Source organism: Podarcis gaigeae, assembly GCF_964106915.1.
Source record: "Podarcis gaigeae genome assembly, chromosome: 15".
NCBI lineage: Eukaryota > Metazoa > Chordata > Lepidosauria > Squamata > Lacertidae > Podarcis > Podarcis gaigeae.
This window is the reverse complement of record NC_139692.1, coordinates 29,807,101-30,086,140: the sequence shown is the minus strand read 5'-3', so window position 1 is coordinate 30,086,140 and position 279,040 is coordinate 29,807,101. Positions and strand designations below refer to the sequence as shown.

Sequence of the window (279,040 nt, the reverse complement as noted above, 5' to 3'; positions counted from 1 at the left end):
AGGCATTAGACCATCAGCATCGAGACAGTGCTTCAGAAGGCAATTAATAAATCAAGTGTAATAATAATAATAATAATAATAATAAGTGCAATGACAACAAAACCTTTGCCCCGTCCTCTTTTAAAAACGTCAGTGAGCACTTATGAAGAACTCTGTAGCTGGATCAGGTCTAGCCCAGTATCCTGTTCTCAGAGCTGCCCACCTAATGCCCAATAAGAAACCCACAAGCACAACAGAACTCTCCCCTCCTGTGGGGTTTCCTGGGATTCGGGAGCATCGCTAGCTCCACTTGAGAATGAGTTGATTCCCAACAGAAGCCATTCACACTTTTGGCCTCGCGAGCCAGCACGGAGATAGCTTTCAGAATGTACACACCATTTCCTAGCTTTGCTCAACTGCTCTTTCCTGTGCAATTATTATTATTATTATTATTATTATTATTATTATTATTATTATTATTTTGTAAATGGTGCCTCGCTTCGTCCAAGAAGCCTCCTTATCCAGGACCCCTTTGCTGTACTAGGAAGAAGATGGAGACAGTGTTGAAAGACCCAACTGCCATCACCCTCCTGGAGGGAAGGAAGTGGGGGTCACAGAAGCTACTCACTGGGCCGCAGCGCTGGGAGAGAGCAGTACTGATCCAGCCAGGCCAGGGACGTCTGGCCGAGGGTCTCCATGCTGCTTGTGGAGACCATCCCATTGAAGGACTCAAAGAGTGGCCTCATGATGATGCTGAACTGAGAGAGGAGGTGCTGTTAAGGACCAGAAGGGAGTGTGATGAGCTGCCCCACCATCGCCACCTTCTCTTATTTGCATTGTCTCAAAATCCGACCTGTTCACTGTCTGTTGCTGAATTTGGGGGCTATGAGCCACATGACATTTCTACCACCCAGGTAGCATTTTCCCTGGAGCTAAAACCCACTTTCACCTAAGCATCAGCACAACAACAGAATTCTAAAATGATTATATTTTACTGTCGCCTGCAACATGCATTTGACATACCATGTTTATGGGGTTATAGTGGTTCCTTGCTTTCACACCCCACCTCCTGTGTAGTTTCCACAACCATGTAAGGACATAAGAATATAGTTATACTCTGCTGGATCCAGCCAATGGCCCATCTAGTCCAGCATCATCTTCTCACAGTGGCCCAAAGGGAAATCTGCAAGCAGGACACAACCACAAGGGCACTCGCCTCCCCTGCAGTTTCCAGGAATTAGTATTCAGAAGCATTGCTGCCTCTGAATGTGGAGGCAGAACAGAGCCACCATGGCTAGTAGCCATCGATAGCCCTCTCCTCCTCCATGAATTTGTCTAATCCTCTTTAATAGCCATCCAAGTTGCTGGCCATCACTGCCTCCTGTGGGAGGGAGTTCCACAGTTTAACGATGCATTATGTGAGGACGTGCTTTCTTTTATCTGACCTGAACCTTCCAACATGCAGCTTCACTGAAAGTCCATCAGTTCTGGTATTTTGAGAGAGGGAGAATAACTTTTCTCTATCCACTTTCTCCATGGATAAGAGGAGACTGAGAAAAGGTATGATAGTCAACTTCAAATATCTAAAAAGCTGTCACACGGAAGATGAAGAAAGCTCCCCCCCCCCCCCCGCTCTGGAGCGTAGGACCCAAACCAGTGAATTCAAGTTGCAAGAAAGAAGATTCCAACTAAATCTTAGGAAGAACTTTCTGATGGTAAGAGCTGTGGAGCAGACTTCCTTGGAGGTTTTTAAGGAGACATTGAATGACCATCTGTCATGCACGCTTTTGTTGAAATTGCTGCATTGCAGGGGGTTGGACTAGATGACCCTCAGGTGCCTTCCAACTCCACAATCCCATGATTCTATGCCATGCATAATTTTATAAACTTCTATCATGTTGCCTGCTACTCGACTTTTATCTCAATTATTGCTTGCCCCTCCACTGCTGCCTATTTCCAATTAATCCTTACGAAGTACTGTGAAGAGCAGTTGCGATCACAGACACACACACAAACACTCCCCTCCCATAAAGGATACAACCCAGAACTTCCAGTTCTGCAAGGTGCAAGAACGGACGTAGTCATCAAACATGTCCCGCATCTGGTCAAAGTGCTGGCGGGTGATGGGCACCCCTGTGGCAGGCAGCTGCTGCTGGCACAAGCTGCAAAAGGAACCACAAGGAGACAGTTTTACTTTCGGGGAAACGATCTCTGAGATCATCTGCAGGGGCGTCGCTAGTCTTTCCTAAATTTTCAAGGCTTGTTTGACAACAAGGAACAGAGTCTTTCTTGTCGTCAGCCCATTCCTGTGGAACTCTCTGCCACCAGATTCAGCAGGCACCTTCTGTGCTAACTCTTGAAATGCCTGCTGTAACCTTTTCTAAGTCTGCCTGGCCTACGCAGGCAATTAAGAACACACCTTTTCACAATGGTTAACTGATGTCTGTTTTTAACTTTTCAATGGTTTCTTTGTATGGTTTTATGTCTTTATTGCTGTTAACCGCTTGGTTATATGTTTTTACGGCAAGCAGTATACAAGTATATTTAATAAACAAACAAATAAATCACCAGTGCTCACAAAGCGCTGTGGCTTTGCCCGCATGGTTCGATGTGAACCAGAAAACAGGGCAAAACAGGGCTCACATCAAACAGGGACGGTCAGGAACTGGCCTGTTGGCCAGATTGAGATCCCCACCCCTGAGAAAAGGCTTGATGTGCCTCCCCAAAAAACCACATAGAGTCCTACTTGATGGCAGCGTTCAGCTCATCGATCTGATCCCGCAGGTGTTGTGCCTCATCCTGCAGGGCGGCTCGCTCTTGCTGCAGCTTCCCAATGTACTCAGCCGTCTTCTGCAAGGTGGTGGCTTTGCTGACCTGCACAGCATCGTCAGGTGTGGGGAGGCAGGAGGGAGAAAGCGGGTAGGCTTAGAGAGGCCGGGTTCATCAAGAGGCCAGAGAGAGCTTCAAGAGCCCTAGCCATTCAATGTTACGTCTGCTGCACCGTTACAGGTGTCACATAACACCAGTTCCGCATTTGTAAGAAATCGATCTTGTAGTGCGGCTGAACCTACACTATGGAACTCCCTGCCTCTTGATGGCAGGCAGGCACCTTCGCTGTATTCCTTTTGGTGCACGCTAAAGACATTTTTGTTTGAGCAAGAATGTGGATTAATCTGTTTTGAGTTTGCTGTTGGTTTTATCCGTTGAAAGTTTTCTTCCTTGATAATTTCATTGTTTTATCTGTACACTGTAAACTGCTTTGGGATGGTTTCTCTTGCAACCAAGTGGTGTAAAAATCTCATGAAATACAGTGGTACCTCGGGTTAAGTACTTCATTCATTCCAGAGGTCAGTTCTTAACCTGAAACTGTTCTTAACCTGAAGCACCACTTTAGCTAATGGGGCCTCCTGCTGCCGCCACACCGCCGGAGCATGATTTCTGTTCTCATCCTGAAGCAAAGTTCTTAACCCGAGGTACTATTTCTGCGTTAGCAGAGTCTGTAACTCGAAGCGTCTGTAACCTGAAGCGTATGTAACCCGAGGTACCACAGTAAGTAAGTAAGTAAGTAAGTAAGTAATTAAGTAAGTAAAATACAGAGAATGACTCCATTTCAATGCTGGACATCTGACTGGCATGCAGAAATTCTCTGGTTCAATGCCCGGCACTTTGAGGAGAGATTCCCTGCCTGAAACCTCAGAGAGCTGCTGCCAGTCAGTGTCGACAGTACAGAGCCAGATGAGCCAATGGCCTGACTCTGTATAAGGTAGCTTCCTGTGGTCTTGCGAGCCTCAGGGTGCCCCTCCCTGTCCTGTTTGTCTGTTCCCACCCCAACCCCTTGCCGCTCACCTTGAGGCTGGGCTGGGAGCTCAGGGTGCTGACCAAACTGTGAAGGGTGTCAAAGCCCAGCTTGATGTTGAAACGGCGCTTCTGCTCAGCCGAGATGTGGGTGATCCGGCGGCTCTCGGTCTGTGGAAGAAGAAAGGGCTGTTGCTAGACGGGGGTGGGGTGCAGAAAGCCACTCCTGTTGGACGGTCTTGGAAGGTGGTGGACTGTCCCTCCTCAGATGTTTTTAAGCAGAGGTTGGATGGCCACCTGCCAGGGATGCTTTTGCTGCGATTCCTGCATTGCAGGAGCTAGTAGTAGATGGCCCATGGGGTCCCTTCCAACTCTATGGTTCATATTTTGGTATGCCACGTAAATATCTAAGAGGAGCTTTGGGCAGAAGGCACATCTGCATTGCCAGTGTGCATTGGCAAAGGCCCCAGGTTCAATCTGTGATGGTATCTCCAGGGAGGGCTGGGAAATATTAGTAACAACAACAACAATTATTATTATTATTATTATTATTATTATTATTATTATTATTATTATTATTATTATTATTATTATTTTCCTTTATGTACCACCCTTGATCATAAGATCCCAGGGCGGTGTACAACATTAAGAACAGAGCATGAAAATTAAAAGATAATAAAAAACAGAATAATGGGCAGAATAATAACAATAACAATAACTCCATTTCTTTCTCCCCATTTTTCTTGGAGTAACTTCCGCTAAGGTTTTCAGCATCCCAATGCTGAAAAAGGAAAAAGATACAAAAGTAGACAAAAGAAACAAGCAAAGGACAGCCAGAAGATTAAGTGCCTATACCGAAGGCAATTGACCCATCTGGAAAATATATATATCATTGAATGAGAGGATTGGGAATGCGAATGAGGGAGCCAGGAAGTATGTCTTATAGCTCCCATACTTCCCACGAGGCTAGTGAGAGGAATTAATTCAGGCGACCAACCTTGGAAGACAAAACAGAGTCCAAACTGCCACCAAAAGAGTACATTTGTATTACTGTTGTTTATTTTTTGCACTTACGTCCCACCTTTTTCTCCAAGAAGCTCAAGCTCTCCTCTTCCTCATTTAATCCCCACAACCACCTTGTGAGGTAGGTTAGGCTGCGAGGCAGTGGCTGGCCCCCAAAGTCACCCAGTGAATTTCATAGCCGAGTGGAGATTTGAACCCAGACGCTAGTCCAACACTGCACCACAATGACTCTCTTTTCATTGGGAGGTGACTCGTCACGTTTTCTGCTTTGATCACTACCTGTCCAATGGGATGCAAACGCTCTTCATCAAATGCATGCACAGACCCCTCTGTTTCACCCCCTTACCTTGCTTGGCTCCGTCTTGTTCCTACTGCACGAGTAGGGGCTGGGTGAAATCATCCCCTCCACCAGCAGCACTGGGGATCCCTGCCCCGACATCCTCCGGTTACTGCCTGAGGAGCAGGGAGAAAGAGACTCTGCTGTTCTCAATCGCATCTGAGCATGCACAGAGTGCTTCCCCTTCACCACTGACCCACAGCATAGTGGAGGAGGGCAGCGTAGCTCTGGGATATGGGGCTTCTGTTTCGTTTTGTTGAGAGCAGGAAGGATGGCATTGTCCCCCGAGCATCAGAGGAACTGATGAATGAGGAAGCAAGATGTGTTGGTGCGTCAGCGCTGCCAAGCCTTCCATCCCATGCTCAGGTCATATACAAAACAAAAAAAATTCCTTCCAGTAGCACCTTAAAGACCAACTAAGTTAGTTCTTGGTATGAGCTTTCGTGTGCATACACACTTCTTCAGATATCTTCAGGTCATATATACATGGTCAATAAAACCCTATGTCTTGGTCATTCCCCAAGGGAGCAGTGGGATTACCTGTGGGGAGGGCGCTGGATCTGGGCCCCTCTGAGCGCACTGAGCGCTTCTTTACAATTGACCAGGCTAGAGGCTCAAGTGAAACACCTTCCTCGCTTCATATTTAATGTTTTCCTGCTCTTCCAAAGCTATTTCCTTTGATCGTGTTTGTTTCTATTTATGAGTTGTCACCAGCCAAGTTCCACACAACACTGGGAGGGGTGGAGCTCATCACGTGCGCATGAAATAACACATGTGACACACACCTCTGACATCACACCTATCAGGAAGAGGCCGCGAGGCCCAGGGAGGCCTGCCAACATCATGGATAGGCCCGACAGCGCCCTCTGCTACCACAGGGAGGTCCGGTGGGACCCAGCCCCTCAAGATTGGGGGGCTCAGCCCCATCCCCTCATACTGGGGGGACAGGGACTGAGCTGTCCTCAGTCCCATAGAGTTGGCGCCTATGATCACAAGATTACTGGTAATAGCCAGGGCTTTTATTCAGCTGGAACTCAGTTCCGGCGGCTCTCAGGTGGGTGCCAATGCCATTCTAAGAGAACAAGGCATTCATGGTGAGTTTGGGCACCAGTTTTTCCTGGAAAAACAGCACTTGTAATAGCTATTGATTTCCTTATAAATCAGTCACTGTACATCTGTGGTAGGAGAAAGTTTGTGCATGTCTGGTAAGAGGGTAAAGGTGGATGTTTCGTGCTATAAATTTCCTTCACCCTTACACATTTGTTCAGTGCTTTTTTTTTCTAAAAAAATGTTTAGGGGTACTCTCATTTTGACTCAAGAAAACCACCATTTTATAGTTCAAATCGGGGAAAATAAATACCGTAAATGGACCAAAGTACGCAGATTCACAAAATGGTTAGGAGTATGCGTAACCCTGTGTCCCCTCCAGAAAAAAAGGACTGCATTTGTTAGTAAGAAGGCGCAGGAATATTTCTCCTGTAATATTCTTTGCTGAATGTGATTGTGTTACTAACTTCCTCAAACTGCTATTCTGTATAAAGCTGTTTATAGGGTAGGGGGCCCTGGGGGTGAGTTTATGGAACCAAGGGGGCGGTGGCTCCAGAAAGTTTGGGAACCACTTCTGTATCCTAAAGACAGCACAGTCTCCAGTGACTTTCATTCCAGGGAAACTGAACCCAAGGAAAACACAGGAACCCCCTGGAGGGTCTCAGAGGTTGGGGGGGGGGAGGCACCAGTATATGCAGGTCAACACAACTGCCTGCATTTTGGGATCCTTCTTTGGGGACATGGCCAGGGACTCTCCACAGGCCACAGCCAGGGCCATGAGGAGTCCCCACACACTTCAAAATTGGCCCCTTTTGCTGACTTGCTACAGAATAGACCCTTTACACACCAGACAGACGTATAACCAGAAGTCAATAGAGCTGGAGGGCTGTGCTGGGACGGGTGGGCTGCCAGTTCTGTGCCACTCACCACAGACAGGGGTGGGGGAGAGCCGTTCCGTCTTGGGGACGATCAGGGGTCCCGATGGCAGCGCGGCCGGGACAGACTGCGAGGGGCTGGAGGCGGGGGACAGCCGAGGGCTGAGCTGGGTCATTCTGGGCAGGAAGTTGGCCGGCTCCTCGCCAAAGGCATTTTGCTACAAAGGAGGACAGAAAGAAATGGTTAGAAGGCACCAGCACGGTGGCAAGGGTGCCTGCGGAACTCACCGCCACAGGATGTTGTGGCCAGCGGCATAAATGACAGGAGCGTGTGGAGGGTGGCTTGGTCAGTTCATAGCCCTCCTGGCAGCAAGGAATGGAGCTTCCAGGTTCAGGGAGAGTATACCTCTGAACACCAAATTCCAGGATCAGTCAACGGGATGGCTATCGTCATTCTGCTTTGCGTATGAGCTTCCCAGCCCCGACTGATGGAGGCAGCATGCAGAATTAGATGCACCCTTGGCCTGATTCAGTGGGGTCACAGACCCATCCCTTCCCACCCCGAAGCCAGTTTGGAACCCAGAAAGGAAATGCGCCCCCCTGCTATCAACAGTTGACTCCTACCAGAGGTTCAGGCACCGGAGGAGCAACGGTGTGGCTAGGACCAGGAAAAGCCTCTTGAGTTGGCTCTGGTTTAGCTGCAAGAAGGAAGGAAAAAGGTGTTGAAGCCAACTAGTTGGGAAACTGTGGCCATCCTCCCCAACCTCCACCCCCTGAGAATTCTGCCTCCCTGTGCCTTAAGGTATGCAGAACAGGTTCCCTAGTGCATATCTAAGAACCTAAGGGATGCGGGTGGCACTGTGGATTAAACCACAGAGCCTAGGACTTGCCAATCAGAAGGTCGGTGGTTCGAATCCCCATGATGGGGTGAGCTCCCTTTGCTCAGTCCCTGCTCCTGCCAACCTAGCAGTTCAAAAGCACATCAAAAGTGCAAGTAGATAAATAGGTACCACTCCGGCGGGAAGGTAAACAGCGTTTCCATACACTGCTCTGGTTCGCCAGAAGCGGCTTAGTCATGCTGGCCACATGACCTGGAAGCTGTACGCTGGCTCCCTCAGCCAATAAAGCGAGATGAGCGCCACAACCCCAGAGTCGTCCATGACTGGACCTAATGGTCAGGGGTACCTTTACCTTTACCTAAGAACCTAAGAAGGGCAGAAGCAGTGGATCCCGAAGCTGGCCTGTGAGGAAGAACAAGGTTGATAGTGGTACCAGCCAGACTGGTGGCTGGGAGGGGCTGCGGGGGGGGGGGGGCTTGTACAGCCTCTTCCAGCTGTCCCTCTGCAGCTCATGCCTAGACCACCACCCATTATTTCTCACTGTGCTGTAGTTTTCAGCGCCACCTGTCTTTGGCCAAGCAAACTGCAGCTTGATGACACACTTACCTTTTTATTATATCTGCGAGCATATCCTTGATTAACTGGAATACTTTTTTTGGTCAATCAGAATTTAGCCTAGTGGTTCCCAAGGTGGGTGGTACTGCCTCCTAGGGAGCACCGGGAGCTAAGGCAGTGGGAACTAAGAGCTAGGTGGGTGCTAAGAGACAAGCGGGCAGCCGGGGGCTGGAAGTATAAATGACTTTCAGGTTTTGAAAAGCAGGTATCACTGGATCAAGTTCATCCACTGGGCTGATTTAATCAAACTAAACAGTTTGAGCTGGATTTTGACTAGACGTGCAATTAATTGTTACTGTGTTGAATTTGATTGTGTTACTCTCTTCCTTAGTGATTCGGGCAACCCGCTATTCTATGTAAGGCTTTTTATAGGGTAGGGGGTACTGGGAAGGAGTTGACGGAATCAAGGGGGCAGTGACCCAAAAAACGTGAGAGAGCTGCTGCTTTAACCAACCAGTCAGTCAAACATTGCAGCCCTGAGCTCTGTGCACGTTAAAGAGCAGAAGGGACCCCTGGAAAAGAAATCTGGCTTCCCCCCTACCTGAGATCAGCAGCTGTGTCAGACACGGGTTGGGCATTGCCACAAGTGGAGGTGCTGGGATTCTCGAGGGCCTCTTGGTCTTGGCATTGGCCCCCTTTGCCCTGAGCCGATCGCTCCCCGACTGTGGCTGCCCCCTACCAGCAGCAAATATGGGGGGACTTTGCACACCAGTGTGTAGTTGTGGGGTGCTGAGAGGAGAGTGGTACCCTGAGGACAGGTCCATGCTGTACCCTGGGACGTTCTGGGAAAAGCAGGGAGTGGAGAGCGATGGGGATGGGGGTCCAGAGTAGAGTGGGGAGGGCGGGTAGTGGAACTTGGCGTTGGGGGCAGGAGGGCGCCCTGGCTCCTGGCTCAGCAGAGGGGCGCTGGGCATTGGGGTGGGGCAGTAGGGCCCATAGGGGTCTAGGCTGAGCCATTTGCCAGGGTACGTATATGGGAACACGGACTTCTGCTTGAGGTCGGGGCCGAGGCTGCTGGGGGGCGTCGAGGAGGGTGGAGCCGACAGGAGGTCATGGTTGAGGAAGGCGCCAGGTGAACCGAGGTGAGCAGGGCACCCGCTGGTTGGCTGTGGGGAGACAGAAAAGGGAGGGAACAGAAGGAGGGTGCAATTTGCTCACTCTCAAAAGAAACTGCAGGAGAGTCATTCAGCAACTGTTGTCAAGCTTCTTTTTGCAATGCTGTGGACTAGAAGCTTGCAAACCGAAAAAACACAGCAGATTAGGGGGGCCCTGGGATATTAAGGTGCCTTGGGGAGAAAACTCAAACCATTGAAAATGGCAGGAAATTAATGTTATGAATTTGAGGTGGGGGTCAGTCTGGATGATGCCCTGACTTCCTTCCTATTCTTGGGGTCCTGTATCTCTGGGGGACAAGGTATGAGAGCAAGCTTGCCAAACCAATATTTTTGTTTAGTCAGTGGCTGTGGCTGACTAGTTAAGAACAATGAATAGCACAACCAAAGATGTTGATGTGTGATGTGGACCAAATGGGTGGGACTCCCCACCCCACCTGCTAGGTAGGAGAGCAAGAACAACAAGAGTCCGTTTGAGCTGAGCTGGAAGCCGACTGGAAGCCAGAGACACAGAGACCAGCTTGCTCTGTGCTGGATCCAAAGCGAAAATTATTAGAAAAACAAGATCTGTTGTGGGGTTAATGCTGTGAGCCCCTGCATCCTAGGCTCAGGTTCTATATGTGTAAATAAAACTTCAATCTCTGCTGACTGTCATTCAAAGAAAACTGAACTCTGGATGAGTGCTTGGAACCCCTGAAGTCTCTCACTGCTCAGAGATTTGGGTGGCATGTAACAATATAAATAAAGACCAAATCTTGCCGTTTCGCCATGAGGTGGGACAACTCCATCAGCCTGTTTATAGCAGGGCCATCTCGCTGGACAGCAAATAGCTCAGCCTCCTGAAGGAAGTCAGACCATCTGTCCATCCCAGGAGTCCACACACACAACAATCCATGCAAATTTCCAAAGTCACTCTGCACATGCACAGATAACCCATACCAGCAAGAGGGCTTCACCACCCAGGAACCTTTGCTCAAGCTACGCCTCTGACCAGGGCAGGAATTGTAGGACAAGAGAGCAAAATGGCAGAGCCTAGGGCAGAGCCATCAGCTGGTAAGACTGAGGGCAAGCAGAGCTTTCGCACCTGGTGCCGAGGACTGGGCAGGACGGGAGAAGCGGCAGGGCCTGGGGAAAGTAAGGTGTCTGCAGGGCTAGAGAGGAGGGTGGTGCCGGTGGTCCCGAAGAGGGTCTCTGATGCAAAACAGGGCTGGTCCTGATAGTTCAGGGACGTCTGAGCTGGCAGCGGCCGAGGGCTGGAAAAGAAATCTGGGCAGGGGATGAGAAAGAAAGGTCACAGCAGGCCAGGCAAATGGCTGCACCAAACATGCCATATTTTGGAACGTGATGAAACCGCGCCAGTTCCAACAAATGACAATTTTTATGTATTTGCATGGAGAGGCCCAATTCATGGAGACAAATTCCTGGAGGAGAGGGCTATCAAGGGCTACTAGCCACAAGGTCTGTGCGTTGCCTCCACAGCTGGAGGCAGGAAATGCTTCTGGACACCAGTTCCTGGAAACCAAAGGAGGGGAAAGTGTTTTTGTGCTCAGATCTTGCTTATGGGTTTCCCAAAGGCATCTATGCCATCTCCATGTCCCCTGGAAACCTTTCAGGGGGACAAATATCAAGGAAGGCCATGATGTTTATTCTAAAGCCGTGATGATGATCAGTTTTCTTTTCTTTTTCTTTTTTTAAAATCGTTAACAAAAAAAAGTGCAAACATAAGGAAAAGAAAGAAAACAGAGCATCAGAAGACTAAACCATAAAGTGTCACAGCCTGAATGGACAGAAATACAAGGATTCAGCACAGCACCAAAGGGATACTAAAGGATTAACTCATACAAAGATTCCCCCTGCAATTAATACAGATTTATAAAAATAAAAGGTTTATCGTCCTGTGAGTTTCACCATTACTGAGAATAAAGATTCTATATAGTCTTAAATGAGCCAGATATTTGCATATACAAATAGTGCTGAACAATCATGTGCCTCAATATTTGTATAAGAAATAAAATCATGCCATATTATTTTTTAAATGTCATATGAGCTCTTCCTTTTAGATATTTTTAATGAGATGCACAATTTTCTCTCTCTTAACGAAATGAATGGGGGGGGGGGTTGCTTCCAAAGAAAGAAAACCAGAGACTTAATTCACCCCCTCCAACCTGCCAGTCTCCTTGCTGCATGTAAAGGAACAGGTGAATTTTGTGTAAATTAAGGACAACCAGGAAGTTTCCTTAGGGTGCCCCAGTGTTATCCCAAAGTTTTGGGTGGGGAAACTGTGCTCCTGCTTGCGCCAGCCCTGCGAGGGGGGCCTCCTCCTGTTGCTGCCACCCATGCTGCCTTCATCCTCTCACCTGGCCAACTACCAGTTTGGACCGGCTGTATTTTCAAGCAGCAGCAGGAGGAGTGTGCAGTTGTGAAACACGAGCATTTTTGCTGCGTGGGCAGGCAAGCCCGTGTCAGGGCCGCCCACGGGTCACACAAGCCGCACCCGACACCTTCCGGGGCCCTGACCGCAGCAGGGCGGAGGGCATGGCGTTGCCACATTTGCAAGCCGAACCACCCCAAACATGCAATGCAATCGCCTTCTGCCTTGCACGAGAGCCTGAGGCTGCAGAGGTCAGGGGTCAGCTCCAGCAGGATTCAGTGTTGGTGGATGATGGGAGTTGGAGTCCAGCTGCATCTCTAGAGGGCCACAGGTTCATCATCCCTGATCTAGCCCAATCTCATAGCATCCCTCTGGGGTGTCGGGGAGAGAAAGAACTTTCTCGGCACTTGCAGGGGGCTGGACTGCATGATCCTTTGTGCCCCCTTCCAACTCTACAATTCTATTATGCTATTCTGCTAGCAATGTCAGAGAATTCTCCTGGAAACACAAAGAGGAGCGAAAATTGCTGCAATCTGAAAATTTGTCTGAGGTCAGGAAGAGAAACCATGCAATATCGTAAAAGCAGTATTCACTATTGTTGATTTTTTTTCCCCAGTGCACAAATGTAAAGTAAATCTGTAATGTCGTTTTCTGCATTGTTATGTCAACGCCGTTCCATGGGAATTAATCACCCTGATTTCAACCCTTGCAGATAGGGAAATAAATTAATGTAGGTTTTAGCAAAAGCTGAATTGCAGTGGAATGCAAACAGTGCTGGTTGTGATTAATGTGGTATAGGACAGAAATCACTGCCTCCGGACAGCTGGACATGATACTTGATCTTTGAACGAGAGTGCAGGGGATTGACATAAGAATGTATGAATATCCCTGCTGATTCAGGCCAATGGACCACCTAGTCCAGCCTCCTGTTCTCACAGTGGTCCCCCAGATGCCCGAATGGGAAACCCACAAGCAGGACCTGAGCACAAGGTTTCTAGCAACTGGTACTCAGAAGCATTGATGCCTCAAACTGGGCAGGCAGAGCATAGCCATCCTGGCTAGTAACCATCAATAGCCCTCACCTCCATGAATTTGTCTAATCCCCTTTCAAAGCCATCTAGCTTGGGGGCTAACGTCGCCTCCTGTGGCAGGGAGTTCCACAGTTTAACTCTGCTCTGCATGGAAAAGTATTTTCTTCTATCCGTCCTGAATCTTCCAATGTTCAGCTTCATCGCTTGTCCTTAAGTTCTAGAGAGAAAAACTTCTCTCTCTCTGCTTTCTCCCTGCCGTGCATAGTTTTGTGAACTTCTATCATGTTGTCTCTTACAGTGGTACCACGGGTTGAGAACTTAATTCGTTCTGGAGGCCCGTTCTTAACATGAAACTGTTCTTAATCTGAAGTTCCACTTTAGCTAATGGGGCCTCCCACTGCCGCCCCGCTGCCACCCCGCTGCCACTGCGCAATTTCTGTTCTCATCCTGAAGCAAAGTTCTTAACCCGAGGTACTATTTCTGGGTTAGGGGAATCTGTAACCTGAAGCGTCTGTAACCCGAGGTACCACTGTACTCACCTTTTCTCTAAGCTAAAATGTCCCAAACGCGGCAACCTTTGCTCATGATCATTCTGGAAGCCCTTTTATCAATATTTTCCAACTCTGCAGTGTGCTTTTTGAGGTGAAGCAACACACACTATTCCAGATGTGGTCACAGGGGTCTTCTTCTGTGTGTGAAGCAGGTGCTCTGTGCCACCGAGTGATGCCTCTTCCCCGTGAATTCAGGCAGGCAGATTGGCTTCGTTGGGGCGGGGGTATGAATTGAGCTATATCCTTCCCCTGCTAGTGGTGGGGAGGCCATGAGTTCAGGTCACATCCTAGCACCAAGTTACCTAATTTGTACTTTCTGAACCAGCTGCCTTTTGAAATGTGCACACCTTTGAATTCCGCGATGCAGAATTCTCCAACCAACATTTTTTTGTTTTGAAAAATGCTTCAAAAGTGTAAATTAGGGGAAAGCGTGTTCAAAAGCGCTTACATTCATTGAAGTAATGCATGCAAAATGCATTAGGGAAAGTTGTTTGCAAGAATGTGCATAAGAAAATAATTGAAACTGCCAATATAGTGCAACTGCATTTGAAATACTGCTCCCCTCCCCTAAAAAAAAAAAAGATATTGTAGAGCTGGAAAAAACTTCAGGAAAGGGCCACTAAAATAGTCAAGGGGGTGGAGCAGCCCCCTTGCAATATTCGGGACTTTTCAATTTAGAGAAATGGCAAGTGTGAGGCGACATGGTGGACGTTTGTAAAATTATTCCTGGCATGGAGAAAGTGGATATAGGAGAGTTTTTCTCCCCCTCTCAAACATAAAATAATAAAAATATAATCCTTTTAAAGACAATTTTTTAAAAAAGATAGGTGTGCAAGAGCCCTGAGTCAGCTTGGAAACGTTCGAGCCCCTCAGTGGGTGGGTGCGGTTTCTCCCTTCCAGGTCTCCCTCCCTGCCCTCTTGTGCTCGCCTTGCGTGCAGCCTGTGGCTAACCACATCCCGTGGCCTTCCCGAATCCAAGCCCCGTGACCCTGCCGTGCCCCCCCTCTCCCTTCCTGCCCCTGCGCCGCAACCCTCTCGCTTCCTCAGAGTCAGACGACCCCCAAACTGCTGCGGCGGCACTTTCAGGGCTCCTGCGAAGGGACACACATCCAACACGGGCTTGTTTTCTTCCTCATTCCGGAGTGGAAAATTCGCAAGCCGCAACCCCACATCAACCCCTCTGTGGCGTTTCTTTCCACCGCCTTTGCTTGGGCTCCTTGACCCATTTCAAGTCCTGACCTTTAAACACAAAGTCACCCATTTAAAACCCTTTTGGGGTTTTTTAGCCACTTGCCAACAACTGATCGCGCCTGCACGAGTAAAAACTAATTGCCCCTTATTTTGTCATTTATCGGTTTCACACAATTTATGCACTGCTTGATTGTGGAAAAAAGAGAATTTTTACCGGTAAATCTCAAAACGGTTTTCAAAAAGGAAAAAACCAATAACATTCTCCCTAAGAAAAATGGGCAATGGTAATTTAGGGCTTTCAAAAAGTTGAAATAACAATAGACTAAAAACTAAGGCTTGCATCAAGTTTCTAAACATCTGCGTAGGCTTGTATAGAATTCCCCCCCCCCCCCAGGCACCAGAACGAGTCTTGTGAAGGTACCTGCCTGATATCAATAAACAGAGAGTTCTAATTTTTTTAAAAAAAAAATTTATAACAAGAAAAACACACACACAAAAAAACACAAATTACACACAAATTACAAAAATAACCATAGACATAATTTTCTTGGAAACAATAAAACATCTATTGGTCTTAACACTAAAGACCCAACTTCCCGTCTATTCCATATTTCAAATTCATATTACTTATTGCCAATACACATTTTTTTCATAATTAAACTTATTCTCAATAAATCTAATTTCTTCTATCTACCTACCAACTATTACTGAAGTTCCTCGAATGCCGCAACAGAATTTAAACTACTATATTTATTTTTCAGATATTCTTTGAAAACCTCCCATTTAGAAAAAAATTCCTGTTTTGATTTATTCTTTATTTTTTCTGATAAACCATCTAATTTGGCATATTCTGTCAGCTTTTGGATCCAATCTTGTATAGAGGGGATTTCATTATTCTTCCATTTTGCTGCGATCAAAACTCTTGCTGCCGCCGTCGCATATAAAAAGATACCCTTCCTCTTTTGTGGAATATCCAAATCTGTTATTCCCAGGAGGTAGGCCTCTGGTTTTTTATTGAAAGAGAGCTTTAGCATTTTTTGCAGTTCTGCATGTATACTCTCCCAGAATACCTGTATTTTCCTACATGTCCACCACATATGGTAGAATGTTCCTGAGTCTCCGCATCTCCAACAATTACTTGACACATTTTTATACATTTTTGAAAGTTTCCATGGTGTTAGATACCATCGATGTTGCATTTTTTGAAAGTTTCTCTAATCGTGTAACAGTTTGTGAATTTCCAATCGATCTTCCATAAATTTTCCCATTGGGCCATGGTTATTGAATGGCCAAAATCCTGGGACCACCTCACCATTGCCACTATTGCCTCCTCCTCCTTGACTGTCCAGTCAAGGAGGAGTCGGTAAGTTTTGGAAAGAGTTTTTCTTTTAGAATTTACAAGATCAGATTCGAATCGGGAAATTTCTACTGAGAACCCATTTTGTTTGTCAGATTTAAATTTTTCAAATAACTAGATGGTATTGGAACCAGTCTGAAATGTGTTCTCTTATTTCCTCAAATTTTTAAAAATTGTATTTGGTTATCTTCATTTTTTAGAAGTATTTCATATGTTGGCCAGCTTTCCTGAGTATTTTTCCGTTTTACTGCTATGGCTTCTACTGGAGAAGTCCACCACGGGACTTTAGGCTCCATCAGGTCTTTATATTTTTCCCATACAGCAAAGAGTGACTTTCTTATTATATGGTTGGTAAAATTTTTATGAATTTTTGCTTTTCCATATATTAGGTAGGCGTGCCATCCCCAATGGTTGTCAAAACCTTCCAGGTCCAGGAGGTCTGGGTCCTGCAACGTGCACCAATCTTTTAGCCAGGTGAAACAGGCTGCCTCGTAGTAAAGTTTTAGGTCGGGTAGGGAAAAGCCTCCTCTCTCTTTTATGTCTATTAAGATCAGGTGTTTAATCCTAGGTTTCTTCCCTTCCCACAGAAATTTGGAAATTTCTCTTTGCCATATCTTGAGACAACCTGCTTCACCCAATATTGGAATCATTTGAAATAAAAAGATTAATTTTGGAAGCACATTCATCTTTATAATGGAAATCCTACCCAGAAATGTTAATTTTAGTTTACTTCAGGTTTCCAAGTTTTTTTCTAATATCTAGCCAAGTTTTGGTGTAATTATCCTGAAATAAGTTTATGTTCTTGGGGGTGATCCAAATACCCAAGTATTTCGCTTTTGAAGAGATTTTCAGGCCCAATATTTTTTCTAAGTCGTCCTTTTCTTCTGTGGTTACATTTTTAACAAGCATTTTTGTTTTTGTTATATTCAGCGTAAAGCCTGCCACTTCTCCAAATTCTTTAATCAGTTCCAGCACTCTTTTCAGACTTTCTTTAGGGTTTTCAGTCATAACAAGTAGATCGTCCGCGAAAGCTTTAATTTTATATGTTTTGTTTCCCAGAGTGATGCCTTTAACAAGCTGATCCCTTCTTATCTGATTGTTCAAGACTTCCATCACTAAGATAAATATCAGTGGAGACAGTGGGCAGCCCTGTCTGGTTCCCTTGTTTATTTTGCACTCCTCAGTAATTCTAAAGTGTAGGAACTTACCGTATTTTTTGCTCTATAAGACTCACTTTTTCCCTCCTAAAAAGTAAGGGGAAATGTGTGTGCGTCTTATGGAGCGAATGCAGGCTGTGCAGCTATCACAGAAGCCAGAACAGCAAGAGGGATTGCTGCTTTCACTGCGCAGTGATCCCTCTTGCTGTTCTGGCTTCTGAGATTCAGAATATTTTTTTTCTTGTTTTCCTCCTCCAAAAACAAGGTGCGTCTTGTGGTCTGGTGCGTCTTATAGAGCGAAAAATACGGTAACTGATTTACTGACACAGTCCTTTGCACAGTTCCCTGCTGGACCTCCTAGCACAGGCCTGCAGCAAAGGTTGCAGGCCAATGTTAGGTGGCCTACTAAAGGGAGACAAAGGGAACGGAGGACGGAATTGCTAAGCTTCCTGCATTGCAGGGGGGTGGACTAGATGAGCCTCAAGGTCCCTTTCAACTCTACACTTCTATGATTCTATGAATATGGCAGCTGATTTGCCTTGAAGTGGGCAGTGAAGTCAGCCCCTCGTGCCCAGGGACAAAGGCAAATGCAAAGTGCTGCGGAAATACGGTGAAGTGAACCCAAGACCGGGAAAATGAGAGAAACTGAAATTGACTGATTTGTCTGTTCCTGCTCCCAGCCCCTCCAAAAATAACTCCCCTCCATAACACACAATATGCCTTCCTAAACACACACACACACACACTCAGGCATCTTGGGCCAAGCCATTTCCCCTTTTTGTCACCCCATCAAACAGACGCCCCCCCCCCCAACACACCTCCCCTCCAGCACATTTACTACAGCCCTCATTGCTTCATGCAAACACAACACCGCCTATGCGGTTTTCTCCTCCACCCCCCCCCCCTTACACCAAAATATCCACATATATAACTTCTCTCTTCCTTTCCACTGCAACTTCCCCTTTGCATGTAAACACCAGATCGTCAGCATTTGCCTTTTTTCAAAGAGCTGTAGTAGCACACATAAATAAACCGCCACGCTCTCCCGTTCCTGCCGATTGCTTCCTTGCACAACAGCCTGCAAGGTAGGGATTCTCTGAGCCTACAGAATGTGCCTAGTTCCATGTTTGCAAGCAGGAAATGTACCTTGAGCCCTCAAATGCCACCGTAAGAAAGCCCAGCATTCGTCCCTTAGGAACACATTAAGCTTCCTGCATCCCCACCCCACAATGAGTTAGACCGTTGGGGGTCCATCTAGCTCAGTATTTCCTGCACTGGCTGGCAGCAGCGCTCTCAGATTTCAAGCAGGGCTCTTTGCCTGGGTGTCTGTGGGATTCTTTCCCCCAGTGGGGATTCAAAGGGAAAGTGAAAGCTGGGAGCAGGCTGCTTTCTCCTCCAGAAAGAACCGTGCATGGACATTTTGCCTCATCTCTCACATTCTACAAACACTAGGGGGAAAATTATCTTTAACAAATAATAATAACAGCTGGGAATCTTGGACTAAGACCTGGGAGGCCGGGGGCCAAATCCCCACTCAGCAATGACCTTAGGGGCCAATCACTGCCTCTCAGCCTAACCTACCTCACAGGGTTGTTGTGGGGATTAAATGGGAGAAGAGAACTATGTATGCCACTTCCAGTTCCTTGGAAGGACAAAAGATGGGATAGAAATGCAATAAAGAAACAATAAATACAGGCCAAACCTGCAGAGTACTTTGCTATTGATTTTAGCTCATGTGCTAAAATGTGGGACAGAATGTAAGTAATAAGCACTGGTATGGGTTTGGGGAGTCAGTCTCGATGATGCCCTGAGTCCCTCTCAATTCTTGAGGTCCTGGACCCAGTGAAAGTCAGAATCTAGCAGAGGAGATTGTTGAACTGGTCCCTCGGTAAGAGAGGGACCTTGGCTGGCCTCTTCAGTGTCCCCACCAGCATCCCAAAAGAATGAGCTCTGTTGCAAGAGCGAGCACTAAGTGATGGGACCCTGCAGGCGAATGGGTGGGCCTTTCCTTCACTCCCTCACCTAGTTGCTAGGTAGGAGAGCAATAGCTAGTAAGATGCATATGAACTGAGCTGAAAGCAGCCTGGAAGCTGGATACACAGAGACCTGCTTGTTCTGTGCTGCATCAAAAGCTGTGACTAATGGAGAAGCAAGATCTGTTGGGGTGTTGATGCTGTGAGCCCCTCCATCCTGTGCTCAGGTTGTACAGATGTGCAAATTAAACCATATATCCTAAAGACACCACAGTCTCCTCTGACTTTCATCCCAATGAAACCAAGCCTATGTAAGCAGCTGGATTCTCTCAGCACTCAGAAATTGGTGTGGCCAAAAACTGGTGTACTCTGGAGCTAAAAAAACAAAACCACCAGAAACTGGTGTGGCATGCAGCAGTATTTTAAAATACTCTTATAAGTCACCACAAGACTAATTCTAATAGTAGGTCAAAACAAAAAAAAATTCCTTCCAGTAGCACCTTAAAGACCAACTAAGTTAGTTCTTGGTATGAGCTTCCGTGTGCATGCACACTTCTTCAGATACAAAAGCTCATACCAAGAACTAACTTAGTTGGTCTTTAAGGTGCTACTGGAAGGAATTTTTTTTGTTTTGACTATGGCAGACCAACACGGCTACCTATCTGTATCTAATAGTAGGTGACTAAGAAATTAATGGATTAAATCATAAGCCTCATCTTTAGTCCCATGCCACATACAAATAAGCAAAACGAGAGAACTTTGTCTATCATGGAAAGAGCAGAGATTTCATGGCACCGCAACTTCCAAGCTGGATTGCGCCATGCCCCAAATTACAGCTCAGGCAGCCGCCTCTCAAGTTTCCATTCCGATCACGAGTTTGAATCCTCTTCTTGCATCAGCCAAGATGTTAAAATAGAGACTAAAGCAACCTCTTGGCTTTATAAAACGTGTGTGGTGGGGGATGCACACGTTAAGATTAAGCCACAGAGGGCCCTGCCCTACCCCGATTTGCAAAAAGCAGGAATGCAAAATCGTCACCAGGTTATATTAACACCGAGAGGGAGGCAACTGGGAACTGGCACAGAAGCAAGGCAGCTCACAATTTGTGGTAGCACCCCAACTCTGGAGTGCGTCCCCTCCTCAAAACCACATGTGTCATTGCCAACATTACAATCTTTTTGGCACCAGGTTAAAGCCTCCCAATTTGCCCAGCCAGGGCGAAAGTGATTTTAGCTGAAATTCTTATGTTAAGAATGTGAACAGAGCCTACTGGATCAGGCCAATGGCCTACCCACTATCCTGTTCTTATAGTGGCTGACCAGATGTCTCAGTGGGAAGCAGGATTCGAGCAAAAGGGAACCCTCGTATTCAGAGACAAGGCTGCTTCTGACCGTGAAGGCAGAGCATAGCCAGCACGGATACTAGCCTTCAATAGCCCTCTCCTCCTCCTCCATGAATTTGTCCAATCCTCTTTTAAAGCCGTCCAAGTTGGTGGCCATCACTGCCTCCGGTGGGAGGGAGTTCCATAGTTTAACTCTGCGCTGAATGAAGAAGGGTTTTCTTTTGTCTGTCCTGAATCTCCCAATGCTCAGCTTCATTGGATATCCAGGAGGAGAGAGGAAGGAAAACTTTACTCCTCTCTCCATGACATGCATAATTTTATAAACTTCTATCGTGTCACAGTGTAGTGCGGTGGTTAGAGTGTTGGACTAGGACCTGGGAGTTCAGGGTTAAAATCCCCGCTCAGCCATGAAATTCACTAGGTGGCCTTGACGGGGGGCTGTCGCTGTCTTTTCTCAGCCTAACCTACCTCAAAAGATTGTTGTGGGGATAAACTGAGGTTGTGAATAATGTCCACCACCTTGAACTCCTTGGAGAAAAAGGTGGGATAGAAATGCAGTAAACAAACACATGCCTTTTCTCGAAACTAAAACGTCCCTGACATGCAAGAATAAGGAATAAAATGTGGTGATAACATATTCACCAAGAAATTCTGCCAGACCCACACAGGTGATCAGGTGACTGCCAAGTACACAGAAGAGCTTGGCAAGCCTTTAGTACAGCTCTGGTTGGCACCTGTGGCCCTCTAGATTTTGTGGGGAGACCCCCCCCCAAACTCCCAGCCTGGCCAGTGGTTAGAGATGATGGGTGTTGGACTCCAGTAGCATCTGGAGCAGTGACCCCCAAACCTCCTTGGACCTGGAGCATATCTAGTAATCTAAGAGGCTATTATGGGTACCAAACACAGGTACCAAACACACAGACATGCCCATTTTACAGAAGAAAAACTGATGGCGGTCAGAATTACTCCCAAATCAGACAAAACTCAACCAAAATGAAACACAGACAAGAGAAGCGGGCAATTATACCTGACAACAACCCCGCCCCAAAGGTTTGATCCCCCCAAAGCATGCCGGGAGGGACACAACTCTCAGAAAGTGTGACCGGCTTTCCAACTGCCCTCAGCTCCTGAGCCTTTCACTGCGGCCTCGTGGGCAACAACTGGGAGAGAACGCTTTTCAAGGAGCAGAGCTGGAGCCGACCGTAGCGTTAGGTAAAATGGAGCAGGTTGTTCTGGCAAGAATGCTGGGCAATGGTGGCATGGGCAGGGCCCATCCTGCCTTTAAGCCAGCAGCAAAGTCTCTCAGGCCTTTGCCAGGTTGACCCAAAGCGACGGATTCAAGTGGCCAGGAGATTCTAGCTGAACATAAGGAAGAGTTTTCTGTCAATAAGAGCTATGTAACCGTGGAACGCTCCTTCACTGGAGATTTTTAAGCAGAGGCTGGATGGCCATGGGTCAGGGATTCTTGAGCTGTGATTCTCCCTTCCAACTCTACCTTCCTCTGATTCCCACTGCCAGCCGCTCTGGGATTCAGTGAGGGAGGGTGGCCAGAGAGCAGGGAGCCGACTGCAAGCGAGATTAGGCAGTTCCCCACCCCCTTACCCACCCCCTGCCCCCCACCCCAGTCTCCTACCTGCAGAAGGGGTCCACCCACGGTCGGTTACCATCCCTAGGGTGGTCTGCCACGGACCTGCCATGGGGACTTCTACATATGGCTCAGGTTCCTTCTCCAGCCTCGGTTCCTCATTCACACTGCCCTTTGATTGACAGGCAGGAGCCCAGGAAGCCTCTGGCTGGCTGGGGACAGAGGTGGTGACCTTACCCCCAAGCCCATTGCAACAGCCCTCCGTGGGGCCGGCCCAGTGCCTTGCTTGGACTTCCCTCCACCCACCCAAGCCATGCAACCTCTCAGAGCATCTGGAGGCAGGATGGAGGCATTCTCAGCCTTCCACAAGAACGTGAGAAGAGCCCTGCTGGATCAGGCCAGTGGCCCATCTAGTCCAGCATCCTGTTCTCACAGTGGCCAACCAGATGCCTGTGGGAAATCAGCAAGCAGGATTCGAGCCCTCTCGCCTCCTTCTGTTCCCAGCAAATGGCATTCAGGAGCATTACAGCCTCTGACCAGTATAAACAAAAATGGCTATTGATAACCCTCTTCTCCAATTATCTTTTAAAGCCATCTAAGTTAGCAGCCATCACTCTGCCTCCTGTGAGAGCGGGTTGCATAGTTTAACTCTGATCTGCATGAAAAAAGAACTTTTTTCTGTTTGTCCTGAATTTTCCATCCTTCAGCTTCATGGCTTGTCCACAAATTCTAGTGTTAGGAGAGAGGCAGGGGAAAAAAACCTCTATCCACTTTCTCTATGCCACGCATAATTTTATAAACTTCAGATCCTCTTGGTGTCCCTATTTTCCAGGGACAGTCTCGAATTTACAGAAGCTATCCCGGTTTTTTATTTGATACTGGAATGTCCCGCTTTTCCTTAGTACATCCCTATTTTCATCAGAGGGTACAGAGTTATGTGACCCCCGAGCCAAGGAGATAAGCAACTATACAACCATGAGAAGACACCTGAAGGCAGTTTTTAAATGTATAATGCTTTATTATGTTTTTTTATATATGTTGGAAGCCACCTAGAGTGGCAGGGATAACCTAATGTGATGGGCTGGGTATAAATAATAAAACTATTATCATTATTGAATAGGATGTCCCTGTTTTCATTGGAGAAATGTTGGAGGGTATGAAACTTCTATCATGTGGCCTCTTAATTCACCTCTTAACTCTTGTTTTCTCTAAACTGAAATGTCCCAAACACTTTTCTGCACCTTTTTCAACTCTAATTTTGGAGGGATGTGAACCGAACTCCAGGAGTTTGCAAAGGAGTCCAGCACTTCAGGTCTGGAAGAAGAATAGACCAAGAAGGAAAGGATACTTGTCAGGGAGGTGGGGGCTATGATCCCTGAAATCCGATCTGCATAGGTTTCCTGCAAAGCCCAGTGGATCACAGCACCTTGCTTTAACCAGAGGGTCTCTAAGTAAATTAAGGCAGCTGCAAAGCTGGCCGTCTTGCCAGGATTTAGAGGTGAGGGAGAAATTCAGTTTTGTTTGCATTTTCCTGATAAACGACCAGAACTTCTCAAACTAGGCAGAAAACTGGAAGGCAGCAATCTTTTGAAATTCACACATCTCTGAATTTTGCAGCCCATTACTGCAGTTTTTTTTTTTAAAAAGATTGTTTTAAAGGGGGAGCAGGGAGACTGGTGCAAAAGACTGAGGACTCATCACACACACAAATTTTTATTACGTATTATCTTTACCATTATTTATATTCTGCCTTTTCCCCAGACTGGGGACTCAGGTGGCTTACTGTTAAAATAGAAACAGCCAAAAACATTTCGGGGGGGGGGGGAATTAAAAAACAATTAAACTAGCTGATTTATTTAATAACATTTATACAACAACAACCCTGAAAGCAATTTAGAAAAAGGTGAAAGGATAAAATCAAGAAAAAATTCACAGCAATAATTTTGAGCAAATAAAAAGTTTAAAATACTGAAACTGATTAAAATGCACACCAACTTTCTATGCATCTGGGCAGGTTTGTCTCTAAACAGGTGCCGAAAAGAGTACAGCAAAGGTGCTTCCTTTATATCAATAGGCAGGGACTTCCAAAGTGTAGTTGCTGCCAGTGGCAGGATCAAGAGAATGGCCTCCTCCCTAGATCTCACACCCTGGGAAGGTTTGTATTCTTTCAGACAGCCTGGTACAGGGCGCGCGCGCACACACACACACACACACACACACACGGTTGATCCTAACCAAATCATGAACTTTACTGTGTGATTTTGGACCAGCCATTTGCTCTCAGCCTAACCTACCTCACAGGGTTGTTGTGAGGATAAAAAGGGAAGGAGGAGAACTATGGAGGAAAGGTGTGGTATAAATACAATAGATAAATAAACTCAACCCCCCTTCTTCAGGTCCTCAGCCCTCTGTTGCTCGACAGCCCCAGCTGCCCCTCTTTCCCCTTTCTTGGGTCAAAAGTTTCCCTTCCTCTCTCGTCTCGCCCCCAGTGCGGTTTCACATTCCTGTAACCCAAACTCTATTTTGAGAACTGCTGCAAGACATAGGCACTCTATTCTCATTCAATATATTGACCGTCCCATTTTTGCCCCCTCTGCTAGTCTGGCTTAAACACACACACACACACACACAGAGAGAGAGAGAGAGAGAGAGAGAGAGAGAGAGAGAGAGAGAGAGAGACATTCCTTAGAGCTCCTCAGAGCTTCTCCATCCATGCTTTAGTCAAACCTCTGTTTGTCGTTTAAAACCATCCTTTTAAAAACCTGGCTTTTCCGCCCAGACTTCATGGAAATCCAGGACTGTGATGCGGCACTACAGATCCTGCAACTGGAGCTGTGTGACGACAGCCTTACATTTCTATGTATATAGGGAGGAAAAAAATCTGCCCCTCCCAATGGCCCCCAAACCAGTATCTGTTATTCCTTGGGAGTACAGAATGATGCATTTTGTTATCAAATACGGTACGGAGATATTCTCAGTATTGGTTCTCCGTTTGTGGAATGCCTTCCACAAACAGCTAGTGCTGACCCTGGTGGGTTTTAGGAGCCACTCAATGACATTTTTATTCCACTAGGCTTCGGACTAAATGGGTTGAGAATTGAGCCACATGTCCTCGTTGGTATGTTGTATGTGATGAGGGGTTATTTGGTTTCAGGTAATCTTTTTTATGCTTTGTGTTTGTTTTTAGATGCCCTGAGATTATTTTAATGAAGTGTGGGCTAGAAACCACTCTAAATAAATAGCAAAATGGTGCCTGTTTCCTGTTAGAAAAATTAAAAGAAAAAGAGAGAGAAGAAACCACTCATGCCTCTACTACAACCCACCTCAGAACAGAAATGGACCCTTCTAGAATATTTGAGGGGTCACTAATGCATGGTTCATCGCTAATTCTCAGCCATGATAACATCTAAAGAGCCTGGCTTCTGAGTCAGGGCAAACCAACCCCAAATTTTTCGTATAACACTATGAAGTCCTTTTTTGCCTTCTCTCTGCTAAAAATCCCTAAATGTTGTAACTTTTCCTCATAAGGAAGCTGCTCCATCCCCTTGATCATTTTGGTGGCCCTTATCTGAACACTTTCCAGCTCTAAAACATCCTTTTTTGAGGTGAGACCAACAGAGCAGTACGCAGGCTTTCATCGCTGAGTATTTTTGTGTAACGGCATCATGATATTGTTGTAATTGACTGGTATAATTGACTAGCAAGCAAACTGACCACGCTTTTATGTTTTCAAAAACTAAAAAGAAAAGAGGACAGACCTGAAGTTTGATCCCGGTACAGTGGTACCTCGGGTTACAGATGCTTCAGGTTACAGACTCCGCTAACCCAGAAATAGTATCTCGGGTTAAGAACTTTGCTTGAGGATGAGAACTGAAATCATGCGGCAGCAGTGCGGCGGAAGCAGGAGGCCCCATTAGCTAAAGTGGTACCTCAGGTTAAGAACGGACCTTTGGAACAAATTAAGTTCTTAACCCGAGCTACCACTGTATTGCAGAGACTCCTGTTTTTGATGCTAACTCCTAATATTGCAACCAGGGCTTTTTTTTCAAGCTGGAACTCACCAGAACTCACTTCCAGCACCTCTCAGGTGGGGGCCATTGCCCTTGTAAGAGAACAAGGGAGGTGATCATGGTGAGTTCCGGCATCTCTTTTTCTAGAAAAATAGCCCTGCTTGCAACCCACAACTCAGCCTCAAACAACAGAGCTACGAACATAAGAAGAGCTTGCTGGATGAGGCCAATGGCATCCTCTTATCACAGTGGCCAACCAGAAGCCCCAATGGGAAACCTGCAAGCAGGATTCAAGCACAAGAGCAGCATTCTCCCCTCTTGCGGTTTCCATCACGGCTCGTAGCCACCAATAGCCCTCTCCTCCATGAATTAGTCTAATCTTCTTTTAAAGCCATCCAAGGTGGCGGCCATCACTGCTAAACTTTCCTCTCTCCACCTTCTCCATGTGCCAGGCGTCATTTTAAACACTTCCATCGTGTCACCTCTAATTCACCTTTTCTCTAAACTAAAAAGAAGTGTGTCGGTCTTGCGCTGCTCAGGGGCCCAGTGTGTAGTGGCTCCACAGCTGCCCTCTGTTTTAATCCGCTTTCAAATAACCGCAGAATTGCAACCTTAGAAGTGCTCAAGGGGTCCCAGCGTGGAAGCAACCAGTGTTCAGATATTCCGTTCCACCTTAAGGAGCAGGCGTGATTGTTGTGTGTCACATGCCTGTTTACACTCCAGCACAGCTTGCTGGGAACTTCCGTTTGTGTATAGCTTTTGCTTTTGCCACTTTGCTTTGGACACAAAGGGGATCAGACATGTTTCCTTTTGTCCTGATGTACGCTGAATAAACTGCTTGTAAATATGTTCACACAGCCTCTCCTGCCACTTCTGTTTGTGCAATGTTTACTTTGCTGAGTAGCTTCTGAAGCTCAGGTCGCAAATTCATGCTGCACCAAGGACTGGAGATTGCCCGACACACGGGCCGGTGGGCTGGAGCCAGCTGGGGGCCTGCAAATTACCCCCATTTCCTTGGTTGCTTGCCAACAACTGGTTCCCCCCCCCCCAGAGTCGCTCCAATTTCCAATGCCTCCCTTGCCCCGTAAAGGTGACGCCCACCACCACCCATTGCATTAATTTCTGACCTTAGAAACAAAGCTGGCTCCTACCAGATATCTCCATGAAATCGTCGAGGGTCGGCTGCAGCGGTGCCAGGTCTGGTTGGATCATGTCTGCATTGCCAATGTAGGCTGTAGGCAAAAGAGTAGAGAGAGGAATCAGCACATCACCAAACTTTTCTCTTCCCTAAAAAGTATCAGCGTGGTGTTGCGGTTAGAGAGATGGACCAGGACCCAGGAGACCAGGCTTCAAATCCCTACTCGGCCATGAGCTATGAATACCATCGTGAGCTCCTTGGAGAAAAAGGTGTGATAGGGATGTAATCGATAAATAAATCAACACACATTCTACATATCTGGGCAGGCTTGCCTAAACAAAAATGTTTTTAGCAGGCATCGAAAAGATTACAGTGAAGGCAGCTGCCTGATATCATGAGGAAGGGAGTTCCAAAGTGCAGGTGCTTACAGATCCAGATTGGCTGTTACATGGCACCTGTAACAGGGCCATTTCCGCAGATCGAAGCAGTCAGTAGGTCCATGTGCAGACCCTCCAAGTGTCCCTGTTTTCCAGGGACAGTCCCAGATGTGCAGAAGCCGCCCTGGTTTCTGATTTGATCCTAGAATGTCCGCTTTTCCATCGGGCATCCCTATTTTCATCAGAGAAATATTGGAGGGTATGGAAGGATGTCCCTATTTTCATAGGAGAAATGTTGGAGGGTATGAAGCTATGCAAGCCAAGGAAATAAGTAACTGTACAACCTTTAGATGATTTCTTATGGTAAACTGGTCCCAACCTGTTAAGGGCTCTATATACTAATAGTATGTAGTATATACTAATAGTATATACTAATAGACTATAGTATATTACTAAAAATATAATATAATTATATATAGTAATAGGGACGCAGGTGGCACTGTGGTGTAAACCACTGAGCCTTGGGCTTGCCGATCGGAAGGTCGGCGGTTCGAATCCCCTCAACAGGGTGAGCTCCCATTATTCAGTCCCAGCTCCTGCCAACCTAGCAGTTCGATAGCACATCAAAGTGCAAGTAGATAAATAGGTACCGCTCTGGCGGGAAGGTAAACGGCGTTTCCGTGCGCTGCTCTGGTTTTGCCAGAAGCGGCTTAGTCATGCTGGCCACATGACCCAGAAAAACTGTCTGCGACAAACGCCGGCTCCCTCGGCCAGTAAACAAGATGAGCGCCGCAACCCCAGAGTCGTTTGCGACTGGACTTAACTGTCAGGGGTCCTTTACCTTTATACTAATAGTAACACATTGAGCCCGGCCCAGTAGCAAATCAACAACCAGGGCAAGTGTCTGAGCACAGGTGTGATGCAGTGACAAGGCCTCGCTCCCACCAGCAATTGTGCTGCAGCATTCTGTGCTTATTGGTTCCAGCACACAATTACCTTCTTCCGGTGACAACTGAGGGGGGCAGCTGGCCTGGGTCATGGTGAAGAGGGTGTCAGAGATGTCCGAGATGAAGCTGTCCAGATCGAAGAGCTGCCTCCCATCGGCCTCCTTCTCCTCGTCCCGCAGCAGCATCGGGACCACGTTGGAGAAGAGGTGGTCGCACCAGTTTTCCGGAGACTTCCAAGGTTCATCCTGAAGAGGAGAGACAAGCAGGTCTGGGAGGGATCCACCCAGGACCATTCCCCACCCCAAATGGGGACCAAGAGGACCCTCGTTCCCCATCCAGCAAGCCTGACTGGTTAGGGTCCTTGCGTCGTAGGGGGTTGGACTAGATGACCCTTGGGGTCCCTTCCAATTCTGTCAGGCTTCTTAACTCACTAGTTTGTGGCTGGCGGTTTCCTCTTCCCGGCTGAACCTGCGGAGCTGGAAGGGAAACACAGGCGACAAAATGATTGAAACGTTTTTTAAAAATGAATAAAACCAACACTAATCTAAAAACCAGAATAAAACGCACATTAACATTCTGAGTGTCTAAGCAGGTTTGTATAAACAAAAATGTTTCAGCAGGGGCCAAAAAGTGTGTAGGGAAGGTGCCGTCCTGATATCAACAGGCAGAAAGTGAGATCCATTAGAATCCCAGTCTGCAATAAAGGAATCAACATTCCCTGCGCCTCGGAGGAAACAGCTGAATGCCGAAGCATTGCAGTTAAAGAATGTAAAGTGGATTGGTGACCTTTTCCTTCAAAATGGTAGGATGGGCTTCATATGGCAGCACTAACATTTCCTTCATTTGGTGCAGATGCTTTATTTTATTTCGTGAATTCGACTTTTAATTGTTCCCCAAGAAATGGAGGGGAGAAAAAACGAAAACCGGGATCAAATCAGAAACTGGGACAGTTTTTGTAATTCCGGAGGTGAGCTACACTTGTGCTTTATAACGTTAAGAAAGGGTTAAGAAAATGCTTCAAAATGTAATGGTCATATTACTGTATTTTTTCGTATATAATACGCCCCCGTGTATAACACCCCCCCTATTTGGGGGGACCCCAAAATAAGAAAATGGGGGGAGAATTGCCCTGGGTTGTTGAGCTTTTTAAGGGAGGATTGCTGAAAATCGCTCACCCGCCTGACCTCCACTGCCACTCACATGTGTCGCAAAAGCCGCCAATCACCCACCCAATTGCCGCAGTGTCAGCCAATCAACACCAGCCCTTGCCGCAGCCACCAAAAACACGCACAATATTTTTTTAAAAGCATTTTTATTGTATTTTCAGTTTACAGAAAAGAAAAAAGAAAAAAGAATAATAATCCATCTTTCAAAATACATTTTTAAGTTGTTAACTGAACTTCCCCACACCTCCCTCACCCTGCATTCTTTACAATAAAACATATCAGCAAATTATTACCTTGTTTCGCGTCTTATTTATATCTTTCAAAATATTTTACTTCTAAATTTAAAGTACCTTTTGTCCAGTATTTGTACCTTAAAATAAAAAATATAATAACTTTAAATTTCAACTTTTTCTTGATTATAACTTATCTTCCTATTTTCTTAATCCAGTTGCAGGAGCTAAATTCCAAATCATGCAGATTCTTAATATTCATACAACTTATAATATTTTTGCAAATAGTCCTTAAATTTTTTCCAATCTTCTTCCGTTGTCTCTTCTCCCAAGTCTCGGATTCTGCCAGTCATTTCAGCCAGTTCCATATAGTCCATCAACTGCGTCTGCCACTCTTCCAGCGCGGGAAGATCTTGTATCTTCCAATATTTTGCTATAGGTATTCTTGCTGCTGTAGTTACGTACATAAAAAATGTTCTATCCTTCTTTAACACCCTTTGGTCCACAATGCCCAGAAGGAAGGCCTCTGGTTTCTTGGGAAAGGTGTACCTAAACACCTTTTTTAATTCATTATAGATCATTTCCCAGAAGGCCTTCACTTTTGGACAAGTCCACCAAAGGTGAAAGAATGTCCCTTCAGCCTCCTTACATTTCCAACATTTATTATCAGACCGATGGTAAATTTTTGCAAGTTTGACTGGGGTCATGTACCACCTGTATATCATTTTCATAATATTCTCTTTCAAGGCATTACATGCCGTAAATTTCATTCCGGTGGTCCATAACCTTTCCCAGTCTTCGAACATAATGTTGTACCCAATATCCTGAGCCCATTTTATCATGGCTGATTTGACTATCTCATCCTGAGTATTCCATTTAAGCAGTAAGTTGTACATTCTCGAAAGTACCTTGGTCTTAGGTTCTAGCAGTTCTGTCTCTAGTTTCAATTTTTCCACCTGGAATCCTATTTTTTTGTCCGACTTAAAAACTTCTTGAATTTGGGCATAGTGAAACCAATCTTGCACCCTATTCTTTAGTTTTTCAAAACTCTGCAGTCTCCAGTTGTCTCCAGTTTTTTCTATTATTTCACAATATTTTGGCCATCCGACCTCCATATTGAGTCTTTTTCTGGCCTTGGCCTCCGCAGGTGATAGCCACCTCGGGGTATTACCTTCTAATAAGTCTTTGTATTTTGTCCAGACCATGAATATAGCTTTCCTGACAATATGGTTTTTGAACATTTTATGAACCTTTACCTTGTCATACCACAAATATGCATGCCATCCAAAAGCATTATCATGCCCTTCCAGATCTAGAACATCAGTGTTCTCAAGAAGTAACCAATCTTTCATCCAGCAGAAAGCCGCAGCTTCATAATATAACCTTAAGTCTGGCAGGGCAAACCCCCCTCTCTCTTTGGCATCTGTTAATATTTTAAATTTTATTCGGGGCTTTTTGCCCTGCCAGACAAACCTAGAAATATCTTTCTGCCACTTCCCAAAACACTCCACTCTGTCTACGATCTGTAGGGTCTGAAACAAAAATAACATCTTCGGCAATACATTCATCTTTATAGCTGCAATTCTGCCCATCAAGGAAAGTTTCAATCTTGTCCAAATCTCTAGATCTTTCTTAATTTCTGACCAACATTTTTCATAATTATCTTTAAACAGATTCAAATTTTTAGCAGACAAATTTACCCCTAGGTATTTTACCTTTTTAACAACATTTAATTCTGTCTCTTTCTGAAACCCATCTATTTCCAAGGGTGTCAAGTTTTTCTCCAAAACCTTAGTTTTTTGCTTGTTCAATTTAAACCCCGCTACCCGACCAAATTCATGAATTAATTCTAACACTCTCTTCGTACTAGTTTCTGGCTCCTGTAATGTTAAAACCAAATCATCTGCAAAAGCTTTCAGTTTAAATTGTTTCAATCCGACCTGTATTCCTTGTACCAACCGGTCTTCCCTAATCATGTTCAAAAGCACCTCCAGAACAGATATAAATAACAGTGGGGATAGGGGGCACCCTTGTCGTGTTCCTTTTTCAATTTTAAATTCTTCTGTCACCACGTTGTTTACAATCAATTTCGCTTTCTGCTCTGAATAAATTGCTTCTATTCCATTTTCAAACCCCCGTCCCACTCCCATCCCTTCCAAATTTTTCTTCATAAATCTCCAAGAGATGTTGTCAAAGGCCTTCTCCGCATCAACAAAAATTAACACTGATTTTGTATTAATGTTGGTTTGCAGAAGTTCCAAAATGTCAATAATATTCCTAGTATTATCAGACAAATGTCTTCCTGGGAGAAAGCCTGCCTGGTCTTTATGAATTACTTCATTTAATACTTTTTTAAGTCTACTCGCCAAAATGTCTGCAAAAATTTTGTAATCCACATTTAGGAGTGAGATGGGACGGTATTTCTTTAGTTGAGTCTTTTCAGTTTCCACTTTAGGGATCAATGTGATGAAAGCTTCTTTCCACGATTCCGGTGCCTTCTTCCCCTCCAAAATCTGGTTGCATACCTCCATTAATGGTTGTATCAAATAATCTTTCAATGTCTTATAATACTTGGAGGTAAGCCCATCCGGACCTGGAGATTTGCCTAGTTGCATATTCTGAATGGCACTCTCTATTTCTTGTTGTGTTATTTTATGATTCAGGCTTGTTCTCTTTTCCTGAGCAAGTTTTGGTAAACCATTTGTTTTCAAAAATTGGTCTATTTCCTTCTCCTCTTGTGGCCCTTGAGTATAAAGCTTTTTAAAATATTTCTGGAAGCACTTCCTAATTTCTTCGGGTTTCTGAATATTTCTCCCTTCAATCTCTAGATTGGTGACTGTATTCAGTTTTTGTCTTTTTTTCAATTGCCATGCTAAAAGTTTTCCACACTTATTTGCTGATTCGAATGATCTTTGTTTCATTTGTTTAATTTTCCACTCAACTTCTTGATTTATCAATTTTGCATACTGTGCTTGATAAAATTTAATTTCTCTCAAGATCTCCTTCGATTTTGGTTTAGATCTCAACTTTTTCTCTCCATCTCTTATCTTCTCTAAAATCTTATCTTTTTTCCCATTCCAGAGCCTTTTCTTTATCGTGTTCTGTTGTATCAGAAACCCTCTCATGACTGCTTTGCTTGCGTCCCAGATTGTTCTTTTATCCACCGTGGTGTTCAAATTTATTTCAAAATAGTCTTTCAAGGTTTTTTGGGCCTTCTTCACAATCTCCTGATCTCTTAGTAGAGTGTCATTCATTTTCCATCGAAAGGAGCCGGTTGGAGTCAGTCTTAATTCCATTTTCATAGCGTTATGGTCGGAGCAAGTTTTTGGGCAGATTTCCACTTTTCTAGTCATAGGTGCCATCCTTCTAGTTGTCCATATTTGGTCTATTCTCGTCCATGACAGGTGGGCCTCAGAGAAGAAGGTTCCTTCTCTACCTAGGGGGTTCTTTGTCCTCCAGATATCAATCAGGTCCATATTGTCAGTTAGTTCGAAAAAAGTTTTGGGTAGTCTGCCATCTTTTGTTAAACTTTGATCTTGTGACTTGTCCATATTTGTAGAGACCACTCCGTTCATATCTCCCATCAAAATGATGTTAGTATAATCTAAATAATCCAGGATTGTCTCATGTAGTTTCTTGTAAAATTCTGATTTCCCCTCATTCGGTGCATAAATTCCTAATAACAAAAATTTTTCTCCTTGGGTCTGTATTTCAATAGCCAAAATTCTTCCTTGCTCATCTTTAAATAAAAATTTTGGTGACAGGCTCTCCTTTGCATAGATCACCACTCCTCTTTTCTTTACTTTGTCCGATGAAATAAATTCTTGGCCTAATCTTTTGTTAATCAAGACTTTTCTATGGAGCCTGGTCACATGTGTTTCCTGCAAGCAAATGATATCCAATTGTTCTTTTTTCAATATATGAAAGATTCTTCTTCTTTTCTCTGGGGAGTTTCCGCCATTTATATTCCAACTAAGCAACTGCAGAGACATCCTGGATCAAAGTATTAGTCCTGTGGTGGCGTCCCTTTCTTTTGGTCCTCTGATCCCGAGGGTGTAGGTGCTGGTACAGGTGTAGGTAGTGGTGGTGGCCAGGCTCCTGTTGTACCTTTCTGTAGGTCCTCTTCGTAATCGTTCAAAAACTTTTGTTGGTCTTCTGCTGTTCTGATTTTAACTTTCTTTCCTCTAAAATTAAAAGATAGTCCTTGAGGAAACTCCCACCTATAAGGAATTGAGTTGCCTCTCAATAATTTTGCAAGTTCTGTATACGTCGCTCTAAGATCCAAAAGCTGTTTGGGTATGTCTCTGTAAATTTCAGCTCTGTTGCCCTGGATGACAAGTGATTTTCCAAAATGAAGGCCTAATATTTTATCTCTCTCTTGCTTTGATCTTAAAATGATCAAACAGTCTCTGGGTTTATCCTTCCTCATCACTCTTCCCAATCTGAAAGCAGTCACAATTTTAAAATCTTTATCCTCTTCAATACCCCAGAACTTTGAAATTTATGATGTCAAATAACCGATCAAATCCTCCTGTTCTAGTTCTGGAATAGCTCTAAGTCTAAGGTTGCTTTCCCTATTTCTCAGTTCAGTCATCGACCAGTAGGCCTGCTGTTCATTTATCTGTTTATGCAGCGGCTTCACCTCCACCTTTAATGCCTCCACTTTCAAATTGGCTTCCTCTGCTTTTTGTTTGGCTTCCTCAGCCAATTTGTGGTTCTCTGCTGTTACTTCTTGAAGGTTCCCGATTGCTTGTGTGTGTTGAGCCACCTGATCAGTCAATTTATTTATTGAGGATGTAGCTTGATCAATTTTAGTCGAATGTTCATCCGCCTTTTTATTTAGAATTGCCAGTTGTTCTAAAATCTGATTCAAAACTTTTTCAGACCCTCCTGAAGCCATATCCCCTGTGGTTGTCAGCTCATCCACCTCTTTTTGTGTTTCTAGAACAGTTGGGACCGATGATCTGCGTGGTTGGGAAGTCAAAGTTGTTTGTACCAATTGTTTTGCCTTTGTTTTAGCCAACCTTGTTTTCCCTGCGTCGCTCATTCCAATCCTGTCTATGTATCAAGGTCAGACTGTAAGTGTTCCCATGAGAAAGACAGTTCCAAAATGTAAACAACCAGGCAACAGAGAGTCAAAACAAAATGTAATTCCCAGAGAATTATAAATCCAAAGTCCTCTAGGGGGAGTAATAAAGTTCAGCCAAAGGAAAGAAGTTTTTTCTTCTTTACAATCCCAACAATCCAAAGAAGAAGCAACAATCCAAAAGAGAAACAACTGAGATTCCAAGCAAACTTTAGTTTCTTTTTAGCATTGAGCTTTTCCCAACTTAAAACAAAGTCTCAGAAATTGTGCAAGAAACAGTTTCTCTATTTCTTCTGTATTTGTAACCTTTATATGCAACACTTTCAACATTAAAGATAGTATCCACAGTTTGGCAGTTTGACAGTTCTTCTTTACCCTGGCAACCCACAGATTGGTTTCTTCTATTATTTATAAATCCCAAAGGAAGAAGAAAAGTCCAGTCAGAAGATCAGCATAGAAACTCCACAGTTAGCTCTTTTAATCCCAACCAATAGTTCAATTACCTGCACGGTGATCCAATCTTTACAGTTCTTTCACAGCGCTTCCCGCTTGTTAAAACTTTACTTTGATCTCTTTAGCACGGTCGGGAGACGGACTTCCTGGTTACGTCTCCCGTTTTCAGCCGAATTAAAATATTTTAGTCCCGATAATTTTTAGATCCCCTTACTCACGGGTTGTAGTTATAGACCTAATGTTCCAAGAAGAAAGGTCGGCGCTCATCAGCAGCAGCCGCGTGGCTTTGCTTCCCGCAGCAAGAGCGATGAACTCACAGCGCCGCTCCCCCTTTCACGTTCCGGAGCCCCTTACGGGGTTCCTTCTTCGTTTCTGGGGGGGGCTTCTGGCGCCCGCTGAGTCCCACGGCCACGAGCTCACTCTGCTCGTGGTTTTTCTGGATGGGTCGCCGCTATGCCGCAGCGCACGACCCTTTCCTGCGGAGCCCCTCTTCAGAGCGCGAAGAGGACCGCCATTGCTGTTTTGCCGCAGCCACCAAAAACACGCACAATAGCCCCTGATAATCTCCAGCTTGCGGCAACAACCAATCCCATGTCCCCCCTAGCCACTATCCGTGTATAAGATGACTCCCAATTTTTAACATTTTTTTAAATAAAAAAAAGCTTGTCTTATACATGGAAAAGTATGGTACGTTTCGTTTTAGAATGTTAATAATGTGTTATTAAAACTTGATAGCAGAGGGCTCTGCAGAGCTATACTACTAGCTATCTAAAACCTGGTCGACTTTGTGGAAACAAAACGAAAGAGAAACTAAATGGGACTCAGGTTTTAGAATGACATTTCTAATAGCATTTTAAAGGGGACTGTAGATCTAGCCTGGGTTTGTCCCTGGAAAATAGGGACACTTTGAGGGCAATAGCCACTAACAGCCATATCATGCTATCACTGGCTCTTGTGGGAGGGAGTGCCATCGTTTAACTACCGTATTTTTCGCTCTATAACACGCACCTGACCATAACACGCACATAGTTTTTAGAGGAGGAAAACAAGAAAAAAATATTCTAAACTAAACAGTGGATATATGATTTTTGTGGTTCATGCTGTGGCCACAGACATGTGATCTGACAGTGAGTTTGGGGTAGCCCAATGCAAAAATCCTGAGGATCCATGTGGATCCATGCTTTGTAACCACGTTTTTGCGCCATTGCGGCCCCATGAAACAGTGGGTGCGTGTGTTTTTTGGTGCAGGCTGTAGCCATGGATATGCTATGTGATCTGATGGTGAATTTGGGGTGACCTAGTGCAAAAATCCTGAGGATCCATGTGGATCCGTGCTTTGTAACCACGTTTTAAGTGGGGAGGGAAGGAAAAGAACTCAAGGGACAAGGAGCACGCGTGGGGGGTATGGAGAAGGATGCTGCTGATAATGCAGGAGAGGCTCCTCTCCGGCTTTGCTCCTTTAGAACAGCAGGCTCTGCGTCTCTCCCTCCTCCCCGGCAAGGAAACCATGATAGTAACCACTCTGAGACAAATCAAGAAAAATTGCGACCAACACTCTCCCCCATCAAGCACAGTGAGGTCAAAACACACACACACGCAGAGAGGGAACTGGCCCTAAAGTCGCAGGGTGCTGGGGGAGTGAACGGGAAGCAAGAGAAGGAGAAGGAGCCCTCACACACAGAGAGAAACACAGAGTGTCAATTCTAAAGTCGGAGGGACAGCGCAGGGAGAGTGAACGGAAAGCAGGAGGAGGAGAAGGAGCCCTCTCTCTCTCTCTCTCTCTCTCTCTCTCTCACACACACACACACAGAGTGTCAATTCTAAAGTCGGAGGGAGAGCGCAGGGGCGCAGGGAGAGCGAAGGGGAAGCAGGAGGAGGAGAACGATAGCTCAAGCAAACACACACACAGCCCCTACAGTGGCTAATCCAAAATCGGATAGCAAAAAACTGCAGGCAGGGACAGAGAGTACAGGGTTGTTTTAAAGCAGCCAACCCCGCTCTGCTTCTCTCCCTCCTCCCGGCTAGGCTGGCTGAAAAGCTTCGCTGCTACTTAGCAGATCAGTGGGGAGGAGAGAGGAACATAGAGGACGGGGTTTTTTTAAAGCAGCCAAGCCCGCTCTGCTTCTCTCCCTCCTCCCCAGCTCGGCTCGCTGACAGGAGCCGCTTACACCTGCTTTGCTGTTTCAAAGCAAGCCACGGACTGCTCACAACTGCAGCAGATTCCCCCGCCATCTGTAGGCATTCGCTCCATAACACGCACAGACATTTCCCCTTACTTTCTAGGAGGAAAAATCTGCGTGTTATGGAGCAAAATTTACGGTATACGCTGCATGAAGAAGGACTTCCTTTATGTGTCCTGAATCTTCCAACAAAGTTGAGGGTGGGGGAAAGAAAGCTGACCCTTTTCTTGTAGTAGATCCGCCACTTGTGATACTCCTTCATCACCACCTCAATGCGTCGCTTCCAATAGTTGCCTTCCAGCACGACAGCCTAAGAAGGAAAAGGAGAAATGGAGGAGAGGGAGAAGGGAAGGAGGGGAGAGAAATGGTTAAGAGCTTAAGACACAGCTGATAGCGAGGGAGGCCAAGTTGGGGGCTTGCCTGGGCCTCAAGAGGGTCTCTAGTGCCCTCACAGCATTCAATTGGCACAGATTGTCCAGGAAGATCAGACACAGAAATAATTTTCCGTGTCTGACCTCATCCAAACCCTGGAGACTTTGCCTAGGAGCCCCCACTCCCATACAGAATATATATTTGAAGTTTTATAATTATGAGGAAAGGTAACATTTATAGACAGAAAACAAGCAAGAGAAAAGATACCAAACAAATAAGCAAACCAAAAAGCATTACGCAGAGGCAATGAAATATGAGTACAGCAGAATATTTTTCAGGTTTAACAAATACAGTGGTACCTCGGGTTAAGAAATTAATTCGTTCTGGAGGTCCTTTTTTTTTTTAAGAACTTATAAATATTTATTAACAGTTTTTGAATACAATACACAACAAAGAAACAATATAACATATATCTTAACGTAGTTTCTTGACATCTTTGGACTCCCTCAAGTCTCCCGCTCTTGCGTTCCTCACAATAAAATTTTGCCAGCAATTTATCACCTTGTTTCCAATCTTATTTATCTAGTTTTCCCATGTTGTTTCTCTAATTTTAGATATCCTTTATTCAGATCCTAAGAGTTTAGTGTAGTCTAGTAATTATCCAAAAATTTATCTTTTCTTAAATCTAACTTATCTTCATAATTCCATCTAAGTTAATGGTGCCAAATTATTTATGATCTAGCAACCTTCTTAACATTCATACAATTTACAGTATTTTTGTAAATAGATCTTAAATTTCTTCCAGTCTTCTTCAACCATCTCCTCTCCCAGGTCCGTTCTTAACCTGAAACTGTTCTTAACCTGAGGTACTACTTTAGCTAATGGGGCCTCCCACTGCCACCGCGTGATTTCTGTTCTCATCCTGAAGCAAGGTTCTTAACCCAAGGTACTATTTCTGGGTTAGGGGAATCTGTAACCTGAAGCGTGTGGTACCCAAGGTACCACAGTACTTCTACATATGCCACAATAATAACTGATGTGTTGAACACAAAGTGGATCCAACAAAAAGGTTAACCTTAATTCCCTTGATTTTTCATGATGTGTGCACCATAGGAATAGAATAATGGCAGTGAAGGCAGCACAAAAGGCATACTTTGCTGCCTCCATTGCATCCTCCTTGTGCCGTCCAGCAGAGATTCCCCAGGCAGTGCAGGCCTCTTATAGTCTGGCCCTAAGGAGGTGGCAGAACCGAACGTAGCTCACTGTGACTTGTTTGCAAAGCACTTCGAGAATACAATTGATTGCATCCACTGGGATCTTGACTCTGCTATTACAGTACAGTCGTACCTTGTTGACAAACGCCTTGCGACTCGAACATTTTGGCTCCTGAATGCCGCAAACCCGGAAGTGAGTATTCCAGTTTGCAAATGTTCTTTGGAACCCGAACATCCGACGCGGCTTCCGATTGGCTGCAGGAGCTTCCTACAGCCAATCAGAAGCCACGCCTTGGTTTCCGAACATTTTGGAAGTCGAACGGACTTCTGGAACGGATTCCGTTCAACTTCCGAGGTACAACTGTACGTTCATTACATATCTTTAGGCACCAGATGAAAACGTTCCTCTATAAACCAGGCCTTTGGATGTGCTTGCGGTAGGGGGGGTTATTGGTTTGTTTGTTTCCATTATGTATTTTGTGTTCTCGCTTTGCATTTTTATGTTGCAAACTGCCCTGTGATCTTCGGATGAAAGGTCCTATGCAAATTTAATAAATAATTTTTAAAAATCAATAGAATCAGAATACAATATGATAAAATGAAAGAGCATGAATGTGTTGTATTTTATTGGTTGTATCTTCATGCAACCCATTAGCTGGGGGACTATCCATTTATATGTGTTGATATTCGTGAAGGAAAGGAAATCAAACTATACACACCCACCCATCTCACAAACACACAGTTTTCACCACAGAGATGGAAATGTGTTTGGGATACTCACCTCTGGCTTCCGGTGCTCATCTGCCTCTGAGCCATCCAGGGGGGTGACGAATCCACAGACGGGACTCTTCCGCCGTTCCACATCTGTGGCAGAGGAAGACTTCAGAGCACGGGTCCCGATCCTGCTCCTCCACCACCAACCCCTCCTCCTCCTCCTCCTCCTCCTCCTCAGTGCAGGGCCTCTCTAACCCTTTCCCACCCAGCAAAGATACAGCCAGGCTTCTGTCGCAGCTGAAGATCCCTTCATAGAACCATAGAATTGCAGAGGTGGCAGAGACCCCAGGGAACATCTAGGCCAACCCCCTACAATGCAGGAACCACAGCTAAAGAATCCCTGACAGATGGCCATCCAACCTCTGTTTGAAAACCTCCAACGAAGGAGAGTCCACCACATTCTGAGAGAGTCCATTCCGCAGTCTAACCTCCTGATGTTTAATCAAAATCTCTCTTCTTGTCATTTGGGCCCTTGTTTATTTAAAAGGTGGCCCATGAAGTTAAAAAAAGGGGAAATCGCAGAAGCCCAGTTTTCAGTTCTGGGTGCAAGTTAAGCTCCTTTTAGCTTGGGTTGCAATGCAGATCCAGAACCCCCAAACTGGCCCTCAGCTTCCTGTGGCCGAATCCAGTCCCACCCACCCCTCTTCCCCAGCCCCAGAACTTACACTGGATGTACCAGGCTCTCCAAATGGCATTGTTGAGGCGTATCTTGTCCCGACAAAGCAGCCGCAGCCCCTTGAAATTCTTCCATTTGGGTGACACCAGTTTCTCACTAAAACGTCAAGCAGCAGAATTTGAATGGGGTGTGTGTGTGGAGATACATGCAAAAAGTGAACGTAAACGGATGCTGTCAGATTTGGGGGATTTAGGGTTAAATTATAGAAATGCCTCAAATTTTTAAGGTTCTAGATGAGCTGTCACATGACTTTATTCGCTTTGCAGGGAGGTTAGACAATGCCTACTGCTTCTGGAGCATTTGATTAAAGTTGATTAAAGTTTAATCAAAGTTTGCTTGAAGTGCAGCTGCTGTGGCTTCATCCAAGGGGCTTCAACCGGGAGCATCTCACTCCACACCCTGCCCTTGGGCCATTGAGCTAAGCTAAGTTTGAGGGGTCAGTTTGGATGATGCCCTGAGTCCCTTCTAATTCTTCGAGTCCAGTGAGCGATAGAACCTAATAGAAGAGGCTGTTGAATGAGTCAGACAAGTTTCTTTGTAAGACAATGACCTTGGCTGGCCACTTCAGTGTCCCCATCAACAGCCCAAAAGAATGAGCTCGATTGCAAGAGCTATCACTAAGTGCAGACCATCCGTGTCCCTATTTTCCAGGGACAGCCCCAGATCTACAGAAGCTGTCAGTTTCTGATTTGATCCTGGAATGTCCTGCTTTTCCTTAGGACGTCCCTACAGTGGTACCTCAGGTTAAGAACTTAATTCGTTTCGGAGGACCGTTCTTAACCTGAAACTGTTCTTAACCTGAAGCACCACTTTAGCTAATGGGGCCTCCCGCTGCTGCCACGCCGCCGGAGCACGATTTCTGTTCTCATCCTGAAGCAAAGTTCTTAACCCGAGGTACTATTTCTGGGTTAGCGGAGTCTGTAACCTGAAGCGTATGTAACCCGAGATACCACTGTATTTTCCTCGGAGAAATGTTGGAGGGTATGGAGTTATGCAACCTCCGAACCAAGGAAATAAGCAACTATACAACCTTTAGAAGACATGGGTAGGAGAGCAATAGCCAGTAAGATGCATGTGAACAGAGCTGGAAGCAGACTGGTAGCTGAAGACACAGAGACCTGCTTGCTCTGTGCCGAATCCAAAGCTGTGACGAATACAGAAGCAAGATCTGTTGGGTTCCGATGCTGAGAGCCCCTCCATCCTATGCTCAGGTTGTATAGATGTGTAAATAAAACCATATATCCTAAAGACACCACCATCTCCGCTGACCATTCCAAGGAAACCAAACTTGGAAAGTGTCTGGAGTCTCCCACTGCTCAGAGACTGGGGGGTGACGGCATGTAACAACGTAATGGTAGCGTCCTGATTTAATAAAGAGGAACTGAGCTGGTGCCAGGACTTGGCTTGCTCAGGCATCTGTCTGGGGCTCCCAATCCAGAAGGGGGGCCCCAGACCACAGCAAAACGCACCTAGCCCCCCCCACCCGGCTTGCTTTTCCACTCCAGCAGTGCAACCTGCTTGCTCATCCGCCTCTCCCCCTGGCCAAAGGAAAGGTGAGGGGGAGGCTCAACAGATGCCCCTGCCTGCTGGCTCAGTGGCTCTCTGCCTAGCAAGGTGGGAGCAGTGATGATGAGGCTGACGAGCGGCAGCAGTTGGCAGCCCTGGCAGTGTGGATGTAGCAGGGGGAATTGAAACACTGAAGGGTGGTGGCAGCTCAGCTTGTTTTTTCTTTTCCTCGTATCCAAGTTCCCAGGAAGAGTCCAGATGTTGTTTGCTCTGCTGCTGAGAAGAGGGGCCTAATGGGGCCAGGCACAGATCTGTGTGCAGAGACCCGCACTCAGAGCAACCCCTCGTCTCCCGGATAGGAAAGCAAGTAAACAACAGGTGGGGTGGGGAAAACAGAGGCCAAGAGCTGGCGATGTGGGGGCAAAACCATGAAACTGTTTGGTGGCCCTGGTTTGGCCACTTTCTCAGCCAAAGTTGCCTTACAGGACTGTTGCGAGAAGGAAATGGGAGTGGGTAAGGGAGGGACACGGGTGGTGCCGTGGGTTAAACCACAGAGCCTAGGGCTTGCCAATCAGAATGTTGGCGGTTCGAATCCCCGCGACGGGGTGAGCTCCCATGGCTCGGTCCCTGCTCCTGCCAACTTAGCAGTTCGAACGCACGTCAAAGTGCAAGTAGATAAATAGGTATCGCTCTGGCGGGGAGGTAAACAGCGTTTCCGTGCGCTGCTCTGGTTCACCAGAAGCGGCTTAGTCATGCTGGCCACATGACACGGAAGTTGTACGCTGGCTCCCTCGGCCAATAAAGCAAGATGAGCGCCACAACTCCAGAGTCGGCCACGACTGGACCTAATGGTCAGGGGTCCCTTTACCTTTACCTTTAAGGGAGCCTTGCATTATACTCTGAGCATCTCGGAGGAAAGGGGCGAGGATTAAAAAAAATGTCATATAGAGAAAGATCAGGGCAGAAGGTAGGTCTGGAGGCTTAAAGCCTAACTGAACATCTCCAGCTACATTGTAAGCTGCTCTAACACACTGTTCATTTTGTTTTCCACCAGTACATAATAGGCTGCCCAGGTAACCTCACACTGAAAGATGGAACCACTTTACATTGAACAATAATGCACACAATTAATATGACATGCTGAAGAAGGAGAAGAATAGAATTATAGAGTTGGATCATCAGATCAAACTCCTTGCAATTCAATGCAGGAATCACAGCTCGAGAATTCCTGACTGGTGGTCATCCAACCTCTGCTTTAAAACCCCCAAGGAAAGAGAGCCCACCACCTTCCAAGGGACTCTGTTCCACTGTCAAACTGCTCTCACTGACAGGAATTTCTTCCTAATGTTTACTCGGAATCTCCTTTCTTAAATCCACTGGTTCCGGTCAAAGTCAGAAAAGGCGTTCTTATTTTCTTGGGCAGTTGGGAAGTTCCCATCATACGATATTGTTAAATCTGTTTTAAAGGTAGCTTTAAATCTGCTTAGGTAACTTCATTTCTGTTTTTTGCTCAGATACAAATCCACAGTATGACCACATTTGGAATACTGCGTAGGGTTCTGGTCGCCTTGCCTCAAAAAGGATATTGCAGAGTTGGAAAGGGTTCTGGAAAAGGCCACCAAAATTACCCACAGGAAGCAGCAACGGCCACCAACTTGGATCACTTCCTATGGCTGTCCTAAGGATTTAGTGAGGTAACTGAAGCAATTTGCACAGCACAGCTGCATCCGTTACCCTGCCGGGCACTCTGCACATGCTCTCTCACTCTGGAAAGGGCTGAGGCCTGACCAGCCAAGCCTGCCGTCCCAGTTTAAGCAGCCTGTCTGTACTCTGTCATCCGCTGGGAATTTGGACTTTTCCAGGGCAAACATGTTAATCCCGTGACAAGCAGTCCAGTTAACCAATGGGAAGGCAGCAGCTCCCGGGCGCCGGGCCAACCGCCCCAGGGGCCAAGGCTACCCAGCTGTTGGGAAGCCAAGGGTTGCCACAGTGCAGACTCTCCCCTTTAAAGGGGACAGCACACTGAAGCACCCTGGCTGCAGGGCCACAGCCCAGATCACAGAGCCTGCTGCTCTGTAATTGGCCCTGGAAAGGGAGACGGCCGGAAGTCTCAGCTCTGTCGCAGAGAGGCAGTGTTGTGCATTGGTTAGAGAAGTGGTTCCCAAAGTGGGAATGCTAAAGGGGTGCTAGGGGGTGGCAGGGGGTCCTGGAGGTGTAAATGTCAATCGCTGGCTCAAGTTCATCCATTTTGTTAAATTCATTAAATGAGATCGTTTTAATTGGATTTTGAAGAAATGTGCAATTAATTGTTCCTGTTTTGAATTTTATTGTGTTCTTATCTTCCTTAGCGGGCCGCGCAAGCCAGTCTTCTGAATCAGGCTTTTTATAGGGTTGAGTAGAGGGCACTGAGGAGGAGGGGTTTATGGGGCCAAGGAGACAAGGGCCCAAAAAAGTCTGAGAGCCATTGAGTTAAGAGTGTCAGAGTAGGATTTAGACAACCCGGGTTTGAATTCCTGCTCAGCCACGAAGCTCATTGGGTGTGGGCCAAATACAGTGTCTCTCAGCCTAACCCACCTTGCTGGGTTGCTGTGAGGATAATGTGGAGAGGGGGAGAACCTTGGAGTATTGCTCCTTGGGATGCAAACATGATAAATACATTTTTTAAAGGCGATTGCAACCAAGGCAGCTTATCTTGAAAAGTATTTGTGCATATGCAGCCCAAATCGGCTCTGATGTGCATTCACTACTTTGCATTCACCAAAGAGAGTTATGGGAAGCGCATTGGAGGGGGGGGGGGAGAGTCCAAGAATTCCCAGTGGGATTTCACACTCCCTGCCAAGCGGGATGCAGAAATCCTTCTGGTTCACAGAGCAGAAACTTAGCACTCGGAAAACACCCTTTCCCCCACATGTCTGGGACAGCATCTGGGTGCCAAGCGACAGGGAAAAGGGAGGGTAGGGAGGCTACAGAGGTGGCCCCATTCTTGGTGGGGAGGGACACAGCAGATCTGGGCTGCCCCAGAGACACAGACACAGTGAGGGCAAAAAGGGACAACAGCATCAGCTGTACAGGGAAGAGTCGTGGAAATGGGTGTGTTTGCCCAGGATGCCGCAGTGACGTAGAATCACAGAACTGTAGAGTTGGGAGGGATCCTGAGGGTCATCTAGTCCAACCCCCTGCAATGTAGGAATCTTTTGCCCAACGTAGGGCTAGAACCCACAACCCTGAGAGTCAAACGCTCTGCTGACTGAGCTCCCCAGTCAGATCTGGCCATACATCATGGAACATTCAAGCAGAGCCATTCAGGAGAGCTGAGATATCCAAACCCCATGGCTCACAGCTTCTCATGCAGAGGTTCCAAGGATGAGCCAAGAAAGGCAAATATCCTTAGCTATGATTCCTGCATTGTGGGGGGTTGAGCTAGATGACCCTTGGGGCCCCTTCCACTCTGCAATTCTATGAATCTATGCAAGGGCAGGGAATGTCCCCTTCCCAAAACCCCCAAAGAGCTGCTGCCAGTCAGTGTGGGCAACACTGAGCTCGCTGGACAGCTGGGTCTGATTCAGTAGAAAGCAGTTTCCTATGTTCCTAAGCAGCCCTCAATTGGGAATCATGAGGAATAGGATCTTAGCTCAGCAGCAGAGCACCTTGTTTCCTTGCAGAAAGTCCTCTCATGAGGCCCCAAACACTGTCAGGATTGGGCTCGGGCTGAAAGGCTCTCAACTCAGTTCACACTGAAAGGCAAAAACGACTGAATCCACTCTTTCAAAAACAAGCCAATTTCCTTCCAAATTTGTGCTTGGTCAAATCTTGCAGTGTAGTTCTCCAACCACACAATGTGTATAAAAATCAAACATATTAGAGCAGAGGGTGCATAAAAACCATGCAACTATCAGGGGGAAACAACATAATAAAAATGCATCGTAATAAAGAAGATTGCTTTGCAAATACACCTCTCTCTCACTTGGGGGAACTTGTGTACACATATACATGCCTTGGGAGAAATTCACACAAAAACAACAGTGCACTTTCACGAGGACTTAAATTCAGATCTCCACATTTCCGCAGCCATTTGCAATATCTTGAGGTGGAGTTGGGGGAGAAATGAGAAACTGGGGGGAAGCAAAACTGATGGATTCAGCAATGCCTGTTTACCATTTATCACATTTATACCACCAAGGATCTCCACGGCTCCCCCATTTTATCCTCACAACAACCCTGTGAGGTAGGTTTGGCTGAGAGGAAGTGACTGGCCCAATGAGCTCCATGTGGGGATTCAAGCCCTGCTCTTCCAGGTCCTAGTCCAACACTCTAACCTCTACCCCACCCTGCATCTCTGCATCTCTGCATTCTTGAGTGCTACTAGCCATTACCACAACCTCTGTTGGAAATGAAGGCCATTCAGTTAAAGTATTCCGAGTGAACCTCTGGGCACCAATCTGAGTTTTAGTGTATGGAGTGGGAGAGGTCATCTCCCTTCTGTCCCTCCCCTCTATGGCAGTTCTTAGAAAAACAAACAGCAAATGCATTTTTCCCGTGTGTGTATGCATGTCACAGCTCAGCTTTTCTGTCAAAGCAGACACCAAACAAGACCGTTTGCGGAGTGGACGGCTGAACACCACGGGGGTCCCTTTCCCGTGTTCCTATTGACCGGATCTGCCTGCGCTTGCACTGCCCTGCTGGTCAGAGTAAACAGGACTTGAGCACAGCATGTCCAAAAGTCAATGGAAGACTTAGCATTGTCTTCCCACCCTCCTCGTTCGACAGCAGGCAGGTCTGTGCTAGCAACAACACTCCCGTGGCATTGCTTCAGCAAGCTGGGCCCGGGAGCACTCTGAATTGCATATTTTCAGACCTTCCAAGTGTCCCCACAGTGGTACCTCTGGTTGCAAACGGGATCCATTCTGGAGGCCCATTTGCAACATGAAAAGCACACAACCTGAAGTGCGTGGTGCGATTTGGAGCTTGTGCGCATGCACAAGTGGCGAAACCCAGAAGTAACCTTTTCTGGTACTTCCAGGTCGCCACAGGACGCAACCGGAAAAATTGTAACATGAAGCAAACGTAACATGAGGTATGACTGTATTTTCTAGGAACGTCCCAGTTTCTGATTTGATCCCGGAATGTCCCGCTTTCCCTTAGGATGTCCCTATTCTCATTGGAGAAATGTTGGAGGGTATGGAGTTATCTGATCCCTGAGCCGTCTGAAGGCAGCCCTGTACAGGGAAGTTGTTTTTTTAAAATGTACAATGTTTTATTATGTTTTTATAGATGTTGGAAGCAGCCCAGAGTGGCTGGGGCAACCCAGTAAGATGTGTTTGATATAAAAAGTCAAATTTATCATTATGGAATGTGACGTCCCTATTTTCATCGGAGAAATGTTGGAGAAATGTATTTTTGCATGGCCTGGAGAAAGTGGATGTAGTTCTTCTCCCTCTCTCCTAAAACTACAACATTTCTCTGATGAAAATAGGGATGTCCTATTCAACAACAACAACAACTTTATTATTTATATCCCGCCCATCTGACTGGGTTGCACCAGCCATTCTGGGCGGCAAGTAACATATATAAAAACATAACAAAACAATATACATTAAAAAACTTCCCCATACAAGGCTACCTTCAGATGTCTTCTAAAGATTGTATAGTTACTTATTTCCTTGGCTTGGGGGCCGCAAAACTCCATATCCACCAACATTTCTCCAGTGAAAATAGGGATGTCCTAAGGAAAAGCAGGACATTCTAGGATCATATCAGAAACCACAGGGACACTTGGAGGGTCTATAGAACTCATGGACATCCATTGAAGCCAAATGTTGGAATATTGAGGGCAGATAAAATAATTTTTGTACTCAGGTCCTGCTTGGCATCTGACTGTCCTCTGTGAGAACAAGGCTCTGGACTAGATGGGCTGCTGGCCTGATCCAGAAGGCTGTTCTTCTGATGTTCTTGTGGAGTAACAGCGCAATACCACAGCAGCAACCAAGGCAGTGGCATAGCGTGGAGGGACAGATGGCAAGACTCGGGTGGTGGCAGTGCCCCACCAAGGAAACACACATGCATGTCCCACTCCTGCTCCTCAGTTCCACCCAGCAGCAGCAGCAGCAGCAGCAGCAGCAGCAGCAGCAACGCATGGAGAAGCCAGTTACGGGACACAATATTTGCCTTAGGGAGCACAATATCTAGGCCTGGGTCCCGGCAACCCACGCTATGCCACTGAGCCAAGGGCCTTCCTGGTCAACCTGACAGGTGCTAACAGGCAACAAAAATGTTTAAAGAGCGCCCCTCTTTTAGATACAGGTCAAATGTGCCCTGGTCATGTCACAAGGGTTAGAGACAGAGGATGGCTTATGAAGTACCCACTAATCTAGGTGTGGGGAACCTTTGTTCCTCCCAAGTTTCCTGAGCTTTTGTAGCTTAGTGCTCTCTGGAGGGCCAAAGTCCCACCAAAACCCTAAGGGTTTCCAAAACCCTAGCCGTTTTGACAAAAGCAGCAAAGGGACGAAACCTAAGGCTCACGCATTTCAGCTGGCATTGCTGGCCAGCCTTGATATGGTCGGGGAGGCAGAGAGCTCAGCCCCTAACTCTGTGCCAGGCTTTGCAGGCGGCATCAGAGAAGAGAGGCTTTCTGTCCCCAACAGCAGTCATGTGGCAGAGAGTTCCACAGGCTAATCGTTCATCGTGTGAAGTACGGTAGTCCTTTGGGAGTTCCCAGAGGAATCTTACTGCCCCCTGCTGGAGACAGGCCACGGGTGGGGGTTGAAGAGAGGTGATGGGCTCCAATACAAGTTTGCTCTCAGACTTGGACTCGCTTGGAAGGTGTTCTCTCCTTTGCTGGAGGTTTTCAAGAAGAGGCTGGATGGTCATCCATCAGGGATTCTTCAGCTGTGGTTCCTTCATCACAGGGGGTTGGATTAGATGGATTTGGGGTCCCTTCCAAATCTATGGTTCTGTGATTCTACTGTTCACAACTCCACCCCACCCCATGGCTTTTAACTCTACAAAGAAGTCCATCCATGTTATACAATCATTTAGAGCTCCGTCGTCTATACAGCCTAAACTTTCCCCTAGTTTGGGATTTCGGGAGAGTGAGAGAGAAAAGCAAGCTTGGCTAACAGTACAAGATGTATGACAGCGAGAATATTTACCAGTGAGAGCTATTGGCAGACAGGGGCCCCAACGCTGCAGTTAATCTGCGCCTGCCCTCCCAGGACGTGAAAAGCCCCATAAGAATATAAGAAGCGCCTTGCTGCATCAGGTCAGTGGCCCATCTAGTCCAGCATCCTCCTCTCACAGTGGCCAAGCAGATGCCCCCAAGGGAAGGCTGAGAGCAGGACCTGAGCCCAAGAGCCCTCTCCCCTCCTGCGGTTTCCACCAACCGGCATTCAGAAGCACTGCTGCCTCTGATCATAGAGGCAGAGCATAGCCATTGTGGCCAATAGTCATTGATAGCTCTCTCCTCCTCCACAAATTCGTCTAATCCTCTTTTAAAGCCATCCAAGTTGGTAGCCTTCACTGCCTCTTGTGGGAGGGAGTTCCATAGTTTAACTTAAGTATCGCTTCTAAGCAGTTCCTTCTCCCAGGTGAAGGAGAAACCCGTAAGAACATAAAAAGAGCCTGCTAGGATCAGGCCAAAGGGGGCCAATCCTGTCCACCATTGTGTTCTGACAGTGGCCTACCTATCAGAAACGCAGCGGGGGCTCAGTCGGTACAGCATGCGACTCTTAATCTCAGGGTTACAGGTTGGAGCCCCATGTCTGGCAAAAGGATTCCTGCATTGCAGGGGGTTGGACTAGGTGACTCTTGGGGTCCCATCTACAATTCTATGGAACTACACCTGTGAAGAGGGACGTGGGTGGCGCTGTGGGTTAAACCACAGAGCCTAGGGCTTGCCAATCAGAAGGTCGGCGGTTCAAATCCCCGCGACGGGGTGAGCTCCCGTTGCTCGGTCCCAGCTCCTACCAACCTAGCAGTTCAAAAGCACATCAAAGTGCAAGTAGATAAATAGGTACCACTCTGGCGGGAAGGTAAACGGTGTTTCTGTGCGCTGCTCTGGTTCACCAGAAGCTGCTTAGTCATGCTGGCCATGTGACCCAGAAGCTGTATGGCTCCCTCGGCCAATAAAGCGAGCGCCGCAACCCCAGAGTTGGTCACAACTGGACCTAATGGTCTGGGATCCCTTTACCTTTACTTACACTGAAAAACCTCTTTCCTATGGTTCCCAGGAACTTCCTCCAGCCTCAGATATTCCTGAGGACGAGCCAGGGAATAGATGGCCACCCCAGTTGAACCCCAGACCTGTCAAGAAACAGACTTGGCCGCCAGTAGCCACCTGAGACTCACCTGTAGGCCAGGCTCATGCACTCAAAGAGCCGAGTGAGGGTGGGGTCGATGCTTGGAGGGGCAGGGGCTTCCTGCTCCGCCTGATGGTGGCGCCGGCGAGGCCCCACATCACTGTGCGGAGACGACACCATGAAATGTCCGCTGTGGATGACCTGGGAGCAGGTGGGGTAGCTGGCCCCGGGCCTAGTGCCGCTGGGGGCTGGGCTGTCGGAATCGGAATCCGAGTCGTCTCTGGGTCCCATCTGCGGTTCCAGGTAGAGTCCTGAAGAGCCCGGCTGGAGGGATGCCATGGGGAGGGGCAAAGGCCAGCTGGCCCAGAGGGCTCCTTGCAAGCGGCCTCTGCGGTCCAAGCTGGTGCCCCACACGTGGGCACCTGCCGACGATGGCGCACCTTAGTTGGCAAAGAGCCCGACCTCTGGCTCCCTCTCCTGCTCTCGCCTCCTGTAGCGGCTGTATTTATAGAGCAGCCCGGTTGGCTCCACCTCCTGGTGGGTGGGCACAAAAAAGTTGGGGGGGAGTTAACCCCTCGTGGGCTTGGTGCATTCAGAAACGAACAACTGGGAAGAGGCAACTTTCAAAAAGACTCCAGCTAAGTTTGCCAGCTTCTGAAAGGCGACCCTCTGGTCTTCTGCCATGATCAGGTGATATGGCACGTTGAGGAAACTGTCCTAGCCACTTTCTCGCTTCAGTTGCTGTATATGTGGGGGGCAGGGACCCCCCTCTACACGCACACACAGAGACAGCTGCTGCCAATGAGCTACTCAAACAGGGTTTGTTTGCCTTGGCTGAGAGTATGTGCAGGAGAGGGAATTATACCCAGTGTTTACCCACTGCTAATGTACTCCCCTTCCCAGAGTTCCCAGCGAGCAAACACCGATTAAAGGACAAAAATAAGCAGGAGGAGAGCGACCCGGGTGCAGCACAGCATCAATGGACATGAAAAGCTGCTCCCCACCCACAGGAAACAACAACAGAAAGAGCGAGCAAGGGGGCTCTTGCAGTCTTTGGTGGGGGGGGGGACCACAGATGGTGCCTGTGTGTTTGAGCACCCACAAAGGAAAAAAGACACCCAAGCAGATTCATAGTAGGACCATAATAAGGAGAGCATACCCTCCAACATTTCTCGGATGAAAATAGGAATGTCCCATTCCCTATTTTGATAATTTTACTATTTATACACCACACATCTCAGGGTTCAGATAACTCCATACCCTCCAACATTTCTCCAATGAAAATAGGGAAAAGTGGGACATTCTGGGATCAAATCAGAAACCAGGAAAGCTTCTCTAAATCAGGGACGTCCCTGGAAAATAGAGACACTTGGAGGATCTGGGAGAGCTTGCTGGATCAGGCCAAAGGGGGCCCATCTAGTCCAGCATCCTGTTCTCACAGTGGCCAATGAGATGCCTCTCCCTTCCTGTGGTCTCTGGCATTCAGAAACATTGCAGACTGTGGAGGCAGAACATAGGCATCACTGCCAGTAGCCATTGATAGCCCTCTCCTCCATGAATTTGTCTAATGCTTTTTTAAAGCCATCCATGTGGATGACTCCAGTGGCAAGGAGTTCCACAGTTTGACAATGTGCTGTGTGAAGAAGTACCGGTACTTTATTTTATCTGTGCTGAACCTTCCGACATCCAGTGTCATTGGATCTAGTTCTAGTGTTGGGAGAGGAGGAGGAAAACTTCTCTCTATCCACTTTACCCACTATTTTACAGAGTGAACACTGGAGCACATTGTCAACAATTTGCAGCAGCCTTCCCCAACCAGGTGGACTCCAGCTGTTCTGGACCACGACTCCCACCAGCCCCTGGTCATCACGGGGACACCAAAGATGGGGAAGGCTGCTTGGAAAGCATATGTGAAATTAACAAATCTCCACAAAAACAAGAGGAAGTGATGGTGGATGAAAGCCAGCAAGGCATCTTTGTCAATTACCCTGGGCTTCTGGAGAGGTGGTTCATTTCAACTAAGGGTTTATCCACTTCTCCTGCTGCCCCCCCCCCCCCCGAGAAAACCACTCTTTAGTGCTTAGTTGGACCAAACAGCAATTCCGGTTTCCTCCAGATTAATGTTTGCTCCAATTTAGCACTAAAGAGCAGGTTTTCTCTGGGAAAGTAGCAGGACAAGGGGGGAAAGGTTTGGAAAGCACGGAACAAGCGGAAGTGTCAACAGGCATATCCTTTTTCAGAAGGAAGGAAGGAGGCAACACGGATGCTGAAAACATCTACAAGCACATACAGGACCATTGCATCTTATGCAGGGGTACGGTCCCAAGGGTTCCACGTTTACACAACAATCGCATCCAGGCGGCGACCATTTTGCACGGGTTCAACTGATGCACAAATGCCAACATGAGAGTCGTTTCGGACCCAGAAGAGGGCAGAATGGGGGCGGAATGAGGTGGAATAGGCTTATGCGTACCCCGCTGAAGTGGGGGGGCCAGGAATGCGACCCCCACACAAATCAGGGGTTGCCTGCAAACCCTTGGAGCCACCTCATGGCTCGCAGGTGAGGGGGAGAGAGAGAGAAAGAATTCTCCCATCCTCCCAGAACCAGAAGGCTCGAGAGCTCTTTTTGCATTGGGGGTCCCCAAGTGGGTCAGGCATACAGTACCGTATATATAACTTTTCGGCTCTCTGCCTTGCTTGCTGGGCAAGGCCCACTCAGCATGCTGGCTCTGAGGTACTCACATGCGATCTCATGGGAACTCGGACGGTCCCATAATATCTCGCAAGAGCATCCTAGTGCTGCTGCACTGAGTGGAACTTGGCCCTTTTGCAAGGTAGAGAGCTTAAAAGCTATTTTCGTGACAGGTAACCCCAAGCGCATCCGGCACAGAAATAGCTTTCAGGCTCTCCGCCTTGCTTGGATTTCACTTGTGCAATTTCAACCTTGGTTGAATTTGCTCAAATTACATGCGTGTAAGGTGTGGTCGTTTCTGTACTACTTGGCAACAGTCACAAAACTCACCCAATTGCTGGGACAACCAGGTTTAGAAATTGGATCACCACCAATCAGGCTGTGAATCTGCAGTCCAGGGCAAGAATGCCGCCCCATCAGGATGGCGGTGATGACAAATATTCTGCAATAAGGAACAGAAGCAAGAAGACATAAATTTCCAGAAGGGCAAAAGCGGTGCTGTTAAGTCTGCAAAAACAACAAGGTCTTGTGGCACCCTAAAGACTATGTCAGGGTTCATATTAGTGGCCTAAAATGCAGCGAGGTCATCCTTGTCCCCCATTTCAAGTCACACTTGCATGAGGAGGGGTGCAAGGTCTTTGTCCAATGCACATTGCCTGTTTGATTTCCCCACACCTGCAAACACCCACACCCTGGAACTCCTGTTCACAAAAAGAAAAAGAAAATCATTTGAGCATGTGCAATGGCTGTCTCAAGTGGGCACACCTCAGCTTAACAGGGAAGTCTTACGTTTTCAAATTGGACGGAAGCTGATTTGAGGGAAGACCCATCAAACTGCAGCATTTCTCTGGAAAGTACAAAATAGTGAAGAATTGTGAGCACACATTTTCAAACGCCAGCAGAAGGGTGTTGGAGCTTGAGGAAATGGTGAGATGTACACCACCTAATGCATTTATGATGGCTTCGCCCAGGGAAAGCTAACACAGGACCCTCCAGATGCTCTGAGACTACAACTCCCAGCAGCCCATGTGGCCAATGGCCAGAGATAATGAGTGTTGTAGTAGTCTAACAACATCTGGAGGGCACCATGTTGTGGGACAGAATCCTGACAAAGTAGAACCTGGGGAGCTCCTCCGGCTTTGATGGCTGCTGGGAGTTGCACCAACATCTGAGGGGGCCATAGGCTTCCCACCCCTGCTCTTAGGATCCCCAGCTGGGCCAAATATTTTTGCCTCTGCTCATCAGGGATTGAACCCAGGTTCCTTCTGCATGCAGTATGGAGCCTCCATGTTGCGATCAATGCCTGGCAATAATAAGACCTCTCCTCCCTCCTAGCAGTTGTTGTTTCAAAGCCGTTGATAGCTCTGGAACTCCCTGCCACCGGAGGCAGCGATGGCCCCCAACCTAGATGGCTTTAAAAGAGGATTAGACGAATTCATGGAGGAGACAACTATCAATGGCTACTAGATATGAGGGCCATGCTCTGCCCCACACTCAGAGGCAGCAATGCTTCTGAATATTGGAATACTGAATACTGGCTGGAAGCCAGAGAAGGGGAGAGGGCTCTTGGGCTCAGGTCCTGTTTGGCGGTTTCCCACAGGCATCTGGGATGCTGGACTGGATGGGCCACTGCCTTCATCCAGCACACTCTTCTTCTGGACTCATGTTCAGGTGTGGGCCAGCTGTCATTGCTGCACCTCGTGGCCACGAACGCTTGAACCAATTATGAGCTAATTCCTTTCTGCCTGTTCTAAGACTCTGCTGATGTGTCACTGGGAGGATGGATGGGGGGGGGGGGAAATGTGGGCCCTGGCAGAGAATGGCGACAGATGGCAAGTGGAGGCACAAAGGAGCCTCTGCAGAGCGGAGGGGGCAGCCCTCTGGAGCAGCTGGAGGGGGGGCAGTGGAGAATCAAAGGGAGCCCTCTTTTGTCAAGAAAGCAGGTACAGGGACCTCTCACCCAGGTGAGGGCAAGCGCAGAAGAGGCCTCTTCCAGCAGGCTCCAGGGCTATCATTATGGGTGGTGTTGCCATGGCGCCACTTGAAAACAGATGCCCCCCCCGCAAGGTCCCGGGGTTGCGTCAGCAGGACGCACATTGGCTGACTTGGCAAAAGACCAGGCTTGAAAACGTACCCCTGGCAGTGCCAGGCATGTGCCTCTCCCCATCGCCCCTCCACTCCAGCCCCACGTCTCCTAAGCATGGGGCTGCAGGAGACCAGCCTGGTGGGAAATCAGAATACAGTGGTACCTCGGGTTAAGTACTTAATTTGTTCTGGAGGTCCATTCTTAACCTGAAACTGTTCTTAACCTGAAGCACCACTTTAGCTAATGGGGCCTCCTGCTGCCACCGCGCCGCTGGAACACAATTTCTGTTCTCATCCTGAAGCAAAGTTCTTAACCCGAGGTAATATTTCTGGGTTAGCGGAGTCTGTAACCTGAAGCGTATGTAACCTGAAGCGTATGTAACCTGAGGTACCACTGTATACAGTTTGGAGCCAGCTGCTTTGGGAATTTCACCTGCAGATCATAGAATCATTTAACTTTGGAAGGGACCGCAAAGGTCTTCCTAATGTTTAGTCAGCATCTCCTTCCTTGTAATTTTAATCCACTGCTTCAGGTCCTAGCCACTGGAGCAGGAGAAAACATGCTTGCTCCATCTTCCCTGGGGCAGACCTTCAGATGGCTACAGATGGTTGAATAGGGCATAGCGAGGATTTATAGCAGGGGTAGGGCACCTTCGCCCTGTGGGTCAAATCTGGCCTGCCAGGCAACTCCATTTGTCCTAGGAGACCATTTGGGGGCAAGCCACACCCACCTGCTACACACCCCACATTGTACAGTAGTACCTCGGGTTACATACGCTTCAGGTTACATACGCTTCAGGTTACAGACTCTGCTAACCTATAAGTAGTACCTCGGGTTAAGAACTTTGCTTCAGGATGAGAACAGAAATCGTGCTCCAGCAGCGCGGCAGCAGGAGGAGGCCCCATTAGCTAAAGTGGCGCTTCAGGTTAAGAACAGTTTCGGGTTAAGAACGGAGATCCAGAACGAATTAAGTACTTAACTCAAGGTACTACTGTATATGACACCAGGTGGGGGGCATGTAAAAGAAAAATTGGGCTTTTGCAGGCACTGCTGACCCTTACAAAAGGCTTGACAAATAGCTGGTTGAGCCAGCTCTTTAAGCTATCTCCCTCTCCCTACACTCCGCCAGTCAGCTTGGAAATGCATCAATCACCTGATACCATTACGGCATCAGATGATTTGAAGGGTGGCCAGGACCACCCACCTGTCAAAGCAGGGTCCCACCTACCTGTCCAATTTAGCCCAGGACATTGGTGGGGGAGAGAAAGATCTGGCCCGTTCTGCATCTGTAAGAAATCAATATTTCAGTGTGGCAGCATCTACACTTTGGAAGCTACCAAACAAACAGGGTTGTTGTGAAGATGGAAGAAATGACTGCAAAATGTTAAGAACACGGGAAGAATGATAATAAACTAATAATTCGTGGAGGAGAGGGCTATCAATGGCTATTAGCCAGGATTGCTCTGCTCTGTCGCCACAGTCAGAGGCAACAATGCTCCTGAATACCAGCTGATGGAGACCAGAGGAGGGGAGAAGGCTCTCGGGCTCAAGTCCTGCTTGCAGGTTTCCCACAGGCATCTGGTTGGCCACTGTGAGGACAGGATGCTGGACTAGATGGGCCATTGGCCTGATCCAGCAGGCTTTTCTTATATCCTTAAGACTAATAAATATATTATCAGCACAGATTCTGCAGGGCACGCTGCTGTACTCTCCGCGACCAGCAGGTGGCAGAACACCAGAGCACATCTTGCTAGTTGTTCCCGAGACGCCGCCGTCTCCCTTCATGCTCTTTGGGGACATAGATCAGGGAGCGCCATCCCTAGGATTCTCTTGCACTCATGGCAACATGCATGGAAACGAGTCAGGTTATGGGTTGCCAATTTCTCGACCAGCCATTGCCGCTGCGTCTTTCAACCGTGGCTTGGTGTGGGTAAACGCCAGCCCTGGGGTGCTCTTGACCTCTGGTCAGTTGGCAGCCATGGCTAGGCAGCAACCCAGCTAGTCTCATTTTGTGTCCCCACAAACAATTCTCTGTATTTGGCCTTTGACTATGATGATCCATAATATGCATTCAGTTTCCCATTCCAGAAATCCCAGCACTCTGCCTCTGAGCATGTGCAGAGTTTTTTTTTTTATCAGAAGGGAACAGGCTCCTTTTGCAAAGGCAGCTCCTAATGGTGGGGGTGTAAACAGGCCCCTGCGGCCAGCGACTGAGACTGGCCAAGGTGGTAGGGCGTGGGGAGACTTAAAGATGGAAGCTATTTGCTTCTGATCTGACCAGGCCTTGCTGAAATGGGGTTTTGAGAAGGCTGTTGGGTTATTTGTACACAGGGCTTGTGAGAAAATACAACTCAGGATACAGTAATAGAATTGTAGGGTTGGAAGGGACCCCCAGGGGTCATCTAGTCCAACCCCCTGCAATTCAGTTTAGGGAAGCAACAATTGCAAAGGGAAGTCACCTTGTTTAACCCCTTCTTTTCCTTCTCCCCCCATGCTGACCAAGCTCACCTGCTCACAGTCAATGTACACACACATATACACATGTACATGTATGCATGCATGCACACATGCATGCATACATACCTACTCACACACACACACACACACACAGAACATACTCACACATACTAACAGCCACAGAAACTAGCCACAGTTGAAAGCTTTCCCAGGCCTATAAAGGACTGCCCCGCCACTCCCGCCGCAAGGCAGGTTCCTCTTTCAGGCTCTCTGAAGCTTAAAAAAATAAGCTGGGGCCCATTGAACCAGACGGGGCTTGCTGCAAACTAAACCTGTCGAGGAACTGAGCATGCCTCTGAGCATGTTGGGAGTGCAGGCGCCCCGCGCAGCTGGAGATCCTCCTAAGAAGGCGGGGCGGTGTTCCTTTTCTCCCAAAGCGACTGGAGAGTTAGGTGGGGGCTTCGCGCGGCTCGGGCTCCTTCGGGGGTGGCCCTGTCGCGGGTGGGCGGCGACGCGGAGGCGGCCGTAGCGGAGTGGGCGGACGGACAGACAGACAGGCGGGCGGCCGCTCCCCGCTTCCCTCCCTCCCCGCTCGGGCTCCCGCGCATGTGCCGCCGCCCCCCCACTCCGCCGTCGCGGCTTGCTGCTCCTCCCTCGATCGCCGCCCAAGAGAGCGGAGCCGGAGCCATGAAGGATCGGACGCAGGAGCTGCGCACGGTGAGCCCCGTCGGGGAAAGGGCCGCGGGAGGGAGATGGGGTGGAGCCCCAGCACAAGGCTAACAGGGAGGGGTCCCCTCCAACCGTGGCCCCTCCAGCCTTGCCCCCTCCGTTTGAAGCTGAGCGAACCTCCCCGTCGAAAACGAAGCCAGCGTAGAACCGGAGGGGGACGACAGCGATCCCTCGTCTCTTCATAGGGCGGTGCCGTCCATGGATGCGTGCGGCGGGGGTCGTGGAACATGTTGCCCCCCTCTCAACTCTCCAGGGAACGGACGATAAGGCTGTGCCCGCTCCTCGCGCCTCCATATCGTGGGTGTGGGGTGGAGAGATAGGGGGCTGGCTAGAGGGATCGCCCCAGTTCTGATCTGCAGGAACAAGAGTGGCATCTCGGGTGCGGATCTGGTCTTCAACCCCTGGAATTGGGAATGATAAGGCACTCTGCCCCACGCCCGCCATCTCTTTTGAATTCTCTTGGGGGTGTATGTGGGGGGGTTGACGAAGATTAGACCCTGTCTTCCTCCTAGGGACGTAGCAGCGCGCATCTCTGGGACGTCAGAGGGGAGAGGGGGCTCCTGAGCATCTGCAGAGTGCCTGCTCTATCACCCTGAGGCGTGGGGTGATGCTGTTGGCCACCACAGCCCCAAAGGGAAAGGTTGCTAATGGGAAGTCCCATTGATGGGGCCAGCTGGGGTGACTTTTCTTCCGGGGGCGGCTTTTACTCACAGATAGAGGCTCTTTCTGTCTTGGGGGGGGGTGGCTTTGCTCCCGGGGAAGGGTGCTCAGGAGTGCAGCCTTAACATGGCTGTTCTTTACTAAGGGGGCTGCTTGAATTCTGCCAGCTTGTTTCAAGCACCTAATTGTATAATTGTTTAACTGATTTTGGTTGAAAGCCGTAACTTTTTTGAATGACAAGAAGGGAGCCGTGGTATGTTGTTTTCCCAAGCGGAATTTTCTTTCTGTGCTTTTTTGCCTCTAACAAACGCAGGCATCTCAGGTGGCTGCCCTCCTGGTCTTCGACTTCCTAAAAAGGAAGCTGCTTGAGCCAATGCATAGCTGTCACCCTCTCCAAAACTTTGTTGTTTTTGTTGTCGTCGTTCCTGTAATTTGGGGATGGGAGACTTCGGATGCTAGACTCCAACTCCCATCAACCCCAGCCAGGGAGAATGATGGGAGTTGGAGCCCAACGATTGTGGGGGGGGCCTACAGATGTCCCCCACCCTTGCTGTAATGCACAGCAAATTTCTCCAGGGCAGGCAGGGGCAAAGATTGAAATGGAGACCTGTGACTCTGCGTGCTTGAGGGCTAGCACCTTAAAAGTCACCTGTTGAGCATGCAACACCTGTTGATACTGTGCAACACTCTGTGGCTTGCTTATGAGGAAGGTTGGTTGTGGATTTAAGGAAGGGGTGGTCTGGGGATGGATTCAGGACGTTGTTGCTTCTTTAGGAGAAGCTAAGAAAACCTACCCACTTTCCAGTGAAACAGAAGTCCTGACATTTGTGGGGTTTGCTGCATTCTGATGGCCCCAAAGAATCGTCAAATTGTAGAGTTTGAAGGGACCATGAGGGTCATCTCAGTCCAACCGCCTGCAATGCGGTTTTTGCCCAACGTGGGGCTCAAACCCATAATGCTGAGATGAAGAGTCTCGTGCTTTACCATCTGAGCTATCCAGGCTCAACATAGGCCAGTGGTTAGAGCACCTGCTTTGCATGCAGAAGGTCCCAGGATCAACCCGTGGCATCGGGTATGGACAGATGCCAGCCCAACATCCTAGTGAGCTGCTGATGGTTAGTGTGGACCAAGGTTTCCTGGGATAGATCAGTTGGCACAGCATGAGACTCTTAATCCCAGAGTCTCAAGAGTTGTGGGCTCCAGCCCCACATTGGGAGAAAAGATTTCTGCATGGTTGGACTAGATCATGGGTAGGCAAACTAAGGCCCGGGGGCCAGATCCGGCCCAATCGCCTTCTAAATCCAGCCCGCAGACGGTCCGGGAATCAGCGTGTTTTTACATGAGTAGAATGTGCCCTTTTATTTAAAATGCATCTCTGGGTTATTTGTGGGGCATAGGAATTCGTTCATTCCCCCCCCCCAAAAAAAATAGTCCGCCCCCCCAAGGTCTGAGGGACAGTGGACCGGCCCCCAGCTGAAAAGGTTTGCTGACCCTTGGACTAGATGGTCCCTTCCAACTCTGACTTTCTATGACTTCACACCACATGGCCCCCTGTGCCCTCCAAGTGTTCTTGAACTACAACTCCCATGAGCCCCCGCTTCCCCATCCGTGACGCAGACAGCGCTGACCTCTGTGGTCCAGTGGCTGCCTGACTCAGCAAGGCAGTCCTACAGAGGTGCCTAAACCCACAAGCCATAAGGAAAGCCTGCTGGATCAGGCCAGTGGCCCATCTAGTCCAGCATCCTGTTCTCATAGCAGCCAACCAAAATGAAGCCCATAAGCAGGACCTGACTACATGAGCCCTCTCTCCCTTCCTGGGGCATCCAGAAACTGGTATTCAGAAGCATCAGAGCATAGTCATTGTGGCTAGTAGCCATCGATAGTCTTCTCCTTTTCCATGAGTTTGTCTAATCCTCTTTTAAAGCTGTCTACTGCCTCCTGTGGGAGGGAGTTCCATAGTTTAACTGTGTGCTGGGTCCTTTCTTTTAGCTGTCTGAAATCTTCAAGCACATTAGAGGGTTCTTGTTTTTGAGGATGGGCCAAGACTCGAGAGTCGCTGGCAGGCTAGATGGGTTGAGGGTCTTCTTTTGTACAAATCATCCTTGACTCACAAATCATCCTTGTAAAAGAGGTCATGGCTGCTTTTATTTCTCATACAAATATTGAGGCACGGGGGGGTGGGGTCACTCAGCGCCACTGGCATATGCAAATATCTGGCTCATTTAAGACTACAAAGAACCTTTAGTCTCCATGATGGAACTCACAGGTGGAGAATACTTTTATAAATCTTTGTTATTTGCAAAGGGAATCTTCGTGTGAGTTAATATTTTATCGACCCTTTAGAGCTGTGCAGTATCTTTGCACTTTTGTCCTTCTAAGCTGTGACACTTTTACGGTTTATATTTTTGATTCCTTTGTTTTCTTCTCCCCATCGCTCTTATTTTAATCTTTCAGTTTGCAGTGCGCCTCCCTAGGAGAATCAAGGCCCCTCCCTGCTGCCTTCCTTTCCTAGGTGGGTTTAAACAAACCCCAGTTGCTGTCTACTCTTCTGTGCTCCAGCCCTTCTATTCATCCAGAATAAATTTCTGCTGTGGAACGGAAAAGCCACAACTTGCTTCGAGCAAGGCCTGAGGGGGAGGAGGCTGGGAGAGCATGTTGGTTGTGGCATTCAGATCGAGGAATGAAGCTTCGTAGTAATGAGGCATCCCAGAAAATGAGCAAGGCTTTTTCAACTGGGGGAAGGAAGTCTCTGCTTGGCCAAAGGTGAACCAGAGGGCACCTGAGGGTCCAGCTTCAGCCTGCGTCACCTTTTGGGGCCTGCAGACTTCTCAGGAAATAACATAAGAATCTACTGGAATCAGGCCAGTGGCCCATGTAGTCCAGCACACAGTTCTCACCTTGGCTGGCAAGGTGTCCTAATGCAAACCCCACAAGCAGAGTTTGAGCCCGATAGCCTTCTCCCCTCCTTTGGTTTCCAGCAACTGGTTCTCCAAAACGTCATGGAGGCAGAGCAAAGCCAGTCCTGGCCTAGTAACCCTCTATAATCCTCTCCCGCACAAATTTGTCCAATCCTCCTTTAAAGCCAACCATGGTGGTGGCTATCGATGCCTCCTGTGGCAGTGAGTTCCATAGTTCAACTAAAAAGGTACTTCAGTCTGTCCTCAGCCTCCAGCTTCCAAGGAATGTTCATGCATTCCAGTGTTATGAGAGAGGGAGATGAGCTTTTCTCTATGCACTTTCTCCACGCCAGGCATAATTTTATAAGTGTCTTATCATATTGCCTCTTCTCTAAGCTAAAAAGCCCCAGATGCTGCAATCTTTTTCATCACAGGGGAGACCCTCACTCGCCTATCAGGCATGGCCAAACTTGGCCCTCCAGCTGTTTTGGGACTACAATTCCCATCATCCCTGACCACTAGTCCTGTTAGCTAGGGATGATGGGAGTTGTAGTCCCAAAATATCTGGAGGGCTGAGTTTGGCCATGCTCTAGGTCAATGTAGCTGCTCTTCTCTTAACCCTTTCCAGCTCTACAATATCCTTTTCAAGGGGTGGCAGCCAGAGAGGTTTCCCTTGTGTCACTGTGCGCCTTTAGGTAGCCTTTGGCACCTCGCAGGTAGAAAACGAGGAAAGTTATGGAAAACTTTCCTTCGTTTGCCTGCCTGCTCTCTGGCTTATAGGGGTAGACTGCCTTTGCACATGGTGGCTCTGCTCTTTGTTGCCGCATAATGGGTCTGGAGTGGTGAGCGCCGCTTTGCACGGACACCTGCGTGATCTGGGACTCTGCTTTTGCTGCCAGCGATGAGTTCAAAACGTTCGCTGGCCGCTGGCTTCGTGACTTGCTGTGCGTCTCCTCGGGGAGAACAGATGCTTGACCTTTGCCCCGCGTCTAATGGGACCGGGTTGGCTTGTTTGAAAAAAAGCCCGTTAACTGGGCTAATTGGCCAGCTCTGCCTCCTTTCCTTTGGGGTGTGCTATTCTTAGCCCGGGCTGCTCAGCGAGGCGACTGTTCCCTTTCGGCTGCTGTGCCAAATGTCCCCCTCGAAAGCAGCGCAGCTGAAGAACCTGGAAAGCAAAGGGGAGACGTAAGGAGAGATAAATGGACCACTCCTGGCAGCCTCCCCACCCCTTGCACGCCAGGAAGGATGCCAATAATTCCAGCAGGAATTTGTGTTGCTTCTCGGCTGGTTTCAAAGTGAGGAGGTGCATTTTCAAAGGCTTGTTTATTATGCATCTTATAAAATGTATACACACCACTTGATTGTAAAAAAAACCCCAACAACCCACCTCAAAGTGGTTTGCAAAAAAAGATAAAAGAAAATCGAGGGGGGGAATGCAGTACTTCAAAACATACAAAATGTTAAAATACTGAAACAGGTTACAGTTCATATTGGTGTTTCTAAGCATATGGGTAAGGTAAAGGTAAAGGGTCCCCTGACCATTAGGTCCAGTCGTGACCGACTCTGGGGCTGCGGTGCTCATCTCGCTTTATTGGCCAAGGGAGCCGGCGTACAGCTTCCGGGTCATGTGGCCAGCATGACTAAGCTGCTTCTGCCGAACCAGAGCAGCGCACAGAAACGCCATTTACCTTCCCGCCGGAGTGGTACCTATTTATCTACTTGCACTTTGACGTGCTTTCGAACTGCTAGGTTGGCATGAGCAGGGACCGAGCAACGGGAGCCCACCCCGTCGCAGGGATTCGAACCACTGACCTTCTGATCGGCAAGTCCTAGGCTCTGTGGTTTAACCCACATCGCCACTCGCGTCCCTAAGCATATGGGTAGGTTTGCCTAAACAGGAATGTTTTTAGCAGGCACTGAACAGAATATAGTGAAGGCACTTGCGTGGTGTCAAGAGGCAGAGAGTTCCAAAGGATAGGTGCTGCTATACTAAATGATTGAATTCTTACAAATGCGGAACAGGTGTCCTGTGGCACAGGGCCATCTCTTCCAGTTTAAGCGGCCGAGCGGGCAGAAGTGGGGTAAGGCGATGTCGTAGGTAAACTGCTTCCAAGCTGTTACGGGCTTTATATACTAATAGTAACACCTTGAACTTAGACTCATAGGAGATCTACAACTGGTATAGATCTCTGAGCACAGGAGTTATCTTCTTCTTCTTTGGCGATCATTCGTAGCCGAGTAAGATTGACTTCCATAAACACGGTTTTAACAATGAGTCTGTAAGTGACTGTGGAGGCCAATTCTGGATCCACATGTCCTTCCACAGTGGGGACATAGGTTTCCGGGTGGGAGTTGATCACAGTGTGGATTTGCCAAGCTTGCCTTCCTCTCAGCACATTTTTCCCTTGCGTCCTGAGTTCGAGCATCTTCAAAGCCCATGACACCTTTGGTAAAGGAACAGGAGTTATATGCTGACAAGAACTCACCCCTGTTTGTGCTGAATGCTTCAGCATAATTGCTAACAGCAGCTTCCGGAATCAAGCATGAGGAAGGCCCCACATAGAGGGTTGCATGTCTCTTTGAATTTGTGTCCAATATTCGTTCCAGATTAAAGGTCGTTTTTCTGGATTTGCTTTCTTTGCTTACTCCCCCCCCCCCCCAGCACCCAGATAAGGTCATTGTCAAAGTCTTGCTGCAGTCTAGCCAATGTTTTCTGTGATGTAGTGATTTTCTTCCCACCACTACTTTTTAAAAAATTTAATTGGAACACCAGCCTGTCTGGTAAGGGGACATACATCAAATGCCTGCGAGATTTTACACACACACACACACACACACACACACACACACACACACTGTACTCCTGTCTGTTTAAGTAAACTGTTTCCAAGTGCCGGGCATTTTATTGGTTATTAATCACACTTTGGAGGGGTATGCCTGTGTCAGTTTCTCTTCTCACCAGGGGGTTATTTTAAAAAAAGAAAAGAAAAGAGAAGAGAACATTAATGCAGGGAAGTAAATACTGTAATTAACTCCTCCCCCCACCAGTGGAAACTGAAACTGACAATAACCCAGTTTGTACATCACAGTAAACCCTAGACAATGATTGACTGTAACTGCACTAATCTGGGTTGTTTCCTCCTCCCAACTAGCACACAGATCTGCAATCCCTAGCATTGTTTTATGTTCAAACTGGGGATCAGGGTTTGTTTTGCGCCAAAGAAACCACAGTCTGTAGCCAGCCTACTTGCTGTCTCTGACACTGGAAGCAAATTGTGGCTATTGTGGCAAATAGCCAACGGTGGCCTCATCCTTTGTGAATTTGCCTAATCGTTTTTTGAAGCTTGTCCAAGTTGGTTGTCAGTCCTACATCCCAGGGCAGTGAGTTCCACCGTTTAACCATGTGCTGCCTGAAGAAGTACAGTGGTACCTCAGGTTGAGTACTTAATTCGTTCCAGAGGTCCGAACTTAACCTGAAACTGTTCTTAACCTGAAGCACCACTTTAGCTGCTGCTGCCGCACTGCCGGAGCACGATTTCTGTTCTCACCCTGAAGCAAAGTTCTTAACCTGAAGCACTATTTCTGGATTAGCAGAGTCTGTAACCTGAAGCATATGTAACCTGAAGCGTATGTAACCTGAGGTACCAATGTACTTAATTTTCTCTGCCCTAAATCTTCCAGCATTCATGCAGAGAATGTTCTCCCCTTCTCCCTTCTCTATGTACCATGCATAATTTTGTATGCAAGGGGCTTCTTGGCAATGAAGTGCGCTCTCTCTCTCTATCTCTCTTTTGGGGGGGCTGGTCTTGTCTCCTGTGTGCCACATAGGAGGGTCTTGGCAGCTGCTCTCTGTGGAAAAAGGCCCTGGTTTGAAACAATAGCAGATAAAAACGGCATAATAGGAGAGGTGGAATTAATTGCAGGGCGGGGGGTGGAGACGCTGGGAGTGCAGGTGTGTTTTCCATAGTGGTGTCGAACGAGGGGCGGCTGCCGTTCCAGGCGCGCGAGGATTGAGCCCGCCCACCCATTTGCAAACACCTACCCATCCTCTCGAAGTGTACCTAGTTCCAAGGATCCTAGCTTAGCTGATGTTCCTCTGCATTCATTCTTTTGGATGCTCTCCAGAACTTTGTTTTTAGGTGTCACACTTGTCAGATTTGTTTTATTTTTATTTGCTTTCTAAGTATGCACCCTGCCTTTCAGCATCCGAGCTTTCAAGGCTGGGGAGTTTGGAGGGGAGTCAGACTGGGAGAAAGGGGATTGTCTCAGCCACACAGCACGATCTGGGAGGGTTTAGGGTTCATCTATATTATGTATAGTCTTTAGGGATGCGGGTGGCGCTGTGGTCTAAACCACTGTGCCTCTTGGACTTGCCGATCTGAAGGTTGATGGTTCTATTCCCCGTGACAGAGTGAACTCCCGTTGCTCTGTCCCAGCTCATGCCAACCTAGCAGTTCGAAAGCACGCCAGCGCATGTCGTTAAATAGCTACCGCTGTGGCAGGAAGGTAAACAGCGTTTTCGTGCACTCTGGCTTACATCACGGTGTTCCGTTGCGCCAGAAGCAGTTTAGTCATGCTGGCCACATGACCTGGAAAGCTGTCTGGACAAACGCCGGCTCCCTCGGCCTGAAAGCGAGACAAGCACCGCAACCCCATAGTCAACTTTAACTGGACTTAGCCGCCCAAGGGTCCTTTACCTTTACCTTTTTATATTATGTATAATCTTAGGGATTGTTGTTGATATGCACTCTGGCATTATGCGTTGGGAAATGACAATGGAAATTATAATCCCAGACATCTCCAGGTAAAGGCAAGTGACCTGTGCATGCCTGCTCAGTCTGCTGTACAACAGGTGCTGCTGCTACCTGTTCATAGAATTGTAGACTTGGAATGGACCCTCAAGGCTGGTGAGGGGCGTGGCCTAAGAAGAGAGGGTGTGGCTTGGAGAGAGTCCCAAGGACCTATGGACTGTATTTGGCACTTGCTTATTATAAGCTTGGCCATTGTATAACCCCATTACTATCATTAATCTCTCTGTGTGTGTTTCTTTAATTTGAACAAAATTCTTTTCTGACTATATTTTTACATTTTCAAAAATATAATTGAAAGTATGTTACCTCTAAGGGGGCCATACTAATTTTAAAGGGGTTGGACATTTTGGCAACTCCCGCCCCCAATAAAGCAGAAATCTATACTTTTGTTTCAGCGTGTGTGTTTTTTTTTTTATATATATATATTTTTTATTGCTTTTTTAAAGATACAGAAATACAGAAAAAAGAATAAAGAGTGGTTATATAAAAGAGAGATATAAATAACAAATTTCCATATTCTTTTTCCATCTAACCTATAGGACTTCCTCACATCCTCCGAACCCTGCGTTCTCTGTCTTATAAGACATCAGCAATTTGTTAACTTATTTCAAAACTTATTGTAACTTCCATTTTATCATGTTCCCTATTTTCAATTTTACTGTCACTCAATTCTTATATGTTTTATATTAAACACAATAAAGTTATTTCATTATTTTACCTCTGAATTCTTGTGTCTTAATTTTCATTCCAATAACTTACATTTGCTGAAGCTAGAATTTCCTGAAAGGTGCATTTTTTTTTTTAACATTCATACAACTTATAGTGTTTTTTCAAATAGTCCTTAAACTTTTCCCAATCCTCCTCAGTTGTTTCTTCTCCCGCGTCTCGGATTCTGCCAGTCATTTCAGCCAGTTCCATATAGTCCATCAACTGCGATTGCCATTCCTCCAGCGTGGGTAAATCTTGTATCTTCCAGTATTTTGCAATCAGGATCCTTGCTGCTGTGGTAGCATACATAAAAAAGGTTCTGTCCTTCTTAAGCACTCTCTGGTCCACCATGCCCAGAAGGAAGGCCTCTGGTTTTTTAGGTAAGGTAAATCTCAATACCTTTTTTAGTTCATTATGGATCATTTCCCAGAAGGCCTTCACTTTCGGGCAGGTCCACCAGAGATGGAAGAATGTCCCTTCCGCCTCTCCACATTTCCAACATTTGTTGTCAGACAGATGATATATCTTGGCTAACTTGACTGGGGTCATGTACCACCGGTATACCATTTTCATAATATTTTCCTTCAGGGCAGTACATGCCGTGAATTTCAAACCGGTGTTCCATAACCTTTCCCAGTCTGCAAACATAATGTTATGCCCCACATCCTGAGCCCATTTTATCATAGCGGATTTGACTGTCTCATCCTGTGTATTCCACTTAAGCAGCAAGTTATACATTCTCGAAAGTAGTTTACTTTTTGGCTCTAACAATTCAGTCTCCAGTTTCGATTTTTCCACCTGGAATCCAACTTTTTTATCTATTTTAAATACCTCTTGAATTTGCGCATAGTGCAACCAATCTCGTACCTTAGTTTTCAATTTCTCCAAACTTAGCAACCTCCAATTGTCTCCAATTTTTTCAATTATTTCCCAGTATTTAGGCCAATGGGCCTCCATGTTGGGTCTCTTACGAGCCTTGGCCTCCACCGGTGAGAGCCACCTCGGAGTTTTACTCTCCAATAAGTCTTTGTATTTTATCCAGACCCTCCAAATTGCTCTTCTGACAATATGGTTTTTAAACAATTTGTGCACTTTAACCTTGTCATACCACAAATATGCATGCCACCCAAACGCATTGTCAAACCCTTCCAGATCTAGGACATCAGTGTTCTCCAATAAAATCCAATCTTTCAACCAGCAGAAGGCTGCAGATTCATAATATAGCCTCAAGTCTGGCAGGGCAAATCCCCCTCTTTCTTTCGCATCAGTTAATATTTTAAACTTTATTCGGGGCTTTTTGCCCTGCCAAACAAACTTAGAAATATCCTTCTGCCACTTTCCAAAACATTCCACCTTGTCCACGATCTGTAGGGCCTGAAACAAAAATAACATTTTCGGCAATACATTCATCTTTACAGCAGCTATTCGGCCTAACAAGGAAAGTTTCAGTCTTGACCATATATCCAAGTCTCTTTTGATTTCTGACCAGCATTTCTCATAATTATCTTTAAACAAATTCAAATTTTTGGAGGTCAAGTACACCCCTAGGTATTTTACTTTTTTAACCACATTCAGCTCCGTTTCTTTAGAGAATTCATCTGTTTCTGTAACTGTCAAATTTTTTGCTAAAACCTTGGTTTTTTGCTTATTTAACTTAAACCCCGCCACCCGACCAAAATCAGAAATTAATTCTAACACTCTTTTAGTGCTGGAGACTGGTTCCTGAAGTGTTAATACCAAGTCATCTGCAAATGCTTTCAATTTATATTGTTTCACTCCGACCTCAATTCCCTGGACCAACCGGTCCTTTCTAATCATATTTAGCAACACCTCCAGGACTGAAATAAACAATAGGGGGGATAGGGGGCACCCCTGGCGTGTCCCTTTTTCAATTTTAAACTCCTCTGTCACCACATTGTTTACTATCAATTTAGCTTTTTGTTCTGTGTAGATTGCTTCTATACCATTTTCGAACCCCCGCCCCACTCCCATCCCTTCCAAATTTTTCTTCATAAACATCCAAGAAATATTATCAAAGGCCTTCTCTGCATCAACAAAAATCAAAACCGCTCTGGTATTCAGATTTGTTTGTAGAAGTTCCAAAATGTCAATAATGTTTCTTGTGTTGTCAAACAAATGCCTACCAGGGAGAAAGCCAGCCTGGTCTTTGTGAATCACTTCATTTAGTACTTTTTTAAGTCTATTTGCCAAAATATCTGCAAAAAGTTTGTAATCCACATTTAGGAGTGAGATGGGGCGGTAGTTCTTAAGTTGGGTCTTTTCAGTCTCTGATTTAGGTACCAATGTGATGAAAGCTTCTTTCCACGTTTCCGGTGCCCTCCCTCCCTCCATTATCTGGTTGCAAACCTCCATCAAAGGTTGTATCAAATAGTCCTTTAAAACTTTATAATATTTGGAGGTTAAGCCGTCCGGGCCTGGGGACTTGCCAAGTTGAAGATTTTGAATGGCACTTTCAATTTCTTGCTGTGTAATATTACAGTTCAGGTTTGTTCTCATTTCCAGGGGTATTTTTTGTAATCCATTAGTTTTTAAAAATTGATCCACCTCTGAGGCTTTTTGCGGCCCTTGTGTATAAAGTTCTTTGAAGTACCTCTGGAAGCACTTTCTGATTTCCTCGGGTTTCTGAACCATTCTCCCTTCAATCTCTAGATTTGTAACCGTATTAAGCTTTTGTCTCTTTTTCAACTGCCAAGCTAGCAGTTTCCCACACTTATTCGCCGATTCGAAGGATCTTTGTTTCATTTGTTTAATTTTCCATTCCACCTCTTGATTTATCAGTTTTGAATATTGCGCCTGGAAGAATTTCACTTCTCTTAACACATCCTTCGACTTAGGCCTAGATCTTAATTTTTTCTCACCTTCTCTTATTCTCTCCAATATCTTCTCCTTCTTTTCATTCCAGAGCCTTTTCTTAATCGTGTTTTGTTGTATTAGAAACCCTCTCATGACTGCCTTACTTGCGTCCCAGATTGTTCTTTTTTCCACAGTAGTATTCAAATTTATCTCAAAATAGTCCTTTAGAGTTTTTTGGGCCTTCTTAACAATCTCCTGATCTCTTAGAATAGTGTCATTCATTTTCCATCTAAAGGATCCGGTTGTATTTAGTCTCAATTCCACTTTCAAGGCATTATGGTCGGAGCAGGTTTTTGGGCAGATTTCCACTTTTCTAGTCTTAGGTGCCAGTCCTCTAGTTGTCCAGATTTGGTCGATTCGTGTCCATGTCAGATGAGCTTCAGAAAAGAAAGTCCCTTCTTTCCCTAGGGGGTTCTTAACCCTCCAAATGTCTACTAAGTCCATATTGTCTGTCATTTCAAAAAAAGTTTTGGGTAGTCTGCCGTCTTTCGATATGTTGGCACTTTGTGACTTATCCATATTTACAGACACAACCCCATTCATATCACCCAGCATAATGATGTTACTATAGTCCAAATAATCCAGCATAGTCTTATGCAGCTTCCTGAAGAATTCCGACTTTCCCTCATTTGGAGCATATATTCCTAATATCAAAATTTTTTCTCCTTGCGTCTGTATTTCAATCGCCAAAATTCGGCCATATTCATCTTTAAATAAAAATTTCGGTGACAGGCTCTCCTTTGCATAAATCACCACTCCTCTCTTCTTAACTTTGTCTGAAGAAATAAATTCTTGGCCTAGTCTTTTGTTAATTAACACTTTTCTATGGAGCCTTGTCACATGTGTTTCCTGTAGGCAGATAACGTCCAATTGTTCCTTTTTCAAAATGTGAAAGACTTTCCTTCTTTTTTCCGGGGAGTTTCCGCCATTTATGTTCCAACTAAGAAGCTGTAGAGACATCCTGAATCAATTGACGGGTTCTACAATGGGGTATCTAAGCTTCCTCCCGATCCCGGGGGAGGTAATGCTGGTCCTGGTCCTGGTGGTATAACTCTTGGAGATGGTCCCGGTGGTGGTGGAGGCCAAGAAGCTGCAGCTCCTTTTTGCAGGTCCTCCTCGTGGTCGTGTAGGAACTTCTGCTGGTCTTCAGATGATTTAATCTTTATTTTCCTTCCTTTGTAAGTAAATGAAAGTCCTTGTGGAAACTCCCACCTGTAAGGAATTCCGTTGTGTCTCAACAATTTGGTCAAATCTATATAGGTAGTCCTAAGTTCCAAGAGATATTTGGGTATATCTCTATAAATTTCGGCCCTTTTACCTTCTACCTCCAAAGATTTCTTAAAATGTAGGCCTAGTATCTTATCCCTTTCTTCTCTTGATCTCAGAGCAACCAAACAGTCTCTGGGCTTGTCTTTCTTTACTGATTTTCCCAGTCTAAAGGCTGTCACAATTTTAAAGTCCTTTTCTTCCTCAATTCCCCAGAATTTGGAGAACAAAAGTGTCAAAAATCCCTCTAGATTATTTTGTTCCAATTCCGGGATAGCCCTTATCCTGAGATTACTATCTTTACTTTTCAATTCAACCAATGCCAGGTAGGCTTGTTGTTCCCCTACCTGCCTTCTCAAAGGTCTTACCTCTCCTTTAATTTCCTCCACCAGCGTGTGTGTTTTTTTACATTTCATGGGTAGTAATGGGGATTTGTATTAAAATGAACAAGTGCATAGTGCTTGATTAATTATTGTTTTTTTGAAACAATAAAAATAATAATCAAGAATTGCTTGCAATTTATTCTTCCCCAAACTGGACCTTCCCCACCAACATCAGTTTATAGGTGAAAAAAATGGAACAAGCAAGATGAACATATTTGGGGGGGCGGGGGAGGTATCCCATATCCCTGATGGGGTCTATTGCAATTCTGCTTGCATCATGCAGAAGAAGAACAATGATATATTAGTGCTTGGGAGCTGCCTGTCTGGAAACGGCTGCTGTCTGCGCTGAGAGTAGTTGAATGAACGATGGGCACTCAGTGCAGAGGTGCAGTGGATGATGCCCTCCCCCCACAGGAAGCAAATTGAAAAGAGGAGGCAAGCCCAGAGCAGAGACTCATGCAGAGTCACAGCTGGTGACCTCTGCTGTGAACTACTAATTTGGGCCTGTGAGAGCCTTTAACTTTTTATTTCCCCATTTGAAGATGGTGCATCTACTGTGTCGATATGGTTAGGATACTAGCTTGCACGGTATCCTCTGATGCCTCTCTTCCTCGGGGCCAGGTTGGTGCCGGAGAGCATCTGCTTTCCATGAAGAAGGATGCAAGTTCAAACCCCAGGGCCATCTCCAAGGGCTAGGACCGGAGAGGAATCCCTGAAGAGCTACTGCCACTCAGTATGGACGATAGTGAGCAAAATAGGCCAGTGGGTCAGCTCAACATAAAGCACCTGTTCCTGTTTAAATCAGCCTTTTATTCAGCTCCATGAGGACTGGAATCTTGCATTGTTTTTAATGAAAGGGGCAGAGCATTAGACTAGATCAGTGGTTCCCAAAGTAGGTGGTACTGCCCCCTGTGGGGGAGGGTGGGATTACTACATCGATTGCTATATACCTGTACAGTGGTACCTCAGGTTAAGTACTTAATTCATTCCGGAGGTCCATTCTTAACCTGAAACTGTTCTTAAACTGAAGCACCACTTTAGCTAATGGGGCCTCCCGCTGCCACCATACCGCCACCACACGATTTCTGTTCTTATCCTGAAGCAAAGTTCTTAACCCAAGGTACTATTTCTGGGTTAGTGGAGTCTGTAACCTGAAGCGTATGTAACCCGAGGTACCACTGTATATGGACATTTCCAGCACAATCTCAATATGTACTTGTAGCTTAGTAAAGAACACTTTTTGTTCAGTAAACTAGATGTTTGTGACCAAAATATTGCTGCTAAGAGGCAAGGAGTCAGCAGGGGGGCGCTGGCGGTGTAAATGACTCTCAGACTTTGAGAAGTTGGCATCGATGGGTCAAGGTAACCAATGTTGTTGAATTAATTAAATACCGTAGTTGGATTTTGAAGAAATGTGCAACTAATTGTTGCTGAATTTTAGTGTGGTGTTATCTTCCGTAGTGGGTCATGCAAACCGCTGTTCTGAAGGGTGCTTTTTATGGAGTCGGGTAGGGGGCACTGGGGATGAGTTCTTGAAAACAAGAGAGCAGTGGCACAAAAAAGTTTGGGAACCCCTGGTCTTGGTGGTCTCCAAAGGAGTTTGCAAGGTGCAAAGTCCCAGGGGTTTCTCCCCTTCAGAAGTCTGTCCCTGAGGGTTTCTTTCATTCAGGGCATTTTGTGTCTTCCAGGCAAAGGACAGCGACGATGACGATGACGTCACTGTCGGAGTGGATCGGGACCGCTTCATGGACGAGTTTTTTGAGCAGGTGAGAAACCCCGTTTAGTTGCACGAATTTGTCAGGGAGTCAATTCTTTGGCCTCTTCCTGCAGATTCCCCCCCCCCCCCGCCACTAGTCGCCCCTTTGCTTCTTCTTTGAGCAACTAGATGCATTTGGGTGGGGTGGGGGGGTTGCACCTGGCAGCTCAGAGCAAAATGACTTGAGTCCTGTGCAGATCATTGGGGAACAGTTGAGGAGAAGTGGGGAACCTTTTTGGTTTATACCGCTGTGTCTCATATAGATATTTTACAGCATTGAAAACATTTAAAAGTTAAAAACAGACTTCAGTTAGCCACTGCAGAAGGTTGTACTCTTAACTGCCTGTATAGGCCCGGTGGAATAGAAAAGTTTTCAGCAGGCAAACGTTGGCACGAAAGGCACCCACTGAATCTCTAGTGGCATGGCGTTCCACAGAAATGGGCCAGTGTTGTGAACAGCCCTGAGATCTACAGTTGAAGGGTGGTACAAAGATTTTAAGAATAAAATTATTATTATTATTATATTTATTTGTTTGTTTGTTTGTTTGTTTATACCCCGCCCATCTGGCTGGGTTTCCCCAGCCACTCTGGGCAACTCCCAACAGAATATTATTTTTAATAATAATAACAACAACAACAACAACAATAAAGCAACAAAATATCACACATTAAAACATCAAACATTAAAAGGGTTTCATTGCTGTTAAATGAGCCTCTCCAGTTCCAGGGAACAACGTTCCTGCAGAGATTCTCAGGGATTGAACTGGGATAGAAGATTTCAGGCAGTCCCTGAAGTAAGTCTTAACTGAATTCAGTAGTGCTTATTCCCATACAAGCTGAGTTAAGATTGAAGGTTTAGCTGAGGCCTTCTCCCTGGTTGCTGTGGGATGAAACCAGAGGCCTGCTTCTTACAGAGAACTATGAAGTGAGGGGAGCAGTAGCAGCTTTATTGAGGGCTTTCGAAATTAAAACAGGGCCTCTGAAGCAGGCCTTGTGGCAAGTCCTTATTTTGGCCATGCCGGGGTTTGATGTTGGAATATGCCCTTGTCAAAAGCCAGGGCCTTCCAAGCTCTCTGCTCACTCTGGCCCTCCTTCCTCCAGGTGGAAGAGATCCGGGGGTTCATCGACAAGATCGCGGAGAATGTGGAAGAGGTGAAGCGGAAGCACAGTGCCATCCTTGCGGCCCCCAACCCCGACGAGAGTGAGTAAGGCTGCCTTGCCTTTTCTTGGCTGAGGTGGGGGGGGGGGAAGCTTTTGCCGGTGGATGGGGGCAGATGTCTCCGCTCAACAGTGAATATCCTTGTTTCGTGAAAACAAGCCCCTTTGTTACAGCTGAAGTTGCAACCATAGAATCATAAGAGTTGGAAGGTACCTCCAAGATCGTTTAGCTCAACCCCCTGCAAAAGCAAGACCCCCTGACAGATGGCCACCCAACCTCTGCTTAAACACCTCCAATGAAGGAGATACCACCACCTTTTTCTCTTTTTTTTGCAAGGTGGCACTTTCCCTTTAAACCAGGTGGTGAAGGAGTTCTGTTGGTTAGTTCAGTTGGTTAGTGTCGACATGCAGAGGACCAGGAGGCCAGCTGGGCCGTCTCCTTCCAACCGTCCTGCTGCGAAGACCATCGGCCTCTGCTCCTACATAAATCAGCGACCCGGGCTTCAAAGCCAGGGCACACTATCAGCAGATCGAACTGCGCACACAGAATAGGCGTGAAAGCATACTACAACTACAGATTTATTAATCATAAATCAGGACAAAGAAACATGTCGTCCCTCTCGTAAACAGGCATGTGACACGCAATAGTTCCATTGCTCCTTAAGGTGGAATGGAAATCTCAACAGTTAGAGCATGGTGTTGATAACACCAAGGTTGCAGGTTCGATCCCCTATTCCTGCATTGCAGGGGTTGGACTGGATGATCCTCATGGTCCCTTCCAACACTGAAATTCAACAGTTCTATGGTTTCCATTTTTTAGGGGGGTGGTCCACACCCCGTAGGAAGCTCTAGTTCCTTAGGTTACCCACCGCCACCGCAAAAAAGACTTTCCCCTCACTTTTTTGCGTAAGGCATCAGTGGCGGGGGGCGGGGTGTCTCTTGCCAGGTTTTGCTGCCCCGCGTGGATCTCTGTGACTTGTTTAACCCCGGCCCTCCAAACAATTGAGCGTTCTCTCCTGTGGCAGGCTGGGGCGCTGCATAAATATCAATTAACTCCCTCGCCTGTGAGCGCATTAGGGGAAAGTGCTCAGCAATTAGCTGCGCCTTAATTTAGCCAGTGGAGAGGGAGCGTGACACTCCTGTGGCTTTAGCAGGGGCCCTGCTAGTGCCACCATGCCAGGCGTTACAGGTGGCGCTGGAAGGGCAGGGCAGGATCAGATTTCCTGCCCGACCCAGGATGCCAATCCAGTTGGCCCGGATGCAGTCGGAACAGTTGCTTAGCAAAGGGGGGAAGGGATGAGGGAGAGGGGGTACCATTGAGGGGCACCCCAGGGTCATTTGCCATATTCATGGGCATTCGATGCAAGGAGGGGCTCCTCCAGACGACCTGTCTATTGAGCATGCACAAAAGGTTTGTGGAGGTCAGACTGTTTCCGCTCTGTACTGAGCATTTAAGAACATAATTTGAGCCTGCTGGATGAGGCCAGAGGGAGCTCATGTAGCCTAGCATCCTGTTCTCACAGTGGCCAACCAGAAACCTGCAAGCGAGATCCAGTCACAGGAGCTCTCTCCCCCTGCCCTCCCCTCCTATGTTTTCCAACAACTGGTGTTCAAGAAGCAACATTGTGGAGGCAGAGTTAGCAGTCCTGGCCGATAGCCATCGATAACCCTCTCCGCTATGAATTTGTCCAAACTTCTTTTGAGCTATGAAAAGTCCTTCTCAAAAAATCTGTCCTGAATCTCCCAACATTCCACTTCATTGGATGTCCAAATGTTCAAGTGTAATGAGAGAGGGAGGGAAATCTTTTCCCTATCCGCCTTGTCCATGCCATGCATAATTTTATAAACTCCTATTATGTTGACTCTTAGCAAACTCTCACCAAAATAGTCCCAACGCTGCAACCTTTCCTTCATAGGGGAGTCACTCCACTCCCTTGATCATGTTGGTTGCCCTTTTCTGAACATTTTCCAACAACGGATTAGTGATTCCAAAGGAGGCCTTCATCCCACATCCATTCTGATTTGCTTCCAGGGCGTTTATGCACCTTCTCATTAATCCCTTGTTTGTCCCACACTTTCTGGCACATTTCCCCTGTCACTTTCCTAACTGCAAAAAGTTCAGTGTGCAAAAAGTGGATTTGTGGTGCTAAGGCGACAAAACGCTTTGGTCCATTTCTTTTTCCTGGGATGAAATGGGGTTTCAGAGTTTTTAGGGGGTTTTGAATGTCTTATGCAGATTTTCAATTTCATTGTTCTGTATGGGACAATGACAACAAAGATATCATATTTGTATGCACTTCTGCAAAATACTGCAGGCTCTGTGAACTGGAAGAGCTTTGCATTAGGAGAAAGGATGGCTGGTGTTTGCTTCTTTGAAGGCCCCTTAGTGATTTCCCCCTGCCTGCAAACATTTTATTATTTTCACAAGCAGCAGTAGACCATATTTAACAACCCCACTCCACCCCAGCACAAGCACCAAAACGCTTAATTACATTTAACTTCCGAGCCATTTCCATTTTTAAACAAAGGTATCATTGCACAAGTTGCCACGTGTCCTCGGATGCCTATAACCATTTTCTGTCGATATTGCAAATTACAGTGGCAGAGCACTGGCTTGGTGTGCAGAATGCCCCAGCTTCAACACACCCCCCCATTGCATCTCTAGGAAGGGCTGGGAATATCCCCTACTTAAAACCCTGGAGAGCTGCTGCCAGTCTGTGCTGACAATACTAAGCTTAGATGCTCTAATAATCTGACCTGGTATGAGGCAGCTTTCTGTGCATGGGATGGGGATCTCTCCGGCTTTCCTGCCTCCGGTGCAGGGTGGCTGCCCCCAGCAGCTCCTTCTAGGCATATCCCTCTTCCCTCTCCCTCCCCTCTTGCCTCCTGTATTCCCTGCGTGGGTGAGTGCTGGAGGTTTCTGTGTTGGCTGCCCCCTCTGTCGCTTCTGACTCACTGCCGCGCTTCTCTTCTTTCCCTGCTTTCTCCTCCTCCTCCGGAGATTGTTGCCATCACCCACACAACCAGTTCCTGCCTGCTTACTCCATCCATACCCCTATTAAAAGTGGTCCCTGAGTGCTCCGCTCTCCTTCATTCCAAGGAAACAGAGCCCTGGGGAAGCCCTGGAGTTTCTCACCGTTGGAGTGGCGTGGAATGCTGTTACTCCTCAAGCTTTGCTAGCTGGCTTGCCTATAGCCCTTCCTCCCTCTTCTCCCAGGATAATATTCCCTCCACATAATTGCTTTCTCCATTCACCGCAGGGAGGGTCATCTCCTTCCATGCGCAGTCAACATCGATCTTGAGAAATTGCAGCCGCCCTGCCCACCCGTTTGAAAGAGAGCTGGCTTCTCCGGGGACCTCAGGATGTTATTAATGAGCTTTGGGTCCAGGCGAGTCAGGCGAGAGGATGGAAACAGCCAATTTTCCAGCTGTGGCAAGACGGAAATTGCACCCCTTCGGAGTGCATTGGCAAACCTGGAGATGGGAAGGGGCTGCTTAAGGAAGGGAAGGGAAATGCCTTTGGGGAAGGGGCGCTGTTGTCAAGCTGAGTGTGGCGCTTTATTCTGGAGTGGTTGAGGGCACTGAGCCCTGCACAATGAATAGGTGGCAATCCTCTTTGTCTCTGCCAGCATAGAAACACAGGCCTTTTTCCGGGCTGCCCCTTGGCAGCAGGGTTGCCCGACATTTTCCTTTCCTTTATTAGCTGTGATTCTAATTGGACTAGATGAACCCTGGGGTTCTATAATTCTATGATTCCATTACAGTCTCTGTAATTTTAGTTAGCAGCCGCCTGATAGGATACAAAGAGCAAGTCAGTGGAATGGGGAATGACGGATCTCCAGGTATTTTTGTTTGAAGGCACCCCTCAGCCTTTGCTGTTGGCCTTGCTGGCCTGGGACTGATGGGAGATGGAGCTCAACAGCAACTGGGGGGCGGGGGGGGAGCAAAGGGCCCAAACCCCTGCGCTGAGGACTGAATCTCCTCGATCCAGCAGGGAAAGGGTAGCAGACCACCTGCCTCAGCCTGATCAGTACAAGCCAGTTTCCTATATTCCTGTTTAAACCAGCCATTAATTCAGAACAATGAGGGCTAGAGTCTTGGGTTGTTTTTAGAGGAAAGGCCACAGCTCACTGGTGGAGCATCTTCCTGTCTATAGGCCCTGTCCTATTCTATTGCTTCTTGTTGACTGTGATTTTTTGAGTAATGGTAGGAATGTGATATTATATTAAGATTGCACCATCGTAATATAAAACACGCAGGGCCACTGCACTAACGGAAACAAGCATCTGGGATTCCCTCTCTCCAAGTGTGTGTCCCACACCATCCCCAAATCTTTTGTGGGGGGACTCAGAACAGATTTAGGGGCTCTGCATGGGAAGGGAGGGAGTTCTGTCATGGAAGGAAAATCCTCAGACTCAAGGCTAGGCTCTTGAAGTCTTCTGAGAGCTCAACAGAGATTAAAGATAAGGCATTCTCCGCTTGCAGTGAGGATTTGCCCTTTAATTATTTTCTTCTCCCTGCAGGGTGGGAGTTAATTACTGGCTTCTGTACAGTCCGCCCCCTCCCCTTTTTCTTGTATAGCAAAATAGCAGAGCTGCCTGTCAGAGTAGACAATACTGGCTGCATGGGCTGACTCAGTGTGGGTGAAAACTTAACGCTGCATGGCAAACCCCGATGGCATCTCTGGGCAGGGCTGGGAGGGAGCTCTGCCTGGACCCCTGGAGTGCTGCTGCCAACGAATGAATATTATTATTTATTTGTGTAGCCAAAGCCCTTATGAGAAGCAAAATAGAGATAACAGAATATAATACGTTGTGCATTTAAAATAATTGTGCAAACCATATCTTCTGTCATATAAGAGTTTGTTCCCCCGAAGAATTTAACTTGGCTTCCCCACACAACTTTTTCCCTGAAAACTGCTGCTCTAAAGGCAAAACAGGCCACTTTTTCAGTAAGTGTCCCCTAATAAAAAGTTAATCAGATACTTACACTGACTTGCGGCAGCCAAGTTGAACCAATGGAAACAGTACAAGGCAGCTGCTTGTGCTGCTAAGCCCTAAGTAGCGTCAGACGCATAAATTTATTCTTATGCAAGGGTAAATGGGCATGTGTTATCTTCTCTCTTTACAAAGCTCTGGGAAACTGAGAGAATGGGGTTTCTTTATTTTTTACCAAGGATCCCTGTCAAGCTGCAACTCCTAGATAGTTTAAGGGCACCCATGATAGTTAAACCCTTTTAAAACTGCTGCAGTGTGAGGCAGGAATGAACAAATCTTGTCAGATTTATTGATTGATTGATTGATTGATTGATTGATTGAATGAATTTATATACCGCCCTATACCCAGGGGGTCTCAGGGCGGTTCGCAGAATAAAATCAAGATATAAAACAACAAAATAGATAATAAAAATAAAAACAACCCAATAGCCCCCCCCCCAAAAAAACCCCCACATTTTAAAAGGACATAGGATGTAAATCGGGACGCAGGTGGCGCTGTGGGTTAAAGCCTCAGCGCCTAGGACTTGCCGATCGAACGGTCGGCGGTTCGAATCCCTGCGGCGGGGTGCGCTCCCGCTGCTCGGTCCCAGCGCCTGCCAACCTAGCAGTTCGAAAGCACCTCCGGGTGCAAGTAGATAAATAGGGACCGCTTACCAGCGGGAAGGTAAACGGCGTTTCCGTGTGCGGCTCTGGCTTGCCAGAGCAGCGATGTCACGCTGGCCACGTGACCCGGAAGTGTCTCCGGACAGCGCTGGCCCCTGGCCTCTTGAGTGAGATGGGCGCACAACCCCAGAGTCTGTCAAGACTGGCCCGTACGGGCAGGGGTACCTTTACCTTTACCTTTAGGATGTAAATCAGATCAACCAAAGGCCTGGTTAAAAAGGAACGTTTTTGCCCAGCACCTAAAGGTGTATAATGAAGGCACCATGCGAACTTCCCTGGGGAGAGCATTCTACAGGTGGGGAGCCACTGCAGAGAAGGCCCCGTTCTCGTGTTGCCACCCTCTGGACCTCTCGAGGAGGGGGCACACGAAGGAGGCTTTTCTCAGTTTCCCCAACTTCGGTTGGGATTCCAATTCATAAGAATTGTAGAGTTGGAAGGGATCCCGAGGGTCATCTAGTCCAACCCCCTGCAGTGCAGGAATCCTGCCCACAGCCATCCCTGAACCACCAACTGAACCACCAACCTTCCAGTTAACAGCCAAATGCACTGTCCCACTGTGCCACAGAAGGGCTCAGTTTGCATTAAAAAAAGAGGCGGGTTCCCGTGAAAATTCAGCACCATTTTCATTCGAATTAGTCCAGCGTCCTGTTCTCGCAATGGCCGCCCAGATGCCCATCATGGGGAAATCCCCCAAACAGGACCCAAGCTTCTGTCGTGTTCAGAAGCATTGCTGCTTCAAACTGTGCAGGCAGGACAATGGCCATCATGACTAGCAGCCATCGATGGCCTTAATCCCCCATGAATTTGTCCAGCCCTCTTTTAAAGGTTGGCGGTCACGACTGCCTCCAGTGGCAGTGAGTTCCACAGTCTGCGCTGCGTGAGAAAGTCCTTTCTTTCCTGTGCCCTGAATCCTGCAACATTGGATGTCCATGAGTTCTAGGGTTAGGAGAGAGGGAGGGAAACTTCTCTCCATCCACTTTGTCAGGCATAATTTTATTACCATCCATCATGTCGCTCCTTAAACGCTGCAACCTTCCTTCATAGGGCAGTCATCCCCTCGATCATTTTGCTTGCCCTTCCCTGAACCTTTGCCAAACTCTCCCAAGTTGGTAAAATGCTCAAAGGCTGGCAAGGGGGTTCTTTGTTGGACGTGTTGCAGTGTGTAAGCATGCTAATTGGCAAGGAGATGGGCTGGAAGCTCAGGGCTGAGCATAACCTCGGCGTTTGCCCCAAGGCAGTGCTGATCCTGCTGAGGACGTCTGAGGCCCTGCACAGATGCTCTGAGCTCAGCGGAGAGTCTTGGCGCGAGGCTGCCAGTGCAGAGACCTCGCCGTGCCCCCGTCGCCTCCTCTGTGCCACCCAGACTTGGCTGCTCTGCCAGCGTTGCTTGGTTACGTTGGCGATGTTCAGAGTTCCAGGTGACGACAATTATCTCCTCTCCGGGCCGAGGGGGGGGGGTTGCGGAGGGGGCAGGGAGGGAGCAGGCTTGCACCTGGCACCTCCAGCGCCAAGCAGCTTAGGGAAGCTGCAGGAAAAAGGCAAGCGGAGCAATGGGGGGGGGCTGGAGCGCGCCGCCCCTGCGAGGGAGGGCTGCAGCTTTTGGGCTTAGGCAGAAGTTGATGGGCAAGATGGGAGGGGGAATAATAGAGGTTTATGCAATGAGGTCTGGCGTGGAGAAGGAGTTGGAGGGAAGGTCTTCTCCCTCTCCCCTATTCTTTCTTCAAGTACAGTGGTACCTTGGGTTAAGAACTTAATTTGTTCTGGAGGTCCGTTCTTAACCTGAAACTGTTCTTAATCTGAGGTACCACTTTAGCTAATGGGGCCTCCCGCTGCCGCCACACAATTTCTGTTCTCCTCCTGAAGCAAAGTTCTTAACCCAAGGTATTATTTCTGGGTTAGCGGAGTCTGTAACTTGAAGCGTCTGTAACCTGAGGTACAACTGCATTTGTTATTTCTTTATTGCATTACACGGATCCCATCCGTAACACCAGATTCCACTGAGTAGGAAACACCATTGTTTCCTCTGAGTAGCTCAAGGTGGCGTAACTGGTTCATTCCCCTCCTCACTGAATCCCCATTACAGCCCTATGAGGTAGGCTAGGCCCAAGGTCCCCACCCACTGAGCTTCATGGCAAGTGGGGATTTGAACCCTGGATTCCCAGGTCCTAGTCCGACACTCTAACCACTATACTGCGCTGGCTCTCTACATTTAGATTTATTACGCGCTTTCCCCTAACATATGCATTTTGGGTATGTCTTGTTTGGCTGGAGAACTCTGGGGAAGGAGGGTGAATTTCAAAGGGAGCCTCATTTTGCGGGTTTAGTGTAGATTTCGGGAAGTGCAAACAAGGCCTGTTCGTGTTAAAATGTGGACCACAAATTGAACATGCATCTGATCCCAAAGGGAACTTGGAAGAAAAGATCTCTAGGGTGGCAGGATTTGGCCAGCACAAGGCTGGGGGATAAATTTAAGCAGGGATGCCCTGCCCAGCTCTCAACGCAGTTCAAGGGACTGATTCCAACAAGGCCAAAATCCAGCTGTGAAATCAGGTTGCAATTATGGCCATCCACAAGCATTCCTAAGAACTCAAAAGAAAGTCCTTCTTCACTCGGCACATAATTAAACTATGGAACTCTCTGCCACAGGAGACGGAGGAGGAGAGGGCTCTTCCGCTCGGGTCCTGCTTGTGGGTTTCCCATTCAGGGAATCTGTTTGGCAACTGTAAGTACAGGATGCTGGAGCAGGTGAGGCCATTGGCCTGATCCAGCAGGCTCAGATGATGATCTTACCTTCTGCCTCTTCTGCCTTCCAGAAACCAAGGAGGAGCTAGAGGAGCTCATGTCTGACATCAAGAAGACAGCCAACAAAGTGCGCTCCAAGCTAAAGAGTGAGTATCTCCTTGCACGGAGGCAGGATGAGGGTGCTATGCATAGGGGCTGGTTTGGCTTCCGACCCCTATCTCTCTTGACTTGAGGCACAGCAGAGGGAGGCAGGTGGCATGGCCAGCCTTAGGTGGACATGGCAGGAGATAGAACTGCAAGGCTCTGGGGGCAAGCTTAGTGCAGGGGGCCACGTTTTGAGGCTCAAGATTTATTTTCCTGGGAAACTCAGCTCTTTTTGGTGTGGGTGGGTGTTCTCATGCTCAGAGGTGTTGTGGGAAATGGCTGTTGGAGGGGTAAAAGGGGCATCTGTGCCCTACAGAGCAAGTTGTCCTTCTCCAAATCAGAATGGTAAAGGTAAAGGTAAAGGGACCCCTGACCATTACGTCCAGTCATGGACAACTCTGGGGTTGCGGCGCTCATCTCGCTTTACTGGCCAAGGGAGCCGGTGTACAGCTTCCGGGTCATGTGGCCAGCATGACTAAGCCGCTTTTGGCGAACCAGAGCAGCGCACGGAAATGCCGTTTACCTTCCTGCCGGAGCAGTACCTTTTTTATCTACTTGCACTTTGATGTGCTTTCGAACTGCTAGGTTGGCAGGAGCTGGGACTGAATTATGGGAGCTCACCCTGTTGAGGGGATTCGAACCGCCGACCTTCCGATCGGCAAGCCCAAGGCTCTGTGGTTTAACCCACAGCGCCACCCGCGTCCCTGTATAAATCAGAATGGAGGAAGCCCCTAAAAGGGGCAGTGGAAAATGATCTGCAAGTCAAGGATGTCCTGGGAACCTCTGCCTTGTTTTTTTCAAGATTTTGAGCCCTCATGGCTTCCAAGATCCTTTTGGCTGTGTCTGGAGATCTCAGAACCAGGGCAGCTCCTCTCCTCTCTCCTTTGGAGAAAACCAAAGGAAATGCAGATTTGCATCCTTTATTTGGGCTGCAGGGTTCACCTTTCATAGCCCAGATTATTGCTTTTCCTTCTAAATTAAATGAGGTGCAAATGCAGGTGTTCTGACTTTCCTGGGGCACTTTTAGGGATGCTCCTAGATGGTCTTTTGCCTTCTGGGGAGCTATTTTTAACCTAGTCTGAAACGGGCATCAGGCAGGCGAGGAAGGAGAGAGAGAGAGAGTCCCATCTGTTTCTCAACCCCCGCCCCCTTTCTCTTCCTTCTCTGAAAGTCTGATCTGCTTTTCTCTCCCCCTTAGGTATTGAGCAGAGCATCGAGCAGGAGGAGGGGCTCAACAGATCATCAGCAGATTTGAGAATAAGAAAGACACAGGTAGGTGGCCCTGCTACCCACTCACTGCCTTGTCTGTGTGTTTCTTTTAAGCCCCCGTTAAAGCCTTATAATCCAGTGGGCACCACTACTTCTTGTGGCAGTGAGTTCCATATGTTAACATCCATTGGAGTGGACTTCCAAGCTGAGGTTCGGAGCACCTGGAAATCTTACATGTCACAATACGTAGTCCATAGTCATAGAATTGTAGTGCCAGAAGGTACCACCAAGGGTTATCTAGTCCAGCCCCCTGCAATGCAGAAATCACAGCTACAGAATCCCTGGCAGATGGCCATCCAACCTCTGTTTAAAAAGCTCCAAGGAAAGAGAGTCAACAGCACTCTGAGATAGTCCTTCCTTTCTCCTCTGGCTGATTGGTTCCATTCGAGTGACCCGAAGTCTGGTGTCGTTGTGATTTGTGACAAATAATATTTTGAAATATAAAATGATGGAGCTGTATTCGATTTCTACCCAAAGATAGTCACCATTAATTTCAGTGTGTCTGCTCTCGAGTAGAACTTGGTTGGCTTACACCCCTTGGATGCTTATATTTTGATCTTCACAGTTAATAATAATAATAATAATAATAATAATAATGATCAGTTTTGTTACATTCCTTCTGTTTTATGGTTTGTACGACTAGCCACCTCCTGAAGATTTTGTCTGCAAGCCTGGCCTTTAATGCTTTAAAAATAAAATTCTCTCTTTCCACTTCCTCCACACCACGCATAATTTATTTTTAAGAAACAGTAAAACTTCTGTCACATCCTTTCATTGAAAAACACCAGATCTTGGCACTGGATGTTTTCCTACCACTGGCAGGGGCTGATGAACATGGCCCCCCGAAGCCTCTCCATCTGGCCCTTGGGACACTCAGTGACCCATCTCCCCCCCCCCTCCTCACACGCTTGAGCCAGACTGAGATGTGCCCTCCAATCTGTGATGCTGCTGCTTGCGTCTGTGGACAGAGGATGGGGTGGTTTTTTGAAGCTGGAACATACAATGGAAAAATTTGCATATTTTGCTCTGCCCACTTTTGCCTTGGCCCCACCCACTGCTGATTTGGGCCTTGTTGGAACTGTGAGCTGGGTGTTAACTTGGGTGTGGTCTGTTCAAATTTCTCCTCAGTGCTGTCCTGTTAACTCAGGAATCTTTCAACCAATATTTCTGAATTCTCTTTAGGGGTTTTTTTTGGGGGGACACACACATTCCATTTGTGGTTCCCATTTCAACATGTTTCTGCCTCGTTCGCACTTCCGAAACAAAGCCAAAGGCAAAAATTCACTTCCCCTTTGAATTTCCTCTCCAGCCAATCAAGCTGCACTCAAAGGGACTGCATTAGGGAAAGTGTGTACCTGTTAAGTTGTGGGTTGACATAGCAGCCGACACAGCGATTTCTCCAAGTAGCTTTTTATTTTGTAAGCTGGAATAGAACTGACTGCAAACAGCTCAGCCGGCCTGCTTTTATAGGCAGCCGGCTGTCAACATTGTAGCAACAACAGCCCAGAGTTTCCCACCTAAAATAACTGACGCGGACCTGAGTGAAAACTATCTACAGACCTGAGTGAAAACTATATACAGTATCCCCCTGCTGGCCCAGGGTGAAACTTCACTACATAACAGTACCAAATTAAAATGTGTAGAGTCAGTGTGGTGCAATGGTTAGAGTGTTGGATTCGGACCCAGGAGAGACCCGGGTTCAGATTCAGCCACAAAGCTCACTGGTTGCTCTTGGGGGGGGGGGGGCAGTCACTGCCTCTCAGCCTCACAGGGTGGTAATGGGAATTAAATGAGGAGTCTTTTTGAGTCCACAGCTCCCATAACCAACTAGATTCTTTCTGTGGCACCCCTGTGGGGCTCAGGAGCCCAGTTAAGTCACCTCTTGCCTACAGAGGTGGCAGCCTCTCACCCTTTTTCAGCTCCCTTTCTGCATTTCCTTGGGATCCCTCTGGGCAGCTACTGCTGTGGCCCCTTGGTCTCTAAGCTGCCCCAAAATAAAGGTACCTTTCAGGCAGCCCTGTTTAGGGAAGTTTATAATGACTGATGTTTTAATGTATTTTTAATCTTTTGTTGGAAGCCGCCCAGAGTGGGTGGGGTATAAATAATAAATAATTATTATTATTATTATTATTATTATTATTATCATTATCATCATCATTATTATCATTATTATCATTATTATTATCATTATTATTATTATTATTATTATTATTATTATTATTATTATTATGACGCGGGTAATGCTGTAGGTTAAACCACAGAGCCTAGGACTTGCCGATCAGAAGGTTGGCGGTTCGAATCCCTGCAACGGGGTGAGCTCCCATTGTTCGGTCCCTGCTCCTGCCAACCTAGCAGTTCAAAAGCATGTCAAAGGGCAAGTAGATAAATAGATACCGCTCCGGCGGGAAGGTAAATGGTGTTTCCGTGTGCTGCTCTGGTTCACCAGAAGCGGCTTTGTCATGCTGGCCACATGACCCGGAAGCTTTTTGCTGGCTCTCTCGGCCAATAAAGCGAGATGAGCGCCGCAACCCCAGAGTCGGTCACGACTGGACCTAACGGTCAGGGGTCCCTTTACCTTTACTACTACTACTACTACTACTACTACTACTACTATTATTTATTACCTCCAAGAGGCAACCTTTGCCTGCAGAGCTTAAAGCCTGGGCTGCTGCAATAAACAGCTGTGCAAACCTTTGGGAGGCAGAGAAAAAAGAGGGCAATAGAGGAAGGAGGGAAAGAAAGAGGGGCAGAGCCCAGTGTTGCCCACAGCACCCTTGACCATCATTCAAGGCACCCCAGGGTGCCATGGTACACTGGTTGAAAACCACTGGTGTATGCTGTCCTTGAGCCCCCTGGAGAACAAAGAGGTGGGGCTATAAATTCAGTAAATAAATAAATTGATGCAACATACAAGAAGGTGTGATATTTTAGGAGAATCGCTTGCAAGAATGTGCCTGTTCGGGGGGAAAGGCACATGAAAAATGCTGACAAATTCTGTTAAAAAGATGCAAAACAGGAGCTGAACTCAGGGTTGAGAAATGAGCAACTGAAATGGAGGGATTCATCCATCTCTGGTCCAGTTTCCAAGCGGAAGGCTGGATGAAGGCTGAGGGGGCGAAGCAGCTGGTTTGGGAGTTGGCTCCTGGTGAGATGCCCTCCCTTCCCAGGGGGTTGGGGAGGAAGAGCCTGACTTTTCCCCTCTCCCCAGCCTTTGTGGATGCTGAAGGGCACCAACAGCTCGTCTTCACAACAAACAAAGCCAGTTCCAAGTCATCAGCGCCTCCCCGAACCTCCCCGCCACACGATGATGAGCAGCCAAGTCTGATCTCCAAAGAAACGTCTCTCTCTCTCTCTCTCTCTCTCTCTCTCTCTCTCTCTCTGACTCCCTGAAACGCAGCAGATGGGCGATGCGCCGGGGAGAGCAAGTGTGAAAATGTTTTGCTGTGCAGCCGCCTGTTCCTTAATCAGAGGCAAGGAACTGTGGTGCAGGAGCCGGGGCGGAAGGCAGGAAGCAGCGGGTGGGTGGGATGCTCTTCCGTGCTTTAGTCTTTTATTTCTCTTCTGAATTACGCAAGGGTATCGGGAGCAGAACAAGGTGGGGCCGTCTAGAGGAGCGAGGCGCAACCTGGTGCACTCCAGGTGTTGTGGGCGGGGGGCTGTAGCTCCCATCAGCCCCCCAACTGGCAGGGCCAAGGGGTCAGTGATGGTGCCAAGGCTCTGACTCCTAAGGACAATTGTCAAGGGTCCGTGCCCCCCACAAAGGGGCTTCCCGGACCTGCTCTTCCTCTACCCCATTGCAAATGCCATGAATTGCAGGATATGTTGTGTGTGAAGTAGGTTTTCTTAAGAGCGGGGGCTTGATGGATAGTGTGGTCTAGTGGTCAAAGTGCAGGACTAGGACCTTGGGAGATCAGGGTTCGAATCCCCACTCAGCCAAGAAATTCGCTGGGGGACCTTGGGCAGCCATGCGCTCTCCGTCTAACCTACCTCATGGGTTTGTCGCGAGGATAAAACGGGGTAGAGAACTATGTATGCCACCTTGAGCTCCTTAGAGGAAATAAATGCAATAAAATAAACAGAAGTAAATCAATTGTCACAGAATCCTCTTGGTGCCGGTGTTTGAAATTCCCTAGGCACATTTTTGCGCCTGGTGTGGGTTCAGTTGTGACCACGTGGAGATCTCTGGATGCCTGGTTGTCGGTGCTGCAGCGGACAGACTAACATGCTTACCGTTCTGGAAAATGATGGCAGCCATGTTTTCTCTCCCCCCTCCCCCCCGCCCAGCATTCCACCTTGTCCCGGAAGTTTGTGGAAGTGATGTCAGAGTACAACGCCACCCAGTCCGACTACCGGGAGCGCTGCAAGGGCAGGATCCAAAGGCAGCTAGAAATAAGTGAGTTGCTTCCATGCTCCCCCTTCTCTTGAGAATTGCTCCCCGTTGTTTGTGCTCTCCTTACAGGGGATCCACTACTGCCAAATGTTCCATTCCCCTATTTTCTGTGGTGTTCTCCTGACTATTCAGGCCTTGTCTGTAGTGATACACACACAGGCATTGTTATTCACTGTGTATGGAAAATGTTAAGTGGCCCAGGGTGAGAACTTCAGTACATAACAGGAAACGTCCTATCTTTCAGGGCTACCGTGCCTTTTGTTGGAAGCTTCCTGGCCAGCATGGTGACAATATTGGTTAGTTCCTGTTTCTGGAAGAGAGGCTCAAATTACTGATTTCTTCTCATTGTTTCTCTCAATGCTTAGCAGAAAAAGTAGTATTTCACTATAAAAGAAAGATAATGAAACAACAAATTCTTTTATTTATACACACACACCACTTGATTGTTTAAAAAAACCTCAAAGTGGTTTACTAAAAGGTAAACCAATAAAATGGAGAAAAATTCACAATCATACTATTATGACGATGACGATGATGATGAAGATTATTATTATTCACTGTTTATGCCCTGCCTATCTGGCTGGGCGACTCCCAACAGAATATTAAAACACAATAAAACATCAAAAATTAAAAACTTCCCTAAAGAGGGCTGCATTTCGATGTCTTCTAAAAGTCAGATAGTTGTTTATTTCCTTGACATCTGATGGGAGGGCGTTCCAGAGGGCGGGCGCCACCACCAAGAAGGCCCTTGAAGCTGAACCTCAGTGTCCGGGATGAACGATGGGGGTGAAGACGCTACTTCAGGTATACTGGGCCGAGGCCGTTTAAAACATACAAAAGTTAAAATATTAAAACAGATTAAAATTACCTCTAAATAAGTAGATGCCAGGAATTTTAGAGCCCCCAGCCACGGAACCATAGCTGACCAATTAAGGGGAAGTGTATCTCAATTTCAGTAAGGCTCTTGACAAAGCCCCCCATGATATTCTTGTGTAAAAACTGGTAAAATGTGGGCTGGGGGGGGTGGGCCTGTAACTGTTAGGTAGATTCGTATTGCAGAGGGTTGTGCTAGATGACACTTGTCCCTTCCAGCTCTCCTGATCATCTCCTGATCATCAGGCCGTGCTTGCTGTGATGGATGGGAGTTGTGATCCTCCACAGGCATCTGGTTGGCCACTGTTGGAATTCCATTCCTCCCGTGCTGCAGATGTGTGGGATTGTTACATGTCACATGTCTGTGTTTACATTCCAGCACTGATTGCTGGAGTCTTGTGAGCGGAAAGTGAGATACGCTGTTTCTGTTCTGTACAGTCCTACCTCGGGTTACAGATGCTTCAGGTTTCTTTGTTTTCAGGTTATGGACGCGCCGAAACCTGGAAGTACCGGAACGGGTTACTTCTGGGTTTTGGCGGTCATGCATGTGCAGAAGTGCTAAATTGCACCATGCACAGAAGCGCTGAATTGCAGCCCGCGCTTGCGCAGACACACCGCTGTGGGTTGCGAACACTGCGGGTTGCGAACTTGCATCCCGCACGGATCACATTCGCAACCCGAGCGTCCACTGTATACCTATTGCTTTTGCAATAACAAGAAAGACAGAGAGAGAGGCCATGTTTTCTGTGTTATGTTACGTTTGATTTTGTGCGCATTAAATTAGGCTTAGATGTAACACCTCAAGGCTCAGTCTGTTTGGACTCTGCTAGTCGTCCTTGGATATGGGTCACATCAGTGTGATGGGACACCAGAGTGAGGAATCCCGGGCAACGCTGCGTTGTGGGGGAGGCACCGGCCTCACCGTTATCACCCAACATTTGGGAACAGGATGCTGGACTAGATGGGCCATGGGTAGTTCAACTCTGTTTGGAGGGCACCACGTCCTGTTGTAAGGAGAAAGCGTTGCAGGAGGATTTTGGCTGACTAGGACTGAATGGGATTAAACATTTTAGGGAGATCTTGGCTATAAGAAAAGGGCGGTTTTAGGTAACACTGTGCTGTGTCTGGCACACCTTTTCAATTTCTGCTTCTAATTAATTGGAAGGAACAAACACCACCTCAGCAACACTCAAAAGCTCAGCCATTTGAACCACCCTCAACCCAGACACACCTTCCTGTGTGGAAACTTTCTTAGCAAAAACGAGATCTGCACAGGAGTGTCTGGCCTAATGAGCACAGCAACTCATTTCTGGTAGATCTTGCCCCCATGAAGCAGTTGCTGAAACTGAAGGTCCTCACCTCCCCAAGTCCCCTCCTCTCCAGGCAATCTGAGACTGCGCCTGCATGAAGCCAACTACTCCTCTTCCCTCTTCATGCCTCTTCTGGTTCAGGGAGACAAGAGGGAAGGGGAGCTGGTCACAGCAGGAGGGGAAGACACCTGTGACTCTTCTGTGTGGGGCTACCTTTGAAGGTGGCCCGGAAACTACAACTAATCCAGAATGCGGCAGCTAGACTGATGACTGGGGGCAGTCGCCGAGACCACCGATTCCTTGAAAGACCTACATTGGCTCCCAGTACGTTTCCGAGCACAATTGAAAGTGTTGGTGTTGACCTTTAAAGCCCTAAATGGCCTCGGTCCTGTATACCTGAAGGAGCGTCTCCACCCCCATCGTTCTGCCCGGACGCTGAGGTCCAGCACCGAGGGCCTTCTGGCAGTTCCCTCATTGCGAGAAGCAAAGCTACAGGTAACCAGGCAGAGGGCCTTCCCGGTAGTGGCGCCTGCCCTGTGGAACGCCCTCCCATCAGATGTCAAAGAGATAAACGACTACCTGACATTCAGAAGACATCTGAAGGCAGCCCTGTTCAGGGAAGTTTTTAATGTGTGATATTTTAGTGTGTTTTTGGTCTTTGTTGGAAGCCGCCCAGAGTGGCTGGGGAAACCCAGCCAGATGGGCGGGGTACAAATAATAAATTATTGTTATTATTGCCTGACTCCTTTCTGCCACAGACTCTCCCTGCTCACTAAACCCTGTTACCTCTTCAGCTTCCGACACCTTCACTTCCCAGTCTTCTCCCTCTGACCACTCATTGTTGTCCCACCGACAGCCCCCTGGCTCTGAGCCTTCTTCTTTCGGGGGCTCCCCAGCTGGTTCCTCCCACCATTCCTCTGCGTCCAACAGGTCTGCGACACTTTCTTTCCTTCCTGCGGGTCATGCCTTACCTGCTTGGCTTCTCAGGGCATGCTGCAGCCAGCCCCTCCGCCCAGCCTTTGGGCTATGTGGCCAGCAAGGCATCCCTGGTGGCAGATAAATTGTGCAGTGCCTTGAGGCGATCTGCTCGCATGTGGCTTTTTTCAGGCTGCCAGTGCGAAGGGGGTGGGCATGTGAGGAGCTGGCGGGAACAGGTAAGGGGGTGGAGGTGAGATTGGGAGAGATGAGAATAGAAGGACTGAGTGGGAGAAGTTGGGAATCAGAGGAGAGCCGGTTGCCAGGAGGGAGGGAGGGAGGCGGGCAGCCGGCTAGAGGAGATGGAGCCAATCGGCAGCCTTAGCTGGAGATGAGCTGATGGGGGGGGGGGATCTAGGGCAGAGCCCAGGGAGGGGGCAGTCAGCACTTTTACTTGCTGAGGCTAAAAGGAAGATTGTGAAGATGAGCAAAAGCGCCTTTTGAAGGCAGATCCTGTAGGAACTGAGCAGAAACATTGACTAAACCTCAAGGATCGCCTCTCCCCATATAATCCAACCCGGACTCTCTGGTCATAATCACAAGAGGCCCAAAGGGTGGCAACATGAGGATGCGCCTTTTCTGCACTGGCTCCCTATTTGTGGAATGCTGTCCCCAGGGAGGTTCAGCTAGCACCTTCATTATACATCGTTAGGCGCCAGGCGAAAACGTTCCTCTTTAACCAGGCCTTTAGCTGATCAACATACTTTTAAATGTGGGACCAGGCTTGGGCGGTATTTTGTTTAGTTTTTTGTTCTAACTATTTACAGTGGTACCTCGGGTTACATACGCTTCAGGTTACAGACTCCGCTAACCCAGAAATAGTACCTCGGGTTAAGAACTTTGCTTTAGGATGAGAACAGAAACCGTGTGGCAACGGCGGGAGGCCCATGAGCTAAAGTGGTGCTTCAGGTTAAGAACAGTTTCAGGTTAAGAACGGACCTCCGGAACAAATTAAGTACGTAACCAGAGGTACCACTGTATTTGTGCTTTTATCTTGTATTTTGATATCATGAACCACCCTGAGATCTTCTGATGAAAGGCAGTATATAGACTTAATAAATAAATAATATATTAACGAAGAGAAGCATGGCCTGTCCTCAAACCCAGTGGTGTCATGGTAAATTCAGGAGAGCAGGGTCCCTTCATGAGAGCCACAGCCATTCCCCTTCTAAGGTTACAGAGCCTTCTAAGGTAACAAAAATAAAAATAAGTAATGGGACGGCATTGCAACAAGCAGTGTGGATAGCCATATGCTGCCTTTCAGCTAGCTACTATTTTCTGTGCATGTCCCTGGGCGGGTAGAGTCCTCCAATACCTTCTTTTGAAGTGATTTTAAGTTGTGTTAAGTTCCATAACTTGTACCCCATTTTCTTGAAACTGAAACACCCTTTGTGTTGTCAGAGTTCCTAAATGCTTAGCTTTGGAGCATATGGAGCAAGTCCTCCTTGGTGCTCTTCCATGCACCTTCTCCTGAGGGACCCTGGGAGCCCCTCCTATGAGGCTGCCTCCCCTTCTTTCACTGCTTGCCAGCACAAAGGCTGAGAAGACTTATTCTCAGTGCCTAGAAAGCTTCCCTTTTGTGCTGATTGGGCAGCTCCAGGATGCCAGAGTCTGGGACCCTGCAGAATAAACAGTAATGAGTCTTTTTGCACACACACATAAACACACACACACACACACACACACACACACACCATGACCCCAGACCACTGCTCAAACTGCAGCATGTTGGAAAGAAGGGGATGCATTGACTTCTCTATGTCCTTTGCAGCTGGCAGAACCACCACCAGTGAGGAGTTGGAGGACATGTTGGAGAGTGGGAACCCTGCCATTTTCTCTTCTGGGGTATGTGTGTCCTCGCCGCCGCTGCCCCCCCCGGGGGGGGGGGGCTTTGTTATCTTGCTAGTCTTAAGTCTCAGATTTGAGGTACCAATGAAGACTTTCTTTGTTCAGATGGGCGTTGCTTTAGAAGTGCTGCCTCTTTGACCTGGCAGAGGGCAGATCTACACTCATGGTTTTTAATACTAAAGAAAAAGTTAAGGAATGATCCTGAGAACCATACAGCCGTATGATCTTTAACGTTAATAATGCGCTATTAAAATGTGACGCCAGAGGGCACCGCAGAGCAACTAGCTATCACAAACCAGGTGGTAGACTTTGTGGAAAGGAAGCAAAAGGAAACCAAATGGGTTTTTTCCTCTCTTGATGTTTTAGAACGATAATATCATTCTAATAACATTTAAAAGGTGAATGTAGATCCAGCTAGTCTGTGGGCAACTATTTTGCCACAGTGGGGAGACCACCAAGGGCGTTTGCTGAGACCTCGGCCCAAATTGCCATCCCGTGCAACAGAGGCTGCTCTCTACCACTGGAGTTGCAGCCTTGCAAACGTTTCTCAGATAGAAGCTGCCAGCCCAGCCGCTGAGGCAAAGCCTTGTTAGTTTTTTTCTCTCCATGTGCTTTTCACATGGCACTCAAGGCCGTCTAGGCAGGCCCAGGTCTCCTGCCCAGGCATGGGCTGTTCCCCAATCTACTTTGTGTCAATAAAATTACTGCACCTTCAAACCATGCTGACAGGCCGCGTTAACCATCTGTGGCATGGGAAAAAGAGAACAATAAAACCTGCTTATCACCTAAAGTCATTTCTCAACTTGCCCCCACACTAAGTGAGTGTCAGTCCCTGAACCCTGTAAATTTTATTCAGCACCCGCCCGCCCCGGACTTATTCCCGGGACTTCTGCAGACATGACACAAGTGCACTTCCAAACATCACTTCCAAGCCCAAAGTGCCTAGAACCATAGAAACACAGAATGGTAGAGTTGGAAGGGAACCTGAGGATCATGTAGTCGAGTGTTTCCCAAACTTGGGCCTCCTCCTGTTTTTGGACTACAACTCCTATCATCCCTAGCTAGCAAAACCAGTGGTCAGGCATGATGGGAACTGTAGTACAAAAACAGCTGCAGACCTAAGTTTGGGAAACCCTGATTTAGGCCAACCCGCCCCCCACCCCTTGCAATGCAGAAATATGCAGCTGCCCCATACAGGGATCAAACCTGCAACCTTGGCGCCATCAGCACCACGCCCTAACCAACTGAGCTATCCGTTCTGCCTAGGAACGCCATTTCATTTCCTTTTTCACGGAAGCCGCGATTCTCAAGGAAGCGACTTTTGCGGTCTGGCAGGATTGTGAGACTCTCTCCATCTGAGTCACGCAAGACGGGGCGAGGCAGGGGGGTGGTGGTGAGAAAGATCTTGGAGATCTGGAGCCTGGGGGTCCCCGATTCCAATGGCTGCTCACGCCCTGCCTTGGTTCGTCCCCAGATCATCATGGACTCCAACATCACGAAGCAGGCGCTGAACGAGATCGAGACTCGGCACAGCGAGATCATCAAGCTCGAGAACAGCATCCGGGAGTTGCACGATATGTTCATGGACATGGCCATGCTAGTGGAGAGCCAGGTAAGGGCTGATCTGGGGGGGGGGGGGAGGAAGGAAGGGGTGGGAAACTGCAAAGTGGACCCCTGGGACTGGCAGGTCGAGGAACCAATGGCTGGCCCCAAGGGCTGTGTCACCTTCAGGAGCCACCTGCCAGTCATGGGCGGGACCAGAGGCCAAAGTGGGCGGAGCAGTTTCCAGTTGCTGTGGAAACCCCAGGAGGAAAGAGCGATGCTCTTGTGCTCAGATCCTGCTTGCTGGTTCCCCACAGGCCACACTGAGAACAGGATGCAGGACTGGATGGGCCATTGGCCTGATCCAGCAGCCTCTTCCGATGTGAATCGATTCACCCTGGCCTTGGGCACCTGGCATCTGCGTGTTTCAGGACTTCTTACCCTATCCTTGTGATGTGTTTTAACTGTTTTTAACTCTGAATTTTACATTGTTTCCACCCATCCGGGGACCTGCTGGTGAAGGGAAAGAAAAGACCCCTGCTCCTGAAACCTGGGAGAGCTGCTGTCTGTCAGTGTAGATCAGGGTTTCCCAAACTTATTTTTTTTAAACAATTTTTGATTGGCTTTTCAACAAATACAAGAACCATGAAACACTTATCCAGCAGTACAGTGGTCTCTTGGTTCTCAAACTTAATCCATTCCGGAAGTCCGTTCCAAAACCAAAGCATTCCAAAACCAAGTCATGCTTTCTCATAGAAAGTGATGCAAATGGATTACTCTGTTCCAGACTTTTAAAAACAACTCTAAAAGAGGAATTTAGCATGGATTTTACTATCTTAACAAGACCATTGATCCATAAAATGAAAGCAGTAAACAGTGTACTCCAGTCACACAATCAATCAATCAGTAGCTGAACTGGTTCCACACAGTCACAAAAGCAAAATGAAAAGAGCCACAAAAACGCAAAATAAATAGCAAAAACAAACAGACCTCAGCGTAACACTCAAAACAGAAGTGGGGCACTCAAATTGGAAGCATGACACACAAAACGGAGCACGTTTGGCTTCCGAAAAATGTTCACAAACCGGAACACTTACTTCTGGGTTTGCAGTGTTTGGTTCCAAGTTGTTTGAGTACCAAGGCGTTTGAGAACCAAGGTACCACTGTACATCTAATCGTATTTGTTTTATCCATTGTCTCTAGGAAATTTTTAGGCTGTAAGCAGCCGCCCCCCACGCTGCTCCCCCACCTATCTCCCCTAGAAATCTTTGGCAAAACACATGGCATAGGGTCGCAAATTTCATCTGCTCCCACCTCCCGGCTGCGAAATGCAGCCAGTGAATTGGAGCAGATCCAGTTGGGTGGGGGTTCATGGGACCCACCAATTGTTTCCAGGTGGGCCAATTACTTTGGGTATGTTGAAATGGGTTTGTGTGATCTTTTACATATGTTTGTGGGAGAGGGAGTTATTTTGTTGTTGTTTTCGTTTTAACTATTTACCTGTGTTTTTACCTTGTGTTTTTATCCTGTGAACCACCCTGAGATCTTGTGATGAAGGGGGGCGGATATATACATCAAATGAATAAAAATAAAATAAAATCTGAGTTAGTGGGTAGGATATTCATTTGGGGGATTAATTTAGAATGATCTTTTGTAGATACCACACAGGATCATAAAGCTGGAAGGAGCCCAAAGAGTCGTATACCTGTAATCTGACCCCCTGCAATAAATGAATTCTGATGGTGGGGCGGGAATTGAATAAATTGGAGGGGGATTTATTGGCTGAATAGATCTGGCTACAGTGCAAATCAGTTGAGGGCTTTGTTGGTTGGGTCGGAAGGGGATATTCCCTTCTGTGATATTAAAAAATAAATTAGCATATGTAAATCAAGGTCCGTGGGCCCCATCAGTAGCAGGCGCCTTGCAATGCAGTACCTTGAAGAGGTTTCCTCTTTGAGGTGAGAATCAGGGTTTTCTGCAACTTTAGTACTACTCAAGAGCAGACCCACTGAATGGCATGACTAATGCCGGCCTGTTGATTTCAGTGGGTCTTCTCTGAGCAGAGCTGAGCTGATGACAACCCTCCATTCCTGGAGCTCAGCGCCTGCCCCTCCTGACCCCTCTTTTTATCCCCCCCCCCCATGCTGCCGTGCACACCTGGAGAAGGGCACCCAGGCATTGGCAGGTAATGTCCCCTCCCCCCCAGCTCCCTGCGCTGAGGCTGCTGCATGCCTGTGCTGTTCCTGCATGCCTGGTGTTGTGTGTCCCCTGTGATACCAGTGGGAAGCGAGGACTAGAACAGGTGGACAATCGGAACGAAACCAGATCTTGGAAGACTCAGGATAAAAGGAAGGACTTCTTCACACAGCGCTGAGTTAAACTGTGGAACTCCCTGCCACAGGAGGCAGTGACGGCCACCAACCTAGATGGCTTTAAAAGAGGATTAGAGAAATTCATGGAGGAGGAGGGGGCCATGGCTGACTATGAGCCGTGGAGGCAGTGATGCTTCTGAAAACCACAGGAGGGGAGAGAGCTCTTGGGCTGGGGTCCTCCTTGTTGGTTTCCCATTGGGGCATGTGGCTAGCCACTCTGCGAGCAGGATGCTGGACTCGATGGGCCCCTTTGACCTGATCCACCAGAGCTCTTCTTCAGTCATTTCCTGCTCTGAGTAGGGCTAGGTGTGGGATACAGCCCTCTGAAACCAGAGCCCTGCTTGACGTCTCTCAATTTATCTGCATGCAGTGGAAGGCTCACTATGCTTCCTGTCCCTGCTGCGGACCAATTTGCTCTGCCCCCCCCCCATGGGGAAACAGGATCAGGGGGTTAATGGAAGCAGGGTTCAGCCTCCTTCCTCAGCTGTGTCTTGGAGCAGCTTGGTACAGGCAGTATGTGCTCCCTTGGGAGGGCACCCATTTCTGGTTTTGCCAGCCAAGGTGGGTCAAGAGGAGTAAGACCTGGGAATGGGTTGTGTTGCATCTGTGTTCTTTCCTGCCTGCATTTGTGGACCTTATCCTTGCTGCCTTCCTGGTGTGCTGCTGGAACATGTGTGGTCTTTGTATCACTGACTTTGTGGAGCCTTTCCCTCCTGTCTCTTTGAATGTTTTCTGTGCAAAACCAGACTCCCTGTTGCCTGTGATTTATTATTTCTTTTTATTTATTGCATTTGCATCCTACTTTTTTTTCCCTCCATGGAGCTCAAAGTAGCAGGACATGGTTCTGCCCATTTAATCCCTGGGAGGTAGACTAGGCTAAGAGTCAATAACTGGCCTGAGGTCACCCAGTCCTAGGTCCTAGTCCAACACTCTAACCACTATACTGGTTCTCAATTTAATCCGTTTCCTCTTCCTTCTCTCCTTCCTACTGGCAGGTCTGGGACTGAACGCCTTGAAATGGGAAGTGGGAGAATCTGCCCTCTTGCAACCCCCAGTGAAGATGTTTGTGAGCAGGCAGGAGGGAAAGGGGAGCAGGCGGAGGCCCCTGCCAGTGGCTTTGTTAAAACAAGAGCAACGTATGTGCGTCCTCCACTGCGTAGGGTGAGATGATTGACCGCATTGAATACAACGTGGAGCACTCGGTGGACTACGTGGAGAGGGCCGTCTCGGACACCAAGAAAGCAGTGAAGTACCAGAGCAAAGCCAGGCGGGTAAGTTAGTGCCTTGCAGATAAAGAAGCATTGCAGGCAGCAAAGGCCACCAATAGGCTTGGGCGATATCAGCTTTTCCACATCGCGGTGTATCACCAGCCAAATATCGTGGTCTGGCTCCATAGATGGTATTTAACTCCGAGTAGGTAGGCTAAGATTTATAAAACAGAATCAGATATGTGTTGGATGTGTGAAAAAGCAGAGGGAATGTTTTTCCACACGTGGTGGACATATAAAAAGTTTAAAGCGTATTGGGAAATGATTTATAATGAATTGGAAAAAAATGTTGAAAACTACTTTCCCCCCAAAAAACCAGAATCCTTTTTGTTGGGGATAACCCAGACTTGAAATTCCTAGGTGTCAGGAAAGGTTATTTATGTATGCAACAACTGCAGCCCGTGTTTTGTTAGCCGGAAAGTGAGCGAGGTCCCAACTAAAGAGGACTGGCAACTTAAATTGACAGATGATGCAGAACTTGTAGATTTAACATATAGAATAAGAGAGCAAGAAGAACATTCACTTAAAGAATATTTATTGAATATATGGAAAATAACTATACAGCTGAAAATGCTGGCAGCACTAAGATAAATTCAAGAGAGTAAATAATTTTTGACGGATGTAAAAGTGGAAAACTGATTTGAACGGTTGTAGTAAAATATGCAGGGATGTATGATACAAAAAATGAACCATGGAAGGAGAAGGAAGGAAGTCTCTGGATATTTTAAAGTTTGTTTATTTTGAAATGTAAAATCAAAAACTTAATAAAAATTATTTTAGATGGGGTGGGGGGAGAGAGAATTGGCCAAATTGGCTATCCACAGCTACTTGCCAGAATGCCACAGTCGGAGGCAGCAGTGCTTCTGAATGTGAGCTGCTGGAAACCACCGGAGGGGGAGAGTTGTTGCTGCATTCAGATCCTGTTTGTGGGTTTCCCTTGAGGGCGGCATCTGGTTGGCCATTAGAGAACAGGAGGCTGGACTAGATGGGCAAGTGGCCTGCCCCAGCCTAGAGCTTGTCTGATGTTCTCCTCCTCTCTTTGCAGAAGAAGATCATGATCATCATTTGCTGCGTGGTGCTGGGCATTGTGATCGCCTCAACGGTTGGCGGGATTTTCGGCTAGAAGCCCAGGACTCTTTTTTTTGGGAGGGGGGGCGCAGAGGTGGAGAGTGCCTGGGCCCAGCCAGACAGCCGCAACCCCAGACCCTGCAGCAGCAGAAGCAGCAGCAGCAGCCACCACCCCGGGGTGAACTGGCCCACCAGCACTGCTCCCGTCTCTTATGCATGATTGTTCGTGTTAATGCTGCGTGTCCAGTGCAGTGGGGTGGGGGGGTGGGAGGAAGGCCACAGGCACATGCAATTTCCCCACCTGATCTCCTCAAAGGGACACCCCCTCCCTTCGTTTCCACTGGCCAAGGACTCACCTCCTCTGTGTTTTCTTTCCATCCCAGTGAGGTCCCCCTCTTTCTTCTCTTTCCTCTCTGCCTTCAAAGGTGAGTTTGCCAACAAAGGTGTGCAAAATTGGACCCTGCTCTCTCCCAGGGGAAGGGCCAATATTTTCCTCTTTCTCTTTCCATCCCCTGCTCTCTCCAGCCACAGATTGGGCAAGCTAGTCCCTTCTGACTCTGCTCTGAGCTACTTCTTTTTCCTGCCAGGTTCTTGCCCTACGCCATCAAGGCCTGTCTATTTATTTAAAACAGGATGCCACCTTTTCACTTAAGGCGGCCGCGGGGTGGTGCGCAACTCTAGATTTAAATCAAATGCAATGTTTTTTTTATTTTTGTAAAGGACACTTTTAGAAGCAGGCAGCAGCCACCTGTCAATAGAAGCAGGCTGTCGATGCTACGTCCCCATTATTTTTAGATGTTCTCTCAAGGTTTTCAGGCCTATGCTGGGTAGCGTCCTGGTTTTTTTTGGGGGGGGTGGAGGGGGTTGCAGTTTGCAGTCCATGAAGTTTCCTGTCCACATGTGCTGTGGCTCTCTCTCTCAAACCCTACACAGCAGCAAAGCTCGTGTTTTGAATTTCCAGGTGTGAAACGGCGCCTCCTTCCAGAATTTCCAAAATGTTCCCAGTGGCACCGATTCAACACTTTGCATGTGGGCAGCTTTGCCCTCTCAGGGAAACCCTCCATGGACTTAAGATCTGTAACTGAGTTTCTCGAGCTGCTAGTCTCTGGCTTCCCCAAATGTTGCTGGCCTCCCAACTCCCATCATCCCTGACCATTCCTGCACTGCAGGGAGTTGGAATGGATCACCCACTGGGGTCTCTTTCGACTCTGCACTTCTGTGCCGACTGCTAGGTTCCCTGTCCTGTGCAAGACTGTGCCTAGCATCTCTCTGCACGAGTCTGTGTGCACCTTGCCAGACCAGTTACTCCCTTTGCCAAAAGCACACCCACCCAGTTGTGCCTGCTAGCAGTAGGTGATGGTGGCAAGCTGCTCGCAGGGGTGACTGAGCAAACAGCTCACCCTGTTGGAAATGCAGAACATGTGATGAATCCATCTGTCCCTGGGCCAGGGGGTCAGGGGAGAAGCTGTGGGTTGCACAGGGGTGGGAAACCAGATGTTCCTGCCTTCCCAACTCAGAACCGCAGAACTATAAGGCACCCAAAGGCTCATCTAGGTCGACTCCCTGCAATGCAGGACTCCCATCAGCCCCAACCAATATGGCTGTAATGGGAGTTGCAGCCCAACATCAAGAGAGCCATGGTTGGCTCCCGTCCCTGTGACGAGGAGAGGGGTTTCTGCCCGCCCTCCCTCCCTCCCTCTCCCAGAGCCCATTAAGGGTGGTGCCAGTTACATATGCAATGCAGCAAGTGCCAACCCCCACCCCGGTCTTTTAACTCCGCTCTTCCAGCTGCTTCCCAGCACCAGCAGGTCTCTTGGAGAAAAGCAACACTGCCATTGTCTGGATCCAGAGTTCGCCCTCTCCTCCCTTAGCCATCGGAGTGCAATGAGACCCTTTGAACAAGGCGTTTGCTCTGCCTCCTGAGAGAATGTGCTCTGCTCACAAGCTGCGTCCTTTGGAATGAGCAGGATGAGGCCTGCTCCGCTCCCGAGAGGACCTCAGCTGCACCTACTGCAGAACTACTCCAGGCTCTGACCTGCTGTTTTTTTAAGAGTCCCACACAGCAGTTGCATCAACAAATGTGTGGTCCTTCTGTAGTCTGAGGTCGTCGTCTCCCTCTCTCTTGCTGCAGGACCACAGACCTTCCTTCCCCCTGCATCAGCTGGGGCAGGGGCCAAAGACCCTCTTTCTGCAGAGCACGTGCAATTTACATTTGTAGACTTTGCTCTCTGCCATTCGCTTACTTCTTCCCCACATTTTCTGGCCCTAAATCTTCTGCAAGCAGCCTGGCGTGGCGGCACTTGGCCATCGGTGGCCTCTGCTGCTTTGCTCCTCCTCCAGACCTTCCCTGCTTTCCTTGCATGTCGAAACCTGAGCCATCCGTGATGTGTCTGTGCTCTGGAAGCTGTTCTGCCCTCCAGACAGCAAACCTGCCAGTTGTTGGGGTGTGTATGTATATGTGTATTTTGTTTTTTAATTCAGAGAGCCCTGAAGTGCCACCACCAGTATTCCGCCTCCTCACAGGGAAAGGACATTTATTGATCCATCTTTGCGGAGGCCTCCCCTGGAGTCTCGTAGCATCGCTGTGTTGCTGTGTGAAACCAAGTGTCCTTCTGTCTCTCTCTCTCTCTCTCTCTCTCTCTGCCCTCACAAGCTGCCTCGCTCTCTTGCCTTCGTGGATGTGGAACTGTCCGTCCGTCTGTTGCCTTCTTCTGACGTTCTGGCCTGCTTAGTTTACCCTTTATGCCACAACCCCCTCTATAAAACTTCAGGTGGAAAAGCAGCTTCCTTTTCTGGATGGGATTTTATGTAGAATAAAAAAAAGTGTTTATATCTGTGAAGCGTTTTCTGGCTCCTCTGTGTGTGTTTAGAAGGGGGGGGGGAGGAGTGTTGCCTTCCTGTTGACTATGCAGCCACCTCGTTTTAAAACTCTGTCCCTCTCTAACATACAGGAAGGCTAGCAACATGCTTTGATGCTTAGGTTTTAGGAGTTAGGGAAGGTGAAGAAATAAAGAAGTTATTCCCGAAAATCCAACTCTTACCGTGCTCTGGCCCTTGAGCCCTTTCTGTGGGTGTTTTCCACACTTATTTGTTTCCTATGAAGACTAGGACCTTTAGCATGGAGAGCTCAGCTTTTCCGGCAGCTGAGAGGCCTACATGCACACTATGCACCCAGGCAGTGTGGTTTTCTCCATGCGACTTTGAATGTTTTATGTGCCCAAAGGAGCAGAGCTGCTTCCAAAAAGTTGATAGGGGAGAAGGAGCGGTTTGGATAACTTATTCCGATAGGATTCCTCACAAGAAAAGGGAAAAGTTGACAGCTATGGGATAAATGCATGCATAGATCTGTGTTTCAAGGGCAGGGAACCTGTGGTCCTCTCCAGTGTTTCCCAACCTTGTGCCTCCAGATGTTTTTGGCCTACAACTCCCATCATCCCTAGCTAGCAAGACCAGTGGTCAGGGATGATGGGAGTTGTAGGCCAAAAACATCTGGAGGCACAAGGTTGGGAAACACTGGACTCTAGACCCTGCTGTGCCTACATTTCCCAGCATCCCTCTGTCCATCAGCCATACCGCTCAGGACTGATGGAAGTGTTCCAGCAACGCTTTGTGGCCCACAGGATCGCTGCACCCCTTACACTGCAGCTAGGCAGAGTGGCTTCTGCGAATCGAGGGCAGGGGGTGAAGTTGAGCACAGAGAACCCTGCATACAACCAGCCCCACTTGATCTAGCAATCCACCATCTCAGGAAAGGTTTTCTTTTTAAAGTATTTTAATAGCTGCTGCCACAAAGCTTTCTGTCTTTGGGTGGGAAATATCTGCAGCCCTCTTCCACATATTCCTGGACTCAAACTCCCATCTGTCGGGGATGATGGTGGTTGTAGTTCAGCAACATCGGGGGGGGGGCAAATGTCCCCCCCAAGACCTTCTACCCTATGTTTCAAAGCATTTTAGCCCGACTCTTTTCTAGCAAATGGGAATCTTATCTCCCCAGTGCCTGATGGAGGGCTCTGGAAAAGACAAGCCACCGTCTTGCAGCAGGCAGAAGGACTCCCCGCAGCAAAATTGGGCAGATGCTACTCTTCTGTCTCTTCAAAGCACTCCTTGCTGGGTCTGGTGAAAGGATGGTCCCAGTCTGGAGGGAGTCAAGTGTCCCGCGTGAAAATCCCATGGCTGATAGCACATCCCTCTTTAGAGGCCGCAGACTGGTGCTAAAATGCTCCATGCCATTAAGGAGGGGTCTGATCAACAGCGCTGCGATCAGAAGTGAGGCCGCCGCTTCCGGCCGGTGTACTTTGTGTCTGCCCGGACATCCCTGCAGGGGTAGTGTGAAAGAGAGAAGAAAGGGTAACGGGGTTATGTGAGGAAGGAGGAAGGATTTGACCATCTTTATATTTACCTTGTCAGCATATAACATCTGGTTGCCCATTCGCTACCTGGCCAGGTTCAAGGTATTAGTCAAGTCCTTAACAACTTGGGAACTTTTTACTTATAGTATCACTTTATCCCATATACATCCACTTGACTGCTTCAGTCACCAGAACGGGCACTCTTACAGATGCCATGTAATACCCATTCTGCATCTGTAAGAACTCTCTTCTACAGTGGCAGCACCTGCACTTTGGAACTCCCTGCCTAGTGATCTCAGACATGCACATTAGGCCTACCCAGATGTTTAGAAAGTCAATGCAAACTTTAATCTGCTTTCAGCCTATTGTTTTAGCTTTTCAAAAAGTCTTCAATTGTTGTTGTTAATTTTATTGGGGGGGGCAACCACTTTGGGGGCTTTTTAAAAACGATCAATCTGTGTATAAATTTTATGAAGAAATAAACAAATGGATCTACTCTGGGAGGGGGCCACCCTCTGCCCCCAGCCCCAGCAAGACAAAACACTGAGTGGCTTCTAGAGGCTGCAAATTGCTCCTTTCGCAATCCATTAGATTGATTGGTTGATAAGCAGGGCAGGAGGGGAAAACCCGGCCTCCTCAACTGAGGAAGGGTGTATTTTTGTGTGTGCATGCACATGGGTCTGGGGGATAGTTTCCCGGAAAACATCTTAGCAGACACACTGCTACATAGCTTAAGATGTATAGGCAGCAAAAATGGTTTTAATGTTGGTGAGGGGGGTGTTGCAAAAAAGTAGCCCTGGTCTCTGAAGATGTGTGAAAGAATTTGCTAATTATTTTTATAAGGCCTTACTTTTCCTCTCTGTAGCCTAGGGTGTTACTTTTTGCTCTGCCTGACAAAGTCATTGCCTGAAATCTAATGGCAACTTCTGCCTGTTAGGCGGCCTTGAAATTCTGCGTGTGCTCTGATGTGTTCATTTGCAAGCTTGTAAAAATTTGGCCTGCTCTTAGAGGCCTTTGGAATTAACTTCCCCTACTTAAAGCTGTGTTTCACATAACTGGCCAAAAATCCACGACAATAACCACAGCCGCTGAACGCATGCGGCCCACAGATTGAGGGCAAATGCAACCCTTGCTTCCTTCACAAAAGTTTAACCACCCCAGACCCAAGGGTGGCCCCACACACCCGGGATGGAGAGGCCAGGCTTACCTGCCCTGTCGCCGCCTCCGTTCCTTCTTCTCGAAGACCCAGTCCCGACTCTTCTTTGCAGATTTCCCTTTGATGTTCTTGAACCGTGTCCTTGGAAGAGAACAAGGGTGAAGTCAGGAACCAGCCCTTGTCTCCACCACCACCGTATCAGTCCTGCCACTGACTTGCCAAGGGGCACTTTTAAAAATAAATGGATCACTATACTGCCAATGAAATGTTTTAGGAGTATCCCCTCTGGCAACCACCACAGGTTTTAAAAAACAACAAATGCCACTAAAACCATACATGACAGTCTTTGGCCTGCTATTCTGGGGATTTACTGGGCTCTCATAGGAGGGCTGCGACACTTGCAGGGCAGGCTGTATGAGGCAGGAAAACATGGCCACCAGGAGCTTCCGGGTGCCACGATGAAAAACCTCTGGCTCTTACTCTCTGTCTGTCCCCCAAGCTGCAGAGGATGGGTCTCGCCTTATGCAGCTGCAAGGGGGGAGAGACATTTGCTGATGGGAAGGAGGTGTGTGCAAAGCCTACAGAGTCCAGAAAGGGCAGCTCAATTGCTTTAGATCAGTGGTTGCCAAAGCAGGAAGTAGCAACCCCTGGCAAGGGGTGGGGATAACCTAGAGGGGAATAGGAGGTGTCAATCAGACTTTGAAAAGCTGTTATCACAGGATCAGATTCATCTGTCTTGAACTGGATTTTGAACAAATGTGCAATTAATTGTTAGTGGCTTGAATTTTATTGTGCTATACCACTATTGTTCCCATTGCAAGGTTGAGAGACTGAGGCCAGAGGGGAGAGGGCTCTTGTGCCTAAATCCTGCTTGTGGGTTTCCCAGTTGGGGCATCTCGTTGGTTACTGAGAACAGGATGCTGGACTAGATGGGCCATTGGCCTGATCCAGCAGACTCTTCTTACGTTATGGTTATGAATACAGTGGTACCTCGGGTTAAGAACTTAATTCATTCTGGAGGTCCGTTCTTAACTTGAAAATGTTCTTAACCTGAGGTACCACTTTAGCTAATGGGGCCTGCTGCGCCGCTGCTGCGTGATTTCTGTTCTCATCCTGAAGCAAAGTTCTTAACCCGAGGTACTATTTCTGGGTAAGTGGAGTCTGTAACCTGAGGTACCACTGTAAATCCCCTATGTTAAAAAGTGGCATGATTTCATGCAGTTAAGCTGTGACAGCAGGCTCGCCCTTCCTCCAGGTCCCCTACAGCCTCCCCAATTCAAGGTGAACAGCTCTGTCTCTGTGGCCCCAGGCCTCTCCCAACTCTGACTCAGTACCTTTCATTGGTAAACTTTGCCCTCGCAGTCTCCTGATCACTGCATTCTGTGCCAAGACCCTGCCGGGGGAAAGCAGAAAAACACACACACAGAGCACATCAGTTTGCCTCAGGGGAGAGGAGAAAACCAGAGTGATGCACCTGCTTTTATTGTTCAGAGCAGACCCTCTCCTGCATCTCTGGTGCACCCCCTGGCCTGCCCCCAGTAGCCCCACAGATTGTTACCTTTGGCAACGCATCTGCTGCACCAACAAAAAGACAGAGAAAGAACCTGGGGGAAAAGACACAAAATAATGAGAATCTGAAAAAAGAGAACATAAATATATTTTTAAGGAGATACTTGTGCACCAAGTTCTCCTGGCAGCCCACATAGAGTTACTTTATTCAGAGAGGAGCTACTAGCCTGCCCATCTGCCCCCTTGACTGTCAACCCTCATCGGTAGCTGCTTTCCAATGTTGCCAGAAAAGTTTTTCCTTAGCTGACCGCTCCAGGAGGCTGCTTTCTCCAGCTGAAGAGCAGCCAGAAGATGAAATGCCTTTCTGAGTGATTTGCCCGGGAAAGGAGAGGCCTCAATTAAAGCCTCAAGGAAGTCAGCGGTCACACAGAAGTGAGCTACATAGCTTTGGGTGCCACCTTTTCCTTAGAGGCCTCAATGACTACCAGGTTTGGTATACACAGGATTCGAAAGTGTCTCTCATGTCAGATTGCTCGCCATCACAGGCAGGGCAGCACAGAAAGAGTCAGTTTCTGGCAACCTCCCTGCATTGCTCTGGCCCTGCAAAAGCCTCTCCAGGCAACATGGAAGGCAGAACAAGGAGCCCTCCCTGGTCTCCAAATGGAAGAGGACTCACTTCTTGGCTTTGGCGCTGTTGGGGTAGTCAACCACCATGCCACCTGTGAAGCCGGCCTTCATGGCTTGGGAGGTGATGAGTTCCAGCTGGCAGGAGAAATAGAAGACAGGTGAGTCTGAGCAGCCAGGGCAGGGGGCTCCCTCTTCTAATGTGACCTCCTTAGCATGCCAACGCTGCCCATCCTGAACTCCTGATTCTTTGTCTCTCTACCTGACTGGGGATTAGGAAGTTAAGGCCACACGTAGTCAGGCATGAGGAAGAATCAAAGAGCTGGAAAGGACATCAAGGGTTATCTAGTCCAACCCCCTGTAGTGCAGGAATGACAGCTAAAGAATCCCTGAGAGATGTATTCTACTAGCATGGCTAGTGGCCACTGACAGCCTTCTCCTCTATGAATGAGGAAGGGGAGAACCATGTACGCCAACTTTGAGAAAAGGGTGAAGTAGAAATGCAAATAAATTCCAGTAGAATCTCATCCGGCTTCCCTAAACACCATCAACTTGTGGGAAAAGGCAGGCTGCATGCCAAAGAGTGCCAATGACACCAGGCCCCTGCAAACCAACTCCTATATGAGCCCCCAAAGAGTCCTTGGGGGTGTCAGATCTCCAGGCACAGCACAGAACCAAAAGCAGCAGGCCCTTGTGGCTCTATCCAGAGCCTCCACCTCCAAAAGCCTCCTTCAGCCTGTCCCGGGCAGCTCTGGGCCTCTGGCTGTGCCAGGCCTACCCCCACTCCACCCCACGGATCCCACATGAAACATACCTGCTGAGAGTTTTCTGGGTACAGCTGGAGGACGGCACGGGCTCCTCGGGCCTGTATGAGGAAAGGACAATCAAAAACAGCCTATCCTGCTACCTGGCCAAGCCTCTCTGTCGGGAGTCTCTAAATTTCTTAGGCCTGTGGGCACATTTGGATTATTGAGAAGGGGGGCCCTCCCTCTTTGGTCCCTTCTCCCCCACATTCCAATGCAATCCCAGGATCAGTCCCAGACCTCACAGGACAATCCAGCTTCCCATGAGATCTAGCAAGAGCGCTCCCAACTTGCCAACATATAGTTGAAACTGCACAAGTTAAATGTACAAAAGATGCAGGAATACTGTGATATCCTTTCCCCTCACAGATGGTTTGGAAGAAGCAGGTTTGAGAAGCCCTTACCAAAGCAGTATAGAGTGTTGAGAAAAACCGATACAGCCGCTTTGGGGGGCTGTGTGTCTTCTTGTCAGCATTGCATAGCCACTGCACTGCAGAAATACTGCAAGGAGGGAAAATGGGGAGTCTGGTCAGCTGGTCAGAAAGGAAACGCCTGTCCTCAATGACTTTTCTCAGTGGAATCTCATTCTGCATTTGCTGGTGAGTGAAGCTCCCAGCCAAGTTCTCCTACCTGATGCAGCCATCAAAGGTTCCTGGCCGGAAGGGGATGCCCTGGCCCATGTCTGCCAGCATCAAGTCACCCTCCACTTCTCTTTCTGCAGCTACATCTGTGCAGAATTAAGAGTGCGAGAGGATTTTACCATTCCTGCCAGTTTTGACCAGTCCAATGCAGGATGTCTCAAGCCAAAGGGGTGTGTAAATAAGGGTGTCAATCTGAACTTTTTGCATGTTTATTATTGTAGCTCATGGTATCGGTACGTTCGGTATCACTCAATATAAAACATACTCCTAAATGAACTTTCCTCATCTACAGTAGTTCTTATTTCAAACAGGTCCTGGAAGGCATCAAGGAGACAACCTGAGCTACTAGTATTTACTATAAAGGTCATCACAACTAATCTAGTTACCAGCAAGATTTAATAAACAGCTCCTGTAAAAGAATGGGTTCCACACAGACAATAGTAAGTTAGCTGACAATAGTAAGTTGGCTAAGTTTATAATCTTTAAACTACTAAATGAAATGGAAAACAGGCAGGACTTTAATAGGGAAGAGACAATAATTACAAGGAAATATAGGTATTATTAAAAATACACATCTCAGAGACCCCTTTCCATTAGCATATGCTGGCCAAGTGGACACACATGTAGGATTCAAATGCATATCTTGTAATGGATGGGGGAAAGTTCTACTCACCCAACATGGCAGAGCTGATGTCCATGCCAACCCAATAGTGTCCCTCCTCGGAGATGTAATCACCACTCAGACCAGAGCCACACCTGACCAGAAGAGAAGTACAGGTTAAGAAATAATGAAACGCCAACTGGTTTTCATCTCTTAGCAGGAGCCAAACAGGATTCAGGCATTCAATAGCACTTGCCCAAGCCCCTTTCACAGAACTGGGGATGGGAAATCACTTTCTCTGCCCAACATCTGGACTAGACAGACCACGAGTCTGGCTCAGAATAAGGCAGCTTACTGAAAGGAGAGCCCTGTGGCTGCTGCATCAGCCCAAAGGGGGCTCATCTGGTCCAGCATCCTGTTCTCACAGTGGCCAACCAGATGCCTATTCTGAGAAGCCCCCAAGCAGGACCTGAGTACAACAGAACGCTCCCTTCCTGAGGTTCCCAGCAACTGGTATTCAGAAGCATTGCTGCCCCCAACCATGGAGGTAAAGCATATCCATAATGGCCTTCAACAGCCGTATTATCCTCTGTGATTTTGTCTAATCCCCCTCTAAAGCCTCTTAAGTAGGCAACCAACACAACCTCCAGTGGGAAGGAGTTCCATAAGAACATGAGACTGCTGAATCAAGCCAATGGTCCATCTAGCCCAGCATCCTGTGCTCACAGTGGCCAACTAGATGCTCCAACTGGGAGACCCACAAGCAGAACCTAAGCACAGCAGGACTCTCCCAGCTTGTGAGTCTTCCAGCATACTGCTTCCAAGGGTAGAATGAGATTGTAGCCATCAGGGGTAGTAGCCATTTGATAGCTGAATCCTCTTCCACAGCCATCGAAACTGGTGTCCACCCCTACTTCTAAAGGGAGTGAATTCTATAGCTTTAACTGAAGAAGGACTTTTCTTTGTATTTATGTTCCCATGATGGACAGGCTCCTTAACTATTCAGCACCCCAATCCAAACTTACTGTCTGGAATAAGTATAACCTCCTACATAAGAATGACAAGACCAAAACTGACTTTTGGAAGCTGGCTGCAAAAAGAAGCTGCCTGACCCTCCCACGCCAGCAGTTTAGAGAAAGAAGCAGCGACACACTTAAAGGTACAATGCAGCAAGCTCACCCAACATCCAGCAAGAAACAGGTCCGGTCCTCCGGGAGACCCAGCAGCTCCACAGCCCGTTCGGACATCTGCGACTGGATCTCGATCATTCGAGAGCTAGAGAATGAAAATGCCCCAAAACAAGCAGTGAACAAACCTCAGCTCCTCTTGGATGTCTGCAAGGCAGCTTGAGTGGGGTGTTTAAGTGGTAAAACAGGTGTTCCAATGTTAAGGTGGACAAGACAAAAGCCATATCACACCAATGCCATGCAGTAGGGAGGGAAAGTGTCTGTCTGTATGGATGGGGGAGATGACACCCACTGACAATTGTTGGGGACTGTATTACTAGCAGCCAGAAGCAGCTTAGTCATGCTGGCCACACAACCTGGAAAAACTGTCTGCAGACAAACGTTGGCTCCCTCGGCCAGTAAAGCGAGCTGAGCACCGCAACCCCAGAGTCGTTCGCAACTGGACTGAACTGTCAGGGGTCCTTTACCTTTTATTTACAGACCACAACTCCTCCATATGTCCTGCTCCTCAAAAACTGCTGTCACGGTTAAGCTACTACCTCCAAAACAGTCACCTTTTCTTTCTATTAAATCAAAGACATCCTCTACGCATTTTTCCTCCATCCATTTTTACACCTGCAAGGACCCTGCCTCTTAGAGCACCCCCAGGAGGCACCGCCCACTTTGAAAACCACTTTTCTAAGACATGTTTTAAAAGCTCTTTAAACAAATAGGTTCAATAAAGAGATTAGCTGCTTTCCTCAGCCCAAGGCTGCCTTACTTGTGTGTGTATTTTCGGGCTTCAGTCTCATCATAGAACTGGGGAAAGAAAGAGAAATGGGGGGTTGCATTGAAGAAAGAATGTAAGCACCCTTATGGATCTGACTAACAAGAACATAAGAGTCTGCAGGATCAGGCCAATGGCCCATCTAGTCAAGCATTCTGTTCCCACAGTGATGAACCAGATGCTCCAAAGTGAAACCCACAAGCAAGATGTAAGCGCAGCAACAACTCTTCCTTCCCGTGGCTTCCAGCAACTGGTATTCAGAAGCCTCAGACCGTACAGGCAGAGCACAGCCATCATCACTAGATTTATTTGTCCAATCCTCTTTCAAAGCCATCCAAGTTGGTGGCCATTACTGCCTCCTGTGGGAATGAGTTCCATAATTCGAATAGGCACTGTGTGAGCTACTCCTTCCTTTTATCTGCCCTGAATCTTCCAACATTCAGCTTCATTTTCACAAGATGGACTGCCTTCTGACATGGGAAGTTCTTTCTGATGATCAGAGTTAACAGCAACTGAGGAATTTATCGGCTCATAAAAAAGAGAGATATATTCCCCGCCACCACACAACTCAGTCGGCAACCTGGTGCCCTCCAAGTGTTACAACGTCCATTAGTCTGGCTGACAGGTGCTGTACTCCAAAACCATCTAGAGGACACCAGGTTGGCATAGACCGATATAGCTGACACCTGGTCGTCTTCTGTTTCCCACATTGGCCACCCAGGTGGCTCCAAGGAGGACGGAAGGAAGCACCCTAGCAGCAAGACATGGAGGAAACCGCTATAAAGTTTTACCCAAAGGTAGGCTGCCTCTGTGCTTGGAGTCTCAATTCTTGGCCCTGGGGGCTTACAGGTACGAGCGCTCCACCGGCCCCTGGTAGTCCTCGCCCCCGCCTCCCTCTCCCCTCCTTGTCTCTCTTACTAGTTCGGGGGGCCCGCGATGCTCGGGCCTCTTGCCGCTGGCCGCCATGCTTGCGCGCTTGTCTTCTACGTCACACTCGTGCGACACAGAAGCGGTCGCGGCTGCAGAAATTAAGAGAGAATTGTTGGGAGGGCCATCCCACTTCCTGGATAGCCGATTTCCGGGTTCTTCCTCCCTTCCAGCTGAATTTCCCATTTGATCAAGAGGGTTGCGGACCGAATCGAGACAAAGGCGGTGTGTTTATCACACTCGATTTTCTTTACCCGGAGGTGTTGCATAGGCTGTAACATGTTGTGTAATTGTATTCTTGCCGTCTTGGTTCTTTGAATGAGCCTGTGAGTGCAAGTCAAGGGTAAAGAGGCTTTTTCTGGTGGGTGAGATGGGCCTCTTGCCCATCGTCCCCCACCTTGGGGGGGGGAGGACAATCACACTACCTCTCGGCCTACTTTATAAGGTGGTTGTGGGGATTAACATAAGGGGAAGGAGAACGATGCATGTCACCTTGAGCTCCTTGGAGAAAAATGGTGGGATATAATAAATACATGAAGTGCGGTTGCTTGATCTGCTGCCCAATGTGGGCTGCAGCAAGCCCCTTCGTGTACCATATCTGTTTTCGGAATCGCTTCTCATAAGAGATTCCAAAGGCGGTCTTCACCTTTAAACCGGGCTTGAATCGGGCAGCCTTTCATAGCGGAGGCTTGACTGTCCTATGTTAACGTAGCAGGACACGTGGCGATCCGACCGCCTGCGACTCCAAGCACCTCTCCCCCCTTCCCTTCCGGGATGTTTCCCTTGGGGGTCGGGTAGCCCTTCAGATAGAGGGCTATACTTCTCCGCAAAGCGGCATGCAACGCCACGAGAGACCAAAAATATGTATAAGGAATTTTAGAATCAAAGTCTCCCCAACTAATTTCAATAAAAAGAGAGCTCGCAGTTTAAAATTATAAAAACCACCCCTCCCCAATTAAAATCAATCAATAATGGCTTGTGCCGTGACTCCTAGCGTTTGCGGGCTGGGACTGACGTTTTATTTGCTATATACATTTTGCATGTCTTTTTTTGTACCCCGCCTGGAAATCGTAACATGATAGGCGGCATAGAGATGTGTGTGCGTATTAAAACGAATGAAGCTTTAAAATCATGGATATCGCCATTCATTCAAGTATACATGGACAGCTGTCTCTTCTTCCCCTCGGGGAGAAAAGGACGAGGAACCCGCCCCGCCCCCCGCAAACGAAGTTTAATGGTAACCGCAATTTCTCTGCCTCCTCTTTGCGGCCCAATCCGTGCACAGTGCGTGGCCAATCCCGCGAAGGCTACTTTTGCGCGCGCGCCCCTCCGCCTTAGAACCGCTTCGGCGCATGACTGACGGCGGCCAGCGAACGCGCACGCGGCGGAACTCGCCACCCATTGGTCGGTGGCGGTGCCGCGCGCGTCCCCGTCGGCCTTGGTCCCGCGCGCTGAGGTGGCTGAGGCGAGAAGGCGGCGGCGGCGGTAGGGAAGATGGAGGCGGCGGCTGTGCCGGGTTCGGCGTGGCTGGCGGGGCTGTCGCTGGTCCTCGGCGGTCTCGTTCTCTGGCTGGTGCTGGTCCTGCTGAGGCGGAGGACGGAGGAGGCGGAGTCCAGCCGGAAGGGGACGGAGCCCGTCACGATCGACGGTGAGAGCGCGAGACGAGGAGGGGCGGGGCTTAAGACGAGCCACACCCCCTTCAGGAGTCCTCACTTTGCCCCAGCTGTAAAATGGGCCGCTAGGCTGAGTCATGCCAAAATTTCAGGATGAAAGCAGTGCCTCATATATAATAATCAGTTATAAAGGTAAAAGGACCCCTGACCATTAGGTCCAGTCGTGGCTGACTCTGGGGTTGCGGCGCTCATCTCTTTATTGGCCGAGGGAGCCGGCGTACAGCTTCTGGGTCATGTGGCCAGCATGACTAAGCCACTTCTGGCAAACCAGAGCAGCGCACAGAAACGCCGTTTACCTTCTCACCGGAGCAGTACCTATTTATTTACTTGCACATTGATGTGCTTTTGAACTAGGTTGGCAGGAGCAGGGACCGAGCAACGGGAGCTCATCCCGTCGCAGGGATTCAAACCGCCGACTTTCTGATCAGCAAGTCCTAGGCTCTGTGGTTTAACCCACAGCACCACCCGTGCCCCGCAATATTCAGTTATATTGGTTGCATAATATAGTTTCTGTCAATTATGTGTTTTGTTGTGATATAAATACAATTTAGGTGAAATTCAATATAATTACATAATTTGGGCTAAGTTTCATATAATTTAGCTCAGTATGGCGAACACCAGCGGGCAGTGGCTTTCCAGGGTTTCAGATGGGGAGCCTTTTCCAGCCTTACTTGGAGACACCAGGGATTGTGCCTAAGAGCTTCTGCAGGCAAAGCAGATATGAGCCTTCTCCAGCTGTGTGGATTACTGGCTTTTTCATAGCATCGTAAATTGTGTTTTCAAGCTATGTTATTACGTTTGGAGTCTTACAATCTATTTCGAAAAAATGGTCCTGCATCTGGCCTTGCTCTTCTAAATTCTGGGAGAATGCTGATTGTCTAGTCCGTCTTACCTGTTTTTAAAATAAGACTTTCTTCATTTGTATTCTGTAGATCAGGATGTGAACAGTGAAGCAGCCAGCAAAACATCAGTCCCGAAGAAGCAGAAGCAGCTTCAGCGGATCCGCAAAGAGAAGCCCCAGCAACACAACTTCACCCACCCGCTCCTGGCTTCGGCACTCAAAGTGAGGCCTGGCAGGCTACAGCTTGTGTTCTGTGTTTCGCGGGAAAAGGAGTGGGCTAATCTTATGTAGGAAGTTTACCTTTATACCAAGTCAGAGACCTATCTGGCTCAGTATTGCCTGCATTGATTGGCCGTGCTAGTCCAGGGTTTTTAGACTGGGAGTTGCTCCCAGCCCTACCTGGAGATACCAGGAATTGAACCTTCTGCATGCAAAGCAGATGCCCTTCCAGTTGGTCTTTATCTAGTGATGGGGTTTGCCCCTTCAGAACCCTTCTGGGTTTTTGGAAATACTGGATCCTTCTTTCTCCTCACATACACACAAGCACATTGCAGAAAAATATAAGAGCCAGTAGATTAGACATGCAAAAGCTCACAGTAGTGGGGAAGATTATGACCCGAGAGAGGCGGTGGTGGTGTAGTAGTTAGAATATCATACAAGGATTTGGGAGACAAGGGTACAAATCTGCACTCAGCCATGAAGCTCACTTGCTGACCCTGGTCCAGTCAGCCCCTCTCAGCCTAACCTACCTCACAAGGTTATTGTGGGAATTAAATGAGGGGGAGAACCATGTACACCATTTTGAGCTCTTTGAAGAAGAGATGGGATGTAAATCAAATCAAGAAACAAACACTTTTGTAGCATGGCAACCAGCTCTTCGCTCCCTGTGCCCCAGGATGGAGCACCTCTGTATTCCTTTCCACTTTTAGCTTGTTGAGAGGCCAAAGGTTGATCCTCTTTGCATTTTTCAGGGCCACAGTGGGAGCATCACGTGCCTGGATTTCAGCAGCAATGGGAAGTACCTGGCGTCCTGTTCTGATGACCGCACCGTCCGCATCTGGAGCACCAAGGACTTCCTGGAGCGGGAGCACCGCTGCATGCGAGCCAACGTAGAGCTGGACCATGCCACTTTGGTCCGCTTCTACCCGGACTCCAGGTGGGGAGGCTGTGCCTGGACATGGGACAATTAGCTTTCCTCCTCCTCCTCTTTACAGCTGAAATTGCAGACTAGCTGATCCTTTCCAAGAAGATGGAGAGGACGGATTAGAATTACCAGCAGCTCAGGTTGATCGGTGGAGTCATCAGCCCTTTTTAAAAAAAGGAGCTAGTAGCTAGAGCCTAGTTTAAGTTCAAGTTTGGCATGCCCCAAAGCAACTAATTCCAGTTCATGTCTGTCTCCTTACAAAATGAACCAGTTCAGTTCACAGTCATTTCGTTTTTCCCAATGATTCTCTGCAAAAAAAATAAAAAACAGGCTTCAGAATGTTATAAGCTGCTGTGCTGAAGTATAAGATATATTTAAGAAGAGTAAGGAAACATTTTTCAAAACCACAGTGGAATGTGATCTGTTTAGTTTGTTTTCCCCAGCAATTATTATATTTAAGCTTAAAGGTCCAAAAAGTCTTAACGAGGGGAAGATACACACATAAGGGAATGACTGTGAAATAAAAACTGTTCAAAATTCTACCCCACAACAAATGTAATTCACATTCTGTTCAGCCAGCAATTGCAGGAGGTGTAGCTCAAAGATTTTGGAACTAACTTAGCGAACTTTGCAAACTAGCTCATTCCAAGCAGTGACGGTGGGGAGGGGGTCAGTTCCTACAAACCAGTGTTAGTAAATTCTACCCTGGAGTAGGGGGTGTCAGTGCTGACCACCTGCCCAGGTCTGCTACTGCTGGTCCAAGCCACTGTCCTACTTTGTTGCAACAGCAGAGATGGAGTGGGCCTGTTGTCAAGCTTCTTCCTCACTACTCTCGTCCCCTGCCAGCCTTATGTTAACATTGAACTGGCATTGGAGTTTGATTAGGGGAATGCTGAAGGAGGACAGCACAGGTGCCCATACAACGCCCAGCCAGCTTTACTTCCAGGAGCAATAATGGAAACACTGGTAAAGCATCTGGGGCTGAGGGATGGCCTTGAGGCAGGTGGAGCAGCTTGTACTTGTGCTGCTTACAGGCACTGCCTCTCCTTTCTTCAAGCAGGGCCTTTATTGCGTGGCTGGCCAACGGAGACACCCTCAGGCTGTTCAAAATGACCAAGAAGGAAGACGGCAGCTTCACATACACCGCACTTCCAGAAGACTTCCCAAAGCTGCACAGAGCCCCCATCATCAACATTGGAGTCGCAGACACAGGTTTGGAAGAGGGGAGAGGGCTTTCTTTTCTAGGGTTTGGCTTCCTAAGTACCCAGAGCTAAATTGGCTGGGGAGAGCCAATGAAAACCTAAGAAAAAAACAGCTGCATCAGGCCAAGGGCCTGTCTGGTTCAGCATCCTGTCCTCACAGTGGCCAGCCAGGTGTCCCAGTAAGAAACCCACAAGCAGGTCTGGAGCACAAAAGCCCTCTCCCCTCCCATGGTTTCTGACGTTTGTGTGTGTTTTGCCGATTATTTTCTATTGATTTTCCAAATTACAACCCAGTTTTCACAAATTATTACAAATGAATACCAAATGAATACAATTTTAATTAAATGATTTCCCACTCACCATTGTCGGCGCGCCCTTGGCTTCTAATATTACTGCATTAACTATTTTAAATGATCTCCAATTACAATGCGTTACCCAAAGTTATCCCTTAATTATCAGCTGTACTCTTAGCAATTTCCATTCATGTTGAAACATTGTTTAAAGCATTTACATACTTTTATGAAACTTCCAAGTGAGAATATAATCTTTCTTTTCATTTTATTCTGTGTATGATAGTTCTAATATATAATCTTCATTGACCTTATCCTCTGCCCTTTATACCAAACGTCTCCATATTCAAAGATGATCTTGAGTGGCATTCCTTTCTGGGTGCTTGCAGTGCTGCAGTTGTTATTCAGTGCCTAGCTGGTATCTCAAGATTAACCATGGCTAGCAGCTCTTTGCCACTGATCTCTTGTCTCTCCTGCCCCAGGGAAGTACATCATGGTCGCCTTCAGTGACACCACCATCCTCATCTTGGACACGAAGGGGGACGTCCTTGCCACCATCAACACCAACCAGATGAACAACACCTTTTCAGCTGTGTCACCATGTGGAAGGTAAGGGTTGTGTCAGCTACGCAGCTGAGCTGCTCTCTACCACCTGCTTACCCTCAGGGCAGTCAGTTGCTTGTATTCCCCCATGAGCCAAGAAAACCAAGGGCATGTCCCCAGAGTTAGCTCTGAACTAATGCCAAAGAGTTAATAGAATCATCGAGTTGGAACGGTCCTTGGAGGTCCTCTAGACCAGTGTTTCCCAACCTTGTGCCTCCAGATGTTTTTGGCCTACAACTCCCATCATCCCTAGCTAGCAAGACCAGTGGTCAGGGATGATGGGAGTTGTAGGCCAAAAACATCTGGAGGCACAAGGTTGGGAAACACTGCTCTAGACCTTCATTGGTGTTGGGTCTACAAGGCAGGAGGCAACGACAGGTTTCCTGCCACATGACAACCCAGCCTCTGCTTAAATCCCTCCAGTGAAAGAGGGTCTGTGGTTTCCCAACCCATTGTTCTCATTCTCAAGATTCCTCTTATGTTCAAGATGCTTCTCCTCACATGGAGCAGAAATCTGCTTCCCTGAAGTTTCCACCCACTGTAGACCCAGTCCTGCCCTCTGGAGCAACAGCAGACAAGTTTGCTCCATTTTCTAAGCTCCTCAGATATTTGAAGACTGCTGCCCTTTCTCTTATCTCTCTCTCTCTCACTCACTCACTCTCACTCACTCTCACTCACACACAACACACATATACAGAGAGAGAGAGACACAGAGAGAGAGTTTTCTCTTCTCCAGGCTAAACAAACTCAACTCATTCAGCTGTTACTCACAGAATCTGATTTCTAAACTCCTCACCATCCTAGTCACCTTCCTCAGGAGAACGTTTGTCAGTATCCTCCTTAAAATGTGTTGTCCAGAATTCAGATGTGGCCTAACTAGGGTGGTGTTAGCTTTCTCTCTCTCTCTCTCTTCTAGCTTTGTGTCATTGGCAGATTTAATGAGTGTCCTCTCTACTCCCTGATCCAGATCATTTATAAAAAATATTAGCACAAGGCGTAGGACAAAGCCCTGTGGCACTCCACACACAAAACACACACACAGTTAAGACACAGCAGCCATCAATGAACACATGCCAGAGTACGGTTGCTTCATGTGGCTCCAACCTCAGTAGTGTCCAAACACCCCTTTTCTAACTTATTTATTTATTGCATTTATATTCCTCCAAAGAGTTCAAGGTGGTACACATGGTTCTCTCCCTCATTTAATCCCCACAACAACCTTATGAGGTAGCTTAGGTTAAGAGGCATTGACCGGCCCAGGGTCACCCAGTGAGCTTCATGGCCAAGTGGGAATTTGAATCCTGGTCTCCCAGGTCCTAGCTCAACGCACTAATCACTACACCACACTGTCAACAAGAATATAATGGGAGACTTTGACATGCTTCACCAAAGTCAAGACATTTGTTGTTGTTTAGTCATTTAGTCATGTCCGACTCTTCGTGACCACATGGACCAGAGCACGCCAGGCACTCCTGTCTTCCACCGCCTCTCGCAGTTTGGTCAGGCTCATGTTTGTAACTTTGAGAACACTGTCCAACCATCTTGTCCTCTGTCGTCCCCTTCTTGTGCCCTCCATCTTTCCCAACATCAGGGTCTTTTCCAGGGAGTCTTCTCTTCTCGTGAGGTGGCCAAAGTATTGGAGCCTCAACTTCACGATCTGTCCTTCCAGTGAGCACTCAGGGCTGATTTCCTTAAGAGTGGATATGTTTGATCTTCTTGCAGTCCATGGGACTATCAAGAGTCTCCTCCAGCACCATAATTCAAAAGCATCAATTCTTCGGCGATCAGCCTTCTTGATGGTCCAGCTCTCACTTCCATACATCACTACTGGGAAAACCATGGCTTTAACTATACGGACCTTTGTTGGCAGGGTGATGTCTCTGCTTTTTAAGATGCTGTCTAGGTTTGCCATCGCCTTTCTCCCAAGGAGCAGGCGTCTTTTAATTTCGTGACTGCTGTCACCATCTGCAGTGATCATGGAGCCCAAAAAAGTAAAATCTCTCACTGCCTCTATCTCTTCCCCTTCTATTTGCCAGGAGGTGATGGGACCAGTGGCCATGATCTTCGTTTTTTTGATGTTGAGTTTCAGACCATATTTTGCGCTCTCCTCTTTCACCCTCATTAAAAGGTTCTTTAATTCCTCCTCACTTTCTGCCATCAAGGTTGCGTCATCTGCATATCTGAGGTTGTTGATATTTCTTCCGGCGATCTTAATTCCGGCTTGGGGTTCATCCAGTCCAGCCTTTCGCATGATGAATTCTGCATATAAGTTAAATAACCAGGGAGACAATATACAGCCTTGCCGTACTCCTTTCCCAATTTTGAACCAATCAGTTGTTCCATATCCAGTTCTAACTGTAGCTTCTTGTCCCACATAGAGATTTATCAGGAGATAGATGAGGTGATCAGGCACTCACATTTCTTTAAGAACTTGCCAAAGTTTGCTGTGGTTGACATAGTCAAAGGCCTTTGCAAAGTCAATGAAGCAGACAAAGTCAAGACATACTATTGAACTTTTCTCAGGTTGCTTTCAACACATGTACAATCTGTGTGCAAAAGAGATGAGCTGTGCAGATCAACAGGTATACACTTTCACACAAACACATGAATGTGTGTAGAGAAAGCTTGTACATGCATTTAGTGTAACATGTGAACAAGCCTTACAAGTGCTGTTCCCAGGAATATGAGGCAAGAGTGGTCTGGAGCAACTGGGAAGAGGAAACTTTCAAGGCTGGTTGGTGCAATTGATTTGGCACAGCCTGGCTTGGGAATAACAGGGCGCTTCCCTTTCCTTCAGGTTCGTTGCATCGTGTGGCTTCACTCCCGACGTGAAGGTATGGGAGGTGTGTTTCAGCAAGAGTGGGGACTTCCGGGAGGTGACCAGGGCCTTTGAGCTGAAGGGGCACACGGCTGGCGTGTATTCCTTCTCTTTCTCCAATGACTCCAGGCGGTAAGTGAGGAACCCTCTTCCAGCTGCACTTCCCTCTGGTAGTTCTGTGTCCTGTTTGTCACCTGCTGACTCCTCCAAAGAGCACTCCTGGTTATCTGCTGCACTGGGTGGGTGTGGCCAGGAGGTCCTTTGGACTGGCCTCTTCTTGCCCGCATCTCCTCCCCTATAACTAAGCAGCCAGAAGGAACCTCCTTCCAAGATTTGAAGTTACACCATAGCACTGTCCTCCATGCCCAGGGACAAGCATCCTGGTTTGGTTATTTCATGAGGCTTCTATGCTAAATGGCTTCAGACTGTTGTTGTTGTTGTTGTTAGTTAATTTATTATCCGCCCTGCACCTTAAGGTCCTGGGACTGGTTACAGCATTAAAACACAATATTTAAAATGAATGAAAACAAGTTACAGCCATAAAAATAAGGTGGCTCCTAAAAGCATACACCTCAGGTGTCAAAAGCCAGGGTAGTAAAGAGGTGCGTCTTCAGCATCCTTTGAAAGCTGTATAATGAAGGCAACAGATGTGGCAGGGAGTTCCACAGCTCAGTGGCTGCCCCTCTCCCAGGCCACCACCCTCCAAGCCTCTAAAGGTGAAGGAACTACCAAGAGGTCTCCCTCTGCTGACCCAAGAGCATCTGTAGGGAAGGAGGCAACTAGTCTTTCAGGTGTTTTGCACCTGAATCATTTAGGGCTTTAAACCACCAATGTGAGCAATATGAATTGGCAGCCAGGTGAGTAACAATTTAAACCAAAGCTGAATTTCACAGCTTGCCTCTGACACCCCAAACCCAGGGGGAAACAGGTAGTAAAGCAGAGGTGAGGAACCCAGTCAGCCATCAGCAAGAAGCTGATGGAGACTTAGTGGGATGTCCTCTCAGCCTGAGGCAGCATTCTGCCACAGCTGCAGCTTCTACAGCTCAAGACTTCAGCCGGAGGGTAATGTCTTCTTTCTTCCCCCACCCCACCCCCCAACCCAGGATGGGAACGGTTTCAAAGGATGGAACATGGAAACTATGGGACACAGATGTCGAATACAAAAAGCAACAGGACCCGTACCTGCTCCTGACAGGTCGGTGCCAGGTGGCGGAGCCCTGTCGCATCGCCCTGTCCCCTGACGCCCGAGCCCTGGCCATCTCCAGCAGGACCAGCATCTTTGTTTACAATACCCGGAATGGCGAGGAAGAGGAGCGCTTTGAGGGCGTCCATGGCGAGCACATCACAGACTTGGCCTTCGATGTGAGCAGCCGCTTCCTGGCCTCCTGCGGAGACCGGGCTATCCGCATCTTTCACAACACGACGGGCTACCGGGCTGTGGTGGAGGAGATGAAGGCCCTGCTGAAAAAGGCCACCAACGAGTCAACAAAGCAGAGACTGCAGCAGCAGGTCACAAGTGCCCAGAACGCTCTGGACGCCATCTATGGCAAGGGCAACTGAGCCCTTCCCAGAGCAGGGGGGTGCGGGGGTGGCTTCTGCTGGGCAGACCCAGGATTTTCATGTCAGAGAGACAGCTAATAAAATATGTTTTGCACAACTGTTGCTCTCCCAAGTTTTGATGAAGCCTGTCACCACGAGAAAGGCAGAGGAGCATTGCTCATTTCCAGACTAGGCCATCCCAAGAGTGGGTCTGTCCCTACATGTCACAAGAGAGCAGAACTAGCTTTATTTTTTTTAAGGGTGTGGGGTGTAGACCTTGCTCCAACACAGCATATATAGCCCTAAAAAGCAGGTTGAAGTGCTTTGCTGTAGGGGCAGTGGATCAGCTGGCCTCACACTGATGGTATTTAATGCAGGGCAGAGCTGAGGGGGGGTCCCTTAATTCTTTCTTGATCTACTTTTTATTTTATTGACTCATCCTAGTCCACTGATGGGTGTTTAATTTACAGAGTCAACCATACAGAAGAAGGAAGGAATTTTTAATAGTGAGAGGGCTTAAGCTGCATGTTTACCTGGGAGAAAGTCTTGTTGAACTCAGTGTGGCACTTCTGGATACACAAGTAAGGATTGCACTGAAGCTCACCATGCTAACCAGGCATACTTCTGAGTAAACATTATTAGTATTTTACTCTCTGGCTCACACCACATAATTTAAGTCTACTCTTATTTGAGAACAAAAGATATGTCTGCCTAGATTAGGCCACTGTCCTGCTATCCTGCGGTGGTCAACTTTTGGTCAATATTGCTCTCTTGGAAGCTTTTCATACTGTGATGTTGGACACTTTAACCAAGAACAGGCAATCTATGGCCCTCTGGATGCTGTTGAGCCTACAGTTCGCATCACCCGCCCTGACCATTGCATTGGCCATGCTGACAGGCTATGGGACCTAGGAGTCCAACAACATGTGTTCCCCATGCCAGGCCTAAACTCCGCGCCAGACTTCCACTGCAGATAGTCCCTCCAGTCCTACCAGTGAAAACCATTTCTCCTGCTGCTGGGGTTGCTACCTTCAGCATAAGTTTCCAAAGACACATTCTGTTAGGCAGTGGTATTGGCGTGCAGTGATCATGTCTAAATGCTGCCCAAGTTGAATGCACCTAAGGGTTGGTACCTGGCACATTTAAAAAAATATACATCCATGCAGCTCTTTGAATCTTTTTGTGGGTTATAAATGTGATATTGACCCACATTCATCAGCTATCACCTTTTAAAGAGAGATGGTCTGTATCTTATTTCTGCTGTGTATCTGTTGCTGTGTCCTGGATTTCTTACCCATTTAATTGTCACAGATACAGTGTGAGTAACCTGAGGCTCTGAACACTTCTGCTATCAGCTGGGCTTTGTTACGATAGGGAGATTCGGCTCCAACGAATGAGCTCTTTTCTAAAATTGGTCCCTCTCTAGGTGATGGTGTTTTTTCCATGGTGAAAGGGCAAAATGTTCACTACCTGCTTTTTGTGTTCTGTGATTTTGAGATGTTCAAAAGATTCCACTGGACATGATCAATCTAAGTCCACCAGGCTTGATACTTTATTTTGTTTTATTTATATTTCACTGCCCACCCCATTTGACTGAAAGAGCTGCCAAGGTAGCAGCCAATTGAAAGCTACAATCCTTTGCCTGCTTACTTTGGAATAAGGCCCATTGAACAAAGGAGGAGTTTTGTAGCATAGGATCAAGCCTCACATAAATGAACAGTTATTGGCTGGCTCTGCAGGGTAACCAGTCACAGCGAAGACATCCTTCAGGGTAGGAGGGCTGCCTTGGTCTAGCCCAGATGTAGGGAATCTTTGGCCCTCCAGATTTTGCAGAACTATAATGCCCATCATCCGTGGCCCTAGGTCACACTTGCTAGGGATTATGAGTGTTGTAGTTCAGCAACATTGAGGAGTGCCACAGTGGACCCAGCCCTGTCTTCCCCTTAAGAGGCATCAGTCAGAGCCTATTTTCTCTAGGTGCTGTGAGATGGTGGGATGTGCCCCAAAGTGCAGTAGTTGGCAGTTTGGGCTCACCATGTATGCAGAAAGTTGCATTTCTGATGTTCAAGAGCTGTACCTTATCCCTGAAAACACAGGATTCAAATTATGACACAGCTGTATTTGTGAGGAGGGCATTGGTGTTCATTCAGATTGCAAATGGGTAGCATGCAAAGCATGCTCCACCACTGAACTATAACTCTTCCCTTAAAAATGTTTCTAGTCCTCATGATTAACGACCAGAGTTGAAATAGGAAGCTGCCGAGTCAGGCCACTGGTCTATCTATTTTACACTTAACTGGCAGCAGCTCTCCAGGGTCTCAGATAAAAAGAAACCTTTCCTTATCTACCTTGCTGAGGACTAAAGTGAGCACCATCTGCATGCATGCCTATCTGTAAAGCTGCTTTTTCCCACGTCTTCATTTTCGCTGCTTAGGACTCAGTTAAAACAATTAATGATAAATAAATAACAAGACCGTTGCCGCTGGGCATGTACAGAGTGCGTTAAAGCTCCGCCCTCCCGCATGCGCACGGGAGTTGAACCGGCTTCCGCATGCGCAGTGAAGGCAGACTCGCTCCCTTGGGCGGGGCAAGGACGCTGACGCGTTACGCACGGCGGGTGTGGGGGCAGTCGCGCGCATGCGCAGCGCGGCTGGGCAAAGCTGCTGCTGCGGGAGCTGGCGCTGCCGGGGCCACGGGCGCCATGTCGGGTCGCTCGGTGCGGGCCGAGACCCGCAGCAGGGCCAAGGATGACATCAAAAAAGTTATGGCGGCCATCGAGCGCGTCCGCAAATGGTGAGGGGACGGGGCGGAGGGGCCGCGGGTGGGAGGGGCTTGGCGGCGGGTCAGCCAATCCTCGGCGGCCGCGGCCTTGGTGACAGTGGCCCAACCAACCGACGGCAGCCGTTTGGCGCGATGGGCGGGGCCTTCCTGTAGTGGCCAATCGCATTGTGCTTGCTGTAGAGGTGGGGTTGCGGGGAGAGATGTGCTTGGCGGCCAATCATAGTTCAGGGGCGGGTTATGCCTGGCTGCTAGGATTGGCGTGACGCTTGGCCAGTCGCTCCGCAAGGGATCTGGAGGGGCGGGGGACCCAGTTGTCATGGGGACTGGCTAGTCTACCTGCCGAGGACTGACCCAGTTTGCTGGAGAGACAAGCTCTCGCTTAGTTGGCGTATGCTGCTCAATTTGCACATGCGTTCCTTGCATATTTACATATTTTACGCTTTTTTCTGAGCTCTTTGCCTGCATGGTTTCTACAATCCTCCCAACAGCCTTGCGAAGCAGGTCAGGGGGAGGTGGAAAGAGTACTTAGGCATTTTGTTCCTTATCATTGCTTCAAATGGAACCTCCAGAGAAAGGGGCAATCTACCTTCATGCTCTGCTTTTCATGGAAGGCATCGGGCTGCTACTGCTGGGAGTTCATGCCGGGAGCTTTTCCCAGCCCTACTTGGAGATGCTGCCAGGGATTTGAATCCTGAGCTAAAGGCCACTGTTGCAGCTTTATCTGCGATTATGGGGGCAGCCAAAGAAAGGGCCTCATCTAATGACCTGAGACCTTCCTAGATGGCTGCTTTCTTACCAGGATGGTAGCCTGGATGGGCATACCTGGGTCCCACGCAGCAAAGCAGTTCTTACACTCCTACTTTGTGTTAAGTCGGTAGCATCAGGTTCCTTTTAGCCAAGGTATAACCCTGAGTGGGGCATGGGGACTGCTGTTTATCCCATTGCCTGAGCCTGCCAGAGAGAGAGAGAAAGAGCTCCATAAAGCAGAGACACTGAATCCTTTTAAATCCTCCTGTGGAAAACCTTCAGGTGCCAGTGGAGACCAGAGGCAAAAGATTGGGGTGCCCTCCTGACCTTTATTGAGTAGGCTACATTTTGGCCATGCCAAAGTCAATAGGTGCCTCTCTCAATCCAAGGCAAGTGAGAGGCATCGTCATAGTTCAAGGACACATTCCAGGCAGGTAGAAGTGCTCTGGGAGAGCATGGGCACAACCAGGAGCAAAGGTCGAGGGGCCAGATTTAGCACACAGGCTTGCGGTTCCCAACCCATGCTGCACAGTTTCTCCCCAGCCTCATTGTAGCCCCAGAAGGCGAAGACAATTGCCCAGTGGGAGACATGTGGGTGGTGATGTTCATCTTCTTCATTGTTGTGGTTGCACCTAATCTCTTTCATTATCCTGGCTCAGGGAGAAGAAATGGGTGACGGTGGGAGACACATCCCTTCGGATATTCAAGTGGGTGCCTGTTGCCGACAGCAAAGAGGTGAGGGGATGAGCACCAAGCCCTTCTGGGGAGTGAGAGAAGGAGGGCTGTCTTCCAACACTAAACAGGGGCTTGGAGGAGCCCCCTCTTTCCCCCTCCCCATTGTAGGCAGGAGGCAGAACCAGGTCTGGTGTTCGATGACGGCAATTTTGCCTAAGTGTTCATTTGATTGTCTTGCTTTGCCAAATGTCTTCACACCCTGCATTTGTTTGGCTCCAGTTTTCCATTCTACAAATACCATTTTGAATTTTATTCCTGCCTTCTTGGGTGCCCAGTTTTGTATATGCCACAAACATCATCATCATGATTACTATTATAATTCATTAATATCTCCCTTTCCCCCAAACAGGGACTCAAGGCGGCTTACACAAATTAAAATACATAAAATAAAATAAGTTTACAGCATATAAAATATAATCATTAAAAAGTAATTAAGCTCTAGTAGGATTAAAACAACGGGGGGAGGGGGACCAAATGATTGAAATACAGATAATAAAAACAGCACAGCACTGTTAAAGCCCTTTCCTTTAAAAAGCAATCGGTTTTGATAACGATTCCCTCCAAGATTGGAATGGGGAACCTGCGGCATTCCAAATGTTGCCATCTCCCATCACCCTTGGCTGCTGGGACTCCTAGTTGTTGGGCTCCAGCATCTGGATGCCACCCTCTCAGCCCTGCTTTAAGTCCGAGTACCAGACCCAGGGCAGAATCTTCTTTCACATTTGTACCCCCACAACCTCCAGGCTGATGAAGCACCACTAATGAGTATTGGGACAGCCTTTATGGTTTGTCCTGTCCCAGTGCTGGCAGGGGAAACTCACAGCCTTATTCTTCTCTCCCTTCAAGAAAGAGAAGTCCAAAACCTGCAGCACTCCTGCTTCCCGGGAGCAGAATGGCTTCCCAGCCGAAGGGGCGGCCAACTCTTCGCTCCTTCTGGAGTTCCAGGGTGAGTAGGCTGGGGAGCAAAGGGTTGCATTCTCTTGGGGGCAACTTTCTGGGGCCATGAGACAGTGGTGGGCAGGCCTAGAGACCAAAGTGGGTCGAGCAATTCATCTGATACTCCCCTTTGCCTGGTAGGATTTTAGTCATGCCGGAGTCAAAGGTTTCTACACACTCACACATCTCCATCCTCTCTCCAGGCAAGCCAAGAGGCCTTATCATGCTTCAAGGACACATTTCCAGCTAGGCATTAGCACTTGAGGAAGGCTTGTGAGGCAGGTGGCCTGGGAAACCTGGGATGGAAGTGGAGCTTAGTGAGGCTCTGGAGGGCTGGATGGAGAGGCTCAGAGTTCCGCATTTGGCCCTTATGTCCTTCTCTGCCTTTGACCTTGGCATGCCAGCCAAGCAGGAGACGTCGACCTGCTACAGTGACCTGTAAAACGTATGCCAGGAAGCAGAATTGCATCATTTCTCTGATTCTACATCATTGCGCCATCTCCCCCCCCCCATAGTTTTGCATAATCTACTCTGGTTTCAGCTGGCATTCTGGAAAGGGGCAGACACTGATTGCTCAACCAGCTCAGTGCCCCTCGCTTTTTGTTCTTGAGACTTTAGCCAGACCCTTCACGTCATAAGGGTTAGAAACATTGTGCTTGCTTTTTAAAATGAAAGGCTGAGGTTCTCAGGAAGCAAGATTCCACACCCAGCTGGTGGGTTTCAGTCCTGCCTTCTCGCAGAATTGCAGTTGGCCCGCTGCCCTGACCAGAAGACTTTCTCAGCTTCTTGCCATCTGTCTGTGTGGGTGTCGTCATCCGGTTTGAGGGTTGGACTTTTTAATTCAGAGAAAATGCGAGTAAGAAGCGACAGGATTGAAGTTTGTAAAATTCTGCATGGCTTGAAGAAAGTGGATGGAGAAAACATTTTCTCCTGCTATCATAACACTAGAACTCACGGACATCCAGTGAAGTAGAAGATTCAGGACAGATAAAAGGAAGGACTTCACACGAGTTAAACTATGGAACTCCCTCCCACTGGAGGCAGTGATGGCCACCAGTTTGAATGGCTTTAAAAGAGGATTAGGCAAATTTGTGGAGGGAAATAAGGCTTTCAGTGGCTACTAGCCATGATAACTATGTTCTGCCTCTACAGAGGCAGCAATGCTTCTGAATCCCAGTTGTTGTGAGAAGATGCTGGATGAGATGGGCCATTGGTCTGATCCAGCATCATCTCCTTATGTGTGCTGGCAGAGGGCCCCAGCTCAGTCTCCAGTGGGATCTCAGTGAGCTGCAGCATTTGAGTACCAGCCAATGGCTACTAGCCATGATGACTGTGCATTCAGAGGCAGCGATGCTTCTGAATATCAGTTGCTGGAAACAGCAGGAGAGGAAAGTGCTCAGGTCTTGCTTGCTGGTTTCTAACAGGCGTCAGACTGGCTATTGTGAGAAGAGCATGCGAGACATTGACCTGACCCAGCAGGGCTCTCTTCATTTCCTTAGGGTAGGGAAGCTTCCATCTGCCTACAGTGGGAAGCCCCAAGAGAAACCCATTCCAAACCAGGTGGCCTCTCAGGTGTGGGGAACGCAGACACAGGAGCCAGCAGTGCTGCTCCTGGCTCCAGCTCCTGAGGCAGCCTCTCCCTCCCCATGCATTTCAGATGAGAACAGCAACCAGAGCTCCCTCTCGGACACCTACCCACTCAAGGCGGACAGCAGCCTGGCCTCCAGCCCCAGCCCCCAGCAGAGTGAGTCCATGAGCCCCAGCCACGCCTCAGATTTCCGGGCTGACGACTCTCAGCCGCCCACGCTGGGGCAGGAGCCCTTGGAAGGTGAGTGGCTTAGCCCAAGGGGACTGCAGTGGGGCAGGGGAGGCCCATCGAGGGCGACCACTGCCCTGGAGGGGAAGGGGCAGATGGAGTGGGGCATCCCCTAACAGGCAGCTTCTACCTGGGAAAAGGAACATTTACTATCTTCGTCTGGTAATTCTATAGCCATTCCTTGAGAGGGATAGCCTGACCACCATATTCCATGCATTGGCAACCTTGAGACTGGACTATTGCAATGCACTCTATGTGAGGCTGCCCAGCCACTACCAAGCCAGGTTCAAGGTCCTAGTATTAATTTACAAAGCCCTGAACAACTTAGGTCCAGGGTACCTCAGGGATTGCCTTCTCTCCAAGGTTGATCATCAAGCGTCCTTGGGCATCCCCTAAGTTGATGGGGTTCATTTCCCAAGCTTATAGTGTCATCACCTCTGTCCTGTGGAACTCCCTGCCACTAGAGATTCTGTGGGCTCCTTCTGTGCTAGCTTTTTAACACTTGCTGAAAACACTTGTCAACTCCTGTTTCCAGAGCCTGCTCTTCCGCCCTCTGAAGTAGCCGATGAGCCTCCAACTCTCACGAAGGAAGAGCCAGTTCCACTGGAGGCTCAGGTAAGGATGGTGAGCCAGGCAGAGTTAATCACCTCTCTCTGGGATCTAGGGCTTGGGGCCTGAAGCATTCTAGATCCATGCCCCAGAAAACTGGTGTTGGTTCAAGGAAAAAACGAGTTATATAAAAAGAAGAATTCCTTAAATGCAAAGATCCAAGTTTGGGGCACATACTCTTTGGTGAGTGAACCCCAGCAGAAATATAAAATCACAAAACATGCAGCAGATAAAAGTGTGGAAATATAGGCTGTTAGACCTTTCAAATATGCCCTTGTGAGTTCCAAAATTTCCTTCTTCCCCCAGCATAGGATAAAGACCACATGCCTGATAAGCTAAAAAATAGTTTGCTTACAAGCTCTCCAAAGATCAGATTCATGTGCTTCAGAAAAGGTCGCACAGGCAGTAAAACTTAGCTGTTACAAAGTGGTGAAAGTTCTTAAATTATTGGTACAGGAAATCAGGAGTGGCTTGTGAGAGCCATGTGGCCTGAGCTCAGGTAGACTGAGGAGGAACAAAGGCTTAATTACCTGGTCCCTCCCAAAGTGAGCTAAGCCTGACAGGACAGCTTACTCTATGGTCTTAACCCCTTCATGCATTAATTTGACTTCAGCATGTTGCTTATATGAAGCTGGTTTCCCCCCATGGAGATTCTGGAAAGGGTTTCCATTTGGGGAGCACGGCTGCAGCCTTTCTACTAACTAACTGAATTTATAGCCCACTCTGACTCAAATGCTTAGAGAAAGTGACAGCAGTATGGTAGGTTTTCTTAATCCTCTGAATGAACCAGAGAATCTTAGAACCCTAGAGTTGGAAGGGACACCAAGGGTCATCTAGTCCAACCCTCTGCAGTGCAGGGGTCTCAGCTAAAGAACCCCTGACAGAAGGCCCCCTAACCTCTGCTTTAAAACCTCCCAGGAGAGTCCACCACCTTCCAAGGGAGTCTGTTCCGCTGTTGAATGGCCTTTACCCTCAGAAAGTTATTCCTATGGTTTATTAAGAATCTCCTCCTTTGCAATCAGTTGGCAGCCCTGTGCTAGAGAGAACAAATCAGAGCTAGGCTCGGTATGTAAAGCAGCCCCTTGTGTTCTTCTCCTGCAGGTGCCTGGCACAGAGGAGGATTCCGGCGCGCCTCCGCTCAAGCGATTTTGCACAGACCAGAATGCCACGTGCCAGGTGGCCTCTGAGAGCTAGCCAGCTCGCCCGCTTCTGCCGCATCCCAAAAGCCCCCCCGCCCCCAGGATGCCACTCTCTCAAAGTCGGCATCCTCTTCCGCCTCCGCTCCCCTCCAAGAATCAACTTGCTGTTCCCACGGCCCTTCCAGAGGCCGCCTTTCTCCCCCTACCACCCCTTGCAATATTTTCCCAATGCCCCTCGGGGCCAGCCGGCCACATCCTCCCAACCCACACGCCTAAAGGACAAGGCGTTGCCGGGGCTTCTCCTGTCCGCTTTTTAATTTGCCCTCTTTGTGGCTCCGGGGGGCGACCCCTTGGGAGGTTTCCGTAGGGAAAGAGGAGTTGTCAGCACTTAACGGGCAACCGCGAGGTCCACGCACCCCCTCTCCTCCTGCAGGGAGCGAACGACTCTCTTGTGAGGAGGGGCAGGGCCTGGCGGGGAGCCCAGCTGGGATACTGTGCAATAGTTGTGGGGTTAAGCCATTAGCACTGGAGCAAGCCAGGTCTCTGCCCACCAAGCAGTGGGCCCTCGCTGGAGGTGGGATATGTCTGAGGAAGCCAAGGCTGCCTTGGCTGGGGTCAAGTGGCCAGAAGGCACCCTCCCTTGCCAGCAGGGCTGGCCTGGCCTTGGGGGTCAAGGAGGCCGCCCTGGGCACCAAAGGGACCCTGCAGCCCTCATGGCAGGAGCAGCTGCCACCAACCCCCACGGCCCCTCCTGCCTCTGCAGACCTGTCCCCCTCCGTCGCGATCCGCATGCGGAATGGAGTTTGCGATCGAGGCCCTGCTGTGGCGCGGAGTGCCCAGCCACGCAGGGAAGCAAAGAGATATTTTAGCACTGAAGAGAATATTTTTAAAATTAAAACTATTTGAAGTAATCCCTCTCTGTGTGTGTCTGTGTGTGTTGGGAAGCGGCGGTGAGTGGCTTGGGCTTGGAGATCCTTTGCTAGATGGACCAGGCCCTGGCAGGTGGGGGAAAGGGGCAGTAGAAGAGTCCCAGCACAGCCATGGCCAACCTTGTGCCCTCCAGATGTTTTGGACTAAAAGTCCCAGGCAGCACAACCCTCACTGAGTCCTCAGCATTGGCTAATTAATCATCAGATTAAGACTACTCCACACCCAGCAGGGATGGGAGAACCTTTGGAACATTGCAATGTTCAGGGTTTTCTTCGTACAGCACATATTAAATGTGAAGCATTCTCCCTCAGGAGGCAGGGGTGGCCATCAACTTGAATGGCTTTAAAAGAGGATTAGACAAAATCATGGAGGAAGAGAGGGCTATTGATGGTTACTAGCCACAACTGCTATGCTCCTGGGGTGCCAGTTCCTGGGCCCCGAGCCTTTTGGGTCCCCTGAATATGTTTGGCTTGAGGGCTGGGCCCCTCAATGTCCAAAAAGCACAGAGGCAAAATGTGGAGCCAAACACAGCCCGTGGCCGGCTCCTCCTGCTGCTTCCACGGAGAGGAAGAAGAAGCCTTTTTTGGACTTATTTAAAGAAATATGAGTTTGATGAATTTGCGAGCGGGATTTGAAGTATGACCAACAGAAGGTATTAGAACTTACTGTAATATTGTTAAGACATAAGAGATGGAAGACGGTGCAGCAAAGGAGCTGAGAACAAAATCACCATGAAAAACGAGATGGGAAGTCGACAAAACTATAAACAAAATTATGTCTAGGAGTGTATATGTGGAAATTTTCTTGAAACTTAATTAAAATAAAACACAAAAAATCTGTAGAACAAGCCTAGTAAGACAACAGCAAAGAATGCTGGCAGCATAACATGTTCAGGAAAACCATAATACCGTTAGATGCCTGGGGGAAAGTTTTTTACCAGGAATTCACTTCATCTCAAGAAACAAATGCTTTCTCCCCATGTAGATTAGATTTAATCTAATTAGTTGATAGGATTTTCTATGATTAATTGACTTTAGGCTGCCATCTTAAACTAACTGGGGGAAGGGAGTCCTATTTAACACAGTAAAGGTGCTCAGGAGTCATAATTGTAGATTTGGAAGGGACTCCAAGGGCCATCTAGTCCAACCCCCTGCAACGCATCTAGAGAATCCCTAACAAATGGTTATCCAACGTCCGTTGAAAAATCTGCTATTAAGTCAGTGTGAACATTTAGTTTTGGGGTGCTTTTGAAACGTTTCATAGTACGTACAACCAGGCTGCCTGGAAGGGTGAAGGAGGGGGCAGTTTAAGCAGATGGCTCTTTGCTGCAATCTGGGAGGCACGTTTTGTATATAGATATGTGGGTGTCTGAGAAACCAAGTCAGGCTCAGCTCAACCGCTCGCCTGCAATATCAGCACTGGACGACCTCGCAGGCTGTTGTAAGTCAATCTCTCAGCACACAGTCCCTCCCACACCCGAATCTGCAGTAGGGGTAAACCAATGAGGTTCATCGACTACAATCCATTGCTTTTGCAAATCATTCTCAGCCTGACCCTCAACCGTAAAATGTTGACAGTCATGGACTACACTGCAGGCTTGTTGCAAAGTACCCTGCTAGCCTGCAAAGCTTAGCAATGGCATCTGTGTCGGCAGAGTTGATTAAAAAAAAAAGTTGGGGAACTCAGGGGAAATTAAATGCTCCACACAAAAAGAATCTTAAAAACAGAAACTCCTCCTTCGTTTTTTCTAATGTGATCCCGGAAGTGTCCAATCTGGAAAAGGCAGAGGAACTCTTTACTTTCTCTGTGGCCGGCGCCATCTTGCCGTCCCCATGGAAACGCGGCCTAGCGGAGATGCCGAAGCCTTTCCAAAACCCCCTCAGACCATGGCGGAGACCGTGTGGAACGAGGACCCAGGCGGGGCAGTATATCGTTCCCGGGACCCCATCAGCAACTTGCGCGTCAGGTCGGTACATTCTCGCCCAGTCTTTGCCCCACTTCGCCATTTTATCGCCCCCTCCTGCCCAAAAAACCTCGCCCCTCCCGTTCCTCTCCCCAGCTAAGATGACCCCCAACCCCATCTATGAATCAGTATCACCCACAGTGATCAATCAGTATCACCTGTCAATCAGTTACTCAGACAATCAAAGCTAATCTATAATCCTCGATACACATTTTAGGGGGTGAGGGGGAGAACAACACTCCCATCACTCCCCTTGCAGATAGTAAAGTTATCGGAGAGGAGATCAGTGTAAATAAAAACATGAGACTTATGGTTTTGTTACATATGATTTTATTTTGGAGTTGTCTGCTTATTTTGGAGTTGTTTGTTGTTGTAAAGAATGTATATTATGTGAATAAAAAAAATGGGAAAAAGAAAAACACTCCACTTGCAGATCTTCCTGCCCCAAAGAGTCTTCTGTAAGCTTGAAAACTAGCAAACTCATTAGGAGAAAAGCTTCCCTTAGTTTGAAGGGTTTTTAAAAAATAAATAAATTGTGGCCTCTTTTCTGTGGGGCAGGATCTGCTTTGATTGGTGCGGTTGTTTTAATTTTCTATTAATTTATTGCCATTGCTCCCTGTATTTATCTGTTTATTTATATACCGCTTCATTAAAAAAGAGGAAGCCTCAAAGCATTAGTGTGTTTGTTGATTCCTGCATTTTGCCAGGGGTTGGACTAGAAGATTCTCCCATGATTCTAAGTTGCTTTGAGTAATTTTTATGAGGAAAGTGACTTATTATTTATAGGAATAATAAGGAACAATAATAAGGAACAATAGGAAACATGGAAACAAGAGAAGCTGCCTTATACTGAGTCAGACCAATGGCCCATCTAGCACAGTAGTGTCAACCCTGACTGGCAGCAGCTCTCCAAGGTTTTCAGGCTGAGAGGATTTCCTAGCTATATCTGGATATGCTGTTGGGGATTGAACGTGGGATACACAAAGCCCTTCCCATAAAGATTAAGAGTCCAGCCCTCAAGAGTCTGAATAAGGGGCCTATTTCTGCCTTATACCAAGCCAGACCAATAGTCCATGTAGCTCAGTAGGGTCAACACTGACTGGCAGCAGTGGCTCTGCAGTTGACTCCGTGCTTAGGGCTTACACTCTGCACCATGATTTTCAGCCTTCCCAAACCCTTTTCTGTACTTTTCTCATGCTCCAGATAATTTATTTCTACCTCTGCAGAGTTCAGATCCAGCGTGTGACCTCCACCAGCCTCCTGCTGCAGCAGTTGCACCTTCCTTTCAGCCAGTCGGGGCAGCAACTTATCAGCTTGGCCAACCTCGGCACCCAAAACACAGCAAGTGAGTGGGCTACTGTTTCTTCAGGCTGCTCATCTGATGGAACTTCACCGCAGTGTCTCATGCCGTCGTATTGCTGTTCTGGCTAAGTGTAGACATTAAGCTCTCTTACCTTTCGTACTGCGATTCAAGTTGGCTTATTTGTATGCAGCACTCGCACCTTGTCTGACTGTCCTCCGCAAGGCAGTCAGAATTTCTGTGCCCGTTCAGATGCTCTAGATGACAATAGACCAAAACAAAGGATTCTGGGAGTTAGGTCAAGCTCGTTGAGCAGTTGTGTCAGCAACTATGTGCGCTCCATGTGGGGTTTCCCTTGTGCTTGATTCGGAAGCTGCAGTTAGTGTATAATGCTGCAGCTCAATTGCTGATAGGAATGAGGTCTTGTTGGCCTAGAGCAGCTGTGCCTAGAGATCTGCATTGGTTGCCATTCTGCTACTGGTCCAAGTTCAAGGTGTTACTGTTCGTATATAAAACCCTGAACCTGTTTACCAACAAGATTGCTTTATGTCATATATGCCCACTCAACTGCTTCAATCTATGGAACTGGCATTCTTACGGGTGCCACACAATACCCGTTCCATATTTGTAAGAAATCAATCTTTTAGTGTGGCAGAGTCTGTACCCAAATGTCCCCTGTCCTTCTGTGTTCCAGGTAACCAGTGTCCTGATGAGGAGAAAGAGGAGGCCGTGATCGGCTGGCAAGAGAAACTCTTCAGTCAGGTGAATGGAAGGGGGAGTCTTCCAGGTCGCAAAGAGTTGCATCTTTGCATTGCAGAGATTAGATTAGATGATGGTCCCTTCCAGCTCTACCGCTGTATGATACTTTAGGACATCTCAGAGTCCCTTGGAATTCTCATTTCATTTATCATCGCAATAGAAACACCTGATAAAAATGTATGCCTTGTCCAGGCATTTCTTGGTTCTTTATTTTTCATTTTACTATTTCATTTTTGCGTTTTGTTTCTGAATTTCTATTGACAGTGTGCATTTTCATCTTATTTGTGCCCTAATCAATTGAGATTTTTTTAAAAAAGGGATAATTTTGGGGTGGGGGGTTGGTCTGCTCTCAATGCTGCGCTACCGCTTGAGGTATTTTCTGTGCTTTCCCCAGTTTGAGGTCGATCTCTATCAGAACAAATCCGCCTGCCAAAGCCCTCTTGACCAGCAGTACCACCAGGATGTGCTGAAGCTAGAAGAGTCTGGGGGTCGGAAGAACCGTCGGATCTTCACCTACACAGACCATGACCGCTTCACCAACCTGGAGGAGGTACCTGCTGGCCTTCCAGGAGGGTGGAGATGGGATGGAATAACCCTTGTCATGGAGTATAGATTCCTCTCGGGTATCCTGGGTGGTGGGAGGGAAAGAACTGTCCACCTCCCGCAAGTGGGAAGCAATGGGCCAGGGAATCTAGTTTATAACCCATATTCAGCTTCATTGGATGTCCCCAAATTCTAGCGTTACGAGAGAGGGAGGTATCTGGTTAGCCTCTGTGAGAACAGGATGCCAGACTGGATGGGCCCCCTTTGGCCAGATCCAACTACAGAGCTCTCTTGATGTTCTTAAAAGTGACTGGCTGCCTTCCTGTGTTCCAGCACAGCCAGAGGGTCACCACATCTGTCACGGAAGTCCCTTCATACCTGGCAGAGCGGATGGCAAATGTGAGGAGGAGGAGGCAGGAGCGGAGGCCAAGGTGAGTCGGGTCAGCCATGCCTCTGGGTTTGATGGGCCCTGATCTTGGATCCATCACGGTGCGTTCAGACTAAAGCAGAAGGAGGTCTGCTTCCTTGTGGGTAACCGTCTCCTGTGTGCCTCTCAGCAGGGAAGGGAGCATCATGAAAACCCGACTTGTCACCTGGGAACCCTCGGAAGAATTCATCAAGAACAACCACGTCATCAACACCCCCGTGCAGACCATGTACATTATGGGGGATTTGGGACCTCATGGCAAGTAAGTTGGCTTTTGTGGGTTGGAGCCCTCTTGGCCTCGCTATTGGGTCTGGGTTGGAGCTCAGCAGTAAACCAGCAACTCACCTTGGTGTGGGTCGTAGATCTCAGGGCAGTTCAGAATATAAAAATACAAAATAAAAGCACAAAATACATACTAAAAACAAGAATAACCCAACAACACACAAACCAATACACTCCCTTCTCCCACCAATATTAGAAGTGCTAATCTATTGTCCAGGGCTCGGGTTCCACAGTTCCAAAAAGGGGCTACTTCATGTCACACCATCCTTGCTGCACCATAGCGCCCTGTGCTGCCAGGCTCTGTTTTTCACCCTGACCTCTTCCCTGCAGACTTGGTTGCCGGGAGCATGAGCACGTCCTCTGTACAATCCAGGTGGACAGCAACGGAGTCATCACCGTCAAGCCAGACTTCACAGACACAAAAGGGCCTTACAGGTGAGCAGCACAGGCCTGTCAATCAATCAATTGGATGTTTGTTATAGTCCCCCAACCATCATTTTATAAAATATAAAGAAATACAAAATCTGATGTTATTCGGAAAAATGATCAAGAAATAGCGTTTAACCTTATAACTGTTGCAAAGATCACAATAGCTAAAACGGGGTGGGGGTGGGGGGAAGCATATTTCCTACTATATCCCAATGGATTCAGAAAATTTGGTCTATAGTAACTGTGACTAAAGGGACGCAGGTGGCGCTGTGGGTTAAAGCCTCAGCGCCTAGGACTTGCCGATCGAAAGGTCGGCGGTTCGAATCCCTGCGGCGGGGTGCGCTCCCGCTGCTCGGTCCCAGCGCCTGCCAACCTAGCAGTTCGAAAGCACCTCCGGGTGCAAGTAGATAAATAGGGACCGCTTACCAGCGGGAAGGTAAACGGCGTTTCCGTGTGCGGCTCTGGCTCGCCAGAGCAGCGATGTCATGCTGGCCACGTGACCCGGAAGTGTCTCCGGACAGCGCTGGCCCCTGGCCTCTTGAGTGAGATGGGCGCACAACCCCAGAGTCTGTCAAGACTGGCCCATACGGGCAGGGGTACCTTTACCTTTACCTTTTTAACTGTGACTAAGCTAGTTTATTACAAAAGAATACATATAAACCAATGTAAGATTCTTTTGGTGAAATGAATATTTTTATAATGTTTTGGAACAGTAAGCTGGGTGATGATGTTCAGACTTATGCCGTTTTGAGTATTATGAGTGTTTCTTTACACTTTTTTCCTTTGGTCTGTGTTAATTGCTACTAGTAGTAATATTATTTTTTAAAAAACAAATCACAGCCTTGAAGATGGAATTATAGGATTCTACGATTCATTGGAGGGTTTTAAAGAGAGGTTGGATGGCCACCTGTCAGGTTTTCTTTTGCTATGATTCCTGTATTGCAGGGGGTTGGACTAAATTACCTTTAGAAGTCCCTTCCAATTGTATGATTTTAAGACTCATAGCCGAACCCCAACCTCTCTACCTTCTTGGTCTTTGCAGAGGCATGGAGTAAAGGTGGGAGGAGGGGCGGTTCCTCTGGGTCTTCTCTGAGCTTTGCTTGCCTTGTTTTGGGGACCCGTAAAGGATCGAGCTGGAAGGGGAGAAGCGGGAAATATGGAAGTTCACCCTGGAAAATGCCTCGGCCCCTGTCAAGCCGGAGGAGCAAGAACGAGAGCAGCGTGTCTTCAAGGATGTAAGCACCACCTTTGGCTCTGGGTGGCAGGGGCTGGGGAGCATTGGCATAGGTCAGCTTTCCCCAACCTGATGCCTCCTCCTACTTTGTTGACAACAACCCCACATAAATAAAAGATGGTGATTGACCCTGTAGCTTCAACAGAACCCACCCACTGTTACCCCAAGGAAGTGTTTCCATGCTATTTAAGTTCCTGATTCCCCTTGTTAAGAGTCCCAGAATGAAGGTAGGATGGGGTTGGAAGCCCCCCCCCCCGTCCAGGTTTCCTCACCCTCCTTTCTCACTTCATGCTTCTTTCTTTAGTTGTACAGCCGGCATAAGGAGTACCTCAGTGGACTTGTGGGCTCTGACTTTGAGATGGTGAGTGACTTTTACTTGCCCTGGTGGGTTAGTCGTCTGGTCCTGTTTCCAGAGGGGCTCTGAAATGTCTTGCTGCAAGCAAGCTTTGGGAATTAAGCCCTACTTCTAGTGTGCTCTCTCTCTTTCTCCTCCCTCCCTTGCAGACCCTCCCTGGTGCTCTCCGACTCTTCGTTAATGGTGAAATTGGTAAGGCTTTCGCTTCTCCATGTTCAGAGGTGTTCCCCAGGGGTGTAGGGAGGGTCCCTCCTCATGGGCCAAGGGGGGTGGTGGGCTGCCACTGAATATGCCCATCCTTCCCTTGCGCCCACCCCCCAATATAGACAACCTTCCCCCTATGGGTGTGATTCCTGCATTGCAAGGGCATTTGACTAGAGTTGAAAGAGTTGGTCACTTCCAACTCTGCAGTTCTATGATTCCATCCCCTGCGTGTGCCCTTTAAATCTGGAAATTCCACCAAACCTCCAGAGCAGACTTTGGGATAGCACAGAGTGGGGGTGGGAAATTCCAGTTGCACTAGCAGAAATCTTTCATATGCCTCCAGAGCACAGTGCAAGCTAACGGGCCAAGAATCAGACTAGACGTTCACATTTGCATGTATGTAACTTTGCAGAAAATATTGAACAAGGAAACATTAACCTTCACCACTACATAGTTCAGAAGCATTGACTATTCAGCTTAGTTACATTTTCACGCGGCACAGCAACACAGCGTAGCTAATGGCCTCTCGCCGCCACTTGTTAAGCATTTCCCCACTTTTACCGTCTTGTTTAGCTACATAATTTGCTTGGTGCATGGTTAGATTTTTCCACAATCCTTCTCGACATACTTTGGTTCTTTGTTTTTCCCCCATAACACCTTCCTAGATAATTCCACTGCTCCCAGTGGGTGGTACTGACCACTTTAAGAACCACTGGTCTAAGGGGCATTTGCACACCTGTGCTGCAGCCTTCTGACTGAGACACCATTGACTGCCAACCAGAAACAGCCTCCTCCTCTGTGCTAGGGAGAGACACGCACAGCAGCATCGTTCAGCCCCTCAGCACCCCACAGCATGGCTCTTGAGGGTGGGAGGGAGCTTGGCAGTTAAGAGTTAGGATCCCTGGCTTGGGAGGAAGCCACAATCTGTCACCAACTTTCCTTCAGTTTCAGCTCAGGGCTATGAGTACAACAACCTCTACATTCACTTCTTCCTGGAGCTGCCCAGCTGTGAGTAACTAAGAGGTGGTTGTGGGATGGGAGGAAGTGGGGTGGCATCATCCATGGCATGGGCCACAGCTTCCCCACCAGAGACAGCTGAAAGCTGAGCGGGGGCCTGAACCCCCAGCCTTTGAGAGTACTGGGGGCACTGTTGCAGGCTGACCAAAGCCTGTCTGCCTCTCTCTACTGACACCAACTTCTCCTGTTTTGTTTGGCCTTCCTCATATCTGGTGCCACATTCTACACAGATGGATGGAACCTTTTTTGGGGTGGTGGTCTTACCCTTGTACCATAGATTATGCAAACCACACCCACATTTGCCATCCGGGTATGCAAGAGGCATCATCAGGGTACACAGATTCCAGCCAGACAAAATGCTCCAGGAGTGAGCAAAGCAGTGCTATTGAAATCCAGGGCTCCCTGGGTCTCAGACTCCCCACCCTGACCTAAAGAGAGAATGTGTGTGTTTGTGCGTTTCTAATCTGCTGTGCCCAAGAGCTCATTGTGCAGCTATTCTGGAGTGGAGCTGTTTTTTTTGCAACACTGACCCTCTTCCTTCCTTCTAGGCTGGTCATGCCCCCCATCCCAGCAGCTCTCTGGCGTGACACAGACCTGCGCTGCCAAGACCCTCGGCAGGGTAAGTGAATGGGACACAGCTGGGGGGCTGAGTCTCAACACAATCCTGGCCAGGCTTTCCCATCTGGTCCTACCCCAGAGACATCCATTCTTCAACTCTCTGGAGTAAGCGGCCCTGCAAGACTTCAGGGGACGCAGGACTTTCTGGGGAATTTGGCTTCCTGAGAATCCTGGTGTCTTGAAACTAAGGGCTGTAGACCCATTGAAATCAGTGGACCCAAGTTGGCCATGCCCATCATTTCCCATGGGTCTGCTCTGAGTAGGACTTGCAGTGGAGATGGTGCTACGTTTCTAGCCCTTGATGCTGGAGAGAAAAGCACCATTGCTTTGGGCCCCAGGTTCTCAGTCAGGTTTCATATTCTTACGTGAATAAGAGTGTGAGAAGCAGAGGGGAAGATCAGGCCCATGGGGGCCCATCCAGTCCAATCTCCTGTCCTCACAGTGACCAGCCATATTTCCCAAAGGGAGTGCAACAGCAATTCTCCTGTAAGGAAGAAATGTGATCCTGTGTGATTCCCCACTTGTGATTCCCAGCACCTTGCATTCAGAGGCATCCTGCTGCCACAGGAGGCAGTGATGGCTACCAACCCTAGGTGGCTGTAAAAGGATTAGGCAGATTCATGGAGGAGAGGACTATCAATGGCTACTAACCATGACTGCTGTGCTCTGCCTCCAGAGTCAAAGGTAGCAATGCTTCTGAATATCAGTGGCTTGAAGCCACAGGAGGGGGGAGAGAGGACTCCTGTGCTCAAATCCTGCTTGTGGATTTCCCACTGGAGCATCTGGTTGGCCACAAGAGAAGACAGCTACTTTGGGCTAAAAAAGAACAAAGTCAGAAAGAAGAAGAAACAAGAAAGGGAGAAACCTTAATAAATAGAAAAGGAAAAACAACAGAAAAATAGAAGAGAGGAAAAGGACTTCCGGATTTCTCTCCTGCAGCTATGTATTATATTCATCCCTTAAAACCCAACCATTCTAGCTTCTATAAACCAGGTTTTTTTCCAATCTTCAAACCCGCTATTACAAATTCATTTTCTCAAAAGTCCATAAGAAATTTCCAATCCTTAACAAATGTTAGTCATGATTTTTCTCTAATTAAACATGTTAATTTTGCCATCTCAGCCAGATCCAATAATTTTATCAGCCATCCTTCTATAGTGGGTAGGGCTGTATCTTTCCATCTTTGTGCATATAACAGGCTCACTGCTGGCTGTAGTGGTCCTTTTGCAAAAGGCTCTTCTGACATTCTTTCATTTCACTGCAGAATGTAGACTAGTTCCTTGACCCTCTTTCAGGTGTGTCTGTCTAAGAACCAACACCCATTACACACCCATTACACACACACACACACACACACACACACCCTTACCCTTATCACAGATTCTTGTTTCCTTGCCACCTTGCACAAGAGGTGAGTTTCCCTTCTCTCTTTCCAGGAGCAGGTGGCCTTTTTCTCCTTCCCTTTCACCCTGGAGGTCTTCTTCTCCCAGGAAGACGAGTTGGAAGGTGAGTCATTCCCTTGCATGCCAGCTCTGTGGTGCTGCCAAGCAACATCCAGAGGCGAGAGGTGGTGCCCCTCAAGTCCTTCTTATGGCGAAATCCCTCTTGGAAGGAATTGGAGCACAGTTTCAGCTGGTCTTGTGCTGAAGGATGTCAGAAGGGCTTCTCAGCTGTTGACACATGTGCAAAGTAGTGAGGGTGGGGGTTGCTGTTGACATCAGAATGCCTCACCACTTTGTGCATTTGAGGGTGGGTCTTACCATTGATTCCTGGAGGGCATCTGCCCTTCAGCATCTGAGCACCAGCTCAGTGGTCAGGAACATCACTTGGACCAGAAATCACAGAATCATCTGCATTTCAATATATTTAGTGATTTATATTGTTTTAGTTTTATTAATGTTTCGTTACTTTTAACCGATTGTCATTTTTCAGCCTTTTGCATTTGTTCTAATATGTGTAAGCTGCCATGAGTTCCTATGGGGGTGTGGGGAGGTGGGATAGCGACAATTCCTGCTTTGCAAGGGGTTGCAGTAGATGCTCCTTGGGTGTCATTTCCAACAAAACAATTCTATGAAAGGAGGAGGAGGAGTGGGTGGTTGGTGTCATCATACTCCTTGCCCCCCTTCTCCCACAGGCCCCCTCCCCCAGTGGCCTGTCCTCTACTTTGAGGTCCTCTCCTTGGACTACTGGCAACGGTATCGCGTTGAAGGATACGGGTTTGTGGTCCTGCCGGATGTGCCAGGTAAGAAGGCACGGGGGGAGGGAGTGAGGGGCCTCCCAACAAGCTGGTTTTGATGCCAGCTGTTTGCCATGCTCCCAACTGAAGCCAAGCTGGGGCAGATTGGAGTTGGGGATCTACAACATCCAGAACAGTGGTTCACAAACTTTTTCTGGCCACTGCCCCCATGGTCCCATAAGCTCATCCCCAGGGCCCCCTACCCTATGAAAAAAATTAGAAATGCAGTTTACATGGCCCGCTAAAAAAGATAATAACACAATAAGATTCAAAACAGAAGCAATTAATTGCACATTTATTCAGCATCCAATTGAAACTCTTTAGTTTATTTAGTTCAACAAAACTGATGAGCTTGATCCAGTGATATCAGCTTTTCAAAATCTGACAGTGATTTATACCTCTCACATTCCCTTGCCTCTTAGCGCTGCCCCCCCCCCCCCGTAATCCCACCTCCCCAGTGGGTGGTACTATCCCCTTTGGGAACAAATGATCTGGAGGGCATCAGATTGCTCAAAGGCTGGCTTGAAGAAACCCAAGAGAGCTTCTGCCAGTCAGAGCAAGCGGTCCTGGGCGAAGCTGTCATTTTGCCTAACTTTGGTACCAGACGGCTTCAGTTGCCCATTGTCTTTGTGCATGACTCAATTGCTCCCATTTCTATCCCACCTTTCCTCCAAGGAGCTTCAGGTGGCATACATTGTTTTCCTTACAACCACCCTGTGAAGTGAGAGAAGCAGTGCCTGGCTCAAGATCCCCCAGTGGGTTATATATCACTGAGCTGGAATTTAAACCCTGGTCTCTTCCATATCATAGCCCAGCACTCTTTAACTGCGGCATCGCAGTAGTGGCATGTGGCTGGGCTCCATGCCCTAGTTCCTTGTGGCAATGCTCTCAGTGTTTGGTACTGCACATATGTGCATATGTGTGTTTGCTGACTGGCCCGTGCCCTTTTGAGGGACTGAATAACCGCTTACCCACTCCCAAATCTGCTGGCACAGGGGCTCACACCATTACAGCATCCACTTGGCGTCCCATGGAGCTGGGAACCTTCTCGGAACTGCAGAGGTTTTTCATTGGGGGGTCGCCAGAGCTGGAGGACATGACCTATGCCAGAGTGCCTGGCACCTTTACGGTGAGTACCCACACTTGGAAATAAGTCGGTATTTCTCTGCACCAACAAAATAAAGCATTTCCTACTAGTCATGATAGGGACACGGGTGGCACTGTGGGTTAAACCACAGAGCCTAGGACTTGCCAATCAGAAGGTCGGCGGTTTGAATCCCCGCCACGGGGTGAGCTCCCGTTGCTCAGTCCCTGCTCCTGCCAACCTAGCAGTTCGAAAGCATGTCAAAGTGCAAGTAGATAAATAGGTACCGCTCTGGCGGGAAGGTAAACGGCATTTCTGTGCGCTGCTCTGGTTCGCCAGAAGCAGCTTAGTCATGCTGGCCACATGACCCGGAAGCTGTACGCTGGCTCCCTCAGCCAATAAAGCGAGATGAGTTCCGCAACCCCAGAGTTGGCCACGACTGGACCTAGTGGTCAGGGGTCCCTTTACCTTTACTAGCCATGATGACAGTGTTCATGAGAATATAAGACGAGCCTGCCGGATCAGGCCAATGTGGGCCCATCTAGTCCAGCATCCTCTTCCCATAGTGGCCAACCAGATGCCTCAAAGGGGGGCTCACATGCAGGATCAGAGCACAGTAGCAGCCTGACCCAGCTGCTGACTGCTAGGCTCTTTGCATGCTCCTGTGTCATTGCCTGGGGGCATCCCACTTCGGGGTTGGCTGGATGCTTGAGGAAGGCATGAGGAGGAGGGCTCCTGAGTGGGGGGTTGGGACAGAGGGGCTACCAAGACTTGCCCTGACCTGGGGCTCTTTCTCCCTGCAGGGAGATCGCCTGAGCCGGTTTGGCTTCCGCACCGAGACGACAGGAAGCGTCACCTTCCGGCTGAACTGCCTGCAACAGTCCAAGTAAGCCACGGGTGCGGGTGCTGCCCCAGATTCTTTAGGTATTTCATAGAATTATAGAACTGTAGAGCTGGGAGGGACCTCTGAGGGTTATCCAGTTCCACCCTCTGCAGTGCAGAAATCACACAGCTCATGTGAATCAAAAACCTCATGTGAAGGTCCACAACCTTCTGAGGTTGTCCATTCCACTGTTGAACAGTTCTCAAAGTCAGAAAGTTTTCCCTGATGCTTGTTTAGTTATTGCACTTCTATCCCAGTCTTTTTCTCTGAGGAGCTCAAGGTGGCATACATGGTTCCCTTCCTCATTTAATCCCCCACAATAACCCTGTGGGGTAGGTTAGGCTGAGGGAGGCAGCAATTGTCCCAAGGTCACCCAGTGAGCTTCCTGGCTGAGTGGGGATTGGAACCCTGGTCTCTCCCAGACAATATTCCTACCCTCCAACTCCTACAGCGCCCTCTGGGCCTCTCTGCCTGGCCCTGCTGGATCAGACCAAGGTGAGGCCATTCTGCCCACCACAGTGGAGCCCTCTCCATCCAACCTTTGGGCTGTCTGTCAGGCAAAGAACAAGATAGAGCCTGTGTACAAAAGCTGCCCAGGCAGGCAGTTGGCTCTTACTTCAGCACTTCTGACTGCACAGCTTCAAGAGGGTTGGAGGTTGGCATTTAGAGCCAATGTGGTGTAGCAGTTAGAGTGTCAGACTAGAACCAAGGAGACCAGGGTTCAAATCCCCACTTGGCCATGAAGCTCACTGGATGACTGTGGGAGCCGGTCATTGCCCCTCAGCCTAAACTACCTTGCAAGGCTGTTGTAAGGATAAAGCTCATTGTAGGAAATGTAGCATGCTGCTGCTGCTGCTGATAATACTAAAATAATTTAGGAGTGCAGGACCAGCCACATGCCACCCACAACTCTTCCTCTTGGCACTCATCTCCGTTGGCATTCACTGCCTCACATCCTGCTCCAAGGCAGTTATGGTACCTCCCTTCTTAGGAACCTTCAAGATGCACAAGGTGTTGGGTGGGGTGTGTATACTTGTTCTGACCCTCCTCTTCCACCAGAGCCTTCCTGGACTCCAGCTCCATGAGGAAGCGCATGCAGAGCGTCCTGGACCGGCTGGGCAACTTCGGCCAGCAAGGCTCTCTCTACAATGTCCTGGGTGAGGAGGGAGAGCTGGAAGGGGGTGGGCAAGTGTTGGGGTGTTCCTTTGCACCAGTTGGGGGGAACCTCAGTCCAGTTTCCATGCTAAATAGCCCTATTTATAGAATCATGGATTTGGAAGGCACCCAAGGGGCATCTTGTCCAACCCCCAGCCACTCAGCTGTGGCTCTTTCCTTCTCAGGCGGGTAACATGCTTTTGAAGCCCTGAGGCTGCAGTCCTCTACACACTTCCCTGGGAGTAAGTCCCATTGAACTCAGATGGGATTTCTTCCAAGGAGAGAGAAAGAGAGAGGGCGGTGATTGCACTTCCTATTTTATCTTCAAATGGTTAACTTAAAATACCCCAAAGTAATAGAATATATGGCTATCCCTTTTTTACTCGGGTTCATTTATTTTCTGATGGCACCATTTGAATTTCCTTTGCATGGAATGATGGGTCACAAAGTGTAGAGCCTGCCTAGTCTAGAGTTGCAGGCAGAGAAGGTGCTGTGGGGGACAAACCAGCTGCCCAGACTGAACATGCTCCTTCTCTGCTTTCCATCTTCTCAATTTTGCAGAGGCTTTCCAGAGGGCCCGGCACCGGATGCAGGAGGCCCGAGAGAGCCTCCCCCAGGACCTGATCCACACTTCCGCCTCCAACCTCCAGCTGTGAGGAGAGAAGTCTTGGATGATCCCTAATGGCAGCCCTGGCTCCTCCCACTCCCTTGTGGAAGGAGGAGTCTGTGAGAAGCCCCACCCCACCTCACCACTGGGCTTTCTTTGCGTTGAGTGAATCCTGAGCCCAGGCAGTGGCAGCAGGGGGCAGCTCTGCTTGTCTGGAGGGCATGTCCTGTGGTTTCCTTGCACTCTAGCCCTGAATCCCTCCTTCAGGCATCCACGAAATACATCCAAGAAAAGCCACATCTTCTCATCCAGCAATTACCAGCAGGACGTCTCCACCCCTCCATTTAACTCGCAGGATGGGCGGGAATTCTCAGGACAGGGCACACAGCGCCCCCCCCCCTAAAGCAGAGTTGTTTCATCCATGCCTTGAAGATCAGAATCGAACTCGGCCGCAGAAGCAGCATCAGAGGAAGCCCTGAACACAGAATGGTAGAGTTGGAAGGGACCCAGAGGGTCATCTAGTCCAACCCGCTCAAAACCCGCCACCGTCAAGCCCAGCCGCAAAAACTTTGCAAGCCAAAATTGACAGCTGTGAAAGAAACAGACTCTGTCTGAGGAGCTGGCCAAGATCAGGGTCCTTCTCCTCTTTGACGGTGATTTATGCAAGAGGCAGAGAGTGCCACTCTTTTAGGCTCCTGTCTCCACACTTTGTGGCAGCATCTCTGGTGGTCCTGCAGAAATCCCAACCCTGAAACAACCTTTTGTTATTTGAATTGGCCTTTGGTCTGATCATAAGCAAGGCCAGTTTTAGTGTTAAGGGTGAGGGGGAATATATTTTATTCTCTTCCAGTTGCCAGCCTGTGTATATAATATTTTGTTAACATTGTTGTTCTGTATGTCTGGGGCAGGGGACAATTGAAAGCAGGCCTCCCCCAACCTGGCGCCCTCCTGGGGTCACTGGACTCTTAACTCCCATCAGCTGAAGCCAGGTTGGTTGGGGGTTGATGGGAGTATCACCATCACAGCAGGGGCTGATGAGAGTTGGAGTCCAAAGCATCCAGAGAGCCACCAGGTTGGTAGTGAAGCTGCTTTAAAGGAATGGTGGCAATGCAATAATATTTTATATTGTAGCAGAACCGTATGCAGAAGTGGTTTCTCTGTTTTCTAATGACAAAAGAACAAATTAAACTGCACTAAGGTACTAAAATCCAGAGTATTTCAATAAAACCATCTCCCTTCCATTTGGACATTTTTGCTGGTCTGCCATCCTGATCCTCTTTGCTATCCCAGATCTAGCATGAACTCTGGAGCCTCCAGTCAGCTCCAAATCCAGGATCCTTTTTCTTGGGACCGTGCAAGTAGGAGAGATGGGGTCTGCCCTTTTCTGGGGTGCCATACCCATTTCCCCATGCTGCCCCAGGATGACTCTTCCAGGGATGGGTTCCTCTGAGCAGACCATCTCAGTGATGTCACAGAGCCTCCTGGTTGTTGCTGTTCCGTGAGCCAAAGCCACCCTGAGCTTGTCACTTGAGGTCACTTTTCCTGCCGGCTCACCTTCGCTCTCAGCTTCCTTCTCTCTCTCAGAAGCAAGCACCCAGCCCATTACAAAGTGAGCTGGAGGGGATCTCAAGGCCCCTTTCATGGAGAGGGAGGGAGCCTAGTTCATTCTTTTGTAGTGAAGAAATCCACTAGTTTGCCATCCCTGGGACTTGATTGCTTGAGCAATCCACCAGCCAGCATTAAGATGGGCAGCATCTCCAGGCTGGAATGTGTGTGAATTGGTTTTTCACATATTGACTAACTGGGGATAGCTAGATAGATAGATAACAGAATCATAGAATTGTAGAGTTGGAAGGGACCCCGGGGATCACCTAGTCCAAACCCCCGCAAATGCAGAAATCTCAACTAGATGATAGATGACAGATGACCACCCTACCTCCACTTAAAAACCTGTCATGTGAGTCTGTTCTACTGTCAAACAGCCCTTACTGTCAGAAAGTTATTCCTGATGATGAGTTGGAATCTCCTTTCTTGTAACTTGAAGCCATTGATTCGGGTCCTAGCCTCCAGAGCAGGAGAAAACAAGCTTGCTCCATCCTCCATGTGACAGCCCTTTAGATTTTTGAAGATGTCTATCATATCTCCTCTCAGTCCCCTCTTTTCCAGGCTCAATATACCCAGCTCCTTCAAACGTTCCTCAGAGACCTGGTTTTCAGACCACTGGTCATCTTGGTTGCCCTCCTCTGCACACGTTCCAGCTTGTCAACACCCTTCTTAAATTGTGGTGCCCAGAACTGGACACAGTACTCCAGGTGTGCTCTGACCAAGGCAGAATTACTTCCTTAGACCTGGACACTATATTTCTGTTGATGCAGCCTAGAACAGCATTAGCTTTTTGTTGTTGCTGCTGCATCAAACTGTTAACTCATGTTAAGCTTTTGGTCCACTAAGACCCCCTAGATCCTTTTATGTACTACTGGCAATCCAAATATCCTTCATCTTCTATTTGTTCAGCTGGGTCTTCCTGCCTAAGTGCAGAACATTACAGTTGTCCCTATTGAAATCCATTTTGTTAGTTTTGGCCCAGTTCTCAAATCTGTTAGAGTCATATTGAATCCTGATTCTGTCCTCAGCAGCATTGGTTTCCCCTCCCAGTTTGGTGTCATCTGCAAATTTGATGAGCATCCCCTCAACACCTTTATCCAATAAATAGATAGCAATTTCATTCTTCAGCTTAAATCTTTGCAAGAAAAAGTGGCTTGATTTCTTCCTCTGTCCCTCACCTCCTCCACCACAAGAGACCTTTGCTGTGCTGTGGGACCATTTGAATGTAGACCTTTCTATTTCCAGTTTGAGTCTCGTCCCCCCAGTACACACAAGCAGGATGTCCCCATATAGGTTGGTCTGTGCCAGTGGCCAGGGGTCAATTTCTGCCCTTAGCTTCTGTTAAGAATCGTGAACATACTAAGAACCCTACAGGATTGGGCCAATGGGGGCCCAGCTAGTCCAGCATCCTGTTCTCACAGTAGCCAATCAGATGCCCGAGCAGAAGAGCTGGTATTATTTAGTATCTGGTGTTTGGAGGTAGAATACAACCATCATAGCTAGTAGTCATTGATAACCATGACTCCATGAATTTGTCCAGTTCTCTTTTAAATCCATCCAAGATGATGGCCATCACCATCTCCTGTGGTAGGGAGTTCCACAGTTTAACACTGTGGTGCATGAGAAGGACTTTCTTTTGCCTGTTCCAAATCTCCCAATATCTGGCTTCACTGGATAGCTCCGAGTCCTAGATTTACAAGAGAGGGAAAGGAAACATCTCCCTGTCACTTGGAGAACCTGGGGCTTCTTTGGAGGGGAGTGGGGTATGCCTGCCCCTTCCCAGATACCTTGTAACTTCCAATGGGGCTGACACCAGGTGTGCCAGTTGATGGCTTCCGGCTTCCATGGGGCTGCTGGTGGAGTATGCTATGGTCTTGGAGCTAGGTATTGGGAGTCTCAACATTCATAACCTGTGTGTGTTTGTAAGGGCAAGTTGCAATTGTTGAGCATTTCATCTTGGGACAGAAAACAGAGCAGAAGGCATATAAGGGCATGACTGACGAGGGAGAATCATCCAGTGAAGGTAAGGGACTTGGGCAGTTTGTGAAAGCTATATAGTAATTCAGGACCACTGCAACTTCAAACACAACTTCCAAGGGATCCAATGTGCATTCTGTAGGAATGCTACTTGCCATACCTCACTCCCAAAGATCACCGCTTTGATTGCACCTTAAAAAGATATGTTGATTTTACACTATTTCCCACCAACATAAATAGTACAGTGTGCAAGTTCTCCCTAAATCAGACTTTGTCAACATGGTGCACTCCGTATCGTTTGGACTACAACAACCAGCAGCCCCAACTAATAGGGCCTAATAGTGTGGTGCAGGGGCTGATGGGAGCATGGCTATGCTTGCGGAGGCTGAATAGAAACAATGGGGAAGGGGGGGGAAATAAAACAAGTATCAATAAACCATTGCAGGAGATGTGCTCTTAATTGCTTGCATAAGCCTGACAGAATAAAAATGTTTTCAGGGGGCGTTTAAAAGTAGGCACAGAATACAACCGCTGGTTCTTCCTATGTCTTTCCCTAACCCTGAAAGGGAAGTTAGACAGAGAGACAGAAACTGGCCCCAAAATCACCCAGTGAGCTTCATGGCTGCATGGGGATTTGAACCCTGGTCTCCCTGGTCATGAACACTTGTAGAGGTCCTTCTCATTTACCCCTTCTGCTCCTCTTATGTGGCTCTTTCGTCCTGCCTTCGGCACCCTGGCACCCTCTAGAATACGACTCCCAAGTGGCCTCCAAAGGAGCAGCCAAGAGGAACATTCCCCTTTGGGTCAAAAAAGGGGTCGCCACCCCACTGTTTGAACAAATTTAGTGTTTTTCTGCTCACTGCAGCAAGAGACAAACAGTTATGATGAGTGCTGTAAATCAGGAATGCTTCACGTGTGGTCTTCAGCATAGAACCCTAGAACTGTAGAGACCCCAAGGGTCATCTAGTCCAACCCCCTGTGATGCAGGGATCACAGCTAAAGAATCCCTCAGGTGACCATCCAAACTCTGTTGAAAAATCTCCAATGAAGGAGAGTCCGGCTTCCAAGGTAGTCCGTTCCACTGTGAACATGTGATTGGACTCCAGCTCCCATCATCCCTGGCCGTGCTGGCTGTTAGACCTGAGAGGAGATGCAGCTCATCAACATCTTTATGGCCCCAGCTGTAAACAGCACTCAACTTTCCCCTTGTTCCTTTAAAAGGGTGCTGAAATATACTCGGAGTTGAGAGTGGATTTCATGCTCTTTATGCTCTTTATTCAGCTCATAGTGGTGAGGTGGAATGGAAGTTCCCCTAGAATGTCTACTTTATATACATTATTTACACAATGGGCCCCACGTGATTGGCTGATTCCAGGATTCTCCTGTAGGCCAATCAGGTTGCGGATTCACTTCCACCTGGAGCTGGATTGGGTGGCTCCTATGGACCAATCAGACTGCTGCATTCTGGACCCTATTGTTCTAGGACCAATCAGACTGCTGCCTTTTGGATCCTATTCAACTCAGTACATAACTGGTGCAGAGAGTTTTCACCAGACTTTGCACACACACTCATTGCTTGGTGGCAACGAGGTCTAGAACCTTGAAACCGCCCAGGCCTTCGGAAGTGCCACCTGCAGAACGTTGGGCAAGCTATCGTGATTCTTGTCAGCCTGGTGGGTTGCTGCAGTCTCCTCCGTCCCCTACTCAGGTCGCCTCCACTCCATCAGCCACCTCCTGCAACTCCCAGAGGCCGCATCCCAGAAGGAGGTCGTCCTCTGCATTGTGAAGGCTGCTCGCAGCCAGCCAGCTGCCATGATACCGCTTCTCGTGGTGATGCTCCAGCAGGACGAGGTAGGGAAAACTGCTTCTCTAACTTAGACCGTTTTCCAAGACCAGTTCCCCCCACCTCAAGTGCCCTCCGGAGATTTAGGACCACAAATTCCATCGGCCCCAGCCTGAGAATTGTAGACCAAATCCTCTCAAGAGCACCAGCACCAGTTGTCAAAGAGTTAAACAAGTATATAAGTTTTTGCAGGCATCTGAACGTAACCCTACTTCGGGAAGCTTTTAATGTTTGATGCTGTATTTTTGTTGGAAGCTGCCCATAACCCAGTCAGATGGGCAGGGTAAAATAATAGAGATTAAATGAACAGGTCCTTCCCTCCATGCGCAGAAACTCTCTCTCTCTCTCTCTCTCTCTCTCTCTCTCTCTCTCTCTCTCTCTCTTTCCTTTCTGCAGGCTTCTGCCTGGCAGAAGGTGGCCATCTATCGCAGTCTGCAGGTCATGATGGAGCACGGCCTGGAGGTGGAACCCGCCGGCCAATTCATCCTTGCGGCCTCCAAGCACCTGAGGGCATCCCCAGATGTAAGGATACCGCAGATGACTCCCAGAGGCATCTCCTTGCTTGGTGGTTAATTCTGGGTGGTTGTTGTTGCTTTTAAGACACCCTGAGGCCAAACCCTGCTTTGCAAGCGCCCAGCCATGTGGTAGGCGGGCGGGCCGGGATTTTCATCCTGCCTCCTTATTTTATCAATTGCATTTATCTCCCACCATTCTCCATCCCGTCCCCCGCACCAAGGAGCTCAAATGTACAAACATGGTTCTCCCTCCTCCTCATTTAAACCCCACAACCACCCTGTGACTTAGGATAGGCTGAGAGGCAGTGACTGGCCCAAGGCCACCCAAGGAGCTTCATGGCTGAGCGAGGATTCGAACCCTGGTCTCCCGGTGTTCCTAGTCAGACGCTCTAACCACTATGGCACACCGGCTCCCTTTGCTGCCAGGTTGCTGGACATTGTGCTTCCTAATCTCATTTCCGTCCTCTCAGCAGGAAGTGCCCCGAGAGCTTCAGGCAGCGGCAAGCAGCACCCTGGCCACCTTTGCCTGCCATCACTTCCATCCCATAATGATGGAGCTCCAGCACCAGCTCAAGCCGTTTGCGCCACCAGATGAGTTCACTCTCCTGACCCTGGGGAAGATCGCAGCCAACAATGGTACAAGGGCAAGTTCCTGTTAGAATTCCTGTTGTCAGGAACTCATCCTACACTTGAGTAGGACCCTGGTAGAGACACATGCCCGACTGGCATCTTCTTTCCCTCCTGGTCGTTCGGGAGCTTCAAAAGCTTTCTTCAGCCCGAACATCACAGCGACCGATGCCAACAGGCACCGGCACACTTAGGGAACCGCAGAGTCTTCCCAGCTTGCGTAACAGACCTCAGCAACTCAGCATTTTGGCTAATCTACTTTATTTACATATAAACACACATGGAGCACTGCAACATGGCTCCCTCTCTCTCTAGCATCAGACAGCAAAGAGAAAGAACAATGGACAATAGTCCCACTTCACGGAAAACAGTAACACCAACATCCTGTTTCCGTCACTTCCCACTCTGTGGAGTCAAAACATATACCGTCATGTGATAGGCAACAATCCCATGACTGCAGTCATGGAGCAGGAATTCTCCTGACAGTTCCATCTTCACCCCTGTCCTGATCCAAATTGCCAAGAGTCCAATATGGCTTGTGATCTGTCCCAGGAATCTCCTTGATAAAACCCAGGGGTGGTTTCATTCCCCAACCCAGGGTATGATCAAGCGCACTTCCTGCTTTTCTGCCCATCTCTCCTCAGTGTACAGCTGCGTCCCTTTCCTGGGCATCACCCTAACCACCCTCCAGACCGCCATGCGCCGGATCGAGGATGGGCGGAGGCGCAGGGCTCTCTGCACAGGTGGGTCCTGCAGGGCCTCCTTAAGCGATGCTTTGCAAACTTGGGACACTTTACTCTATGGTCTTAACCCCTTCGTGCATTAACTAGAGTTAAAAGCATGTTGGTTATATGAGGCTGAGTTATCCCCACCGTTCTCACAGTGGCCAACCAGATGCCCATTCAGGGAAGCCTGCTAGCGGGACCTGAGCACAGGAGCACCCTCCTCACTTGTGGTCTCCAGCAACCCTTTCAGAACCATTGCTGCCTGCACCTGTGGCAGCAGAGTATACCCATTCTGACTAGGAGCCATCCATAGCCTTCTCTTCTTCCATGAATTTGTCCTGTCCTCTTTTAAAGTCAACAAAACAACACCACCACCACAAACTGGCTTATAAGTATAAAACCTAATTTACTAGAATAATAACTTACTTTATCCTGAGCAAACCGTTTTGTATGACTGGGTAAGGTATAGTATGAGACTGATATTTTCTAATTGTTATGGTTTACCACACATTGTAATTGGAGTGTTATTTTGTATCAAGCAGCTTTTCAGACTGATGAAGTGTGTAGCGAAACCTGCAATATATCCGGAGAACAGGTCTCCTTTTGCCCACTTGCGTTATTCTCACCAGGGTGGTGGCTTTGATTTGCCTTCCTGTGATTGATCCTTGCATACAGCTTTGTGTTTCCAACTCAAGACCTATTGAAGAACATCTCATCCAGTTCAGTCTTTGAAAAACAGCTTTTAAAAACTTTTTCATATTCTCCAGTGTGCTACCCTTGCCATTGTGGCGACACGGGGTTGCCGTTGTGTGATTGGACTTACGCTGCTTGTTGAACGGTTCATTTATCCAGTCTGTATAGCGTTTATTGCACATGTAACTTGTTAAGATACAGTTGTACATTTATCCACTCCATGTTTACAGTATCTCCTGGCTTTGTTTTGCACATGGCACCTTAGTATGTTTGTTGCTTGAATGCTTACAAGTCTATCTCGATTCTAGTTATTATTCTAGTAAATTTGGTTTTATACTTATAAGCCAGTTTGTGTTGTTGTTGTTTTGTTGTATTATTATTAATGTCACCACATTTGATACTTTGTGTATATACTCTTTTAAAGTCATCCAAGTTGGTGCCCATCAAAGCCTCCTGCAGGAGTGAGTTCCAGAGTTTAACTATGGAAGCAGAACTTCCACCTTGGTTAACATGCTCTGCCTTTCATTTCTCTCTCTCCACCCCCTTCTCTGTTATCTGTTTCACATTCCCAAGCTCTGGAGCAGATGTGTGGGGCAATCCGGATATACCTGCGGACCTGGGAGCGAAGCTCTTACCCCCGCATCAGCGTCCAGCAGTTCTCTGCCTACCTGCTGCCTCTCTACTCCTGCATGACCCGAACTTGGCTCCCTGGATGTGATGCACAGGTGAGGGGCAAGGGGCGATCAGTCAGCCCCCCCCCCCATAACCAGCAGGATGCCTTCAATCGACCCTCCCCTGGGACTCTCTCCATCTGGGGAGGGGTTGTGGGTGACTTTGCTGTCTCCCCAGGGATCATGCTGCTGGTCCTTGGATGGAAGAGGGACACTTTCTACAGTGGCAAGATTTTGCAGCCTAGGGTAGAGGTGATTGGTCTTTTTCAGACCAAGAGACACATGATCAACCTTGCAGGGGCTGCAGGTCAAAAATTAAAAGGGTTTCATAGGGCAGAGGACTTGGGAGGCCAGAAAAAACTTTTAGCACCATAGTATCACAGCAAAGGAACCACAGGGCTAGTCAGTAATTATTATTATTTTTAATACAGTGGAACCCTGGTTCTCGAACGCCTTGGTACTCAAACATTTCAGTTCCCAAACACCGAAAACCTGGAAGTAAGTGTTCCAGTTTTTCGGCAGCCGATTATTTTTCGGAAGCCGAAGGTCCAATGCAGCTATCGGCTATTGTTTCCGGGGCACCTGCGCCAATCGGAAGCCGTGCCTTGGTTTTTTGAACGTTTCAGAAGTTGAACGGACTTCTAGAATGGATTACGTTCGAGAACCAAGGTACCACTGTAGTTAAAAAATGGACAGATTTTGGAGGGCCTTGAGAAGGGGCACAAAAACATTTTGGCATCACAGGATCACAGCAGGTGACCTCTTAAATTTAGAACTTAGTTTTGTTTTTTTAAAAAACTCACCCTCACCCCTCTGCTGCGCCCACTCACCAGCAGTCAAATAGCATCTCACACTTCAATCAGCACCAACCCTTTTTCTGCAGGCAGATATCTCACTGGGCAAGCAAACTGACCCAGGCCAAAAACATGTGTGGTTTCCTGCTGCCCCCCCTAAACTAGTTCTCTGCCCTTAGTGACTGTGGGAGGACCCTGCCCTGTCACCAGTGTGGAAGGTGGGTTTCCCATCTTGCCTCCAAATGTCTTGTGACAGCTGCTGCCTCCCCACCCCCAAAGGTCCAGCTGGCAGTCTTGAAGACTCTGAGCCCCATCCTGCGACTCCTGCTGCCCAGGACAGACTTCCAGGCTCATATCTACAGTGACATCTCTCTGCTCCTAGCCCAGTATGATAGCAGCACGGAGACCTTCCTCATCACAAAGGTGAGCATTGCAGATTGCTGCTCCCCACTGGCATCCAGGACTTGAGCAGGCCACCCCAAGCTCGGCTGCTGTATCAATTTCTATTTAGGTGTATATAGATTTTATCTGTCTAAAAATAGATATATTGCCGTGATTTTTGTGGTGTGGGGGTGGTCTTCGATTGCTTGCCATAAACCCTGGAGAGGATAGGCAGCTGCGGGGATCCAGGGACCCTTCATCTCAGTAACTGGTTTCAGGGAATGAGCTGTTGTGCTCATTATTATGTACTGAAGTTCTCACCCTGGGCCAGCAGGGGGATACTGTAGATAGTTCAGGTCCACATATGCAAATAAGGGATCGAAAGTGACGTTCAGTGATTGGATAGTTGCAGAAAATGATTACTGTTGCGTTCTAGGGGAGCTCTATATAAGCAGGCTGGCTGAACCCTTCAGTTCAGTTTTGTTCTGGCCTGTGAATAAACAAGAGCTGTTTGAAGAATCGCTGTGCCGTCCGATATATTCACCCACAACCTAACAGTTTTTGCTAATAACAATACTAATAATTTATTGTTAATATGCCACCCGTCTGACTGGGTTGGCCCAGCCACTCTGGGAGGCTTTCAGCACATTAAAACATTCACAGCAAAAGATCAAACATTAAAAACTTACTCAACAGGGATTCCTTCAGATGTCTTCTAAAAGTCAGGTTGCTTTTTTATTTCCTTGACATCTGAAGGGAGGGTGTTCAAGAGGGCGGGCACCATCACGTAGAAGGCCCTTTGCCTCACTTCTTGCAGGGAGGGAACTGCCAGAAGGCCCTCAGAGCTGGACCTCAGTGTCCAGGCTGAATGATGGGGGTGGAGACGCTCCTTCAGGTATACAGAGCCGAAGCCTTTTAAGGCTTTAAAGGTCAGTACCAACACTTTGAACTGTGCTCAGAAACGTACTGGGAGCCAATGTCATTTTTCTTATGCCTGTTGCAGATCCTGGGCCAGATCCTGGAAGCGTCTATTGTGAACAACAACCCAATCCCAAGGGAGCATGTGGGGCCCCTCACCTGCGCTCTGGTTCGCCAGGTGAGAGGGTGGGAATTTTGGAGCCGGTGGGTGAGCCAACCCAGGAGGCAGGTGGCAATGGTGCTGTAAGAACATAAATGGAGGCTGCTGGATCAGGCCAATGGTCCATCTAGTTCAGCATTCTGCTCTCACAGTGGCCAAGCATATGCTCCGATGGGAAACCCAAAAGCAGGATCTGAGCGCAAGAGCATGTTCCCTTCCTGCAGTTTCCAGCAACTGGCATTCAGCAGCATGGCTTCCTCCGATTGTGGAGGCAGAGCATAGTCACCATGGCTGGTAGCCATTGGTAGCCTTTCCCGCCAATTTGTCTACTCTTTTAACGCTATCTAGGTTGGTAGCCGTCATTTCCTCCTTTCGGAGTTCCATAGCTGAACTACATGCTGCAGGAGCAACAAATCACTGATAAAATGGTAACATCCTTCCTCCCCTTAGATCTGCATCAGGGGACAGAAATGGCCACCTCACCCGCAATGCGATGAGAACTTCAAAGAGATCGCTCGCATCTTCCTGCGCCTGGGTATGGACAGAAAGAGGGGAGGCTCCCCATCCCAGCTCGAACCAAGGGGAAGAGGGTGAAAAACAGTGGACATCCACCCCATGTGCCCCTACACTTACTGGGAGCATGGGAAGTCTAGCTCAACATTCCCTACACTGACTGACAGCAGCAGCTCTTTGTGGGTTTCAGGCTGTAGACATTCCCAGCCCTGGCTGGTGATGCCATTGGGGATTGAACCAGGCAAAGCAGGTCCTCTAGCACTTAAGTTTCTAGTCCTCATGGTTCCAGATCAAGAGCTGATTTGAATAGGAACAGAGGAAGCTGCCTTATTACCAAGTCAGCATTGTCCACACTGACTGGCAGCAGATCTCTGGGGTTTTCCAGATAAGGAGTCTCTCCCAGCCCAACTGGGGATTGAACCTGGGACCTTCTGCGTGCAAGTCAGATGCCCTGGCACTGAGCTATGGCTCCTTCTGCTCCCCCACAGCCCGTCTGCACCCCTCTGGGCTGATGGGGGTCTTCCAGGGGAAGGTGGAGGAGCGCCAAGAAGACGTCTGTGCGGTGCTCCTGGCATTGTTCTCTGAAATTGTCAGTGCCCAGTGTAAGTATCTGGAGAGGAAGGGGGTCTAGGCTCTTACAGCTGCCACCCCCCCCTGCACCTTAGACCCCCAACTTCCCTCCCAGGGAAAGAGCATCCTAAGAGTGTCAAGTGAGGAAGAGAGTGTCTGGCCCAAATTTGCCCTCAGCCCTGACCTTGCGAGGGAGACCAAGGCCACCCCCTCTTCTCATCTGCAACAGGAGGAAGCTGATAGTTCTGATCACCCTTGCAGGGCTGTTGTGAAGATTACTGAAGTGATGTAAGGAACAGCCCTTGGCTGGTTTGAAAGAGCTGTCTGCAGTAGGACAACCGTTAATTGAAGAATTGGTTAGAGCCATTGCTTAAAACCCATAATTATAAATAATAAAAATAATACAGTGGTACCTCGGGTTACAGACGCTTCAGGTTACAGACTCCGCTAACCCAGATATAGTACCTTGGGTAAAGAACTTTGCTTCAGGATGAGAACAGAAATTGCACAACGGCGGCAGCGGGAGGCCCCATTAGCTAAAGTGGTACCTCAGGTTAAGAACAGTTTCAGGTTAAGAATGAACCTCCAGAACGAATTAAGTTATTAATCCAAGGTACCACTGTATTCTTTTTTCCAGCCCTGGACTCAAAGTAGCTTACACAAATTAAAATAACACAGATAAAACACAGATAAAAGACTAAAAACATATAAAAGATAACATTTAAAAATGAATTAAATTTTAATAGAATTAAAACAATATAAGAAAAATGTATTAAAATGCAGGTAGTGAAAATAAAGTGACCACTCTGGTGAATTGGGGAGCATGCCTGTTTTTTAATGTCAGTTATGCTTAACTTAAAAAAATGATAAAATCATAATATTATGATGATGGATAATAACTAATTGATGTGAACGGATGGCTGCCTCTTGTTCCTGTTAATACGTAATGCCATTTGTATGCTGCCTTTCCTCAGCTCAAACCATGCTCCAGGCGGCTTCCAACATGGAAAAAAATACATCAATGCGACGTAATAAAAGTAGTCATAAGCTATAACTGCAACATTTAAAAATACATAAGCAAACTGAGCAATTTCCACATAAATCACAAGAGCTAAAATAAAGATAACAAAAAACCAACAACAATAACAACTCCCCAAGCAACATTATTTTTCCTCCAGGTATTTATTTGTTTGTTGCATTTATGGCCCATCTTTTTCTCCAATGATCTCAGAGGGACTTACATGGTTCTTCCCCCTCCTCATTCGATCCTCACAATAACCCTGTGAGGTAGGCAAGGCTGAGAGGCAGGGCCTGGCCTCCAAGGTCACACCCAGTGAGTTTCATGGCCGAGCAGAGATTTGAACCCTGGACTCCCTAGTCCTAGTCCAATGCTCTAAACCACTACACCATGCACTCTCTCGCTCTCTCATTGGACTCATGCTCCCATAAGTCCCACTATGGCCAATGGTCAGGGAGGATGATGAAGGGGGCTGGGCTCCCTCAACGGCTAAGCCTTACCTGCCATTTTCTTCCAGTGCCTGAGCTCTGGAGCAGGAGGCAGCTGTGCGTGAGGGTAGTCAAGGCCGCTCTGGGGGACGACAGCACCAGGGTGAGAAGGAGAAGGGATTTGAGACCGCCAGCAGCAGGCCCAGGGACTCAGTCCTCCAGGTTGCTGTTGAGTCATGTGACGTGGGTGGGACAGGGGCCCCAAGTGCCTCATGGTGCACCTCTGCCCTTCTCTGGTGGCATGGGACATTGTCTTTCCCTGCCCGCTCTGGCTCTCAGGTCCGCCTGGCCACGCTCCGGGCCATTGGGAGGCTTCTGCGCACCAGCTACCTGGAGAGAATTGAAGGCTGGCCTCTGAACTACATCTCCCTGCAGATGGCTGTGTCTGCCCACCAGCTGGTGAGAGCGCCCAGGGGCGCTGCCCTGCCCTTAAGTGGCCTGGAGATTTCAGGTCAGTGGGGAGGGGGGTTGGGGGCCATCTCAGGAGCCTGTTCCTCTTTCAGACACACCCCACACTGAGCCTCCCCTTGGGCGGCTTGGAGGAGAAGGCCATCGGAATTGCCAGCGCAGAGGTCCTCCACATCGCTGTGGCTTCGGGAAGGGGCACCAGCCAGGTCAGGGACCCCTTGAATTTGGGAATCGAACGATGGCAGGGCAGATGGGGTTTCTAGTTCGTTCTCTCTCACACGTTTTATTGCATTCAAGATCATAATCATTGAGGGAAGTAAATTAAACCGTTCACATTCCTCAGTGTTTATGTTCTGAATCTATAGTGTTAATACGAGCCACTGGGGGTTTGCATAATACACTACTGTTTGTAATGAAAGTTATAAAAACACTATGCCAGAACAATCTTGTTTGGCCAAACCCGGACAGCCCTGCTGTGGTGAATTAGATATTCCAAAAATGCCATTCTTCCAGAGAAGAATGGATTATGCCGAAATGGCTAAAATGACCAGAAGAATCGGAAATTAGGAAGACCAAAATTTTAATATGGAATGGGGAAAATTTAATAACTTATCTTAAAGACCATTGTTAACAGTTAAAATCGTTAGTAGGATTGGAATATCACTTGTCGTTTAATGGTGAATTTTGGATTATCATAAAAGATGCAGGAGGAAATGATGAACAAAAGGACCCACAAAGGGGAGGAGGTCCAAGAGATTCCTTGGAATCTTGTTTTTATATATGTTGTCATATGTTGGATATGTGACTGTAAAATATAATCTGAGAAACCAAATAAATAAATTTTATATAAAATTTTATATCATATATATATATATATATATATATATATATATATATATATATATTATTCCAAAAATAAAATTTCCTGTACCTTCTCTAACCATCTGGTAAAAGTCCAACATCTGGAAGGTACCACATTGGCTACCCCTGGCCAAGAGATCTGACCCAGAACCTTTTGTCCACTTAGCCTTGCAACATGTGGAGCAAAAGGGTGCCTCTGAGCATGTACTGACTGAGGAACTTGCCCCTTACATGTGCAGGGCAGGGAAGTGATGTAGAGGTATGGAGGTGAATGACTGGGGCTTTAAGGAGAAATGGGCTCTGTAGGGCCAGGGAGACAAGTGGCTCCAAGCGCTCAACCTTCCCTCCTCTTCCTGGCAGGAATTGTGGACCAAGTTGCTGAGCTACCTCATGCAGCCCCCCTACATGGCTTTAGTCACCCCCCTCTGCCACGCCTTGAGACTGCTGGCAGAGCAGCGACTACGTCGGGTGGACCACAAGCAGAATGGCCTGGGGACAGGTGGGTGCCACCATGCCTGATGCCCACCCCTCCAAGGCAAGCGGCACAGGAGTGGGGGAGCAGAATATACACTGGGAAGCTTAGATCAGTCAGAATCAAGTATACAATTCCAGAGTTAACACTAAATACAAAATTTCTGGTAAACAAGCCGCCATAGCTGCTAGAGGACCTTGAAAATTTGTGTCCCAGGCTTTTTAGACTCGTCTACCCATGTACCACCTGAAACCAACGGGGCACAATTGTTGCCAGATGTGGAATATTTTGGCATTATTTGGCATTATTTGGCATTATTTTCAGCGCTCCTACCCCACTACAGGCAGCCCCCAAATGCCTCTCCAATCTCATTGTTGATTTAGGGATGCAGATGAAGTTGTCTCAGGGTCCTCTGCCAGTCTGCAGGAGGTTTTGGGGTTAGGGTTAGGGGAATGGGCCACAGCTCAGTGCAGAGGATGGGAAGGGCCACAGCTCAGTGCAGAGCAGCTGCTTGGCAGGCAGAAGGCCCCAGCTTCAGTCCCAAGTGTCCCCCAGCTGAGCTGGGTAAGGCTCATGCCTGAAACCCCACAGAGCCACTGCCAGGTGGGCCAACTCTCTAACTCCCTAAGGGCAGCTTCTTACTATGTTCCTATTTACACCACCTCCCCCTTGTTCTCTCCCTCTCTCCACTTTCCAGGGGGTTTACCAACTCCACAGGAATTGATGGCGCGGCTCCTGGTAAGTGATGTGGGTAACTGGGGAGGGGTTCAGGCTTCTAGCGGTTTCTGAAAGGGGGCTGCCTCATTGCTAGACTCTTGGAGGAAACTGGACCAGAACCAACATATGCTTCCTAAGAAACAAGGTTGGGGGAGGCCCAGTTCAGTAGCAGAGCACCTGCCCTGCATGCAGAAGGGCCCCGTTGGAATCCCCACTGGCATCTCCAGGTAGGGCTGCAAGAGACCCCCTTTCCCTGCCTAAAACGCTTCAGAGACATTGCTGCAAGTTGGTGTGTAGTGTTGTAAACAAAATCTGCCCTTTTTCCCTTATGCGGTATCCAAGAGCCCATATAGAGTCCTTACGTAGGTTCCCTATTGGTAGGAGAAAATAACAGAGGCCAACCAGAGAATATTGAGAAGCAAAGCAGCTAGTAAGTCTGATCTTTATTAAAGCTGTTGCAACAGGGTGCTCCCCTCACACACAGGAGGACAGAGGAGGGCCCAGAACAAAGGTGTGCCCACCCTTATATAGACATTTTAAATTGCCCACCCTGGAGTCCAAGACCACCCCCAGAAACATCATACATACATCACAGAAGAGGGGGTCTACAACAGAAATCTGAGTGTGTTGTTTACCTCCTGTCTGGCAGGTTACCTGTTAATGGTCACTTGACTGGATTACCTGGGGAGCCTGGTCAGTCTTTTGTAATGATAAATACTTAGTTCCTGAGCTAGGTCACAGGCTCACCCTATTCATATACAGACATACCATTAAGACAGGATTTGTGAATGGAAAAGACAATGGAAAGGCTTTTCCATTTTCCTTCGACCTTGCAGAGAAATATTTGAGGTCAATTTGGGAAGGACAAAATGGTTTCAGGACTTTTTCTGTGGGGTTTCAGACATGTGGTTTATATATTCAGTTATGAATATTTATCATATAATTCTTATAACAGTAGAAAATAGAGAGTTAGCTGAAACAGGTGACTTGTTTAAAAATAAGTAAATAAAGCCTTCCTACCGGTCTGTGTTGGGTGTGGATTTAGGCTGGTGAGGATGGGACCCCAGTGGCCTCTAGACTCCAGAAGGCCACAGAGGTGGAAGCAGCCTGACCTGGGTGAAGCACCTTCCTGACCTGGAGACCCTTGCTCTCCTCCTCTGCAGGCCCTCGCTGTCTCCCCCTTGGAAGGGACCGGCCGAGGAGCTGCCGTGCTGCTCCTGATGAACGCCCTACGCCCAGAGGCCTACAGGGATGTCGGGGAGCACTGGTGGGTGGAGATACCTGCCCTGGTCCGCTACCTGGAAGGTGAGATGAGAGGAAAAACCAACCCTCCCCTGCCCTGCTGAGCTCAGCTGACACACCTGTGTGTGCAGAGGGTCGATTTTTGCCAAGAGTTGCTGGCGGACGACCTCTCCTCTAGGATGGTGTCCGACCAAGCCAGCACCTCCACATCTGCCACCAGGCCTGAGCCTGGAATCTCCTGACTCTTCCCCTAAAAAAGAAGAAGAAAACAAAACAAAAAAGCCTTTGGGGGGGGGGAATATATAAATTATTTCTTTGCTTATATATATAGATTTACTGCTTTTATGGGTTGCATTTATTGGTTTATATATTTTTTATTTTATCTGCAGACGCAATAAAAATAAAAACAAACAAAACATCAAGCTAAAAATAACAATCAGAACAGTCATAAGAACAAGAGGAATAAAAACACAAGATAGCAGAACCAGAAAACAATAATAGAAAGCTTTAAAAAAGGAATGAGTAGCATTTGGCCCCCACATATATTTGGCATGTTTTGAATAAATATGAGCCTTGTATTCCACTTTTTTCATTTATATCCCACTTTTTTCTCCAAGGAACTCAAGGTGGCACAGGTGGGTTCTGCCCCACTCCTCATGTAATCCCCACAACAAGCCTGTGAGTTAGGTTAAGGTGAGAGGCAGTGGCTGGCCCCAGAGACCCCCAGTGAGCTTCATGGCCAAGTAAGGATTCGAATCCTGGTCTATCACAGATGCTAATCCAACACTCTAAACATGACACCATGCCAGCTCTTTCCCCAGAACAGTGCTAGGGAGGCCCCACCCACCCACCACCTAGATCTGCTCAATTGCAGATGAATCCTTAGAGGTCTAATCTGGCAATAAGCAGCATCAAAATTCACGTGCAATAATAACAACAGTAATTAATTCACTTGGCCAGGGAAATACTGTTAGTGAGTCAGAGTAACCCCTGGCAGCAGGAGTCCTACAGAGTTCTTCCCCCTCTGTGCCTAAATTGGCACAGTTGATGCAGATCTGTGACATGGCCCTATCGCAAGAGTGGTTCAGGTGCCAGCCGCAACCCCAGTCTGGCAGTGGTTTTTATATGTTACTGGGTGGCACCTTGTTTTTATCATTGTGGGTTATCTATGGCAGTGACTCTGGCCCATCTCCAGCCTATGCCAGAATCACCCAGCCCTCCTTGGCTTCCCCAAAAGGAGCGCTGACTCCACTCCCCAGTGGCACCCCCCTGCCTCAAGCCCTGGAGAGCTGCTGCCAGCCTGGACAGGCAGCACTGAGCTGGCTGGTCTGATCCTGTCTAATGCTGCTCCTCTCCCAAAGGCCACAGCAAGTACACACTCGAGCCCGCAGCCTGGGAAGCCAAACTCTTGGAGGTAACGCCAGTGGGGCGACAAACGCACTGTTCCTGTGGCACTGCTGATGCTCCTCGGTGACCCCTGTTCCCACCGGTGCCTCCTCAGTTCCTGCAGAAGTCCTTACGGAGGAGCGAAGCGGGAGGCTGGAACCTGATGCTGGGGAAGGAACTCGCCAAGCAGCTGAGCACCTACCACAACTCCTCTGCGGAGAAAGTCAGTGCATTTTCCTCTGCCCCCCCCCCAAATATCGGGTATCTCCCCATTCAGCTGTGCACAATGAATGCCCAGCCCCTCACCTTCCTATGAAGAGCTGGACTGGAGCATTCGCCAAAGGGGCAGGGGATGGTTTTGATCTGGTTCACCTGCAAAGCCAAAGCACTTTGTGAAGCAACTCACATATCGAAACACATGGACGTCCTTCGAAATTTGCGCTTCTCTGAATTTTGCAGTGCCGTTCTGCACCCATGTGTCCAGAAATGCATAGCCATTGACAGCCCTCTCCTCTGTGCATTTCTCCAGTCTAACCTAGTAAAGGCAAAGGGACCCCTGACCATTAGGTCCAGTCGTGACCAACTCTGGGGATGCGGTGCTCATCTCGCTTTATTGGCCGAGGGAGCCGGCGTACAGCTTCCGGGTCATATGGCCAGCATGACTAAGCCACTTCTGGCGAACCAGAGCGGTGCACGGAAACGGCGTTTACCTTCCCGCAGGAGCGGTACCTATTTATCTACTTGCACTTTGACGTGCTTTCAAACTGCTAGGTGGGCAGGAGCAAGGACCGAGCAACAGGAGCTCACCCCATGGTGGGGATTCGAACCGCCAACCTTCTGATCGGCAAGTCCTAGTCTCTGTGGTTTAACCCACAGTGCTACCCGCGTCTAACCTAGTCTAACCTAGATGACTTTAAAAGAGGGTTAGGCAAATGCTTGAAGGAGCTGGCTATTGGTGCTTCTTAGCCTTGATAGCTATGCTCTGCATCCATGGCGATGCTTCTGAATGCCAGTAGAGGAGAGGGTTGCTGTTGCACTCAGGTCCTGCTTGCAAGTTTCCCACTGGTGTGTCTGGGTGGCCACGATGTGAAGAGGATGCTAGTCTAAGATGGGCCCCCTTTGGCCCAGCTGCAGCTCCTTCTAATATACTGGAGGTAAATTGTGCCTAAGGTCTTGGCCGCGGTGGGTGAGACACCTTGGTTGTGGATGTGTGTGTCTGCTACGTCCGTTGGCTGGCTGGGGTCTGCGCTGCTCAGCTTACCACCACCTTCCCTCTCCCCTCTAGGGCTTCCTCTACAAGGCTTTGGGGATGGCGCTGTCTGCCGCAGGGGACGCGGATGGGGTGGCGCAGACACTTCTGGATCTGCTGCTGCACACAGATTACACAGAAGAAGCCCAGCGAAAGGCAAGCTCTGCTACTTGGGGGCGGGGGGGGGGGCGTATGCCCTGCATTAACCTGCTTCCCTCCCCCACCCCCACCAAATGTACCCATGCAAGATATCATCACCAAATTTGGCACAACGGTTCCAGAGATCAAGCTGTGATTCCTGCCTTGCAGGGGACTGGACTTGATGATCCTCGGGGTGTCAGGAGCTCAGCCTACACTCGAGTAGGACCCTGGCAGAGACACATGCCCGACTGGCATGTTCCCTCCCTCCTGGTTGGTCGTTCGGGAGCTTCAAAAGCTTTATTCTGCCTGAACATCACAGTGATCGATGCCAACAGACACTGACACACTTAGGGAACCACAGAGTTTGTGCAGTTTGCTTGACACACCTCAGCAACTCAGCATTTTGGCTAATCTACTTTATTTGCATATAAACACACACGGAGCACTGCAACATGGCTTCCTCTCTCTCTAGCATCAGACAGCAAAGAGAAAAAGAACAAACTTCACAGAACACAGTAACACAAACATCCTGTCTCCGTCACTTCCCACTCTGTGGAGTCAAAACATACACCTTCATGTGATAGACAAAAATCCCATGACTGCAATCACGGAGCAGGAATTCTAACATGGGGATCCCTTCCAACTCTACAATTCTATGGTTCTGTGAGCTTGGCAGATAGTGGACTCTCCTTCACTGGAGGTTAGATGGCTGTGGGTCATGGATTCTTCCTGAAATGCAGGAATCGCAACTAAATAAAACCCCACAGGTGAGCATCTGAGCTCTGCTGAAAAGCCTCCAATGAAGGATAGCCCACTACCTTTTGAGGGAGTCTGTTCCATAGTCGAACAGCTCTTACCCTCGGAAAGTTTTTGCCCATGTTTAGTCAGAATCTCCCTCCTAGTCATTTGAATCCATTGGTTCAGGTCCTCCCCTCTGGAGCAGCAGAAAACAAGCTGGCTCCATCTTCCACGGACAGCCCTTCAGGGATTTTGAGACTGGCTCTCATATTACCTGTCGGTCTTCTGTTCTCCACACTAAACATACCCCGAGATCATGGAGCAGGTTTTTGTTTGTATTCTGAGACAATTGGATGCTGCTCTGAATTAAGACGGTAGACTGAACCTTTCAAAATTACACTGATTTTAATCAAATTTGATAGGAATGTATATTCTGCTTTACCTGACAACCTGGACATGAAAATGTGTAGTTTGTTTGTTTTTTCACCCAGGGACTAAAAAATTAAGTCATCCCTCTATGTATCTTTTTGGTTTCTTCATATTCCAGAGAAATGCTGGGTGCATTCCGCTAGTGTATAATGTTAGGGGACATTTATAAAAATGTGAATCTTATGCAAAATTGTACATTAGGAGAATTGGGTGATGCATCTTCATGAGGACTTAAAAAGAATCTCAAAGTTATGCAGAAATATGGAGAATGGAACCTTAAGATTGGAAAAATGAGCAACTGAGAAATACAAAAATGGACTGATTCTCCCATCCCTATTTAAGGCTAAGTAGGGGCTGCACCCCTGCTTGCTCCTTTTGCCAACCCCCCTACTTCCCTTGGCCTCACCAACCCGTCTTCCAACTCACCTACCAACTAGCATCATCAGTATGAGGTGGGCAGCAGCAGCAGAGCAGAATAGTTGCTGGGGAGCTGCCCTATCCTGTCCTGACATGTCCTCTGTTTGAGCTGCTAGCCTGTCCTCTCACTTGTCTGCCTGGGGCATGTGCCTGATAACACACTAGGGATGCCTGGCCACTTGCCTGCAGGCCTCCATCTCCACTTTCCTCCTCCTTGCTCTCTGACCATTATCACAATGGCCCAGCTTGTCGTCATGCTGTAGTTTGTAGTGCCACCTGTTGGCCAGCACAAGAACTGCAGCACGATGGCGCTCTTTCATTGTTATTATATTTAAGAGATAAACTTGAAGTGTAGATAGACCTGGAAGAAGAAGATGGAAAAGCGGGCGGACTGGATCCTGTGGGAGGGAGTCCGGATTTTTCTGGAAGGTGCTTACAGCCTAGGGTCATTCCTTCTCACCCACAGGGGGTTTGCTGGTGTGTGGTCTATTGCGCTGAAGGACAGCTGACGGCTGTGCTCCAGACCCTGAGTCGTTTTGAGGAGGTGATCTCCGAGGGGGAGGATTCAGCTTACCATCACTTTGGCCAGGTTCAGACTTCCCTGCTTCCCCCCTTTTCTTTCTTCCCTCTCTCCCCCAGCGGCTGTGGAGTTGGGGAGGCATGAGAGCAGAATTTACCATTTCCAGGGCCATAGCTCAGTTGCAGAGTGAGTGACTGAGACTCTCATCGGAAGAGTCTTCTTCTCCTGCTTATGGAGGCAAATGGGAGCCCTGAGAGACATGACTGCTTTGCCACAAATGCGAATCTTCCTCCTCAACCATAGAGCTTGCCGGAGCCAGGGAGAGGCAGCGTGAAGAGCGCCCTCCTCCTGCTTTATGGCAGCATGGCAGTCCGTGCCCCCCAGGAACAGCTTCTGCCTCTGCTGGCGAGCGAGATTGTGCCGCGGATCCTGCGCCATTACGCATCTAGCGGCCCAGAGTTGACTTACTTTGCGGTGAGTCTTCACCACCACAAATGGAGGGGAGCAGGGATAAGGATCAGGGCCAGAGTATGGGAAGGAGGGGTAGAGGGGCAGCTGGGAGGGAGCTAACTAGAAATAGGGCAGAGGGTACTGCAAAGGGGGTGCCCATGGGGAGCCTTGCATAGCTTGTGGCTCACATGTGGGTCAGCAGGTTGAAATCCCACCCAGCTACTCAACAGGGTGACCCTGGACAAAGTACTTTTTCTCTGTGCTGAATCTATCTCGCAGGGTTGTTGTGGAAGCAAAAACGGGTGGCTACCACTTTCGAGGCTGCAGTCATGGAGGTAGTCTAGATGCAACACGTCGGCCTTCCCCAACCTGGTGCCCACTGGGTGCAGTAGGGGCCTAGTAGGAATTGTGTTCTCAAACACCTGAAGGGCGCAACATTGGAGAAGGTGGCAGTGGGTGCTAATAAATGAAAAAGGAGCAGGTGCTCACTGGATTTCTCAACTTCCCATCATTGGCTGGGAATTGTCAGTGGAGGGACAGAGGGATATAGCCCGAGAGGAAGAAGACAGAATGGGGGCCATTCTGACAGCTGTCCTTTCTGTCTTGCAGGAACTGGGCTGCCCCAGTGGGCGAAAAAAGGTACCTATTTGATACGCATAGGTTGTGGGGCTGGCTGGAAGTTGTTTAACTAGCTTTCCTTTTTCAGGGAAAGGACCATCGTAGCTCAGAGTCAGAGCACCTGCTCTGCATGCAGAAGGTCCCAGGTTCAGTCCCTGTCAGCATCTCCAGGCAGGTCTGAGATTCTCCTCTGCCTGAAACCCTGGAGAGCTGCTGCCAGTCAGTGCAGACGACACAGACCTTGATGGTTGTCAGGAGTAGGTCAGCAATAACTCGCATGGTGTCCGTGAAGTTAACACTTTATTCAAAGCAACAAGACAGCTCGGGCCTATTAAGCACATCATCTTTTCCTGGTAGTGCTTGCCCCAAGGAGGCAGTTGTGAGGCCTGAAGGTCCCTGCCTTCCCACAGTTGCCTAAGTTCTTTCCAAGCAATCTGAGGCTTTGTCATCTTGCCTGTATTTCCTCCACCCTCTTCATACCTCTTCGGGTTCTGGGAGACCAGTGGGGAGGGGAGCTGGTCACAGCAGGAGGGGGAGAGTCCCTGGCTTCTTCAGCAATCTGCCTCATCTCTGCCTCTTGGTTCCCACCTCTGCTTCTGCCTCTGAGTCTGGACTGCTCTCTGCCACAGCCTCTTCCTGCTCACTAATCCCTGTTACCTCCTCCGCTCCTGACACCTCCTCCTCCTAGTCTGCTCCCTTTGACCACTCATTGCTGTCTCACCACCAATCCCCTGGCTCTGAGGCTTCCTCCTTGGGGGTTCCCCAGCCGGCGCCTCCCACCACTCCTCCTCCACATCCAACCAGTCCACCACAATGGTTCTGACTGGGTATGAGTCAGCTTCCCATATACTACAGCTCAAGTCATAAAGAATCTGCAGGAGGTCCTAGGTTCAATCCCCAACAATGTCTCCTGGCAGGGCTGTCACCTGTCTGAAACCCCGGATAGTTGCTGCCAATCAGGGTTCAGCAATACTGAGCCAGATGGGCTCCAATACCCCGCGTTCCTTTTCTGAGAAAGGAGCGGTGGGGTTAGAAGCCAGGAGAGAAAGCATAAATCCAGTATATGTTCCTTTTGATCGCTGTTCTGGGAGTACATGATGACAAGGGTGTGATGGATGGAATGAAACCCTCCATGGGACAAAGGAGTCTTTCTTAGCAAGGCTGTGAGACTCTGCCCTCCATTCAGAGCTTCCCCATAACCTCATCAAGGAAAGGTGTGTATGTATATATGTATGTATGTCTTTTTCCTTGTGGAGCCAGCCTCCTTCCTACTCTTTCCTGTCCCTCCCCAGGGAGCCACGGATGCTGAGCTGGCCCTGAGCTTCTCCCAGTGTGTGTCTGAGATCAGCCTTTCGATCCTGAGCAAAGGCGATGCCCCGACTTTCTGCCTGCCCCAAAAACGCCTCCTGCTTGACCACCTCGTAGTGAGTTCCTTTTGTCTGCGCTTAGGCGAAGCCATTGGAAAGGGTTAATAAAGTGTGGTTTTTAAAAAAATTCTGGTTGGATGGTCAGTAGCTCATGCCCTGAAGAGCTGCTGGTGGGAAGAATCATAGAATTGTGGAGTTGGAAGGGACCCCAAGGGTCATCCAGTCCAACCCCCGGCAATGCAGGAATCTCAGCTAAAGCATCCATGACAGATGGCCCTGAATGACGTCAAATTTTCACTTGCCCTGGTCACGCATTAGGTCTGCCCTGGAAGGTGAGTGACAGCCTAAGGCGTGCTGGCCAAAGGATAGCAACTTTTGGGGAGGATCCTTTAGAAGGATTCAAGCCAAGGTCTTGACTTTCTTCCTGACCAAGGGTTCATTGCCCATGCCATACACTTCCCTTGCACGGCATTTGTTCCAGGACATTATCAAAGCAGAGCCCCTCAACGCCCTCGTATCCCCCGTCCGCCAGCAAGTGATGGTTGCCCTCCGGCACTTGAGGTGAGTACCCCATTTCCAGCACCCCTTCTTTTTATGGGGTGTCCATCCATCTGAGCCACTTTCAAGCTCTGATTTCAAAGCCCAAGTTTAGTTCTGGAACCCCAAGCGCCTCTGAACATACACAGAGTGCAGACAGCCCTTGTTCATCTTAAAAGAATATTTTGTTTTTCCAGGACAGGATGTGACCCAGCCTCTTTCCACTGTTTAGTTTCTCTGCCTTTAATGGTCTGCCCGCCTCTGGGATGGGTTGCTCACAAATGCAGCCCCCCTTTTTGTGTGGGAATCTACCATTGGGTCACCCAGATATGGAGCCCTCAGCCACTTTGGCTCCGGAACGCGTAGAATTCTCGAGTTGGAAGGAAACCCCAAAGGTCATCTAGTCCAACCCACTGCAATACAGACTCAGGGATGGTCAAGAAAGGGAAGTAGCAAATACCTATTCAGTGGTGAACCCTGACAACCTTCCTCCTCTCCCTTCAGCCACGTGCCAGAGCAGCTGAGCCGGGAGGAGAACCAGGCACTGGCAGAGGCAGCCCTGAGCAGCGTCTTCACTCTTCCTCCTTTGGGGCTGGCAGAGGATGCAGGCCAGGTGTGTATGTGTGAATGGTATGGGGATGGTTGTTTGGGAGCTGATTGCCCGCTGAAAGAGGAGCACTCCGGGGGCTGCAAAATGTTCCTTGTAAATCTTTTTGAGGATTTAGTACCCTCAAGTGGTACATCGATTTTGTTAAAGAAAAAAAACCAACAGCATTCTGCTCCTTCTGCACCACTAGGCACCGCTGCCTTCCAGCGCTCAAGCACTGCATACGGGTGCCCTGATATCCCTTTCGGAACTGGTGGAGACTCTGCTGGAAGAAGAGGTGGTGAGGGTGGAGCAAAAGGAGAGTGCCAATTTGCAGTGGTTCCAACAGGCCTTCCAGGTGAGCAGGGCGGGAGATAGCCTCTGCGTCAAGTTTCTAGCCCTCACTGCTAAATCTGTCTTCTCCCTGCTGCTCTCCTTTTCCTCTCCTCCCACATTTTGCTCCCAAGCCAAAGGGAGGGCAAAGTAGATGTTACAGGAGTGTACAGGTTCAAAGTTGGAGATAATTCTTTATTAGCAAAAACATGATCTCCCCAGACTTGGTGTAGTGTTATGCATAAAGAGCAGCAGTCTTACTCGATGAAAATCAGTCACCAGGACTGAAAATCCCCACCTCTTCCCTACCATCTAAGTCCCCTCCTCTTCAGGATTTTCCCCAAGCAATCTGTGACTGCGCCTGCATGAAGCTAACTTCTCCTCTGCCCTCTTCATGCCTCTTATGGTTCTGGGAGACAAGAGGGAAGGGGAGCTGGTCACAGCAGGAGGGGGAGACACCTGTGACTCCTCTCTGCCTCTTGGCCTCCCTCCTCTCCTGCTTCAGCTTCTGCCTCTGAGTCTGGACTTCTCTCTGCCACAGAATCTCCCTGCTCACTAAACCCTGTTACCTCTTCGGCTTCCGACACCTTCACTTCCCAGTCTTCTCCCTCTGACCACTCATCGTTGTCCCACCACCACTCCCCTGACTCTGAGCCTTCTTCCCTTGGGGGTTCCCCAGCTGGTTCCTTCCACCACTCCTCTGTGTCCAACCAGTCCATGACAGTGGGGCTCTTGAGAAGCCAGAGCTGTGTGTATTTACCCATTTATTTGCATCACCCCACTTCTCCATTAAGCTTCCGTTCAGAGCAAAGCAACGTACAACAAAAGATCAAAAACAACAGAGGCTCAGGCAGAATACAACACATTCTGAGGGGAGATAGAGAGACTCAGTTGGATTAGATCAGCTAAAGCTCTCTTGAGAAGGGAAAAGATCACTTTTGGGGGCTTTCTTGATCTCCGGAAGCAAAGGCATTGAGTGAATGTTTGCTGGAAGTGGGTTTCACAAATGCGGGGCCAACACCAAGCAGGCCCCATCTGGAATGATGAACTACTACACCCTGCAAGGGCCAAGAGCACTGCCCCCCAATCTTGAATCCAGCTCTGCTAACAGGACATTCTCTAGACATGCACCACCCTCCAACTCGCTCTGTGGGGTTTCTGGGAGGGAGAAGCCTTGCCCGCAGTTAACCAGCATGGCTTCTGTGTTGCCAGGGCAAAGGCGGGCTGGTTCAGGCCAGGGGCTGATTGTTCCTCCCCCTCTCCTCCATTTCTCCCGCAGCTCCTGGGGTACTGGATGGTGTCAGAGCGGGAATGGGAGCGTGCCCGGGCTTTGCAGCTTGGGGTGCACTTGCTTCGGGCCCATTGCCAGAAGACCAGCGCTTCCGTGAGTAAGGCCATACTCAGATGGATCAATGGTCTCACTTGATATAAGGCAGCTTCTGATGCTCCTACTTAACAGTCCTTGATTCCAAACCATGAGGACTAGAATCTTATTTTGGGGAAGGGTCATAGCTCAGATTTGCCTTGCATGCACAAGGTCCCAGGTTCAATCCCTGGCGTCTCCAAGTAAGGCAGGGAACATCCCCAGCCTGAAACTCTGAACAGACACTGCTGCCAGTCAGTGGAGACAGTACCGAGCAAGATCAGTCCATGGTTTGACTCAGCATAAGGCAGCTTCCTGTGTTCCTAAAAAAATTACCAGTCCAAAGGTTGCTTCTTCTTAAAAGCCTGGCCTGGGTTCCTAGTTCATTAAGAATATTCAGGACCAGACTCTTGCTTTATTCCTAGGGGCAGAGTCTTAGCTGCCAGTCAGTGTGGACAATGCAGACAAATGGCCTGAACTGGTATATGGCAGCTTCCTCTCTCCCTCTTTTTGCACAGCCACGGATCCCCCCGGAGCAATTCAGCCACCTGGCTGGGGCGCTGGGGCCTTTCACCTGTGACGTGCTGGGCAGCATCCGGCAGGGTGCCGTCGACTGCCTCAGGGTCTTGCTAAGCACCCAAGGTGAGCTTGTCTAGCCCCTTTCGCAATGTAGGTCTTCCTTACTTGGGAGGAACTCCCCTCTCCATCCTCATCTGGAGAGCTGCTGCCAGTTGGTGCAGACAATATTGGGCTACAGGGACCAGTGTGCTAATTCACTATTTATTTAATCGTTCAATTAATTAACATACCACCTTTATCTTCCAAAGATCTCAAGGTGGCGTACATGGTTCTCCCCCTCCCCATTTCACCCTCACAACAACCCTGTGAGGTAGGCTAGGCTAAGAGGTGGTGACTGGCCCCCAAGGTCACACCCAAGTGAGCTTCACGACTGAACGAGGATGCTGCTGTGCCCAGATCCCATTTGCGGGCTTCCCATTAGGGAATCTAGTTGATCACTGTGAGAACAGGATGCCAGATGGTACAGAAGGCATAGAATTATAGGGTTGGAAGGGGTTCTCCAAGGGTCATCAACTCCCTGCAAGCCAGGAATCACAGCTCAAGAATCCCCTGACAGAGGACCACCCAACCTCTGCTTCAAAACCTCCAATGAAGGAGAGTCCGTCAGCTTCCGAGGGTGTCCATCCCATGGTCAAGTGGCTCTTGTCATCAGAGAGTTCTTTCTGATCTTGAGTCGGAATCTCCCTTCTTGGGTATCTCCTGCAGGCACCCAAAGGCCAAGGGGCCGCTTGGTGGCCTGGCAGCTCCACTGCATCCAGCGCAAGCTCCGGAGCGAGAGCAGCCCCCGGGAGGTGCGCACGGCCTCCCTCCAGCTGGCGAAGGTATTGTTGGGTGGGGACCTCAGGAGGAAGGTGCTTGGGAGAAGGTATCAACCTGGAGAATAGCACCCCTAGGCAGGATTCATCCTCCTGGGGTGGTGGATCATGTGGCAATGGACACGTGCCTTGGCCCTGGGTGATGCCAGTGCCAGCCAAGGGTTGCCACCTTTTAGGCAAGGCAGAAGTTCAACAGGTGCAGCTAAGAGGTTCAGTAATGAGAAAAGCACCCGCTTTCCCCATGTCTACCCATTGTTGTGCTCTTAAAGCAGGCATGGCCAAACTTGGCCCTCCAGCTGTTTTGGGACTACAACTCCCATCATCCCTAGCTAACAGGACCAGTGGTCAGGGATGATGGGAATTGTAGTCCCAAAACAGCTGGAGCGCCAAGTTTGGCCATGTCTGCCTTAAAGCAATGGGCAAACCCAGATAGGTAGCAATCCTTTTGAAGAGCTGGATCGACCCACCAACGTCCTGGTGTAATAAACACTGGGAGCTGGGACTGGGATCAGGAGTCCCAAATCCAAGCCCTAACCCTTAACCACAAGGCCTAGGAGAGGTCTCCTGCAAGCTACGTGTATCAGGCGAAATGTGCATACCGAAAAAGAAAACATCTGCACTAACAAGCTGACAGATTTTGTTTGTTTATTGCATGTATATCCCACCTTTTTCTCCAAGCAGCTCAAAGTGGCATCCATGGTTCACCCCCTCCTCATTTAATCCCCACAACAACCCTGTGAGGTAGGTTAGGCTGAGAGGCAGGGGCTCCCCCCCCCCCCAAGTCACACCAGGTGAACCTTCTCTCCTCATGCTCTGGCCTCATCTTCTGCCAGGCAGCCATCCCAGTGAAACCCAGAGAAGGGCAGGTAGGCAGGCAAGACTCTGGCAGGGGGCTTTGGGGAGTTGGGGGGGGAGAGATCCTTATTTTAACCCTACTCTCACCTCCATGTAGGATCCCAGGAGATCCACTTGCAGGCACCTTGCTTAGTAAATATAGTGACAAAACTATTTCAACCCTCTCATACACCTATCCCTGCCTCCCACCCCCCAAAATACCCCCAGAACCTCCATGACCCTAAGTTAGGTCACAGCACCTGCCCAAGGAAGGAGAGGGTGTGGAGATGACAACCAAAGGTGGGGCGCATCTGAGCACTTTCTCCCCACTACCTGCCTGCCCTGGCTCAGGTTGTCAGCCGCGCTCTGCCCCCGCAAGAGATCCTGGCCTTTCTGCGCACCTTGCTGGAGCAGCTGAGAGCCGTGAGCCCCACCTGCGACCAGGCCGTCCTCCTGTGGTTTGAGGTGGTCGTGAAGGAGCAGAGGGCAGCCTTGAAGGACAAGGTAAGGGCCAGGTGAGGGAGGGATTACCTAGGGAGGTGCTAAGAGGCAAGTGAGTGGCAGGGGGCTGCTAGAGGTGTAAACAGCTATCAGGCTATCGCTGAGTCGTTCGTCGATGTTGATTTAATTCAACAAAACAGTTTGAAATGGATTTTGAATAAATGTGCAATTCATCAATACCACTTTGGATTTCATTGTGTTATTATCTTCCACAGTGGGTTGTGCAAAATGATTTCTCTAAGGTAGGATAGTGGGGTACTGGGGTACTTAGTTTATGGAATCAACCAAAAAAGTTTGGGAAACGCTAGGTTAGACCTAAAGGGCTTTCAGATTTTGTTGCATGAAAATGTATAAAATAAATGTATAAATAAATGTATAAAATAAAGCCCGTACTTGGTCCTGCACTTCCTAGAATCCTACAATTGTAGAGTTGGAAGGGACCCCAAGGGTCATCTAGTCCAACCCCCTGCAATGCAGGAATCACAGCTAAAGAATCCTGACAGATGGCCATCCAACCTCTGTTTTAAAAGTTCCAGTGAAGGGGAATCCACCACTTTCCAGGGGCGTCTGTATCACTTCATTATCATTTTTCTCAATATGACAGCTATTGAGGAGAGTTTGAGAGCTGGATTACCAAAGAGGTGAATGAGACCCCATTTTAGGAGAGGGCTCTTGTGATTAGTTCCAGCTTCTGGGCTTCCCAGAAGCCCCATGAGAAAAGGATGCTGGGTCTAGCAGACCCTTCTGATGTTCTTGTGAGATAACCAGCCTCATATAACCAACATACCAAAGTCTAATTAACACATGAAGGGGTTAATATCATAGAATAAGCTGTCCTGCCAAGCTTATCTGTGCCCACTTATTTTACATTCAGAGGAAATCAGTAAGCTAGCCCTAACCTTCAATCTACCTGAGAAGCTCAGCTTGTGAAGAGGTTTTGAGCTGGTTGCTCCAGCTCAAACTGCATGGCTCTCAGCAGCCATTTTTGAGCTCCTATACCAATAATTTAGGAACTTCCACCGCTTTGGAAGTAAATAGTTTCACTGCCTGTGCAACCTGTCTGACTGATGTATGGGAAAGCACATGAACCTGACCTTTGGAAAGTTTGTAAATAAACCATTTTTAACTTACTAAACGTGTGATCTATTCCTATGCTGAGGGAAGAGGGGACTATTTTGGAACTCACTTGGAAATACGTATTTTTAAAAGTCTAATGGCCTATATTTCCATGCTTTGCTTTGCTGCATGTTTTGTGATTTTAGATCAGGCATAGGCAAAGTCCAGCCCTCCAGATGTTTGGGACTACATTTCCCATCATCCTTAGCTAACAGGACCAGTGGTCAGGGATGATGGGAATTGTAGTCCCAAACATCTGGGGGGCTGGACTTTGCCTATGCCTGTTTTAGATCTCTTCTGGGGTTCTCTCACCAAAGAGTACTTGAGTACTGAACCAACATGTATTATGATGCTGGACATAAGAAGGCTTCTCTTATGCTTCTAGAAATGGCACCCCAAATATATGAGGGTTACAGAGCTTCTTCCCCCCCCCCCAACCTTGTCCTTTCTAGATCCCCGACCTGGTGGCCGTCATTTGCTCCTATGTGCAGCAATCAGAGGATGCAACTCAGCGCCATTCCCTGGCCCAGGCCGTCTGTGTGCTGACGGAGCGCCACTGCAGGGCGGTCTGTGCCACCCTCCTTCAGCAGGCCCTCCTCCCAGACAGGTGAGTGCAAGACTCCCAGGGCTCAGAAGCAGGTGTCGGGAGTTTGCTCTGCTCTTTGAACTGGAACCCAAGCCCCCCATGCCACCCCCACCCAAGAAAAACCCTCCTCCTAAAACAACAGGGGGCGATGGACTTCCGGTTAGAAGATGGCACCTGAAGCAAGTCTCCTGTGAGCCTCAGCAGAGTGAGCAGGAGCTTTTAAAAAAGAAGGGGGAAAGACACACTCCCGGAAAACAAGCTTATATCCCAGCCAGATAAGGACTCCGGGAGTTGCTGGACGGCACTTTAAACATTCTCCTTTCCTTTGAGGCTCTTCAATGAAAATTACTTTTTTATTCAAAATTAAAATAAAACATATTATCTAGAAACATATCATCCTTATTTCCCCCTTTTTCCCTCCCCCCACAGAACCTCCCCACCCCCCGACTTCCCTCAGTACCAGTCTTTGATTTCTCTAAAAGTGCTGTTTTCTGCATGTTACACAGTTGTATAGATCCTCTAAAGCCCCTTTGAAATGCCGCTGAAGCCAACCAAAACTCTTTGAGGTTACCTAAAACTATCTGAGGCTACTTACAATGCTCCGAGTTTCTTTCAAACAAAGCCCTCAAATATACGGATGGGACAAAGTACCCTAAATCTTGTCCGGGGATGGTATTCACAACAGGGGGTGCCTCTACACAGTATTTTGTTGGCATCTGTACTGGAAATCCAACCCTTGGCGCCGTTCCTGCAGAGCAGCACTCTTTCTCCGAGTCTGCTCACCATCTGTGCCATTCCCCAGGGCAAGGATGGAGCTCTTGGTGGCTGTAGCAACGTACAAGGATAAGAGCGAACCTGTCCTGAGGCATCTGCTCAACGTGGTGAGAGGGGAAGGAAGCGGCACCCACAGCTACGTCATGGTGAGGGCTCTGCTAAGCATAATGGTTGAATGTGCCTTGAAATGGAAATTCTAATGGGCCTGTATTGAATACAGGCAACTCTCCGTGGGCTCGGGGGTTGGGCTCTGGGTCATGGCATGAAATTGCGTCAATCGTCAATCCATCCATTGACATTGGAGAGAGACTGAGTTGAGAAATGAGACCAAGGGTACATATTGATATAGGAATGTATTAGATAAAATGTAAAGAAATATACAGTAATAAGAGTACATTCATTTGTGAAAAAGGAATATACAACGGGATAGACAGGAAGTCCAAAGTGTTGGTACATATATGATTTTGGAATAGTTTTTTTTGTCCTTGTTTCTTTTCTTTAGGTATATAAACTTTGTACATAAACTTTGTATACATGCTGAAAATTATATTATAATAAGCCTTGTGATGTAATATGATAATGTTTACCGAGTTAGCATAAGAACGTTAATAAATAAATAAAACTCAAAAAAAAAGAAGGAAAAAAGAACGAAAGAAATTGCGTGAAATCAGAAATAAAAAATTAAAGTTTTATTTAAAAAGTTTTTGCATTAAATAAATAAATAAATAAATACCCCTGTTCCAGGCTCTTGTGTCCCTCCGGGAGGGAGTCCTGGCTCTGGAGGGCTGCACAAGTCGGCTCCCGCTGCTCTCAAAGCTGTGCCACACTCTCTTGTGCCAACTCAGCAGCACAGACCTGAATGCAGAGACGCCCGACCCTTCTTCTCTGAAAAGGATGGCATGCAGCAGAATGGTGCCGCTGGAGCCCCGCAGGTAGCGCCCGTCAGTCCCGGGTGGCATCTCCTTCCGCTGCCCTTCCCCACAAGTGCACTCTTTGTGGGGCTTCCTGTGCGTTTTCCCCAGAAGCTGCCGTAAGTTAAGAATGCTGCAGCACGATTGCTGACAGGAGGAGAGCCTTGTCGAAATGCAACACCTCTGCTCAGAGAGCTGCACTGGTTGCCCGTCTGCCACTGGGCCAGGTTCAAGGTGTTCTAAAGCCCTTAACCACTTGGGAGCAGTTTACCTGCAACATCGGCTTACCCCACTTCTGCCCACTCAAACGCTTCAGTCTGCGGAACTGGCACTGCGACGGGTGCCATATAACCCCTCTTCTGTGTTTGTAAGAACTCAGTCTTTTAGTGTGGCAGCACTTACACTTTGGAACTCCCTGCCTCTTGACACCAGGCAGGTGCCTTCTTCAGTGTCATCTTTTCAAACCACTCTTGTTCAGACAAGCCTAACTAGACGTTCAGAAAGTCAATGTGAGTTTTGTTCTCTTTTTAGTCCGTTTTAACTTTTCAAAAGCCTTAAATTGTTCTTGTGAGTTCTTCTTAATAATAATTTTGTTGTTTTATCTTTTTTTTGCAAAATGCTTTGAGGTTTCTTTCTCTTTTTTTAAAAAAAATCAAGCTGCATGTAAATGTTATGAAATTAAATAAACAAATAAGGGGGGCGGGACAAGGGCTCTGCCTGGCTCCAAACTGACTGGGGAAAGGAGTCTTTGGTTTTGTCTCCCAGGCAGGCTGTGCTGGTGCTACAAGCTGCCCTCAGCAGAGCTCTCCCGGAATCGGCGGGGGAGATGGATGTCTCGGGAGACACCTGGACCTTCCTGATGCAGCCAGGCAGTTACCTGAAGGGTGTCGCCCTCTTAGCCAGGTGATTCTTGTGCTCAGATCCTATCTGTGGGTTCCAATAGGCCTCTGGATGATCACGGGGTCAGGGGTGCAACTTGAATAAAATATATTTTTTATTTTAGAATTTTTTTAGCATACAATATTATTTGCATTCATCCATAACAAATTACATATCTTTATCTTCTGACCCCCAGACTTCCCCCCACTCCTCTCCCTGGTTTCCAATATTTATCTCTTATCTTTTCTGCGACTAAATACTTTTATCCAATCTATTAAGTTTCCTTTTTCAATACTCCTTTATCAATACCCTGGGCATATAGCATTCTTGCCACTGTTGTCGCATACATAAATAAGACCTTTTTCTCCTTCGGAATCTCTTCTCCTATTACTGTATACCTAATAGGCTTTTTAACAAAAGTTATTTTAAACATTTTTTTTAGATCATTGTTAATCATTTCCCAGAAGGCGTTTGCTGACTTACAGGTCCAACACATATGATAAAATGTACCCTCTTTCTCTTTGCATTTCCAGCATAAATTAGACATTTAAAATACATTTTTACAAGTCTTGTAGGAGTTAAGTACCATTGGCACATCATTTTCATATAGTTCTCTTTTAACGAACAGCAAGCAGTAAATAGTAAATCTGCTTTCCATAACTTTTCCCATGAATCAAACGGTATATTATGACCCACATATTTTGCCCAATGTATCATTACTGATTTTACTTCTTCGTCTTTTGTCTCCCATTCCAGCAACATTTTGTATACTTTTGACAGAACCTTTGCATTATTTTACAACAGATTTTTATGTAATCTTGATAATTCATTCCTAAATCCCACTCCTTTATCCATTTTTAAAATATCATTTAGTTGGTGGTATTGGAGCCAATCAGTAAGTAAATGTCTTATATTCTTATATTTCTTCAATTTCAACTGATTTCCCTCCTCCACCAACAACTCTCTATATGTTATCCATTCTTTTTCCATATTTAATTTTTTTCGCTGAGAATGCTTCTAGTGGTGATATCCACCACGGGGTCTTATTTTCTAATAGATTCCTATACTTTTCCCATATAGAATATAATGATTTTCTAACAATATGAATCATGAAACCCTTATGTACCTTTGTTTTTCCATACCATAAATATGCATGCCACCCAAATCTGTTATCACAACCTTCCAGATTTAAGATATCTGGGTTCTTTAAACTCATCCGTTCTTTAAGCCAACAGATACAGGACGCTTCATAATATAATTTTAAGTCTGGTAGGGCAAATCCACCTCTTTCCTTTGCCTCTGTTAACAATTTATATTTAATCCGAGGTTTCTTTCCCTACCAGACAGACTTAAATATATCTTTTTGCCATTGTTTGAAGTGCCCGGTATCAACATGAATACAATATGGGGGGGGGTGAGCCCCGCCCTGCATAATCAATAACATGACGTGTCATTTATGCTGCTGGGCTTCGTTGAAAATGGCTTCTCCATGCAAACCAGGAAGTGACCTCTCCAGAAAACAGAACAACTCTTCTTTTCTTATCACTATGGTTGGGATCTCCTGGGTGACATGGACACCATTAGGCAGTTGAATGTTCATGCATACTCTGTCCATTTCCTGTCTCCCCTACAGTGCTCCACGCAGCCCCGGGAGCTGGCAACCCATGTTACGCCACTGGGCCATTGTCCTGATCCAGCAGGCTCTTCTATGTTCTCATCCTTCCTTTTCCCCCCTGCCCCTCAGGTCCATGGCGTGGTCACAGAACCCACTCATCGATGACCTCCTGCGTCACCTCCTGCCCCATCTCAGTTCCTCCAGAACAGCCTACAGAGACCTCAGCCTGGTCTTCTGCATGGAGGTATTGTATTTACTGCTATTGTATAAGCATCTCCCTAAGGACTTTCCATGTTTCTTTCTTATTTTTTGTATAAATTTTTATTAGTTTTTTAACATATCATTTTCAACAATAATTAATCATGCTTTTACATCTTATACAGGTTTTTTTACTTCCATCAATCACATCTGAAAATTTTCCAATCTATTCACTTAATATACATTTCTTACTTTCACCATTACATTTAAATCTCATAATTAATACAGTGGTACCTTGGGTTACATACACTTCAAGTTGCATTCACTTCAGGTTACAGTCTCCGCTAACCCAGAAATATTACCTCGGGTTAAGAACTTTGCTTCAGGATGAGAACAGAAATCGTGTAGCAGCAGCACAGCGGCAGCAGGAGGCCCCATTAGCTAAAGTGGTGCTTCAGGTTAAGAACAGTTTCAGGTTAAGAACGGACCTCCAGAACGAATTAAATACTTAACCCGAGGTACCACTGTATCTCTATTCTTTCTCTATTTTGCAATATTTCATATGGTTTTCCTTACAAAACTTCTTGTCGCCCTACTAGCATAATTTGTTGATTACAGTTGCTCTTCAAATAGTTTGTATATTTCTTCCAATCTTCTGTGAATCTCTGGTCCCGCAGGTTTCGAATCCTTCCTGTCATTTTATCTAATTCTGCGTAGTCCATTAATTTCATCTGCCATTCTTCTTTTATCGGAATTTCTTCTTGCTTCCATTTCTGGGCTAACAATACTCTTGCCGCTGTTGTTGCATATAAAAACCATTTAACATCTTGTCTATTAGGACTTTCCACGTTTTCATGTTGTGGGTGTTGGGAAGTTTAGTGCAGGAGTTTACTGATGGTTCCTTTGCTTGGCTCAGATCCCAGGCCACTCTTTGCTTCACACACCAGAGATGCACACCCTCCTTCTGCAAGAGATGCTGGCCATGTCCCAGGATGGCAGCACCACCCTGCGAGCCCTGGCGCTCCGAGGCCTGGGGAACGTGGCAACAGAAGCGCCCCATGAGGTAGTTCAAGGGATTCCAAATGGGACCTCAGCAGGTGATGAAGGGCAGGGCTGTGTGTGTGTGTGTGTGTGTGTGTGTGAGAGAGAGAGAGAGAGAGAGAGAGAGAGAGAGAGAGAGAGAGAGATCCAAAACTTTAGCTGTGCAGCAGTTCAAAGCTGCTTATCATAGCTCAGGAAGCAACTGAGGTCTTGCAAGGAACTCTAGATTTTTTAGGGTGGGTGGAAAATGAACCCTGGTCTCTTTCAGGTCCTAGTCCAACACTCTAACCGTTACACCACACTGCTGTGGGTGTGACCAGTGTGAATGAATTAAAGAGGAGGCAATGGAGAGGGGAAAAGGAAAAGAAGTGAGAAGTTCAGCTAGGTGGGGTGGGAGCTCTGCATATTGTCCTGAAGCCCCCTGGCAAACGGTTTGCTGCCAGCCACTAGATCAGGCCCCTCCAGCCAATCCTGGGAGGTTTCCTGGGCGGGGGAGACTCTGTAGATGTAGGGGCATCCCAGCCACTGAGGGCTGAGGGCTTTTCTCCGTAGGTGAAGAAGCACCAGGAGTCTTTGCTGGCGACTCTGCTCCAAGCTGCGGGCAATGATGCCAGCCCTGAAGTGGCCTGTGAGAGCCTGTGTGCCCTGGGCAAGCTGTGGGGATGTATCGGGAGACGGCACAGAGTTCGTGCTCTCCAGGTCGTAGCCGGCCAGGCCCGTGGGCACCTCTGGCACGTGAGTTGGCCCTTTCTTTCTGATCAAAGTTAAAGCAAAGGCTCTCCTAGCCCAGAGTCCTGTTTCTGACCTTCTGGAAACCCAGGAAGGGGAGGGTCCATTTTCCTTGCCAAGTGCTTCTCAGCGACTGGTAATTCTGAGACTGGCCCGGGAAAATTGGGGCACTTGGAGAGTGTGGGTGCTTCCCTGTGTCCCACTTGTTCCTAGCAAGTGGTGACCTTTCCCCCTTTCATAAGATCTTCTCATTCCCCACTCCCACCCCTTCCTGCTGTAGGTGGATAATTCCCTCCGCCAAGCAGCGTTTGAGCTCTTGGGCCAGCTGGCCAGGGCAACTCAGCCGGAGGAGGCCAAGTCCTTTGCCAAAGAGGTGGGGAGGTCTTTGACTGCCCTCCTGCTGCACTTCAGGGAACCCAGCCCCACTGTGGCCAAGGTACAGCATCATACCCACACCCCTCTCCTTGAGCCTCCTGCTCCCAGACACTCTACCTGTGCACCATGAAACCAGGCAGCTGTCAAGAGACCAGGGGTCAACATAACAGCATCAGTAGATCCCTGCTGCGTCAGATCAATGCCCCATCTAGTCCAACATCCTGTTCTCATAGTGGCTGACCAGATGCAAGCAATTCTCCCCTTCTGCCATTTCGAGAAACTGGTATTCAGAAGCGTCACTGCCTCTGAGAAATGACAGACGAGCTGCTATTGTTATGTTGTTTTAAATTACATTTACGACCCTGTTCCAACTAAACATTAGGGAGAACTTCCAGACATTTAAGAGCCGTTCGGCAGTGGTTATTTAGCTGCGATTCCTGCATTGCAGGATGTTGGGCTAGATGGCCTTTGGGGGTCCCTTCAGTTCTATGAAATTGTAATTCTGCACCCAATCAGCTAGAATTACCAAGTCCTCCCCACCCCTCTTTCCCCAGTCTATGCCAGGTGGGGCCAGACAGAGTGTGACCCTCCCCGTCTCTTCCACCAGGCCTGCTCCATTGCCTTCACGTCATGTGCCCCCTTCGTGGGCCTGCAAGACCTCACAGGGGACATGGAGGCTGGGCAGCTGCTGGCGGATGTCTCTGGTGCACGTCACATCCACTTGATGGGCAAAGTGTGCCGACAGCTGGTGAGTGAGCCTATAAGCTGGGACAAGGCACCACCTCTTGCCACCATTGCTAGGAAACTTTCTCTCAGCTGCCTCCTGGCAACCAGGAATGCCTTTCTCTCTGGGGCCTTCCTCTCATGCTGGTCTTCCTCTCCTGCTCTTCTCTCTGTTCACCCTAAACCATGAGAACCAGAAACTTAGAGACCCAACTGGACATCCTTGGCCCTAATATTTAGGTGCCAGGTGAAAACATTTTTTTCGTTTCTTTAATCTTGTTGCCTTCCTACAAGCGTTAGAGCAGGCACCCCCAAACTCGGCCCTTTAGATGTTTTGGGACTACAGTTCCCATCATCCCTGACCACTGGTCCTGTTAGCTAGGGATGATGGGAGTTGTAGTCCCAAAACATCTGGAGGGCCAGGTTTGGGGGTGCCTGTGTTAGAGCAAAGGCAGAGTGAAACTAGAACCCTTTCCAGAGAGAGAGAGAGAGAGAGAGAGAGAGAGAGAGAGAGAGAGAGAGAGAGAGAGATAGGGAGGTCAAACTGTTTTAACTGGAAGGAAAGTGCCACTAGCCCCTGTTCTTTTCTACCTTAGGTGCCTCCAAACCTGCTGCTTCTTTTGCTCCAAGAGAATTAAGGAGCATCTAGGCCATCTCTGTTTTGGGGTAGGATTCAGTTACATGCCAGCAAATTCATGCTTCCGCCATCACAGCCAGTTTGCAGCCCTGTCACACTTCTACAACAGTTCAGACTTTTTTTTGTGATAAGGAGAGTTATGGGGAAATGCACCTGCAGAAGTCTAACCTTCCAAGAAACAAATGGGGGCAGATATTCCTGATTGCTGCATTGCAAGGGTCTGTTAGCCGTGATGCCTTCACTGCAGGGGGTTGGACCCTTAACCCTTGGGGTCCCTGCCAATTCTACAATTCTATGATTCCATGACCTTGGAAAGTGGTGGACTCTCCTTCATTGGAGGTTTCCAAACAAGAGTTTGGATGGCCCATGTGCTAAGGATTCTTTAGCTTTGATTCCTGCATTGCAGGGGGTTGGACTAGATGGCCCTTAGGATACCTTCCAACTCTACAGTTCTGTTATTCTTTGACAATGGACCTGCTGGGCAGTGACCTGATGTGGCCTCCCCCCGATTTCTCCTAGGCTAAGACGAATCCAGCGCTCTTGGGGGCCATCCTGGCTGATGTGCCCCAGTACCTGTGCTGTACCTGGGAAGGAGTTCAGATCGCAGCCTGCAAGCTGGCCGGTGTGTGTCTGCACATGAAGGAGGAGACCAATGGCCCCCTCTCTCTCTTTGGACGAGAGGCTAGAGGCGGTGGGGGGGTAACATTCCCCCACCCCTAGCACCAGAGATGGGAGTCCATGAAAGGGAGGCCTGGAGTTGGCAACCCTGCCCTGGATTGAGACCCAGATGTCCCCTTTATTCCTGCAAGGAATCCTTGTGAAGACAGCGGACGCTCAGCGCCTCCGACAGCTGGATCTGGACCGGCTCCTTGTAGGTGAGTGTTGCCACCGGATGTATCCCATGGGTGGGAATGGCAAATTGAAGCCTATCTCTCGATGCAACTCTGGAACATCCAGCCTTCAGCATACGGAGTGAAAAATGACTGGGGGAGTTTGGGGATGCTGAGGCTGTGATACGCGAGGAACCTAGCATCCTTTCGCAAAGTGCCTCAGGGGTGAGGTCTTGGCTCTAAGGGGACCCCTGTTTTCTAGCAACAATTGCCAGCACCAAAGCTAGGAGAAGTGGAGATTTTCTATCACTTTTTTTTGCAAGCTGCAGAGTATGGAGGGAGAGAAAGCCAATGATGGATGCTAGCCACAATGGCGGCATAACCGTGATGTCGTCTCTGGAGGGAACCAGCTCCTGGGAATCACAAGAGGGCTTGTGGGCTTCCCTTTGGGGCATCTGGCTGGCTGCCCAGGCTCTTTGGCCTGATCCAGCAGCCAGGTTCTCCTGATATTCTCATGGAACCTCTATATCAAGAGAGACCCTATCTAGGTTCCTTGGTTCTTAAGGACATTTGGCCCCTGTGAGAAGAGGATGCTAGACTAGATGGGCCCTTCGCCTCATTCAGCAGGATCTTCTTGTGTTCCTATGGAACTCCCTCCCACTGGAGCCAGGGATGGCCACCAACTTGGACAGCTTGAAAAGGGGTTAGACAGATTCATGGAGGAAGAGAAGGCTATCAAGCTATGCTCTGCCTCCACTGTCAGAAGCAGCAATTCTTCCAAATGTTGGTTGCTGGAAGCCACAGGAGGGGAGTGTGCTGCTCTTGTCCCAGGGTCCTGAGTGCGGGTTTCACACAGGCTGCTGGGAAGACAAGATTCTGGGTCACCATTGGAGGTCCTTCCTATCCATTTCAGGCCTTAAGGGGAACAGAGCGGGGCAGTGGCATTAGGGAAACTGGACTGTGAAGGGGGTGTCTGCCGAGGGGTCAAAAGCAGGCCCTGAAGATCCCCTCCCCCCCAGGAGGGAGACTGTGGCCCTACCCCACTGCCCTGCCTCTTCTGTCTCCCCACAGCCCTCCGCCCTCTCTGCCGTGACCCCAATGCTGCTGTTGAAATTGCTGCCTCAGAAGCCCTCCATGCCACCCAGCGGAAATGCCAGGAGAGCCAGACTGGCTCAGCCCAGAGCCGCAGAAGAAGGCCTCTGCTGCCCAGCTGGTTGTTTGGCCGGCAACGTAAAGGTCCCAGGCCTGAGAGCCGGGGGGCTGGGCCTACCTGAGGGGGAAGCCTTGGAAAGCAGAAATATATATCTATCTCCCCTTTTACGACTGGTGTCTCCTTCGGACTGAGGGTAAAGTGGCAACCTCTTGCTGGCTTAATTCTCCTTTCTAGAGACTTAGCACGGCAGAGAGAGTGATGGGGGCCCCATGGGGAACACTGAAGTGGGAATCCCACAAGGAGGTCTCAGCTCAGGAAGAGAACAGAACATGCCAAAAGGAGGGCTACCCTCCCACCAGAACCTCCTGTCCCTGTTGACTTCAGCTTCACTAGCCCCAATTTGCCACAAGCACAGAATTGGGGAGCTCAGGAAGGGACACCCTCTGGGATTCCAAGGGCAAGCTGGGGAGTGGGGAGAATAGCCCAGGAAAACCTGGATTGGGGCCAGGAATCAGAGGGCTGCCAGCTGTTCAGATCCACCTGTGTCTCCTACTTTCCCTGTGGGACCCCCTTTTGTTCAGCATTTTCTCTGGCACACACCCCACTTTGGCCCGGCTGGCCCCAACCAGATGGATAAGCGTCGGCCTTGTCCACAGAAATCATAGAATCCTAGATCCATAGGGTTGGAAGGGGTCTGGGGGGGGGTCATCTAATCCTGCCCCCTACAATGTAGGAATTGCAGCCTGCCTGGCACCTACTCCGTGTGGGACAACTTTCCTTCCCAGAGGTTGTGCCTGCTTCAAAACAGGCAAGGAAGCTCTGGCTGTGGGTCAGATGCAACAGATAGGGCTTCCCCTATCTGCAGCCCACCAACTTCTCCCCTGGCCCCCATTTTCTCTGCATGTAGCACAGAAGCCAGACGAGCTCCCCCTCCCTTCAAGAAGGGGTCAGGCGGCTCCATTTCTCTGCTGTGCCCCCTGCAAGTAAAGTCAGGGGCCACTCCGTTTCTGAAGAAAATATTTATTCTCTCAGCTGTATAAAGGTGGAGGAGGAGGAGGAGGAGGAGGAGTTTGGTCATCAGGCCTGGTCGCCGGGGACTTTCTCTTGGGATGTACTGGGTTCGGTCATGGCCTGGTCACTGGGGACTTTCTCTTGGGACGTACTGGGGTGGGTCAGGCTGCTGGCGGACGTTCGGGAGAAAACTCTGGACAAGGCATTGGAGACTTTCTCGAAGACGGAGGGCTTCTGCTGGAGTGGCGGTTGCTGCTCAGTGGCACCTCCCTCGTGATCTGAGAAGCCAAAAGAGAGGTTGGTCATGGAATCATGGAGTCAACCTGCCGCTCACAGCCCCTGTGAGTGCATCAAGTGAGAGCAAGGTTGTACTCCAACTCCCATAATCCCCAGCGGTCAGTCACACTGGCCCCATGAGCTAATGGGATTTGGAGTCCAGCAATATCCCGTTAGATGAAGAGCAACACAGGCAACAAATTCCAGGCAGTGGAGAGCCTCACTTGTCTTCCATCAGACAAGCATTTGGCTGCTTGAGTGTCTGGGTTTTGTTTCATTTTTACACCGCCAAAATTTACACAAATTTTGACCTATTCTTGTTTCCTCCGCCCCCTCAATTGTTCAGGTTTTTAATGTTTGTTTTTTAATTCTAAAATGGTGTAAGCTGCCTTGGATTGTTTAAAATAGAAAGGCATGGGGTGTGTCTATCAATGTTTTAAATAAACTTAATCTCCTATATATTTTGGAAACTCATTTGCTTATCTACCATGCATTTGCACACTTCTTAAGACAGTGGTTCCCAAACTCTTTTGGCCACCACCCCCTGCCTAAACACATCCCTGATTCCCCCTACCTTATACAAAGCATTATTCAGAATAGTGGTTTGCATGACCCACTAAGGAAGCTAATAACAAAATAATTCAAAACAGTAACAATTAATTGCACCTTTATTCTAAATCCAATAAAAGGGTTTAGTTTTATCAATTCAACAAAAAACTGATGAATTTGATGTAGTGATATCAGCTTCTCAAAGACTGATAATCATTTGTGCCACCTGCCACCCCCTTGCCTTTTAGGACCCCCCAAAAGGATGGTACCCCCCCCCGATGGTGGTATTGCCCACTTTGGAAACTACTTTGGTTTCTGAGATTAAGGAGCCATTTGCGGGGGGGGGGGGTGTGTCTTGGTTGCCATTTTGACTCAAGATGGTGGATGGAACCTTCAAAAAAACACAGCAATTTAAACCACCGGTTTCAAAACTCCACTGATTTTGGGGTTGTTGTTGTTTTTGTTTTCAAATTCCTGAGCAAGGCTAGGTATGTGGGTGGAACTACTGAACATAAACCCACTTTGTGGTTCCCTTATGTGGACATGTCCATGTCATGCTGGAAGCCTCCCTGTTCCACATCCCTAAGGAGGGAGGTGGCCTGGCGTGGCCTGCCCCCCAACCACTGTTCAAGGGACAAAAGTGACGTCCACACCCCGAAACTGGCAGCGAGAAAACTTACGTGTTTCGTACTCTATGACATACTCTGGAACGTCCTGGTAAACAGACATGATCTGTGAAAGGAGGAAGAGGTCAGGAGGGAATAGGAGAGAGGGGCACATAAAATGCCCTTGTCCTAAGTCAGGATAACCAAGTCCATTGCAGGATGAGACTTATCTTTTGCGCTGCTCTTTCCAGGCACAGCTCCACACTTTAATGCTCTGTGTCTAAGCATGGTTTTTCGTTTCTTGCCTTGGGGTTTTCACTGCAAAAACCCACTCTTTAGCACTCAATCAGGGCAAACATCAATTCAGATTTTAAGCAGGTTACCGTCTGCTCCTATTGAGCTTTAAAGAGCAAGTTTTCACAGGGGAAAGCTCCGGAGCAGTGTTTCCCAAACTTGGGTCTCCCAGGTTTTTGCACTATAACTCCCATTATCCCTAGCTAGCAGGACCAATGGTCAGGAATGGTGGGAATCGTAGTCCAAAAACAGCTGGAAACCCAAGTTTGGGAAACACCGCTTCAGAGCAGGGGGGTGAAGCACTCTGACACAGAGCTTCTAAGTTCAGACCGTACCTGAAAAGAGTGTGGATAAGCCCAGAGAGACCCTTTTCCTGCCCAGTCCTAAGTTCTTAAGGGCTTTATATATGTGTCCCTGTAGCAAATTGTTAACCAGTACAGATCTCTGAGCCTGAGTGATCTCTGTGGACAGGGTCGCATTCCTCTCCACAAACATGCTATGGCAATTTACCTCGAAGGGTCCTGAGACTGCTTCGGTGTCCCGGGAGAGGTGCATCTCGACTGCAGCTGGAAGAAAACAGGTGAGAAATGGCTGTGTTACAATGCAAGCCAAGGGTGTGGGTGTGCTGCAAGCGACCTCAACAGGGTGAGGTCGCTCTGGCCCCATAGACAGGCGCTCCCTGCCAGCCCATGTCCTCCCCCCATGAAAACTGTACCCACAACTCACTGGGTCCTGATTCCCTTTGGGGGCATCCTTCTCGCAGTTGTGTGCCTGGAGGAGGCTTGTGGGCCAGGTCTAGGGGCCTGAGACCCCCTTTGGCACCCCAGCCCCATGTGGGGCTCTGCACAGGGCAGCTTCTAAGGAGCAGCCATTCTAGAACCATAGAATGGTAACGTTGGAAGGGAGCCCAAGGATCATCTAGTCCAACCCCCTGCAATGCAGGATTTAAACACACAAGTGCAATTGTATCAAACCCCAAAGCGACAGAATGAATAGTCACCTTTATCCAGAATCTTCTCTCTATCACTGAAACAGATACAGAAAGGGCTTGGTTAAAATGCTGCGCTTGTAATGTGTCCTCTCCCCATTTGCACAGTGGCCTGGAGTCTGCCCCTCTGCCAAAGCCTGTTTGGATCGTGGCCTCAATAGGTGCAAAGCCCAAGCATGAGGCAGGCATCCGGGTGGTGGTTCCCGCAAGCGGGATCTTACCACGGCACACATAGAAACCACTGGACAAGTGGGTGGCCTGTGCCTCCCAACTGGAGAGACCTTCACCATTTGCTTGTATGGATTTTGGACTGGATGCGGGGGCTGGATTGAATCGTAGAGTTGGAAGGGACCCCCGAGGGTCATCCAGTCCAGCCCCCTTAAGTACAGGAATCTCAACACGTGGTGCCCCATCCAATTTGAAACCATCCCGGACCCTGCTTAGCTTTGCAAATGCTCTAGTGGTTTTGTTGCTGTCCCACGCTAAAAGACCAGCTTGCCAAGTGGTTACAAAGCCACCACTTTGTCGAGGGAGGCCTGCTTCCACACTCTGCTGCCGACAGCAGTCTCCCCACCTTCAATTCCCAGCAGCTGGCATTGAGAGCTTCACTGCCCCCAACAGTGCAAGTGAAAAAAACCAACCAACCCTGAAGTTCAATGGGGAACCATTGCCTGTGTGTGAAGAAAAACATGCAAGTCCTGAAAAGTGCCCCTGCTCTCCAAAGCCCAGCCCACCCACAAATGTTGCCCTCGCACCTGTCGGAGGTCGATGAAGGCCCCACGCTGGTTGTGCGGGGGGTGCTGCTGGAAAAGGTGACAGGGCTGCTCTCCTCTGTTTCGGTGATGGGCGGGCTCGGCATATTGGTGGTTTGGGCATCCTGCGGAAAGGAAAAGGTAAGGACTTCATTTTAAGCTCTCAAAGTCAACACATAATTCAGGAAAGTGGGGGGGGGGGTGAGGCATGCATGGAGGACAAATCCCCTTCCTCATTTTATGCATCTTGTTTTGCAGTTGGTTTGTTTTTTAAGTATAAGCCACTCCCTCAAAAGCCATGTGCCCAGTACTGTAATCATTTTCACTGCTATTTTTATTATGAAAACCTATTATTCATTTTGGAAAGTTGTCTTTCTATTCATATTTGGACAGCTCTTAAGTGAGCGCAACCAAATTTTGCACTATGGTTCCTGAGATCAATCGGACACCATTTGAGGATGACAGACCTTTTAAATGATGCTGTCTTTTAGCCACTGGTTTCAGAACAGCACTGATTTTGGGGATTTCTTGGAATTATTGGGAAATAGCAGGTATGAGGCTGCTAGTATTGAAATCAAGATTGGACCCAGACATTCTACAGGTCTTAGAATAATAGAATTGCAGTTCACCACAAAGGTCATCTATCCCAACTCCGGGAGTCGAACCCACAACCCTGAGATTATGTGGCTCATGCTCTACAGACTGAGCTATTCCAGCATCGCCCACTCCCTATGTTTCAATTTGCATTTGGAGCAGTGGACAAGAAGTGTAGGGCAGGATACCATCTCTAAATTTTGTTGCTCCGACAATTCATAAATAAAATCCACCTTTCAGTATATTCATTTTTATGAATCTCTCTTCCGGGATATTCTTGCACGATAGGTCAATTTAAATAGCAAGGCTGCTGTCTAAAAATTACAGTGGTACCTCGGGTTACATACGCTTCAGGTTACATATGATTCAGGTTACAGACTCCGCTAACCCAGAAATAGTGCTTCAGATTAAGAACTTTGCTTCAGGATAAGAACAGAAATCGTACCACTGTAACGGAATGGAAATACGATAAAACTTTCGCCAAGCAGCCACACCCAAGACCTTCCAGCTCTGCAAACAGCTGAATGGACAAATAGCCCATCTCCAGAACTGAGCAACTTTTCCCAGGTGAAACCACCTGAGTTTTCAAGTCCTGAAGGGTCAGACCTCTAACTAAACCTCTAATTACACCCATTATTAAATACAGTGGTACCTCGGGTTAAGAACTTAATTTGTTCCAGAGGTCCGTTCTTAACCTGAAACTGTTCTTAACCTGAGACACCACCTTAGCTAATGGTGTCTTCCCCCTGCCGCCGCACCACTGCTGCACGATTTCTGTTCTCATCCAGAAGCAAAGTTCTTAACCCGAGGTACTATTTCTGGGTTAGCGGAGTCTGTAACCTGAAGTGTATGTAACCTGAAGCGTCTGTAACCCGAGGTACCACTATATTATCTCACATTAATGAAAAGATTTCCCAGTTCCTGTATTCCAAATGGATGCCTACGGTACAACGGATCTTTCTTTTTAAAATGTCCGCCGTGTTTCACTTTAACGGCTTATCTGACCTGATTTCTCTATCGCCCTCCTGCTGGGGGGCTTGGGGTGGGCCACAAACTGGGTAATGAAGGGGTCCCCCCCTCTTTCCTAGGGGACCCTCCTGCTCCCGGGGAACACACCCGTCTCTCTCTAGAGGTGAGGGGCCATATTCCCTCACGGACTCACCATCTGCACCTGGCTGGTTGTGGACTGGGCCGTGACCTCAATCTGTGGGATAGGGGGGCCTTCCTTCTTCTCTTTGGCCTCACCGCTGCTGCTGGACAGGGTCAAAGGGGGGCAGCATTTGCTCAGGGACAAACTCTTCTTCCGGCTCGCACTGCTGGGGGTCTTGGTCAGGAGAGGATCGCTTGGGATGCGCTAGTTGAGGGCGAGAGGGGGGGAGGGGAACCTCAGAACAGTTGGAAGTTTGGTTGCATCGCAGCTTGCTGATAGGGCCAGACAGGATTGCCATACAGTTTGTACTACCTTGGATCCCGAACGCCTTGCGAGTCAAACGTTTTGGCTCCCGAACGCTGCAAACTCGGAAGCGATTGTTCGGGTTTGCAAACGTTCTCTGGAACCCAAACAGTTTGGCTGTAGGAGCTTTCGAACTTTGGTTTCCGAATGTTTTTGAAGCCGAACGGACTTCTGGAATGGATTCCGTTCAGCTTCCAAGGTATGACTGTATTTCAAAAAGTGAATTGGGGGTGGGAGTGAAGTTGCTGAGCTAAACAAAATCTAGACTTCCAACCTGGGTTTCAGCGATTTCCTCCCAGACACTGCCGTATTCCGGCTATATCCATGAAAATCCAGACGTATGGCAGCCCTAGGCTAGACCATATGAGGTTAGAACACATCACAGCAAGGGACCCCCAGAGTCCCTTTGACCTCTCTGCCAACTTCACTATCTCCTTAAAGCTTAGACTCTTAGGTTGCATCCTGAGGGGAGAGAGACTGTGCTGACCATCAGGCAATAATAATAATAATTTATATTTATAACCCGCCCTCCCCAGCCAGAGCCAGGCTCAGGGCGGCTAACACCAGTAAAATCACAATAAAAACATAATGGGAGGGGCGGAGAACCAATTTAAAATACAGGTTAAAATGCAATTTAAAATGGCTTTTCCCACCTGACTTGCTCCACCCTCCAGCCCTTGGAGCCTTCAAAGCTCTTTCCAGAGGGAATTGCTGCCACAGTCATTATGTGTGTGTGTCTTCTGATGAACTGAGTGGAATCCAACTATGAGTCCTGAGAGTTGGGAGAGCGTTTTTGTGGATTCAACAGTGCTTAAGTTGTTATTTTTTGGTTGTTTGTTAATGTTGCACACCCTTCAACGTTTCTCCAATGAAAATAAGGATATCCTATTCCGTTGTTTTATTTATACCCCGCCCATCCAACTGGGTGTTCCAACCACCCTGGGCGGCTTCCAACATATAAAAAAACATAATAAAACATTAAACATATTTTTAAAAACTTCCCTATACAAGGCTGCCTTCAAATGTCATCTAAAGATCATATAGTTACTTATATCCTTGGCTTCGGGGGGAGGGGTCACAAATCTCCATACCCTCCAACATTTCCTGTTTTCCTGCTGTGATATCTGTTTTCTGCTAATTTCTTGCCTGGGCAGCACACTGTTTAATGGCTATGCAGAGAGAATGCCTGTCCCCCTGCATCTAACCCTGCTCTTCAGCCTTGGTGATGACCACCAACTTGGACAGCTTTAAAAAAAGATTGAACAAATTTGTGGAGGAGAGGGCTATCAACAACCACTAGACATGTGTGCTATGCTCTGCCTCCGTGGCCGGAGGCAGCAATGCTTCTAAGTATTGGTTGCTGGAAGCCACAGGAGGGGAGAAGTGCTCTTGTGTTTGAATCCTGCTTGTGGGTTTCCCCACAGGTATCTGGTTGGCCACTGTGACAACAGGATGTGGGATTAGATGAGTCCCCTTTGGCCTGATCCAGTAGTCTCTTCTTGCGTCCTCATGTCCTTGGTCCTACTAGTGTCCCTCCCATTTCCCCCAGACTTCCAAGGAACCTGACCTGAGTCCAGACCAGAGCCGTCTTTTCCATAGGGCTTAGTGATGTGTTGCGCCACGGCGCCAGCCTCTCAGGGGTGCCCCAGCAAGTGGGGGAGCTGTGCAGCTTTGCCGGAGGCCTCCCCTTTCCCTGCAAGCCTGCCAGCTGCACCCCGCCAACCATAAGGCTGGTGGATGTGCAGCTTCCCTCCCAAGCCTCTGTGGGGATCGCTCTCCTCCTGTGAAGGCGTGGGAGGGGCGCAACCTCACTCCCAAGCCTCTGCGAGGATCGCTCTTTTGCAGTGGTATGGGGGAGAGTTGCGCCCCCCATGGATGGCAGTGCACAACTATGGCCACCCCAATACTATCCGTGGTAATTTGGCGGTGCTGGGCAGATATTTGCACCCCGGCGCCACATCTGCTAAAGTCAGCCCTGGTCCAGACCTTCCCTGAGCCCCTGTGGATCAAGAGGCGACTCTCCCTCAGCTAGGAGGACACAGCTGTGGGTTGAATTTCTTCTTTCCCTGAGCCATTTGCTTACCGTGGAATGTGAGCTTTCACGCCGCTTGGGCGCAGGCGGGACCTCAAAGTAAAAGGATCTGTGTTCCTTCAAGACTTGCTCCTCCCCATCGCTCTCCATATCACTGAGGTGAGAGGCCCTGCCAGGTTGGTTGTCCTCGATGTCGTGGGCCACGAGGCGGAGGATCAGGTCCTGCTTGCTTTCCACGTCCTTCAGGAGCTCGACCTTCGTGATGTCTGGCCTCATCAGACTTTGGAAGGAGTTTCTGCAGACCGCCTGGAAGTGCAAGAACAGAGGGGGGGGGGAGGACAGTACCTTTTACCTGCGAGGAGAGGCACACCCAGAAGAGCCTCAGATCATGACTTAACAATGAACAATTGACAAGCTTTGGAATGCAACCCAAGTTACAAAAACCCGCACATGATATTGAAAGTGTTTTCCTATCAACAGTCTATACTAGCAACGCCATCATACAAATCTATGGTGTGACCACATTTGGGATAGTATACAAAGTTCTGGGACTTCCAGGGAGGATCATGGCGGACTGACTGTCTTCTGTTGGCAGCTTGCTAACAGAGATAATTAGGTAGTGATTGATGGTAGCCAAGGCATAAATCTTGGCTACTGAAATTCACTCTAAATATGAGAGTGAATGGGGGCTTAATGTGAAGCCTTGATTGTTCTTCCGCTCGGGGCAGGATGCCTTAAACCAGGCATGGCCAAACTTGGCCCTCCAACTGTTTTGAGACTACAGTTCCCATCATTCCTGACCACTGGTCCTGTTAGCTAGGGATGATGGGAGTTGTAGTCCTAAAACAGCTGGAGGGCCAAGTTTGGCCATGCCTGCCTTAAACCAAATCTACTTCTGCACATGCAAAGAAGCCTCCCACCCTACCCTGCCTACCTCCTTCGGCCTCACCCCAAGGCGCCCAGCCATATCCAAAGAGGGCCTCCGTTCTTTCTTCTTGTTGGGATCCTGAAAGCCGAGGTTACTAGAGAGACTCTTCCCTGACATCGAGGCTCTCCTTAGCTCCGTGAGGCTCATGCCTATCTTTGACATGCACGTCTTTTTCAGCTTCTCTAGGGGCTCTGTCTTGATGGACAGGACGGCTAAGTGCTCCGCAACGATCTCCGGGTCGACCTTCAGCGCCTTGTGCCCGATGCAGGGGATGATTTTCACCGGCATATCGCTCTTCTGCAGCAGGGTTTCCGCATCTTCAGGCACAGTGGGCAGATCTGCCAAATCCAACTCGTCCTCGTCCTCTTCTTCGATGGAGCTGACCCGAGCATAGACTTTGCTGACAATGCGGTCCAGTTCCAGGGCACTGACGGTCTCGTTTTCTAAGTTTTCGTCACAAGGGTTGCCGCTGATGGAGCAGCTGGAGACCTCATTGATGATGATGCTGGCCATCTGCTCAGGGAAGAGGACCTTGTTGGTCGTCACGTCGTCATACAGCTCTTGCTGGGACCCGGATTTCTCCAGGACGTTGCTGAAGACGCTGTGGACAACGTGGTTGACCTTCTCCTCGTATTGCGGGTCCAGCTCTGGCTGGTTGCTGTAGGTCACCAGGTCCATTTTGTTCTTTGACATCTTTTTCTCCACGGACGTCTTCAGCTGGCAAGCGATTTCGTTGACATCTGTCTTGGACAAAGCCTTCTTCTCTTGGACGCCCAAGTCATTCTGGGCAAGTAGGATTTTCGTGAGCAACCTGCTTAGGATCTCCTCCAGGAAAGCCACCGGCACTTGTGTGACCAGGGGCACCTCTGTGGGTTCCATTGCCCCAATATTGCCAAGGAATTTCTCGATGATCTTGTCTGTTTCCAGCTTTATTTCCGCACTGGAGCGGGGCAACTCACCCTCCATGTTCGTGGTCGACTGGAAATCGCGCCCGGAGATTTCACTCACCATGAAGCAGGCAACCCGGTTGACAAAGTCCTCATTCTTGTTGGTTAAGTCATCGTACATAGACGCTTCAGAGCTGGAATGTCTGAGGATGTCAGTGTAGACGGAATCCACAACCTCCCCAACTGCCCGGCTGTCTTCTGAGCCCAAGTCCTCCAATTCATCATGCTGCCAGACTCTCATATTCTTCTTTGAAAGAAGACTTTGCAAGGAGTTGATCATCTTTCTGCCCACCTCCTTCATTAAGGCAACACTCCTTGTATCCAAGTCGTCCACAGGGAAGGCATTGAACAGTTTTGAGAGGAATTTAGCAGCCACCTCCTCTATGATAATGGACGACAACCCCTTGAGGTGGGATCGCAGTGGTGTCTCACGCTCTGCACCCTCAGGACCACCCCCATATTGTTCCTCCAGGTTTCTTTCCGCTTCCATGGCCTCCTGCTGTCGGCCGAGCTCCTCCGAAAAGTACGCCTGCATCGGGTTCCCATAAATCTCTTTCATCACCAAGTCAGTGATCCTCTCCATAAGGATCGTGCAGCCTGTCCTGATACATTTCTCAATGGCCGATGCAGTTCCAAACTCCGGCAAAATCTGGTGGTAGACGGTATTGGCCACCGTTTGGCTCACAACACGGTTGGGCTGCACCCTGTCAAGGTATTGGACCTCAGCATTCTTGTCCTTGGAGATCTCTGACATCACATTGCTCAAGAGCTTCATGTGAATGAAATCGAACTCTGCGCACTGCTCCTCGGTGTCATCGGACGATGTCGTGGGGAGGGGGAAAATTTTGGACAAGAGGATTGCGAGAACCTCGTGTATCAACCTCTGAGACACCAGGACCGGGTTTGGTCTGTCACTGCTGACTGGGGATGGAGTGCTGCTCTTCTTCACCTCCATCAACACTTTCTTTGCCATCTCTCCCATTTCAAAAGGTTTTGAGGCCTGGCTCTGGGATGCCCTTGGCAGCCCCTGGATCTGGTATCCTAGAATCTCTTTCTTTATCGCACTGGCCACTCTCTCCACTAACATCTGGTCACTTTCCTTGCCTGCCCAGATAGGGGCTCCAGGAGCCCGATCTTGCAAGATGCCACACAGAGAAGCATGGATGATTTTAGCCACGTCCGTCTTCCCCACAGATGGGAAACCCTGCCCTTTGTTGGGGAGCTGCAGGACCTTAACTGGGGACTTGGCAAACTCCTTTAAAATGGATTCCACTAGATTTCTGACGGAGGACTCCTCCTCCACAGGCATTGCCTCTTTCTTTTCCACTGGGCACACACTGGTTGTTGACGAGAGCAACTTGCTTATCAGCCCGCTAAAAATGTCCTTCAAGAAGGTGGAGGAATAAGCACCTCCTCCATCCTCAAACTGCATCGCCTGCACCTCCCCTTCCCCAAGTTTCATGCGGTGAATCGTCCAGCCAGCTGTTTTTGCAGAAAAGCTGGGGGAAGGAACCGGCGGAAGTTGACTGGGAGGTGAGTATGGCTTTTTGCGCTGGAGTGTCCAGTCATCTGCTTCTGCAGGAAAGGCAGGAGGAGGGTGAGATCCGCAGGGAGGCGAGGGCATCTTATCCTCGTAGATTGTCCAGCAGTCTGGTTTTGCGGACGTGGTGGGAGGAGGAGACAAAAGTTGGCTGGGAGGAGAGTGTGGCTTAACGTAGTGGATCGTCCAGCGGTCTGTTTGTGTAGAATAGGTGGGAAGGGGAGACTTTCCAGGAGGTGAGTGTGACTTGGGAAGTGGATAGTCTGGCCTTGATTGACAGAGAAACGCTGCACTCTCTTCCTCCGTGGATTCATAGTTTTGGTTTAGAGACCCGGGTTTGACGCAGACAGCCTTGCAGATATTGTCCATGAGGCTCTGGATACTTTTGCCTGCCTCGGGAGATGGTTTTCTTCTCGCTTTCTTCCTGGGAGGACTTCTCTTCCCTACACTGCCCAAAGGAGAATCTGGCGAACTTCCAGGGACCCATGATGGAAACATTTTGTGCATTATCTTAAGGAACATCTCTCCAAACATGGAGCCAGAGGGTGTGGTGTCCGGGAGGATGGTCTCCACTCGGTCAAGGATTGTCTCAGCTTCTAGAAACAAGAACAGGTATGGGGAAGTATCCCCAGTAAACAAAGGCATCAGCTGGTATGCACAGATTTCTCTGATTATTAGTGGAGCTAGCTTTTCTGCTAATGAATGTCCTTCATTTTGGAAAGCTTTAAAAATCTCACACTCCGATCCAAGCTGCTCCACCAACTTCTCATAGATGCAGTTGCTTATATGAATCACTTCTTCAGGAACAATCTTTGGGAAAGGGAGGTCTCCCTCCGCACCATGAATGACCTTGACTTCTGATCTTTTGAACTCGCACACTAAAGCATTGACGAGCCTGGTAACTAGATCCCTCATCTCAGACTCTGATAAACAACAGTCTTTGGAATATGCCAAAAAGTTTGGGGAGGACAAGATTTTGCAAAAGAAAGCCACAACAACATCCTCTAAAAAGGCTGCAGAGTAGATCCGTTGAGAAACTGGCTTCTTTTCCTTCTGCAATTTAGCACATTCGCGGGTGGCAGAATCACTGCTGTCTAAAAACGGGTGGAGGTGGAAATTCAAAATCTCCCTTATGAGCAAATTGGCAACTTCACGGAGGGTGCTGTTCCCTCGGACCTTGAGAGTACTCTGAAGCTCGCTTTGGGAGTTAGACTTCTGCAAAATCTGGTTGTAAACTGAACAGGCGATGTCCTCTTTGGTTTCTTCGTCCATCTCTGGAGTTTGCCCCGAGGTGTTTCCCAGCAGGATTTGATGTGCCAGAATCTCTGCAATGACATAATGTTTCAGGTTGGCGACCATCTCGGCGAAATCTGTCTCTGAGAAGTCAACCTGGTTGCCAACGCAAGCGCTGATGCTCTCTGGAGTGGGGAATATTCTCTCCAAGAGCTGGTTGAGCATGTCCTCCAGGAGAATGAAAGGGAAGACCGTCATGCAGGAGCTTAGGGAGTCTCCGGCAGAAGGGTCCACATAAGAGGGCGCCTCGTGAAATGTCGTAGACTGGAGATGATACTTAAACATTTCGTTGATAATGAAGCAAGCTATCTGAGTGACGTACAAGTTCCGCAGGCTCTCTTTGTCTTGTGGGAAAGGCTGCTGCAACATCACTTCGTGCAAGACGTCACAGTAGATAGAGTCCACCATGGACGCGATGGCTTCTTCTGAAATGCCAGCTTCTCCCCTGTTGCCGTAAGTGCTGATCCAGATGGCCTGCTTCAGAACAATGTCCAGGATGTCTTTCTTCAGCTGCGCAATTGTGCTGCTCATTTCAGAGCCAAAGCCACCTTCGCTCTGCCCTAGGCATGCAGTGCTACTAGAAGGAGATGGGAAGATCTGCAAGAGCAGCCTGTCAACGATGGCCTCCAGGACTGGGTAGCAGAGCACGGTGGAGTAGGGTGGTGAAGCATTGGCTCCAGGGACACCCTGGTCCACCACCAGTATCTCATGGATGAGGCACTTTGCTTCTTCCACAGGAGGCGGACCTGCTGTTGACCCCAGCATGCGATCGATGGCACCTTCAAATATCATGGTGGCTGTCTGGCGGGACAACACATGCCTCTCTTCATCAGTATGTTCCTCAGGCTCCAGGTCTTGTGTGCTGTCCTTGTAGGTTCTGCCTTCTGGCAGGGAGCCCAGGGGCGGCTCCTCGGTACCCTCTTGGATGTGCAGCTGAGCTTTCGTAAGCTCCTTCGTAAGTGACTTCACCAGTTTCACAGCTGTGTCTCCAATGAAGTCCCCGGGACCACTTAGAGGGGTGTCCGAGAAAGTGTTGGAGATCCTTGATATCAGCTGAGAAATGACTTCTCCTAGGAACGAAGAAGGACTCGACGGGCCTCTCTTCCCCGCCATGCTTGCCTGCCGCAGGTCCAAGGGCTTGACGGTGGTTTTGTACACTTCGAATCTTGACATGGAGTCTCCTGCGGCTGCTCTGTCCCAGGTAGGAGACTCCTGCCTGGCTACAAAAGGCTGGACATGCTGCTGCAGGATGTCACCCACAAGGAACCCGGCAATTCGGTCAATCAGGCTTTTGCTCTTATTCTTCACGTCTCTCTGGACGGCTTCGAGGGAGCCAGATTTCTGTATGATCTTGCTGCACAGGGAATCGGTCATGTTCTGGACATCTTCCTCCGAATACTCACATTGTTCTGGGTCTTTTGTAACCTTGATTTGATGCTTCAAAAGTTTCATCTGGACATCGTTGAGCAGCTGGGTGGAGAGCTTGCTGAAGTCTGACTCCGACAGGTGCCTTTTGTCCATGGATGTGGAAGGGAAGATTTTTGACAACAGTCCAGTGATTAAATCTTTCAGGAATCCTGAAGATAGGAAGGTGCTGAATGGAGACCGGCTCTCGGTTTCCTCCTGGGTTTCAGAAACGTACTCGTGGAACGGAGTTGAAGGTGTAGTCTTGGGCAAGTCTCCAGAAAACAGTGGATGGAGAAGATAATCAGAGATGCCTTTTTCAACCAATCTCTTAATCTTGTCAAAGAGGGCACTCTGTCTCCCACTGCTGAGGTCGTCTGGCGAAGCAACATCTCTTTCTTTCATCAAACTGTTGCACACAGAGTCAACCACATTCTGGACAACAATGTCCATCAAGGGGCCCATTAAACTCGGCTCATCTTCTTTCGGGACTCCGGTAACTGCAGCCTTACCAAAATGCAAGTTGATTGAACAGGCCAATTGCTTTGCAATTCTCTCCAACTCAGCTTCATGCCACCCTTTACTTGATTCTTTCTTGTCCCTGGAAACAGGCAGAACGTTGGCTAAAACTCTGGAAACAATTTCTTCTAAGAAACGAGCTGGGAAAACTCCTCCACAGGGACCCAAGGGTTCCCCAAGGCTATCCAGAACAGTCCTGACAATGTCCTCAGACAGAGCTTCAGGGTCGGGGCATCCTGAAGAGGACTCCTCTTTAGAGACGAATCTTTGAAGATGATGGTTCGTGATTTCCTGAATTATGAAGCTGGTCATGCAGTCTATAAAATCCATATCCCGACGCTTGATGTCTTTCTGTATAGACTCTTGTGAGCCAGCCTTCTCCAGCATATACCTGTAAACAGAATTGACCATGGTCTGAATCTCCGTCTCCGAATGGGAACGGCAGGGGGCGTCCTTTTTGGCCACCCAGATTTTGTGTTTGGAAATGGACGCCATCACTTGTTTGATCATGTAGGAGCAGAGCTCATCAAAATCTGTTCCCGACACCTCCCTCTTCCCTGGCTTTCGCTTCGCACCCTCGCAGGGCGGGAAGAGTTGATTCACCATCTGGTTGACAACCCTTTCCAAATACTTCTGAGACAAGACAGTAATGTACGCCGGGGTCGGCTGCTGCCGCTTTTGGAATTTGGGGAGGCAGATGCAACATTCGACCTTCTGGATGATCTGTTCGGCCTTGATGTTTCGAAAGGCATTCCGCGGCAGCCTCCGGCAAACCACGGGCGGCAGTTGGTAATCCAGAATCTCCGTCAGAATAATTTCAGATGCCCTCTCAGCCAACGACTCAATGTCCCTGCCTATGTCTCGGTCGGCAGCCAGCTGGAACCCAAACTCTCTTAAGATGGAGTCAACTATTTTGCTGACCGTTCGACTGTCCACCTGCGGGAAGTATGCCTTTTCATCAGCCCTCGTCAAGACCCCCACGCCAGCCTTTGTAAACTCCTCCACCAGGGCACTGATAAACAGGGTGTTCATCTCCTGGAGGTCGATGCAGGTGTCCCGGTTGTATTTGCTATGCAGCGAAGAGAAGATCTTGAACAACAGCTGGCAAATGACTTCCTCCAGGAACGACGCCGAGTAAATGGTAGTGAACTCCGGGTGGAACTGCCTGTGATCCCCACGTCCCGACATGGTCACTACTTCCCTCCGGTAAGTCCTCACGTTGCAAGTGGCAGTGTGAGGCTTCCTTCTCGCATGCTTGCCGCTCGGAGCCCGGGAACTGTATGTCCTGTGCTGCATGGCCGTTTCCAGCACTGTCTTGTTCCTGTCCCGTAAGCTCTTGCGGGCCTGATGCCTCCCTGAAACGGGCGCTTTCCACTCCGGTCGCCTGCCTCTCGGCAATGAGTGGTACATGTCACTTTTACCACTTCGCGGGTGCTTTTTGCCAAAGCTCTGCCCCCGTCCCTTTTTGCAGGGCCCCTGTGAGAACCCCACGGCCTTCTTCGAGTAAGGTTTCCCATGCTCTGGATGATCAATGCAGTGCGAAAGCTCTGTGATCACCGGTTTCACCAGGGTATGTGCCAACATGTCGAGCGCTGACTCATAGGAAGGCACCCCTGCCTCAGGCTCCACCCAGGGCTCCTCGCTGTACTGGATGTCGTATGTCAAAATGGTGGAGGCAGAGTCCGTCTTGTGGGCTTCCACCTCCCTGCTTGAATATTGGAAGAGCTCGCCGTCGCTGGCACTCTTCCGGATGTCACAGAACTGCTCGTCCTCTGGGAACTCGTCAAAAGCAAAGGTGCCAGTGAAATGGTCCGTCGTGATGCATTTGTCCAAGAGGGTCCGGATCAGCTTTTCGCTCACGACGTCCAGCAGGACGACGGATTTGGGCGAGAGTCCCAGGTTGCCACTGAAGATCTCATTGCCCAGCCTGTAGGCATGCGGGCACACAGACGAATAAAGGTTCTGCCTCTTAGGCATCAGGTCTGTGTCGTGATATCGCGACATGTTCTGAGCTCGGGCATCCGGGAAGTGCCCCGTGAAACTGCCCTGAGGCTGACCAGGCCACATTGAGTCCAAAATGATGTGCAGGACTTTGTTGACGACCTGCTTTGCTTCGGTGGACTTCAAGCTGCGGATGAAGCTGTCGAGGTTGGATGCGACGCAGCTGAGCCGCTGGTTCTTGTGGGCAATTTGGTCCATTGCCGACAAGCAAGCCACCCCTTTGATGTCGCTGGGGCCTCGGCAGTCTCCCCTGGAAGCTCCGCAGGCACAACGAGAGGAGAAGTAGGGCTGCTGCTGGGGCAGTGCATCCCGAGCTTTCCTTTCGCTCATGGATTTGCACCTGATTTCGATTTCCAGGCACAGTAGGTGGGCAACCTCCTTCACAAGAGGGTGGTAAACCTCGTCAAAGTCCGCCAGGCAGAGAGGTGGCAGGCAGATGTACCTTGACTTCCTCGTCAGGAAGCCTTTCCTGCTGACTGTCTCCTGCAAGATGTTCCTCTCACACAAGATGCTCAGGATCCTCTCGGATATGTGGAACGCCAGCTCTTTGATGTTGACGGGAGCCGATTTGGGGCCCCTGATTCCATGCTCAGGGCAGCAAGAGTCCACTGAGCAGAACATGGAGAGGCTGGTCTCAATGCCATCGCTTCTCTCTCTGGCACCTTGCCAGGCACAGGGGTTCAGGATGCTCCGGATGACGTTGGAGACCACTGCCTGGGTCAAGGGCTCCCAAAACACATCGAGGCAGGAGGATTGCCTCTTGCAGTGGGGCAGGTAGGTGCTCCTCCAGATCCGTTCCTGGAGCCACCTTGATTCAGACTGGATCATCTCCTGCTTCCACGCTGGGCAAGAGGCCCTGTAACCCTTCTCATCCAAAGCATCTGGGGGAGGAAACACAGACAGGTTTACTATCACATACCTCAGGGAGCTTCTGAAGCCCTGGAAATACCACGAACCAATTCTGGAAGTCCCAACTTGGGTGGTTTGGGGCAAAAACTGTTACTGTTAACTATTAACGGGGTTGTGTGCCCAACTAAGTTATACGCAGAGTTAGACCCATTGAAATTAACAGCTCACCATAGCCACGGCAATCAATTCAATGAGTCTACTCTGAGTAGAATCACGTTGGGTGAATCGGTTCTTTCTGCCTTTGGGTGGGAGTTTCCTCCCTGGGAACCCGTCTCACGTAGCAAGAATGCTGCTCATCAGACACTTATGCACATTCTCAAACACACTGGCCACAATGTCCCTGGCAATGGAGCCAATCTCTGCCTGGGAATTACTATGGAAAAGCCCCAGAACCTCAAATCTCTTGAAGCTGCAGCAAAAGAGCCTCTCACTCAGCTCGCCCTGTGCCTTCTCCAGGATGCAAACAGATGACTCAAGATCCCGGGTCTTCATTAGAACCTCGCTGACGATGCTCTCTGTCACTTACAGCATTTTGAGGGTTTCAGTGATGCTTGTGTCGTTCAGCGGCTGCTGCTCAAATATCTCTTTCAAGATGCCCCCAACAATAATAAATTATGTATTAATTTTTTTAATTCTGCACCCTGTATAAAACAGGCAAATCAGCCCAATTTACATCTCAATAAGTAATGTTAAGCTTTTTACTAACTTTAAACGGTATTTCCAGCCTGCAAGGGATCCTTTCGCTGGGATTCCTGCACAGCAGGGGGTTGGGATAGAGGACCCTTGAGGGTCCCTTCCAACTTTACAATCCAATGATTATATGCTGCAGAAATGTGAAGAACTGGATTTAAGACTGGGGGAAACAAGAAACCGAAAGGAACCCAAACGAACCGTTGTCTCCATCCCTGTTTTCGGCTGCCGCAGAGCATGTCAGCTCCTTGAAAGAGGCCGCCGCAACATAGCCCCGAGGCTTACCTTTTGGCCGGAAGGCGATCAGCTCCTTGATGACGCTCAGGACAATATGGTTGGCCAATGTCTGGATCTCGCAGAGGTCTGGGACGTGGAAGCAGGCGAGGAGTTCCAGGTCTTTATGCCTGTCCGGACTCTTGCTTTTGAAGATGTACTGATTGCTCTCCCACTTGGAAAGCAAATTGCTCCCTTCCTGCATGAAGAAGCAGCTTTCCTCCGTCGTTGCCCTTTCGCTGGAATCGCTTTGCCTCTTATCCCACCGGCTGAGCAAGCCGTGTGCCCCGGGCTTGGAGCCCTCCCTCAGTGGGAAAAGGTGCGTGTTCTTCTCGTAGCACAAGGATTCGCTCTCCACGCCAAACTCGCAGAGGAGGGTGTTGACAATTTCCTCGGCGGCGTGGCCCAGCTTCAGAGGGCAGATGGCGGAACAGCAGCCGCTCTCTGGTGCAGAGCCTCTGGCAAAGGGCTCAAGCTGGTGCATGGTGCCAGGCTTTCCCCGGTGCCCGGTTTTAGTGTGCCTTGGGACAGCCTCACAGTCCCCTGTTTTCTTAAACAGCTTTTCCAAAATGGTCCCCTCAGGGATGGAGCTTTGCCTGGGGAGCCAGTCGTCCTCTGGGAAATCCAGCCGGAATCTGTTGGAGACCCTGTCCTGCCTCCGTCTTCCAGAAGGCCTCACCCTGGGGGCCGACAGGCAACCGGGCAAGCACTGGTGCCTCTCTGGCCCGGCGTGAGCATCCCACTCCGAGTACCTGAAGACGGAAGGGAATTTGGAGGGCGTCTCCTCCTGCACCTCGGCCTCTTCTTCTGAATAGATCACCATCCCGGGGACGTTGATTGGGGGGAAGCTATCCCTCGTGTCTATCCTCCTGATTTTCTTGGACGTCGTTTTCACGTTGCCTGGCGACGCGGCGAGATCCTGGAAGAGGGTTTTGTCCTTGCCAAAGGCTCGCCCCGACATCTCCAGCTGCAGGTTTTCCACCATCAGCTCAGACGTGATCTCGGTCAGGCTCTCGTTGCAGCGGTCCAGCATGACACTGATGGTCTCGCTCAGGACAAGGCTCTCCGAGGAGCTGCAGAACAGGGTGGCTTCCTTCTGGGAGAGCTCCCGGTCCAAGGTGTGCTTGATAATTTCCAGGACACTGCTGACAGCGTTGTTGGCGTAAACATTCAGTTCGGCATGGAGCATCTGCACCTGCCGGATGGCTGTCTCAATGCAGTCCTTGGTGACGGCACTGCCCAGCCTGGAGAAGTCCAGGAAGTTATGGGTCGAGCCCAAAGTTGGCAGCCCTCCTTTCTCTTTCTCCCCCTGCAACTTGTTCCGAAAGCCGTCCATCGTAGTTTCCGCCACATTCCCGACCTGGGCCGAGATAGAATCCAAAGAGCGGGTCAACTGTGCAAATGAGAGACTCTCCAGCGGGAATTTCACAATTTCCAAAAAGTTGCACCGGAAGTCCCGCCTGAAATGCCGGGCCACAAAGGTCTCCAGCATGAGGACAGTGCACTCCACTGTCTCCTTGGCTATCTTGTCTATTGTATCCATGGCCCCCTTCAGTGAAACATTATAGAAAGGAAAGTCGGGTTGGGTGAACCGGTTCTTTCGGCCTTTGGGTGGGATTTTCCTCCCCGGGAACCCGTCTGACGTAGCAGGAATGCTGCTCATCAGACACTTATGCACATTCTCAAACACACTGGCTACAATGTCCCTGGCAACTGAGCCGATCTCGGCCTGGGAATCACTGTGGAAAAGCCCTGGTGCCTCCGATCTCTTGAAACTGCAGCAGAAGAGCCTCTCGTTCAGCTCTCCCTGTGTCTTCTTCAGGATGCAAACAGACGACTCAAGATCTCGGGTCCTCATTAGAACCTCGCTTACGATGCTCTCTGCCACTTGCAGCATTTTGAGGGTTTCGTTGATGTTTGCATCGGTCAGCGGCTGCTGCTCAAATATGTCTTTCAAGATGCCTTCCTTGGGGAGCACTTGCTTGAGGTAAGTCAGAAAGTCCTCGTAGAAAAGGCACTTGGGTTTACCCCGGATGTCCTTTGTGGTCGACTCAATCTGGAGATACATCTGCCCGTTGTCCATCCTGAAAGACTTTGCGGTGGTGTGTTGGTGCATGTGAGAATGTGGGCTGTCAATGTGCAGGTCTTGCACAATGGAATGCACCAGATCACTCGCGAGGGAGATCTGCTCCGACGATAAGGTGTTGACCCGTAGTATTGTCCGATGGTAATCTTCGGTTTTGAAATCGTCAATGATGGTTCCCAGGACTTTGCCAACGACATCCTTTGCGTACACTGTCAAGTCTGACTTGCACAAGCTCGCTCTCATGAGGGAGGTTTCGGAGTCGTCAGAGAAGGCTTGGGGCCTCCCTGCCATGCCGTCACCACCATGCATTTCATACTGGAAGCCGGAGTGCCTCCTCCGCTTCTGCTGCATAGACTGTGGGAGGACTTCTTCCAAATTGGATGCCGCAAAGCAGGCGATTTTGTTTAGCACATTCTGGACCAGTTCTTCCCCAATGGTCTGTGGTGTAGGGTGGAGTTGGGAAAGGGCCAGAGTCATCTTCTGGATCTCTGATTTCCCTGTGGGGGAAGATGCCTCCACAGATGGGTCTTTTTTTCTGCCTGAATTGTCCCCATCCCTTGAGCCAAACAGCATTTCCATGACAATGGAGTAGATCTTCGCGAACACGCTGTCCACAATTTCGCCAGCTACACTCCCGGCATTTGCCTGGGAGATGGCGTCTATCATCCCATTATAGGCAGAAGACTTTGATTCGGAACCAAAGCATAAGGAGTCTGTGCGAAAAGACGGTAGGTGGCCCAACTCACCCACAACCTTTTGGGTCACCTGGTTGAGGACATCTTCCACTCCTGTCACCAGTGGGAAACCTCCTTTCTGCCCCGACGGCTGCTGCCTAAAAATCCTTTTCAGAACCCTTTTCTGAACCTCGTTTTCCGTCAGAGCTATTTGGACAGACAAAATCTTGAGCAGGTCATTCATGAGCTCATTGGCAGAGGCGTTTTCTTCATACGGGATGATGTTCTGGCAAGAAAGCATCTCCCGTTCCAGGTCCGCCTGGATGACTTTCAGGATGGTACTGGTCAGTTTCTCAGCACAGAGTCTCAAGTTGGACAGGGACTCTTGGACGACAACTTTGGCTTTGTTGCGGTGGCTGCCCGCCTTGCCCTCTCCGGCTCTCGGCTGACCATCTGTGGCCAACTCAGATTCCAGTTTCTCCTCGGCAAACAGCTCCAGCCTGTGGGAAATGTTGTCGACTAAGTATTTTGCCATCCTTTCTGGGGAACAGTCCTTCGATAGCTGCTTGGATCCAAACTCTGCTGTCTTTCTGCCTTTTGTCAGGCCTGGAACTTTGTGGCGATCTGCTTTGTGATCCAGGAAATGGCTCCTGAGTCCACCCTTGGCCTCTCGTCCAGCCAGCTGAGTGAGAGGCTCAACAGTTCTCTGAATAAGGTCAAAGAGGAGGCACTGGAGTCGGTCAGAGAGGGCTCCCCTTGTATTCAGAACAGTTGCAAGGCCAGAGCTTAGATCTTCAAGCACAATGTCCACCACGTCATTGGAAACCAGCGAGACGTCGGGTTTCCCCACCAAAGGAGCAGAGGGGACTTTCTTGGCGCTGAGCGTTCCTGCCTTAGAAGTCCCAGGTGTGTGAAGTTTCTCGGTGGCCAAGGGAGAAGGAGAAGCGCTTCCCACATCCAACATGACAGTCTGGTAGATTTCATTTAAAAACATCTCAACTGTGTTCTGGATTTGGGCCTGGATATCTCTCTTGTAGTCAGGGTTCTTCCTGAAAAGCTTCTCCAAGATGCTGTCTTGCCGGGGTAAAGAGCACTGCACTTCCGAGGGGGCAAAGACCATCAAAACCAGGCTGACGATCTGGCTGGCGGCAATGCTTTCGGAGAATATAACGGGAGGCATGGAAATCTTCTCCACTTCCCTGTCCAGCCCATGCTTCAGGCTCTTCAGCACCATCTTGGCCACATCCTGGGCATATGGTTTTAAGTTCGCGTGAGACGACCGCAGTGCCTTTTCCTTCCCACCTAAAACAGAACTGTTCAAAATGCCTTCTAAGCAGCTGGGCAAACCCCCACACTGATTTGCCAGCATCCGCCTGAGTTCCTGCTGGATGGCAGAGGAGAAGTCTGAACTGATGCACGTTTTGAGGTTTTTCATGTCTGAGCAAAGCTGGGATTCCACTTTGCAGGTGACAAAGGTTTCCAGCTTGGAGATAAATGTTTGTACCAGGTCATTAGCCAGGTCTGATTTGGGTGGAAGGTGATGCTCGGGCTGGCTAGCCCTGGCTGAATCTTCTGCAGTGCTTGTGGGGCTGGTCTGTGTTTGCTCCTGGGCAGGTCTTGACTGACAAGCTGTCTCTGGTTCTCTGAAATGCACCGTCGGTGGACTTTTGTTGGCGTCTCCAGGTACATTAAGAGGGAAGATGTCGGTGATAATCAGACTCGAGTGCCTGCTTCGGATGCCCTCCGCCTCAGTTTGAGTGGCGCGCGAGATCTTCTCAAACGCCGTCTTCACCAGATCGCAGGCAAAAGTGCTGACGTCTGCATCAGGGATCACACCCTGAGCCCTGAGCTCGGCAGTGTGCCCTTTGGAGGCTGGCTGCTCTTCAGGCGGGCACCGACTGATGTCCATGTGGGCAAGAGATGGAGGAGGAGGGCCAGGGGGCCAAACCGGTTGTTCAGCCCAAATATGCTGGAACATTTCATTCAAGAGATTCCACACGGTCCGGATTATCGGAGATTGCTCTTCCTCCTTGAAGTCCTCTTCCATTTTCTGCAAGGCCTGCTCCAAGGACCACTCACCAGCTGTGGCCCATTGTCCTTTCTGCTGACCTCCGAGAGAGGAGAAAATGGCGTCTTGGACGAAATGCTCCATGTCCTTTTCTGCACCTTTTGCATCGGTCCTGCCCTCTTTTTCCGCTTCAGCTGATTTGGGGCTCAGTCTGTTCCACTGCCGGGATTCCAGCCCAAAGCTTTCATATCTTACTTTATCCGGGGCCTCTTCTGTCAGCAGCACTTGCCGCTCCTTGTTGACCGATGACAAAGTTCCGTCGGGTTCCCTTTTCTCTTTTTCCTCCGCTTCCATCTCAGAATAAATGACCATACCGGGGACATTAACGGGAGAGAACGGCTTCCTCGGCGATTTCTCACCTGACACATGTGTGGCTCCCGTTACCGTCATGGCCTTGGGATCAGGAGAAGCTCCGCGGCTGGGAAGCTCCCCCTGCACTCTGAGGCAAGGTCTTGGTTTTGCCGCTGGATAAATACCCTGGAGTTTTTCTGTACTCAAGCTGTTGAACACGTCATTGATGAGCTGAAGCACAATCGAGCTCTCCCTGGTAGGTAGCGTCCCTTCCGGGCACATTTGCCTCTGGATGAAGTTTAAGATGCTGGCAATCATCTCTTCCACATACTGGAGGAGGTTTGTCTCTGAGGAAGCAACCGTTTTGGAAACTATCTTGCGGATTGTGTCCTTCACTAGGGCATTGGCTGCCTCGGATTCTACCGTGTGCGGTGGGACTGATGCACAAAGCTGATTCAGAGGCATCCCGATGGCTTTAATCTTGGCACACAGCTCAAACTGGGACACTTTCGTTTGGCTCGAAGTGGCGAACACTTTCAGCTTCTCAATGATAATCTGAATGATCTCCTCCGCGATCTCATACGTCGACTCGAGGGACAGGGGCATCCGAGACCGCCAGAAGGACGGGTCAGGTGCAGAATGCTTCCCGGACGCCATGACGCACATGACTTTGCACTCGGCCATGAAGCCGTCCTTGGAGATGGTCTCGAAATACTTCTTCTGAGTAGTGGAGTGCAGCTTGCTGAGCACACTTTCCACAATGTCAGCAGCCACGAAGCTGGCGATCCTGGAGACTGACCCGGCGACTGGCTGGCCTGAGGGCGGGCTGCCTAAAAGGCTTTCGGAGATGGATTCCAGGAGGTCCTCCACGGAAATGCTGACAGAGCAGCCCTGGTCCACCAGTATCATTTTGAAAACGTCGTCGAGGATAATAGCCGTGATTTTGGTGAGGGGAAGTTTCAGCTCGGCAAAAATGCTCTTGAGGTCCTTCAAGCAGATGCCCTCTCTCTGGTCTATAGGGCCATGAGGAGGAGGCTTTTGTTCTCCTTCCACAAAGGAAAGCCCTTCTGTGTCCGTGGTGGTGGTGCCAGTCGTGGTAGTTGTTGTAGTATCTTTGCCAAAGAGCCCCCTTGACATCATGCACTTGCGTTTGCCGTGATACAAAGCGCCTGGCTTCTCAGGGCTGTCGACGGGACCTTTCTGCATCTGGGTGATCTGGCTGTCCGATTTGGAGCTGCGCATGCTCGTGGTGGTGGACAGCAGCCCACAGTGCTTGGTCGGGGACAGAAATATGGCCGTCTTCCCTCTCTTCAGCTTCCCTTTGATGAGGTCAGTGTCCAGCGAGACCTGGGTGCTCTTGGTAAAAGAGGTGTAGGAGGACTTGGAGGAGAGCAGGGAAGCAGGCTTCCCGCTGATGGTCCTCAGGTCGCTCGAGGTGGCGGGCTTGATGCTGGTGTCCGTGAAGCTGACCTTCCTGGCGGACATGGTGGGGAGGGTCCTGTAGGTTTCGTAGAGGTCCTCGTTGCAGCTGCTGCAGCTGCTGGAGTTGTCCGAGGACAGCACAGACTCTTCAGAGATGGTGTACACTCTGGTCCTGACCCGCTCTTCGAACTTGGTGAGGGCCGGGTAGAGGATGCTGGTAACGGCCGACACGACCCAGGTCATTATATTCTGGATGATACTATTAAGCTCCGGAGCAGAGATCTATTATGGAAAGGGAGAGGGAGAGGGAGAGGGAGAAAAGGGGTTATTGACTTCACATTCATACCTGGCTCAGGTATGATGTTTAGGGAGGGTCCCTGAACAGAGCACCCAACATTTTGATTTTCATCCAAAAGTAGTCAGGAAGGTGGGAGGCTCTGAATTTGACTGGGTGGCAAAACTGTGGGGGGCATAACCCTTCCCCATGCAATGTTTTTCCAAGGAGTTTGCAATCAAATTTTCCATGCACATTCCTGAGTTTGATGAGTGTTTCAGCTATGCTTTGATATGCAACTGGACACCATTTCAAATCAAGATGGCGGTCTGAACCTTTTAAAACTGCTCAGCACATCTGCTGTGAAATGTATCAGCACAATTCATAGAGCAACCTACCTTTCCTCTTAGGCTTTCCCGGATTCCTGACTGGTCTCTGAAAGAAAAGGGAGGAGGGGGGAGTAAAGAAAAGAAAAAGTAGAGGAAGTCAAAATGTTGGAGTGAAGTTGTATTTACATGTGCCTAGGATTGGGCCACTTCAATTCGTTCAGGGGTGATCTGGCCAACTGGCGCACCAATGAATATCACGGCAACAGCTTCCTAGCCCAAGCAATTGAGTCAACTCTGTTGTGGGCAGTTCTGGTGTAGAAGGGGAAGGGAACTCTTGGGATTTTTTTTTCCAGAGCAGGATCAATCACATCCATCAACCAGAGCCCCCAAGCCATAGCTCTGGCAAGTGAACAAGGCAACAACAAGACTTTCAAGTTTGCATGTGGCGGATTAGCATAAGGAAAGCAGAGGATGGGGTGGGGGTGGGGAATAACCAAGCAGAGGCTAGGCACATCTCGCCTTTTCTTGAACGGGGTCCCTACTTCTCACTAGCAGTTTGAACAACAGCACTTTCTTGAAAGATGGTCTGCATTTCTAATTAAAATCTAATTGCTGTATTTCACTTGGCTGGCAGGGCTGATGTGAGCTGCAGCTGGGGGACATCTGAGAGGCAGTTACATTGGCTATCCATTCTCTAGAGTAGAGGAGATCTGTGCAAATTCCTTATCATGCTTTGTTCCAATTCTCTCTGGGGCACTTACGAAGTAGAAAGCAGTTGGTGGATATAAGCTGAGTAAGAGGACTCAGAATCCTCATTTTCCTGAGATGTTGAGGCCATACGCTCTGCAAGAGGAGATAGACCTGGGGATTAATAATCCTGTCAGGGTTGCAACTACAATCCAAGCTAGTGGTGGTGGGGAAACAGTGAGGGAGGGGACACATGGGGCAATGCCTCTCCCCCTTTAGCCCACTGTATGCGCCCTGCCCAGGGCTTTATGCGTGAACTGAAATAAACTTGAGGCCTAGCCTCTCTAATTTCAAAAATCAAGCCTGGGCAGGGCATATCCAATCTGCTTCCAGACCCAGACTTACAGGTATAATTTGAACAATGTGTTTAGCTCTGTGAGTTGCACTGCCAAATCCATGATGGGAAAGCTACATTCAATGGAGACCTCCATTTCTCAGCTCAGACCAGGGTCAAGACATGGGCTGGCCACACCCTCCGCCAGGGCTTGACTTGTGAAATTAAAGATCCTGGGACTCAAGCCTGCCAGGAACCCGTGTTCTCTCCCACTTCTTCTTCCCCACCTCCAATCCCATGGGAAGCTAGTGGTAATGCGATGGTGACAAGGGAAGTCACCAGAGCATGTGGAGTACAATGGTCAAGTCACCTCTGTCCAAAAGAGGCTGGGGCTAGTGAACCAGCTGGAGCATGAAAAAGACATTCTGAGCGACTGAGGCCACCTGAGCCCCCGTGGACAGGGCTAAAATGCATTTCCCACTTCACAATAATTCAAGAAGACCCTTTTTCCATTTAAAAGAAGGTTGGGGAGCAGAGAACAGGCTCAAATCAGTGGGTATTTACACACACACATTCTAGAATCATAGAATTGTAGAGTTGGAAGGGACCCCAAATGTCATATAGTCTAACCCCCCCCCCCCCACCAAGGGTCATCTGGTAGTTCAATCTCAGTTAAAATATCCATGACAGATGACCATCCAACCTCTGCTTAAAAACCTCCAAGGAAGGAGAGTCCACAACCACTGGCAGAGGAAGGGGGGGTGCGGTCAACCCCGGGTGTCATCCCTGAGGTGGAGTGACATTGCTGCCCCGCCCTCCTGGGATGCTGACCCCGCCCCCATGGGCAGCTAGCCCCCCCCCCCCGGTGCACAGCATGTGCGCCACTCCAGTTGCCGGAGCAACTAGCTCCGCCTCTGTCCACAACCTCCCAAGGGAGGCAGTTCCACTGTCAAACAGCATATGTCAAACACACACATACACAGCAAACACCACACCATAAAGATGCTTAGGATACTAAATGGCCACTTCCGGAAGCCTGGAAGGCAACCAACCTGCCTCTCTCGCCATGTGGGGCCTGTGTTCAGTATGCTCTGTACCTATTTTGCTCTTCTCCACTCTCCTCTTCTTGCTTGAGCTCCTCTCCTTGGGCTGACTCTCCTTCTCACTCTGGGCAAACTGAAGCAGACATTTAAAAGCAGAAGTATTTGTTAGCATCCGTTGAGAGTCTCCTGCTGCTTTGCCAGATGAATTTTAAGCCACCCCAAAGTTTGAGGAATGCCTTTATATCTTACTCTTTTCCTCCAGGGAGCTCAAAGTTGTGTACATGGCAGTGGCGTAGCGTGGGGGGTGCAAGGGGGGCCGGCCGCACCGGGCGCAACTTCTGGGGGGGCGCGCTTGCTGCCTCCGGAGTCGCCTAGGAGCCGCTGCCTGCCATGCCGCCCTGGCTGCTTCAGCCGCGTCCGACAGCCCGCTCGAGGCTCCTTCCGGCCGGGTCTCCCGACGGGGCGCTGCAGGCGGAGGCTCCGGCACCAAGCGCCACGCCGCCCAGGCTCGGGTCGCTGTCTGGACGCGCGCAGCCCGCCAAACGCGCCACCGGCGGCGAATGAAGCGCCCAGCCGGAGCCACCTGCGTTCTAGTGCCTGCGCGCCAAGACCGCCCACCCGCCCCGACGGGGCCCACCCACCCGCGCCGGAGGCCGGCCGAAGCACTGGCCCCAGAGGCGCCCCCTCCCCGCGCCAGAAAGAAGCCGCGTCGGGGCTAGCCGGGCCAGGGAGGGAGACCGAGAAGGCTGCGCCGCGACGCCCAAAGACGCGCATCTTGGCGCAAAGGGGCCTGCGGCACCCAGACGCGGAAGGGACCCTCTCCCCCTGACCCGCCACTGAACTGCAATTCCCAGCTCCCTTGGCAAATCCCAGTCCCCAATCCCCAAGATGCTTTATTTGAGGCAGGGGTCCTTTAATTGCAAAAACAACACCACGGAGGGCAGTAGTCACCACGGAGTTTGCCCCAGAGTACAGCCGTCAGTATTAATGACCATGGTTAGGGGGTAGGGGGCGCAAGTTACTTGCCTTGCCCCGGGTTAGGGGGCACAAATTACTTGCCTTGCCCCGGGTGCTGACAACCCACGCTACGCCACTGGTACATGGTCCCCCTCTTCTAAATTTTTATCCTCACAACAACCCTATAAGGTAGACTAGGCTGGGAGGCAGCGACTGGATCCCAAGGTAACAACACCCTGTGGGCTTTGTGGCTGGCTGAGGGATTTGAACCCTGGTATCTCCCAAGTCCTAGTCCAGCACTCAAACCACTATGCCTCACTGGCTCTGAAAAATAAGCTGTGGGCTCTTTAAGGATTGTAGACGGCCTCCCAGGTGGGGCAAAGCCACTGGAAAGAAAGGTCTTGAACCTTCAGATGTTTTTGGTCCTTGGCTGAGACAACATCTCCAGCAGATGATCTGTTCCACTCAGTGGCGTAGCGTGGGTTGTCAGCACCCGGGGCAAGGCAAGTAATTTGCACCCCCTAACCCGTGGATTTCCCCCCCTGACCCCTGGATTTGCGCCCCCTAACCCTAACCCCCAGATGTTGCGCCCGGTGCAGCCAGCCCCCCCTGCACCCCCCACGCTACACCACTGGTTCCACTCTCCCCCACACAATCCCTGGCAACTCCCAACCCATTTTGAGCCTGACGCTACTTCCTCTGGGCAGCTTTTAACTTTTTGCCATTGAGCATTTCAACCATGTACCATTAAGGTTGCTCGCTTCTTCTGCTTCCCTTTGCCAGAGCCCTCGTTAACAGTATGATGGGGGGTGGCTGAAGAGATGTTGGCTTTGTTGGAAGGCTTCGAGGATGATCGATTGGACACTCCTAGAATGAAAGGGGGAGGCATAACTGGTATTTGAGGCACAGAGATCTGGAAAACCTTGACCTTGGCTCTTTGCCCACCCAGGCGCTCCACTGGCACCCTGCCACTGACGCTGCAATTCTAGTGTTGCTTACCAAGATCAATATCTCCCCGTGCCCAAGATCCAGCATTCATATTCACTGTAAAGACCTGCTCAGCAATGGTCCTCTTCAATGTTAATTAAAAGATTCCTGTTTGCAGAACTTAATGGTCTTGTTGCTTTCTGTTCAGCATAGCTGGAAGACCAGTAGTGAGTTTAGCCTGTGAATTGTCCCTTATCAGCCCCTGCTCAAGCCTGCAACCCCTTCAGCATCCCACTCTTCTCCTTCTGACCTCTCCTTGGTGTCCCACCACCAATCCCTGGGGTCTGAGCTTTCCTCCCCTGGGGCTTCCCTGGCTACTCCTCTTTATCTAGCCAGTCCCTGACAGTTGCAGTGATTTAAAAGCAGAGAGTGCTGTTGTTGCACTCAGGTATTGCTCGAGGGCTTCCTACTTTAGCATCCAGCTGACCACTGTGAGAGCAGGATGCTGGGCTAGATGGGACATTGGCCTGATCCAGCAGGTTCTCCTTACGTTCTGCATGTGCATAAGGTGTGTGCCTCACATAAAGCTGTGTGGCAGCGATGGGCTAACTCTGTCCCCTGTTTCTGCTCCAGTGCCAGTCTGTGGGTAACAGCTTGGCAGTCTAGAACAGGGAGATTTCCACACTCAGGGAAGCTCCCTGGGTGCTTAAGAACCTGGAAAACAGAAACTTTTGCAAGCACACAGAATCTGCTCTGCAACTTTCCTCCCTGCCCTGTATATTTCAGGTCGAGCTTTGATCCTGCCACTCTGCCAAGCCATTAAACTTACCATCGACGGGGACCTTGCCGCTGCCGCCGCTCCCTCCGTGCTTGCTGCTGCTGCCGCCACTGGAATCGTAGCCACCGGTCACTTTCCCACTATGCCTGTAGAGTCGGCCTGAGCCAAAGCCAGACTTGTTGCTGCAACATCCACCGGAACCACAGCAGGACCCCTTGCTTCCGCAACCGGCCGATCCACAGCAGGACCCCTTGCTTCCGCAACCGCCTGATCCGCAACAGGACCCCTTGCTTCCGCAACCGCGTGAACCGCAACAGGACCCCTTGCTTCCGCAACCGCCTGATCCGCAACAAGACCCCTTGCTTCCGCAACCACCTGATCCGCAACAGGACCCCTTGCTTCCGCAACCGGCCGATCCGCAACAGGACCCCTTGCTTCCGCAACCAGCCGATCCACACCCTGACACGCCACCCTCGTTGCTGATGACTCCGCCAGAGGCAGAGGGTGTGATTTTCTCATTCATGCTTTCTGCAACACTGGAGGCAATCTCTGTCGGCGGGTTGGTGTTACTGGTCAGCGATGTGAGGTCTTTGCCGGAGCTGAAGGAAACTTTGCTGCTGCCGCCGCCTGGACCAGTGATGGCCTCGCCCACTGCACAGGACAAAAGGTGACATCTAAGATGGGTGAGTTTTAATGCTGGAAGCTGCCCTGGGATGGTAGCTGAAGGGCAGGCAATAAATAAATGACAGCTTGAGATTTTGGTGACTTGTTTTTAAGTACTGAACCTGAAAATATAAACAAACTGAACAAGCTGAGCCTTTGGTGTCATTGACCCTGTCCTGTGGAACTCTCTGCCACTAGAGATCCAGCAGGCAGCTTCTCTGCCAACCTTTTAAATGCCTGATGACAACTTTTCTATTTCACCAGTCCAATTAAGCATACATCTCCCACAATGGTCTACTGATGTTTGTTTTTAATTCTTTTGCTTTTAACTTGTTTTTAATTTCTTATACTTTTACTGTATGGTTTCATATTATTTTCTGCTAGGGGGAGTGGGAACTTTGGAAGGAATTTAAAAGGGCATGTTTTAAAGTTCTAACAGCCTATATTTCCACGCTTTGCTTTGCTGCATATTCAATGATTTTAAATCTTGGCTGGGGTTCTCTCACCAGATCCTTGCCCCAAACCTGGAACTTGGCATCCAGGGAATTCTTTTTTTATACCTAAATTTTCTTTCCCAACGAATATTCCCCCCCAACTCATTAAATCTCCACAATGACCCTGTGATGGAGGCTAGGCTGAGAGGGGCAGTGACTGTCCCCCAATATCACCCTAGGGAGTTTCGTGGCTGAGTGGGGATTTGAACCCTGGTCACACCCAGGTCTTAGTCCTGTAGGATAATCAGCCTCATATAACCAACATGCTTATATCTAATTAATGCATGAAGGGGTTAATGTCATACAGTAAGCTGTCCTGTCAGGTTTAGCTAGATCACTCCCCATCAGGGAAGAAGGTAATCGAGCCTGTTGTTGTACTCCAGTCAACCAGAGAATCTCAGCATGTGAAGCGGTTTTGATCTGGTTGCTCCTGCTTAACCACACGGCTCTAACAAGCCTTTCTTGTGTTCATATACCAATAATTTAGGAACTTTCACCACTGTGTAACTAAGCCAAATTTTATTGCCTCTGGTTTTTTACTGCTGTGTGAAAAAGCACATGAATCTGACATTTGGAGAATTTGTAGGTGAACAATTTTTAACATACCAAATGTATGGTCTTTTACTATGCTGGGGGAAGAGAGGACTATTTTGGAACTCAGAAGGGCATATTTTAAAGATATAACAGCCTATATTTCCATGTTTTAGCTTGCAGCATGTTTTGTGATTTTAAATTTCTGCTGGGCTTCTCTCACCAAAGAGTACTCACCCCAAACTTGGATCTTAGCATCCAGGAATTCTCCTTTTATATAGCTATATTTTGCTTGCCAGCCAACAAGTCCAATACCCTAAGCCATCACACCACAATGACTTTTGCCCAATGGGCACCAGGCAAGGCCTTTGGGGGTACTCAGAGATGCTGTGCTGGCAACCCCTGAATCAATCAGTTCAAGAATATCCCAGTTCTTTAAGCCCTTGTCTCTGCCACCCCGAAATAAAACCAAGTTCTCCCAGTGTTTCAGCAAAAGACACCGAAAACCCCACAGTCCATACCCTGCACCCTCATCCACCTTGCGGAATGAGACTAGGAAGAGCCTCTCACCTGGCTCCAATTCAAGAATCTCTTTCTGTAGGTCTCTCTCGCTAACAGCACCTTCATGCTGCAAAGAAAAAGCAGTACAAAAGGCAGGCATTTTAACAGACTCATTTGGGTTGGAACTAGGCTGCAATAGGCCCAAATGGGAACACAGAAAGAGCCATGCTGGATGAGAACCCTCCAGCCCAGCACAGTTTTTCCCCAGGAAGGGCCCTGCTGAATGGCCTGATGGAACAACTCCTGCATTGCATGCAAAAGAGGACCAGTTCAACCCCCAGTAGCATCTCCAGCTAGCACTGGGAAGGAGAGCATATTTCCCCCACTATTTATTTAGCAAGATTTATATACCACATATTAATATATATATAAGCAGTTTGTAGGTCCCCAGAGACTGGTAATTCGAATCTATTCTGGAGGCAGAACAAAACCTCTATGTCATTATTTTGTCCAATCCTCTTTCCTAAGTCCTTTAAACTAGTGCAGTGTTTTTCAACCACTGTTCCGTGGCACACTAGTGTACCTCGAGATGTTGCCTGGTGTGCCGTGGGAAAAATCGAAAAATCAAAAAAATTAAAAAATGAAGTATTTTATAATTTTTCATATTTCTGTTTACTTACTATTTCATAATAAAGTAATTATAAAATACTTTCTTTGTGTTTATTTGATTCCTATTCAAGAGAATTACTTTATATATAGTCAATATAGGCACAGAGTTAAATTTTTTAACATTTTCTAATGGTGGTGTGCCTCGTGATTTTTTTAATGAAACAAGTATGCCTTTGCCCCAAAAAGGTTGAAAAACACTGAACTAGTGACCATCACTGCATGCATTGTAAATGTCTGTTGACTGTTTCCAACATATAGGGCCCTCATACAGCCAGGCCAGCTGCCCTCTTCCTGAGTTGGCGGCCTTCAGAGCACAACTCGGCCACTGGATTCTGACCCCAGGTCAACTCACCTCCAGGGATGCGGCAGACTTGCTTGCGACTTCCTCTGCATTGGGCAAGGCTAAGAGGCTTGTCATGGACTGCTTAGTCCCATTCTTCCCTTTGGCAGCGGACAATTGGCTCCCCAGCCTGGTCGCACTGGTGCTTCCTCCCGGAACTGGGATAGGTCAGAGAAGGAGAAGAGGCAGGAGTGAACGGCCTTGCAAGATGGGCAGCGGGCAGGGGGCTTTGGACAAGTGTGAAGCACACCATTTGTCTTTCTCTGGAGGGCCCCTAGCCTTGACTCCGCTACCAGTTCCTTTTCCCGCACCCCCCGAAAAAGCAGAATGTACCTTTTCGAAGCTCTGGTCCTTTCTTGTCCAGGAGGCTGGTGGACTTCCTCTCAATTGTTGAGGTCTTACTGGCCTCCTCGGTGCTTGTCTTGGGCAAGGAGGAGTCTTTAATCATAACCATAATCATAATCATAGTCAGCCTCTAAAATAGCTGAGATGTCTATGGCGGAGCAAAAAAAGCCCCCGAATGTGGCGTTTAGCCTCTGCATTTGACATGCAGGGAATGTATTTAACTTTAGTCATGGACAGTGCTTTTTTTCTTAAAAAATGTTTAGATGTACTCTCATTTTCCTACTCATATTGAAATACTGCCCCTCAATGAGACCAAACTCAGATTCACAAAATGTTTAGGGGTATGCGTACCCCAGCGTATCCCCCAGCCCCCACCCACGAAAAAAAGCACTGGGTTTCATATTTCAGTGGGATTCTCTCAGCAGTTTATCAATCCAAACAAAGGCACACAGCTTAAATTCTACATGTTAATTTTTCTTGTTGAAAATTTCACCGATTCACCTTTTTTTGCAAACTACTTTGAGGGAGTTGTCGTTTTTTACAATCAAGCGGTGTATAAATTTTATGAAATAAATAATAAGGCAAGAAAATAAAAAGAAAAAGGAAACTTATATAGTGTATCATCTAAAACAGGGGGAAACCAGCAACAGGGAACGGCTGCAAAAGTTATTAAAAGCAGCGCAACAAATCTACTTAAAGACAACAGTGGATTCTTTGCAGCTAGGAAAGTCAGGAAGGAAACAAACTGGAATGGATAAGGAGAGGACATAGCTTAACCTACGCATAAGCCTTGATGAGAAAATCAGGACTGGGGCACAAAAAATGGTTTGTCCAGGGGTGCCTTAGGGAGAGAGAGAGAGAGAGAGAGAGAGAGAGAGAGAGGGAGAGAGAGCGAGCAGCAAGTGGTCATTCCATGAAAGCCGTTCCTGGCCATGTACCTCGTTTTTTAGCTGGGGGTCCCCGATCTCCGACATCCACCGTGTGGACCATCTTGTCAGGAGGGAGCAAGAAGCCTTCTCTCTGGAAGCGTTCCTGCAGCTTCCTCAAGTGGTGAGCCATCTTCTTCTCAAGCATGTTCTGTTTCTGCAGGGTGCACAAAGGGCAGAGCCCCGTCACTGTTTCAGGATTCATTCCAGGGTCCTTTGCAACCTCTCATCATGCTGGATCCAAGGGGAGACGTTGAGCCCCCCCCCCCCAAACTGGCAAAGGCACTGCCCCTTTCATTTTGCACCATAGACACTCAGAAGTAGCATGAGAGAATTCTTAGTTTGCATGCCTCACCACTTTTCAGGCTGGGGGTGGGAGGCCCACTAAGCATGCCTAGCTGGAACACACACACACACAAAAACCCAACAGCAAGTACTGGGTGTAATTCATGGACCAAGTTATTTGGCAACTGCCCAATGATGATCAGCTGGATAGCTCAGTTGGTTAGAGTATGGTGCCAATAACTTCAAGGTTGTAGGTTCAATCCCCTGCTGCTGTATTGCAGGGGGTTGGACTAGAGACGGTCTAACAATTCTATGATTTGCCAGATTTTGCCCCTATGAACTGGGCATCGGTACCTTCTGTCTGTTTTCTATGATGAATTTCTAATTTCTCCAGTCTAAACAGAGCAATTTTGCAATACCAAAGGGGAGCAAGTGAAAGGAAGCCAGTAATTAAATCATTCCCTCCGTAATGAACAGGAACTGACCAATTGAAGGACACTTAAGAGACAACTCTGTACTCCATGCTTGATAGGAAGTACAAGGAACAAAAAAAAAAATTCTGACGAAAGAAGAATGGATACAAAAACTTATGGCAAAACGTACTGGAAGAATAATAAATCAGGATAACAAACTTTTTATGAAGGAATGGAAATGGTATATTGAATATTTACAAAAAGATTGCAAACAGATAAAAACATTGGCAGGACTATTGTAATAACCTGCAGTTTTTAAAATATAGATATATGAAAATAGATGAATAAAAGAATGATTTAATATAACTTATAATATGCAGGGAATGGTGATATAAAATTTAACAAATCACAGAAAAGGGAGGAAGGAAGTCGATATTGAAATGTCTGAATTATTGTTAAATTGCTACTGAAATGTATATAAATGAAAATCATATTGTTTTTGAAAAAAGGAATAAACTTTTAACTAACATTGCAGGGGGGCCTTTGCTAAATAAAGGTTGCTGTTGGGTAAACATTAGGGAAGGGTCTTGGCTAGGAGGATGGGAACTTCTGGATAATATAGAACTACGTAGATGAAATGCTGGTCAGAATCTCCTTTCAGCTGATTGTGGCACCCTACCATGACTGCTCAGATGTCAGCCAAGACCCACACAGCTGCCAGCCGCCTTCCCTGCCCCTCTTCCACTTACCCTTTTCAGCTTGTCTTCCTTGCTCTTCCTCCTCTGCTCTTCAATCCTTGCTTCCCGTTTAACGTCGTCACCAATTTTCATCAGGAGCAGCATTTCCTTCTTCCTCCATTCCTGGGAAACAAAGACTCATCAGCCGTTAGTCACCTGTTTCTGTGCTGTCCCTGTTTTCAGCTGGGTGTAAAACAGCAAAGGGGACCCAACTCCCAGCAGCCCCAGTGGCTAGGGTGAATGAGGTTGGGTGCCACCTCCTGTTCCAGCTTCCCTTTGTGGTTACCTCTTCCATTTTCTTCCGTAGGAGGAGCTGCTTGCGTTTTTCCAAGCCTTGCTTCTTTTTGTCGTCCTGAGCCAAGGCGAGCTGTCGGTTCTCTTCTGCCAACTGCTCCAGTTTTTCCAGCTCCTGGTTAATCAACTCTAAATATCTTTTTGAAGAAAAAAGGCAAAGGATTGATTAGAATGGCTTGGCTGGTCCTCACCCCATTTCCTCTTCTTTGCTCAAGTTTCTCGGCTAACCTGGGGACTTCAGGTAGGCCCTGGAGGTCTGGCAACTTGATGTAAAGCTGAAAGCTCATTCCCCCCCCCTCCTCGCATGCCATCTGGTGGCCCCAAACCAATTTGTGGAAGGGTAAGAGATTGATTACTTGTAGGTTTGAGCCCCACTTTGAGCTAAAGATTCCTGCATCACAGGAGGTTGGTCTAGAAGATGACTCTTGTGGTCCCTTCCAACTCTTACGACCTGCAGTTCATTGTTTCGGCCCATTTCTCCTGTTTTTAATTCCTGTTTTTTCTTGCTGTTTATGCAGAAGAGGATTGCAAGAGAGGCTTCAAAGGAGCACCAGGCCCAAGCGGGGCAGGCTGGTTTTGTGGTGTCACTCAGCAAACCACACAAAGGTCCGCTTTAGACTTCATGTGCAAAAATGCCCTCAAGACTCCTCCCCCTACCCATCTGCTTTGGGCACCTGTTCCTCATCACGGTCTCCTGCTCCTGTATTGTGGGCCTCTCCTCTTTCAGCATCCAGTCCCGATATTTCGACGTGTCGGCGGCCTCCGGAAGATGCTGAGTGTCTTGGAGCTTGGTGATCTGCTTCTCAAGCATTTTCTGGAATTCAGAGGGTTAGAGGGATGTGGGCATCAGGGCTTTTGCTTGGGACATTGCTGCCAGCAAGTCGTCACTTGGGGTTGGGTGAGCAGAGGACCGCATCAGACCAATTTAGTGGGGTAGGAGAGCTTAAAACAATGCCAATATTTTTCACATCCAGCAACCAATGCGCCCCTTGGGTTTCAGATAGTAGTACATGGGGTAGACGGATCTAAAAAGCCTGGGACACAAATTTTCATGGCCGTCCAGCGGCTACGGTGGCTCATTTACCAGAGGTAATGTATTTGGTGTTAACTCTGGAAGCGTATACTCAATTCTGACCAAACAAAGCACAATACAGTGGTACCTCCGGTTACATACGCTTCAGGTTACAGACTCTGCTAACCCAGAAATATTACCTCGGGTTAAGAACCTTGCTTCAGGATAAGAACAGAAATTGTGCTCCAGCGGCATGGCGGCAGCGGGAGGCCCCATTAGCTAAAATGGTGCTTCAGGTTAAGAACAGTTTCAGATTAACAACGGACCTCCGGAATGAATTAAGTTCTTAACCCAAGGTACCACTGTATACATCAGGAGCCCAAGATGGTGCACATGGTTCTCCCATCCACATTTTATCCTCACAACAACCCTGTGAGGTAGGCTAGGCAGGAAGTCAAGCCTCTTATCAAGTTTGCAATATGCTCTTTGTTTGTAGCAGCTGAGCAGAGGCAGAAGGAGATCTTAAAAAATGGTCCCATGACTTGCCTGTTCTCTGATGTAGTGTTTCTCAAACTCCAGCTTGAGGGAGGTCAGGTACTGCCTGTATTCATTGAATTCCTTCAGGGTACACACCACCTAGGAGGCAAAAAGGAGTCAGGCATCCATGGGAAAGGTTCTTTTTAAAAAAAAAAAATTTGGTTTTTCAGATTAAAGTTTTACAATCACATATCCAACATACAACATAAAAACACGATTCCAAGGAATCTCTTGGACCTCCTCCCCTTTGTGGGTCCTTTTGTTAATTATTTCCTCCTGCATCTTTCATGATAATCCAGATCTTTTACATCTCCATTATGTCCAAAATTCACCATTAAACTATGTTATTCCAATCCTACTAACGATGTTAGCTGTTTAAGATGGTTTTTAAGATAAATTATAAATTTCCCCTATTCCTTATTAAAATTTTGGTCTTCCTGATTTCTGACTCTTCTGGTCATTTTAGCCGTTTCTGCATAATCCATCAACTTAATCTGCTATTCTTCTCTGGTAGGGACTTTATCTTCTTTCCATCTCTGAGCCACCATGGGAAAAGGTTCAAGAGCCCTCAGTGCACTTCCATGCTCCCCACCAGCAGTGTTGACATTCTAAGTCCCTGTCTGAAATCTGTTTATTCAGATGCTACAGCTCTTCCCCTAAGATTCTAGTCCTCGTGGCTCTGGAGAGAAGACAGATATAAATATAAACACAGGAAGCTGCCTATCAATCCATCTAGCTCTGTATGGCCCACACTGGCTGGCAGCAGCTCTGTGGGGTTACAAGCACAGTCTCTCACAGCCCTACCTGGATATGCTACAGCCCTACTCCTTTAAGATGTTTTTTTTTTCTATAGGATTTGCAGCTTTTAATATAACTTCTAGGCTGTTTTGAGGTGACATCAATGGTGTTGTTTGTTGATCGCCTTGTAAAAAACTGTTTCTGGCATGGTGTTGGTTTTTTTATATCTGTCATTTTGCAGTCCTGATTGTCTCGCTAGAAAAGCACAGGGATGTAGCGGCATCAATGTCTGGAGCAGCTCAACTTGCCTTGTTCTTGTCAGTGATGTGGCCTGCCTTTTTGAGCCTCCGCAGGTTGTCTTTCCGCTTGTAGTAGGCACGCAGGTGTGGGTCGTGGAGGCTCTTATAGCTGGGTGCCATGAGTTTGCAGTATGGGTCATTCAGGTCAAAAGTGGCAGATGGCTGGTAAAGCTGGGGATTATTATTATTATTATTATTATTATTATTATTATTATTATTATTATTCCTATACCACCATTCATCCAAAGATCTCAGGTTCACGGCAAGATAAAAACACACAAAATGCACGCTAAAAACAAGAACAAAACAAAACAATAGCCCCTCCTGTGCAGAAATACAGCAATACATCAAAAAGGGTCAGGGAATGAGACAGGACATTCCATTCAAGTATCAGGAAGAACTTTCTGACAGCAAGGTCTATTTGACAGTGGAATGGACTCCCTCGGGAGGTTGTGGACTATCCTTCCTTGGAAGCTTTCAAGCAGAGGTGGGATGGCCATCTGTCAGGGATGCTTCAGTGGAGATTCCAGCCTTGCAGGGGGTTGGACTAGATGGCCCTTGGGGTCCCTTCCGACTCTACAATTCTATGATTCTAACAAAGGATCTCTCAGACTCCGAAGCAGCCTTCTTCCCCAAGCTGTTGGGTCTCCAGATGCTTGTGGAGTACAACTCCCACCAGCCGCAGCTGGCCTGGACGTCAGGAGTTGTATCCCTGGGGGGGACTGATTGGAGAACCTTACTTTGAAGCGGGGGGTCAACACAGTTCCAGGTGCATTGCTGGTTCCACAGAACTAACTGCAATGTCTATTTGGAATGCTTTATTGTCTAGGACTGGAGCACGGTCTTTTCAGCAGTGGCTCCCCTTTTGTGGAACACTTTCCCCAGGGAACCTCACCTGAAGCCATCATTAAACATCTTTAGGTACTGGGCCATTCCCCACCCCCTCTGTCAGGCTTTGGGATTTAAATTATCTGTGGTCTTGTCCGGGGGGTGAGTGGGTGGGATGTTTTAGTCCCGCCTTTTTAAAATGTGGTTGTGTGTGTGCATAGATGTCCTCTGTTCACCTTTTCACCCAAATTGGTCCTGTAGAACATAGTGTTTGAGCCTGGCAGGAAAGGGATTTTGGTAAAGAGTGGCATGTCCAGGATCTGGTTGGGTCCCACGGCTGGCATCTGCTTCCCAGGCCCCACCTGGAAGAGTCAAAACATCCACGTGTCAGCAGGGAGAGTTGCTGCAGTTGCCCATTCACTTTAGGGTTTCTTTAGAAAGGTCTCTTGAAGATGCAACAAAAAACCCACGCCTTGCCAGTGTGTGCGTGGTACTGCCAATTGCTTCACACAACTGCAGCTCCAGAAGCACACCACAAAGTTCCAGTAACCTATTTTCAGGCACATGTTTTCAAGCTACATAGCTACTCTGCTGCTTGCCCACTGTATTGGGCATGGGATAGGCCAAACAGCTTTGTGCTCAGAGTGTCAGTGGTCTAGGCGGCCGGCCCTTAGCCTGGCATCCTTCAGACTTTTTGGACTCTGATTCCCATCAGCCCCAGGCATCAGGTTGGGGGATTCTGGGTGGGTTGGTGGGACACAGAGCAAACCTCCCCCAGAAGCAGATTGATCTTAGGTCCCATAATGTGGACAGGTGGACCACTAACTGTCCATTGCCTAGCCTAGGAACATGAGTCAGAGATTTCCCCTCCCCGGCTTGCATTTCTTGCTGGTTCCCCCTCCCTGACTCCAGCTCCAAAAGAGGGTGGCGTCAGCACTCACGTCTACAACGTCTTCGTCCGGTTCCATAGCTTCGAGCGCCGTCCGGGCGCTCTCGGTCAGGTAATGTCCCATAGCTGCCTTCAGCAGCCCTCGGTTGGGGTACGTCATCTTGAGGTTCAGTCTGGCTTGTTGCCCTCAGAGGACATGGCCTCCAACTGCCACCTCCACAGAGGCCTTCTAGAACTCTCCGAGACATTGTTAGCAACAGGGGAGTTCCACCAGCAGTTCTCTGTGGAGCTCTCAAGATCTTTGATGTTCTGTTCCGAGGGGGGAAATCCGGCGATGGAATCCACCATTGCTGTCTGGATTCTTAATGACTCCAAACACTCACCTCTGCACCACAGAGGATGCTAGCAGGCTTGCTTTGCTAAACACGGGGATTATTGTTATTATTTTGCAAATATATTTGTTTCATTTTATAATGTATACCAGAACAGAGAGAACAGTTATAACAACAGATTTTTAAAAAATCAAAGTTGAGAAACAAAACTATAAAACAGGCACGCAGAATGAGTGCAGTTGCACATGGGTAAAAAAAACCCAAGTCCAAGTAAATGCAGTAATATTAGCATCATCTGATGATCGACACTAAAATCACAGATCTGCCAAGCTTTCGACCATAGTTGTATTGAAATACTGCTTCCTGGGCCTATTTAGTTTTCTATGTGTTGTATATAAATGTAAATAAGAGCATATAGCCTAAGGACACCCCAGTCTCTGCTGACCTTTGTCCCAAGGAAACCAAACCCTGGGTAAGTACAGTCGTACCTTGGTTTTCAAACAGCTTAGTTCTCGAACTTTTTGGCTCCCGAACACCGCAAACCTGGAAGTGAGTGTTCCGGTTTGCGAACTATTTTTGGAAGCCGAACATCCGACAGGTCTTCTGCGGCTTCTGATTGGCTGCAGGAGCTGCGCTTTGGTTTCCGAACGTTTTGGAAGTTGAACGGACTTCTGGAATGGATTCCGTTCAGCTTCCAAGGTACGACTGTACTTGGAACCCCTGGGTTTTCTTACCACCCAGAGATTGGGTTGGTGTGTAACACTACTCTATCCTGAGGACTCACCTATAACAGTCAGGATACCTCTGTGGACATTGTGCCTCTTGCAGATTGGGCACTGCATGCTGAAAGTCTCCTACACGTATTGATCACGGAAATGAAGAGATGGTTCTTCCCATGTTACACATTGAGCAGGAGGAATTGAATGTCCCAGTATGTGATGATGATCACTGATCTCAGAATACCTCTAGAAAGGGGGATGGTGGAACAAATGGATAGAGGGGCAAGCCTGATGTGCTTGTTCGCGTGTTTCATAAAATTTATACACCGCCTGATTGTAAAAAAAAAAACACCAACCACCTCAAAGCAGTTTATGAAGAAAATGAAACCATAAAATTATCAGTTAAAACAACTCCTTAAAACCAGCAACAAATTGCAGGGCGCATCTTAGGGCACAATAGTGGCAGCTTTTCAAAGGATGACGACTTTGCAAAGATCTCTCATAAAAATACACACACATCCTATGAGGGTTCAGTCTGTGGAATCTGTGGACGGTTTCATACCACGGTCTTGCTGCAATGCACCAGATCCCTGATTTACATGGTTTTGTTAACGGAGATAGATGTGATCTGTGATCTGGTGGTGGTTGGGGGAGCGGGTAAAATATATGAAAAATTATGCCATTTTGCCATTTCCCGTTATTTGATACATGTGCCTATTCTCCCTTTTTGTCCTCATACAGTACATGCAATTTCACACTTTTTTCTCCCTCCAGGACATTCTACTTTCCTCCTCCCTTTCCAATGGTTCCCTTTCCACCCCCACCTTCTCAGTTGCCCCACTTTTTGTCTGTGGGGCTGCATCCCCTGTCTCTCAAGAAGATCGTCACAGCAAGGGGGAAACCAGTGTAGGAGCAGCTGCTCTGATGTTTCATTTCCTCTACCCTCCCCATTCCTTTTTCCTTTTGTGCTGCATCCGTTTCATCGTGAGCTTGCAGCTAATGATTGTCTTATCCTTTAATGCATGGGCAGCAGTTAGCAAAGTGCTTTGCAAGTGTTAAGATACATAATGCCAATTACATGGAAATGAGTACTAAACATGTGCCATTTTCCATTGCGGGAAAGCTCGGATACAATGTGGAAATTAAGAGTTAGGGAAAAGTCGGGGAAATGGAATCGACGACCATGTGAATGCAGCCTCTTTCTGCCCTCTCCAGCCCTGCCTGGCTGGGACGTGTCATTGACCTGTGATGCTGCTGCCCCTTGTTCACATCCCAGGTGCAGGATGGAGAGAGGAGTAGAACCCTCTGACTTTTCCGTGGCTGAAATGCAGACCGCTATACAAAGGCCAAGCGCCACACCTGTGCTCCACCCACTTTTACCTCTGGTCCCGCCCACATTTGGCACATGGAAGGTTGTCCATAAGGAAACTTCTTCAGGAGGAGGTTCCTGATCCCTATGGAGACAAGGTCAGACCTTTCGGTTTTGTACATTTTTATTCTGGGTGACAGCTGAAAATCCAGATGAGCACGAGACCTGCGGGGGAAGGGGAGGGAAATGCAAGCACCACATTAGGAGCAGGGGACAAAGGCAACAATTCAAGGGCAAATATTAATAGAGAGAAATATTAACACATACAAAGACAGAGTTATATTATGGTCATTGTTTATTACATTTGTATACCACCTTTCATCTGGAGAGCCCAGGGTGGTTCACAATAGAAAAGTACAAAATGATCACCCATATGCGGCCTCATTGTCACAATACATTATTATGATTATGATTATTATTATTATTATTATTATTATTATTATTATTATTATTATTGATCTGCCCTTCACACTAGGGTACCTGGACCAGGTTACAACAATTTAAAATGCAACATTAAAAACTGCTTTAAAAACTTACAGTTACTAATAATACATCTAATAGAAGCAGCAATAATGTCTTCACAAAAATTAACAAGTTCATACAATTGCTTACTTAGATTTCCAGTAATTAACTTGCAATAAGGATTCGGGTGAATTAAGAAAATGATTTTGGTAGATTTATATTCCATGTCTAAAATCAACTATCTGCAAGTGCAGATAAGATACAGAGTGTGACCATTATTCCATCTAGCTTAGTACCGTCTGCACTGACCGGCAGCAGTTCTCCAGGGTTTTAGGCAGGAAACATTCCCAGTCTTACATGAAGATGTTTCTGGGTTTGACCCTGGGACCTGCTGCATGCAAAGTGTCTGCCACTGAGCTACTCCCTTTCCACAAGGTAAGATTCTAGTCCACATGGTTCTGAATAAAGGAATGTAATAAACTGGACCATACGAAGGTTGCCTTATATCAAGTGAGACCCTTGATCCATCTAACTGAGTATGGCAGAAGCACTTGGGGTTTCAGGTGGGGAACATTCCCAGCCCTACCTGGAGAGATGCTGTTGGGGATTGAACCTGAGACCTTCTGTATGCAAGGCAGGGGCTCTGCCCCTGAGCTATGGGCCTTCCCTTACCAAGGGACTTCCTTTGATCGAACACACTAGGGCAAGCAACATGTCAAAGGGTGGTGCCAAAACATTTCTGCAACCTTTCTGACTTCTCCATTTCATTACGTGCAAAACGAGCATCCCGCTATCTGGCTGCTTAGAAGCCCCCAGGACAGCTTATATTATCTCAAGCTGATGCAATGATCTCCGTTAAAAACAAGATTTTTTTTAGTGTCAGAAAATATAATCAACAGCCATCCAATTTCCCATGTTAAACCCACAATAAGATTTGAATTTATATATATCCAGCCCATCACGCTTATAAAGAGGTCCTAATTTCCACATGGCTAGAAAGATGGGCATCTTTTGGACTTCAGGGTGTTCCATAGACGTGGGGATCGTCACCCCAAAGGGGCACAGCCTCTTGTGCCTGCCACTTCCAACACCACTGGCACTCAAATGCTGTTGCACTTGGGTCCTGCTTGGGGGCATCTGGTTGGCCCCTGTGAGAACAGAAAGCTGGACCCCCTTTGGCCTGATCCAACTACAGGGCTCCTCTTATGAGGATTGCCCGAGGACTGTATCATGCAGCCATCCAGGGCATGCCTTCAAAGGGACTAGTTGCATGCCCTGCTTTCTCAGACTGCCTGCAAGCAAAGCAGACTCCTTTGAAGCTGATGCAAATCAGCTTTGTGCCCTCTAAGGGACTTTCTTTCAGAGCCAGTCAGCTGTTTGACACTGACAGCGAGCCCCTTGGCTGCACTAGGGAGTTCCTGGTGGGTAATCCCAGAAGGACTCACTGTCGGTGTCAATCAGCTGATAGTAAGCAAGCCCCGCTTGCAAAGGAACAATTGGGAGCTCACTTTAAGGAAGGAGAGTGTGGTTTTGGGGGGGGGGAACACCCTAGTGGACCAAATCATAAGGTCCCTTCAGGGCTTCTCCACCTCTGAGCTACAAGCTGCGTGAATCTGCATTTATTTCATCGTTCAGCCCAGACACTGAGGTCCAGCTCTGAGGGCCTTCTGGCGGTTCCCTCACTGCGAGAAGTGAGGTTACAGGGAACCAGGCAGAGGGCCTTCTCGGTAGTGGCGCTCGCCCTGTGGAACCCCCTCCCATCAGATGTCAAGGAAATAAACAACTATTAGACTTTTAGAAGACACCTGAAAGGCAGCCCTGTTTAAGGAAGTTTTTAATACTTGATGTTTTACTGTGTTTGACGTTTTTATTTGTTGAAGCCACGAGAGTAGCACAGGCAACCCAGTCAAGATGGGAGGCATATAAATAAATTATTATTACTGTATAATTATTATTATTATTAATTAGCTCAGGAATTAATTTAGGGGGTATAAATAGCCTGTGGGAACCTTCCAGTTGTTTAGAAACTGGTCAGGCCCTGCAGGTGCACCTTCTCAGGAAAAAATGCTGGAAACTATGAGAAACTTCCAGAACAGAGCTACCCGCAATGTGATTGGTCAGTTTGCGGAATTACGCCTATCGTTCAGTCGGATTGCCAGTTGAGTCACTAGAATGTGCCACAGCATCATCCAAATGACCTCAGCGAGAATTTCAATTTCAATTATTCTGATTACTCCTGTTTTTATTTATTTACTTGATTTAGGGAGGGCAGCTGCCCCCCTGGCTATGCCCCTGCTTACCCTGGGAGCAGAAGATCATCACCCCAGGTTCCTATGGAGATGCCTCCTTCCCCTTGATACGCACCTTAACCAGGTAAGGAGGGAGAAGTCCTGGCAGAGTAGAAGGCTTTACATTGGCGGGTGATGGTAGAAGTAATAGCCCCCGTAGGCCATTGTTCCGAAAGACAGCGCAGCTCCCAACAACTGAATAAACCTTGATTTGTCTGTCCAAGTTTCGCTCACTTGAGGGTGGAGGGGGAAAAAAAACCACAATTCCTTTCTATAGCACCACAAATGTGCAAAGTGAGAAGTCTCCACACCCAAGGACACTACAGTTTGCCCCCAGGGAAACCACAGAGGGAGATGGAGGCAGGTGCTGCCATGTCACTGTCGCATGATTAGCCTTTTGTTATACAGCAGGGTAAGTGGCTGCAATTTATCTTATAACATCGTCCATATTGATGCCCATTAACAGCATCCTCTGGGCAGATCACAAGCAGGAAAACATGAAAATATATAAAGAAGCCCAGAACAATAAATCAAAGCAGAAAACAAATCCCAGCATAAGCATTCCTGGCAATGCTCTGAGCAGGGGATTTGATTGCATATGGGCCTCAAGAGAAGGAACAGCCACATCAGCCTCCATTAACCTGGAACAACTTTCTGAGGGCAAGAGCTGTTTGAAAGTGTTTGAAACGGACTCCCTTTGACTTTTTTTTTAAAGGGGTGTGAGGTCAAGTGTCAGTGCTTGGGTGGCTTGCCCATGGCTGCTGGGTGTTCACTGACTCTTCTGCAACACAGGAAATGATGCTGAAGAAGAGATCCTCTGGGCACGCACAGAGTGACTCCTATCCCACGCAGCTAGTAGCAAGCCACCAGATTGACAGTTTTTTGAGCAGTAGCCCACCTTTCAGCCCCAGAGGGGAGCATTCAAGATGTTTTGGGAGTACAGGTGTGGAGGGGGAAGTATCTCACAAATGCTTGGGAGTTGCAGGACCAGATCCTGAAGCCTCCTTTCCTCTCTCTCTCTCTTTCCCCCGCCCCCCAATTTCATGTCAGAAAGACTCTCCTCTTTCATTGTGAGAGCTGGTGCTTGGATTATGACCTGAGAGTCCTGGATTCGAATCCCCACTTGGAAAGGAAGCTCACCAGGTGACAATGGGCCCTTCAACATCTCTCAGCCTAACCTACTTCACAGAGTTGTTATGGGGAGGAGAAGCACCAGGTACACCACCACCTTACGCTCCGGGGGGGGGGGGAGTGGTATATTAATGTAATAAATAAATGTGCCAAGCAAATAAGACTTGGGGGGAGTGAGGACTAAAATAGCTAGTGGAAGGGGCCTTGCAAGGGATGGTTGACACTCTGCACATGCCCAGAAGCAGCTTGGGCCACAGCAGGAGTTAAGCCCACATCAAGCCTGAGCAGCCACTGAGAGTTTGATTTCAGCCTCCGCTGTTGCAAGTGATGAAGAGTGCCCCTGAGCATACCCAGAGTGCTTCCCGCTCCCCCAAATCTCACTGTCAGAAAGACTCTCCTCCATCACATTGCAAGTAAAAAAGCCTTGCGGGGAATGAGGACTAAACTAGCCATTGGTGGGCACTTGTCAGTTCGTGTGGAAACAGGACGGGGCTTTGCAAGGGCTGCGCACATGCCCAGAGGCACCTTGTGCCACAGAAGGCTTGTGCAGCGACGGGGTTCTGAAAGCGGCGAAGAGCGCCCCCTCGAGCATACCCAGATCGCCTCCCGACCACTACTCACGCGTTCGCTTGGTGGCGACGCGGCCCTTGACGCGCCGGAGCTCGAGGGCACCGTCGGGCCGGCCGGGAGCGAAGACGGCTGTGTGGATCTCCATAGAGCAGGCGCCCTCCACTTCGAATACCTCGCGGAGCAGCTCCTCGAGGCGACTCAGGGCTTCGTACTCCTCCTCGGGCCGCGGCTGCACAATCACGCCCACCAGGGCGGCCGGCGCGCCGCGGCTCTGGTCCCGCACGCCCTGCAGTACCTCCCGCAGCCGCGCCGCCCGCTCCCGCAGCGACGCCGCCCGGCACAGGAAGAAAGTCAGCTGCCCCGACGGCGCGACCGAGGAAGTGCAGGGCGGCGACTGAGTGCCCAGCTGCTGCTGCTGCTGCTGCTGGGCCTTCGCGGTGGGCTCGGCACCAGGGGCCTCTTGGGAGCCGCCACCCGTTGTGGGCAGCACGTGGTGCGCGAAGGAGCTGAGGACCTGTTGGCCGCTCTCGGCCCCCCACGGCTCGCCGGCCAGGAGCACCACTTGCGTTCGCTGCACCACAGCGCCCCCGGGTTCGCCCTCGCACGGATCCTGGTGGGCGTCGGTCCGCCGCCCTCCGCCCCGCTGCTCTTTCCTCTCCATTCCGCCCGGCTCCAGCTGCTGGTGGCGCCTCCCGACGGCACGCGCGCCACTCGCAAGGTGTCACAATCCCTCCTCGCGTAAGGTGTCCTTGCTGCTGCCACTGCTGCTGCGTGTCTCCACGAAACGCCGCGCGCTTGGCCTGGCTTCCCGTGCGCCCTGGGCGCACCGGTTAGATATGTGCGCCCAGGGCGCATTTGGCGAGCCCCCTGTTCTTCGGAGCGCCCAAGCAAGCGTGCAATAATTTTGGCCACGGTTGTTGCCTCCTCAAAAGCTTTCGAGGCTTGGAGAGAGAAGCGACCGGGGCGAAGAATGTGGGAATCAGCCTCCTTGGCACCAGGTCCATTTGGGAAGGCACGGGCCTCCGCTCTCATTCTATTGCTCGTGGCCTTTCGCGAAAGAAACGTGGACGACAACTCTTTAACTGACACTGCTCAATGCAGGCATGTTTACTCGAAAGAAAGCCCTACAGAGTTCAGTAGTGCAGGTACTGGGGATCTCAAAACTGGATTACTGCACTGCGTTCTGTGTGGGGCTTCCCTTGTGTTTCATGATCCAGAAGCTCCAGTGATTGCAAAATGCTACAGCAGAGTTGCTGACAGGAGAAACATTTTTGTTTAGGCAAACCAATCCAGGCACATACAGTGGTACCTCGGGTTACATACCCAGGTTACAGACTCCACTAACCTAGAAATAGTGCTTCAGGTTAAGAACTTTGCTTCAGGATGAGAACAGAAATCGTGCTCCGGCAGCGCGGCAGCTAAAGTGGTGCTTCAGGTTAAGGACAGTTTCAGGTTAAGTACGGACCTCCAGAACGAATTAAGTACTTAACCCGAGGTACCACTGTAGTTGTCAATGTGGTTTAATCTCTTTTACTCTTAATTTATTTTTAAAGGTGTCATTTCTTTTATTGATAATTTTATTTTTTCTTGTAAACCGTTAGAGGTTTTGCTACAATCAAGCAGTATATAATTTTTGCAAAATAAACATTTTTACATTTGCTCCCAAGTAAGTGTGTTTACCATGGCAGACTATACGGGTTGTTCCTGGTGGTTGGGCGGGATTCAGCCACATACTGGCAAGTTCATGTTATGCAATAGAAGTTGATTTGGAGCTCTTGTGTGACAAACCACCTGCCTTCTTCCCTCTCAAAACCCCCCTGACTTTTGGTGATAAGGAAAGTAATGGGGAAATGCACTGGAAAAGATGCATTTTTTTCCAATCCTGTAAACTTCGTTCAAACAAATAAAAATCTAATATGGGCCTGTTGGATCAGGCCAAAAGGAGGTCCGTCTAGTCCTGCATCCTATTGTCACAGCAGCCAACCAGATCCCTTTAGGAAATTTGCAAGCAAGACTCGAGCACCAGCACTTCCCCTTTCCTGTGGTTTCCAGCAACTGATGTTCAGAAGTTTTGCTGCCTCAGAATCCGAATGAATGCTCAATAAAATGGCCATCTGAAATAAGCCTTTGCAAGGAGGTTGCAGCTTCTCCTGTTTGAGCATAACTCTGGTTTGTGGAGAAGTCAGATGATGTTTCGTCGTGAACCTTCCAGCACACACTCATCATTTCCCTTTACTGCAAAAAAATCCAATGTTGTGTGCACCCCTATTTCTGACCAACAAGATAATCCAAGGGTTCCTCCTGTGTATGCTCACGGTTTGGTTTCCTTGGAATGAATCTCAGTGGAGACTGCTGTCTTAAGAGTATATGACTTTATTTATGCATATATTGATTAATTATTTCGTTGCATTTATACCCCATCTTTTTCTTTAAGGAGCTCAAGGTGACGTATACAAGGTCCTCTCCCTCTCATTTACTTCCCACAATGGCCCTCTGACGTAGGTTAAGCTGAGTGTCAGGGACTGGCAGGGCTCTGAAGTGTGTGTGGTGGAGGCAGGAAGCCAGGACAGTGACCCAGGAGACGGGGACAGCAATGTAGGGGGTTTGGTGCCACCTGCAAGGCAGGAGCCAGGGCAGGAGGAGGAGAAAGGGGCCTTCTTTGGCTGAGCGGGCAGGGGGGGTACATGACACTGAGAGGCAGTGACTGGCCCTTAAGGGTCCCTCAGTGAGTTTCATGGCCAAATGGAGAATTGAACCCTGGTCTCTCCCAGACCACAGTCTAAGCCAAACTACACCAAACTGGCTATATCCAACCTGGGCAGATCCCACCTGGAGTACTGTATCCCGTTCTGAGTGCCGCATTTTAAGAAGGATGTTAATGAGCTGTTATGTGTGCAGAGGAGGGCAACCAGGATGATCAAGGAGCTGCCTATGTTTAGCCTGGAAAAGAGGAAACTGAGAAGAGATATGAAGCTAAAGGTAAAGGGACCCCTGACCATTAGGTACAGTTGTGACCGACTCTGGGGTTGCGGTGCTCATCTCACTTTATTGGCCAAGGGAGCCGGCGTACAGCTTCTGGGTAATGTAGCCAGCATGACCAAGCCCCTGGCGAACCAGAGCAGCGCACAGAAATGCTGTTTACCTTCCCGCCGGACCGGTACCTATTTATCTACTTGCACTTTGATGTGCTTTCGCACTGTTGGGTTGGCAGGAGCAGGGACCGAGCAACAGGAGCTCACCCCATGGTGGGGATTCGAACCGCCAACCTTCTGATCGGCAAGTCCTAGGCTCTGTGATTTAGACCACAGCACCACATCTTCAAATATTTCAAGGGCTGTCACATGGAAGGTGGAGCAAGCTTGTTTACTCCTACTCTGGAAGGTGGGACTTGAACCAATTTCTTCAAGTTACAAGGAAGTAGATTCCGACTAAACATCTTTCAGACAGCAAGAGCTGTTTGCCAGTTAAACGGACTCCCTCTTCCTTGGAGGTTTTTAAGCAGAGGTTGGATGGCCATCTGTTCTTTAGCCATGACTCCTGCATTGCAAGGGGTCAGTCTATATGAGCACAGGCTAGAGGAGCTCACACCAATAACACTTCAGTAGCTCTTGCCTCCCCATTAGGGTCCTAGGGAAGCCCCAAGCCACAGCTTTGGGTCCAGCACAGAGCAAGACAAGCCTCTGTGTCTCCAGCTTCCAGCGCCAGCCACAAACATACCAAACCTAGCTCTCCTGGACCCCTTCTGGGACTCGGTTGTAGCTGCTGCCACTGGTCTTTTGACGAACCATTCACATGTGGACCTGAAAGCCCCAGGCTGTGATACAGCCCCCTGGGATGAAGTGAGTGGGTGCTATGCTCCTGAGCTGTGTGAGGGAGGGGCTGCTGCAGGCTCTGTCTGCATCTGTGTGGGTGGGCATTGTGACATCGGCAGGCCATGTGGCCTGGAAGTCCTTCAAGGTTTAGCTAAAGGCAGGCGGCCACGGACTCCATGCTGGCAGGACATGACCAAGGAGGGGAAGGGCTCCGAGCAGCTTCCCGAAGCAATATGCATCGCAGGGCCCGGGAGCAAGGTCGCCAAGGACCTCCAGGTCCTGGTCAAGAAGGTGGCGGGCCAGCCTGAGGTCCTGCTCATCGGGGAGACTCTGGAAGGCAAGGACATCCACGGGATGATGGACACCTTCGTCAAGGACCTCTTTACCACCAACTGCTTCCCCATCCACCCCGGAGATTCCCTGAAGGAGCCCTTGGCCGCCACCACCTGCAACATCGGGGGCACGCAATGCCAGCTTATCTTCTTCCTCTGCCGGGCTTCCTGCCTCCAAGGGAAGCAGAAGGAGCTCCGCAGGGTCATCAAGGAGGTGAAGAAGTTTGTCGAGAAGTCCCCCTGTGCCCTGGTGGGCGTCGTCATGGACCCCAAGACTTCGGAGGCGGAGGCCGCCCGCGACCAGCTGCTGCGCATGCTCCGGGGCGCCTTCCCCAAGGGGTCTGCGCAGAAGCAGAGCAAGGCTGGAAAGGCTGCGGAGGAGGTCAAGAACGGCCCGATGGAGCTGGAGGACGTGGAAGTGGAAGCGGAGATCTACACCCCAGGCCACCCGCGGGGGAACCTGGCCATCGTGAAGGCAGCTTGCAGGGCTTCTGAAGCCCTGATCAAATCCAAAGGTGTGAGGCTCCCGGTTCTGGCACAGGGGTAATATAAGTCAGCAGGGGCTCCCCCAAGGTTGACTGGTAGTGCCCTCTAGTGTGACATGGCCCCTTTCCTTGGAAGGAGGCTACTGGAGGTTGCCTGCCACTCTGCGTGATTGGAGACTTGGAGGCAGCATTGTTTCTCAATACCAGTTTCTGGAAGCCCCAGAAACTGGGGAGAGGGCTCTTGTGTTCTGGTCCTGCTTGCCAGTTTCCCAGCAGAGGCATCTGGTTGGCCACTGTGGTCACAAGATGTTGGCCTAGATGGGCCATTTTGGCCTGATCCAGCAGCCAGGCTCCTTATGGAACCCCCAGCTCCAGAGGCAGTCTATCTAGATTTCTAGGTTCTGAGGGGTATTAGGCCACTGTGAGAAAAGGATACAGGGCTAGGTGAGTCATTAGCCCAATCCAGCAGACAGTCTCCTCTTCTTATGTATACAGGCTGAGTGTAGGTGGCGATACAATTTAACTCCAACTGAAGTCCCAAATTCACTGATCCCTGCCAGATTTCTAGGGGAATCACCAGGACCACCATTTTGTTGTTGTTGTTTTTAACAGAGAGCAATCCAGCCCTCTGTTTCTTGCTCCCAGCTTAGCCAAGCTGAGGGGCTGTAGCTCAGAATGCAGGAGGTGGCAGGTTCAATCACCACTGGCATCTCCAGGAAAATAACAACAACAACAACAACAACAACAATTTATTATTTATATCCCGCCCCGACCTGTGACTGACTATCTGGAGAACCGCTGCTGCCAATCAGTGCAGACAGTACTGAGCTAGATGGACCAATGGTCCAACTTGCCATAAGACAATCAGCTATATTTTGTCTGCCCCAGAACAATGCTTTGTTCTCTCCCCCACAAGGCCTGGCTTGCTCCCTCTCTCCTGGGCTCATGAAAATGCCTGCATTGCAGGGGGTTGGACTAGATGACCCTTTGGTCCCTTCCAGCTCTATGATTCTATGATCAACTCAAGATCAGTTCTGGTGTTCGGTGACTTACAAGACAGAACCCTATGCATAAGGCTCCTCAACTCAAAGGTCCAATATGGACCTCCCTGATCTGTGTGGTTGAGGATAGACAACAGAACTTCCTTTCCGCCTTAGGACACAAAGCTTCTGCCACATGCAAACTGCTTAGAGCTAACTTTTGGGGGTTGCTGCCCACTTGATTACATAAACCTGTCCCCAGTGCCCCCTGCCTCAATCCTATGAAAAGCATTGTTCAGAAGAGTGGTTTGCATGACCCAGTAAGGAAGATAATAATGCGATAAAAGTCAAAACCATGGCAATGAATTGCCCCTTGATTAAAAATTATGTAGTTTAATTAATTTGACAAAACTGACAAATTTAGGACCAACAGGATAGCAGAATTGGAGGGGACCCCCTAAAGTCATCTAGTCTAACCCGCTGCAAAGAAGGAAGCTCAACTAAAGCATCCATGACAGATGGCAATCCAACCTTGGCTTGGAAACCTCCAAGGAAAGAGAGTCCATCATCTTTGACTCCACCGTCAAACAGCTCTTACTGTCCAAAAGTTCTTCCAAATGTTTAGTCAGAATCTCTCTCCCCCCCCCCCCCAGTTTGGGTCCTCCCCTCCAGAGCAGCAGAAAAGAAGCAGGCTCCATCTTCCATTTGACAGCCCTTTGGATATTTCAAGGTGGCTATAATGACTCCTCCTGTTCCCCTCCCAGAGCTACAATGCTCAGAGTAGTCCAACCATAATTCCCTCGTTCACAGGGAATGCTGGGAACAGCAGCTCTGTGCAGGGAGGAGGGGACTCCCAAACACTCTCAGCACTGGTTTCCCCAGCCACTCTGGGCTGGTTTCCCCAGCCACTCTGGGCGGCTTCCAACAAAGATTAAAAATACATCAAAATGTCACACATTAAAAACTTCCCTGAACAGGGCTCCTTCAGATGTCTTCTAAATGTCAGGCAATTGCTTATCTCTTTGACATCTGATGGGAGGGCGTTCCACAGGGTGGGCACCACTACCGAGAACGCCCTCTGCCTGGTTCCCTGTAGCTTTGCTTCTCGCATTGAGGGATCTGCCAGAAGGCCCTCGGAGCTGGACCTCAGCGTCCAGGCAGAACGATGGGGATGGAGACACTCCTTCAGGTATACTGGGCCAGGGCCGTTTAGGGCTTTAAAGGTCAGCACCAACACTTTGAATTGTGCTCGGAAATGTACTGGGAGCCAATTTAGGTCTTTCAAGACCAGTGCTATGTGGTCTCGGTGGCTGCGAATGGAAGATAAGAGATGTGTTTTTAAGAATGGGTCCAGGAATGGGAAAGTGGGACTACCCCCTCGATCTAGTTAACCCAAGAATTCCTGTGCAGGTATGCCGGAGGAGGCCCCTAACGCCGAGGTCACTAAGGATTCGCTAACCATTACAGGTTCGTGGACTTCGTTTGCCGTCAAAAGTTTCGTGGGGATGACATTCATTGCCTTGGCTTCCGCAGCAGGGTGGTACGCCTACAACCAAGGGATGATCCCGCCAGAGGTGTTGCAACTCCTGCACTTGCCGCCCGTCTGAGGTGTGTGTTTCCTTCGGCTTTCTCTGTCAAGAGCCTTGTTGGCTTTGAGCAAGAGAACTTCAACTCAGGCCCATCTCAGAATGCCAGCAATTGGGCGTCATCCAAAAGCCGTATGGGGCGAGCAAAAGAGAACAGCTCTTCAGCCAGATTGCACACATAACTTGTGGGATTCACTGCCACAAGATTTGGTAATGCCCAGCGAAGGGCTTCTGGCTTAGTGGTTCAGCTTCAGCTTCCCATGCAGAAAGTCACAGGTTCATTCCCCAATGGCATCTCTGGGCTAATCTGATTTGGTATAAGGCAGATTCCTATTATCCTATTTAAATTTGCCCTTTCTCCAGAGCCATAAGCACTGGGATCTTACTTTACTCTTAGGGAAAGAACCTTAGCTCAGTGATAAAGAATCTGCTTTGCATGCATAACTCTAGGTTGGGCTGCACATGCCCCCATCTGGAACCCTGGAGAGCCACTGCCAGTCCGTGTACTGAGTTAGATGGACCAGTGGTCTCACTCAATATGAGGGAACTTCTTAGGTTTCAGGAGCTTAGATGGATTGAAAACAACAACTGATTTTACATACTTATGGGTATTGTCAATGAGTATTACCCAGGACAGTTGAAAATGGAGCCTCCATGTTCAGGAGAAGTTTGACACTAATAAAGCAGATACCTATCACTGATAGTAAATGTGGATGTGCAGGAGCTAATCAAGACAGACCCTAGAGCCATGAGATGATGTTTCCCTTTAGGTTCCCAGCAAGACCAAATGCAAAATAAAGAGAACACATTATATTGTTTTTGTGGCATGGCTGCAATCCTGTACATGGTTTCCTGGGTAACCTCCACTGAACTCAGGGGTGCTTCTTCTATGACTGCACAGGTCAAACATGCAGAACACTTAAGCTCCAGCCAGCTAAAATCCAAGCTTTGGTTTTTAATTAGAAATGTAAATAAGTGTTACTTTTTAAACTGCTGGCGTAAAGCAGGGCCCCATCAAAAAGGAAAAGGCGAATCCAGCCTCTGCTTATTTTCCTAATCCTCTGACTTTATACCAACTGGCCCCAAACCAGTAACACTTGAAAGCCTCCTTATCCCCTCATTCACTGGAGGGACCTGTCACTGCTGTGGTGGGGGCCGAAAATTAGTTGGGGGCCCTCCAGGCCAGTTCTGGCCTGAGTACTGCTGGTTCTCTGCCCGCTCCACTATGTAGCCATAATGGCTATTAGCACTGAAAGACTTGTCATCCATGGCTTTGTCTAACTCCTATCTAAAGCCATCTAAGGCTGTGATCTTCGTATCTTGTGCCAGTGAGTTCCCCAGAATAATTGGGTGTTGTGCAAAGAAGTCCTTTCTTTTGTCTCTCCTGAATCTCCTGTTTAGCATTATGCAGCAACAGAAGCCCAGGATGTGCACTGAGACATGTGTTCAGATCAGATGTTTTTTAGGCATGGTCTGCATGCTTACTGAAATAAGCTGATTGCTCCTGTGGGTGGGTTTTTGGCCAATAGGTGTTGCATTTATTTTATCACTTAAAGAAAATTGAATGCAATAACACCCACCCCTTAAAAGGGAGGGAAAACCATTGACCTGATGGCTTTATTCTGTTTTCTCTTCAGATTCCGAGTTCTTTGGGGTTTCAGCTGTCCTGCAAAATAAAATCAACAGCATGGCACCTCTGTGTGTGTGTCATGTATTTTACCATCCTGCACTGGGAAAACCATTTGCTATCTGTCTCTAGTGCCCCTTTCAAAAAATCACAAATGGGCCTTTTGCCCTGTGCCCTACCAGCTTGCTCTTACAGCATAGGCAACTATTTCGCCTTGGCATTCAAGATCACCAGGGCAAAGTTGAACTGCATTCTAACCCTGAGACCTTTACACATGCTCAGAAGCACCGGCTTCTTTTCAGTTCACACGTTTTTTAGTTATAAACCTCGGCCAGGAAAATAAGTTATGAGCAGAGGGCACAAAGGAAAACAAGGCCCCCTCCCGCAACAAAGTTTCCCACGGTGCTCTGGAGCCGCTGCTTTTTTAAAGGGCGCTGCCCCTTTAAGCAGAGGCCGCGCGCCACTCGCTCAGACAAAAGCCGGGCAAGCGGGCTTTTCCTCTCTCTCCCTCCTCCCTGCACTCAAATCCCCGGATGAAGCCCCGTATTCTCATTGGCAGAGGGAGGCGGAGACATAATAACAGCGACACACAAAATGGCGCCGGGGCGGTCGGCGCGCTACTTTCTTGCGCTTACATAATGCGACCTCCCTCGCTTCTTTCCTCTTCCCCCTCCTTTTCTTTCTCTCCCTCGCGCAAGCAAACGCGCCTATTTGAGTGACGTGCCACTCCGCCAATGGCACGGCGGGGCATTCCGAGCCAGACCAATGGCGGTCCGCGGAAAGGCGCGAGAAATCGAGGAGGCGGGTCTCCTTAATAGTTAAATTTAAGAAGAAAAACCCGCCACCGCTCTTCTCTTTAATTCTCTCCCTTCCTTGACTTCTTTCTGTGGTGGTGGTGTTTTTTGTGTTTTTCACTCTGTGTGTGTGAGAGAGTGTGAGTGTGTGTGAACGGGGGGGGGAGAGAGTTGTTTGCGCACGCGCAGAGCGAGCGAGCGCGAGAGCGGCTGAGGAGGGACTGAGCGGGCTTCTCCCTCCCGCGCTCTCTCCCTTCTTGTGAAGAGAAAAAGGAGGAGGATCATCATCACTGTCGCTGCCGCCGCCGCCGCCGCCCGCTTTTCCCCTTCTGTGTATCTCCCGCCATTTTCCCGGCGGCCCTTCTAGCTCCGGACCCGCCGCCGCCGCCTCCCCGGGGCCTGGTGGCCGGGTGATGGCGCCGCTACTGGGCCGCAAGCCCTTCCCGCTGGCCAAGCCTTTGCCGCCGCCGGGAGAGCCGCCGGGGGGAGACGAGAAGGAGGTGGCGGAGGAGCGCTTCGTCATCGCCCACACGCAGGAGGCCTTCCGCACCAGCGAGTATCCTACGGACGGCATTTACCGGAGGGGGGCAGGCGGGGAGGGGGGCAGGCGGGGAAGAGTATGGCGCCCCCCTTGTTTACCTCCGAAAGAGAAAAGGAGAGAGAGGTGGGGGGTAGTGCATGGGGGGGGGGGCTTTGTTGTGTCTGACTCTTCTCTCCTTCCCTTCCTTCTCTCTTCCCTCCCTCCCTCCCTCCTCTTATCCTGACCTGACCCGATTCGGGCGAAGGAGGAAGGCTGCCTCCGCCACTACGTCGTCCTGCCTCTCCGCTCCCGGCTCTCCTCCTTCCTCCTATTTCGGCTTATTCTCGCCTCCTGCCTTCCTCCTCTGTCGGTCCTCCTCGCTTGTCGCGTCTTTTCCCGAGGTTTTTTGGGGGGAGACGGGACGGATCAGGGCAGCAGGAAACCTCTTTCCTTCTCTTTCTCGGGACTTTCCCAGCTAGCGGTCCTTCACACTCTCTCACCCACCCACCCGGCAGTCGGAGGCAGTACGTATATACTCAAGGATACCAGTTCTAGGAAATGGCAAGTGGGGAGAGTTCTGCTTTTGTGCTGGCGTCCCTCTTGGGGAGCCCTAATCTTTTGCTTGTGGGCTTCCCATTAGATTACTGTATCTGGAGAACAGGATGCTGGGCTAGATGGGCCCCCTTTGGCCTGAAGCGACAGCGGGGCTTTTCTTGCATTCTTACAGCCCAGTCTGCTCCTCGCACTGGGGCCATCTAAAGTTTGGACCTCAGGGCCTCTTGAGGGAATGGAAGAAGGCCTGGCCCAGTATATGTGGGGGCAGAAGCCCCATCCCACAATCCTTTTCTTGGGGCTTCCCCAGCAAGTGTTAATTCACAGGGTTCAGCTTCTTCCTTTTCAGCTGCTTAAAAATTGGTCCTGCAACTGGATCAGACCAAAGGGAGCCCATGGAAGCCCATCTCACCCTGCTGCTTCATTCCTGTAAGGGGCCTGTCTGGTGTCTACAGGCAGGGTAGGGACATCACTTCCTCCTTGATTCCCTGAATTTCTGTTGTCAGGGCTCAGGGCGGCTGCAAATTCCATGTGTGTTTTAGGCTGAAGCAGGTTTATGGCTTTAATTATCTTCTCATTAGCCAAGAGAGTTTGAAATTGAGCCTCCATAGCCAGAGGCCATTTGCCTCTGAATACCAGTTGGTGGAGGAGGGGCTGTTGCCCTTGACCCTGCACTTGTGAGCTTCTGAGAGGCTCCTGGCTGGTCAGTGCTGGGGGAAAAAAGGTGATGGTGATCACTTTGGTCTGATCCAGCCAGCGGAAGCCTTCTATGCATCCTTAGTTACTTTTATATTAAGTAATTGGAGCGGCACAGTTGTGGTTACTAGGAGGTCTCCACTCTCCAGGCTGATAAGACCCTGACATGCTTAACTTTAGCAGAAGTAAATTAAGGGTAGAACCTCGCTGTACAGCGGCTGTCTCCTGTCATGTAATACCTCCAGTGAAGCTGATTGGCAGAAAGTTCACGAAATGTGAGTGGTAGTTCAGACTAATGGAAGTTGCTGCCTCCTGTGGTGGTCTGCATAAATTAACTTGCCCTCACAAGTGTTGGAAGCTGTTAGCTTATATATCTTTAGACCAGTTTTATGGTGGAATTAGTTCAGCTGCAGCAGTTGACTCTAATGCTAAAATGGAGCCTCCATGTTCAGAGGCAGTGCATCTCCAAGTACCAGGTGCTGTGGACAAACAGCAGGGGAGAGCTATTTTCACACACTGCTTGTGAGTTGCTCTGGGCACCTCCCTGGCTGCTGTTGAAAATGGCCTTTGCCAGCCTGGCAGGCCAGCTTCCAGATGCTGCTGAACTACAATTCCCATCAGCCCCAGCCAACATAGCCATGTGATGCTGGGGATGATGGGACTTGTAATATGAAACATGGAGGGCATCAGGTTGGCAAAGGATGAGTTAGATCAGATGGTTCTCTTGGTTTGATTCCTAGGATTAAATTATTTCTCCTAATTCTTGGTACTTTAAAAGTTAGTGTGGTGTGGCAAAAATGACTGTCTAAGGCCCATTGGCTGCCACGTGCAGGGGCTTTCTCTGCATTCAACAAAATATTTGTGCTAGTGCTAACACAACTCATTTGTGCTAGTGCTAATGCAATTCATGCTAACACAACCCCCTGCCTAGGAGCCTCACACTTTCCCATATGTTCTCAGGACTGTTGGGGGAATCTACAGAACAGATTTAGGGGTTTGAGGAGAGGGGGGGGGGAACATTCAATTGCTGATGAAACATTCACCATAGCGTTGTGCTGACTATAACCCTGAATGTTGGAGCCAGCCTTGGGTTTAACTGGTAGCTGTAGGTGGTGAGTTGCACGCAGGCTGAGCAGGGATAGAGCAGCTTATTGCTCATTTCTCCTGGGTTGTCAGGGTTGAAATCACATGAACCCCTCTGCCAGGCATAAGTAGACTGTCACTACTCCCCCCCCCCCCCCGTTTTCTTTTTGCAGCCTAGTCACTTTTGTGAGCTTATTTCTAATGTTGATTTGAGGCCTAGTGCCTGGAAAGACCTGGCCATACTGATGCAAGTTTTCAGTGTAACTTGTCCCTTTCTTCAGACACTTATTTTTACAAATATTGTGTTAAAAGGTTATGCCTGACATGTCCTTGCCCAGGCCACTTAAAGATCGTTTGATGACTGAGCAGAGATTTGAACGAGGTCTGCATCTAAGCCCACTGGTGATTGATGTGTAGTTCAAGGAAAGCTGCTATTTAAGAATTGATCACTATAATATTGTTTGCTGCTCTGTCTTCATCTTCTACATGCTTCGCTATACACATGTTGCAGTTGTTTTGATGTTTTTCAGACTTTGATGGAGATGGATTTTTGTTCAAGGTTAGCCAGCCAATGAGCTTAATAGCTAAGCGGGGAACTGAACTTGAATCTGGCGCCTCCAAATTTCTATTCATTACATTGCTAGACCTACAGTAGATACCCATTTCTTTTCTCCTATAAAATATAATTATCTCTGAAGTTTTAGGTCGAAGGTTGGTGTTGTGAGCATCTTAAAAGCCCAAAGAGCTGATTTTTATAGGCCTAAGCAATGAAATTTAGCATTCATACAAGGAAAAGCTTTGTTCCCCTCTTCATTCTCGCTTCTTTGTCTTGTACCCAAGAGAGCCCTTTCCTCTGACCCAACCCTCTCCTCTTTTCTTTCTTTCTTTCCCCTCCCCCTCCCCAGTTCTGTCTGAACAGCCTGGGCTGTTCTGGTCATCAATGGTTGAGGTTCTTTTAGGAAGCAGGGCTGGTTTTTTGGTGTGTTTTTTTGCAGTGTCTTGATGGATAATCTAAAGCAAGAGATTTGAGATGGAAAGTGATTTCTCCAGAGTGGAATTTTCTGCTTTCTGTGTTTGTAACTTGTTTACTATCATGTGACCAGAAGTTGTTTTGTGAAACTGGAGCTCTTCAGTCTCTGTGCACAGATCTGACTGGATAAGGCAAAAGCATGTCGACAGTAAACTCATAGTCCTCAGCCCACTTCCTTTGGAGCAACTCCTTCGGGCCTGGATTGCAGCTTGCATAACCCATTCATGGTAGCTTAATTCTACTGGAATCCTGTGGACCGTCTGCAATCTCTGTTTTATCATTAAAAAAAATGCTTGCCACCATGATGGGGGCAGCAGAGCAAAGTCAAGCATGATATAGAACCCTTCTGATGCAAACAAACAAAACAAAACAGAAAAAACCCATTGCAGGACACGAATAGTCCCTGCCCCACAGTGTGTTGGTGTTAAGGAAGTCCAAACCTCTGAGGAGGAGCTTGAGTTAGCCAGATCCCTCTGCTGGCAGGAGGGCTGGCTTGTGGGGAGCATGCTTATTGAGTGTGTGTGTTCAGGACCAATAGCCTTCCTGAGCTAGCAACAAAGACTGCCTGTCTTGATCCAGCTTCTTTCTGTCAGGAAAGCCCTTGGGATGAATCTGTACATGGGCTGCATAACTGCCAAGTGAGGTGACGGGGTGCCAGTCAGAAGAAGAGAATGTGATTGGCAGGGGAATCTCCTTGGTGAGTGTGAGATAAGCAGTCTGGAGCTGTCAGTTGGAGGGTGGTGCAAGGGCAACGGCAGTGCACAGGTTGTTATACAGCTTAGTGGCAAATTTGAGTGATATCAGTGAGTGGAATATGCTTTGGTGGGGTTACTTGCTATTAAACTAGCTGAGAATGCCTGCACTTTAGGAATCTAGGTGTGTTAGAATTCTGCACCAATGCAGGAAAAGTCACTTTCTGTGGGTTTTATCCTCCCCAATAGTATGTAGACAGCAAAACCGGCGTTTATTCTTTGCTTTCTTCACTATTCTAACCTTGGCTGTCCATCCCACGATCAGCCCAAGGCATATAGTGCTAGCAAGGGCAACAGAGCTACATGTTTCTACTTTAAAAAGATAGGCTGTGTGTGCATTGTCATATTAGGAGAGAGATTTTTTTGTCAGTAAGAGCTGAGTTTTATAAATGCAGCTTCTGGGGCCTCTGTATGCCCTAGAAAAGAAGGATGACTCCTCTTGGTTCATCTTTTTCTGCAGCGTGACATGCTCCTGCAAGTCACCTCCAGGACGTCTTGCTAAATTACAGTTGTCTTTGCACACCTGTGTTGGCTTGCCCAAGTCCTCTCACTTTTGCCCCTTGGCTCTATAATTTAGAACACTTAGAGTCTGACTGTGGTGCACAGATTTGAATGCATCTATGCTTTTCCTTTCACCATCTCAAATCTCCACACTTTCTCAAGGGCCATTCTTATCTGCTTTAAGGTTTTCAGTGATAAGAGGAGTTGCTTTTGAAAGCTTATCGGCTATCATAAGTGAGTTGGTCTTCAATGGGCCTCTGGTCTGGTCAGCCACAGTTCTTGATCAAATCAGTAGAACGGAGAGCTTGGCTGTTGAATTGTGCAGAGTTCAAATGTTGTTCTGCTTCAAGTCACTTTTCTCCAGCAACTCATCCTGGAGGTGTTTGTTTGTGGAAGTTAAGAGAAGTTCAGGTTGGGCTGTGGTGAATCCTGTTTGTCTGACAAGCATACAAAAAGTGTGACATATACTTTGATAACAATTTTAGCTGTATACGAGTCTTGGATTTGTTATAGTTGGTATACATGTTTCGGATTTGTGTTCACATAGTCCTGCGTCAGATGCCCAGAGTCAAATTATGGGCTCATGCATGCCTTCCTCTCTCCCTGCTATCCCTCCTCTCATGGGCACAGATTCCTTCCCTTAATATTCTGCTTTGAGGTAGCTGTAGTTTGTTGGGAAATCTGGATTAGGTAAACTGTGCTGATGACAAATCTTTGTCTTTAAACTAAAATTGGAAAGCCGCTTCAATGTGCGGTTTCCAGTTTGGTAAGGAAGCAAATTGTTTGTTTGGTGGCCAGATAAAGCGGCTCAAAATATATCTGATGGTAGCAGTAAATAATAACACTTTAAAAAATATAATGGGAGCAACCAAGCACAGTATCAACAAGTAAATATATCTAATAAAAATACTAATCACTCCATGCAACTTGTGTAAAGCAGTGCAGATAAAGTGACAGCTGCAAATTAAACACGATGTTTTCCTGAGTTGTTGCTCCTTCAGAGAGTATGAAGCACGGCTGGAGAAATACAGCCAGCGAATATGGACCTGCAAAAGCACCGGAAGCAGCCAGCTGACACACAAAGAAGCCTGGGAGGAGGAGCAGGAAGTCGCTGAGCTGTAAGTAGCAGAATCCAAAGCATCTATTTTTAGAGACCAGGGCATGAGCCCTAAACGTAGGATGCTGGTTGTTTGGCAAGTGGCAGACTGTTGCTGTGAAAATCATCATCAGAAGTCTGAGTCAGCATCCAAAGAAGGATTGAACATCTTTCTCCACCTTGGCCTTGCTGCCTCTTCTAATTCTTGCTTTTGTTTTGTTAGGGCCTTATTTTTCTTGTTGCTTATAAATGTACAACTTGCCTTTTATAGCCCAGTATGTTTTATTTTTTAATTGGCCTTACTCTGTTAAGGACTCAAGGTAGTTATTGATCCGGTTGATATTATACTGCAGTTAAAATCAAATCCAGGTGTGTTGCACAAAAATGCAGTAAGAACACCACTCTTTGTAATCATCTCAACGCTGTTCTAGAGGCTTTCTGGAAGAACTTCTCGTGCTGGGTATTCATGTCGAAAAGCCACTCTAGGCACATTTTCCCCTTAGGTAACAGTTGCATGTTTGTTCAAGACATCCTTCTCTGCAAACCAGGCTCCCAGAGGGCCCAGTGTCTGAGATGAAAGTTCCTGACCTAATTCTGTCTCTGAGTAGGTAGAAGTGGTGTGTTTGTGAGTGTTGGTCTGCAGGCGGAGCTTATGTCAAAAAGTTCCTGCACATAGAAATCTAGCATATCAGGAAAAATACAACTTGCCTCCTCTCAGAACAAGGTTCTATGAGCCTCTGCTTGCAGTCTCAGTGGGGTAATATTGAGAAGCAGGTTTATTAGCTCATCTGCTGTTTGTGAGAATTAGACCACGAACTTTTCACCTTGTCCTCAACTTGTCTTTTGATAGATTGACTAAATCTTCCTACCCAAGTTTTACAATTGACTATCAGAGCAGGCAGAGTGTTGCAGGCTTGTACAGTTCCCTTGATATGTACAAGTTTTGTACCAGAGAACTGCACACAGCTTCACTAACATATTTCCCTCCCCCTTATCTTGGAAGTTGCAAGGCAGCTTCCTATGCCATGGTGGATTTTGTCATTCTCAGCTGACATTGCTGAAAGAGGGATTTGTGAATTGCTTCATGAACGTGGCTTCCATTGTTGGCTGCTGATTCTGTGAGTTTACTGTTGTCCGTTTTGTAGTAGTTGCCACTTAAATGGAATGTGTTATATCCCCCTCTCTCTTTTGATGATATTTTTAGCTTGAAGGAGGAATTCCCAGTTTGGTATGAGAAACTTGTCTTGGAAATGGTTCATCACAACACAATTTCCTTAGAAAAACTGGTAGACACTTCCTGGCTGGAGATCATGACCAAGTTTGCTGTGGGAGAAGAGTGTGACTTTGAGGTAAGGCCCCGGCTTGAATGGATCAGGGTATCCAAGGCTGTTTCTCTTTTCTGGGCCTACTTGTTCTTATGCACCTTTTGCCGTCATGTCCAAAAGGTGGAATACTCTTTCCCCACCTCCAAACTGATGTAATTGGTTTCCAGAGGAATTTTAGTGTAATTATTAGATACAACATACCTGGGAAGAGGGAAGAGGGTACAGGTTACCTTGGAACAGGTTCCTCTTCCAGTCATGTGACTGGAACAAGTGACCAGTTATCTCCTAGAGGGCATCATTTGGGTGAACTCAGGTGCCATAAGCCATTGCTGGGTTTCAACTGTGGATGGCTGCTGGGTTTTGATCTGTTTAGTGCTTCTTTTAAAATGTGTATTTGCACTAGATTTTAATTTGGCATTAGTGGATTGTCATACCATCTTGCCTATTCCAGCCATGCACAAGGGGGTGTGGGTGGTAAACTTAGCCTTGCTCCATGTGACTAGCAGCTCCCTGCCACCCCCAACTGCATGCATGAACCCCCCACAGTCACCATTTTGTAAGCAGCTCCATGAATCTAGTCATGTGTTCACTTTGGGCCTCCCTACCAGTTCTCATCGGTTTCCCTCTTCCCATCAGGTTGGGAAAGAAAAGGTGCTGAGAGTAAAAGTAGTAAAAATCCATCCTTTGGAGAAGGCGACAGATGAAGAGGCACCTGAGAAGAAAGCCGACGGGGCCTGTGATTCCCCGTCCAGTGACAAAGAAAATTCCAGCCAGGTGGTTCAGGACAACCAAAAGGAGTTGGCACTGAAGGAAGATGACAGCCGGAGAGAGAGTCTGAGTGAGTAGCAAGCCACGCCCTGGCCTGAGGGATGTTGGTGATCCACTATCTTTTATCCGGGTAGTACAGGCTGCCTTCAAAAGATCTATTGGTTACCCAGGTTGGGGGGGGGTGTGGTGGTGTGTGCTGATCTCCCTTCCAGGTTTTCCCAGATTGCTTTGGGGAGAGAGTCTATCTAGACGACAGGTGACTTTGGTCTGCTGGTGACACCCAACTTGCTCTCTGTTCTGGCTAAGTCAAGGCCTCCTGTGTCTGTCATTGTAGGTCTGATACTTAGTTGAAGAAGCATTAGGAAGCCCCCATTCCCTTTGTTATGGGTCACTGGCCCTGTGCAAGGCTGCAGCCTTTTTTAACGTGCATGTCTGAAGGGTGTTGCCTTTGGTCTTGCCACTTCTGTATTAATAATCCACTTGATTGCCCTTTGGGTCAGATAAATGGAGCATTCCGTGGAAAAAGGCAGTCATAGTTGTGGTCGTAGCTTAAATATGGTATGCAGGTAGATCCTTTGTGTAGCATTTCATGGGAAGTAGTTCCATTGGCTGGTGTTTTATGCCCATGCTTTCTCCAGCAGCTTCTCCTATAGATTCTAGTTACAGTGGTGCCCCACAAGACGAACGCCTTGCAAGACGGAAAACCCGCTAGACGGAAAACCCGCTAGACGAAAGGGTTTTCCGTTTTGGAGGCGCTTCGCAAAACGAATTTCCCTATGGGCTTCCTTCGCAAGACGAAAGCCCATAGGGAAATCTCCTGGACAGCGGGGGAGCGCAGAGACACAAGCCTTCGGATGGCTGTCCTGAAGACTTGCGGTGGGAGGAGGGTTTTCCTTCCCACCGCCAACTTTCAGAATGCTGTTCTGAATGTTGGCGTGGGGAGGAAAAACCCTCCTCCCACCGCAAGCCCCGGGAACAGAGGAGAAGCGCTGCGCGCCTTCCCCTCTGTTCCCATACCTGTCCTGAAGGCTTGCGGTGGGGAGAAAAGCCCTTCTCTACACCGCCAGCCTGGCAAGCGGTCTCCATAGGAACGCATTAATTGATTTTCAATGCATTCCTATGGGAAACCGTGCTTCGCAAGACGAAAAACTCGCAAGAAGAAAAAACTTGCGGAACGAATTAATTTCGTCTTGCGAGGCACCACTGTAATGTGCTTTGCTGTAGGAAGTTTTCACAAACAAATAAGGTGCATTGTGTGGTTGGACAGCACAAACATTTCAGGTATGCTGTTCGCAAGCAGGGAAACTTATAGACGGAAGCCAACTAACTTGTCACGTTCTTTGATTAAGTCTCAGTGTACTAACTGAGCATACTTAAGGGTTTGCAAGCAGCAACAAACAACATCACTGGTGGTGCTCAAGGAAACTGTCTTTCAGAGATCCTGGCTCCTTTCCAAAATTAGGGATGCTCTGCCCTGACTTTTCTAGTTCACACATTTAAAATACTCAATAGCGGTGCATATGCTACCTTTATGTGCCTCCATTGGAATAAAGTCAGAGGTCTTTGTGCAGGCAGAAATCGTGTGCACATTGGAGCCTCCCCATGTATAAGATTCTGCTAGTGGGCTGCCAGTCCTCTTTCCCTTGACAAACATAAAACACTTTACTTGCTAGAATGATGCCCATCTCCTCTCATAATACTCAAACTTTGGATCACCTAATGAAATTGATTTGTAGAACATTTGCGTGGGGGGGGGGGGAATGCAGGAATGCAATTCACAAGAGTCTGCTGCTGCTAAAGGGTGCCTTTAAATGCTAAATCTTAATGCAATATTGTAATTTAATGCTGGTATTTTATTTTTATTGTTCTTCTGTGTCTTGTTTCGTTGTGGTTTTTTTGTTCTGTTCTATAAAAACACTTCACAGGAGAGATAGATGGCAGCTCTGAATGCCATAAGATGTGGTGGCAGTGGCAGCAGTTCCTAACTTTAGACGGCTTTCTAAAAAACTCAATTAGACAAATTCATAGAATAGCTTAGGTCTGTCTCCTGCAGTGGCTGATTGGAGCTCCCTTGTCCAGAAGCTATATACCAGGAGCTGGAGACCAGCAAGGGGGAGGCTGTTGCTTCTAGGCCCTGTTTGGGGGCTTCCAGTTCTATCTGTAGATGCAGGATGCGGAGTTGTGGATGGACCTGTGGTTTGATCCTGCAGAGGGCACTCAGTATTAATCCCCCTTTAGAAACTTCCCTGTCTGCTCCTTTGGTATTGGATGGTGTGTGTTTATTCCTTGGCCATCTGTGCTTTTGTTGCCCCTCAGTACTGCAGATCAGATTAGTCAGCCTAGGCCTTTTGGGGCATATTGTGCTGCTAACACACTCTCCCCCCCCCATCTCTTATGCAGGTGACCGGGCGCGCCGATCTCCTCGGAAGCTTCCTACTTCTCTGAAGAAGGAAGAAAAAAAATGGGTCCCTCCAAAGTTCTTACCACACAAGTATGATGTCAAGCTGCAAAATGAAGACAAGGTAAGGGAGTGAGAGAGAATTAAGGGTCCTTGACTGCCCGTTGGTGGTGAGGATGAGGAGGCGTGGCTGGTTAAGGTATCAGCACTGCTGCGAGGTCAGGAGCAATTAAAAGTAACTGTTTCTATTTTAAACAGTGGTATTTAAGTACAGTGGCAAGCTGTGGGCTGACTGCCACAAGCTGAGGAATAGAAGAGTCTAAAGGCTTGTTTCTTTGTCTCCCTAGATCATTAGCAATGTGCCAGCAGACAGCTTAATTCGCACAGAGCGGCCACCAAACAAGGAGATTCTGCGCTACTTCATTCGCCACAATGCACTCCGGGCTGGAACAGGAGAGAATGCTCCTTGGGTGGTCGAGGATGAGTTGGTGAAGAAATATTCACTTCCCAGCAAGTTCAGTGACTTCTTGCTTGACCCATATAAAGTGAGAAATAAGGCAAGATCTGTCTTGGGTTGTGGGTTGGGAAAAGGACAGGAGTCTCTGTTGATACATAATGGTTACTTTGGGGGGGGCAGTGTTAGCAAGGGTGAATCTTAGCTCTACAGCAAGCCCTTGCCAGTCATCAGGTGCCAAAGGGATGATTCTGGTGAGGCTCAGACTTGACCCTCCATTGCCTTCCATGTGGTCTGCCTGCACTGGAGACACCAAGCTGGCCTGCCTCCATCTCTGCAGTGTGCCTTCCCTTCCCTGTGACTGCCGTGTGCAGATGTCTTCCAAGGAGGAGTGCATTTGGGACTCCAGATCCACCTCTTTTGTACTTCTGCAAACCTCAAGGTTTCCCCAACCATCCTTATGCTTCCCTCGTGCCAGGTTTTGCAGTCAAGATGGCTACAGTATGTGTTTAAAACAATGGAGTGTGCATTATGTCTCATATGTTTTGCATCTGGGTGGCTACTGTAATCCTAGAGCACGTTTTTGGCTATGGGGGATATGTAGAACGATATATGTTGCCGGCAGCATGCTCCAGGTGACATTGAGGGATGCTGTTGACTGAAAGGTGGAAAGGGCAGTTTCCGAGCACAATTCAAAGTGTTGGTGCTGACCTTTAAAGCCCTAAACGGCCTCGGTCCAGTATACCTGAAGGAGCGTCTCCACCCCCATCATTCTGCCCGGACGCTGAGGTCCAGCGCCGAGGGCCTTCTGGCGGTTCCCTCATTGCAAGAAGTAAAGCTACAGGGAACCAGGCAGAGGGCCTTCTCGGTAGTGGCGCCCGCCCTGTGGAACGCCCTTCCAGCAGATGTCAAAGCGATAAACAACTACCTGACATTCAGAAGACATCTTAAGGAAGCCCTGTTCAGGGAAGTTTTTAACATGTGATATTTTATTGTATTTTTGCTTTCTATGGAAGCCGCCCAGAGTGGCTGGGGAGGCACAGCCAGATGGGCGGGTATAAATAATAAATTATTATTATTATTATTCTCTAGAAATGTATGTGGTTGTCCCTTTCTGCATCGCTAGCATTCAGGAGCACTTGAGGCTCCAAAGCAGCCTCAAAAGTTCTGTTGACTTTCGAGCAGCACGTTGAAACAGATCCCCAGTTAGATTTTCCAACCTATCCCTTTCCTCCCTTGTGTTTCTTTTCCCCCCAAGACTAAAATTTACCTTTGCTTCTTCTTCAATTCCAGTACCTGACGCTCAATCCCTCGACCAAGAGAAAGAGCACGTCATCCCCCGATCGGAAACCTTCCAAAAAGCCTAAGTTGGATGGCTCTTCTCCAGGTCAGGGGCTAAGCCCCTCTCTGTGGTGCAGTGTGCACTTGAATAAGTCTATTGTGGGCTCTCCGCTGAAAGTCAAGAACTCCAAGATCCCCACAGAGGAGCTGGAGGAGGTGATGAAGATGATGTCTGCAGGGAAGCTTGGCAACTTCAACAAGAAACGACAGAGGAATAAGAAGCTGTTGAATGGGCAGAAGGCTACTGGGAAGTCCCGCTCCCCCAGGAAGGACTCCAAGATGAAAATGAAGCAGATGACACTGCTGGACATGACGACCAAGGGCACCCCCAAGGTGTCGCGAGCGCCTCGGGGCTCAGGAGGAAGCCCCAGGTCCTCTGGCAAGCCCAAGCACCTCCCACCCGCAGCTCTCCACCTCATTGCCTACTACAGAGAAAACAAGGACCGTGAGGACAGGAAGAGCGCCCTCTCCTGCATCATCTCCAAAACCGCCCGGCTGCTCTCCAGCGAGGATCGTGCCCGCCTTCCCGAGGAGCTGCGGGGGATTGTGCAGAAGCGCTTTGAGCTCCTCGAGCACCGGAAGAACTGGGCCTCCATGACTGAGGATCAGCGGAAGGAGTACTTGAAGAAGAAGCGGGAGAAGTTGAAGGAGAAGCTGAAGGAGAGAGCCAGGGAGCGGAGGGTGAAGGAGATGATAGAAAAGTTGGAGAAGCAGAAGCGCTACGAGGACCAGGACATCAAAGGGAACAACCTGCCCACCTTCAGGCTTGTGGACACTCCTGAGGGACTCCCCAACACCCTCTTTGGGGATGTGGCCATGGTGGTGGAGTTCCTCAGCTGCTATTCAGGGCTGCTGCTGCCAGACGCTCAATACCCCATCACGGCCGTCTCCCTCATGGAAGCCCTGTGTGCGGAGAAGGGGGGCTTCCTATACTTGAACAGGATCCTGGTCATTCTCCTGCAGACCCTGCTGCAGGATGAGATTGCGGAGGACTACCGTGAGCTGGGGATGAAGCTGTCGGAGATCCCGCTCACCCTGCACTCTGTTTCTGAGCTAGTCCGCTTGTGCCTGCGCAAGTCGGATGTGCAGGAGGAGAGTGAGGCCTCAGAGAACACGGAGGAGAACAAGGACCTGGCTGCCTTTGAGGACAACGAGGTGCAGGATGAGTTCCTGGAAAAGCTCGAGACCTCAGAGTTCTTTGATCTGAGTTCTGAGGAGAAGCTGCAGATCCTCGCCGCCCTCTGCCACCGGATCCTGATGACCTACTCTGTGCAGGACCACGTGGAGTCCAAGCAGCAGATGTCAGCTGAGCTGTGGAAGGAGCGGCTGGCCGTGCTCAAGGAGGAGAACGATAAGAAGAGGGCGGAGAAGCAAAAGCGGAAGGAGATGGTGGCCAAGAGCAAGGAGAATGGCAAGGAGGAGAGCAGCTATACAGGGAAGGGGGAGAAGAAGAAAGGAGAGGCTGTGGCAGCAGTGGCAACAGAGAAAGGGGTCAAGACGGAGCCACGGGTGGAGTTGGAAGCGGAAGACATGATCAGTGCCGTCAAGAGCAGGAGGCTACTGGCCATGCAGGCCAAGAAAGAGAAGGAGCAGCAGGAGATGCAGATGCGAGGTAATGGTGATTCAAGGCCCAGAAATGCCACTGTGGAAAGAGAAGAGAGGCTGTAAGCTCCTGTTCCTGCTGAACCTCTGATTCCAGCCTCTGCAGTGGAACCCCTAGGGAAGGGGGTGGGTGGGTGGAGTTTGTGGAGAGGGATTCCCTGCTGCTCAACCTTGGTGGAGGCCTGTGTTCCACTGATGTCACAGCAGGCAGATCTGAGCTATCTGTGTAGGTCTTCACCAGAAGCATTTTGTTCATAGAGGCCCCCTGGTTTGGTTGTTGATGTCATGCCCATCCCAGGTTTGGTTGTTGATGTCATGCCCATCCTGCTCCTTAAGGCCTCCAGTCCTGACACCCAAGCACTGTAAACATTTGCATAGTGACTGCCCTTTGCTCAGTCCCCTTTTAAGTGTGGGTTGGTGGTGGTAAGTCACCTGGGGGCTGTTTCACCTGCTCAGTATCTCAACAGTTGATGTCTGTAGCTGAAGGTGTACCTGTGTTCCATGGGACGCTGTGGTGCACCAGATCTGGATAATTTGGAAGTTCTGACCAGCTCTCATAGCCCCAGCCCCATGCATTTTCACTTGGCAGATGTTCCATCTGTGAACCAACCCTAAGTTTGGTTGCTTTTCTCCACCCCCACCCCATACAAAAGTGTGTGTGAATGCTTCCCTGATTGAAACAATGTGTGTTTCCTGATTGGCTCTTAATTGAAGGAAGAGATAGAGCCCTCTTATGAGAGAGCGAGTTAGTTTCTCACCAAACTTTAAAGGTGCAAGAGCTCACACTGCTGGGTTTTCTTCCTTTTTCTTTCCCACCAGTGAAGCTTGAAAAAGAAGCAGAAGAGGAGAGAATCCGCAAGCACAAAGCTGCAGCTGAAAAGGCCTTCCAGGATGGCATTGCCAAAGCCAAGCTGGTCATGCGCAGGACACCTATTGGCACAGACCGTAATCACAACAGGTAAGGGTGAGGAATGGAGAATCTGGCTGTGTGGCAGTTGGGAAGCTGCCCAGATGGACCATTTGGCTGTGTGGCTCAGTGGGGGTGGGGAGCCTGAGGCCCTCTAGATGTTGCTGGACTCCCAACTCCTGGCAGCTAGCCTGCTCCAGTGATCAGGAATGATGATGGGAGCCGGGAACTCAACCACATTTGGAGGGCTGCAGGGGAGAGCCCATCCCGGGGGGGAGAGGTAAGAAGTGTGAGTTCTGAAGTGCAAAACTCACTACACAGGAGCCCTGGAGGCGGAGAGCACATGTGGATTGCTGATGGTTAGTCCGTGGTTAGCCAATGTGGGGCCGTCCATATGTTGCTGGAGTCCCAACTCCCACCATTCCTCAGCATTGACCATGGGTAGCTGGAGCCAATGGGAGTTGGGATCCAGCCACACCTGGGGGACCACTCCTCTGATTGGCAGCAACTCTCCAGGGTTTCTTTAGTCAGATCATCATAGGAGCACAGGAAACTGCCTCATATCAAGTCAGAGAATTGATCCGTCTAGCTCAGTATTGTCTAAGCTGACTGGCAGTAATGGCTCTCGAGGGTTTGGTGGGATGGGTCTCTTCCAGCCCATGTGGAGATGACCGGGATTGAACCAGTGATCTTGAGCATGCAAAACAGTTGCTCTTTTCACTGAGCTACATGGGCCTTCTCTGTAGTCCAAGGAGGAGGCTTTTCTTCCCTTTGCTTCTGCTTGTTTCCCTCCTGCTGCTGCTTGAGACACCCATGTCTCTGCTTTGCAGCCTGTTCACAGCTTGCTCTGTTTGTAACTTCAGCTGGGTTCCTCCTGCCAGCACGTTGCTGCCCTTCCTGCATCTTGGTCCTATAAGGCACCCTCCTAAAGACTGTTATTAATCATCACAAGTACTGTACTGCCAACATTCTGCAGCCTATGCTTTTTCCTCATTGCCCTGGGTGTTTCTTGGCAAAGCTGCTCATCTCATAATACCTGGTGCCTCTCTCACACAAAGATCTGGAATCTGTCTGGTCTCTCTAGGTATTGGCTGTTCTCTGATGAAGTTCCCGGGCTGTTCATAGAGAAAGGCTGGGTACATGATGGCATCGACTATAACTTCATGCCTCCCCACAAGGAGGAGGAGGACGATGAGGAGGAAGAGGAGGAGGAGGAAGAGGACGACGACTACCACCAACAAGGCAAGGCTGACCATTCTCAGGTTCTTGGTGAAGTTGCTGGATGTATTGGGCGGCATTCATCTTGGAGTTGACCCATTGAAATTAATGAACACGGCTAAGTTAGGACCATTAGTTTCAGTGGGTCTACTCCGAATAAAACAGATGAATATCACTTGCTATATTTGAGAGTATGAGTTGCTGAATTTCTCAGCAAGAAAAGAAACTGAAGCAAGTTAATCATTAAGCAGCCTTTAATCAGAAATTGTCCTCCCTGGCCTGTGAAACAGCTGCCTCCATTTGGTGGGGAAGCAGGTGCTAGGGCTTTGCTGGGCCTTTGTTCACATCACTGGAGGCCAAGCCCTGTCAGCCAGCTATTCGTTTTCTTGTGCTGGACAGGTTGCTTGAAGCCATGTAATGAAGTTGTGCACTAAGCAACCATCCAGGAGCAACTGGCATGTTATTTTAAAGTAAGAGCCCACAGAGCAGCGTTCTGTAGAAGGCTTCTCTTATTTAGGGGCCCGAGCGCTCAGAAGACTTGCCTTGCCCCTGGAGTGCTCATTGGAAGCTGTGGGCAAATGATGACGATGACAGTGGGGCTCCTTGTTCACTGTGTGTGTGTGTGTTGCTTGCAGACACCCAGGAGAGCCTGGTGGAGGGCAGCGTCTTGAACACTCCGCAGGGCGCCCTACTCATCCCGGAAATCCCTGTGGAGACCACGGCGCCCAAGCAGGGACAGAACCTGTGGTGAGACTTGCTCTTGGCAATAGAGATGTGTGGGTTCTTGCCCACCTGTAAAATTGGGGATTTAGAGGTGGGGGGGAGCAGGCAACAGCTGGGAGGTGAGAGAGTTTCTCAGTGCTCTTCAGATTAGGATGGCTCCCTTGCACATGGCATCTTCAAAGGAGAGCCAGGCAGCAGCCCTCCTGGCTTGCAGAAGTGCAACCTGCACTTTGCCAATAGGCCTGCTGCATCCCATTGCATTTGACACCACCCCCATTTGGTGAAAAGGTTCCACTATGTGTTACATTTGCTTTGATCGGTTAACTGCTGTATGCTTGAAGCTTCTCAGCTACGCAGCTGAGCCTTGGGCTAATTGGCAGAAAGGCTTCTGGAATCTGCTCTGTACAAAGTACTCAGTACTGCAGGGTACAAGATCTGTTAATTAAACTATTGTTTAAAAGTGGCTTGAGAGCTGTGTAAAATGTAGGACTCACAGCCCCACCCCTGGGGGGGGGTGTCAGATTGACGGCTGGGCCCCTCTCTCCAGCTGAGCTGTTCGGGTTTGACATCCCATGCTGATGTGCCTCTTGACCAGCAGGGGGCAGTAATAGAAGTCCTGTTTGTGCAATGAGTCATGGTCACATTCCCTAGCTTATGGTTCAGCATTTAATCCCTCTTTTGCTTCAGGAAAAATGGCAATCCAGAAAATTTAAATTTACGGCAGCTTGGTGTGAGAGTTGAATATAGTCTTCTCTGATTGAAACATGTTTAAACGATTTGAAGACTTTGTAAGTGGCGTGGGCTGGTGAGAGACTGGGTTATGGGTGCCCACCTGTCTCTTGGGGTGAGTTTTATTTTCCTGCTGCTGAGAGTGGCATTGAGTAAGGTGTCTGGTCTCCTCCAGGTTTCTCTGTGACAGCCAGAAGGAGCTGGATGAGTTGCTGGCCGCCTTGCACTCGCAGGGGATAAGAGAGAGCCAGCTGAAGGAGCGACTGCAGAAGAGGTGAGGCCTCACGGGCTGTTTTTTGAGTATTGTGGAGGAGTGTCCCTGGATGCTGGTCAGGCAAGGGAGGGAGAAGAAGTTGGCATTTGATGCCAGGATCGTTTCGGGCTGGGAAGAGCAGTGTGGAGGAGTGGGGTGTTGTTTTTTGAAGCCATCAGGTCACCTCTGTGTTCTTTTTTGCGGCTTTTCTCCTTACGCAACAATCCTTTTCTTGGGGTGTGGGATTTACAAGATCACAAATCTTTCACATCTTGGACAAATGTTTGTGGATGGATAAAATTACTGAGTGGGTTTGCTGGTGTTGCTGCAAGTGTAGACTTTTAGGCGCCTTAGTGCTTTTAACAGACATTGTACATAACAATGCAATTGCAGCACTACATGAGGGATCCTTTATGGGCCATTGTATACTTCTGGACAAGACTGTGGAAGTATTTAAAAATTCTTTTAGGCACCAGCATTAAATCAACCCCTAAATTTCTGAGCATCAGTGTAAACCAGTGGTTTGGCCCAATGAGCTCACACTGCTGATTCAGAATGGCAAGTAAACATCCTCATGCTTGGAGTGTGTGTCAAAATACAAACCTTCAGGTTATAGAGCTGGATAGTTCTGCAGCCCTCATAAGGTAAACTGAGCATCGTCTATGTCTGAGGACCCTTGCTTAGGCTAGATAACTCTTCTGTAGAACTTGGAAGGTAACAGAGCATCTCCAAAGGCCCTACATCATGAGAGAGTCAGCTATACATAATGACCATATATTGTCTCCTCCCAGATATCAGGACATCACTCATTCCATTCACTTGGCTCGGAAGCAGAACCCAGGTCTGAAGTCTTGTGATGGCAACCAGGAACTGTTGAACTTCCTGCGCAGTGACCTCATCGAAGTGGCCACCCGGCTGCAGAAGGGAGGCCTGGGATACATCAACGAGGCAGAGTTTGAAGCCAAGGTGAGCACTAGCATTGCAAGAGGTGGGTGGCTTAACAGTAATCAATCACCCAGGCAGGGCTTCTGAGCTTGGAAGCAGCTGTCAAGTGTAGTCTTGCTGGCTCTGGGCCTTGGCTTCCAGGCATCCCTCTGGGTGGGCCATATAGCCCTGGGCTAGCTCTTTGCTTTGAAGTCCAGAAGCTCCTACTATTAAATGTGTCTTCTTTCACTGGTGGTATCTAAAGCAGACAACATTGGGAGACTTGCTTTGAATTGGGGCAGTGGTGAAGGATCCGCCTTCTAGGAGCTGGGGAATATTCCTGGTCCCAGAAACAGATGCACATTAATTGTTGCTGACCACGGGGTAGGCAGACTTTTGAGTTTGTAGCAGAGTTGAAGCCCTGATGAACCTCAGGAGCTGCTTACTGATACACTAGGGGGCTCAGACAAAACAGTGCAGTGTGCCACTGGCTAGGTTGGCTGGGGAAATGTCTCCAGGCCAGGCGAGACTTCTGAGGTCCCTGCTCTTCCAGCACAGAGAGGCTGTAGCCACGTTCTTGCCAGTTAACCCATCTGGGGAGCTCGCCTCTTAGTTGCTTGGATAAATGAGAGCTGCAAAGCCCCTCTGCACATGAGAAGGAAATCATAATGTGTTTGTGCCTTTTTGATCAGGTTTGCACACTGGAGAGCCTGAAGGATTTCGGGGAGTGCGTGGTTGCCCTCCAGGCCAGCGTTATTAAGAAGTTCCTGCAAGGCTTCATGGCCCCCAAGCAGAAGAAGAGAAAACATCAAGGCGGGGAAGATGCTATTGCCAAGGCAGAGGAGGTGGATGAAGAGAAGAGGGTGGCGGAAGAAGCCAAGGTCTGGATGAGGACAGATACAGTCGGAGGGAGGGAGGACGGGAGGATGGGCAGAGAAGCTTGGGCAGCTGGCGCGAAAGTGTCGCTGCTCCTGCAGGTTACAGACATGAATGGGAATAGGGGTGAAGGGATGAGGGCAAAGGCCTTTGCTTCCTTGCCAGAATTATGGCAGGGAAGATGCTTTCTCCCCTGTCAAACCAAACAAAGAGGAAGAAGCAGCTGCTGCCAGTTGAGCCTTCTGGAAGAACAAAACTGACTCCAATTCCTGAACATCTTACCTTGAATTAAATTGGGGGTGGGACTTGCTTCCAGGTAGGCTTGGTGAGTGTTGGGCTGCAAAGGGGATAATTCTCTGTTCTGAATGGAGAGACTTTCCATGAGGATCACTCACCAATTTCAGATATCAGAATGGGGGATGAAAGACCTTTTCCAGCTTGTCTTTCACATCCCCTGTGCTGTTTTCACTCTCCCAAAAGTCTCTGCATTGCCAGCAGCTGTTTTCCTGTGGCTCTGTGGCTCCTGTGAGCTGCCTGCCCCGCCTTCTATCTGTTTCTCATCCTCCCTATTGGGCCATTGGTGGTAACGGACAGTATTTAGATGACCAGTGGAAACACTGTGTGGACAGAGGCCAGGCCAACGGATCAGAAGGGCAAACTGCAGCCCACCAGGCTCTTGGGTGGCCACATGGCCCCAAGGCTGTCCTCTTCCCTATCCTGGTTCCTGGACAGCAGGTGATGGATGGCCTTGAATTGGCCTCATTTCGAGACAGACACTTCTGTCTCCTTGGCCATAAATTGCCCCACCTTTATGGCTGACAGATCCCAGTGTTGGTGTGCCTTGCAACTCTTTGTGTTTTGTTTGGTGCTTACTGTCTTCTGCCCAAGGTAGATTGCTGGGCATTGCAAAAGGTTTTCTTTCGACAAGACAGGCAAGGGCAGTTAGTGCTACTGGGGAAGGCTCCTCTGGGCCTCCCGTGTGCCCTTTGGCCCTTCAGCAGTGGGCATTTCTCTGCCTTTTTCTTCCCTTTTGTATTACCAACTGGGAGCAGATGCCTTTGATTGGGGCAGTGAGTCACCTGAGGGAGAAGTCCTCCCTCCCCCACCCCGGTTTTATAGTGCCTGGGAAGCCACACTGGAAGCTTAATGCTTTCTCCAGTGCCTGGATCTGCTGCAGATTTATCTTGGCCCATCATCTTAGCAGCCGAACTCTGGGAGGAGCTTCTTGGAAAGCTGATGTGTCTGAGAAGGCCCCGGGCACATTCCGGGGAGAAAACAGACAGGCTGATCAGGCTCCCAGCCTTCCCCACCGCCTTGGCTGCTGCCTCTTGCTCCAGGTACTGAACCTGGGAGCCATGAGGAGGGAATTCTAGACTGGGGCAAGCGAGCCGCTGTTTTTTTAGGTGTCCCATTCACACTGCACTTCCTCTGATTCAGTGGGAGGGGAATGTGCAACTCTGCAGAAATCCAGGTTTTGCTTGGCTCCTGAACTGCTGTTAGCAGCAGAGCTCAGCCATTCCCCTTGAAGCTCAACTGCCCTGACTAGGAGTAAGGAAACTGATGCTGTGAGCTTTCCCACTGCTGGTGCAGGAAAATAGGGCTGGGGGTGGGCACAGTGGTTGTGGACAAGCACCCCCCCCCCCAGTTTATCTGGCTCTTGATAGCTTCTGTCACAAAGGGTAGGTGTCCTGGCTGAGTGGAGCTTGGGCTAGAACCTGACGTGCCTGCATAGTTCTGACCCCTGAAGACATTCCAGACATGAGGACTTCTTCCTTGGGGCTGGGGGCTGCTGGCCCCTAGGCATCACCTCTGGGCTTGTCCAGGGCACCATTACTCAGAGGTGCCACTAGAGGGCAGGCCAGGCTCTTCTCGGGCTCTAGGCCCTGAACTTTGCCTCTCCAGCTGTCCCTGCAATTAACAGCTAAAGTTCTCGGCTGTTTGTTTTTCCCTGATGGACAAGGATTTGGTTTGGATTTCAAAGTCAAGAATGCAGCCCCCAGTTTCAGGCTGGCTGTGTGGGATATGTTGAGCAAGCCTTTGGGCCTCTGAGCTGGCGGTTGGGCAGCGGGTGGGGGTGGAGGAGAGGAATGTGTGCTGTCGCCTGAATGGCAGCTGCCAAGAGCCCCAGGGAAGGGCCGAGAATGCCTCTTGACTGCCTCCTCTGCCCCCAGGTGGCTTCCGCCCTGGAGAAGTGGAAGCTGGCCATCCGTGAAGCGCAGACCTTCTCGCGCATGCACGTGCTGCTGGGCATGCTGGACGCCTGCATCAAGTGGGACATGTCGGCCGAGAATGCCAGGTGCAAAGTCTGCCGCAAGAAAGGTGCGTGTGCCAGGCCTGGGGGCCTCCAGGGCGTGGGGTAGAGGGAATCATGCTGGGGTTGCAATGGACAGTTGCCCTCCCAGAGAGAGTAGGAGAGATGTGGTCAGTGCTTCCTCCCAAAAAGGCTATTGTAGCCACGGCATCATGCTGGCTTTTGATATCCCCTCCGCTCCCAAATGGGTGGGGCAGTGAGACCCTTGCAACAACAGTCCCTTTCTGGGTCCTTTCAGAGCAAGCATTTGGATCCTGTCATCCCCTCAGGGCCAATGCTTGCCCTTCATGGGTGTGAGCCCAGGAATTTCAGTGGGCCTACTCTGACTGGTCTCCTACCTGAGCTTCATTTCCCTCCCTTGATCCTTCTGTCTTTCTACTCCCTGTTAGGTGAAGATGACAAGCTCATTTTATGTGACGAGTGCAACAAGGCCTTCCATCTCTTCTGCCTGAGGCCGGCCCTCTACGAGATCCCCGAAGGCGAGTGGCAGTGCCCGGCTTGCCAGCCTTCTGTTGCCAGGCGCAGCTCCCGGGGCAGGTGAGGTTTCTTCTGCTGGTTAGGAAGGGGCAGCTGGCCTCAGTGTGGGCTTTGCTCCTCTCTTAAGGTCATGGTAAAGCATCCCTGGAAATTGGGACAAATGGGCTGGCCACATCTACCCAGACCAGGCCTTTTTCCTACCAGCCCCAGGTGGGAAGGCTGAATGCAATTCCAAAAGACATGTGCGTGTTCTTCAGTTCGGAGCATTGGATTCCGAGGCTGCTTTTGGCTTGGGCTGCTGGCAAGTAAAACCCACCTCAAGCTGACATGGCATAGCAAGGGAAAACAAGGTGGCCCACTGCAGGACAGGGCTGCTGAGGCCTCTGGTCTACCACAGCCTTTGAGGAAGCAAACTCCTGATTCTGGTCTGTTGAACCTTCCCTGTAGAAACTATGCTGAAGACTCTGTGGAAGAGGAGAGTGATGCTGGGGAGGAGGAAACCGATGAAGAAGACGACGATGAAGGGGAAGAGGAAGAGGAGGAAGACTATGAGGTGGCTGGATTGAAACGTACGTACTTTTTCTCTCCCCCACAAATGGGCAAACCTTCAGCCGGTGGAGAGTGAAGGGATCCTGTGTTGCCACAGAAGGGTAAAAATGTCCTCTTCCTAAATCTGGAATGACCGGTGGGCAATTCTGGGCTAAGGAGCTGCCTGCCAATGCCACCAAGCCATCAACAGCCTTATTGATGAGGGGGTGTTTTCTGGCTAATCATTGGATTGCTTGAGGCAGGACTAGTAGCCAAACTGGACTTTGCCATGCTCTGGAAGGAGGTCTGTCCTGGGTTTCCCACTTTATCCCATTCCTGAAATTGCAGGGCCCTCTTTCCTGTCTCACACAGGAATGCTTCACTTGGCGCGGTGAGGTGGAGGTAGAGACAGGGGTCTGAATTCAAACTGTGTGCAGTCAGTGGCTAGGGAAGCAAGGCTGAAATTTCTGGAAGCAGGTGGAAGCGATCGGCAATGCTAAAAAGTGCCATTATGTTTTTAATCGGAGCAGCCTTTGGTGGTGGAAATGTTTGAGGGCTGCAACCTGCATCCCAACATTCTTGGGCTTGGGGATTTTCCGGACTGTGTAATACTGTACAGAAGCAATTGAGATGTCACTGACGTGCAGGCCTGCCCTTTGACTGGAGCAGAAATGCTATGACAGGCTCACGCAGGCTTCTGAAATGCCAGCAGCGGATGATTTCACATGCCCTGGATTGCCGCAGAGGTGTTGCAGCAAGAGGACTGCCCCAGGCAGTTTCCCCTTGCTGTGTTGTCCGAAGTTGCCATATTTCCATCTATACCAAGGCTTGGCTATTAGCATAGATGTCAGAAAGCTGACTTAGGCAGAACCAAATGATTGTGTACGTCAGGGGCTCTGAGCAAACAGCTCTCCTGGAGAATGTGTTGGACTTCAGAGCTTCAGCAACGGTAAATGTGTTGCACTTCTCCCTTAATACCTTGTAGCTGACGATTCAGCTCCTAACACACACCCTGCCCATTACTTTGCTAGAAGCCAGTTTATTCATTCAGTTAGTGGAGCTGGGGTGGGGGTAGGTGATGTGTGTGAATGTTCCCTCTTGATTAGAGAGGTGAGGTGTGTGGGAAAGCCTTGGGCCTGGGAGAGGGCTGAGCAGAGAGCTCTTCTCTTTTGCTGGCTTTGTAGGTCCAGCGAGTCTCTTCCCACAGAAGACTATTGAAACGTGCAGTTCCCCTCACAACTACATGTTGTCTGGGGAACTCCTTGCCCCTTGATTCTGTTGCATGTGTAAACTGGCCACAAGTCTTGGATGGGTTCAGGTAACCATGTTAATGTAATGGTTATTATAATCAACTGGCCATCTGGTCTCTCTCTCTTAGGAAATTTCCATGACACCTGGTAACCCAGAGGCATGAAAGTCCTTTTTGTTGGGTCAGTTCTCTCTTAGTCTCTCCCCCCCCCCTCCCTTCTCATCAAATCCACTTAGGGCTGTAGCCAAATTAAACTTTCCTCAGAGTGGACCCGTTTAAGTCAATGGCGCTACATTATCTATGTCCTTTGTGCAATCTGAATCACATGGGGGAAGCTGCCCGCTGAGCAGGCTGCTACGGGGTGAGGTTTTGCTGAGGTGGCCTCGTGCATTGTAAGTGTGCCTGCTGGCGGAACTTGTCCAGGCTCCTTCCTGCCTAGGCCCAAGCGGGTCGCTGTCACTAAAAATAAAGCCTTAAGCCCCGGCCCCAGCTTGACGAGGCGTTTAATCAGGGGAAGGTCACTGTGGAGAAATCTCCCCTTTCGGCGGCGTTCCGCTTAATCCTGGGCGCGGTGTTGATCCTGAAGGCTCTCCTGAGGAATGTTGGACTGCCGGGCATGTAGCTCTGACTATGCTCTCGACCCAAGGGAGAGCCAGCTCAGGAGCCAGGTGCCCTGTGGCAGCCTGTCTGGTGGCTGTTTGGCTCCCAAGGAAGGCCAGCGCTCCTTCCGTTGCAGTGGGGTCTCCTTGTTCCTGCTGGCAGGAATCAATGCACACCCAGCGCCTACACAAGCTGCCTGCCCTGGTGGGTTAGGAGGTGCCTTAGCTCACCAGGACAGCCACTTGCTGGTGCCTGGGATGGTGCTTAGGCAACCTGTCATGTTTCTCTCGGGACATCTAAAACTGGTACTTGACTTGCTGGGAGAAGCTGGTGTTGGGGCTTTGCACTCTCTACTCTGTCAGCTGCCTTTAAGACCATAGCAAGGTGGCTGTCTTGTGTGCCTTCAGGGCAAGACCCTGGGAAGGAAGGAAGGCAAAGAGCAAGAAGTTTAGTCTTGTTCTAAAGCAGCAGACCGTAAAGAGGCAATTCCCCAATTGCACGCTCGTGCTGGCAAATGTGCTGTTTTCCGCGCAGAATGGTGGCAGGGGCAGAATGGGGGATCCCCTCACATAAGTGGGAAATCAAGGAAGAGCTGCAGATGGGTTAGCGAGGAGGAGTTTGGAGTCCATCATGAGTAATGTGCGGGTGGGGGATGCGACACCGTTTCCTTACTGCCACTTGGGCTCCCATCCCCCAACGACTAACTCCTTGACTGCCCTCTTTGTCTTACAGTGAGGCCCAGGAAAGCAGCCAAGGGGAAGCAAGGAGGCCCAGCGGCAGACCCTCCGAGGCGGAGCCGGCACCAAGGGAAGAAAAGGGCCCTGCACGGCACTCGAAGTTCCCGGCAGCGGCCGGCTCCTGTCAGCGAAGCAGACATGGATGAGCTGGTAAGAGCCACAACCCCCCCCCCCGCCCCACCCCCAGGTGACAGGTGCCTCCATGCATCTCCCCTTGCCAAGAGGCTCCTCCCTCAGTATTGTCCAGAGAGGTCTCTGGCTTGGCAGACTCGGGCCGGGCGGTGCAAATATGCCAGGCATCCCTCCAGGGAGGCTGTGTGTGTGCATCTCTCCCTTCTCCTGATGAGCAGGAAGCTTGTTAAAGGCTCTGAAATAGCCACCAGCGCTGCAGGAGCAGCCGTATGTCTCTGGCAAGAGGCGGGGGGGGGAGCATGGTGGGTTGTTGGCATTCCTGCAATGCAAAGCACTTGCGTCCCTTCCGATGTCTCCCTGAGGAGGACATTTGTTGCCCAGGTTGCCTATCCCTGAGCATAATTCAGCCAGCTTGCATTCGCTTGATGTTTCAAAGAAGATTGTAGGCCTTCATTCTCTCCCTCCCACCCCCCTTTGTAGTGTCTGGAGTGGCTGCTACTGCCTGCCTGCCTGCCTTTGTGGATTGTCCCTGTATCCGTTAGTGGCCACTTCTAGGGAGCGTGTTGCAGAGTGCAGTTTATGGGCTCACATGGGTCGTGCTGCTCTTTTGGCCTCCTCCCATCCTCAAATCTTGAAGGAGCAACACTCTCCACCTAGGACAGTTCATCCACTGGTTGTCCAAGGGCCAGGCTTTCCTTTCACTGCCAGCTGCTTCGTCTTCCCTTTGGCTAGCCCTGCACTGGCCCTGCTGCCCCTCCAGTCCCTTGTTGTGTGTGGAGGGCTGACCTTGGACCTTGCTCGCCTCGCTCCAGCGCAGCAGGGCACTCAGCTGCTCTTTGGCATCCCAAATCTGGCCACCAGGTTCCTTCCACAGCCTGCTGCGTCTCCTGCTGTAGGCTGTGTGCTGCTGGGCGGGTCACGGTTTCCCTCTTCACTGATCCCTTTGGCTGCTTTTGAAGCTCTTTGAAGACGCCTGCCGCCCCCTGGGGAGGAGTGGGGCTGCCTGGAAAGCGATCCGGCTGGCTCTCCTCTGGGCAGGGCTCCTGAAATCCAAGCTGGCGGCTTGTAGAGGTGGGGGGCACGTTCCTTGGCTGCCCCATCAAAGCTCTGGCAGCCGCCCCGTTTGTTTGGGGCTTTATTGCTGGTGGGCCTTGGAAGTCCTGAGTGTCGCTTTGTACCATGATCTTGGCTGTCCCTGCCCACCTGCTCTCCCTTGGGAGGCTTCGCTGAGCTGCTCCTCCCCACAGGCGCACCTGCTCTTCCCAGTCGGGGCCGCTTGGCGTGTGCCCTGCAGCATGTGCTGGCCTCCTTGGCTTCCAGGGGTGTGTGCTGGGCTAGATGCGGAGGGAGGAGGTTTATTCTGGGCAGCCTCAGGGGAGCTCTCTCACCTCCTCCTGTCTTCTCCCAGATGTACCCAACAAAGAAGATATCTCGCCGGCAGAACCTGGAGCTGCAGAAGTGCGAAGAAATCCTCAACAAGCTTGTCAAGTATCGCTTCAGCTGGCCTTTCAGGTGAGGTCCCAGGAGGGAAAGGCCCCTTGCTGAGCCCCACACAGAACCTACCCCACATCCTGCCAGGCTCCTGCTCTGCCCCCTTGAATCTGTGTTCTGGCTGTTTCACTTGGAGTCATTCTGGAAGGGCCCTCCTGCCTTCCATTCAGGAGGGTGGCGTTGACTGACGCACAGTGACATGGCACCTTCTGGGTTAGTGACACAGTGTGTCCAACACTGGGGTTAGTACCTAGCCCTTGTGGCTGGGAACAATTGGCAGCCTTCCTCCACAAACCTGCCTAGTACTTTCTTAAAGCTGCCCAAGTTGGTGGCTATTGCTGTGTCTTGTGACAGTGATAAGTAGCGCTGCTTAAACAATGTGCTGTGTGAAGTCTTTTCTTTTGTCTGTCCAAATCTCCAAGCATTCAGCTCTGTTGGATGGTCCCACTGAGCTCCAATATTGCATGAGTGGGAGAAAAACTCTTCACACTGCACATAATTTGATATATCTCTGCCTGGTCTCCAGCCTTTCTAAACCAAAAAGCTCCAAACGCTGGAGCCTTTCTTCATAGGGGAATTGCTACATCTCCTTTACCAGTTTGGTTGCTGGGTTTTGAACCTTTACATGCCCTACAGGCAGGTAAGGCAGGTAAAGGTCCAAAAACCAGCAACCAAACTAAGGCGAGTCAACCAGAATGGTCCACAATATTAAAAGTCCAGTTGCAACCCTCAGCTTGTACAGTGGCCTTGTGATACGGCCAATTGTATTTTCAGTTCCTTTCCTAATGATCCCCAAAATGGAATTCACTTTTTCCACACTCCACACTGGGTGTGTACTGAAACACTGAAAGATATCACCTGCGCAAATTGGGTAGAAACAATTAAATGATCACTGAGTGGGTATCATGTGAAACAGAATAACTGGTGATCCGAGGGGAGTTCCTTTGTAATCCACACCCACCTCCCCAAAATTTCCTCAGCTGTGCCAACCCTTTCCTGCTTCCCCCTGCCAGGAGGCTACAAGTAACCAGCATTCTGTGCAGTGTTTTTTCACAGGTGCATGGAGATTCTTGGCTTTTTCAAAAGAAGAGTTAGGCTCATGGCCTAGTGGTGGGGGACGGGAGAGGAGAGGGTTCCTTTCTGTGCCTCTTGCGCCTTGATGGTGACTTTTTCAGGGAGTGTTAGTCTCTGACCACTTGGACAGTAGAAACAGGGAGGAGTGGCAGGCAAGGGTCAGGCCAAGGCAGCCTTTGTGCTGATGCAGGAGCTGCCCACTAACCCTGTGTCCTTCCTTGGCAGGGAGCCGGTGACCACTGAGGAGGCGGAGGATTACTTTGAGGTGATCAGCAGCCCCATGGACTTCCAGACCATGCAAAGCAAGTGCTCGTGCGGCAGCTACCGCTCGGTGCAGGATTTCCTTTCTGACATCAAGCAGGTCTTTGCCAACGCCGAGCAGTACAACCAGAATGGCAGCCATGTCCTCTCTTGCCTGGAGAAGACGGAACAGTGCTTGATTGACATGATGCACAAACACCTCCCTGGCCACATGTACTCGCGACGGAAACACAAGCGGCCTCTGGCCCCACCCAGCCAAGGACTGGAGGAGGCGGATGGGGACAGCGACCCCGAGGCACTGGAGTACTCGAGGGGGCGGAAGAGGAAGAAATGAAGGGCCGCCCCCTCTCCACGTTCCGGACGGGATGCGGTTGGAGCCGGCTTTGCGCAGGCTGCAGCGAAGGGAGCTGGGAGGCGGCAGGGGCCACCTGGCTTTCCCTCAGCTCGCTCTAGCTTAACTCTCAGCAACTTTCTGAAAGCATTTGATCAGCCCTCAACTGGGAAAGATGGCTTAGTAATTCCTCAGCAGCAGCACAGGCAATTCTTGCAGGTTTTTAGAAGGCAGGAGGGCCAGGGGGATAAGTGGAGGGAGTCCCCTCTAGCCTGGGCACAGCAGGGGATGGGACGAGGGTCTCCTGAACCACAATGGTCACCTTCCTCTCCTCTGCGCTCCTGGCAGCCAGGGACAGGTCCAGGCTGCCATGCTCCACTTTGGATGCCCAACCCCATAGGCTGACAGATTGTCTTTCTTGACCAGCCCCCTTGAGCAGAAGAGGAAGCCGCCTTGGAGGGCGGGCAAGCACTTACTTTTCCAGAGTGACTCCCCCTTTTTTTCACCAGCATCTCTGTGCAGACCAGCTTTGGGGGTGCTTGTCTCTCTCCAGCCTCCTTATTTTGGATGCAGCAGAGGGAAAGTTGCTCTCCCCACCCTCCGGCCTCCCCTGCCCCAGGAGCAGAGTGTGATAAATCCTGCAGTTTGGCAGGAGGAACGCTGGTTCTTTGACTTTCAATCTTTATTTTTTTCTCTAGTTAAGATTCTTGTTTCCAGCAGTGACCTTGTACAAAACGCCTTGTAAGATACAGTCGTCTTTGCTCTGACATGTACTGTACAGTTTATATGAGGATGTGTTTGCTTTATATTCCTTCCTCCTGGCCCCCTCTATAAACCACTTGTTTTTTCTTAGATAAAGTAGCTGGGAGTTGGCCCAGGGAACCCATTGGGGTTGTACACTTCGTAGCTTCGTTCTTCCCTCTTTTCCTAGCCATACCCCATCCAGCCTGCCTCGTTCGTCTCCCCTTTCCTGATGTTGGAATCTGGATTGGGTCAAAGGAGGGTCTCCTTTGCACAATAATCACCCAGGTGGAGAGGCAGCTCTTTTCTGCCTTGGCCACCTCACAGTCTTCTGTTTTGACTTTCCACCATTTCAAGCGACATTTATTTCCCCACAACCTTTGAATTCAAGGCTGTGGGATTGCAAACAAGGAATTCTCGCTCTCCCTGGCCACTTTTTGCTTCTCCTGGTGCACGGGAGGATGTGGTGCTGAGGACTCCAGCCTGGGCTCTAGCACTGACAGACACACCTCTGGCGTCACTTGCAACCTGCCCACTTTCTCCCCTTCAGTTTTTGTTCTATCAAGCCCTACCAACCCCATCCCTTTCCAACCTCTACACGATGAAACATTTTTGGACTACATTTTTTTTAAAGAAAAGGTTGTTTGTTGGGGGAGGGGGGAATTCTGCTAAGGGCTGTACTTGTAATAAATTGGAAATATAAAAGCAAAACTTGTTTTTCTTCCTGCTTGTATTTACTGGTCTTCCTAGGGTCTGAGAAACTAAGCCAAATTAAATTTGGGGCCTGGCTGGAGAGGGTAAGGTGGTGCTGTCTTCACTCCAGCATCTCTTGATGAAGCCTGTGGCCTCTGCCTGCCTTCTCTTCTTCCTTGGCTGGGATGGTTCTAAGGGAAAGTTCTGCCTTGGGGATGGGGAACCTGCTGTGTTCCCAACTCCCAGCGGTCAGGAATGAGGAAAGCTGGCAGGGCCCCAATTAGCTGCCTCTCTTCTAGCTGCAGTGAAGGGCTTTTGTGCAAACCCACCTTTCTCAAACCAGGAGGCTCTCAATGGCAAAGCATAGACATGTGGCATTGGCAGGGTCACCTAGTTAAGGCAGCAATCACAACTAAATAATCCCTGGCAGATGGCCATCCAACCAGTGTGGAGCTTTGCTCGTTGGTCCCTGCGCCACAGGGCTGCCTGCTGCATCAAGGAGCTGCCTTTGGGTGGGCTACTGTTAAAGTTTGCATACAAAAGCACACAATGAACAGCTGTGTCCACAAATAGGTTGATTCAGAAGCATTGACTTGAGGCAGAAAGAAGCTATGCCTCCCACCCATCCCTTCATCACCTTGTCTTCACCCAGGCCAGAGACCACCAGGTCTTCCAAAAGCACCACTTCTTCCAGGAATTGCCAGTGCAGCCCAGGACCCACCACCCAGGAGAGCCCTAAGAGAAGTTAGTGTGCCACTCTGGTGAAGAATTAAGCTTGATGGGTGAGGTGAGCAGCATTGGTGGAGCCTCATGATAGCGGGGGGCGTTTAAGAGAGAAGCCACTTGGTGCTAGCCCCATTTCTAGGTAGCAGACAGCTCCATCCCATTTTCATAATCCTGCCCTCCAGGAAGCCTGACTTCCCCAGAGGTGGGAGGGAAAGCCGCTGAAAGCTCCTCTGGTGGGCGCAAACCATCTTCTCTCCAGGCTCCCATATCCAGCTGCTTTCATGGGGCTGTGAGAGGGAGGCGGGCGGAAAGAGAGCTTGTGCTTGCGGCTGCCAGAGTACAAATAGGCCATTTATGAGGGCCAATTGCAGAGGGATTGCAGACCACCCTTGCT

The 279,040-nt window shown here is 48.8% G+C and overlaps 11 protein-coding genes across 20 annotated transcripts in view; 7 read left to right on the top strand and 4 right to left on the bottom strand.

Moving 5' to 3' along the window:
- Nucleotides 1-51,413, bottom strand: part of MLXIPL (MLX interacting protein like) — a 53,070-nt gene extending 1,657 nt beyond the window's left edge. Inside the window, exons 1-16 of the mRNA XM_083714464.1 lie at nt 50,653-51,413; nt 40,793-40,899; nt 40,135-40,217; nt 37,988-38,077; nt 29,084-29,128; nt 28,702-28,897; nt 27,342-27,422; nt 10,707-10,888; nt 9,052-9,616; nt 7,681-7,754; nt 7,109-7,274; nt 5,144-5,250; nt 3,826-3,945; nt 2,726-2,853; nt 2,018-2,141; nt 608-737 (exon numbers count right to left, since the gene is read on the bottom strand). Coding sequence (XP_083570590.1) covers nt 608-737; nt 2,018-2,141; nt 2,726-2,853; nt 3,826-3,945; nt 5,144-5,250; nt 7,109-7,274; nt 7,681-7,754; nt 9,052-9,616; nt 10,707-10,888; nt 27,342-27,422; nt 28,702-28,897; nt 29,084-29,128; nt 37,988-38,077; nt 40,135-40,217; nt 40,793-40,899; nt 50,653-50,942 — 2,488 coding nt within the window. The 5' untranslated portion in view covers nt 50,943-51,413. The remainder of the gene's footprint in view (nt 1-607; nt 738-2,017; nt 2,142-2,725; nt 2,854-3,825; nt 3,946-5,143; nt 5,251-7,108; nt 7,275-7,680; nt 7,755-9,051; nt 9,617-10,706; nt 10,889-27,341; nt 27,423-28,701; nt 28,898-29,083; nt 29,129-37,987; nt 38,078-40,134; nt 40,218-40,792; nt 40,900-50,652) is intronic.
- A 7,011-nt stretch (nt 51,414-58,424) lies between these two features.
- Nucleotides 58,425-103,381, top strand: STX1A (syntaxin 1A). 4 transcript variants are annotated; one of them, XR_014558349.1, is made up of 10 exons: nt 58,425-58,555; nt 73,855-73,932; nt 75,024-75,123; nt 83,554-83,628; nt 84,825-84,898; nt 89,180-89,288; nt 94,215-94,288; nt 95,766-95,903; nt 97,879-98,018; nt 99,201-99,375. XR_014558349.1 is itself a non-coding variant. In XM_083714796.1 (10 exons), the coding sequence occupies exons 1-10, from the start codon at nt 58,445-58,447 to the stop codon at nt 100,594-100,596; spliced, it is 948 nt and encodes a 315-aa protein (XP_083570922.1). In that variant the 5' UTR covers nt 58,436-58,444; the 3' UTR covers nt 100,597-103,381. The 4 variants fall into 4 exon arrangements, 2 of the variants coding, with proteins under 2 accessions (XP_083570923.1, XP_083570922.1); XR_014558348.1 differs by lacking the exon at nt 97,879-98,018 and adding an exon at nt 100,519-103,381 and having other exon boundaries at nt 58,431-58,555; nt 99,201-99,476; XM_083714796.1 differs by lacking the exon at nt 97,879-98,018 and adding an exon at nt 100,519-103,381 and having other exon boundaries at nt 58,436-58,555; nt 99,366-99,476.
- BUD23 (BUD23 rRNA methyltransferase and ribosome maturation factor) lies at nt 99,992-113,213 on the bottom strand. The gene is made up of 13 exons (XM_083714785.1): nt 113,096-113,213; nt 112,172-112,209; nt 111,404-111,499; nt 110,297-110,379; nt 109,613-109,709; nt 109,387-109,483; nt 108,994-109,044; nt 108,232-108,317; nt 107,605-107,650; nt 107,381-107,439; nt 106,098-106,187; nt 104,061-104,856; nt 99,992-103,918 (listed from the first exon to the last, which is right to left on the bottom strand). The coding sequence occupies exons 1-12, from the start codon at nt 113,141-113,143 to the stop codon at nt 104,802-104,804; spliced, it is 846 nt and encodes a 281-aa protein (XP_083570911.1). The 5' UTR covers nt 113,144-113,213; the 3' UTR covers nt 99,992-103,918; nt 104,061-104,801.
- On the top strand, nt 113,214-123,332 carry TBL2 (transducin beta like 2). The gene is made up of 7 exons (XM_083714702.1): nt 113,214-114,752; nt 115,710-115,840; nt 116,590-116,774; nt 117,823-117,974; nt 118,737-118,863; nt 121,655-121,807; nt 122,779-123,332. Exons 1-7 carry the CDS (start codon nt 114,599-114,601, stop codon nt 123,233-123,235), a joined length of 1,359 nt encoding a protein of 452 aa, XP_083570828.1. The 5' UTR covers nt 113,214-114,598; the 3' UTR covers nt 123,236-123,332.
- Nucleotides 123,333-125,900: 2,568 nt separating this feature from the next.
- Nucleotides 125,901-132,888, top strand: BCL7B (BAF chromatin remodeling complex subunit BCL7B). The gene is made up of 6 exons (XM_083714869.1): nt 125,901-126,007; nt 127,402-127,477; nt 128,324-128,423; nt 130,071-130,241; nt 130,765-130,844; nt 131,940-132,888. Exons 1-6 carry the CDS (start codon nt 125,916-125,918, stop codon nt 132,030-132,032), a joined length of 612 nt encoding a protein of 203 aa, XP_083570995.1. The 5' UTR covers nt 125,901-125,915; the 3' UTR covers nt 132,033-132,888.
- A 1,764-nt stretch (nt 132,889-134,652) lies between these two features.
- On the top strand, nt 134,653-149,250 carry MKS1 (MKS transition zone complex subunit 1). Its single transcript, XM_083714566.1, has 18 exons — nt 134,653-134,873; nt 136,097-136,215; nt 136,865-136,932; nt 137,324-137,479; nt 137,806-137,903; nt 138,033-138,161; nt 138,512-138,616; nt 139,737-139,845; nt 140,149-140,205; nt 140,349-140,391; nt 141,349-141,411; nt 141,969-142,039; nt 143,475-143,544; nt 144,173-144,280; nt 145,270-145,403; nt 146,162-146,244; nt 147,301-147,398; nt 147,958-149,250. Exons 1-18 carry the CDS (start codon nt 134,740-134,742, stop codon nt 148,050-148,052), a joined length of 1,740 nt encoding a protein of 579 aa, XP_083570692.1. The 5' UTR covers nt 134,653-134,739; the 3' UTR covers nt 148,053-149,250.
- A 92-nt stretch (nt 149,251-149,342) lies between these two features.
- MROH2A (maestro heat like repeat family member 2A) lies at nt 149,343-189,798 on the top strand. 5 transcript variants are annotated; one of them, XM_083714276.1, is made up of 43 exons: nt 149,343-149,612; nt 151,536-151,631; nt 153,294-153,436; nt 153,825-153,950; nt 154,417-154,579; nt 155,215-155,313; nt 156,562-156,713; nt 157,733-157,876; nt 158,838-158,930; nt 159,363-159,447; nt 159,914-160,027; nt 161,531-161,604; nt 161,781-161,900; nt 162,005-162,115; nt 163,131-163,269; nt 163,940-163,980; nt 165,123-165,264; nt 166,563-166,615; nt 166,703-166,810; nt 167,873-167,992; nt 170,028-170,150; nt 170,385-170,555; nt 171,141-171,170; nt 172,442-172,573; nt 172,998-173,077; nt 173,558-173,666; nt 173,851-173,997; nt 175,252-175,356; nt 175,854-175,977; nt 176,620-176,735; nt 177,915-178,067; nt 179,633-179,787; nt 180,569-180,686; nt 181,285-181,472; nt 182,217-182,354; nt 184,075-184,189; nt 185,060-185,206; nt 185,737-185,919; nt 186,194-186,349; nt 186,896-187,036; nt 188,168-188,270; nt 188,458-188,523; nt 189,550-189,798. In XM_083714276.1, exons 2-43 carry the CDS (start codon nt 151,601-151,603, stop codon nt 189,750-189,752), a joined length of 5,061 nt encoding a protein of 1,686 aa, XP_083570402.1. In that variant the 5' UTR covers nt 149,343-149,612; nt 151,536-151,600; the 3' UTR covers nt 189,753-189,798. The 5 variants fall into 5 exon arrangements, with proteins under 5 accessions (XP_083570402.1, XP_083570401.1, XP_083570405.1 ...); XM_083714275.1 differs by having other exon boundaries at nt 154,414-154,579; XM_083714279.1 differs by lacking the exon at nt 186,896-187,036.
- An 837-nt stretch (nt 189,799-190,635) lies between these two features.
- On the bottom strand, nt 190,636-231,281 carry FSIP2 (fibrous sheath interacting protein 2). The gene is made up of 25 exons (XM_083714248.1): nt 231,113-231,281; nt 230,408-230,533; nt 229,353-229,514; nt 228,316-228,405; nt 227,432-227,571; nt 226,750-226,894; nt 226,476-226,586; nt 225,041-225,185; nt 224,091-224,195; nt 223,770-223,915; nt 222,818-222,875; nt 220,611-221,210; nt 219,600-219,721; nt 217,952-218,030; nt 216,595-216,676; nt 215,903-215,939; nt 208,702-215,512; nt 199,120-207,698; nt 198,237-198,491; nt 195,863-196,054; nt 194,110-194,231; nt 193,367-193,392; nt 192,877-192,932; nt 192,148-192,199; nt 190,636-190,920 (listed from the first exon to the last, which is right to left on the bottom strand). Exons 1-25 carry the CDS (start codon nt 231,218-231,220, stop codon nt 190,709-190,711), a joined length of 18,561 nt encoding a protein of 6,186 aa, XP_083570374.1. The 5' UTR covers nt 231,221-231,281; the 3' UTR covers nt 190,636-190,708.
- Nucleotides 231,282-233,586: 2,305 nt separating this feature from the next.
- LOC310833022 (uncharacterized protein) lies at nt 233,587-238,653 on the bottom strand. The gene is made up of 3 exons (XM_083715380.1): nt 237,983-238,653; nt 236,307-236,463; nt 233,587-233,645 (listed from the first exon to the last, which is right to left on the bottom strand). The coding sequence occupies exons 1-2, from the start codon at nt 238,590-238,592 to the stop codon at nt 236,351-236,353; spliced, it is 723 nt and encodes a 240-aa protein (XP_083571506.1). The 5' UTR covers nt 238,593-238,653; the 3' UTR covers nt 233,587-233,645; nt 236,307-236,350.
- A 3,201-nt stretch (nt 238,654-241,854) lies between these two features.
- LOC310832661 (uncharacterized protein C2orf72 homolog) lies at nt 241,855-246,900 on the top strand. 3 transcript variants are annotated; one of them, XM_083714827.1, is made up of 3 exons: nt 241,855-242,590; nt 244,951-245,007; nt 246,764-246,900. In XM_083714827.1, the coding sequence occupies exons 1-3, from the start codon at nt 241,933-241,935 to the stop codon at nt 246,883-246,885; spliced, it is 837 nt and encodes a 278-aa protein (XP_083570953.1). In that variant the 5' UTR covers nt 241,855-241,932; the 3' UTR covers nt 246,886-246,900. The 3 variants fall into 3 exon arrangements, with proteins under 3 accessions (XP_083570953.1, XP_083570954.1, XP_083570952.1); XM_083714828.1 differs by lacking the exon at nt 244,951-245,007 and adding an exon at nt 245,008-245,148 and having other exon boundaries at nt 241,877-242,590; nt 246,764-246,819; XM_083714826.1 differs by having other exon boundaries at nt 241,877-242,590; nt 244,951-245,148; nt 246,764-246,819.
- A 431-nt stretch (nt 246,901-247,331) lies between these two features.
- BAZ1B (bromodomain adjacent to zinc finger domain 1B) lies at nt 247,332-277,938 on the top strand. The gene is made up of 19 exons (XM_083714305.1): nt 247,332-248,103; nt 253,683-253,799; nt 254,982-255,126; nt 255,739-255,940; nt 258,271-258,392; nt 258,616-258,813; nt 260,016-261,675; nt 262,485-262,623; nt 263,657-263,814; nt 264,426-264,537; nt 265,418-265,516; nt 266,287-266,461; nt 267,112-267,300; nt 269,467-269,614; nt 269,996-270,143; nt 270,531-270,652; nt 273,193-273,347; nt 274,738-274,841; nt 276,120-277,938. Exons 1-19 carry the CDS (start codon nt 247,961-247,963, stop codon nt 276,487-276,489), a joined length of 4,506 nt encoding a protein of 1,501 aa, XP_083570431.1. The 5' UTR covers nt 247,332-247,960; the 3' UTR covers nt 276,490-277,938.
- Nucleotides 277,939-279,040: the final 1,102 nt, after the last annotated feature.

Coding starts and splice junctions, on each gene's coding strand:
- LOC310832661 (XM_083714826.1), top strand. CDS start 241,933: ATGACCAAGGAGGGGAAGGGCTCCGAGCAGCTTCCCGAAGCAATATGC. Junction 242,591..244,950: donor AGCCCTGATCAAATCCAAAG/GTGTGAGGCTCC, acceptor ATTCCTGTGCAG/GTATGCCGGAGGAGGCCCCT.
- BUD23 (XM_083714785.1), bottom strand. CDS start 113,143: ATGGCGGCCAGCGGCAAGAGGCCCGAGCATCGCGGGCCCCCCGAACTA. Junction 108,318..108,993: donor ACCCAGAAAACTCTCAGCAG/GTATGTTTCATG, acceptor TTCTCCTGCCAG/CTGGAACTCATCACCTCCCA. Junction 107,651..108,231: donor AACAGCGCCAAAGCCAAGAA/GTGAGTCCTCTT, acceptor CTTTTCCCCCAG/GTTCTTTCTCTGTCTTTTTG.
- MROH2A (XM_083714275.1), top strand. CDS start 151,601: ATGACTGACGAGGGAGAATCATCCAGTGAAG. Junction 179,788..180,568: donor CAGGCCCTCCTCCCAGACAG/GTGAGTGCAAGA, acceptor GCCATTCCCCAG/GGCAAGGATGGAGCTCTTGG. Junction 185,207..185,736: donor CAACAGAAGCGCCCCATGAG/GTAGTTCAAGGG, acceptor TTTTCTCCGTAG/GTGAAGAAGCACCAGGAGTC.
- BAZ1B (XM_083714305.1), top strand. CDS start 247,961: ATGGCGCCGCTACTGGGCCGCAAGCCCTTCCCGCTGGCCAAGCCTTTG. Junction 263,815..264,425: donor CGACGACTACCACCAACAAG/GCAAGGCTGACC, acceptor TGTTGCTTGCAG/ACACCCAGGAGAGCCTGGTG. Junction 270,653..273,192: donor TGAGGTGGCTGGATTGAAAC/GTACGTACTTTT, acceptor TTTGTCTTACAG/TGAGGCCCAGGAAAGCAGCC.
- BCL7B (XM_083714869.1), top strand. CDS start 125,916: ATGTCGGGTCGCTCGGTGCGGGCCGAGACCCGCAGCAGGGCCAAGGAT. Junction 126,008..127,401: donor ATCGAGCGCGTCCGCAAATG/GTGAGGGGACGG, acceptor ATCCTGGCTCAG/GGAGAAGAAATGGGTGACGG. Junction 128,424..130,070: donor GCTCCTTCTGGAGTTCCAGG/GTGAGTAGGCTG, acceptor CATGCATTTCAG/ATGAGAACAGCAACCAGAGC.
- MKS1 (XM_083714566.1), top strand. CDS start 134,740: ATGGAAACGCGGCCTAGCGGAGATGCCGAAGCCTTTCCAAAACCCCCT. Junction 142,040..143,474: donor CTGCCAAGACCCTCGGCAGG/GTAAGTGAATGG, acceptor CTCTCTTTCCAG/GAGCAGGTGGCCTTTTTCTC. Junction 145,404..146,161: donor GAGTGCCTGGCACCTTTACG/GTGAGTACCCAC, acceptor TTCTCCCTGCAG/GGAGATCGCCTGAGCCGGTT.
- TBL2 (XM_083714702.1), top strand. CDS start 114,599: ATGGAGGCGGCGGCTGTGCCGGGTTCGGCGTGGCTGGCGGGGCTGTCG. Junction 114,753..115,709: donor GGAGCCCGTCACGATCGACG/GTGAGAGCGCGA, acceptor TGTATTCTGTAG/ATCAGGATGTGAACAGTGAA. Junction 121,808..122,778: donor TTCTCCAATGACTCCAGGCG/GTAAGTGAGGAA, acceptor CCCCCAACCCAG/GATGGGAACGGTTTCAAAGG.
- STX1A (XM_083714796.1), top strand. CDS start 58,445: ATGTGCCGCCGCCCCCCCACTCCGCCGTCGCGGCTTGCTGCTCCTCCC. Junction 84,899..89,179: donor TGAGAATAAGAAAGACACAG/GTAGGTGGCCCT, acceptor CCCCCCGCCCAG/CATTCCACCTTGTCCCGGAA. Junction 94,289..95,765: donor CTGCCATTTTCTCTTCTGGG/GTATGTGTGTCC, acceptor GTTCGTCCCCAG/ATCATCATGGACTCCAACAT.
- LOC310833022 (XM_083715380.1), bottom strand. CDS start 238,592: ATGGAGAGGAAAGAGCAGCGGGGCGGAGGGCGGCGGACCGACGCCCAC. Junction 236,464..237,982: donor CGTCGCCACCAAGCGAACGC/GTGAGTAGTGGT, acceptor TCCACCCTCAAG/TGAGCGAAACTTGGACAGAC.
- FSIP2 (XM_083714248.1), bottom strand. CDS start 231,220: ATGACGTACCCCAACCGAGGGCTGCTGAAGGCAGCTATGGGACATTAC. Junction 226,895..227,431: donor GAGACCGTGATGAGGAACAG/GTGCCCAAAGCA, acceptor TTCTTCAAAAAG/ATATTTAGAGTTGATTAACC. Junction 196,055..198,236: donor GTGAAAGCTCACATTCCACG/GTAAGCAAATGG, acceptor GCCCTCAACTAG/CGCATCCCAAGCGATCCTCT.